This window comes from Dipodomys merriami, unplaced genomic scaffold (genome assembly GCF_024711535.1).
Source record: "Dipodomys merriami isolate MVZ:Mamm:240054 unplaced genomic scaffold, mDipMer1.0.p SCAF_22, whole genome shotgun sequence".
Classification (NCBI taxonomy): domain Eukaryota; kingdom Metazoa; phylum Chordata; class Mammalia; order Rodentia; family Heteromyidae; genus Dipodomys; species Dipodomys merriami.
In genome coordinates, this window is record NW_027203604.1 from 22,306,420 (window position 1) to 22,594,777 (window position 288,358).

Consider the following 288,358-nt stretch of genomic DNA (forward strand, 5'->3'; position numbering starts at 1 on the left):
CAGAAGGAACTGCAGACAGGGGAATAGGCACACTGTGCTGCGGCACATTAGGGATGACATTGGTGGACCAAGGACAGTTCTGAGGTACAAAGGGTTGATTAAAACCTAGGGAAGGATAGGGGACCATAGGTTGAAGTGCATTAGTGGGAACTTGCCCCATCATCAGCTGTCTCTGGTCTAGGCTACATGGGATGGGAGGAAAAGGATAAGGTTGGTGTGGAAGGAGGTTTGTGGGGACTGGCCCATTCTGAAGATGCCCCTGGCACAGGATGTAGGGGATCTGGGGGAATGGATAGGAGTGGGGTGTGGGTGGGCTGGTAGGTACTGGCCCATTCAGAATGTGCCCCTGCTGCAGGCTACAGGGAGCCTGGGGAGATGGATAGGGGTTGGTGCTGGAAAGTGAGGAAGGTGTAAAAATGACTGCCTGAGAAGGTGGTGTTGTATCCATGTCAACAATGTCATCATGTTTAGGCAGCTGCAGAGCCACACGAGAGGATACTCTGGGGGCAAGTGTAACAAAAACTGTGGTTGTTTCAGTGGTCAAGCGTGGCATTGATTTTGGGACCACAGGAGGGTAGGTAGAGAAGGGAAGAGGAACAGAGGAATTTACACACATAGGGACAGCGGACTCCACTGGGCGAGAGAGAGATAAAAATCCAGGGGGAGGAGGTTTGGGGAAGAGGGAAGTAGGTGGGGTTGCAGCTTTTGATCCAGGAGGATGGTCTTCATTCTCATTCTTTATAATCCCCAAAGTAGAAGCAGGGGTACTATGAGGAGCAGAGTCAGTAGGGGCAGACAAACAGCCACGGGGGATTTTAGGGGTCAGTCCCTCTTTAGGATTTGATGAGTCTGTTTTCAGGCTGTGGGCCCCAGTGGCATTCCCAGTGCTGGGAAGAGCTGCAATGTCTGCAGTGCAAGTAGGCAGGGAGCGGGGGACACCATTCCCCCCATCAGGTGGGCAAACAGAAGAGGCAGACACGGTGGCCCTGCCATGTGTCACTGCCTCTGGTCTACCCTCCGAGGCTTTTGCCTTACAGTTTTTTCTCTTAGGAGACAGATGGTTCTCACTAATGCCCCGGTCTCTCTGCACTTCAATACAAGGAAGTTTCGCGGGTGGGGGGAGCTCACCTCGACCCCAGGGAACAGGCCGGGGCAGTGGTAGTGGCAGGGGAAGATCCGATGTCAGGGATGTTTTCCTCTTGGCGGCTGTCCGTGCAGGTGTCTTTGGGGGAGCATGGCTTGCTGGGGGACTAGCTGTGGGCTTGTCAGCCTCCACCTCCTTCCCTGGCTCCTGGGCGTCTGAGCAGATGGGGAGGCGGCTCTGGCCGTCCATGGCGGAGCTTTGCGAGCTGGGCATGTCACGGCCATGACATGAGGTGCTCGTAGGAGGCGCACAAGCCTCTCTGTCCTCTTCGGGAAGAACTCGCTGCTGGGGACGGGAACAGCTTCCCTGGAGAGCGAAGGTTCTCCTGATCCTCACAGCACAGTCTGGTGCGTCGTCTGCCAGGCTCGGGCGATCCCCCTGCTCTCTGGCCTGTCCCGTGGGCTCTCCCTGCATTCGGATCTTCCTGGAGGGGCCTCCTGGGCCGTTGGCTTCGGGGTCCTGGCAGTGAGGGCGATGCGGATGGGCTGGAGTCTTCGGCTCCCCGGCCTGAGCAGGCGGCTGGGGTGCAGACAGGAGCAGCGAGGATCTCCGCCATGAAGACGGGGTGCCCGCGCTTCTGCGGGCGGTCCCCGCCCCCGAGTGTCCACCTGGCAGCGCAGGCCCCGCTCTCGGGGTGGAGTCCTCCCGAGACGCCGCAGAGCCTTTGCCTGGAGTGCAGTCTGCGGCCTCGGGCCCAGGGCCGCGCCGCTGCGGGGCCCGGCGGCGACGCGCGGAAGACAGCAGCAGCCTGAGGTCGGGCTGGGCCGTCCTAGGCCCCGGCCAGCCGGCAGGCTCAGGGCCTGCCCAGGAAAGCCGCCTGGCCAGGGCTGGGCAGCGAGGCCCGGCCCGAGGCCGAGCGCGGAAGTGTCGCATGACGGCGCATGCGGCGAATACTCAGCAAAGGCGAGGAGAAACCGCGAGGGCCGCCCGCTTCCTTCTCCTCTGGTCGCTGAGGACGCCCGGCCCGGCTGGGCCCTTTGTGACGTCACCCGGCAGGCAGGGGCCACCGCAGTGCGCATGCGGGCTGCGGCCGCGTGACGCCTTCATTCACAGCACGCGGAACGCTCCGCGAGGACCGGCAGGCCGCAGGCCCCGTGGAGTGGGAGCTCGCAGTCTTCCCGGTTGCCCCTCGCTGGTGTTGGCTCCAGAAGACTGTCGTGTCCTGGGCCTGGCTCCTATTTAGACCTTGCCAGCAGCACAGGGTGCTGAGCCGGGTGCACCTCGTCCTGATGGTCCTGTTTGCGTGTAGTGTTACAGTGTTAGGTTCACACCTCAGATTAGGGTTTAGAGCAACCTTGTAGATGATCTTTGCTAGAGTCCAAGTATCAAAAAATACAAAGGAGGTGTAAAAACTAAAACCCTCCCCGATTGTGTTTCATAAGTATATGAGGGAATGCTCTAGGTCCTAGGCTATAAAAATCATGGCAAATGAAAACAATATAGAGAATGCACATCACTCCAGTCAGAACAGCCATCATCAAGAATACAAACAATAACAAGTGTTGTCAAAGATGAGTGGAAAAGAAGCTCTAATACACTGTTGGTAATAATGTAAATTATTATGACCACTAAGGAAACCATTATAGAACTTCCTCAAAAATATAAAAAAGTACAACTACATGATCCAACAATCCCACTTGTGAGCATTATGCAATAGAATGTAAGTCAGTGCATAACATTCATACATGTACACTAATATTCTTTGCAATACAATTCACCATAGCCAAGTTATGGAAAAGCACAGATGGTATACAAACTACCACTGGCTGTTGAAAATGTGATACACACACATACACAGCAACCCTAAAAGCAATAGGTAGAAAGCAATAGTAGTTAGGACAGAAATGAATGCAATGGATACCTAAAATTAAACAAAGATTGTATAAAACAACATGGCGGTTTTTGAAATGAAGTGAGGTTGGTAAATCCTTAGTGAAACAGAAAAAATGAAAAGATAAAATTAGATATGAGAAAGGAAGTATAACAAGAAATAGCTATAAAAGTCAAATTATCATTAGGAAATATTTTAAACTTACATATTAATAAATTGGAAAATGTGGAAAATGATACATTTTTAATCCATTTGACCTATCAAAATTGAAATCAGAGGATATGTCTTTAAACAGATCAATAGCAAGCTATGAGACTGACCAGTGATAGTCTCCCAACAGAAGCAGTGACTGCATCAACCCTGTCCTCTAAGGTGTTCCAATCCTAATTACTCTGGCAGATGCAATTTTGGCTGTCACCACATTAATGTTCCAACATTATCTACCACATTAAAACTTGGCAAAAAGTTGACTATTCTTGCAGTGTCAAGTGGGAAAGGAAGAAATGGTTTGATACCAGTGATGGTTGTAAAGTGGGTGCTAGTTGATTGATCAGCTCTGGGAGAGCAGGACTCTGACATGTACTATCTGCAGAAATGAGAGCAAGGCCAGTAATCAAAACAAGGAAACAAATGCCCCATCCTAATTAGTTTTGAAACACAAAGGCCAGCTTTGTGGGTCATTGGAAGAAACAATACACGGAGCCTACAGTCCTCAACTGGGAACTGGCCAGTGAGAATATTGCCATTAGACAGCCACCAGTTGAGCTGTAATTTTTCCTTTGATCAGAATGATCTGTTTATGAAATCACAAGTAAATATTTTTATTTTGTTGCCGGGAAGCTCTAGATGATGTCACCAACAGATGTGCAATCAAGATGTCTGAATTTCAAAGTCCAACATCCCCACCATTGCTTGGTCATCCATCTGTGAAAACTAACCTGTTCAGAATATCACTCAAATTGGAATGGTTATTTGGCAAAAAGTGCTCTTTTCCAACTGTGCAAAACTCTGCAGTTAAAGGACATGATCAGGCAAAGATAAGAAACTTAAACACAAGCACAGGCAGTTAGAGCTCACTGCCCTGGAAACTTGTAGATTAAAATCCATAGCCCCCATGCAGCAACACCATGTCATCCAGTGCCTCTGTAACTTTCAGTGTACAGAAACTAGTTTGCCTCCACCAAGTAACCAGTAGGTGAAACTGAGGTAGGCACCAATCAGCAAGCATGGGATTAGTACACCTACAAAGACACTCTCTTTTCATACTGGTGGGCAACAAGCTGTTTGCAAGAGAGCGCCTGGCTGTAGTCTCTGCTTTAGGAGCCCACCACACTCAGAGGCTGGAAGGAGGGCAGTTCAACCTCATTCTGCCATGTTTCATATTCCAAAACATCCGCTTGCTCTGAAACAGGACTATCAGAATCCCAGGATGGTTAAAGTATGCTAATATCCTTCTAATCTTGGAAGAAAGCAATAGATTGTTAAAAGCCCTAGGTGAGAATCCAACAAGCATTAGGAAAAGAAAATGGGAGTGTTTTCCTTTTCACAGCAAAGAACTCCAGGATAGTGAAGGGAGAAATGTGCTCAGGTCTGTGTCCCTTGCTTGCCTGCCCTGAAAGAGTAGAGGGAAGCTCCATCACCCTGCCCTCCACCAGGTGCCCAAGCAAAAAGTAAATGTTCTGAAACAACTCCCCAGGTACAAATCGAATCCTATAGGGCAGAGGAATTGCAAATACTATCTTAATATGTGTAAAAGACTTAATATCTATAAAAGAAGCTATCATCCCAGAATTTAATTACCCACACAAGCAAGAACCATAACCTCTCTTGCTACCAGGTATAAATTTAGCTGAAGTCAAATAAGCAAAAGCAGGATTTTTCTCACTGTTTTAACTTCCCTCCTGAAATACTCTTAACATGGAAGATCAACAACTGAAGTGCAAATCAGCACATCAGTTACAAAACAAACAAACTGGAACAAAGCTGGAAAAAGAAGACAGATTCTGGGCTGGGAAGGTGGCTCAGTGGTAGAGTGCTTGCCTTGCATGCATGAGGCCCTGGGTTCAATTCCTCAGTACCGCATAAGCAGAAAAAGCCGGAAGTGGCACTGTGGCTCAGTGGTAGAGCGCTAGCCTTGAGCTGAAGAGCTGAGGGACAGTGCCTGGGCTCAGAGTTCAGGCCCCACAACCAAAAAAAAAAAAAAAAAAAAAAAAAAGACAATTTCTAAAATATAGATAAAAGCAAAATATAGCAAATGTACTTTCACTAGACCATAAAGTTATTTCATTATCCACCTGTTCGAGGACTGAGTGTGGGCATATATCCTTTCTTAGACAGAGTTTCCATAACATTTCAGTGATAGACAAATTACAGTGATTGGAAATAACTTATTTTAAATTTTCATTTATGTCCCATGCATTATGTGCCATGCAAAGGATTTTAATATACATCCATATAAGAGTTTAAGATTCCCCAAAATAAGTAAGAGCTTAAAATACATTATATAGAGAAAATATAAGTTGATATACCATTTGGATGTTTATGTTGTTTCCATATGTGTAATTACAATAATACAATTTAGATGGAAGAAAGTCTGCAATTTTATTTTAAGTCTTCCTCAGGTCCATCATGTTCATAAAAATTTAAGCATATGCTTATTTTTTATCTAGTGCAATGTGGAGAGAAAAACATGATGATTTTATTACTAGGTATAATGTTTTTTCTCCCCCCTTCAGGGGACGTATGCATAAACCTAATGACTCTGTGTCAGCATGACAACTGCAATATTGTTCATAAAGGATAAAAGGATAATATAAGACACATAAAACTTTGGAATTTTGGGGAAAATGTTTAGGCCAATCTGTTCCCATCTAGGAAAATGCTATTCAAATTATAGGTGTGGTGGGTGTTCAGGTGTGCTACACAGACCTGCTTCTGGAGCAGAGGGATTCATTCCCCTTGCTGCTTGGAGTACAAGAGGTTGATGGTCCTCACCTAAGACTCTTTTTCTAAATCACTCTGAGCCAAAGGGGAGGTTCTTAAGATGACCCTGTGAGTAAAATGCTTGGCTGATACTAGCAAGGGGTTGGATATCTTGGCTTTCTTGCCTGAAAGCAGGAGAATCTGAAGTCTTCACTCACTCCACTGCTCTTAGTAGAATCTGGGAGTATCTGAGGCCCCACAAGGAACTCCAGTTTCTTCCTCTTCCTCTTCCTCCTCTCTCTTTGTTTCTGTGTTTCTGTGTCTCTCTCTCTCTCTGCCAATAACTGTGTTTGTATTTTAGGGCCTTGTGCTTGCTCAGCTGGCACACTATTACTTGAGCTATGCCTCCAGCTCTGCTTTTTGCTGGTTATTTTGGAAATGGAGTCTAACAGACTTTTCTGTTCAGCCTGGCCTCAAATCTCAATCTTCCAAGTCTTACCCTCTTGAATAATTAGGATTACAACCATGAACGATAGATACATGGCTCTTTTTTTTTGTATGTTCTGAGGCTTGAACTCAGGGGCTTGGTCTGTCCTTGAGCTTTTCTGAGGCTAATGCTCTACCTCTTGAGTCACAGCTCCATTACTGTCTGCTCGTATTCTTAATTCAACATTCCTCACTCACAAATGATGTTTCCCAAACTTCCTAACAAAGTCTCTGAGTCCACTTCAAAAAATCTCTCAATCTGTGACATCAAGGTACCACATTCATAAGGCTAACTGGAACACTGAATAACTTTATTTTAAAACTGTGGCTTCACAGTATGGAGGTTCCTAAAAAGACTCCACATAGAGCTCCCCAGCAATCCCACTTTTGGGCATTTACCCAAATGTTCACAAACAAGACCACACTAAAGCTACCAGCATGACTATGTTTATTGCAGCCTTACTTACCATAGCTAAGATATGGAACCAACCCAGATGCCCCTCAGTAGATGAATGGATCAAGAAAATGTGGTATATATACACAATGGAATTCTATGCCTCCATCAGAAAGAATGACATTGCCCCATTTGTTAGGAAATGGAAAGACTTGGAAAAAATTATATTAAGTGAAGTAAGCCAGGCCCAAAGAAACATAGGTCCCATGCTTTCTCTTATTTGCAATAACTAGTATATGTCTGAGTCAAGCAGAAAAGGTCAGATAAATTGATGTTAGGGGAATGAACCCCAAGATAAGTATTCAAATGTTTTTTTGGTTTTTTTTTTCCTTTCATGCAATTGTTTCTATCATATTTATAAGATTATTTCTTTGTTGCTTTGTATGTCCCTCCCCCACGGTAAAATCCATGCTTTTACTGTATTTGATGTTGGTATAATTTGTGGAGGGGAAGGGAAAAATCAAATCGTTTAACTAGGGATACAGGTGGACCCATTGCCACAATGAGATGTACAAGTCATTATGTCGAAAACGAACTTTACAACTTTGGAGGGGGATGGGGGAAGGATTGGGTGGGGAGAGGGGGGAAGTATGGGAAGGGATAGGAAGGGGAAACAAAGAGGAGGCAACAATGCTTGATAAGAAATGTACTCGTGGGCTGGGATGTAGCTCAGTGGCAAAGCGCTTGCCTAGCAAGTGCAACGTCCTGGGTTCGATCCCCAGTACCAAAAAAGAAAAGACAAAAAAAAAAAATACAGTTAAAAAAAAAACCCAAACAAAAAGAAATGTACTCATTATCTTGCCCATGTAATTATAACTCCTCTGTACGGTATTCTCACAATAAAAAAATTAAAAATTAAAAAATAAAATAAAATAAACTGTGGCTTCAAATCTATTGCACTGATATTGAGGTATAAAATTAAAACTACTCCTTAAACACTATGTCTAACTAAAATGTTTGGATGGTTGTGTCCATCCATGCTCAACAATAAAAACACAATTTTCAAATAGTAAACATTAAAAACTGGGAAATATGATGTCTCATCTGCAAAGCATCTTAAAATATGCCCCTCCTCAGGTGGCAGGGGCTCAGGCTTGCAATCCTAGTTATTCAGAAGGCTGAAATCCAGAGGATCATGCTTCAAAGACAGCCCAGGCAGGAAAGGTGATGAGATTCCATCTCCAATTAAATACAAAAAGCCATGGTTGAGGCATCTTACCAAAAGAATCTTAGCAAACTGAACAGTTCTCAATGTACTGATGAAAACGGTATCGAAGTTAAAATGAGAACAATAAAAATAACAATAAGAAGAACACTCTAAAAAGTTGGTTTAGTTGTATTAGGTAAGCTAAATCCCTTGCAGCCACATCCAAATCCTGTGAGGCCAGCTACCATGTTTAAAAATTAAGGCAGCCAAATTCCTTGTAAAGTTAAAGGAGATAATACTGGAGCGTCCAGAATCTAGCATTCCTAGTTCCCTTCCATGGAACCATCATGGTTGATCACAGAGACATGAAAAACATATCAAATTCATTGCAGTATCCCTCAGGTTACTTCCTTTCACATGCCTCATCAGCAAAACAAGTATGTATTGAGTTTCCTTATGTGGCAGCCTCTCCGTACTCAAGGCTGTTGGCAGGGGATTACAATGGCAGCTTACTGTTGACCTTATGTTTAACTCTTTGACAAGAATAGCTACATACTCTATTTCTCCTACACCTGAACAATCCAGACCTCCATTCCATTCGTCTGTTTCCATGTTGCTTCCACTTAATACAACCAGAAACTCACTTGGAGATGCTGTTTGAATTGAGTGTGATTTGGTTAGTTTCCCCCGCCCCCTGCATTATTTTAGTTATTTCCCCCTGTGTCTGAAAAGAATCTAATGACCAGAATACATGAGAAGCTTAGGAAACAAAACCCACTGGATGCTGGTGGCTTATGCCTATAATTCCAGTTACTTAGGAGGCTGAGATCTGAGGTTCATGGTTCAAAGCCAGCCTGGATAAGAAAAATCTGCAAGATTGTTGTCTCCAATGGAAACTTCTAAAAAGGCAGAGTAGAAGTAGTTTTTTTTTTCTCTAGTGTTAGAGAGCTAGCCTTAAAGAAAAATGTTCAAGGACACTCCTAGACCCTGAGTTCAAGCACTAGGATCAACACCAAAACAAAACAAAACAAAAACAAACAAAAACCCCAAAACCCCACTGCTGAAACAACAAAAACAAAAGAATACACAAAAATGTATTCAGCAATCTAGTATTCCCTGTTGCTTATTTAATATTACAACTCATAGTCTAGGGATTTCTGCAAGTTCATCCATGGATAGATAGTTCCAAGAATGTTCATAACATATTTGTATATAGTAATAAAGAAATACCTTAAATACCTCATCTGGCTTAAATTTATACACACACACGCACACACACACACACACAACAGTAACATGTTGGAAGTACTGACTTTTTATCTTCACAACTAAATAGATGTTGCGTTAAAAGATCTAAAAGCTTTATTTTATTAAAATAGTTACTACCCAGATGTCAGTGGCTCATGCCTGTAATCCTAACTATTCAGGAGGTTGAGATATGAGGATCATAGTTCAAAGCCAGCCCAGGCAAAAAATCTGAGAGACTCTTATTTCCAATTAATCACAAGGAAACTGGACATATCACTGTGGCTCAAAGTGGTAGAGCACTGGCCTTGAGAGGAAATACTCACGGTGTCCAGACCCTGAATTCAAGAGCAAAAACTAAAAAAAAAAAATAAAAAGAAAAAAAAAACCAAGGAAATTGTTTTAGGTAGTGGGAGAAAGAGGAAGGGAAAGAGGATTTAAAATTGATTGGAAAAATTGTGAACATGTATGGATACAAAATGAAATGCCCTTCCATATGACAAATGTAAGCTAATCATAAAAATAAATGTTTTAAGATATCAATCAGCTTTTAGCTGACATTACAAGAATGACCTGTGGCTCATGCCTGCAATCATTTTAAATGTGCCCTTTGTTTAACTTTTGGAAAAATGTTCTGGAAGAAGGAAATTCAGGCCGGGCGCTGGTGGCTCACGCCTGTAATCCTAGCTACTCAGGAGGCTGAGATCTGAGGATCGCGGTTCAAAGCCAGCCCGGGCAGGAGAGACCGTGAGACTCCTATCTCCAATAAAACTACCAGAAAACCGGAAGTGGCGCTGTAGCTCAAGTGGTAGAGCGCTCGCCTTGAGCTGAAGAGCTGAGGGACAGCGCCCAGGCCCAGAGTTCAAGCCCTACGGCCGACAAAAAAAAAAAAAAAAAAAAAGGAAATTCAGACTGGTAATGGTGAATGTATAATGGAAATAGTTCATTTTACTTTTTGTAAGTAGTATTGTTTATAACTTAGTCAAGTCATCCTTCCTCTCTTCTGCTGTTCATGTTATTTTTGTTATTATTTCATTCTTTTCTTTGGTAAATAAGAGGGTTTGGTTTACTTTTCCTTTCAGGGGCTCTGTTTCCTTTCTAACTACACCCATTTTACTGGTTCTCTTACTACTGATACCTTAAAGAAAATTATTGTGTTGATCTACCTCTCTATGATTCATTCATTACCCTGTATATGTGACTCACATCATATCATCATCTATCCTTAACATATGGTGCCAATTGTTAGTTATTTGCAGTCTGTACTTCAATGTTTGCTATAGATAGGGAATAAGTCATATATACTGAGATGTTTATATATACTTATGAGGGAGGGAATGACACCATTCAAAAAGAAATGTATTCATTGCCTGCAACCCCTGTGTACATCACCTTCATAATAAAAAGTAAAATAAATAAGTGGAGGAAAGGTACTTTGGAAGGATATAGTAGTATTCATTACATTGCAGTCTTGTTTCCTCTGAAGTCCAAACATTGTTCCACTGCCCTTTATCTACCAATGTTAAAGAATAAAAAGGGAATATGTGGACTTTGAGTAAATAAATTTTATGGAATTTTGTAAGGTTATTGTTGTTTTTAGATAACAAAAATTATTCTACTATAGTCCAATCTTTCTCAGACTTTTTCAAACTACCTAAGGTCAACTGTTAGTTTTGGTAATGATATTGTTAAGTTCAATCTTTTAATTAGTATATATCATTTAGCAAAGTCTGTTCCAGAATTATAGTGGAAAACAGGCTACTCACCAAAGAAACTCTTTGGCACTATCACAATTTAGTCTGGATAGTTCATTGTGCCCCCACAATGAGCATTCCTTCTGCCAGGACAACCAAAATTACACAAGGTGTAAAAAGCCTCCTGGACAGAGGAGAGGGCAGTCACCTTTAGAGAGCCACCATTCTATAGCCATGTCTTATTTTAGGGGAGTCCATGTAGGAAATAATGAAGATCAATGTTCAGGTTGAATGTATTTTTTTTTTTTGGTCGGTCATGGGGCTTGAACTCTGGGCTTGGGCACTGTCCCTCAGCTCTTCAGCTCAAGGCGAGCACTCTACCACTTGAGCCACGGCGCCACTTCTGGTTTTCTAATGGTTTATTGGAGATAAGAATCTCACGGACTTTCCTGCCAGGACTGGCTTTGAACTGTGATCCTCAGATCTCAGCCTCCTGAGTAGCTAGGATTACAGGCGTGAGCCTCTGGTACCTGGCTGAATGTATATTTAAAATGCACTTTTTACAACTGGCCATAAATTTCTAAACTTGAAATCTTAAGACAGTTTTATTATCCTTAAATGTTGTATGATAATGAATAATGAAAAATAAAATGAAAAATAAAACTTGTTACAAAGCTAAAACAAAAGGAAATAACTGTTAAAGTCTCTTCAGCATTTGTATAAAATTAGCTTATCCTTGATTGGATCTGAGTATGGATATAAAAGCCTACCTTCGAATACATTTCACAGCAACTTTCAAATTAAAGTTTCATTCATGTTCAGTGAATACTGTCACTGATTATTGATTGTTCTCATCTCCTCTGAATCATTCCTCTGGAGCATACACTTCACAGAGCTGTTTATTTGAACACTGGCAAAGGAAAGGAGCTGATTCCAGACAGCAGAGTGAATAGCTGAAGTCAGAGGTGTTGGTGAAGTCTACCACCTACAAGTCACTTAGCCTTTGAATTTCAATTAGCCTCTCAAGTTTTGTTTCCTTATATTTGCAAAAACAGCTCGTAGTAATGCCGATGGTCAATTACATAGAGAGAAATGAAAATATTACAGATGTAATTTTTTGAGTTCTGGTCCTGGGCCTTGAACTCAGGGCCTAAGCACTGTCCCTGAGTTTTTCTGCCAAAGGTTTGTGCTCTATCAGTGGAGCTACAGCTCTACTTCTGGCTTTTTTGGTGGTTAACTGGAAATGAGATTCTCACAGACTTTCTTACTGGAGCTGGCTTCCAATTGTGATTCTCAGATCTCACCTCCTGAGTAGCTGGGATTACAGGTATGAACCACCAGGGCCTCAGCAACAGGTATAATTCTTATATTCAGAGAAATACAACTTTTGTGTAAGATCTTCACAGGAGCATGAGTTGAAAAACATGAATGTAGTTTTAGTCCAAATAGACACGAAAAAACCATCATTTAAAAGCCTGGCTTTTTATTATTTTTAATTGCTTTTAGTATTAATGTTAATATATTATTACTATATTATCATATATAATTACAATAATATATGCTATTGTACATAAGATTATTATTAATATACTATTAATAATTTAAATTTTTATGCCATAATATAATAACTTTTACTTTTTTTTTTTTTGGGTCCAGTCGTGGGGCCTGAACTCTGAGCCTGGGCGCTGTCCCTCAGCTCTTCAGCTCAAGGCTAGCGCTCTACCACTTGAGCCACAGCGCCACTTCCGGCTTTTTTCTTTTTGCTTATGTGGTACTGAGGAATCGAACCCAGGGTCTTAGGCATGCAAGGCAAGCTCTCTACCACTGAGTCACCTTCCCAGCCCCAATAACTTTTACTTTTTTGGCTTTGAACTCTGGGGCTAGGAGCTGTCCCTCTTTGTGCTCAAGCCTAGCACCTTGCCACTTGAGCCACAGCGCAAATTCTGGCTTTTTCTGGGTAGTTTATTGGAGATAAGAGTGTCATAGACTTTTCTGCCTGATCTAGCTTTGAACTGCCATCTTCAGATGTCAGCCTCCTGAGTAGCTAGCATTATAGGCATGAGCCACCGGCACCTGGACTTTTACAATTATTAAGAATAATCTCATTGGGCACCAGTGGCACAAGCTTGTAATCAATGTTACTCAAGAAGCTTCAATCTGAAGACTATAGTTCAAAGCCAGTTGGGAAAGGAAAGTCCATGAGACTTTTATTTCCAATTAACTATCAAAAAGACAGAAGTTGAGCTATGGCTCAAGTAGAAGAGTGCCACCTTTGAGCATAAAAGCTTATGGACAGTGCCAAGACAAAAACTTCAAAAGCTATGACAATGGGTCAGCCTGTATCCTTGTTTCAGAATTTTGTTATTTCCCTTCCTCTCCCCAAATTAGAAAAAAAGTATATACAAGATGCAGGGTACTGGAATCAAATATGGTGAAAACAGGTGTTATACCATGAGGGAAGAACATATAAAAGAAACAAAAAAAATCACCTAGTACATTAAAAATAACATCAACAAAGATAATACCTCATGTGTCCCTGTCTTGGGGTTCTTTTTGCTTATCATCTTCTTATATGGTCACCTGTGCATAGCTTTTGACCTTTTCTACTTATCAGTTAAAATTATCCTAGAGGTATGAGATGCAGGAGACACTGTTGAAAAAAAAAACTTTACAACTTGTGGGGGGGGCAAGGAGGAGTAGAGGAGGTGGGGAGGGAAGGAATAGTAGGGGAAAACAAAGGAGGGGTTAACAATGCTCTATAGGAAATGTACTCATTACCTTACTCATATAACTATAACCCCTATGTTCAGTATCTTTACAATAAAAAAAATTTTAAAAATTTAAAGAACTAAAAAGCTATGTGAACACACACACACACACACACACACACACACACACACACACACACACACACACACACACACACACACACACACACACACTAATCTTAGCCAGTCACTGGTAACTCACAGCTGTAATCCTAGCTACTCAGGAGGCTGAGATCTGGGGATTGCAGTTCCAAGATATGCAGGACAGTAAAGTTCATGAGACTCTTATCACCAATTAACCACCAAAAAGCTAAGAGTAGAGCCAAGAGTGGAGTTGTGGCTCAAGTGGTAGAGTGGTAAAGAAGAAAAAAGCTCAAGGACAGTGCCCAGGTCCTAAGTTCAAGTCACAGGATCAGAATACATGCAACCAAAAAATAGAATGATAATAAAGAATAATGTTGCCAGGAGTTCGTGGCTCATCCCTTTGTTTTCATGCCTGTTTTTTTTTTTTTAACCAGTTGTGGGGCTTGAACTCAGGGTCTGGGTGCTGTCCCTCAGCTCTTCAGCTCAAGGCTAGCACTCTTACACATGAGTCACAGTGCCACTTCAGCTTTTTCTGTTTATATGGTGCTGAGGAATTGAACCCAGGGCCTCGTGCATGCGAGGCAAACACTACCACTGAGCCACCTTCCCAGCCCCATGCTTGTATTTCTAACTACTCAGGAGGCTGAGAAGAAATATCACTGGTTTAGGGTAGCCAAGTTTACAAGCCTCTATCTTAAAAATAACAAGCAAAAAGCTGGACTGGGGCAGGGCTCAAGAAGTAGAGTGTCAGCCTAGCAGGCATGAGGCCCTGAATTCAAATCTTAGTTCCATAAAGAGATCTCTTTAAGAAAGAAATTCTGTCTTTTGCTTTCTTTAGTGTTCTGAGTATTTTTTTCCAACTGCAAAAGAATTAACTTAAGAAGACATTTAATAATCTAAAATGATTTAAAAACTATTTTTAAATATCATCTCTTTGGATGAATGGGTATTGATTTCTAATTAAGAAGAGTTGTTGAAAAATGATAAATTGACATCAGACAGAATTGAAGATTAATAAATAATTAAGAATGATGCCATTAATTTTTGAGGAACAGTTACTCATCAAGTTTCACAAGAACTGACAAAGGAAACTTTAAATTTTGGAACTTTTATTTTTTGGGTTTAATCGTGGGGCCTGAACTCTGGGCCTGGGCGCTGTCCCTCAGCTCTTCAGCTCAAGACTAGCACTCTACCACTTGAGCCACAGCGCCACTTCCAGCTTTTTTCTTTTTGCTTATGTGCTGCTGAGGAATCAAACCCAGGGCCTGAGGCATGCAAGGCAAACGCTCTACCACTGAACCACCTTCCCAGCCCTAAATTTTGGAATTTTCTAAGGACAACTACTTGAAATGTCGAAATACTCAGTCTACTAGAATCATCAATTAATCAGTAATTGAGCTATTTATTCAGGAGGCAAAACAACAATAAGGCACATCAAAATCTGATAGATTATTCTATTGCTTTTAAGGAAAACTTCATAGTTTCTTAAGTTTGGGATAGACACTCAGCTCAAATGGCTACAACTTCTATGTCCTAGCACAGTAAAAGTTTTAGAAATGTATTTGTTTGATAAATTTTTTGGGTATAAATGTTTGTTTATTTGTTTTTGCCGGTCATGGGGCCTGAACTCTTGGCCTGGACACTGTCTCTCAGCTCTTCAGCTCAAGGCTAGCTTCCTACCACTTGAGCCCCAGTGCCACTCCTGGGTTTTTCTGCTTATGGGGTACTTAGGAATCAAACCTAGGGCCTCATGCATGCAAGGCAAGCACTCTACCACTGAGCCACCTTCCCAGCCCTGGGGTATGTTTTTGTTAACAGTGTTGACACACACTGTAGGAGGCAGAATCATTAGTAAAACATGATAGCTTCTCACAGCCTAGAGATGCTCATGGATGCACAGACAGTACCCAGGAAAACCGAAGTTACTTTACCATGCCCTAGTTGTTGTTCTTGAGGTGACTCTGAACCTTTCTCACTACTACTATCTCAGAGACAGTCTAGCTTTCCTAAAGGTAAAAGTTCAGGTTATTTGGAGAATAATGCACTCCAGTTTTAACCCATTCAAAAATATCAGCAACTGAAATCTGCCAAAATTAGGTGAGCTCAAGCTCACTAATTCCCACACCATTACAATGACATCATTAAGAGAAAGAAAAAATTTAAGACATCATTAAAGGGGTGCGAAATCTCCTCGTGTTTAGAAACTGAAATGTTTGAAGTTATGCCAAACCAGAACGCACTTCTAGATTTAAATTGTACTATGCTCTGTAAGGCTAATTTTTAAGAGGTCTTTGCTACATCAACAAGGATGTTATTCAGTGGGCTATTCAGTTCCCTCATTAAGACACCTCATGGGGAAATGTTTCTGCAGTCTCCGTACCCAGGAATTTCCTTAAAATAATTAAAAAAACTTCAAGCCAAATTGTTGGACCACCTCCAGTGAGTGTAAGTTTCCCTAGAAGAAAGGTGCCAGTACTGCTTTGCCTCTCCTGCCCACTTACAGATATTTCCCTTCATCATGAGATTCTCAATGATGAGTTGTTAATATTAACTACTCTGAAGTACAATGAAAAAAAGAGTGATGCATACACCTTAGCTTGAAATTGTTGAAGTTTTTTCAAATAAACAGATCCACACAGTCAACATAAACAGGTTATATCAGCACCTTCACTTTTCTCTCAATAGTAACTAAGTTAGCCTCCCTTTAATACTGAATGTCACATAAATAGAATCATGACATGGGGGACTTCTAGGCCTTGTTTTCAAAATTATGTTTATGATATTAACATCATAACTTTATCATTACTTGTTTTTATAGTTTATTACTTCCTTGTGATGTTTTATATGGTTTCTAAGACTTCTTCAACTTAATACTGTACTTTTACCAACAGAAAAAAAGAATAGGTAGAATTATCAGCTGTGATACCAATGACTCAGGCATCAAGATTAACAATAACAACAACAACAAATATATTGTACTCTATGAAAAAAATCAAAATTTCATACAACAAAAGATATAATCTGCCAAGTAAAAAATTGACAAAACAATTGGAGAGAATATTTACAAAACATATATGTGGGAAGTGATTAATATCCAGAATATATAGAAAACTCCTAGTATTAAAAATGGACTAAAATTAGTGTAAATAGACCATTTCTTTAAAGATATTTAATGGCTAAATATATGAAAAGATACTAGACTTCCTCATCATCATGCAAATGCCAATCCAAAATACACTGAGGTACTACCTCACATATATTAGGAGAGCTACTACCAAAAACAGAACATACGCCAGGCACCAGTATCTCTTGACTGTAATCCTAGCTACTCAGCAGGCTAATATATGAAGATCAGGGTTCCAAGCTCTCCTAGAAAACAAAGTCCATGAACTACCAAAAAGCTGAAATAGAACTGTAGCTCAAATGGAAGAGTGTTAGCCTTGAGCAAAAGAAACTCAGCGACAGCACCCACATACTGAGTTCAAGCCCCAGGACTGGCAAAAAGAAAACAAAATAATGGTAACTATATATTGGTTAGAATTTGGGAATGTCAGCTTAGTGTTCTGTTTGTAGGAATGTAAAATGAAAACAAAACAAACAAACAAACACACAAAAACAACAAGCATCGACCAGTGGCTCACTCCTGTAATCTCAGCTATTCAGGAAGCTGAGATCTGAGAGTCAAACTTTGAAGCCAGTCTGGGTAGGAAAGTTTGTGAGACTTTTATCTGCAATTAATCACCAGAAAGCCAGGGCTTGGTTCAAGCAGAAGAGCACTGGCCTTGATCAAAAAGCTAAGGACAGCACCTAGGCCCTGAGTTCAAGCCTTAGGCTGGCACAAAAAGGACAGGCATATTAACAATGTAGAAAGCAGCATGACAGTTCCTCAAAATATTAAAACTAAAAATACCACATAATCCCAGAGATTAATAATAATCCCACTTGCCATTCTAATAAGTTAAAAAAGTATTTAAGAGACATTTATATAATGATGCTCATAACACCATTATTCCACCTGCTGAAATATAAAAACAAAACAAAACAAAAACAAAAACCCAAGTACTCATGGTCAGGTGACTGGATAGACACATTTAGCCACAGAAAGGAAAGCAATTCTGCTATCACATAGATGAAACTTAAGGACATTATTCTAAAGGAAACAAATCACATACATAATATTGTATAAATCCATTTAGAGGAGGTAATTAGAGTAGTAAAATTCATAAAGAATGTAGATGGTAGTTTGTCAGATCTGGGGAGAGGGCAATACAGGGTGATTGTTGGATGGCTACTGCTCAGTTTCAATTTCACAAGAGGAAGAATTCAGGAGATGACTGAGGGAGTTGTGGCACAACATTGTGAATAAACTTAAAAAAACACTGAACTATACACACACACACACTTAAAAATGATTAGGATGGCAAAACTCATGTTACATGAGTTTTACTGCAATACAAAAATTTTATTTTATTTTATTTTTTATTTTATTTTTTTTGTCGGTCGTGGGGCTTGAACTCTGGGCCTGGGCGCTATCCCTCAGCTCTTCAGCTCAAGGCGAGCGCTCTACCACTTGAGCTACAGCGCCACTTCCGGTTTTCTGGTGGTTTATTGGAGATAGGAGTCTCACAGTCTCTCCTGCCAGGGCTGGCTTTGAACCACGATCCTCAGATCTCAGCCTCCTGAGTAGCTAGGATTACAGGCGTGAGCCACCAGCGCCCGGCTTGCAATACAAAAATTTTAAAAGGAGTTAAGATAGAACTAAAATAATAATGTCTGTTCACTACTGCCAACAAAATCAATGAATTCCTTTGAGTAAGAAATATATAAAATAAGAATTCTAACAAAGGCTAAATTTCTCATTAAACCAAAGCCCAAATGAACATATCATTGGTTGATACCTTTAGGTAATGGTATTAGGTAGTTGATAAAATTCTACAACTTCTAAAAATTTACTTGGTCCTATTTAATTATATTTGACTCCTCTTCCTTCTTCCTATTTTTTTCTACCCTCTTTTCTCTTCCTTCTTCTTCCTCCTTATTTTATTTTCAAGACATATGTTGCATAATCAACCACAGGTTAGAGTGCAATTGTTGGTCTGGGTCAATAGCTCTGTGTATAATTTTGGCACAGTTCCTTTATCTTTACATTAAGTTAAATAATGATTCCTAAGATGCTGAGGTAAAACATAGAGAGACAATGTGCTCTACAATAAGACAGTAGTTGTCTAGAACCATACAATCATTTACACAATATACACCATGAGCACAAGGTCCTGCTTCTCCTGGCAACTTTGATGTCCCAGGCACTAGTTGTCTATGGGGACACAGACTAGACGTATTGCCTGCATTACACTAGAAAGAAGAGAACCTTTTAACTATTTGAAGCAAGATCAATCAACATTTAAATAAGTTAAAATAATACACCTTTAAAATATACTAGATTTCTGACCCTTTCTGCATTCTTCTGTTTCACATACTTAGTTTTGTCTGGCTAGCACAATATGTAAATATAAGATAACTTTGATAGATTAAAAACTGCACATCCACACATGCTGAAGCTCCCGTCCCTTGCCACCACACATCACTTCTTAACCCCTAAACTCAATAAATGTTACCTTATGTGTTTGATTACATGAAGAACTTTGAAGTGTGGAGATTGTTCTGAATGATTAAAGTGACTCTAATGCAACCACAAATGTTCTTGTAAATCATAAGAGGAAGACCAGGGCCTGGCACCGGTGGTTCATGCCTGTAATCCTACCTACTCAGGAGGCTGAGATCTGAGGATCGCGGTTCAAAGCCAGCCCAGGCAGGAAAGTCCATGAGACTCTTATCTCCAATAAACCACTAGAAAACCGGAAGTGGCGCTGTGGCTCAAGTGGTAGAGTGCTCGCCTTGAGCTAAAGAGCGCAGGGACAGCGCCCAGGCACAGAGTTCAAGCCCCACGACCGACAAAGAAAAAAAGAAAGAAGAAGACCAGAAGCACAGAAGATAACGCAAAGTAGAGACAAAGGGAGCAACTGGAGTGCTGTGACCATGGATCTAGGAATGGCAAGCAGAAGCTTAAAGAGGCAAGGAATAGATTCTTCTCTAGGTTGTGCTGTGGAAATGTAGGTTTGTAAAGCTTTGGTTTCACCCCAATAAGACATCTAACCCCTACAAATGTAAGAGGATAGATTCTGTTGTCTTAAGTCACCATGTTTGTGGTAGTTTACTAAGAATGGGTGACACATGGCACAAATACATAATGTTCACTTCATTCATAGCTAGGGATATAGCTTGGTAGTAGAGTATGTCTAGTTCCAGCCTCAGTACCACACACACACGTCTCATAATGTGTACTTAATTCATTTGCCACAGTAACTTGTGATAATGACAAAAACAGCTAACATGCATGGATTATTCACTACACACTATGCATGCATGGCTTTACTAATTCTTCAATCTATGAGATTTATTAGCACTGTTTTATAGATGAGGAGGTATGCAGGTAGTTGACTTAGGAGATATGCAGTTAGTTGACAAAATTGCCAGCTGTGGTAGTGCATGTCTAAAACCCCCAGCAATGTGGGACAAAATGCAGGAGGATTGTAGTGTGGGGCCTGCTGAGAAATAAAACATGACAACTTATCTAAAAAATAAACTATGAAAAGCACAAAAGGTCTGGGATAAGGAGCATACAGCTAGCGAAATGGAGGCTGAGATTGGGAGGTCTCTATTATTCCAGGTCTGTCCTACCATGCAGGGAAGATTCCTTCTTAACAAATGGGCATGACGGCACATGCCTGTCATCCCAGATATGACAGGAAGTTTATAATAAGTGGATACAGTCTACCACATCCCAGGCAAAAACAGACATGATCACAAAAATAACCAGTGCAAAAAGAGACTTAGGAGTATGGTTCAATGGTAGAGCACTTGGTGGAAAATGCAAGGACTTGAGTTCAAATTACAATATCACAAACTAAATAAACAAGTAAATAAGCCAAATTCCCAAGGCTTCTAAGGAACAGAACTCAAAGAGAGGCATTCCAGATTTCAAGCTCACTAAAATGAATCATATGAAATGTGTCATTGTTTTTATGACATTAATGTCAAATCTCCCTCTGCATGTAACACTGAGTAGGTGAAGGGCAACCTTCCTTTTTTCAGATCACCTGGATGGCCTCAGGAAATGCAACTTAATGCCCTAGACTTTTCAGGATGTCTTCTACAATTCCTCATTTTATGTCTCAAGAAGCAAAGATACTCTAGAAAATGCATCACACCTTTTCCTCAAATACCAGGTGAGGATTGATAGGTCAGTAAAGAAAGAAATCTCTAATAAATATAAGTATTCCCATATGAAAATTGCAGTGAATAATTCAGTAATAATATGAAGAATACATATGCCCACAGACAATAGGGATGTCTGATCCCATGTTATGAGAGACTTTCAGAAAAATCTGCAGGCAGAGCTCCTTACACAGAATTATAGTAGTATTTCCTCCCTTCAAGGGCATAGAGGGGTCTAATGGACAATAAAGCATGTGGGGATGAGTACTAGCACAGATGGGCTACAAAGCTTCATTGACAGAAGAACAAATGCCCCTGAATTCCATATTCTAGTTTAAAAGATCTGTTAAGGAGTATTGTGTGACTGATTATTGTCTATTTCTTCATAGACATATTTTAGAGAATTATTCCTTTCTATTGCCAAAAAGCAAAAAAAAAAAAAAATCATGTGGTCAGATGATACTGTGCATAAAGTTGAAAAGGGATTCAATTTCCCAAATGTCTCTACTCCATTTTAGAACTACATTCTTGTGTTCTTTACTGGTTCATCAGTAGGTTAGGAGTAAGACATTCTTCGAAATATACCCTCAATCTAGACAAAATACCAAAAATGATGCACAATGGACTGAATATGATTAAAATCACACCTAAACTGGTATTACATATGGGTAAAGAAAAGTGACTCATTTAAACTGGTATTACATATGGGTAAAGAAAAGTGACTCATTTCTGGACAGTGGCATCCTTTAACTTCCTTTCATTAAAATTTTGTTAGGTATGGAGGGAACCCAGAAGAGGAGTTCCTTAGCTGGGTTGCTGTCACAAAATACGATGGTCTGGTGATTTAAACAACTACCATTCATTCCTCACAGTTTCAGAGACTGGGGAAGTTCAAGGCAAAGGAACCAGCAGACTCAGTGATGGGTCAGGGCCTTTTCCTGCTTTGCAAATGGCTGACTTCTTAACACAAACTCATAGAGCAACATAGATCTCTGGTCTCTTCTTCCTAAAAATCTCATCCCATTACAGGGCCACTACCCTAGGATCTCATGTAACTCTTTTCAATGACTTCACTTCCAAATACCACATCAATGGAAGTTAAGATCTGAAAACACAAATATGGAGAAGACCCAAGATTTTAATACAGAACAGAGCTCTACTACTAATTTGATCAGACACAACCCTACAAGATACAAATAAATAACATTTTAATGTACTCAAAACAACTTAAAGCTCTAGTGTCTTATTTCTCCCACAGCCAGGCACTCGTGCTTGTAATCCTACAATTTAGAAGAATAAGAGCTGAGAATAGTGGTTCAAAGCCAGCTCTGGCAGGAAATGTCTGTGAAATTCTTATTTCCACTTAAGTAGACACGCAATGCACAAAAAAGGTCATCCTTGAGCGCGCGCGCATGCGCAAGCGTGTACACACACACACACACACACACACACATACACACACACACACATACACACACACACACACACACACACACATACACACCCCACAAGCTCAGAGAGCACCCAGGTCCAGAGTTCAAGCCCCAGGACCTACCAAAAATAAAAATAAAAAACAAAATATAAAAGCTCAGGGACAGTGGTCAGGACTAAAACTTAAGCAAGTAAGTTTCACCTACTCAGTGCCATACTATTTTTTTATTTTTCATTTTATTTTATATTTTTAAATTTTTATTTATAGATATTTATATTTAAATATCCTTAAGAAGACAGCAAAGGACTGACGAATAGCATGTAATAATAGTATTGTTAGTAGGTATAGTCAATTTTCATAACAAATAAATGGGGAAAATTGAATTGATCTGCTCTCTGGTAAAACAGAACCTTGTGATGTAAATTGTAAAATGACTTAAAGATTTTTAAAAATCCTAGGGAAAGAGATTCTCAATATGTGTTCTTATTTATCAGTATATGTCACAACTTACAGAAAAGCAGAAAATAGGGCTGGGAAGGTAGCTCAGCGGTAGAGTGCATGCCTTGCAAGCATGAGGCCCTGGGTTCGATTCCTCAGCACCACATAAACAGAAAAAGCTGGAAGTGGCGCTGTGGCTCCAGTAGTAGAGTGCTAGCCTTAAGCTGAAGAGCTGAGGGACAGTGCCCAGACCCAGAGTTCAGGCTCCATGACTGGCAAAAAAAAAAAAAGAAAAAAAAAAAAGAAAAACAGAAAATAAAGCCAGAATAGATGCATGAAGTGAGTCTTCCTTCTGCCCTCTGAAGCTATGGGATTGTCCATCATCACTCCCACAATGTAATTGCATGGACAGCCTTAATCTCTAGGATCTCTGTAACCATATTTTGAGGAAGGAAAGTGGCAGGATATGTTGAGAGGTCAACAAAAAATGTCCAACATAATAGCAACCAGATGACAAGTTGAGAGGTAGGGAATGTGAGGGAGAGAGATATGCAAAGGGGCACAGAGAAATTTGGACTGGTGAGATGCTTCTTTATCAAACCTGTAATGGTTCCCAAGGAGATCAAACTTTTTCTACCCTTTTAAATTCTGAATATCTAAATGGAATTAGAAAAGAATGTAGCAAATATTAGTATTAATAATAAAGTACATTTGAATGTATAGACCCCAAAATCTTAGTATCACTTTCTCTAACGTTAGTCCTGGGAATCATTACAAAGGAGAGTGTGTGAACAAACACTGAGCCAGATAGAACAAGGAGTAACTGTGAACTGTACATCCTTCTATGGGAGGAAGAACATATGATAAGTAATCTGCCACTAGAAGTCAGGCGTTGGTCTCTGACTGAGGAAGAGAGATGTGTGTCTTCAGATTACTTTGGAAGAACAAGACTAAAAAATGATAAGGCTCTAAACATTCTCTTTGCAAATTTTCTATAATGGATAAACAAGGCCATGAGTTAAAAGGCAATGTAAGTAAGTGTTGGGAGAGGAAACAGCTTCATATTTTATTCAGCTGAAAAATCTGTCCCAGAGAGAGAATAGTCTCTGCAGGATCATGTTGAAATCTATATACACTTTGTTGATACACAGAAGATCAAGAAGCCATAGCTGAATGTGGTGCTCTTACTCTAGGAGTATGAGTACAATGAACAAAAATGTAACATGATTATTGAGAAAAATCAATGGTTATGTGATTTGCAATCACAATTTAAAACATATAAAGAATAACCATGTATATGTATATGTATAGACATATCATATTATACAGGTATCTTCTTCAATGTCTATTATTGTACATAGTTCTCAAACTCTAATAAAGACAAGAAAAATTCCAGAAATGAACTACTAGCCCATAATAAAAATTAAACAATAACCAAAAGAAACAATGAAGCTTGTGTCTTGACTTCATTGAGTGTGTTTATTTTCCAAAATTCGACTAGCTTAGTTGAGTCCATCTTAGTCAGTGATTTCATAGCTACCTTGTAAGTTATTAAGGATAAATTAAAAACCCTAGAAAAAATATTTTGAGAAGGGGTTGGGAAGGTGGCTCAATGGTAGAGTGCTTGCCTCACATACATGAGGCCCTGGGTTCGATTCCTTAGCACTACATAAGCAGAAAATGCCACAAGTGGCGCTGTGGCTCAAGTGGTAGAGTGCTAGCATTGAGCTGAAGAGTGGGGGGAAAGTGCCCAAGCCCAGAGTTCAGGCCCCATGACTGACCAAAAAAAAAAAAAAAAAAACAAACGTGAGGGATGAAAGACAAAAACTGCATAATTGCTTTTATAAACATACTCTCTTTCTCTATAGTATTGAATTGCTGTCTTTGTCTGTATATCTTTACTTTATGTAACTCTTCATGTACTTCATGTCACTCTATATGTTTGTGGGACAAAAATTTAAAATTTTGATTTATTTTATTTATTCTATATTGAGTTTATTAAACCAATTCCATGCTATGTGCCCTAACATTGAGCCACACACTCATACTACAGTGCAGTCTCAGGGATACTTTAGTTTCTATACATATGAAAACAGATACGTTCTATAGGAATATCACATATAAATTATCGTGTCATCCTATTTTGTAACCATTGCATAAGAACAAACAGATGGCACACACTTGTTTTTTCTGGATATACTAACTAAAAATTTAAGATTATTTCAACTGGACATCTTTTGTTGTAAAGGAAAATAAAAGTTGCTCAAGGGTAAAAGTTGAATCATCATTCAAAAATGGAGATTAATCACAATTACCAATTACTTTCTATTTTCTTTTTGAAAATGTTTTGGTTTGAGGCCAAGCCTGGATCTCAGTACCTGATGCTTTCCCTCATTGGATAGCACTCTACCAACTGAGCCACACCTCCAAACCTGTCAATTACTTTTAAACATATAATTTTACATCAATAATATGGACCTATTTTTGTAGTATTCTGTGGTTCTCTGCATAAATGTCTTCTTGATGCACATTTGATTTGAGTAACATTTTTATACTATAACAAAGAACTTAAATGTTTTACTATGAACTGTGGATATGACCTATGTGTTTTGTCAAAATACTCACTGAGAGTTAAAAAAGATGAAAATGGGCTGGGAAGGTGGCTCAGTGGTAGAGCGCTTGCCTTGCATGCCTGAGGCCCCGGGTTGGATTCCTCAGCACCACATAAGCAAAAAGAAAAAAGCCGGAAGTGGCACTGTGGCTCAAGTGGTATAGCGCTAGCCTTGAGCTGAAGAGCTGAGGGATCAGCGCCCAGGCCCAGAGTTCAGGCCCCATGACTGGATCCCCCCACCCCAGGCAAAAAAAAAAGATGAAAATGTACTCCATTGTTGATTTTGAAAAGCCTTTTCTATGACCCCAACAAAGTAGGTGTTCAGCCAATCTAATCTTGAGATGAAAAAGAAACGAGAAAGTATATTTTAATGTCTTACTAACTTTGACTCATATTAATTGATAGGCAAATTTCTCTACAGGCAAAATTACTTTTGTGTTATAAGAAACATAAGCTAGAAAATGAGATAATACTAAAAACAGAATTTAAATTATCCATATACACATACACAAACATCATATATTCATATGTGTTACATTCAAAGGCTGGACATTATTTGAAGTTTCACAGAAAAATATTCCAAATATTGAGTACATTTTCATAACAAATGATAAATTCAAATTGAAATTTAAATCATGGACATTTATTTCTTATTCTGATTTTTAGTCTAACTAATGTTTTATGAATACATGATAAAATACTAAACCACACAGAAAAATTATTTTTGGTTATGGAAGTTGAATTCAGGGCCTAGGCACTATACCTGAGCTGTTTGCTCACATCTCTACTTCTTATTTTCTGATGGTTATTTGGAAATAAGAGTCTCACAGACTTTCCTGCCTGGACTGGCTTTGAATCAAGATCCTCAGATCTCAGCCTCCTGAGTAGCTAGGCTTACAAGCGTGAGCCTCCAGTGCAAGTCTAAAGGCAATATTTTAAACTCAGAGTAAGTTTTTACTTCTTGTTAGATCCACCCAGGAAAAGTAGCCCCTTTCCTTTGGGAAAAATGGCCCCTATCCCTTCTTCTGTCTGTGCACACACACAAGGCCTTCTGTAGAAGTCCTCGCCCAGTACCTGTAACCCAGGTAGCTGGTGTACTGGGACCAGTGGGAGGACCCCCCAGGCTCTGAGGTTACTTCTTCATCCTCTGAGGTCACTTCTTCATCCATTGCAGCCACATCTCCTCCCCAACTACACCCTATGTAACTTCCAAAGGTTGAAATATTAGGTCTGCCCAGGAAAATTGGCACCTCATTGCCCACTGTGGCTGTCCCTAAAAGTCCCTGCCCAGCATCTGTAACCCAAGTAACTGGCACATCGTGGGGCAGTGACAAGGCTCTCGAGCTCTGAGGTCACTTCCCCATCCACTGTGGTCATACCTCCTCCCACCCTTTGCTGTGGCCAAAACTCCTCCCCACCCTCTCCCTTTAAAACCTTAATCCCCACCATAATTTCCCCCTGTTCACACCTTCAGGCAGGTTCAGTTCTACTAATTAACTGTCCTCTAGCTGAACAACCTATGGAGGTCTACTTTTTCCAAACTTTACTTAATGTTGCCAAAACCCAGGAGGGGATAGTGTCACCATTTTTTGGACCTCCTCTTCTCTCTCTTTCTGAGGGCCAGTTGACCTCCTAGTCTCTCTTCATGAAAGCAAACCGCCAAAAGAGCCCCACAATGGCCCTCTTGCCTTTACCATTGCTGGCTATGCATTCGCTACAACCTCCTGTCTCCTGTCTTCATCTGATGAGTGACTGCAGTCAACGGGTCCCTCTGTTATGTCTATCTCCCTCTCTTACCACAACAGACGGATTCCCTAGGTTTTCTGGCCATTATTTTCTGTCCTCAGCAGAATCTCTCTAAAGGACTCCATAAAGCCAAAACTCTTATTTTTCATTGCAACAGTTTCTCCCAATGCAATGGTAAATGGTCAGCGGCTCCAGATGTTCAGATTTTCTTTGCTCCCCTTGCTAGTCCTTCTCTCTGTCTGTCTCTCTATGCAAACTCCCTCCTCTGCCCACTGTTCAACCCTGTGCCTGCCAGACCTGTGTGCCTGACACAGGATGGGCGTGGGCATAAGCCTCCCTGCCAACTCCTCTAGAAAGGTAACTTTCCTTGTCTTGTAGCAGTTCAAGCTCTCTCTCTCTCTCTTCTATGTCCCCCTCCCTTTTTTGAGAACACCCATACTGTTAGTGTGCCCTGTCTTTCTGCTTGTCCGTTTTTCTGCTTGCTTGCTTACTTACTCAATAAGGCTCTGCCAAGTTTTCTTACCATCATGACTTGTCCAGAAATTTGCTACTAGGCTTTCATGTGACCCACATCCTTCCACTAAGGTTAATTCCCCCTACCCTTCTCCCAGTGTCCAAAGGTCAATTTGTATGAGAATGTGTCTTTTTTTTTTTTTTAACCAAAACTGTTTTAAAAAGGTTTTCTGATAACCAAGACATAACTGGCTCCACAGGCCATAAGAAAAAATAGGCAGTTTTAAATTCAAGCCACAAAGAAGCTCACAAGATTTGGGTCTTACAAATATGTCTAAGGATTACTACCTTACATTAATTGCTTAATGTTAAGATTATGAAGTTTTACATAACTATGATTTTAACCTTAATTAGTATCCTATCAGTGCTATATTCAGTTAAAAATGAGCTAGGTTGTTTAATCAGCTGCTGTTTCAAATTGTTCATCATGACCAATATTGAGCTAATCCTCTGCAGCATTTAGTCAAGAACCACAGAGGGTTAAATAATTCTTGCAAGTATTGGTTAGACTTAACTTTTGTTCTTAAGTTTCAGGTAAGCCCTGCTTAAACACTATTTCTATTGATTTCCTTATTGCTTCAGTGGAAAATACAACGGGGTCTCATGGCAAAAAAAATCCTCTCATTTAATCTGTCAGTCACTTTTCCCTGCAATGTGGAATAGGCCATCAGTCAACTGAGACAGGCCATCCCAGCGAAGAGGAAAAATGCCAACTGGGACATGCCATCCCAACAATGAGAAAATGGGACATCATTCCAGCAAGGAAAAGGGACTACCTACACATCTTTGAGGGATCAACCAGGGGCAGTTGGAAAAAGTTGTGCAGATAAGAGGGGATGGTGTCAGATCCTCAATGGAGTCACTTTGTACTTGCTCTTTCAAAACTAACCAGATGAAAAGAAAATACTTAAACATGTCTAACTAAGGCCCCTAACTATCTTTTTTCAGCCTGGACAAAAGCCTACATACTTTCTTTGTTGCCTGCTGTTTTATTTATTGTGAGTCTTAGACTCAGAACAGTTTGCTTTGGCACCTTCCTGTGTCTCCACAGTCCTGACATCTCTATAATCCAGACATCTATATACTCCAGTTACAGAAAATGATCAAACCTCCTACTGGTCCCTTAATCGTTCAACCCAACCCCAGGCTCTGAATGACTATTCCTAACCAGTCCACAATGGTCTCCCCTACCTAGCCGCCAGATATGAACCAGTGAAAAGTAGTCCAGAGGGGCTGGGAAGGTGGCTCAGTGGTAGAGTGCTTGCCTTGCATGCATGAGGCCCTGGGTTTGATTCCTCAGCACCACATAAGCAGAAAAAAGCTGGAAGTGGCGCTGTGGCTCAAGTGGTAGAGCACTAGCCTTGAGCTGAAGAGCTGAGGGACAGTGCCCAGGCCCAGAGTTCGGGCCCCACGACTGGCAAAAAGAAAAAAAAGTAGTCCAGAACATAATCCACCAACTCCAGGACCACCTGGGACATGGAAGACAGGAACAAGCCAAGGCATCCAATTTTTTTCTTTTTGATAATGAACAGATGGCTTCCATTTTTTCTGTCATTTGTAGGCCCTGTATAATATTGTTTTCTTTTCTTATTGTTCAGCTCCTGTCTTGTAAGACCTCTCTCAGATTTCATGCAAAACCCATATGCCCATTCACCATTAAAGAACTTACTGCTGCCTTCTACAGATGGGATGACATCTCCACTTTCTAACCCTTATGTTGGCACCCATTGCCAGCAGGAAGTAGCCAGAGAACCAGTGCCCTTTAACTATCAAAAGGGTGAAATGTTAGGTGCACCCAGGAAAAATGGCCCCTTCCTCTTTATTCCTCCCTTCCCCCAACACTTGCCCCTCTCTAGAAGTCCCTGCCCAGACCTGTAACCCAGGTAACTGGTGCACCTAGAGGCAAGGGGAGGTCCCCCAAGCTTCGAGGGCCCTCTGAGGTCACATCCGAATCCACTGTGGCCATCCCTCCTCCCACCCTCTCTCTATTTAACCACAATCCCTGCCATAGGTTTCCCCTCTGTACACCTTCATCTTGTGGGGCAGGGAGTTCAGTTCTGCTAATAAACTCTCTCCAGCCTGAACAAGTACTTGGCAGTCTCCTTCCTCCAAACCTTACACTCTGGTGTTCCAAGACTAGGAAATACACAGTGTGGCACTTGCCTTCTGAGGAGGTCTGCTTGTGTCTGTATCTGTGTGTACAATGTCAGTGATAGCTCTTGAAAATAGTGAGCTCAGCAAACGAAACGGTAACGTGGAAGTGAACCAACCTTCACGGCCTAACGTGGGGAAATCTGGAGTGCTAGCAGCTCAGCCTGGGAGAAAGATGGTTCTGGATTGCCTTTGGACCCATTCTGGCGAGAAGAGAGGCCTGATGCCATCCAGGGATTGGGCTGCGGCCAGGAAGAGGGTGTGGTAGGAAACAGGAAGTGCCCTGAGCAAGAGAGAGGAAGCTGGTGGAGCAGGTACGCGCATGCGCAGTGTGGTGGGGGCGGCTGCCCTATGAGGGGTGAGCACGGAAGGCCAGAGTGCTGTGGTTGTTTTCGTGGACCAGGAGGTGTGGTGGGGTGGGGATTCTCTTGAGGAGAATGTGTGGAGCCCCTGGGAGCTGCCGAGACCCTCCCCTCCCTGGCTAGTCTGTCCTAAGTCACAGTCCACCACGCAAGTGGCCTGGCCTGTGGACACCGGGTCCTCCTGCGGCCCTGGCCTTCCCGCTATGTTTGAGATAAGAGCCCGGGCTCCATGGAGGCCATGGTGCATCTAGGCCCTGGCCTGGCCCAGAGTGAGGACCCTGGGCCTCAGCACACAGCCGGCCCTCCCAGAGGAGCAGAGGGGGACTCAGCAGGTTCCCACCACATGTGCGTCCCCACAGTGGGTCAAGTGGGTGGGACTCCAGGGGCTTTGCACCCTTACCTCTCTGAGGCTACTGGTCCCCAACCCTGATTAGGTTGGCCCTAGGGCATGGTGCTGGTGAAGTCTTAACTTGTGTCGATTGTGGCTCAGAGACCATTGCTTAGTCAGCTCCTTGAGTAGGTGGATCACTTGCATTGTTTTCTTGTTTGATTTTTGGATTTGGGTGGAATGTCTTGCAGTTTTTTTTTTCCTTAAGTATTGGAGAGGGAATGTTAGTTGTATGCGCACCTTTAGCCTTGGGCTCCACCCAGTCCTGGGCCCCCCTCCCATTCCCGGAGTTCCCTCTTACAGCTGGCCCCTCCCTCTCTCTACCCAGACCCACCTGAATTCCCATCTACCTCACTTCCTTTCCCCTCAAACCCTCCTGCTACCTGGATGGTGAGGAGGCCATGTGCTCCCTCTTGGGGGAAATAGGGCTCCAATAATAAACCTTATAATAATCTTTCTCCTGTGCCTGTCTGCCTGCCTCTGCGTCGTCCCCTGGGATGGATGTGTCCGAGCCTCTTACAGGGAAATGAGTGCTGTCAAGTAGTGGTGTTAGTACATAAGCTGTAATGGTGTTAATTAGTGAGATTTAATTGCACTAGGTAGTGTTTTTTTTTTTAATTTGTTTGGTTTTGTTTTCTTTGCAGTACCATCTGACTTAGAAGAGTTCTGTTTAAAGAGTTAAATTTTTCGGTTAGGCAAATTTCAGGCAAATACTCCTTCTCTGAAAGATAGTTCCCCTCTTAATACCAGTGTTAATTTTACAGGCACAATGATTATGAAAGCTCCTACAGATGTGGATGATTCAGAAGAAAAGCAGTACAAGCTTGGTGATCATAACTCAGGATTTTGAAGAAGCTTGTCCTGGTGAGTTTGTAATTTTGGATTAGATGTTTTAAATCTTGAAAAGGCAAAAGTAAAATCCTTGTGGTTTCTAAACTTGATCATCGGGGAAAAAAGTCAACAGATGTGATTTATCATTTGTTGACTACTCTTATTCTCTGCCTTCTAATTTTAACTGATTTGAAGACAGTATATATTTGATAGAACCTTAGAAATAGAAGTTGAGGTAGCCTTCTTTTCTATTAAATTCTTCTAGGTGAAAAGTAACAGATTAAAGAGTACATGAAATTAATTTCTAACTAGCAATATCAGCCAGAATAAAAGTACTAAAAGTACTTTTCAATATTTGAGGTTTGAAGATGGTCAGCTGCCACTATTCTCTATCTAAGGACCTGCAGTGGCTTCTTATTGGAGGTAGAATAAAATCTAGACTCATTTCTATCATTTTATTTAATGTTGTCTTGACTACCACTCAGACCTGAGTTTTGTACCTTTGTATTTTACATCTTGCTTCTGTTTGTGTGAAAGATCTTTCTCTTCCTATTCACCATGTAGATTAGACAACATAATGGCAACTGTACCATTTCCTATACTGTGTATATTTGAATTTCTTGAAACATGTTCACCCATAGTTCATACCACAGTTTGAAGACTACAGATCTAGAGAATTTTGTCAACTAACAATAAATTTAGTTCAACTAGTTGGGGTACGTGTATGTTTGTGTGTGTGTGTGTGTGTGTGTGTGTGTGTGTGTGTGTGTGTGTGTGTGTGTGTATCGGTATGTCTGGGTCTGTTTACTCTTGGCTGTTATAAGGATCAGTGAACTCATGAGAGCAATTTAGAATGCTGGTAGAAAGAGATGGCTTTATGTGGATTTTCATTATATCGTATATTCACTTTTCTAAGTAGAAGAACCTCCTATGGGAGAGAAAGTTTAATCTTCAGTGTTGTTTGAGAAGGGTCTTATCTCCTTTTGTTGCTGACATTATACCATTCTCTTAATCCATAAATGTGCTCTTGGGTCATCTTTAATTGGCAGGAACATGAGATTTGCTTCTTGGAACTGAAAAACTGATACAAAATAAATCTTCCATTACATACAGATTTAGAACTAAATGCTATTGATTGTTCTTCAACCTATTTCAAATCTATAATAATCAGCTTCATTGTCTTGATTATTGTAGTTTAGATTTTCTCATAATTAAGTGTAAGTGTGTATGTACTGTTAGCACTTGGGAGGCAGAGGCAAAAGGATTTTAAGGCTACATAGTTAAACTCTGTCTTAAATACACACAAACATACATGCAGATGCACATGTGCGCATGTATGTACACACATACACACAGAGAGAAACTAAAATTAAAATGGATTTGATTACATCCATCACAGTCATCTGTATTGTTGGCAGTGGTGACTTTCTTTTTTTGGCACTAATGAAACTTGTTTCCTGCATACATTGTTGCTTATTCTTTTCATGACTCTTCAACATTCACTAGATGAATAAAAATTTATAATCTCTCTTCCCTGCTAGCTTGCATGCTTGCCTGCTTGCTTTTTCCTTTCCTTTCCTTTCTTTTCTTTTCTTTTCTTTTCCTTTCCTTCCTTCCTTCTTTCCTTTCCTTTTCTTCCTTCTTTTATTTCCTTTTCCTTCCTTCCTTCCTTCCTTCCTTTTTTCCTTCCTACCTGCCTACCTACCTACCTTTCCTATTAGGCAGGTGCTACTCATTCTTACATGTTCCATACAACTGATTTGAGACTCTTGATATTTTTCTGTCCCATATTATTTTGAGCATATGGTGTCATCAGTTATTTTGCTTGACAACATATAAGTTAATATTTGTACATTTTCCTTCCTAGGAAACTTAGTCTAGTTTAAAACATTTCATTTTGCTGCCTGTGAGGTCTATGCTCTTCCTATGATTTTTTTTAAACATTTCATTATTTTCTGAATTCTTCTAATTTAAACATAAAGGATCCTGCAATATATTTTGTTTTTTTCCTACATACCAAATATTTTCTTCCATTATATGGACAGCCAGCATCTTCTCCTAGGATGCTGATTCTTTGGTTCTTGTCTAGTACTTGAGTCTTGTGTTGCTTTCTTCCCCATTTGTAAAGTATGTAATTCTTAAGTTTTTCTTTCTCTTCTTTTTCTTACCTTACACAGTCCATTTATAGCTGCTCAGTGTGTATTTATTTGAAAAATATTCTTAATGTTTCAAACCGAATATTTGTCTCTGAAACTAAAGGTTTGAGAACCACTGTTTTACATTAAATGCTGCTATTTTGGGTGATGTGTAATTAAGAACACAGATGTGCACTGATATTATGCTGATATTTGATTATAATATTACCATCCAGGTGGTCTAGACTATGCCTCTGTAATCTTTTTGAAAGGATGGTCATTGACCTGATTACATAGCATCAGAAATTACAACAGTAGTGCAGATTCTTGGTAACGAGTTTATAGACAGCTTTTTCTGCAGATTTGAGAATCACTATTCTAGAATGTACTGTTACAAATTTATTTTAGGAGAGGATGGAAGAAGATGGTGGCACAACAATAGGGGATCACCCTAACTCTCTCTAACCAAAAAGAGATTTATGGGCTTAACATGTACTTCTCCCCAAGAAGTCAACAACAATAAATATATAAACATCTAGAGAATCATATAAACGGAAAAAAAATCATAACTTGTACACATAAGGATGGAAAACCTGCAAAGAGCCCTCCCCCATCCCATGCTGGCAGCGTGGCTAACCTGCAAAAGAGGCCCCCTGGCTGCCTGGGACTCCAGGACTGACCAGGGAAATTGCATCATCCAGATCCAGAAAACTTTCACAGTGCTGTATCCAGACACTGCAGAGAGAAACACAGATCAGCAAATGGCACAGCAACATCCAGACCTGGAGAACTTCCATCATGCTATCAGTCAGCCCACAACAAACATGGATAAGCCACAGGAGTGGCTCCAGGGAAGTCCAGAACTCCAGGATCCAAGCAGTAAGACTACAGCATCCAGAAGAAGAGATCCACCATAGTGCTGCAGGTCAGCCTACAACCAATTCCAGGACCAGTGAGTACCCTGCTGGGGACCTCCCTCCCCCATGGGAGACCAGTGGTGGTGGTGACCCACAAAGCCTGGCCCAGACCCTGCCTCCCACCCAAGAAGCAGCACCACACTTGAAGAGGACAAAGAAGCCAGAGCCCTTCCTCATTCCCTCTCACTCCACCTGTTGGCTTCCAGCTGGAGGTCACAGGTACTCATATAGGGCACTAAGACCTTGCATCCTCCACAGCCCTGTCTTTGGGCAATGAAACCCAGCCTGTTTGAAAACGATACAGCCCAAATCTGGAGCAAACTGTAGGAACCTGCCCTTACAGAAGCCTCATGCCCATCCTGGAGGCCTGAAGTTAGTCTCCCTAGCCCTCCCCAGCAAACAGGTCCAAGTGAACAGCTGCTGGTGTGTAGACATAAAGTGTTTGCACATGCACACACAGGCCAGGGACCAACCCATGTCCAAGTGAGGGGCAGGAACAACCCAGCGCCAAAGAGCAAAGCCGTGCACTTTGGGAGGGGTCCTTCAGAAGAACTGAACTTAGTCTCCCCAACGCTCCACAGGAAACAGAGCTAAGCGTACAGCTACTGGACATTCACTCCTTGGTCTGGAGCCATGAAGTGCTTGCTATGCCTACACAAGTTGGCAGCCAAGCATCAGCCACCTGAAGGGTGCAAACAAACCCAGGGCCAAAGCCCAAGCTCCTGCACCCCCATGGCATCCTGTCTTCCCCTTCCCCCAAAGTGCACACCCATCCCGGAGGGCTGAAGTCAGTCTCCCCAGCCCTGGCAGTAGATATAAGCAGACAGCTGCTGGCAGATCATTTCCTGGTGTGAAGCCACAAAGCGCATGCACTTGCATGCACAAGCTGATGGCAACCCTCGGCCACTGGCCACCTGAGGGACAAGAACCGGCTTGGGGCCAAAGCACAAACTCCTATGCACCCATGGGAGCCCACCCCTCCCAAAGTGCATGGCCATTCTGGAGGCCCAAATCTAACCTTCCCAGTCCCCACTGCAAACCAGCCCCAGATCCTTTCAACTAGCTGCAGGCCAAGTGTGCTGGGGACTTGGGTCCTGGGTCCTGGGACTCAGAGTGGTCTAGTGCACCCATTGCGAGCTAACCCAGGGCAAATAAGGGCTGCCTCCTGTCAGGTGTGAACAGGCCAACCCCAGACCATGGCCCTGACAGTCCCTGAACCCAAATGTGTAAATCATGATAAAAGATTACAAGATTAATGAACAATCAAGACAACAAAGCAAATCAAAAAGCCAACAACAATCCAGGGAAGAACCCTAGTGGGAGTGAAGAAGAGATGGTGGAAGAAAGAACAATTTAAAATATGATAGCTATCACCAATGAAATAAAAGGGGACATGCAAAGACAATTTCAACAGAGTAAAGATAAGACAAAGAAAATCATGGACTCCCAGAAAGATGTGGATATAAAACTAGAAACACTATACACCTGGTTAAAAGATGAAGTTACATGAATATGCATACTGGAAGAACTTCAAAGATGAAGAAATGAAAGACCTTTTCTGGCTTTGAACGATGAGCTTCAGATTCCATCCTCCCAAGAAGCTTGGATTAAAGCACCCAGCTACCAGCACCCAGTTGTCTGTATTATTTTACTAACTTTCCTCTCTAGAATTCTGCCTGAAAAAGAAAATTAGAAATGTGGACACTTTAGGCCTAAATCTGTTTATCAAGAGTTTTTAGTTTTACAACTGCCCAATAAATAAGTGGGCTAAAGACTTAAAGAGAAACTTCTCTGAAGAGGAAAGAAGGATGGCCAATAGACACATGAAGAAATGTTCAACCTCTCTAGCCTTAAAAGAAATGCAAATCAAAACAACATTGAGATTCTACCTCACCCCCGTTAGAATGGCTATCATCAAGAACTCTAATAGCAACAGATGCTGGAGAAGATGTGGACAGAAGGGAACCTTACTGCATTGTTGGTGGGAGTGTAAATTTGTTCAACCACTTTAGAAAGTAGTATGGAGGTTCCTCAAAAGATTCCACATAGAGCTCCCCTATGACCCAGCAATCCCACTTTTGGGCATTTACCCAAATGTTCAAAAACAAGACCATACTAAAGCTACCAGCACGACTATGTTTATTGCAGCCTTATTTACTATAGCTAAGATATGGAACCAACCCAGATGCCCCTCAGTAGATGAATGGATCAAGAAAATGTGGTATATATACACAATGGACTTCTATGCCTCCATCAGAAAGAATGACATTGCCCCCATTTGTTAGGAAATGGAAAGGCTTGGAAAAAATTATATTAAGTGAAGTAAGCCAAGCCCAAAGAAACATAGGTCCCATGGTTTCCCTTATTTACAATAACTAGTATATGTCTGAGTCAAGCAGAAAAGATCAGATAAGTTGATGTTAGGGAAATGAACCCTAAGATATGTATTCAAATGTTTTCTTTTCTTTAATGCAATTGTTTCTAACACATTTATAAGATTATTTCTTTGTTTCTTTGTATGTTCCTCCCCCATGGTATAACCCCTGCTTTCACTGTATTTGATGTTGTTATAATTTGTGGAGGGGAAGGGAAAAACAAATCGTTTAACTAGGGATACAGGTGGACCCATTGCAACAATGAGATGTACAAGTCATTATGTCGAAAACGAACTTTACAGCTTTGGTAGGGGGGGGAGGAGGGTTAGGTGTTAGGGAGGGGGAGGATGGGATGGGAAGGGGAAACAAAGGAGGAGGCTACAATGCTTGATAAGAAATGTACTCATTATCTTGCCCATGTAATTGTAACCCCTCTGTACAGTATTTCGCAATAAAAACAAAAAAGAAACCTTAAAAAAAAGAGTTTTTAGTTTTGAATAATGCCATCATTGGGTTAGGATTTAAATTAATTATGGATAATTTATTAAAAATAATATATAGCATTCTGTGAGATAACAGCATTTAATAGCATGGAAAAAGATACTCTTGAAACATTAAAAATCCATCTACTTAGGAGATAGAGATTACTTTTTAGGGCCAACTTGGGCAAAAAAATGTTAGCAAGACCTCATCTCAGTAAAATTAAGCTGGATGTGATAATGCATGCTTGTATTCCAACTTACAAGAGAGTTGGGTATACACAGGAGGACGGTGATCTGCAGCTGTCTTTGGGCAAAAATTAGACCCTGTCTGAAAAATAACTAAAGCAAAAAAAGGGCTGGGAGCAGAGCTCAAGTGGTAGAGCAACAGCCTAGCAAATAGGAAACCCTGAATTGACACTAAAGTTACCTCTCCCCCAAAAACAGGAAATAATATTGCCAACTTTGTAAGATCAAAAGTAGAAACAACTATATCAAAGGTTATCCAGTGGGTTATATTCTTTTTTTTCTTTTTTGACAATTTTCAGTTTTCTGGATACGTTTAAAGAATTAGAAAAAAATTATTATTCCCTCAGAAGCATCATTAATTAAGACCTGATGATTAATAAAATAAGAATGAGTAATGCATAATTGTATTTCATTTATTTTTTTGTGCTGATCCTGGGAATGGAACTCAGAGATGGGGTGCTGTCCCAGGGCTGTTTTGCTCAGGGCTAGTGCTCTACCACTTGAGTCACAGATCCACTTTTACATTTTTGTGGTTAATTGGAGATAAGTCTCATGGCCTTTCCTTGCAGAGGTGGGCTTCAAACAGGGATCCTTCCTCAAATCACCTCTTAAGTAGCTAGTGGTGAGCCATCTGTGCCTGGCTTAGTAATGCATCCTTAATCATTATTTAATCAAGTATCAAGTGTTATTTAATAAGAATAATAGCAATAGTTTATTTATTTGAAATTAATGCTTCTGAAGTTCTTAGTTGCTGGCATATTTTGTTCTCTACAATATATAGGTATATATGTATATGTGTATATATGCATATATGTGTGTATATAAATGTACGTGTATATATATATAATGTCCATATCCTGACTTGAACTGGAGATATTTTACCTGTTTTGAAAAAAATGCATTCTGAATATTGCAAAGTGACATTAGTATTCTCTTTATTTTCTCTTGTACATTCATATCCTTTTCGTTGACTTACAAACATCTTGAACCTGGACAGCATGTTTTCTTACTTTGCTTTAGTTTATGTGTTGAGCTTTTGGTTTAGGTTTCAAGCTGTGGGAGTTTCTGAACTCTTATCTCTTGTACAGTCTTTACTTTCTAGTTTATTTTTTACGTCTTACCCATTATCTTCCTAAAAATTTATAATGTCATATTTACATTTACTGGCTGAAAAGTTTCTTTAAGTGTGCACTTTAAAAAAGTAATGTTTGTACATTATTTTAAAAGTTAACTTTCAAGACTTATAAAATCCTTTGTTCTTTTCCTTGTCATTCATAATAAGTTCATGATAAATTCGTTTAGTCTTTTATTACATTTTAATACAATCAAAATCAAACAAGGTTTAAATAGCTTCATGTTGTCTTTCCATACTGATAGTGCTGGGTATTCTGTTATAATGATTGTGGTAAAAGTTTTAGTGATCTATGTTTTTCTTTTTGAGCAAGGTTGTATTAGCATCCTAGATATCCATAATAATAATAACTGCTAATCTTTCTTGGCAATGCTGTAAAGGTTCTGGAAAGTACTATAACATATAAATGGGGTAAGTGTGGTGGTGTATGATTACAATTCTAACAGTTGGGAGTGGCAGGTTAATGCCTATGTAGTGAGTTCAAGGACAGCATGAGCTACAGAGCAACACTGTCTTTACCAGCTGCTTGGAATTTTACTCAGTGATAGAGCTCCTGCCTGATGTTCACAAGCCCTGAGTTCAGTTCCCAGTAATATATGCGTGCGCGTGCACGAGTGCGCGCGTGCGCGCACACACACACACACACACACACACACACCCTAGGGGCAGCACACACACACACACACACACACACACACACACACACACACACACACACACACACACACACACACACACACACACACACACACACACACACACACACACACACACACACACACACACACACCCTAGGGGCAGCACTCATGTCCTGAAACTTTCAGGACTGGCACCAGAAAAAAAAATAGTGCAAAATAAACTGTAAGTTTGGCTCAGCACTAAACCACCTACGTAGGAAGCACAAGGTCCAAGTTCAAATTTCAGTACAAGGAAGGAAGGAGGGAGAGAGGGAAGGAATGAAGGAAGAAATAAAAGGAAGGTAGGTGCTGGTGTCTCATGCCTGTAATCCTAGCTACTTAGGATACTGAATTCTGAGGAACATGGCCCAAAGCCATCCTGGGTAGGAAAAGCCATTCTTTTTTCTTTTCATTTCTTTAATTGTAGAAGTATGTACAGAGGAGTTACAGTTACATAAGTAAGGTAATGGATACATTTCTTTTTGAACAGTGTTACCCCTCCCTCATTTTCTCTCAATTTCCCTCCATCCATGAGACTCTTTTTTTTTTTTTTTTTTTTTGGGTCCAGTCATGGGGCCTGAACTCTGGGCCTGGGCGCTGTCCCTCAGCTCTTCAGCTCAAGGCTAGTGCTCTACCACTTGAGCCTCAGTCCTACTTCTGGCTTTTTCTGCTTATGAGGTGCTGAGGAATCGAACCCAGGGCCTCATGCATGCAAGGCAAGCGCTCTACCACTGAGCCCCCTTCCCAGCCCCTCCATGAGACTCTTATCTCCAATAAACTACACGGAAAAAGCTGGCAGTGGCACTGTGGCTCAAGTGGTAGAGTGGTAGTATTGAGCAAAAAAAGCTCAGGAACAGCACTCAGTCCCTGAGTTCAAGTCTCTAGACCAGCATAAAAAAATAATGAGACGGAAGAAATCTTGTTTTTCAGTTTGAAAAGAAGTGTCTAGTTCGTTAAATGTGTGTACAGAATGTCAGTGAAGCTTTGTACAAATTTTCTAATTCAGAAGTATAAATGTAACTAGCACAAACAATAATTTGGGAGTTTAATTTTTTATGTTCTGTTCACTTAGTTTTTCAAATAACAAAGTAGTAGATATTTTTGTTTACAAAAAATAAGAATAAAAATAAATAATAATAAAAATTAACTAGCTTTGGTGTTTCTAAGCACTGAAAATACCAACTAAATGGTTAAAATTAAATAAGTATAAAATGCATTCAATTTCTGTATTAATGAAAATAAAAAGTTGTCATGGAAGAAAATTATATGGGTAGAGAAGATTTTGTAAATATCTCTCTATAAAGTAACTAACATCCCTGGGAGAGTTTCAGACTGAAAAGTAGAATGATTAGTAGGCTCAAACTAAGATTCTCCAAAGGATAAAACTACTTGGGCAGTGCTAGAGTTCAAGGGAAAAGCAACATGAATGGTCTGACATCCATCTCTGACAGACTGGGCAAGTGAAATTGGAAGTGGGGATCTACAAGGCCCAGAAGAGTGAAATATGTGTTATATGGAGGCAGGGTGGAGAGGTCCAGCCTCTCCTTCCCCTGCCCTTTACCCTCTCAGAAGCCCTCCTTCCCCAGGGATGGGTTGACCTAAAGGGTTTTGCTGAGTCCCTGAGAGGCTTTGGTCAGAAGCTGGACTAAACTCTGGTCTCAGGAAGCAAAAGCTAACCTGATGGCTATGAGGTACCTACAGAGAGGTGGCCCTGAGCACTGGGGGCATGCATGGGGAGTCTTAACTTTACATAGACATTCCAATGTACTCTCCCAGGAAGACTCGTAGCAGTAATTTTCATTGTCACTGAAAATTAGAAAAGGAAACAGGGAAAGTCAGAATGTAATATTGTTCAGGAAGTGTGATTATTTGTAGCATGTCTAGGCAGAGGAGAGGATCCAAGTCTCTTTCTTTGTCTCTCACTGTCATGTGCAGAAGTTTTACACACTTTGGTCATTCTCACAAACTAGCAAAAATTGATCAAGTCCCAGCTACCAAGTCAAGAAACTATCTTGCAATTAAAAAAAATCCTGTCAGTAGTGGGGCTTGAACTCAGGGCCTGGGCACCATCTCTGAGCTCACCTCTTCTGGTTTTCTGGTTGTTAATTGAAGATCTTCAAATCTCAGGCTTCTGAGTAGCTAGGAGTACAGGAGTGAGTCACCAGCACTGGGCTCCCAAAAGCAGTTCTTAGGCTAGAACTGGTTTCTCCCTCCAGTCCCCCAGTCTGTCCCCTCTCCTTTCACCTGCTTCCCATCTCCAGGAAGCCCAGTACACCTGGGTCCAGTGTATCCTTGGTTGGAGTCCCAGCCCAGTGGGCACAACCACCTCCAGAGAGCACCCAGGCACAGTATGAACCTGAACAACAGACACCATTCTTGGCGCCCTGCCCCCATCTGAGGTTGCAGTGACCACTTCCATCTGGAAAGCCACAGGCAGGCAGCCATGGGTATGCAGGCATAGACCGACCTGGTGTGTGCTGCTCCTGGATACCAGGGTGCCAGGCGGCTGCCAGCAGGAGGATGAAGAGCTTGGCTGGAGGAGGGTTAGGAAAGCTCCAGGTGCTCAGCCCAACTCAGGTAAGCTGAGCTCCAAAAAGAGATGCTGGGCTCAGGCATCATCTAAGCCAGGACATGGGGCCAAGTTTGTGCTGGGTCAGGGGATCAGGATGCCAAGCACACTTGAGAGGCACACAGAGGCACAAGGGGCATCATCTGCACTAACCAGACCCTGGATGGCCTCGCTGATGTCCCGGTGCCCATCCTCATCTCTGACTTCTGCTGGGTAGGAAGGATAACAGGTAAGGTTGGCTGGCCAGAATAGAGAGTAGATGCTAGAAGGTTTTCTGGGTCACCTGCTGCACAGCAAATGACATAACAGGTACTGGGTATGGCCAGAGTCCAGGACTGGGCCACCCACCTGGATGTTCTGGTGGCCAGCTCCTTTTGTGTGTGTTCATGGCAAACTCCCTCCTAGAAATCCTGGCAAAATTGTTAAAAGCCCAGCCAGTGAGCCAGGAGCTTTTTTCTTTTCATTTTGATTCTTTTACTTTGTTTTTGTTTTTAATTATACTAAGTGTCTGCCAGATGCACAGGATTTGAAGTCAGGATGAGAAGTTTTGAATTCTGGGAAACCTCCTCCAGGTGGGGCTTAGAGGACCATGGGGAGTCAAAACCCAGGAATCTGGTCATCTAGTATCTTGGACTCGGTGGCCCAAGTCAGAAAGAGCACAGGCTGCCATATATTTTAACTTCTCACACCTTGGAAGAAATTTTATTTCAGTTGTGAATTGGGCTCTTAGGACACTTACGAGCCTCCAACATGGTGTCACCTCCTGGGAAATGTTCAGTTACAGATCTCTTTCCCCTTATGATTCAGTCTCCTTTTCATACCCTGTATTCTAGAAGTGGTGTTTATGTGTGTTCCTGCCTGAGCTGGTTTGTGATTTCATACAAGCAATTTGAGGTTCTCAGAGTATTCCATATCTCCAAATTTTTGGTAGATTAGGAAGAATACATTACACTATGGAGGTATTCATTACACCATGGAGATCTATTCTAGAACATTCCTGCATTGAGTGCTTTCTGGAGCTGTGATAGAGAAAATTCCTCTTTTGGGTATACCAGGGCTATTTTCTAGTATGTCTGTTGAATATCCCTTCAAGAGTGCACTCAGTGCTGGCTTACAGCGTTTTCTTACACTCACTTGAAAGGTGCATCTCACTCTGGCTTCTCTTGCTCTCCAATGGCCTGTGCTGGGTGCCTCAGTTGGTCTCACTGAGCTGGACTCTAAGCATGAAAGGTTCTTTAAAATTATGTGGATTAATATAGTAAAGCAGGCCTGGAGTTTGCAGCAATTTCCTTCCAGGTCTTTCTGAGAAATTGAAAACTCTATTCATGGTGCTAAAATATGGACTGGGTGCATGGCCACTTGCACCTGGCTCATTTTTGCTTTTTATAGTTCTTTTTTTTTTTTTTTGGTCTGGTTGTGGGGCCTGAACTCTGGTCCTGGTAGCTGTCCCTCAGCTCTTCAGCTCAAGGCTAGCGCTCTACCACTGAGCCCCCTTCCCAGCCCTGTATAGTTCATTTTTTAAGTAACTTTTCATACTCTTTCTTGGGCTGACCTCACACTGTAATCCTCCTCCTTCCATCTCCCACACTGATGGGATTATAGACATGAACTACCAAACTTGGCAGTTTAGTCCACTGATGGCATAACTCCTCACTTATAAATGAATCTCATAGGGATGATTGAAGTCTTTACAAGCAATACATAGTATGTAATGAATAAAGTACACATACTAGCTGTTTTTATCATTATCATATAATAAGTACATGAGCCTATGAGTGTGTGTGTGTGTGTGTGTGTGTGTGTGTGTGTGTGTGTATGTGTGTGTGGTGTGCTGGGGTTGGAACAAGGCAAGCCCTCTACTACCAAAGTATATTCCTAGCTATGAATGAAGTGACCATCAATGTATTTGTGCTGTGTGTCATCCATTCTCAATCAGTCACCACAAACATGATAGATTAAGACAGAAGAATGTATCCTCTTAAAATATTAGAGGTTATATGTCTGAACAAAGTAAGGCTTGGGAAGTATGTTATTAGCCTAACAAAAAGCAGAGCTCTGGTAGGACTTTTCTTCCTTCTAGAGTCTTAAGTGATTAAACAGGTACTATGAAATTCCAAAGAAAGTAATGAAACACTGAGAATATATATATATATATATATATATATATATATATATATATATATATATATACATATATATATATATATATATATTTTTAATGAGAGGGATACTGAAAGGAAACCTGAAGATTAGAGTTCATTGTTAGCTGTAGACTGAAACTGAATGTCTCCCTGGTGGTTAACTTCTGTGTGCCCTAAAGGTTAAGACATTCCTTAAGTAACAGGACATTTTGAAAGTGCATGTAGAGGAGTACCAGTGGTCCACACCTGTAATCTGTAATCCTTGCTACTCAGAAAGCTGAGATCTGAGGATGGTGATTGGAAGCCAGCTCAGGGAGAAAGGTCCCCATGAGATTCTTTTTTTTTTGGAGGGGGGGGTTCAGTTGTGGGGCCTGACCTCTGGGCCTGGGTGCTGTCCCTCAGCTCTTCAGCTCAAGGCTAGCACTCTACCACTTAAGCCACAGTGCCACTTCCAGCTTTTTTTTTTTTCTGCTTATGTGGTGCTGAGGAATTGAACCCAGGGCCTCATGCATGCAAGGCACGCGCTTTACCACTGAGCCACCTTCCCAGCCCCCCATGGGATTCTTATCTCCAATTAACCATTCAAAAACTGGAAGTAGTTCTGTGGCTCAAAGTGGTAGAGTTTGAACAAAATGGCTCAGGAACAGAGTGCATGCCTTGAGTTTAAGACTCTTGACTGGCAAAAAGAAGTGCATGTAATTTGACAATACCCTCTGGTTATCTGATACATTTCAGACTTGCTTTTTTTTTTTTTTTTTTAATTCCTGTTGGTTGTCGGGCTTGAACTCTGGGACTGGCTGCTATCCCTGAGCTCTTCAGCTCAAGGCAAGCACTTGAGCTACAGTGCCACTTCCGGCGTTCAGGTGACTAATTGGAGTTAAAGTCTCAGGGACTTTGCTGCCAGGGCTGGCTTTGAACCGCAATCCTCAGATCATAGCCTCCTGAGTAGCTAGGATTACAGGCATGAGTCACCGGTGCCCGGCCTTAGATTTCCTTTTATACTCCTGGTTTTTACTTATTTTTCTAACTTTAGGAACAGAGCATCAATTTGTGGATTTGATTCAGTATTCTTGAAATCATAGTTCTAGACCTGTTTACAATCCTCTTGTTTTCCTACAAGGCAAATGTGTCAGAATTGGACTGTGATGGGTAAAATTTCAAGAAAGTGTCAAGGGTAATCATATGAAAGGTTGTTGAAAACTGCGCAGATTGTACAGAATCCAGCCTGTTGAGAGGAGAATATATGAATAATTACTTTCAAATATACATGAAGAATATAATTGTCAGTCTTTTTCAAATGAACAAATGTAGATTGCATGCATAATGTGAGCATTGGTATTCAGTTAAGAGAAATTATAGTTGTGTGTGTGTGTGTGTGTGTGTGTGTGCGCGTGCGCGCGTGCACGCATGTGTGTGTGTGTTTCTGTATGAATGTGTTCTTGAAGTTAGGGCCTTGTAGCCTTACTCTGCTTTTGTGCTATCAGCTGGTACTCTACTTGAGGTATACCATTATGATAAGTTTGAGACAAGAATCTCTTGGATTTGTCTGCCTGGGTTGACTTCCAGGCACTGTACTTGGATCTCAGCCTCTTATGTAACTACGTATATACTAAAGCCTATTCAAGGGGCTGGAAAGATGGCTCAGTGGTAGAGTGCTTGCCTTGCATCCCTGAGGTCCTGGGTTCAATTCCTCAGCACCACATAAGCAAAATGAAAAAAGCCAGAAGGTGCTGTGGCTCAAGTGGTAGAGCGCTAGCCTTGAGCTGAAGAGCTGAGGGACAGCGCCCAGGCCCAGAGTTCAGACCCCACGACCGGAGCAAAAAAAAAAAAAAGCCTATTTAAAAACCTGCCCCCCCCCCACACATACACACATACACACACACACACACTTTTTTCAGATGGGGTCTTATTCTGTTTCCTAAGACAGCCTAGAGCTTGTGATCCTCCTATACCTGAGTAGCTCTAATTACAGATATACATTACCATAGCTGGCTTTTTTCAGATACCATATCACCAAGGTATTTATTGAGCCCTACTAATTGCAGACCTAATTATGTGCTGGGAATACAAGAATGAACACAATTCCTAAAGCGCTTATGTGACACCATGGTGCTTAAGAGTTCTTGGCCTGTGTTTGGATCCTGGCTTTATCAGTTAACCAGCTGTATGGCTGTAGGCAAGTTGCTTAACTTGTGCTTACCTTACTTCCTCATTTGAAAAATAAAGTTAGGGATAGAATCTGTCTCACAGGATTTTTGTTGATTAAAGGGCTTACTTAAAGGTCAATTTTTTTAAATAAAGGACTTACAGTAAGGATAGGTCATAATATCATTTATGATAATATTTGCTTTAATGACATAGAGAAAAGATACTGTAAAAAACCTATAGGGAAAGTACACAGGGACAAAAGTATTTTACTGTGAAAGATGGGGAAGGAAAATAATGAAGGGAAAGATGGAGAATACCAGAGCTTCATCTCCCACACACCTTGTACTGGGAACTAATCTTAAACTTATAAATCTAATTACTGCAGTTGCTGAAAGGGATGTGGGATGTGGAAGGGATGTGGAACCCTATTACATTGTTGGTGGGAGTATAAACTTGTTCAACCACTTTGTAAAGCAGTATGGAGGTTCCTCAAAAGACTCCACGCAGAGCTCCGCTATGACCCTGCAATGCACTTTGGGCATTTACCCAAATGATCACAAACAAGGCTATACTAAAGCTACCAGCACAACTATGTTTATAGCGCATTATTTACCATATATGGAAGCAATCCACATGCCCCTCAGTAGTTGAGTGGATCAAGAAAATGTGGTATATATATATATATGTATATATACACACACACACATATATGTGTATATATATATACACCTCTATACACACACACATATATATACCTGTATACACACACACACATACACACACACACACACACACACACACACACACATACACATATATACACCTGCCTCCTTCATAAAGAATGGCACTATCCATTTGTTAGGAAATGGAAAGACTTGGAAGAAATTATATTAAGTGAAGCAAGTCAGGCCCAAAGAAACATAAGTCCCATGGTTTTCCTTATTTGCAATAACTAGTATAAATCTAGGACAAGCAGAAAAGGTCAAAAGCTATGTACATATAACCATATAAGATGATACTAAGCGAAATGAACCCCCAAATAGGGACACAAGTGTTTTATCTTCCTTGGTGTTGTTTTTAATGTATTTATAATGTACTATGTAATTTTTTTGTTTCTTTTGTATGTCCTTCCCCCATGGTATAACCCCTGTTTTCACTGTATTTGATTATGGTGTCCTGCATCTTGTATAAATATTTTTCTAATTTGAGGAGAGGAAGGTAAATAACAAAATGCTGAAATAAGGATACAGGTTGACCCATTGTAACAATAGGATGTTCAAGACACTGTTGAAAATGAACTTTACAACTTCGGGGGCTGGGGGGCACAGGGAGGGATGAGTTGGGGAGGTGGGGAGGGAAGGGATGGTAGGAGAAAAACAAAGGAGGTAACAATGCTCCATAGAAAATGAACTCATTACCTTATTCATGCATAGTATCTTTACAATAAAGAGTATATTTAAAAAATTGTGAAACTAAATGTTTTACTACTTTTGCTTTATTATTTGCATGCATATTTTGTCACTCTGAACCAATTGTGGGGCTAGACACATAAACTTGTGGCCTTTTATCCCCAAATACATTTTTAATCTCCAAATACTATGTGAATACTTTCAGAATATAGAGTTGTTTATTATTATTATTATTTTGTTACTGTTGCAGGTACTGGGGCTCCAACTCAAGGCCTCATGCTCTCAGTTAGATTGTTTTGCTCAAGGCTAGTGCTTTACCATTTGACTCATACCTCTACTTCCAGGATAGAGATTTTTTTGTTTTAATGGAAAAAGTCCTTTATTTGTTCATTTTTATGTATTTGTAAATTTACCTTTTCTAAGATACAATTTTGCTTATTGAGAGCATAACTATTTTACATTTAAAAATTTAAGTGTCTCTGAAGGTTAGTTTTAGAAATGTTCTGCTTTTGTGAAAAGTAGTAAAAATAAGTTCTTATGTGGAAATCATTCATCACTCTAACAATAAAAGTACAAAATGTTCTATTGTCGATAATATTCCGTATCTGATTCTGCAATGTAGGTTTGGAACAATCACCATGATTCCCTCAGGAATATTTAAATACTTTTGACATTTTGGTTTATCATACATCTTTGTTGTTGAGTAGTACCTGGTAGAAACAGCTTAACGGAGAAAATTTACTTTGGTCCATAGTTTCAGCTGCCTCTCCATTGCTGTGATCCTGAGGAGACAAGCAGAGCATCATGGAGGCAGGGTATGGCAGAAGATAGCTCTTGGTAGTTGGGAGGCTGAGAGAAATGATCAGGACCAGGGCAGGATAATCCTTAGAAGGTGGGTCCACCCAACCCAGTCCATTCTAATTACTCTTGAATATAAATATTTTTACACTTAACTATAACCCAGCTACCCACTCCATACACTTATAATGATAGGATCAAGAATGATCAAGAATGTTCTTTGACATTTCCTTTAGTTTAAAATACAGTGTAGAGTTAAAATTGTCTCATGATGCCTCTAGAATTCTCAATCTGGAAACTGAGTCATCGTTGTTCTTTCTGCATAAACACTCACATTCCTGAAAAGCACCCACATCCCAATAGAACATTCCTCATTTTGTTTTTGACTAATAGTTGCTCAGTATTTGTTGCTCATTCTTGTCTGAAATTGGTGATGTGTCTTTTTCAATCACATCAACCATCTGTCCTTAGATGATAATAATTTTATCTTTGAGTCAAGGTATTTATTGCCCAATTTTCCTCTTACCTCCTGTGTTTTTCATGTGATTTTGTGACTATAAGCAGCATGTTGAGACATTATGAGAGCATCTAAATATAAATACATCCCCTCTCCCCTCGTTTCCCCTCCCACCCTGAGACATCTATCTGAATTTGCCCCTAGATTTAGCATCTGTCAGTTATTTTGTTAATCTAGTTTTTTTTTTTTTATCATGATGGTTGCAATATGATGGCATTCTAACTTGCATTTAAAAGCCTTTTAGGATGTTTTGTCCTAGTGTACCGGGATTCAAACTCAGTGTTTGGAGCTTGCTAGAAAGGACTTTGCAGATAGTTGAGCTTGCTTTTACTTGTTTTTTCAGATACAGTCCCACTTTTTGCCAGGCTTTGGCCTAGGATTGAAATCCTTTTACTTACACCTTCCAGAAAATGAGGATCACAGTGTATACTACTATGCCTGGCTTATTAATTGCAATTTTTTTTCTGTGTTAGCTTTGACCCTTTGGTCATTCCAGATTACCACCAAGTCTGGCTAAGTCTTTAAAATATATTGTAGAGTCTTATGCTGTGTCTTTTGTAATTTTGAGAAAAAAAATGCATGAATTATTTTACCATGCAGGATGGTTCAACAGCAGGCCTTGAGGTTCTGAGTGGTACTCTCCCACCAAATGCCATGAAGCAAGGCCCTCCACCTTTTATGTGACCTTCTCTACCTTTTGGTATGATGAGATGCTCTCTTCAACCACCTAAGCCTCCCTTTGGGCAGCCTCCATTTGATCCTAATAGGCCACCAATTCATCCTTCCTCCAGGAGGGACACCTCTGCCATGAACAGGTAGTAACCAGACTGGGCTTGTGAGCCCAGTGGTAGTATGGGCCCCAACTTCAACACCTACTACCACAAAAAAGAAGGAAGGAAGGAAGGAAGGAAGGAAAAAAGCCAACATTCTCTATTTGGGGCTTCATTAATATTCATAGGAGAATCTATCCTTAGATTGCCTAAATTTTTCTTTATTCTTATACAATTATTGCTTCTCTTCATTTGTTTTTTCTTTTTCTTTTTCTGGAGCAGGTACAATTTGTGTAAGAAATTTTTTGATTCGAGTCTCTCTCCAAGGCTTTGACTTACTTCTGGAGATGTAGTGCTCTGCTTTGAATTGTTAGCCCATTGATATTCCAGCTTTTATTTTTTTTATGTATGTCTTCTCTGACTCAGCATTTTCTCCCATCCAAGGACAATCTGAGACTTGGCCTGTTACCTTTGTAACATTAAGCTGCAAGTGTTCTAGTACTGATTTGCAGGACTCTTGTCTAAATAATTCAGCAGTTACTTGATTTCTTTAGTCAATGTTTTGATTAAATTTTGTCTTAACAGTTAATGAAAAATAAGAATTAAGGGAAGAAATAGATTAAGATTATTCTGTAAAAGCAAAACTAAGCAGAAGTTTGTGCAGTTTCAGATAAATTTACCTCTTAAAATATACTAGGTTATCTTTGCATTTGGAAGGACAGCTAATGTGTATGTTATTAGGAAACAGAAGTTCATGATTGCTGTCTTACTCTGTTTTTTTTTTGTTTTTGTTTTTTTTTGGTCTGGTCGTCAGGCCTGAACTCTGGGCCTGGGCGCTGTCCCTCAGCTCTTCAGCTCAAGGCTAGTGCTCTACCACTTTAGCCACAATGCCACTTCCGGCTTTTTTCTTTTTGCTTATGTGGTGCTGAGGAATGAACCCAGGGCCTCACGCATGCAAGGCAAGCACTCTACCACTGAGCCACCTTCACAGCCCCTCTTACTCTGTTTTATAATGTAGAAATAGCTTTGTTTATAATATAGAATGGTGTCCATTCTGTTGCTAGTTTGGGAAAAGGTTTGGTTATTCAATTATATTTGACTATCCATCTATCTATCTGTATGTATGTCTATCTATTCTAATGAACTCAAGTACCTTTACAAATTCACTAATATTTGACATAAATTCTGTTGTCTGAATTTTATTTAAAATATAGCTTTTCTTTAATGCTTTCAATTCCATTTCAAAGATCTCATAAAAATTGACCTTGACTTCTATCTCCCTTTATACTCTTGTGATCTACTTAGTCCTTAAGACTGGTCTTTATTGTCTGGTGAGGAGTTTATCCCTGAGCTTAGAAAGTGCTCTGAGAAAGAGAGACTGGCAATATAGAATTAATAGCAGGGCCAGAGTTGAAAAAGTATGAATGCTAGTTATTCTGGGGAGGTGGAAAATTTGTGAAGAGGTTTTGGTGGGTAAGAAAATGGGACTGTTATTTAGCAGGAAAAATGGAAAAAAAATAATTCAGGGACTGATTGACATAGTCTTAACTGGAAAGTGACAGGTTGATTGCAGCTAAATTATGGCAAGGAGGTGAGTATGGCAATACTTATCAAGTGTGATATACTTTATTTATTTATTTATTTCCTGTTCCTGCCATTTGAACTCAGGACCGGGGCACTCTCCCCAAGATTTTTTTTCTCAAAGCTAATGCTCTATCACTTATGCCACTGCACCACTTCTGGCTTTTTCTGAGTAGTTTATTGGAGATAAGAGTTTCATGAACTTTCCTGCCTTGGCTGGCTTCAAATTTTAATTCTCAGTTCTCAGCCTCCTGAATAGCTAGGATTACAGGCTTGAGCCACCAGTAGCCAGATGAAGGTGGCTTTTTTGAAAGAAACTGTTTTTGATAAAAATGTTAAAGGGATGGGGAGGGTAAACAAAGGAGGAGGCTACAATGCTTGATAAGAAATGTACTCATTTTCTTGCCCATGTAATTGTAACCCCTCTGTACAGTATTTTCACAATAAAAAATGTTAAAAAGAATTAAAATATAAATAGTAAATTTATTATCTTAACATAGCTAATCTCATTTTTACAATTGGCTTTCCAGTTCTATAACACATGCATTTTTATTAGTTGTAACTAACCAACTTTGTGTTCTTTTTAAAGAATTCTAGAATAATAGGTTTTCTTAATTATAAATGACTATTTTATGCACATAATTTTGCATGTTTCTACAATGTTTAATTTTTATGTTGTTTTTAATAGTTTGTTCTTATAATGTTTTTATAGACAACTCTGTAAGTTTTTAATTGCTTTTATCAGGAGAATGTCAAAGAAATCCTTTATGAGGACTTCTGCATTTTGATACTAAAAATAGCCTATTTTTTCTGGCTTACTTTTCTTTATTGAAATAATGACAATTTATATTGTGATATTTTCATTTACTATAATTCTGGAAAGGTTGTTTTGATTATTGTATTTCTCAGATGCGTAGTTCTTTTTTGGGCCCGGTCATGGGGCCTGAACTCTGGGCCTGGGCGCTGTCCCTCAGCTCTTCAGCTCAAGGCTAGCACTCTACCACTTGAGCCACAGCGCCACTTTACCACTTGAGCCACAGTGCCACTTTACCACTTGAGCCACAGCGCCACTTCCGGCTTTTTTTTTCTGCTTATGTGGTGCTGAGGAATCGAACCCAGGGCCTCATGCATGCAAAGCAAGCACTCTACCACTCTACCATTGAGCCACCTTCCCAGCCCAGATGCGTAGTTCTTAAGTTACTTTTAAAATATGTGTGATTTATCAAATTGAGTTTTTCTTTTTCATGCCCATCTTAGGTCACAAACTATCTTGCCAAGTTCTAACTGGTCATAATGATGTTTCCTGATTCTTTATTTTCACATTCCCTAAATTACTAATTGTCTCTCGCTTGCATATATGATTTACTCTTGGTTGTAATGCAATCTCCTGAGCTGCCTATATTTCCTATATAGCATGCTTCTGAATTTCCAGTAAGTGTGTGTGAGAATGTGAACCTTAGTACTATGTACTTTAGAGGTTCATATTTATGAAAGAGGATCTGTTCAGATACATGAGCATTATTGAATTACTTTTTTGGAATATTTACATGACTAAGCTTTTCCCATTAATGCATATTTTTTTGTTTGTTTCTTTTTGCCTGCTGTGGGGCTTAAATTCAGGGTCTGGGTGTTGTCCTTGAGCTCTTGCTAAAAGCAAGAGCTTTGAGCCACGGATCCACTTCTAGTTTTCTGGTGGTTAATTGGAGATAAGAGACTTGAACTTTGCTTCCTGAGCTGACTGTGAACTGTGATTCTTGGATCTTAGACTCCTGAGAAGCTAGAATTACAGACAAGAGCCACCAACACCCAGTAATGCATATTTTTTGAGAGGTGACTTGATTTCTTGTTCACAATCTTGCCATACCGACAAGCAAACTGTGACCCCTGGTAAAAAAGCAAAGAAGACAAACAACCCCAGACATGACACTAAGATCAGCAGGAATGGCTTGTCAAGTTGTCTTGTTTGCTTTAGAGACAGTTTTCTTCCTGGGTAGAGATGGGGCAGACATTGCTAATGTCCTAGAGTTTCACCAAAATAATTAAACAATTATCCTGTTTATATTTAAATGAGGAAGACATACTGCTCCAAAGGAAATGTAGTCATTAACTTTAACCCCTTTACAATAACAATAAAAATTTAAAAAATAAAAGAACAGCTCTGAAATATTTCCATAAAACAAACGTGTCATAATTATTGTTTCATTAGATATGCTTTACTTTGCTAACTAATGAACAGTAACTTGCCTCTTTAAATTTTACTGTATATGAAGCTACAAAAATTTTGAATTTTAGTGGTTTTCTCTCTCAATCACCATTGTGATTTTTATTTTTTACAAGCCAAGTTCTCTGTCTTAATGGTTTTCAAAAAATACTTGTCATTCTTCATTACTTAGGAGCCCTGAAATATTTTCAAAGTTGAGCTGAATTCAAATTCATTAATATAAGTAAAGTTGATATAATGTAGCAAGAAAGATTATACCTTCATTCCTCCATGATATTTAAGGCTTGCCTTTGGTCATTATTTAATACCTCCATCATTAAATATAGCCTCTATGTTGGCTTGGGAGAGAAGACATTATTGTAAAAAATGATTTTCCTGCATTTTAGAAGAAATTTTTAAAATTATTTGTCATCAAAATATAGAATAGCATGTTAGCTTGCTAAAATTCTTAGATTGTGAAGCTTGGACACTTACACAGAGCATTTTAGAGGGTGGTATCCCTCAAGTGCCAAAACTTCCTCCCATCAGGGAGGGTGGAAAGCTCTACTTTTTTTTTTTGTCGGTCGTGAGGCCTGAACGCTGGGCCTGGGCACTGGCCCTCAGCTCTTCAGCTTAAGGCTAGCACTCTACCACTTGAGCCACAGTGCCACTTCTGGCTTTTTCTGCTTATGTAGTACTGAGGAATCAAACCCAGGACCTCATGCATGCAAGGCAAGCACTTTACCACTGAGCCACCTTCCCAGCCTGAGCTCTACTTTCTTCAAGGAAATGAGTAGCCTTTCCAGGACAAGGCAAAGTTTTAATTAAATTTAGCCAAATAGAGCTCTAGTTTGAAATTCATCCAGAATCTGAATAAGGTAGCAGACTGCTGTTCCCCAAACATATCCACAGAGATGAGTTTCCTTTTACCATCAAATCACCTCAGTCCCATTATTAGCTGACTCTCAGCAAGCACAACTGGATAACTTTTTATGGGTTAGGGCGTTGGGGATGTAGATCAGTGGAAAAGAACTTGCCTGGCAACTACAAGGCCCTCAGTTTGGTCCTCAGCTCAGAAAAATGGTGGAAAGAAGTCCCACGAAGTATAATTATGGATGATGTAAATGTAGACAATTGTGAGGTTCTTAGAATTAATTTCAGAGCTCTGAATTACAGCTGGTTTATGTTCTAAGCATACTTTCCAACAAGTGAAGGCCATCAAGTGATTGCTTTTCTAATAATTCCTTAAAAATTTACTGAGACAAAAACAAAAGGAAAACCAAGTCCCCATTTTTTATGTTGAGGACATTTAAGAGAATGATATTTAAAATTGGGGAAAGGTTCAGAAAGAAATTATTCTAGGGCCAGAATAAAATTGAAAGATACACAAGATAGTTAACCATCTGGAGGGGATTAAAGGAGTTAAAACTGTTCATAGAAAGGAGTTGGTAACTCAAAAATGAGGATACAAACTATCCTGCATAAGAAATGATACCTTAGAAGAAAATCATAATATATTCTCCATCTAATAGTAGGTTGTATGGCATATATCCTTTCCCATGACTTGGCTATAATGAATTGTGCTGTAATTAATGCTGTACACATGTAGTTTTTTCAAATTTAATTTATTGTCAAGGTAATGTACAGAGGGATTACAGTTACATAAATAAAGTAGTGAGTACATTTCATGTCCAACTTGTTACCTCTTCCCTCAAATGACTCCTAAGTTCCTTCCCCCCCGATTCACCACTCAACATACAGTTTATATACTCTAACTTAGATTCCTTTGGATAAATACTCAAATGTAAGGTGTTGAATCATACAGGTTTTTTTTTTTGTATTTTTGAAAAATTTCCATAATGGTTTCCATAGTGGTTGCACTAACTTACAATATTACTAACAGTGTGTTGGAGCTTCTTTTCCCACTCATCTTTGACAACACTTGTTAGTGTTCACATTCTTGATGATGGCTATTCTGACTGGCGTGACATGCATTCTCTGTATTTTTTTTCATTTGCCATGTCCTTTAAACACTAGGATCTAGAACATTACTTCATGTACTTACGAAACACAGTTTGTGGAGGTTTAGGGTTTTTTTTTTTTACTTCTCCTTTGTATTTTTTGGTAATTAGACCTTATTCAAAATTACCACTAGCAAAGATAATCTAAAAAGTTGATCTAACCCTAATTTGAGGTGTAAGCATAACACTGTAACACTACATGCAAACAAGAAAATGTTGAGAAACATAATCAGGATGAGGTGCACCAAGCTCAGGGCCATCCTGTGCTGCTGGCAAGGTCTAAATAGGAGCCAGACCCAGGAGATGACAGTCTTCTTCTGGTGCCAACATCAGCAAGGGGTACTGGGGAAGACTCTGCAAGCTCCAACACCACCGGATGGCCTTTAGCCTGCTGATCCTTGCAGAGTGTCTCGTGCCACATGCCTGCAGTCCACATGTGCACTGCTGTGTCCCCTGCAGGGGGACCTCACTCTTGAGGAAAGCTGTTCTCCTCAGCAGCAAATTGTTCCCAATGCTGAAAAGGTCAATGAGGTTTGTGCGCCTCCTACGAGCACCTCATGTCATGGCTGTGACATTCCTAGCTTGCAAAGCTCCCCCATGGACCGTGAGAGCCACCTCCCCATCTGCAGATGCCCAGGAGTCAGGAAAGAAGGGGGAGGCTGACAAGCCCATAGCTAGTCCCCCAGCAATCCATGCTCCACCAAAGACACCTACTCAGACAGCCACCAAAAGGAAAGCATCCCTGACATTGGATCTTCCCCTGTCACTACCACTGCCCCGGCCTGTTCCATGGGGTCTAGGTGAGCTTCCTCCTCAAGCAAAACTTCTTCTCTTGAACTGTAGAGAGACAGGGGCATTAGTGAGAACAGTCTGTCTCCAAAGAGGGAAAACTATAAAGCAGAAGCCTCGGAGGGGCGACCAGAGACAGTGACACATGGCAGTGCCATTGTGTATGCTTCTTCTGTTCGCCCACCTGATGCAGGGTTTGGTGTCCCCCGCTCCCTGCCTACTTGCACGGCAAACATTGTAGCTCTTTTCAGCACTGGGAATGCCACTGGGGCCCACAGGCTGAGAGCAGACTCCTTGAACCTTAAACAGGGACTGACACCTAAAATCCCCTGTGGCCAATCCTCTGCCCCTACTGACTCTGCTCCTCATAGTACCCCTGCTTCTACTTTGGGGGTTCTAAAGGATGAGAATGAAGACCAAACTTATGGATCAAAAAGTACAACCTCTTCTACTTCCATCTTCCCCAAAACTCCCCCTGAGTTTTGACTCTCTCTTGCCCAATGGAATCCCTGTCCCTATGTGTGTAGATTCCCCTCTTCCTCTGCCCCACCTCATGTGGTTCTAATATCTGTGAAAAATGATGCCACTACAGTTTTTGTAATGCTTGCCCTCAGGCTATCTTCTCTTGTGGCCATGAAAATTGCTACCCTTGATGACATTGTTGACATGGATACAACACTGCCCTCTGAGACAGTCATTTTTACATCTTCCCCCACTTTCCAGCACCAACCCCTATCCATCTCCCAGGCCCCCTGTAGCCTGTAGCAGGGGCACCTTCTGAATGGGCCAGTACCTACCAGATCACCTATACTCTACCCCTATCCATTCCCCCAGGTCCCCTACATCCTGTGCCAGGGGCATCTTCCAAATCGGCCAGTCCCCACAAACCTCCCTCAACCCCAAATTTATCCCTTTCCTCTGATCCCCAGCATCAGGGGAAACTGATGATGGGGCAAGTTCCCATTAATCCACTTCAACCTACAGTCCCCTATCCTTAATCAGTGGTGCACCAATGTCATCCCTAAAGTGCTGCAGCACAGTGTGTCTATTCCCATGTGTGCAGTTCCTTCTGTCCTTTCCAACATGGCCTCAGTCACTGTCCCCATTTCTGGAGGCAATGCCTCCTCACCAGCCAAACAACCCTCAGATGATGATGATGCTATGGATATAATACCACCTTTGCAGGCATCAAATTTTATTATCTGTCTCAATGAACAACCACTCTGCATTGAACCAGGTACCACTGATTCTGATAGGGTGCCACATAACATCATAATTTCCACCATGCAAGGACCTGCCAATTCAGTTTACAGTCCCAACTTATGCAGGGACAAAACCACAATATTGAAAATCTTTCCAATACAAGAGCCATCCCTTACTCCACATTACAGGTCTCTAATGGACAAGGTAACAGTAGTTGTTTTCGGAGTGTCCCAGCACTAACAACACTACCAGCTAATGGCCTAACTACTCCTCCAGTGCACCTACCCAGACATACCAACATGCAATCCAGCCACATGGCCATCACATCGTCCTCTGCATTGAACCCTGCAGTTATCACCCCACAAACCTCTTCTAAAAACTCTCAGTGTGCTGTGTACACTGCCCCGCTCACAACCAATAGCATGAATATCCCCATTTTGACAGTCTCTGGTGACACAAATTCACCAGTTCACAAGGCTGCTCCTAGCACAGTCATGGGAAATAGAGTTCTGTCAAATTCAGGACACCTGTGGTTTGGCACATCCTCCAAAGGCTCATTGCTCGAACTCTAGAACATTCCATGTCAATCGCAGGTGTAATGTATAAATGTAGAAGCATCCAACTTCCCCACAGGATTCATTGTGATTTCTTCTCTTCCTCTTACACTGATGGGCATGGCCATATCTCCTCATAGTGTGATTGATATAGCACGACCTTCTTCTGGACAGTATAAAAGGACTGTGTATTAACTTCCTGGTCCCCCTACCTGGATTGAGGACCTTGGCTTGTACACTCAGCTAATTTCCAACAGGATGATTTTCATTTTTTATAGTACATTTCAATATCCCTTCTATTTCCCCTCTTAAATACAGAAAAACCTTGTGTTCATTGAAAAAAAAAAAGGGAATGTTATTTAGTGTAATTAAATGATTTGTCACTATTTCTGTGGGGGATTATATCAAAACTTAGAGTTTCTACAAAAATGAAAACCATAGGTTTCAGTGTAAATTGGAATAGTGAATGGTCTATATAAATAGTTAGGAGAGAAAAGACATCGACCTCCCTAGCCATAAAAGAAATGCAAATCAAAACAACATTGAGATACCACCTCACCTCAGTTAGAATGGCTATAATCAAGAACTGTAATAACAACAGATGCTGGAGGGGATGTGGACCGAAGGAAACTCTACTGCATTGTTGGTGGGAGTGTAATAAACTTTTTCAACCACTTTGGAAAGTAGTATGGAGGTTCCTCAAAAGACTCCACATAGAGCTCCCCTATGACCCGGCAATCCCACTTTTGGGCATTTACCCAAATGATCACAAACAAGATCATACTAAAGCTACCAGCACAACTATGTTAATTGCAGCATTATTTACCATAGCTAAGATATGGAACCAATCCAGATGCCCCACAGTAGATGAATGGATCAAGAAAATGTGGTATATATACACCATAGAATTCTCTGCCTCCATCAGAAAGAATGACATGGCCCCATTTGTTAGGAAACAAAAAGGCTTGGAAAAAATTATATTCAGTGAAGTAAGCCAGGCCCAAAGAAATGTAGGTCCCATGATTTCCCTTATTTGCAGTAACTAGTATATGTCTGAGACAAGCAGACACGGTCAGACAAGTTGATGTTAGGTGAAATGAATCCCAAGATAAGGAGTCAAGTGGTTTTTCTTTCTTGCTATTGTTTCTAACGTATTTATAAGATGACTTCTTTGTTGCTTTGTATGTCCTCTCCCCTGTTTTCACTGTATTTGATGTTGGTATAATTTGTGGAAGGGGAGGGAAAAAACATATTGTTTAAATAGGGATACAGGTGAACCCATTGCAACAATGAGATGTACAAGTTGTTATGTCAAAAAATGAACTTTACAACTTTGGTGGAGGTGGGGGGGTGAGGGGGTAGAGGGGAGGAGGGTGGGCAGGGTGGGTATAGTCATGGAAATGGGAGGGCAGGGATGGTAGGGGAAAAACAATGGAGGAGGTAACAATGCTTGATAAGAAATGTACTTACTACCTTGCTCATGTAATTGTAATCCCTCTGTATGGTATTTTCACAATAAAAAAATCTTATTAAAAAAAGAAATCGACATGGAAACAGAGCTATAAAGTGAATATAAAAGAGCATATTAAAAAGAAAATGAGCATTTCTGAGTCTTCTCAAACCTAATTGTTAGAGAGTTGTGAGGGAAGTTGTTCCTTAGACCTGTGAACATGTACAGGTATTCTTGCATGTTCCATGAACTATCTTTTCTTGACAGAGGAATTTGAACTCCAGGGGACTCATGCTAGCTATGGTTAATTTTTTGGCTGGTGCTCTATCACATCATGTTTGCCATGTCTTCAGTCCATCATTTTGCTTGTTAACTGCCTAAGCTGGTGTTGAAATATGATCCTTTGGATCTTGGCCTCTGGAATAGGAATGATTATAACTATGAGCCTCTTGTACTCAGCTTACAGGAATTCCTCAGGCACTCCCCATTCTGTCTTCTGTAAGGTCCGCTCCTGGATGGCTAGCAGACTCCACCCTCCTCACAGCGAAGTCTCCACCTAGTACCTGCGTTACCTAGGCAACTGGGACACCTGGAAGAGGTCACATCTGCATCCGCTGAGGTCACATCTGAATTTGATGTGGCCACACCTTTCCCCGCCCATACCCTACATAAGGCCTAGCCCAGGCCCAGATGCTCTCTTGCTCTTGCTCTTGCTCTTGCTCTTGCTCTTGCTCTTGCTGCTCTTTTCTTGCTCTCTCTGTTCTATTCTAGCTCACTCTCTGTTCTTTTCTTGCTCTCTCTCTTTCCCAGCCACGTGGAGTGCCAACCTTGCCTGGTCCCAGCAGGTCTACCCCTTACCTGAATACCACGTGAGTGCTACTGTTCTTACCCCTCTCTCTGCTCTTTTCTGGCTCTTTTCTCTCTCTTTCCTCTCTTCCCAGCTCTCTCATTCCCAGGCCTTTCCCAGCCACATGGAGTGCCAGCCTTGCCTGGTCCCAGCAGGTCTACTGAATAAACCTACCCCTTATCTGAATACCACGTGCGTGCTGGTGCAGTTCTTACTCGGCAACCTCTTTTTAAAAACCTAACATCTTCTTTTTATGAAAATAGACAATGAATTTCTAGACATTTCTGTAAATGAGATTACTTTATGAGATTTGCCAATAACATTGCTTCATTCATTAGAATAATATCACCCTAATGTAAATACTAAATGTATTTGAGGGAATCAATTCCATGTATCAATGGAGAAGAGAATACAAAAGATATCATACCACAGGCTTATTCCATTCTGATTCTCCCAGAAATTCTCTGTTGCTGGTGTAGAGTTATATGCTATAGCTATTAAAAAATAATCTTGCTGGGTACCAGTGGCTCACACCTGTAATCCTAGATACTCAGGAGGATGAGATCTGAGGATCATGGTTCAAAGGATCACTTATCTCTAATAAACCACTAGAAAAACCAGAAGTAGCATTTGGCTCAAGTGGTAGCCTGCTTGTCTTGAGCTGAAGAGTTGAGAAACAACATCCAGGCCCAGAGTTCAAGCCCCATGACCGACAAAAAAAAAAAAAAATCTCTGGGAGATTGCAACTGAAGGGGTGATATTGTCCAAAAGAACTGTACTCTTAAACCTGACATATAAGTGTAACCCTTCTGTACATTACCTCTATAATCACAAAAACATTTTTTTAAAAATTCTCTTACCTTGGCACTTGGGGCTCACAAAGGTAATCGAGGTACTTAGGCAGATATCTGAGGAATGTGGTTCAAAGCAGACAAGTCTGTGAGACTCTTAAGCTAAAAAAGGTTAGGAACAGTGCCCAGGTTTGGGTTCAAGCCCTAGAACTGTCATCAAAAACAAACAATAATCTCTATTATATTTGACACTTACAAATTCCTACAGTGAATAGATTAAAGTGGGGAATTCAGTATAAAGGGTTGGAAAGAAGTGCTGGGTCATTAGTTTAGTGATTCTGTCTCTCATACACACACTTGCACACACACACACAGTTTTCATCATTAGCTGATCCTGAGACTTTAGCTGTAATAGCTGTGTTTTGTTGAAACGCAAGTGTTTAAACCTAAAATAAGAAAATGTGAGAACAAATGTGGAATTCAGATAGCTATTACTAAATCTCTTATTTTCAATGGCAGTAATACTAAACATTGTTTCATTCTTAAAGATAAAACTTAAAAATTGATGACTATTAAAGATACAGCAACAGAAAAGCTCTGTAGAACAATATTATTTATGGGTATAGAAGTGAAAATAACACATCAAATATTAAACTGAAACTTTCTCATTTAAAAATTATTATCAGTTACCATTTCTTCTATGTTAACAATAAGCTACACATTGTGCTAAATACTGAATATGATTTCTCCATCCACTTAACCCTAAGAAGCAGGAGTAAATATTATCCATATTGACATGTAACATGAAGGGAGGCTCAGAAAAGTGAGGTAAACACAGAGGATCACATAACACTTTGTGAAGTTAACTACTCAAATCTGATAGATATCAAGGTTTTGCCCTGGGCCAATAAACACTACCCATTAATTATTGTGGGTACCTGATTGTGTTGTTTCCTTGGAAGAAAAGCTCATTGAGAACATAGAATCTTCTAAAAGGACATTTGATAATCATTAGCTCTGCTTATCATAATTATAACTCAGTAGAAAATGAAAAGAAGAATACATCCTGAATGTGACAAAGACATTATCACTCAGGTCTAAGAATCAACTTGAAAGTGACTTAATTAGGTTATTCCTAATAGGATGCTAATTGCCATCATTACTGTTGGGCACATTATAAACAATACTGTACAAGTGATATGCTTGAAAGAAAAATAATCTGTATGAATTGTATTAAACGGTAGAACAATGGTCCACAACAATTAAGAGAAAAGATCTATTAGAATCAATAATGCATTTTAGTAAGAGGTCTATAGCCAAATAAATACAGAGAACTTAACATAGATTCTCACAAGTAGACAGGGGAACATGAGTTAGGAGTCATATAATCAAATCGCTCAAGACACTGGGAACAGGTCCCCTATTCTATTTAGGGAGAGTTACTTTCGCTACAGAAGCTACTGAAATTAGTGTACCACAATCTTCAGATTACAGCAATTTACTGAAGAGCAATCAGCAGCATGGCTCCAGTACCTTTAGAGGACTATTTTACAACCAAAATGATTTCATTTTTATGTGATCTATGAAGCCCTAATTTGGTGAGGGGAAGGGAAATTTAAAAAATGCTGAAATAAGGATATAGATTGACCCATTATAACAATGGGATGTACAAGACACTATGTTGAAAACGAACTTTACAACTTCAGAGGAAGGGAGGAGGGATTAAGGAGGGGAGGGAGTTGGGGAATTGGGGAGGAAAGGGATTTCAGGGAAAAAACAAAGGAGTAGGTAACAATGCTCAATAGGAAATATACTCATCACCTTACTCATGTAACTGTAACACTTCTGTACAGTATTTTTACAATAAAATACATAAAATATATACAAATACCAGTCAATACTGATAAATACAAAATGAAAAGAATAGTAAAAAGAACATGATAATACAAAAGTTTTACAATTTTCCTTTTTTCCCCTTAGTTGCAAACAGTTTTTATTGTGACTGATACCCTTTAGTAATTTAATCACAATTACTTTACTCACTGGAAAAATAATACATAAGATTTCCCTAGTGCTACATAGCACATCCTATATCCACACAGCTCCTCTTCCATTGCTTCTCCCACACAAGTTGCCCTAATGAACACTTTACTTCTATTGCATGCACCTCCCACCATCCTTTTCCATGCTATGTTCCCTCCTTCTGCCTGCCTTTGTTTGCTAGAAATATGTAAAAATGGCACATCCACATACAAGTGCATATTCACACAGTGCCTATGTAGTCTTATGTTCAGTGGATTCCTTTGGGATCTGGCTTCTGTGTACACAACTCTACTAAGTTGATTTTAGACAGTTTCAAGGGCTCTTAGAGTGACCAAATCTAGTCATTTTTCCATTGCTCTCCTGAGCAGCTGGGTTTGATTTCCTCATCAAAGTCCAAGTTGGAGACTGGTAGGTGGCAGCCTAGCTGGGGATTTGGCTTTGGAATAGTCTTGAGCTGCTCTCTCAAAATTGGGGTAGGAGATGTGAATACAATCTCTAGTGAAGGCTCTGGAATCTGCTCTCAGCCCCCCACTCTCACTTCATCCTGAATTCAGACTTTAACCATGCCCTTGGTCCACATCAAGGTGGTGTCTATATTAACAGTCTTATCCAGGTGAGTGCTTAGATCAGGTTGCTGCAGTTTCCTAGATGGACCTGGAGCTGATAGCAGTGCTCAGTCAGATTCCAAGGACCTGCGTTTCATCCCAAGGCATTCTGTATGGACAGTTTCTCACAACAACTGCTCTGCCTGTCATACAGCTTCAGCAGCACCACGCTTCTGTGCCCTAGCCCTGAGAACACATTGCCCACAGTCACAGGTCAGCTTGTGGGATGCTGATGAAATCAAAAACTACTTGGCTCTCAGCACTACCTTCTTTAGAGCTTCTGTGGGGATTCAGGTGTGAGAACATCTGTTCAATAAGGTCCCTCTGTGAGAGAGCATGCCAGGTGATGTCATTCAGTCGCCATCTTGCCATAGGTCCTTAATATTTTTATGTATTTGCTAAAAATAGGTTATAAAAGAAGCTTCTTGAAACATCATCTTCTTCCAGGACTTGATGAATGTTATTGTTGTAGGACACATAGCCACATTTTTGTGTGTCAGTCAAAAAAATTTAACCTTTTTTCCCTCCTGAAGCCCAACATGAATGTTCATGAAGGTCCTCCACAGAGCTAGGAGATTATCCCCTAGACTAAAGTCTTTGAACAACAAGTGGTGCCATCATTTCACATTTTGTAGTCAGTAACAGACTGCAGGCTGCATAGAAGAAGAAAACAGCCTGATGTGTTTTTCAGGTGAGCTCTGGGCCAGGGAAAGGAGTGATTTGTCACAGATGTGATTTGTCGCCTTTGCTAGGTGCTTTGTAAATGTTGACCTTGTACAGAAGAGAACATTGCTATTTCTTAAAGTGTTTCTCTTTGTTTGGTCTGTTGGAACACTTGAACTGTAAAAATGAAGAACCTAATAACTTGATCATGAAAATATCTCACATTTGAGAATAAGAACTTGAGAAATAGGTACCATTTATTGAATAAGCAGGTGATTAGCTATCTTGCAAACATGTATGATTTTCCCATTCTTTTTCTTGCCTTACCTGAATTTTTTAGTGATGACTTTTATTTGGATTACCTATTTTGTCAGATCATTTCTGGCTTTTATCAACATTTGTAATCTATTTATATACACTATGATTACTGATCCACTTAGACATTAAAGAAATTTTATTTCATGTTTCCTGCTGTCCACTCCCATTCCCTTTTCCTCTATACTTTATGCTCCCCTTGGATAAATTAAATTTTAAATAATGCTAAAATTGCTGGGCACTAGTGAGTCCCACCTGTAATCCTAGCTACTTAGGAGGCTAGATCTGAGGATCTTGATTCAAAGCCAGCCCAGGCAGGAAAGTCCATGAGATTCTTGTCTCCAGTAAACCACTAGAAAACTGGAAGTGGCACTGTGGCTCAAGTGGTAGAGCACTCGCCTTGAACTGAAAAGCTGAGGGACAGCACCCAGAGTTCAAGCCCCATGACCTACAAAAAAAATTCAGTTTCATTTATTTTTTTCTTGGATGTATAATTATTCAAATGTTTTGAAATTTCCCTTCCTTATTTCCTCCCTCCCTCCCTCCCTCCCTCTCTTCCTTCCTTCCTTCCTTTCTTCTTTCCTTCCTTCCTATTTCCTTCCCACTCTCCCTCTGCCCTCCTCTGTTTCTGTCTCTTATCTTTTCCCATTACTGGGACTTGCATTAAAGGTCCTATACTCTTGCTCAGCTTTTTTGCTTATGGCCGACACTCTACCACTGGAATTATTCCTCCATTCCCAGTGTTTTGCTTCTTAATTGGAGGTAAGATTCTCAGATTGGAATTTATATTTGCAGGTTCATTTAGCTAAGAGTTTTTCTTTTTTCTTCCTGTTGTGCCATTTTGTCAAAGACTTTACCCTTAATTCCTAATTTCATAACAGTTTGGAACCAATGTCTTTGTTTGAACTAGTGTCCATTCCTGAGAAGTTTTGAAATTGAAGTTTACAATGAGATCTCAGTCTCTGTCTTCCATAATAACAGAGTACTGATTTGTTATCCAAGCTTCTTAGAAGTCCTCTCTCTGTTTTCCACCTCTCCCTGCTCTGCCAGATAGCCCACTAGTTCCTCTTCACTGTAACATGGGCTCCATGAAAGTGGGGACTGATATTGACACAAATGCATAATCAAGACCATAATAGCTGGTGCAGAACTTGTTAAAGACAATAATGAATAAGTGGAAGCCCTTGTAAACTTTTGCTTTAGGTCGTGATACTGTCTATATTTGATACTTATGGTTCCAGTAACACTATAGAAAACTTGGAAAACCCTTTTTTTTCATATTAAAATACACAGCTCAGTACTAGCAGTCAACTTTTAGCCAAGAATGTCTGCATGGTTTCTGGTCTGTGGTTGGACTTAACCTTATTGTGCTGTTGAACATTTCCTTTTGCTCTTAATTTTTTAAATGAAATTACATATTCTCACACATATGCCCCCACCACTGTATTTTGTTTCCCAACAGAGATTCATTGAAGTTTGAATTTCTTATGCCAACTTTACTGTAAGCTGATTTAAGAGCTGACCATTGGGTATTCCTATTTGTGTCCCCATCACAATGCCTATGTTATGGACATCACTGATGCTAGCCATTTTTTCACTTTTAGTTCATGTTCTGCATTACTATGAAAGTTTGTGAGTTACAGCATAGCTCTGAGAGTGAGTTTAGGACTGCTCTATACAGGTGCCAAGAAGAATCAGTGACAAGAAATCATCATTTCTAAAAACAGAGAAATCAATTCTTGCTACCTGTTACTTTGATTACCTGTATAGCTTCTAAGCAATTTACATGTAGATAATAGAAATTCTGCCAAAGTTTATGTTTAATAATATGAATAGCTACACATAATATTATGGAAAGCCTATTACTTCATGAAATTATATTATCCAAAATATACTTGTAAAGTATAGTTTTCTCTCTAATGCCATGCTGTTATCATATCACAAGAATTTAGACAAAGTAGAAGGGCAGATGGATTACATAACACAGACCTGCTGTGCAAAGCATAAACTATGTGTAGAGTGTTTTGGGGCAGAACTAAGAATGAAATTTGGATCAACTGTAGACTATGGAGATACATGCCTCACATATTAGCTACGAAAATTATTAATTTTCTTAATTCACATGCTTTTCAAACTTCTGCTTCTTAAGAAGGGGACTTTGTCAATAGCATTATAATATAATCACTGGAGTATTATGTTAATATTATGTTAGTATAATGACTGAGTTTGTAATTACTGGATCCAAACTTCATGTACCTTTAAGTAAATTCTACAGTAACTTTCAGAAACTTTACTGATATTCCTGATAATGCACTTGATCTAAAATTTGTAACCTCCTTTTCTAAGTACCACTACATAAAGTTAAAAATCATTAACCTGATAATTTGTAAACTTGAAGAAACATAAAAGAATCATACAATGAATATTCAAGAGGCATTCACCAAGGAAAAACAGATCTCAACCTTTTGCCAGTCATTAAGCTACTATTCTTATCATATTTTCCTAAAATACAGCATGTTCTGATGCCATGAAGACCTGATTAAACAATATTCAAAATACACTCACTCATCTCTTTTACTCACATCCCTCATACCAGTCTCTACAACTAGAAGGAGCTAAGAAAATTCCATTTTAGAACTGCAACTATGATAACAGGCTTATTTGTAAATCTGACATTTCAGTTTTCCAGTGAATAGCAACTTTTCATCTACTATGGCCTCATGATGGGCACTTTTGTCCAAAGAAAATGTGAGTCCTACAAAGCTAACAAGAAAAAGACCGATGGAAATGATCGTTATAGATATAAAATATTCAGAGACCTTTTGCATTGTCTGAGGAAGAAGAAAGAAGGCGTGGCACTCATGAATTCAGAGTTGAAAGTGGTAAGGGAAAAGCAGATTTATATTATAAAACATAATGAGACTTAGATACCATAAAGACGAGAATGGACTACAAGCCCAGTACTGATGACTCAAGCCTATAATCCTACCTACCCAGGGGTTTGAAATCTGAGGATTATATTGCAGTTTAAAGCCAACTAGGCAGGCAAGTCCATAAAACCCTTAACCACCAAAAAGCCAGGAGTAGAGCTGTGGTTCAAATGGTAGTGTGCTAGTCTGAGCAAAACAACTAAGGAACAGTGCTCAGGCACTGAGTTCAAGCCCCAGAATTAACAAACCCACCACCCCCCCCCACACACACAGAGAACAGATTTAATGACAGTTGGATGCCCTTGCTCATTCCTATAAGCCTAGCTATTAGAAAGATTGAGATATGGGGTTCCTGGTTTAAAGCAATCCCCAGACAGGCAATCCCTAGAGAATGGAATTGCTAATGGAACACATACATACACACACACACACACACACACACACACACACACACACACACACACACACACACACACACACACACACACACACACACACACACACACACACACACACACACACACACACACACACTGGATTACAAACTAAACATCAACAGCAGAATTTAAAAGTGAATTAGGTAAAACAACATTGAAGATTATGAATTTAGACTACAAGGGGAATGATTCAGACAAAACAATACTTTCTTCTTCAGAAAGTGTCTTCATTTCACCTTCAAAATGATATTTCTTCTAGACATAGAATTCTAGATTGGCAGAGTTATTCAACATTTTAAACACATTCAATTTTATTCTCACTTCCATAATTTCTGATAAAATGTCTATGTACTATAAGTTTTTGATTCTATACAAGTTTTTCACTAGCTGCTTTTTAAGTTTTATTATTGTTGTTATTGGTTGTTTTATTGTTGTTCTTAGTTTTAATGAATATGGAAGCCTAGAAAATATTTCTTTGGTTCCATTTAGTTTGTCCTTTGTTCAGATGCTTAAATATATAGATATATGATATTCTCCAAATTTATGGAGCTTTTTTAAATCATATTTTTACATATTTATTTGACTCCATGTCTTTGTGAACTTCATTCCATAAATACTACACTTACCAATATTGTCCCATAAGTCTCTAAAGTGTTTTCCCATTCTTTTTAACTTCTTTAATGCCGTTCGTGTTGTATAAGTACTATTGTGCTACCCTCAAATTCACTTAATTTTTCTTCTGTTATTTCCCCTCTGCCATTTAGTCCATGAGGTTTATTTTCTTGTTATTTTCCTTTTTTCAGTTCTACTATTTCTCATTTTGTTCTCCTCTATATATCTCCTATTACTCCTGTAGACTTTCTGTAATTCGTTTTTTACTATGTTGTTAACTTTAAGTAAAATATGTAGAGTGGAGATATCCTCCTAGAATGATGCCTGAAAATATTCTGCAAGTTGTTTAATGTTCAAAGCCTGTTTATTTTTTACAAATACACAACCCAACTCAACTGAGTCAAAAATAGTTTCATACAACTTACTGATTCAGCAGTAATTCTATATTACTTCATGACTTCCTAATTTTCATTTTAATTACAATAGCTTATTTATATAACCACTATGATTTTTGCTGAAAATCATAGAATTATCTTCAGAAGGTAAGCTGATAAACTACAGAGAAAATTGAGTATTTTTATTGCTAAATCAAAATTTATCAATCGATTTCCCTGTTTAATTAACATATTAATATACATAAATAACATACTTGTTTTACTCTTCTGTGTGTGTGTGTGTGTGTGTGTGTGTGTGTGTGTGTGTGTGTGTGTGTGTGTGTGTACTGGCCTTGCCTCTGAGCTCCGAGCCTGTGTACTTTACCTGAGCTTTTGTGTTCAAGGCTAGTGTTCCAACACTTGAGCCACAGCTCCTCTTCTGATTTTTGTGACTAATTACAAACAAAGTCTCACAGACTTTCTTGCCAGGGCTGGCTTCCAAGTGTGATGCTCTGATTTCATCCCCTGAATACATAGGATTACAGGCATGATCGACCAGTGCCTTGACAACTGGTGTGATTTTTTGTATTCTATGATATCCAGTTTCAGTGAAAGATCTTCACAGAAGAATGATCTGGAAAAGATGAATATAGTTTTAGTCTAAATAAATGTGAAAATATAAATACCATTATTTTTAAAGCCTGGCTTTTTATTATTTTTATTAATTGTATTTGTTTTGTTAATATATTGTTATGAATCAGTTTTCAAATGTTTATGCATGTTAAAAACTCATAATAATAACCTTACAGTTATTGAGAATAAACTTACTGGGCATTTGTGGCTCAAGCTTGTAATCATTGTTACTCAGGAGGCTGAGATCTGAGGATTGGTTCATAACAGTCAGGCAGGAAAGTCTCTTATCTCCAATTAGCTACCAAAAAGCCAGAAGTGGAGCTGTGGCTTAAGTAGTAGAATACCACCCTTGAGAACAAGAGTTCACACACACACACACACACACACACACACCACACTACACCACACACACATACACATACACACATATAAAAAAGAATAATCTTGGCGAGGTGCTGGTAGCTCGTGCCTGTAATCCTCGCTGCTTAGAAAGCTGAGATCTAGGCCATGAAGGATAAGTCCAGGAGACTTATCTCTAGTTAACCACCAGAAGAGTGGAGTTGTGGCTTGAGTGGCAGAGCACTAGCCTGGAGAACATTAACAAAAAAAATACTCAAGGCCAGCGTCCAGGTCCTGTGTTCAAGCCACAGGACCAGCACCCACTACCCCCCTCACACACACACAATGGAAAAGACAAGAGAGAACACTCTTGCGAAGAGCTGATGGCTTATATCTTGCCTTCATGCCTATAATTCCATCTACTCTGGAGGATGAGAGAGGAAGTGTTACAACTCCAGGGCATTCAAGTTGACATCCCCTCTCTTGACAATAAAAAGCAAAATCCATGCTAGGGCATGGCACAAGAAGTAGAGTGCAAGCCTAGCAGGCCTTGAGTTCAAACCACAGTACTATCAAGAAATTTCTTTACGAAAAGAACTCAGCCTTCTTGTTTTCTTTAGAGTTCTGAGCGTCTGGTTTTTTTAACTGCAAAAAAAAATTCACTTAAGAAGACATCTAGTTAATGATCTAAAATGACTTTTTAAAGTAAATTTACAATTGAGCTGTCTTTATTCAGGAGAGAAAAAGCAACAAGACATATCAAGATCTGATTATTCTACTGCTTTTAGGGCAAACTTCACAGTTTCTTTAGCTTGGGATAGATATTAGGCTCCATTTTCTACAACTTTTATGTCTAACACAGTGGAATTTAAAGGAATTTATTGGATACAGTTTTCTGCTTTGTTTACAGTGCTGACATGCATTATCACAGCATAGCGATGCTCATGGAGACATGACAGTATCAAAGAAAACCCAAGTGACTTTATCATGCCCTAGTTGTTATTCCTGAGGTAACTACTGCTATCTCAGAGATAGTCTACCTTTCTTAAAGGAGATCTACTTTCTCAGGCTCTTTGGAGTGTTATGGAGCCTGGGGTTTTTTGTTGTTGTTGTTTTTGTTTGCTTGTGTATTTTTTATGTTCCTGGGGCTTGATCTCAGGGCTTGGACACTGTCTCTGAGCTCTTTTCCTCAAGGCCAGCACTCTACTACTTAGAGCCACAGTGCCACTTCTTGTTTTTTAGTGGTTATTTGGAGATGAGAGTCTCATGGATTTTCCTGTCCTGGGTTGGCTTTGAACAGAAATCCTCAGATCTCAGCCTCCTGACTAAACAGGATTACAGGTGTGAGCAGGACCCCAGTAGGACCTCAGTTTAATCCATCCAAACCTATCAACAGTTGAAATCTGCCATAATTAGTTGCACTCAAGCTCACTAATTCCCACAGTATTACTATGAAAAAGAGGAAGAAAGGAGTACAGAATCTCCCCATGTTTAGAAACTTTGAAATTTTTGAAGTTACGCACTTTCAGATTTAAATTGCTCTATGTTCTGTAAGGCTGATTCTTATGAACATCTTTGCTACATCCACAAGGATGTTGTTCAGTGGGCCATTCAGTTCCCTCATGAAGACAACTCATGGGGAAATGCAGTCTCCCTACTCAGAAATTTTCTAAACAACAACACATCTTCAAGCCAAACTGATGGACCACCTGTGGTGAGTGTATCTCCCTAGAATGAGGATGTCCTTACTGCTTTACCTCTGTTTCCCACTTAAGGAATTTCCCCTCACCATGAGTTTCTCAATGACCACGCTGCTAATACTAACTACCCTGAAGTACAAGAAAAAAAGAGTATTGTATAGAGCTTATGTTGAAGTTGGTGAATTTTTATAAATGAATGGATACACATAGTCAACCCAAAGAAGCAGGCATTTCAGCAACTTTATCTTTCTCTCAATAGTGACTCAGTTAGTTTTGCTTTAATACTGAACGTCACATAAACAAAATCATGCGATTGGAGAGTTGTAGTCTTTGTTTCTCAAAATTATGTTTTAATATATTATAGCCTATTTTGTAGTTTATTTCTTATCTTATTTTCATAAGTTAATTTTGTGATATTTTATATGGTTTCTAAGACTTCTTCAATTCACTATTTTACCAACAGAAAAAAAAAGAGTAAGAACAGATGGAATTTTCAGGTATGACACCAGTGGCTCAGGCAATATGAACAATAACAATAACAACAAATAAATTGGAAAATTAAATTTTCATGCAACAAAAGATACTATCTATCAAGTAAAATGGTGATAACATAATGAGAGATATTTATAAAATATATATGTGGTAAGTGATTAATATCTGGAATATATAGAAAACTCCTAATGTTAAAATAATGGGCTAACAAATGCCTGTAAATAAACCTTTCTTTAAAGATGTACAAATGGCTAAATATATGAAAAGATGCTTTACATCCAAAATACAATGAGGTACTACTACCTCATACACATTATGAGAGCAACTCAAAAGCAAAAAATAGGATTGACACTGGTGGTTCCTGCCTGTAGTCCTAGCTACTCAGAAGACCAAGATATGAAAAAATATGGTTCAAAGCCAAAGAATCTGTGAAAGTCTTATTTCCAATAAACTATCAAAAAGCTGAAGTGGAGCTGGGACTCAAGTGGTAGAGTGCTAGCTTTGAGAAAAAGACATTTAGGGACAACACCCAGACATCAAGTTCAAATGCTTGATAGGAAATGTACTCATTACCTTACTTATGTAACTGTAACCCCTCTATACAGTATCATTACAATAAAAAATATATACTAAAGAAAAAAAAATAAAAGAAAGTAAAGTAGAAGTAACTAAAGTAATATTGTTTGTTCACTACTTCTAACAAAAATTAATGTCTTTTAGAAAGAAATGTGTAGAGTGTCGGGAGGGAAAATCTGGGACAAAACGAAGGAAGAAGTAACACTATACAAGAAGAAATGATGTACTCATTGCCCCACTTATGTAACTGCAACCTCTCTGTACATCAGTTTTACAACAAAAACATAGAAATGTATAAAACAAACAAGAATTCCAAAATTTCTAAATTTCTAGTTAAACCAATGCCCAATTAACCAGAACATCTCATTGATTATTTCTAATTTAAGGGTATTATGTAGTTGCTGAAATTCTACAATTCTAAAAATTCATTTGTACTTATTTTCCCTCCTCCTCCTCCTCTTCCTCTTCCTCCTCTTTCCAATTTAGTTTCTCTAATCTGTTATATCATTTTTTTCCATTATATAATTTTGAAATGTTTTTTCACGTTTTTCCCCACATATCTTGTGATTTCCATTATAGAAAATTTCCTATAGGCAGATCTACAGAAAAATTATAGGTTGGTACAAGAAGGGGCAAAGGAAGTTACTGGGAACAAACTGCTAGATACAGGGTTTTATCAAGTAGATGATAGTAATTCCAGCCTTTATAGTATAGTGAAAGCCACTAATTTGTACTCTATAAAAAGGTAATTTTTTTCTGAATGTGACATGATTTCATTCCTCATTATGGCTGAAAATTTCAATTGTGTGTGTATATACATATATGTATACATATATATATATATGTATACATATATACATACATACCAATTCCTTTATATAGATACTATACATATATATACTATGTAAAATACATACTAAACATATATAAATTTATATTTTATATATGTTTACTATGTTTAAATTACTTTCCAGAAATCTCATTGTTAAATTACCAAATAACATCTAATAAAAAACATTAGCCCTGTTAAGTTCTCTCATCATTTGGTCCTATGGCACATTATATTTACATATTATGGTAGTAATTATATATTTGTAATAACAAGTATATATTTGTAATTACTTTGTTATTTTATTTTAAAGCAATAAGATACCTAGTAAGTACAACAAAACATGGCAAAATACCTTTAATTTGTCAGACTATTTCCTAAAAACTGTTCTCACATCTGGAGAATTAGATTGATTCAATTTTTATTTGATAATTCCATTTTTGGGCAGGCAGATCAAATATAATTACACCTTGAATGTGCCAAAGAAATCTTTTTCGTTTTTACCTCAAGCTTTAAAACTTCAAAATCTTTAGACAAGACTAACATAATTTATGTAAGGAACTCATTCCTAGGAAGTTTATGCTATCAGAACCTGTAAGAGGGGGGAGGGGGAGGCTGGGAAGGGATGTGAAGGGTAAACAAAGGAGGAGGCTTCAATGCTTGGTAAGAAATGTACGCATTATCCTGCCCAGGTAATTGTAACCCCTCTGTACAGTATGTTCACAAATAAAATTAAATTAAATTAAAAAAAAGAAAAGTATTCATTACCTTGCTCATGTAACTGTAACCCCTCTGTATAGTACTTTCAAAATAAAAAAGATTTAAAAAAAGATTTAAATATAGGAATATTTAAGAGAGGAAAGAAGGATGGCCAATAGACACATGAAGAAATGCTCAACCTCTCTAGCCATAAAAGAAAGGCAAATCAAAACAACATTGAGATTCCACCTCACCCCAGTTAGAATGGCTATAATCAAGAAATCTAAGAACAATAGATGCTGGAGGGGATGTGGAAAGAAGGGAACCCTACTGCATTGTTGGTGGGAGTGTAAATTTGTTCAACCACTTTGGAAAGTAGTATGGAGGTTCCTCAAAAGACTCCACTTAGAGCTCCCCTATGACCCAGCAATCCCACTTTTGGGCATTTACCCAAATGATCACAAACAAGACCAAACTAAAGCTACCAGCACAACTATGTTTATTGCAGCCTTATTTACTATAGCTAAGATATGGAACCAACCCAGATGCCTCTCAGTAGATGAATGGATCAAGAAAAGGTGTTATATGTACACAATGGAATTCTATGGCTCCATCAGAAAGAATGACATTGCCCCCATTCATTAGGAAATGGAAAGACTTGGAAAAAATTATATTAAGTGAAGTAAGCCAGGCCCAAAGAAACATAGGTCCCATGTTTTCCCTTATTTGCAATAACTAGTATATGTGTGAGACAAGTAGAAATGGTCAGATAAGTTGATGTTAGGTGAAATGAACCCCAAGATAAGGACTCAAATTGTTTACTTTCTTGCTATTGTTTCTAACATAATTATAAGATGATTTCTTTGTTGCTTTGTATGTCCCTCCCCCATGGTGTAACCCCTGTTTTCATTGTATTTGATGTTGGTATAATTTGTGGAGGGGAAGGGAAAAAGCAAATTATTTAAATAGGGATACAGGTGGACCCATTACAACAATGAGATGTTGAAAAACAAACTTTACAACTTTGGCTGGGGTTGGGGGGGTGAGGGTGGGGAAGATGGGAGGGAGGGATGGTAAGGGGAAACAAAGGCGGAGGCAACAATGCTGGATAAGAAATGTACTCATTACCTTGCCCATGTAATTGTAACCCCTCTGTACAGTATTTTCACAATAAAAAAACTTATTAATAAAAATAAATGAATAAATATTTTTTAAAAAAGAGAAAAAAAAAAGAACCTGTAAGAAAGTAGTAGAGGAGAGGTACTCAGGGAACTACATACCCTCCATTGAGAAATGCAATATTGTAGTGAAATTTCAAATAACATAAACCCTCAGTAGAAGTAGATATCTACCTCTATTTCACTGTGGAGGAAACACAATATTTTCTTTCACTAGTTGCAACTATTTCTTATAATTGGATGCACCAGGTTTAATAACCAGGTTAATACCAAAATCACAAGAGAGAGAAATTGTGTTGAAAAATTGTTTTGAAAACAATGTTGAAGACAATGTTGAAAAAGTGGCTCCTGCCCTCTTCCTAGAAATTCAACATCCTGTTAGGATCCAAGCTGGAAGTGTCAGATGGCTGCTACTCGAGATAGATCCGAGAGTACCCGTAAGGAAGCATGTCCAGGGGTCCATGGTCTGGGAGGGCAGAGGATGCCCTTTCTGGCTTGTATGCGCCCCGTGAGCCCCAAACACGCACATGCCTGGCATCCCGCCCGCCTGGGCGCACCCCTGGTCCTATGTCCTGAGCCAGCACAGACCAACTCTGCTGCCTGAACTCAGACACCTCTTTCTGGAGCTCAACTTACCTGAGCTGAGCTGAGCTGAGCTTTAGGCGGCCCCGGAGCTTTTATCGCCTTCCTCCTGCCATCTTCATCCCTCTGCTGCCCTGGCCCTGGCTTCCAGGAGCAGCAGACACAGGGACCATCTGTGTCCAGAGGGCCATGGCTGCCTGTTGGCGGCTTCCCTGGTGGTGGTGATCACCGCCAGGCCAGAGCTGCGGCGCTGACAATGGTGTCCGTTTTTCCCGCGTGCTGTGCCTGGGCACGAGCTGGAGGCGGCTGTGCCCGCTGTGCTGGGCTCGAGATCCAAGCCCAGGCCAGCCCTGGGTGCACTGGGCTGGGGAGAGGGGCAATGGGCTGGAGGAGGAGGCGTGGCCTGGAAGGCTGCAGGTGGACACCAGGTCCCAGCGGGACATCTAGCCTGAAGGGAATGAGGGGATCTAGGAGAGGAGAGGCAAAGACAAGGAGAAATGCACCCAGAACCTGGAAATGCAGAAATGAGCTCCGTGGTTGGAGCTTCTGAGAAGGAGCTTTCCCTTTGAGCTCTGGTTCTGTATCCTTCTGGTTTGGGTTCAGTGTCTAAGGACTCCCACTCTCTCATTTAGAGAAGTGAACCCCAGCCAACTCAGATAATTGATGCAGAGACCGCAAGAAGTTAGGAGGAACAGACAAGGAGTACATCTACAAATCGACAAGCTCCTTTGGTTGTTCTGACCCCCACCCCATGTCTTTGTCTCTCTTACTCTTCCTTCATTCCTTCCTTCTTCCTTCCTTCCTTCCTTCCCTCCCTCCCTTTTCCTTCCTTTTCTCTTTCTTTCTTTCTTTCTTTCCTTCTTTCTCTTTCTCCTTCCCTCCTTCCTTCCTTTCTGTCTCCGTGTCTCTCTCTCTCTCTCTCTCTCTCTCTCTCTCTCTCTCTCTTTCTCTCTCACACACACACACCACATCTCCTGCCCTCCCTGTTCTAAGACTTCTAGGTGTTTTTGTCAAAATCGGGTAATTCGGGGATGGTGTGGGATGCCTGAGATTTTTAATGGTAAAGTTTCTGACTCACAACCCATATTTTTTAAGTTAAATTTTATTGTAAAGATGATGTACAGAGGAGCGACAGTTATATAAGTCTGTTAATGAGTATATTTCTCTCTGAACAATGTTACTCAATCCCTCATTTTTCTCCCACTCTTTCCCCCCACTTCTGGGAATTTACTCAAATGACCACAAACAAGGCCACACTAAAGCCAACAGTAATTCAGTGTTCACTGCAGCATTATTTACCATAGCCAAGACTGGAACCAACCCAAATGTCCTTCAGTAGATGAATGGATCAAGAAAATGAAGTACATTTACACAATGGAATTCTATGCTTCCGTCAGAAAGAATAACATTGTTCCATCTATAAGGGAATGGAAAGAATTAGAATATTATAGTAAGTGAATTAAGCCAGACCCAAAGAAAAGTAGGTCACATGATCTCCCTCATTTGTAAGAACTAGAATATGTATATGATATCCTTCCAGCTTTTTCTGAGATTAATTGGAGACAAAAGTCTCATGGAATTTCGTGCCTGGGTTGAGTATCTAGGACTCCTGAGTATCTAGGATTACAGGCATGTGACATTGGCTCCCAGTGGGTTTGTTGTTGTTGTTTGGTTTTTCTTTCAAGTTTTAAAAGTTTTCATCATAGAAGTCTTTCAGGACTTTGGTTAAGTTAATTCCTAGGGTTGTTTTTTTTTAATTTTTTTATTGTGAAAATACTGTACAGAGGGGTTACAATTACATGGGCAAGATAACGAGTACATTTCTTATCAAGCATTGTTGGTTGTTTATTTTTTAAGGCTATTACAAAAGGAGTTGCTTTTCTGATTTCAGCCTCATTCTACTTACTGTTGGTATACAGAAAAGCTATTGATTTTTGTGGGTTAATTTTATACCCTGCTACTTTGCCAAAGTTTCAGATCAGCACAAGTAACTTGGGAGAAGAATCTGTGAGGTTCTTTAAATACAGGATGACATCTGCAAAGAGGAATAGTTTTACTACTTCTTTCCCTATTTGGATCCCCTTTATATTTGTCTCCTGCCTTGTTGATAAGGCTAGGAAATCCAAAACTATATTGAAGAGGAGTGGAAAGAGTGAACATCTTTGTCTCATTCCTGATGTTAGAGGAAATAGTTTTAACTTGATCCCATTAACTATAATGCTGGCTGTAGGTTTGTCATACACAGTCTTTATTATATTGAGTAGTATGCCATGGATTCCTAGCTTCTTCAGAGCTTCTATCACAAAGGGGTGTTAGATAATGTTAAATGCTTTTCTGCATCTATGGAGATGATCATGTGTTTCTTGTCCTTGCTCCTGTGATATGTTGATTTACATTAATTGCCTTGTTTATATTGAACCAGCTTTGATTAGTTGTTGAAGTTGGTTGCCAAGAATTTTAGTAAGAAGTTTTCCATAAATGTTCATCTAAGAGATGGGTGCATGGTTCTCTTTCTTTGATGAGTCTCTGTTTTTGGGATGAGAGTTATGATGGCTCCATAAAATAAGTTTGGTAGTGATCTTTCTATTTCAATTTCATTGAAGAATTTGAGGAGTATTGGAGTGAGTTCTCCTTAGAAAGCCTTATATAATTTCTCAGTGACTCCAACTGGCCCAACGCTTTTCTTTCATAGAAGGTCTTTTATTGGCATTTTTAATTTAATTACTGTTAAATGCCTATTTAATTGGGTTAAATCTTCTTGGTTTGGTTTGTGTATATCAATATTTGCTAGGAATTATTCCATTTCCTTCAGTTTTGCAAAGTATTACCTTATAATATTCTGAATCTTGCTGTTTCCCATTCTCACATCTTTTATTTTATTTTATTAGCAGTTTTATTCATTCACGGATCCAGTATTTACAGATGTGAGGGAGGGGGGAGGAGGCAAGCTGTGCTTTGCCCAGATAGGTAGCTACCACACATGCTAGCTACCCCCCTTAGGCAGTATGTACATATAAGGGGCCTGCTTGGATCACCCTCAAAACCATCTGGCAGAGATTACTGTGCTACAGTTGAGGCTTGAGCTCAAGGCAGTGCAAAACCCACTAAGCCTTGACATCAAACCTGCAGGAACAAAGGGACCTCCAACTGCTGTGTACAACCCTGAGTGTGGTACAGAGGCCGAGGAAGCTGGCATAGCAGAAAATTTTTGAGTAGTACCAGCTTCCTGAAAGCAGCCCTCTCTCTGTTACTCTAAGAGGAGGGAGATGTAATACTACTGAGGGTCTAGTCAGGCTTTTCTGAGCCTCAGTTTCCAGGGACAGAGACCAATGTAGGTCCATAGCTAAGGTCACAACCCTGAAGGCAAAGAGCCCCAGAGCCTTGCTGTAGACAGCAGTCTTGACAAATCTGGCTCTTCTGCAGCAAATGTTTTCATGGGATTTCATAGAGCAGTTTGCTTCTTCCTAAATCTTTAGAGTATGATTGTTGTCTGCTAACATCCTTCTATGAATGTCTCTGGACACAGCACTCAGTACATAACCATGCCATGCTTATCTGTGGATCAGATATTTTTTAAAGAGCTTTTTAAAAGAGCTTTTCAGAATAAATAGTTAACACAATTTCTGCCAGATGTGGAATACCACAACTCAGCCTGTCCATTTTATTAGAATTAAGACACCAGGCAAAGCCCGCAGGAAGAAGCTGACAGCCTTCAGAAAGGAAGCACTGATGATTTTCCATAACCAACATAAAAACCTAAAACACCTTTTCCCATTATTAGAAACTTAGTAGGGGTTGATGCAAATATACACCAAAGTATAGTGAAATATCAAAAGCTTCCAAAGAATTACATCTTGGATATTGAAGGGAGATTATAGTAAGTAGAAAAAGGTTTTGAGTGCATGCTACATAAGAAAGATCAATGTAACAGAGAAAAACAGAACTTTTTCTCTGTGGGGATGCTGATTCCTTTCTGATCAATGGGCAATAACTTGAAAGTAAGAAATGAACTGAGAGGGCAGAATGAGAGCAAAACCTCTGATTATTTGACCTCAGTCCCAGACTTTCTCATAATGTAGTTCTGGGATGAGACATGATGATTTACATATCTTTCATTTTTCTTTTTCTTTCTTTCTTTTGTTTTTTGTCAGTCCTGGGCTTGAACTCTGGGCATGATGCTGTCACTTCCAGTTTTCTGGTGGTTTATTGGAGATAAGAGTTTCACAAGGCCCAGCACCGGTAGCTCAGGCCTATAATGCTAGCTACTCAGAAGGCTGAGATCTGAGGATCCCGGTTCAAATCCAACCCAGGTAGCAAAGTCTGTGAAACTCTTATCTCTAACTACCAGAAAACCAGAAGTGGTGCTATGGCTCAAGCAGTAGAGTGCTTGCCTTGAGCTGAAGAGCTGAAGGACAGTGCCCAAGCCCAGAGTTCAAGGCCCACGACTGACCAAAAAAAAAAGAGTTTCATGGACTTTCCTGCCCAGGCTGGCTTTGAACCGTGATCCTCAGATCTTAGCCTCCTGAGTAGATAGGATTACAGGTGTGACTACCAGCACCTGACCAAGGATTTACCTTTCTAATAAATTTCTTGTGGTTCAGGGATTGCAATCTGAGAACCACTGGCCTAGGAAGTCTCTTCATTATCAGCAATTTTAATTCCATTTTGCATTTATTCCATAATCTTTTGATTAGATGTCTATGAACCCCACCTTCTACTACATTTGAAGTCTACCCTAAGAACTGCAGTTAGCACTAAAACTCTCTCAACTAATTATCTGCACCTTTTAGCATACATGTGCCCCTCCCTCCCATTGTATTATGACAGACAGACTTCCTTGCTTCCTCTTCTCCTCCTCCTCCTCTTCTTCTCTTTTTCCTCTTCTTCTCCTTCTCTTCCTCCTCCTTCCTCCTTCCTTCCTCCTCCTCCTCCTCCTCCTCCTCCTCCTCCTCCTCCTCCTCCTCCTCCTCCTCCTCCTCCTCCTCCTCTTCTTCTTCTTCTTCTTCTTTTCCTCCTCCTCCTTCTTTTCCTCCTTCTCCCCCTTCCCCTTCCCCCACCTTCTTTCTTTCTTTTTTTTTAAGGTCAGTTATAGGCCTGGAACTCAAGTATGTCCCTAAGCTTCTCTTTGCTCAAGGCTAGCACTTTATCACTTGAGCCACAGCACCACTTCAGGCTTTTTCTGTTATTGTGGTACTGAGGAATTGAACTCAGGGCTTCATGTATGTTAGGCAAGCAAGCACTCCACCACTAAGCCCAGTCCCACTATTCCAATTTGAGTCACAGCACCACTTACTGTTTTTTGAATTATTAATCTGAGATAAGAGTCTCAGATTTGTTTTTGCCAAAGCTTCTGTTAAACCATGGTCTTCAGATCTTGGCCTCCTGAGTAGCTATGATTACAGGCTTGAGCCACTGGCACTCAGCATAAAGCAGGTTTTCTCAGAGCATCCTTCATCTGATTTTGTGTGCAAGCGAGTGGGTGAGGAAAGTTGCCCCTGTCATTATTGATGAAATCATATTAATTAATAACTTTTTACCCAATAGTTGACAGTTGAGGGTGCGCATTGCTTGGTTCTTTCACCTCTCTGCATAGCTGGACAAAGTGACTGACGTTGTCCAAAAGAAATGGTTTGCTGGATGTTAGAAGGAAATACGCTAAAAAGGTTAAAAAACAAAATATATCTGAGAGAATATCGTTGGGACAGCAGGAGTATATCAACTCATTTGTATTTATGGTGACATTTTTCTTAGCTTTGTAAAAAAGATTTTATTTAAGTATATGTTATAGGTTTCTTTAGGCTCATCGCCATGAAATTGCCACTTTTTAACATTTCTGAGAGACAAAACTATGAGTTACAAAGGATTTAACTCTGTTTCTAGGTGCTAACTGAACACTATGCAACAATGGCCTTCATACATAGTCTTCAGATCTCCATTCTATCAGAATCACCTTCCCTTCTCCACCAAAGCTTCCAGGGGGCTAAAGTTCATGTATCCATGCTCTTATGAGTTTAGTAACAGAGTTTCTACAATTAAGCCAATTTGGTTTTACTTATTATTGAACTTACTTCTTTTAGTTAAAAATTTCATAAACTCATGAAATATATTGTGAAAAAGATGTCATATCTATAAAAGTTAAATTTAAACTTTCCAAGTTTTTAAAATATAATTACTTAAAAAGAAAAAAAATTAGTGAGACAGCAGTGAAAGACTCCCACCCCAAATGATGACAATCTGAAGGATTATTTGGCATGCGATGTCTTATTGAGTATTCTTAATATTTTGCTGAATATTTTGAGATTAAAAAAACTCAAGCTAGGAGTTGAGGTAGTTTAATTCAGACAATTTCAACCGTATGTAATAGATATTTTACTTTAATGGCTTATGAAAATAATGGAATCCTCACTTCTGCTAGGCTGAAGTCCTAAGGTAGAAAAGCTCCAGGGATATTTGAAGGGTCACAGCTTAATGAAGTCATGCTATATCATTTCCTCCTTTTTATCCACTATTTGATAGTTTATTGGTGAACATCATTTATGAATCAAAATATTTACAACAGTAGAAGAAACCTCACATTTATAAATTACTTCCCAAAGGCAGAAAGAAAAAGGAGTGTTGCACTCAACCCCTTTCGGTAAATTGATTTAAAGAGCAAAGATTTATTCAAAGAAGCACCATGTGTCCCATTCTCCAGGAACAAGTTATGCAGCCACTGACTGAGTTAGAGTAATCGCCATTCTGCAGTCTTAAGTCATGGTAAGTACACTAATCAGTATGGCATTGTTTATCTTTATGGCTTCTTTTTTACTACACTTTTTGTATTTTTAGACATGTCTAATCACAGAAATATTTACCTTACCCACACAATAAAATTGCCTGCAGCCCATGAGTAATAGCTCTACCTTATAGTCTGGAGGTGCAAATACAACTTACAGTGTGGATTTGTGTAAAATTATGGAAAATTATCTTGTGTCCAGTTCACCACCAAAAAAATCAGAAGTGGGAATGTGGTTTAAGTGGTAGAGCATTAAACTTAAGCAAAATAGTTCAGGGACATCACCCAGGTTCTGAGATGTAGTCTCAGGACCAGAACAAACATATACAGAAAACGTGCTCTATGTTTTAACATATATTATGTCTTACTGAAGCACATACTTTAAATGTCCACTGTTTTTCAGTAGAGGACGGCTGCTACACAGAATATCAAAGTGGTCTAGATAAATGTATTTTTGTCATTAAGACAGTTTAAAAAATAAATATTTCTAATTCATAATAGTGTAAGTGGGAAATACTACCAACTTAAGGAAGACTGTCAGGACTATAGGGCACACTGAGACAGTGTTGTAGATTTACTAAAACCTTAGTTATGTGTGAATTAGTAATCGATTACCTTAACTCAATCTTGTGTTCCACACCACAAATTCATAATCACTACAAGAAGAAAGAATTTTGTGTATGTTTCCTATGCTGTTAACCATTTTGACAATAAATAATCAGGGCTTTTTGTTGGAATATTATCACACATACACTAAGAAAGTTAATAATATGATTCTTGGTATAGTAATTTACCAATCTATAATAGTATGCTTACAGAAAACACCAAATGATCAAGTATGATTCATTATTTTGAGTAATGCAACATCTTTTTATTAAGTAATTGATATAACAATATAATTTATCATGTTCAATTGTTAGTAGACAAGATTATAAAAGCATTTGACAGAGAGAAATAATATTAGATAAAGTAAATTTTGGTTTGTGATAAAAGCTATAATAAAAGAAATACATAGCTTTGCTTGATTTGATAAAGAATATCTTGGTTAGAAATAACTGGGAAAATATTTTGATAGTAAAATGCTAAAAATTAATTGATATCTTGGACAAATAGTGGCAGCTACTTTGTAAAAAATGTTTTTGTTGGAAGGTTATCATTGCCCTTCCTAGGGCAGGACTACATTTTCCTGCTGAACAGAATGTACCATGCACGATGTGGCTTGTGTTACTCAGTGAAGTATAAGACAAACTTAAGTGTTCCATATCTAAAGAAAGCTGTGAGAGTCCCCAAAAGCCAAGCTGTGAGACCCAAAAGAATTGGGAGGATGGAATGCCTCCTCCCAACATGAATTCTCAGAACACTGAGAGTTTCTTTGGAGGGAATTCACATTTCTACCGAGGTGTTGGATATTTCCGCACTGAACTTCCTGGTAATGTGGGGACAGACAAAAATCTATGCTAGCCATAAGTCATTTGCTGCTTAATAAGTCATTACCTGCTTCTTAAGATAATGAGTTTATTTCTTTCCATTTCTTAACAAATGGGCAATGTCATTCTTTCTGATGGAGGCATAGAATTCCAATTTTCTTGATCCATTCATCTACTGAGGGGCATCTGGGTTGGTTCCATATCTTAGCTATGGTAAATAAACATAGTTGTGCTGGTAGTTTTAGTATGGTCTTGTTTGAGATCATTCGGGTAAATACCCAAAAGTGGGATTGCTGGGTCATGGAAAGCTCTATGTGGAGTCTTTTTTTTTTTTTTAAGCTATGAATTTTATTTATTTTTTATTTTTTTGGGTCCAGTCATGGGGCCTGAACTATGGGCCTGGGCTCTGTCCCTCAGCTCTCTATGTGGAGTCTTTTGAGGAACCTTCATAATACTTTCCAAAGTGGTTGAACAAGTTTACACTCCCACCAACAAGAAACATAGGTCCCATGGTTTCCCTTATTTGCAATAACTAGTATATGTCTAAGACAAGCAGAAACGGTCAGACAAGTTGATGTTACATGAAATGAACCCCAAGATAAGGACTCAAATGGTTTTTCTTTCTTGCTATTTTTTCTAACATATTTATAAGATTATTTCTTTGTTGCTTTCTATGTCCCTCCCCCACGGTATAGCCCCTGTTTTCACTGTATTTGTTGTTGGTATAATTTGTGGAGGGGAAAGAAAAAAACAAATTGTTTAAATAGGGATACAGGTGGACCCATTGCAACAATGAGATGTACAAGACGTTATGTTGAAAAACAAACTTTATAACTTTGGCAGGGCAGAGGGAATGGAGGGAGGGTGATGGGAGGGAAGGGGAATGGGAAAGGGAAACAAAGGAGGAGGCAACAATGCTTGATAAGAAATGTACTAATTTCCTAGCTCATGTAATTGTAACCCCTCTGTATGGTATTTTCACAATAAAAAACTTATTAATATTAATAAAAAAGAAGTTATTTCTCACTTGAGTAAAATTATACCAAATGATTGGTGCTTGTGACTTTAAGGATTAAGATTGTATTGCATTATTGGTGCTTGTGATTTCAAGGAAACTGTGACTTCATTTTCTGTGTATGCACCTGTTCCCTACTGAATGACTAACTCGTAAAATGGACCCAGGACATGAAGCTGGTGGAAGACTTCAGGCCCCTGGTGACCCAAACCTCAATTCCACAGTCTGGTGTCCATTGTTATTGTGTTCCTAGCCGCTTCAGCTCAGGACAGAAAACCTTTAAAATTAATTATGCAAATAGACCTGCACACTAAGTGCCTGCCTACTGATTGCCATGCTATTTTATATTTAGTTTTATATACTTTTTGTTTTATATACATTTATATTGTTTTATACACAAAACAAATTATATAAATTACATATGTATTTTATATTTATTGATGTTTGTATATAACAAAATATAATTTATATTTTTATATACCATGTAAGAAAAAAAATCATGTATTGTTAGTATGGATAATCAATTTTCATAACAACATGAATTGGGGAAATTGAATTGATCTAAGAGAACCTTGTGATGTGAGTTGCTGCACAATGACTTAAAGATTAAAAAAAAATCCTAGTGTTCTTATTTATCAATATACGTTGTAACTTACAGAAAAGCATAAAGCCAGGATCGATGCATATGAAGCGAATCTTCCTTCTGCCCTCTGATGCTATGGGATTGTCCCTCATCACTCCCTGAATGGAATTCCATGGAGAGCCTAATCCCTAGGGTCTCTGTAACCTAATTTGAGGAAGGAATGTGACAAGGCTAAGTTGAGAGATCAACAAAATGCTCAACATAACAGCAACCAAATGACTATTGTGCAAGAGGCAGGAAATGTGAGGGAGAGATATATGCAAAGGGGCAGAGAGAAATTTGGTTTGATGAGATGCTTCCGTATCAAACTTGTGATGGTGTCTGAGGAAATCAAGCATTTTCTACCCTTTTAAATTTTGAATATTTAAATGGAATTAGAAAAGAAAGCAGCAACTATTAGTATTTTATGATAAAGTAGAGGTGAATGTATAGACCCCAAAATCTTAACTTTCTCTAAGGTTAGCCCTGGGAATCACCCAGAGTGTGAGTGTGTGAACAAACACTGAGCTAGATAGAACAAGGAGTAACTCTGAGCTGCACATACTTCTATGGGAGGAAGAACAAAAGGTGAATAATTCCAAACCTATCACTAGAAGTCAAGCTTTGGTCTCTGACTGAGGAAGACAGAAGTGCGTCTTCAGGTTACTTTGGAAGAAAAATACTATAAAATGACAAGGTTCTCTTTTCGCAAATTTTCTATAATGGATAAACCTGGCCATGTGCTAAAAGGCAGTGTAAGTAAGTGTTGGGAGAGGAGAGAGCTTGTAGCTATCAGTACTAAGAGGATGGCCATTTATCATAACAGATAAATGGTAGACAATCTGTTGAGGGAGGGATAAAATACTTCTTCTAATAAAAAGCGTTCATAAATTTTACATGACAAAGAAGAAAACTTTATCTCTTTTCTTCTCTCTATTCTTCCTTCTTTTCGTTCCTTCGTTCCTTCGTTCCTTCGTTCCTTCCTTCCTTCGTTCGTTCCTTCCTTCCTTCCTTTCTTCCTTCCTTCCTTCCTGCCTCCTGCCTTCCTGCCTTCCTGCCTTCCTTCTTCATTAATTCTTTCCTTCCTTCTTTCCCTATCTTTGTGTTGTTGGAGATTGAACTCAGGACCTTGGGCAAGCTGAGCATGTGTCCTACCACTAATCACCACAGATTGCCAACCATGTGTTCTACTACTACTCACTACAGATTATTTTTTAAGAGCTGAATTTGAGACTAGTTGCTGATTCTTAAGAGGAAAATAACAAGTATGTAGAAGCCATTTTGCTAAAGTAACATCAGATTAATAGACATAAAATAGTTTATATCACTAGTGTGATCTTTTTTTTAACAGTTTCTTTTGCTTTTTTACTGTTCACAGGCTAGAAATCCTATACATATACCTACTGTCATTAAGTGCTCAGATGTTGCCTGAGGTAACTGAGTAGATAAAATCCAGTATATACTAATTAGTAATTAATTAATTGGTTAATTCATAAAAACAGAAGATGCTGGGTTTATTATTTTTTGTTTTCATCTTACTGAGCAGTATTTACAGATGCAATAGGACAAATAGCCATGCTGTTATCATTTGTGCTTATTCTCTAGTTGCAAATTACTAATAAAGAACAAATAATAATGAAAATAATGTTTTCTGAGAATTAAAAACATGCTGTCACTGATGTGGGGTTGTAACTCAGTGTAGTACACTCACCTAGACTGCATTTGGCCCTGGACAAAAAATAATTGCATTTAAAACAATTATGGACGGGGCTGGGGGTTTCGCCCAGCGGAAGGGCTCCCGCCCATCGTGCGCAAGGCCCTGGGTTCGGTCCTCAGCCCTGGAAAAAAAATTATGGAGGCAGCATGAGAAAATGTGGCAAATATTGGACATAAATAGCTACCCACTAGGTAGATGTCTTTTCTTCTTTGTAATAATTAAAGTTTACAAAAAAGTGTTTACTTGTTCATAATTACTCCTTGTTTTGACTTACACAGAAATTGAACTAAATTAAAAGTGAATTTCTAATGATGTTCAAATAAAAACCTCTCTTCACTAACATATTATTTACAAGAGTGTTTGATTTTATAGGTTGATCTCTTATTTTCCATATGGCTTCTTTTGCTTCTTGATTTCTTTTTTTAAAGTGGGAGCTCATTATGATTTTATTCACATTTCTTTAGTCTGTAGTGATGTGGGTCACCTCTTCATGTGTTTACTTCTGCTTGTGTACCTTTAGACAAATGTCTATTAAAGTAGTTCTTGCACTTGTTGATATTGAATGGTTTGTATTGAGGTGTAGGAGTTCTTTATATATTCTGCACATTAGCTCCTCATGGGACATGTGATTAAAATACAAACGTCTTGAAAGATGTCTTAAGTTTTTTAACTCCTGCACAGGACTTGGCATATAGGAGATCTTAACAGAACAGTCTCTGAAGGCCACAATATATAAAATTAAGTGGGACAAAGAAATACAAAGAACATTTTCTAGACAAGCCCAAGACCTATTTCCCCTGAAGCAGTAAGCCTGCACGATGTGGAGGGAAGGGGCAGTCATAGAGCCAGTCAGCTTCTGTCCTTCATTTATTCAGAGGAGTCCTCACCCTAAGACACAGTGCAAGGTCAGGCTGTGGGGGCCGAAGATCAGGGACCTGCCTGGAAGAAGGCAGCCCCACAGTAAGTGGGTGAACACCTAAGGGTGTCCAAGACCCTGATGGATGGCAGAGCACACATCCCCTCCATGGCCCGAACTCTGGCTAAGAGGTCCCATTCCCATGAAGGCTGGAAAGGGAGCCTGCAGGCCCCTGCAATTTCACTTCCACACCTGGTGGATCCTCTTAGACATATGTTAGGGAGCTCCTTTCTCCTAGAAAACAGGTACGATGGTTCTAGGTAGCAAAGTGGGCTCTGGGCTTCATGACATTGTAGACATAGGTTTGCATGGGAGGTGGTCTCCGCTCCAGGGGATGAGGGGAAAATGGGACTAGTGGCTGCTGCACCTCCATGCTAAGGAGGCAGGCAGGAGAGCAGTGCAGACGTGTGAGCAGTGACTCAATTATGAATCCATCTGCTTTCCTTTTAAGCCAGTTGATCAAATAGTTTTCATATATTAGTTTCTTCTTCGTCTAATATCTGCATAATACAAAGAGTAATGAAATGAATGATAAACCAAAGTGTGAAGTGGGTTACTCAGACAGGGACAGAGTCAAATATTGGCATCTAAACTAGTGTAGTTTTGCCTACAGAGATGTGACATTTAGTAATGTCAGGAGGCATGAAGATGGTATTATAAATGGCATAGAGTCATTGAGGATACAAGTGTTATTAAGGCTTCTAATATGTTGTTCTTAAATTACAAAGACTATCTGTGATAATCTGCAGGGAACCACCAGTACCAAAAGTGGAAGAGTAGAAGAAGTGGAGAAGTCAGAAAACTTGATGGTGAAAGCAGATTGTAGATGTGGAAAATTCTGAAAAAAGCAAAGAATACAGGCTTAAGTCTCCAGAGATAAAATCTGATTTTATCCAAGTAAAGTCCATATTGCCCTAAGAAGCTAAAAAATTATGAAAAATAAATGTTTTCAAACCATTGAGCATAGCATAATCTTTTGAACCAGCAACAGAAAAGTAGTACAGATGTTGAATATCGAGATGTTGAACATCATTTCATTAATTTCTTTTCCATGTATTTTTACTAAGGAGGTGCTTTTTAAAATTTTGATCCACTATTTGCATGTAATTCTGATTACTTATGTTTTTCTTTAATATCATTTACCCATTATTTACCCACTCTAATTATATATTTCTATGAATATTAAATTAGAGAGCTATGCAGCCATATAACAACCTAGTTTGGAATATCTTCTTTGCCCCATAGTAGTTCCTGACATCTGGCTGAGTTAATACTGAATCCACACCCATGTCTATACAAGTATTTTTATAGGTTTTCTAGATAATTTTTTTGGTCAATGGAATCCTGTACATAGTCCCTTTCCTCTAGTTTCTTCCACTAGCATACTACTTTTGAAGTTCATATTTCATTTTAAAAATTCTTTTTATTGATTCACCACCTGATGAATATTGAAACTGCATGTAATTCAGAGGTCTTGTGAATACTGTTGCTTTGAGCTTTGCTTGGTTACATGCTATGTGTGTCCATATGTGTGCATATACACAAACATACAAAATAAATTTTAAAGAAAATACTGGCCAGGCATCTATAATTCATGATTGTAATCTTAGCTACTCAAAAGACTGAAATATGAAGACTAGTTCAAAGCTAGTCAAGGCAGGAAAGTCTGTGAGATTCTTTTTTTTTTTTATTGTGAAAATACTGTACAGAGGGGTTACAATTACATGGGCAAAATAATGAGTACATTGCGTATCAAGCATTGTAGCCTCCTCCTTTGTTTCCCCTTCCCATCCCATCCTTCCCCCCCAACCCCCCCCACAAAGTTGTAAAGTTAGTTTTCAACATAATAATTTGTACATCTCATTGTTGAAATGGGTCCACCTGTATCCCTGGTTAAACGATTAGTTTTTTCCCTTCCCATCCACAAATTATAATGACATCAAATACAGTGAAAGCAGGGGTTATACCATGGGGGAGGAACATACAAAGAAACAAAGAAATAATCTTATAAATGTGTTAGAAACAATTGCATGAAAGAAAAAAAACATTTGAATACATATCTTAAGTTTCATTTTTCTAACATCAACTTAACTGACCTTTTCTGCTTGACTCAGACATATACTAGTTATTGTGAATAAGGGAAACCATGGGACCTATGTTTCTTTGGGCCTGCCTTACTTCACTTAATATAATTTTTTCCAAGTCTTTCCATTTCCTAACAAATGGAATAATGTCATTCTTTCTGATGGAGACATAGAATTCCCTGTGTATATATACCACATTTTCTTGATCCATTCATCTACTGAGGGGCATCTGGGTTGGTTCCATATCTTAGCTATGGTAAATAAGGCTGCAATAAACATAGTCAATGTGGTCTTGTTTGTGATCATTTGGGTAAATGCCCAAAAGTGGGATTGCTGGGTCATAGGGGAGCTCTATGTGGAGTCTTTTGAGGAACCTCCATACTACTTTCCAAAGTGGTTGAACAAATTTATACTCCCACCAACAATGCAGTAAGGTTCCCTTCTGTGCACATCCCCTCCAGCATCTGTTGTTATTAGAGTTCTTGATTATAGCCATTCTAACTGGGGTGAGGTGGTATCTCAATGTTGTTTTGATTTGCATTTCTTTTATGACTAGGGAGGTTGAGCATTTCTTCATGTGTCTGTTGGCCATCCTTCTTTCCTCTTCAGAGAAGTTTCTCTTTAAGTCTTTAGCCCACTTATTTATTGGGCAGTTGTTTCTTTGAAGATTTGTTGTAGGGGGATTTAATTTTTTGAGTTCCAGGTATATTTTAGATTTGAGACCCTTGTCTGTTGTATGGCTAGTGAAGATCTTCTCCTAATCCGTGGGCTTTCTATTAATCTTGCTAGCTATGTCCTTTGCCATGCAGAAGCTCTGCAATTTCATGCAATCCCATTTGTCCAACCTTTCTTTGATTTGTTGTGTTTCTGAATCTCTATTAAGACAATTTCGGCCTGTGAGATTCTTATCTGCAATTAACCAACAAAAAAAAAGTGGAGCTATGTCTCAAGTTAAGCACTAGCCTTGAGCACAAAAGCCTAGGGATAGCACGCATATCTTGAGACTTTCAGAACTGACACCAGAAAAAAAAATAGTGTAAAATGAGGTGGAGGTTTAGTTCAATAATAAGCCACCCATCTAGGAAGCAGAAGGTCCAGGTTCAAATCTCAGTACAAGAAAGAAAAGAAGGAAGGAAGCAAGAAAGCAAGTAAGCTAGATGCTGGTGGCTTATGCCAATAATCCTAGCTACTTATGAGGCTGCAATCTAAGGAACACTGTCCAAAGCCAGCCTGGGTAGGACAATCCGTGAAACTCTTTTTTCTTTTTTAAAGAAAAAAGAAAAGGGATGGGCAAATGGGTTACAGTTACAGTTACAGTTCAAAAATGTTACCTCCTCCCTCATTTTTCTTGCTTTCCCTCCATCCATCGGACATAACTCCAATAAACCTCACAGAAATAGCTAGAAGTGGCACTGTGGATCAAATTGTACAGTGGTAACCTTGAGCAAAAAGAAGCAGCTTAGGAAGAGCATTCAGGCCCTGAGTTTAAGCCTCTACACCAGCATAAAAAAATTAGAAACTGAGGAATGCTTGTTTCTCAGTTTGAAAGACATATGTGGTTCATTAAATGTGTGAACAACATGTCAGTAAAGCTTTGTACAAATTTGCTAATTCAGAAGTTTAAATGTAACTAGCACAAATATTTAGTTTAATTCCTTATATTCTGTTCATTGTTTTTCAAATAATAAAGTAGTAGATATTTTTGTTTACAAAAAAGAATAAAATAAAAAAAATTATAAGAATAAAAACATTAAACCACGTTGGTATTTCTAAAGACTGAAAACACCAACTAAATGGTTAAAATTAACTATGTATAAAATAAGTTCAATTTCCCTATTAATAAAAATAAAACTTGTTGAAGAAAAGTATATGCATAGAGGGTATTTTGTAAATACCTCTCTACAAAGTAACTAACATCCCTAGGAGAGTTTCAGACTTTGAAAATTAGTGAGATTGGTGGGCTCAAACTAAGTTTCTCCAAAGGATAAAACGACTTGGGCAGTGCTAGAGTTCAAGGGAAAAGCATGGTGAATGGGCTAATATCCATCTGACAGATTGGGCAAGTGGAATTGTAAGTGCGGTCTACAAGGTTCCAGAAGAGTGAAGAATCTGCTACTGTGGAGGCAGGGTAGAGGGGTGCAACCTCTCCTTCCCCCACCCTTCCCTCTCTCAGAATCCCTTTGTGATGAGGAGGCCACATCACAGGTGATTGAGTCTGTGATGCAACAGTGAGCATCATTGCCTGCTCCTGAAGGCAACTCCCAGAGCTCAGTTGCCCAAGGGTGATAGATGATTCAAAAGATGGAGAACCCTCTCTTTAATCTGAAGAACGACGGTACTCCATGGCTGAGCCCCAGCATCACCACAGCGGCAATGGATTTGATCCTTGCCTTTCTGTGTGGACTGGGGCTCTTCTACCTAATAACCCCTTACATACCGAGTAACCCACCGTTACCTCCACCTGAGACACGGAAAAAGCCGAGGAAGGTAAGAGCCCTCGAGCCAGACACAGCAAAAATGACCGTTTTTAAAAAATGTCATTTCCCCTTTTGCAAATCAAGCAGCACTGCTGGGACAGGGCAGGGTTACAGTAGGCATGAGGTCATCTACTGAGCTCTCCATCCACCTGTATAGTGGTCAGCAAGTGCCAGAAAGTGCAAGAGTAAAGCCAAACTTTACTTGTTGCTGACCAAGGACTAGGATCCTACTCACTGGCTACTTGAGCACTGGCTCAGTGGTCTCCTTGTCAAGGCAAATGGCTGAAGGCCACATCATTACCCAAGGATAGGTTGGTCTAAGGGTTGTGCTGAGTCCTTGAGAGGCTTTGGTCAGAAGCTGGAGTAAACTCTGGCCTCAGAAGCAAAAGTCAAACTGCTGGCTATGAGGTACCTGCAGAGCTGTGGCCCTTAGCACTGAGGGTGTGCATGGGGAGTCTTAACTTTACATAGACATTCCAATGTGTTGTTCAGGAAGACAGGCAGAAATCATTTTCACCAGCACTGAACATAAGAGAAGGAAACAGGGAAAGCAGAATGTAATATTGTTCAGGAAGTGTGAACATCTGTGGCATGTCTAGGGTGAGGAGAGGATCCAAGTCTCTTTCTTTGTCTCTCAGTGTCATGTGGAGAGGAGAGGTCATATCAAGAGCAGGAAGAAGAGCAGCACCATGAAAGGTAGGCTCCTTCCTTCCTCCTAACGGGAGAGGAGATTGCTTATTTCTGACAAGAGCCAGGTCTTGGAAGAAGTCACGGCAGAGCCCTTCAAAAAAGGCTCCTACAGTAGACATCAGACATGGGGACACTTCTCAAGTCCTGTGCTTGGAATGAAGCTGCAGTGGGCCATAGTTGGATGGAGCCTAGTGAGGGTGGCCTGAACCTGGGGAATAATACTGCTTTGATCCAGACGTGGGACTTTAAGGCACAATGTGAACTGATTTTCAATTTCTTTTTTTTATTTTTTTATTTTCAACTTCTTAAAACCCAGGACAAGTCCTTCTTCCCCTACAGGATACTCTGAAGGTCCTGTAGGTTGGAAGAGCCATACGAGGAATCATACAAGGAACCAAGTGCTGCCCCTCTGCTTTGCGTTCCTAGCACTGTGGCTGTGGACAGAGGCTTGTGATCCATTTTCCTGTCTTGTTTTTACTAGGCAGACTACCATTTGAGACATGCCTTCAGTGCCTTTGTGCATTACATACTTTTGAGATAGTCTCACCTAACATGGAAGGCTGTCTGGCCTGAGTTTTTCCTACTTGTGCTTTCCTGTGTCTGGAAATGACAAGTACATGCCACCACATTCAGCCATTGTGCTTCTCCCAAATCAGGATAATAGACACTTACCACTATTCCCAGTCATTTGTTGGGAAGGAATCTTACAAACTTCTTTGGCCAGGCTGGCCTAGAAACAGAATCCTCTAACCTCTTGCCTCTCACGCAGGGCTATATGCTTGATTTACTATGTCTAGTTTAGTATTCCAATGGTCTCTTGCAAAGAGACATTTCATTCAGCCACCTGTAAGAACCCAGGTCCCTGCCATGACTGCCATAACTCCTGGCTCTGTTTCTAGATCAAAGAAGTTCCCGGAAGCAGCTAGAAGAGGTTTATGGCCTTGTTACACTTCTAACTAGGTAAGGATTTTCTACCTGTCCCTTTGCCTGCATTTCTACTCCAGACAATGGGGTTGCCACGGGGCTGGGGAAGACTTCAGGTTAGTCTAGGGTATGACTGAAAACTCAGGACGCAGGCTAGTAAGGGCTTTGTAGAACTTAGCCATGAACAGCAGGTACCCATGCTTGCTCTTCTTCTCCTTCAATCGGAGCCTGTCTTGCTGATTGCAGTCTATGCCTCCTTTCTCCTACAGCTACATAGGAAAGTTCCATGACAGCAGCAGCTTTCATGATTGCTTAGAAGGAAATGTCCTAGGTGAAATGCTTGATTCAGAACATTCTGCAGATCATCAGTCACCCAGGCAGCCTGAGCAGGATGCTTTTGCCAACACTGTGTTCCCAGTGGCCTCCCCTGCTCCTTCACCTGACTGCCTACAGCCTCTAGACTGTCCCTTCTCAAGGGTTCTGATCTCTTCCTCAGATTCTCTGGGGTCACACACATCCCAGCCTTTGAATCTTCTGGGAGGCAGTATATCCCCATCACCCGCATATTCTTCTAGCCCAGTTTCTTCTCAACCTGTGGTATGCCCTCCTTCCATGCCTGATCCAATCCTGAATCTTTCTCCAACTTATTTGATGGAAGCCCCACCTGGTACTACCCCTCCTAACAATTGTGGGTTGCTTTCTATTCCTGCTACGGCCTCTGACATCCAGGAGCTGCTGGAGATAGAGATCAGTAATAAATCCACACTGAACGTTTGTCAGGGGAGGAGAAGGAAGGGAGAAGACAAGGTAGAGACATCTTTGAGGAATGTACTAAGCTCACTGGACAGTAAGCAAGACACTGCTACCCCACAATCCTTTCACAACACAAATGAAAAACCAGAACAGCTTGCTCGTCCTCAGCAGCATATTTTACCCAGCATAGTTTGGAACCACTTACAGCAGGATGGCACCCAGCTTTTCTGGGGCCTGCCCTCTCTGCACAGTGAGTCCTTGATGCATCTTTCCTGGAAGCAAACAAGGTCATCCTCTGTCCAATGTCTATCTTTTGCATTTAATTACGTTTGCCCAGATGAGCCTCAACCTAAAGATGCTCCACATCTTTCCCAGGCAGAGACCCTGTGCCAGCTTATGGGTGAATCTGAACTTTGGTCACAAAACATCCCACCAACGCTATCTCAGATCCACACTGAGCCCCACCTCCCATGTTTTATCCAAAAGCACCCTCCACCTTCCCCACCCAAGATTAGGAATGTACCTTACTCTCCATTTCAACAGAGGAAAAAACCATTCATTCTAAATGAAGCTCTGGACAGGTCTTCGCAGCAATTAAATGGGAGGAAGGATTTAGCTTCTAAGTTACAAACAACAGCAGAAGCACTTATCCCACCCACTGGCAACCTTCCCCAGGTCAGCAAGGCCACCCAGACTTACAAGTTGGACTTCACCCTCTCCGATGATTCTATGAGCTCCAACATCCTCAAACAGGCAGTCACCAGAGATGAACAACAGCTTGGCTGTTCCTCAAGACAAACAGTATCCCAGGATTTGATGCAACTTTCAGGCAAACTGACAGTGAACAATCAGTGCAAGGCACTGTGCAAGCACGAACTCTTAGCACAGCCATCCCAGCCTTCTGCCATCCCTTGTAAAGGCAGCAACAGTGTGCAGAAGATAGACCTAGCAATGGTAGCACTGAATGACCCAAGCAAGGGTGTAGGGCATTATCAGGAAAGGAATCTATCTGAAGATCAAGCCTGGAGTTCAGGAAGCACCCTAGTGAAGGGATGTGAGGCCAACCTTTCAGAAGTTGACTGTATCATCCCAAAAACATCTCAGGACCAAACATCTGCAGGGACAAGTATTTACTTACCTAATACCTCAAACAAGAAACATGTAGAAAAAGTCCTGACACTCCACCTGGGCAGGAAGTTGAACCAGATGAAGGAGGGCATGGTCCCAGTGTGTGTGCGGCAGTCCTGCCTCGCTGCTAGCCATGCCTCTCCCAAACCCAATGCCCATGTCACTTCCACCAATCAATCATCCTACAAGTGTTTGCCAGCCATCGCAAACACCTCCCAGGAGCTTTCCTTCCTGGATGCCCAAACTCTCCTGATTCTAGAAATACATATTGTAAGATACCGGGTGCGGCACAAGTGGGATCCACAAGTGCAGAGCAGTGACCCGGGGACTCTCAACTTACATGGGACTCCAGCCTCGCCCTTGGCACAGCCTGCCCTTTTCTTCCCAGCTTCCACGGACTCTCAGGTGAGCTCCATTGCCAAGGTGGCTAATGGCCAGGAAGATCTTCAGGAAGGTCTAGTGGAGAAGATGGTTCAGAAAATGCTATCTCCCACATCGCAAGGTCCATTTTCTGTCCATAAGCCTACAGAGCTGCTAAAAACTCAGAGCAGTACTCTATCTGGTGACATCCATGGGCCAGCAGAGCCTGCTCCATCTAGACAGGACAGTCTGGACATTCAGTACCCCACCTACAGTTTCCTATACAGAACCAGAAAGAACAGGCCTGTTCTGGAGACTGGACAGAGAAGACTTGAGCCAAGTCCAAACTTAGCAGTGTCTATGCATGAGCCAGGAGAGATGAGTGGCAGCATAGCCTTCGAAGAGCCCTGCCTTAGCAGGATGTCTCCAGACAGTAAAGGAATGTCCCAGCTTTCAGTAGCTGAGACAAGTGAGACTGTTGAGATCGAAGAGACACCTCCTTCAACTGGGGGAGCCAGTGTAATAGAAAATTCCAAAGTAATGAATAATGGAAACATTTCAGGGTCTCCTAAGACCAAGAAAAGCTGCTCCCCCTCTAGCATGTCTATTTTGCAAGACCCAGTGTATACAGACCTGAAATCCTGGGTAGTTAGCGAGATTCAAAAACAAGTGGAACTCAAATTAGAAAATCAGTTCCAGCACCAGAAAGCTAGCATCTTTCAACATGGCCATATTGACAAACTCTCCACCAAAGTGAGCCTGCCTTCTTGGGCCTCCCCCTCTACATCCCAGATCATGACTAGCAGCAAAATATCAACTCCTAAAATCAAGTGTAGCCTCAAACTGAGGAGGAGGCCCAGCCAGGAACAGCAAGAAACAAAGAACTCTAGAGTTGAGGTTACAGGAAAGAATCAGAGTAAAATGTTCAGTGCCTCCGATGGAAGGCAGGGCTGTAGGAAGGTTGCATCAGAACTGCCCGAAGAAAGGCGGACAGTGGTGAGGCCTTCCCAGTCCTGTGGGCTCAGCCCCATTATTGAGGTTAATGAACAAGGTGCCATTGGGAGAAAGACATTTCCAACTTCCCCACAGAAGGCACACAATTCTACAGAAAGTCATGTCCACAAAAGGATGCAGAATTTTCTGCACTTTGCCGATGCTAGTACCAAAGAGAGAAGGCAGGATGACCCCTGCCAAATGTCGAATGTTCATCTGTAACTACCCAGAGCAGACCATTCATGGACTGTGGAACAGCTGAAGCCCAGACACTTATGATGGCTGTTGGGAAGATTATGGTAGAGAAACTGGGGCTTCAGCATGGCGATGGTCCACCAGAGGTGCATAAAAGAAAACCTTAGACACTGCTGCACAGACATTTCAGCTACCAGACAGGTTCCTGTGACCCCCAGGCAAGCTCAATGACAGGAAATAAGGGCCATGGTCAGCAGACTGGTCATAAAGATCCACGATACCCCCCTATCAAGATCACGTGTGCTACAGACAGGGACAGAGATGTCCAGAGAGCTTGCATTTACAAGCAGTTTCTGCCAACATAGACTAGGTGGTATAATTATCTCAGACCACATTTCTCGTTAAATAACAGATTTCCAAAAAAAATGTGTCCTGTCTGATTGACTAGAGCATGTTTATCATGGCTCATGGTTGAGAAATAGGTTATTGTATGTTCTAAAATGTGTAACACCTTGCATTTATGAATGTTTTCTTGTTAAATAAAATGTGTACCACTTTCCTATAAATTTGTTTCATTGCAAAAATGAAATGCAAGAGAGAGATGATCTTTCTGCGCCAGCCTATGTAGAAGGAAGGTCAGCATGTGGTTTTCCTAGAAGCTTCTTTAGAAGGTATGGGTGCACAGGACAGTGACTCGAAGACTGACCTTTACACCAAATTTCTCTCTCTTTGCTCCTTATGACACACACACACACACACACACACACACACACACACACACACACACACACACACACACACACACACACACACTCTTCAGGACAATAGAAAGCTTTTAGGATTTGTCAGGATGAATGAATTCAGGATCTTGCTGAATATTTCTTTCATCCTGTTTCCTTTTGAGAAGACTTTGTGCACTTTTGTGCAGAGGCACCAGACAACCTAGATGATGCTGTTAGGGTATGTCGTCCTAGTAATAATCAACCACCTACAAATATTAAGAATCCTTAATGTACAATTATAGAGTAGATGTCAAGTACCAATCAGTATATTTTCTTAACACTTCACCATATTTAAATTTGTTATTTAATCTGTGATATTTTCTCTGGGGTCTCGGTTAAGATCTCTGTGAAGTGGCTAGGGGGCTCTGAGAGTTTTGGTATAGGCCTCTCTGGAGTCTTTTCAGGACTCTGAAGTGTTATGTAGGAGTTTCAGTGGGGGTCTCTAGCAATTGCTGTGGGTGTACCTCATTGTTCTCTCAGAAGTCAGAACTGACCACACCAGAGTCAGAAATACTTGCCCCTCACTGCATCTGTTTCATCAACATTACTGTCTATAATAGAGAAATATCTCTCTGAATGCTGACATGTTCTGGTCTTTTTAAGCTGGTCTTTAGGCAGGTGAGGTGTGGAGGCATGGAGAACCTCCATGAAGATTTCAGGCCAGCTTCTTGAGCCTCTTAAGTTCCTACTCTTCTGAAAGTGGTGCTGGGTCCATCTGTCTGAGGTGAATCACAACCTGAGTCCCCTAGACTTGGTTTTCCCACTAATTATCAATTCCTTTTTGAAATCCAATAGGTGATTTGGAGGCAGGTTTATTAAGTGTACTGTTAGGAGATTGATCTTCCATATCCCAAAGCTTTGTTTGTCACTACTCTGTTATCTCTAAAGGGCTTCTCTCAGCCACAGCTGGAAGCCCAGCAGTGAGCACAGCATGAGTGGTACAGTCCCCGAGGTCTCATCACCTCAGGCTGGGAAGACAGAGTCTTTTCCCCTGGAAACGATTGGGCATCCCCAAGCCACTGCTTGCTTCCTTGGCTCCAAAGCGATCAACCTTCCACATTCTACTCTAGGTTTAGTCTCACAATTAGCTGGTTACTACACATTTCGTAAGACAAATGACAATCCCTTATCTGTGACTCCTGAACCATCACATCTCTAGGAAGAATTTTTTCTGCTCTTTCTAAAACCAAAGTTAGCACCATGGAGTAGGGCGCCCTTTTGGCCACATCCCCTCCTGCATCTGTTGTTATTAGATTTCTTGATTATAGCCATTTGATTGTGTGAGGTGGTATCTCAATGTTGTTTTGATTTGAATTTCTTTTATGGCTAGAGAGGTTGAGCATTTCTTCATGTGTCTATTGGCCATTCTTATTTCCTCTTCAGAGAAGTTTCTCTTTAAGTCTTTAGCCCACTTATGTATTGGGCAGTTGTTTCTTTGAAGATTTGTTGTAGGGGGATTTAGTTTTTTGAGTTCCAGGTATATTTTAGATATGAGACCCTTGTCTGTTGTATGGCTAGTGAAGATCTTCTCCCAATCCGTGGGCTTTCTATTAATCTTGCTAGCTGTGTCCTTTGCCATGCAGAAGCTCTGCAATTTCATGCAATCCCATTTGTCCAACCTTTCTTTGATTTGTTGTGTTTATGGGTCTCTATTAAGAAAATTTCAGCCTGTGCCAAGGAGACCTAGGGTTTCTCTTATTCCAGAGTGTCTGCTTTGACTCCGAGGTCTTTGATCCATTTGGAGTTGATTCTGGTGCAGGGTGATATATAAGGATCTAGCTTTAGTTTTCTACAAGTGATTAACCAAATAATGGTGTTATTTTATACTAAATTCAATAGTTTTCTTGCCAAGCATACATGAGACATGTTTTGGGTATAGAATTTTTTTACTGGCATTTTATTTCTTAACCATATTTTTGTTTTTGTTTCTTTTTCATTTTTATTATTCTTATAAATTTATTATTGCATATTGTTTATTTTTATGAATTATGTTTTAACATTTGATTATTAGAATTTTTATTATGATTTATTGTTATATTATTTTTATTATAAACATGTACAAAGGGATTACTGTATCATGTCCTCCTTTGTGGACAATGTCACCCATTCCCTTATTCTCTCCTAGTTTTTCCTTCCTATCCCTACCCACATGTTATACAGTTCATTTTCAACATAGTTCTTACTGAGTTGGGGTGTATATTATATAGAGTGGGTCAGTGTGCTAATATTTGTGCTAATGAATCTCTATCCAGCAAGCATGAGAAATATATTTTTAAGAAAATGAAAGAGTTTCACATTTTTACCTTAATTTTAGTTCCATTATAGAGCTTAAGGTACTTTAAGAAATTCAGTTTTAGTATCATTTATAGATATTTTTAATCCCTGTTGCACATCTGTTTTTAAAATGTCAGAACCAATATTCCTTATGCTTTAAATATTGCAACTCCTTTTTCATGGACAATGAAAACTTTTTACTGAAGAATCTTTGTATTAAGGAGATCAGGTGTAAATATTAGAAAAAGAAGCAATTAGACTTATTGTCTGGCTTAAGATTTTCCTTTGTGTCAAAATCACTGAAGAATGAAAAGGAAGCATTTTTCAGAGCTATTCTTGAGGCCAAGTATTATCTGAAAGGATTTTAGTTTTACTCTAGTTTCTTCCTAAGTTTAGAGAGAGGATGAAAGGGACAGATTATCAAAATTTATTTCTGCAGAAACTGGAACTTTTTCACAATAAAGCCACTTAATCTGCAGTTGCATTTTGATGCTATATATTCTTTTCTGGCTCTTTCCTCATCACTGAAAAACAGGTTATGATAACCATTTGGGTGACCAAATCAAATGGCGTATGTGAGTTTATCAGTAAAAAACATTTAATAGGGTCTGGGAAGGTGGCTCAGTGGTAGAGCGCTTGCCTTGCATGCATGAGGCCCTGAGTTCAATTCCTCAGCACCACATAAGTAGAAAAAAGCCGGAAGTGGTGCTGTGGCTCAAGTGGTAGAGCACTAGCCTTGAGCTGAAGAGCTGAGGGACAGCTCCTAGGCCGAGTTCAGGCCCCACAACTGGACCCCCCCAAAAAAAAACAACAACAAAAAAACCACATTTAATAAATGGTAGATACTGATGGCATTTTGTAGGTCAATTGGAAAAGCATTTGATTTGATGATTTTTAAAGATTTTATCTGAGATACAAAGATTTGAGGATATGGAAGTAATGTATTTCAGAAAATTATATTAAGGCATTTCTGTTATTTCATTTTTCTTATTTTCCCTTTTAATTCAGCTCTACAAAGTATAGGAATGAGAGCAGTAATGCTGGAATAGGATTCTGTAATTTATGCTTGTGAAACAAAATCTTATTTGGAATTAAAAAAAAAAACCTATTTTGGGCATCAGAATTATCCAAAAATACTACACAGAATTTTCAAGTAGGGAATAATTTCAGGATGAGAGTTCTAGGAAAATTGGACAGTTCCTGATTTTTAAAAAACATTAGGGCTGGGCACTTCAGGGTCATGCCTACAATCCTGGCTACTAGTGAGGCAAGATCTCCTGGAGGCATAGCTCAAGTGGTAGACACAACCATGACCACAAAAGCTGAGTGAAAGTACTAGTAGGGCCTGGGTACAAGGCCCTGTAGTTGTACCAAAAAGGAAAAAAAATCTGCTGGTGTAATAGACTTGCTGGACAGTATTTACACTAATTTAAACTTAATAAATGATGTTCCTTAATCAAAGAATTTTCTTTTAACCTTGGAAAATAAATCTATAGATACAGCTTTACTCCAATGCTTTTATTTTATTTAATAAGATTAACAGAAAGTTTACTTCTAATATGTTTATATCGAATTAAAATACTAAACTTTTCAAAAATTGACAGTATTTTGTGTTTGTGTGTGAACATTATTATTTATTATTTAGCATTACATTATTTATAAACCCAGAGTTTAATTGTAGCCTCCCAATTAAGAGAATTTTTTTTTCGTATCCTTTAGTGGAAAAGTTGTTTATTGTTACTATTTTCATTTTATTTTAACTTGTATTTTATTGTAAAGATGCTGTACAGAGGGTTTACGGTTACATGAGTAAGGAAATGAGTACATTTCTTGTCAGGCATTGTTACCCCTTCCCTTATGAGTACCAAACTAAGTGTAGTTTTTCTAGCTAAAAACCATAAAAAGTAAAAATTATATCCTCAATATTCTTCTTCAGCTATTCTCTTTAAAAATATTTTAAATGAATGGTCTTAGATAATCTTAATTTTCTAGCTTTTCCTTTTTATTCCCGTACTGCCCTTAAGTCAATCATGAGGATTCTTCATTCTTTTCAAAACTCTTTGTAATAGTTTTTATATAAGTAGACAAAATAACTTTGAACTTAATCATTTGACCTTTTGAACTCCGCATAGAGGTGCTATGTTCGTCAGCCTACATGACAGAAATATCATCAGCTGTGAGCTTGTATAGTCATCAGCAATATTAAACAGTCTGGGTGCTTTTTCAGCCTCACTCTGTCTCCACGTTCTGAGAGTTCATGTGATTCCATACAAATATAGATATTTTTCATTACTTGAATTCAGCTCTCCTTCATCTTTACTGTTCTTTTATTTAAACTGTTATGGCCATGGGATATTCGGATACATTTGATGCCTTATTTTTTCTTATCTCGTTTACCTCTTTATCTTATTCCTTTTCTGCTTCTGTATTGTTGGGCCTCATTGCTTGGCTCCTACACATTGTTTCAACTTAACAGCACATAGAGAAAGTGTCTTGTCAATGCCCTGCTCCATCTGGTTTCCTAGCATCTAAGCAACAGCAGCTCCGGTTTGATGTTCTGTTGGAAAATGTCCCAAATTAGGCATCGTTACCTATCTGTAATGAAGGGTCTTTGTCATTGAATTTAAATTCCAGAGACTCATTCCCTTTAATTATCAGGGCTGGTAGCAAATTGATGCTATAATTTAAAATTAGTATTATTTGACTGGACACCACTTCCCACAAAATGTCAAATATATTCCATTCTTGGTCTTTTGCATTGGAACTAGCCTTTTAAATTGTAGTGGTAAATTATTTCCCTGAATCCAGGTAACTGATATACAATAGCAGCTTTGCTACCTATTTTTGCTTATCCATTTTACAGGTATAGCAATGGTAAAAATAGTCAGCCACCCGTATGTAAGGACAGTCACTACCACCAAGACCAGTAATTTTTAAATCATCTTACTTTGATTTGTCTGTAAGTTGTCATAGTAGGGAATGTTGTTTATTGTTTGCCCTAGTATATGAATATATATGCACACAGATATACATCTATGTATGTGTGCATATATACATATACATGTATACATATACATATATATGGAACAGTTTACTGGCAATTTCCCCAATTCCTTGTAGTACTAGATTCATTTGTTCACAAAAGCAAATAAGATCAGATCACGTTATATCTTCATGTATATAAATGTAAGTTACTTTATTCATAACGTTTAATTTTATTATAGATTTGTATTTTTAAGTTAAATATAAAAAATCATGTCCATGTGTAGTGATATGATTATGCCTGCAAGCTAGTGAGTATATGTATATGGATATTTATGTATATAGTATAAATTTACATTTTAAAGTTACCAAAGTAAGAAAATTCTTTAGAATTTAAATTCAAATATTTTGTTTTAGTAGTATGTGCAATTATGATTTATTTAGCAGACTGGTAAAATATAAATTTTGAAGACACATCTTCAAAACTAGAAGCCTTGCCAGATGTGGTGATATAAACCTATATCTCAGTACTTGGGAGGCTGAGGCAGGAGAATAAAAAATTCAATGGGAGGCTAGGTTATGTAGTTAGACCCTGTTCTAAAGAAGCAAACAAAAGAATACTCTTTTCTTTTAGGGAATGAATCAACTGTCAGTCTATAGAGATAAATGAGTTGTTTATCATTTAGACTTGATAAACTCAGTGATTTTACTTTACAACTGAGGGTTTTGTTCATACTTTTCTAAGTATTTAGATCTAGGAAATAATTATGTCAGGAATTAAGCTCAGTAAAATGGCTTGAGCATCATAATTTCATTAGTATTTGAGGCATTTCTCCATTGCCCCAGGTCTTTTGAGAGCTTTTAAAATTGTCTCAAGTTTGAGATATATCCTTCTAAAGCTGTGTTTACATATGTTATAGAGAGTGTACCAGGACTATTATAGTATATATTCAGACTTCATCATAGAGGAGACCTCAATTGCTGACTGTTCTTAAGGTACTTCTCGGGTTAATTTGTGCATCTAATTGAATGTAGGCATTAGAATCTAAAAACCAAGGAAATAAGATTAAGAAATATTTAACTCACCTTTTTAAAAAAATCTTTTTTATGGTGAAAATACTGTACAGAGGGGTTATAGTTACATGAGCAAGGTAATGAGTACATTTCTTATCCAGCATTGTTACCTGCTCCTTTGTTTTCCCCTACCATCCTGTCCCTCCCACCTCCTCAACTACACCCCTCTACCCCCCCCACTTCCTCATTTCCTCCTCCCGCCTAAATTCTAAAGTTCGTTTTTTGACATAGTGTCTTATACAAACTCACCTTTTTTGATATGATGTTTTTGTTCCAACTGAGCATCTGCTTGTTAATATTAACTTAATATTGCATTGTAATTTAATACTTGGATCAAAAATTTTAAGTTTTTTTTGGGTGTGATATCAGGTAAAAGTAATTTTGTTACTGATATTTACCAATAACATTGCTTATTCTATGGAGTGGCACACGTGTAGAAATATTAAATTTCTGTATTAGAGGGAATCAATTCCATGTATCCATAGATATAAGACTACAAAAGATATCATACCGTGGGCTTCATATTTGAAACTCTGTATTGGACACATTTTTATACCCTGTAAACTTTTTTTGGGGGGGTCCAGTCATGGGGCCTGAACTCTGGGCCTGGGCGCTGTCCCTCAGCTCTTCAGCTCAAGGCTAGCGCTCTACCACTTGAGCCACAGGGCCACTTCCGGCTTTTTTCTTTTTGCTTATGTGGTGCTGAGGAATCGAACCCAGGGCCTCAGGCATGCAAGACAAGTGCTCTACCACTGAGCCACCTTCCCAGCCCCTCCTGTAAACTTTTAATTCATAGAGCTTCACTTTTCTGTTTCTTTGAGACAGGCTGTTCCTATGTAGCTCTAGCTGATCAGAAATCCTGATCATCGTGCCTCAGCCTATGGAGTGCTAGGATTTCAAGCATTCACCCCAGTCCTAACAAAATAAATTGTAATCAATTCTGCTGACTTCAAGCAGTTCCTATCTTTTCATACTAAATTTGTTAATAGATTAAAAATCTTCAATGACGGAATACTTACTAGTATGTAGTAAGCAGACTGATAATGGCAGTAATTAAATAAAGCCCGGTGATCATAGTATATACAATTATTTTCTTCCTTCTTGTTCTGTTCATTTCTATAGTTACCTATAGAACCAACATGACTGTGTGTTCACAAATGTCCTAATTCATGAATTTGAAAAAAAATATTGGAGTCATCAGTTCCTAAATATTTGTGAAGACAGAGTAAGTAACACACAGTCACTTGGTTAGTTTGCATGAAAAACAAGTTTAAAGTGCACATTTAGAAGTTCTGCTTTGGCCAGGTGCTGGTGGTTTACATCTGCCATCCTAGCTACTCAGGGGGCTGAGATCTGGAGGACCTCAGTTGGATATCAACCTGGGTAGAAAAGTCCATGAGACTCTATCTCCAGTTATCTAGCAAAATGCTGGTCTGGAGAAATTACTCAAGGTATTACAAGCAAATCCAGTGAGTGCGAAGTCCTGAGTTCAAATTCCACTTCTCCCTTCCCAAAAATGTGCTGCTTTAATAACTTTCTGAGGTAAATAGGAATGGAAGCCAGTGTTGTCAGCTGAAGCTTATTGCATAGGAAGGGCCTAGCCCAGGGTCACCAGCTGGTGCTCACTCATTGAGCCTCTGACTTTTTCATGAACATTGCAGCTGTCTCAGACCTCCAAAAATAGTTCAGACTCAAAGTATTTTCATGGTGATTTCTTTGTCTAGGCTGATTTCCCAAGAAGAATGCTTTCAATGAAAGATTTCTTTGGAAATGAATGTTTTGAAATACTACTGGAGAGTGCAGTAATATATTTCTATAACTCAATTAGCCTTAAACTTCTGAACTAGTTCTGTTTTAAATTTATCCAAAAATCAGAGTGTCTGACAACTTAACCTCAGTCTTAGTCTTAACCTTAATCTAATACTTAATCCTTCAATTGTGCCAGATGACAACTGAAGTAAAAAATGATCAGAGCTGGCAGCTGTTAAATATTCATATCTGTGTATATTCAAATATATATGTATATTTATCTAGGGACATATATAGTATTCATAGAAAGCATCATCAATCGCTGTTTCTGATGGGAAATTTACCATCAATTTATACATAGATAAATTTTTACATATATAGTGTATTTATATATAATTTATACATGTGAACTCTTTTTTGTATATATTTTTATTGTAAAGATACTGTACAGAGGGGTTACAGTTACATGAGTAAGGTAACCAGTACATTTCCTATTGAGCATTGTTATCTCTTTCTTGGTTTTTCCCCTATCATCACTTCCCTCCCCATCTCCTCAACTCCTCCTTCCTCTCCAAAGTAATAAAGTTCGTTTTCAACATAGTGTCTTGTACATCTCATTGTATACATGTGAACTCTTATATATATATATATATATATATATATATATATATACACACACACACATATATATATAAATGTTTCCTATGTGTTAACATACATATAGAGAGATAGAAATATAAATATGTATCAGCTAACTTTAATGAATTCTATTTGCATTTATTCACATTGATACACATGCACTTATCTATATTGAGAGCAATCACTGAATAGAGAAAGTATTTTTCTGGCATTTTATTGCACAGTAGAGTGGATATAGATAAAATAATGTTCAAAGAAGCTTCAAGATTTTAAACATTTTTATCAGAATAAATAAAATTTGAGAATACATAATATATGCACTGATTTAAAACTTCCACATTATAGACATGCACTCAAATGTCATAAATATGTACATTGTTGATGCAAATTTAATTAAGAATGCATTTCAGTCATCAAATTACTAAACTGTTCAAATTTTAACGTACAGCAGTAAAACTAGTGCATTTTAATAATATTATATTTTTAGCAAGGATAGTTATATACACTATTTCCCCTACACCTGAATGATCCAGACTTCCATTCCATTTGTCTGTTTCCATGTTGTTCCCAATATAACAATACAACCAGAAACTCATTTGGAGATGCTGTTTGAATTGTGATTTGGTTAGATTTTCCCCCCTGGATTTTTCTAGCTGTTTCCCTCTGTGTGGGATTCTCCATTTACCTAGACGATTTGGAAAGACAACTCAGGACCTCTACTCAAGATGAGGTTCTTGGTAGTTAAGGGATCTGTTCCTGGCAGGTCACTCAGTGTTAAATGTCAGATCCTGTGAGGACAGCTCCTCCTTCCAACCCCCACACAGGATGTGTCAGATTTTTCTCCAGGCCTGCTTTTCATCTCAGGGAGCTCTTAGAATAAATCTACTTAGATGTACCAAAGATGCTGGCACAATTATATTAGAAAATACATTTCCCTACATTGTATTTTATGCTTCATTTTACATTATTATTAATCTCCTCCAGTGGAACTTCATTTTTTCCCCAAAATCCTTGTTCTCTTCTATGAATTCCAAAATTTCTTTATATCTGTTCCAAATCAATAAAAGCAAAGTTTTCTATCCCTTTCTAAACAACTTACTTAAAGAAAACATCTTTATTATAACAAAAACACTATAAGAACCCTAAACTAGCCTTATTACTTTTTTTGAGAAGAGATATTTCTATTGCCTTGAATTCCATTAACTGTTTGTCAGTGAATAAAAAAGAAAACTTCATAATGGGAAAAGTTTGATGTTCCTTGAACTCAGTTTCTCTTTAACTCCCATGACTGTGACCTTCTAAGATCAGACAGAGACAGTGAGGAACAACAGAGAAAACATGAGAAAAAGTCCTGGAGATATGGGAGATTACTATTCACTAATTAAAACTCGTCTGAGACTCAAAATGTTATGAACACAAAAAAGTAGTGCTAAAGCAAAGCTATGGGGAAAAAAACCCAAATGAGGAATTTAACAATAATTCTCAAAACTAGAGAATTTGAAGCTGATACAGCTTTTTAGTGATGCTCCAATTCTCTTCTAACCAAGAAATAGACATCTCTACTTAATGTAAATTACTAAATTGCTAGTTTGCCTCCTAATTCAGGAAGTGCTTCATTTCTCTGAAAATATGTTAATTTCTGTGTAACAGGTCTACTATCAAATTGGGAGCTCTGAGGTAATATTTGTATGTTCTGTTGTATGAAAAATCTGCCAGGTAGAAAATACAAATCCCCAAAATCAAATTGTGTAGTCCTAAGGATGACAAAGTATTTCACAATACAAAAAGACGTGAAGGATAATGTTGATCAAGATGCATTGTATTAATAACCTGACTTAAGAAATTGTAACCTCTTTGTATGACTACTTAATAATAAAAAAGGAAATGCACATTAAATTAGGAAGAAATAAGTTGTTAGATCTTCCAAATTCTGCAGCTGCCTTTACTTTCCATAAAAATCAGTTTTGCTTGAAATCATTCTACTACCTTGTACAATTAAAACTTTTAATTTTTCATGTAGTAATCCTTCCTGTACTAGAAAAAATATTCGAAGGAAATAGAAAAGTAAGTACAAATGAAACACTTCTTGGAGTTAAGAGAGTATGACCTTGTCCTAGTTCCTTACTTCAGACAGGGAAGAAAATGACATCAAACTCTTTCCATATAGCCTATATATAATGTAATAATGGAAATAGCCCATTTTATTTTTTGCAAGTAATATTGAACAATATTACTTAGTCAAGTATAACAAGTCAAATATAACTTAGTCAAGTCCTCCTTCCTTTCCTCTACTTTTCTTGTTATTTTTGTTTTTATTATTTCATTCTTTTCCTTGGTAAATAAGAGGGTTTGGTTTACTTTTCCTTTCACGGGCTCTGTTTGCTTTCTAAATACACTCATTTGACTGGTTCTCTTACTACTGATACGTTAAAGAAAATTATTGTGCTGATCTATCTATCTATTCATTACCCTGTACATGTAACTCATATCATACTCATCATCTATCCCTAACACATGGTCCAATTGTTAGTTATTTGCAGTCTGTACTTCAGTGTTTGCTACAGACAAGGAATGAGTCATATATACTTATGGTTTTTCTTCCATCTAAATAGAGGAAAAGACAAAATGAGGGAGGGGATGACACTGTTTAAAAAGAAATGTATTTAATGCCTGTAACCCCTGTGTATATCACCTTCAGAATAAAAAGTAAAATAAATGAATAAGTGGAGGAAAGGTACCTTGGCTGGATATAGTAGCATTCATTACATTGCAGTTTTGTTTCCTCTGAAGTCCAAACATTATTCTACTGTCCTTCATCTACAAATGTGAAAAGGAAAAAACAGTGAATGTGTGGGCTTTGAGTAACTACATTGTATGGAATTTTGTAAGCTGTTTCTTTTCTTTAGATAACAAAAATTTTGCTACTGTAGTCCAATCTTTCTCATCAACATAGACTTCTCAGTACACTTAATGAGCTCTTTTTTAGTTCAGGAATATTTTAGATTATTATTTCATTTTCTCTTTTTCATCTATGGTATTTTGCTTTACTGATATACACCTATTTGCAAAAAAATTCCCTAGGCACATTCTTTAAGTCTCAAGCAACATTTTCCTATCTCTATGATCTGTTTTGCCCTTCTAATTGTCCCTAGGGTCAATGAATTTTTTTCTCCTTCAGCTCTCCTCTGAATTATTAAACTCAGAAATCATGTTTTTATTTTTTTAATCTCAGTTCTACACCTTCTTAATTTTTTTGGACAGTTGTGGGTCTTCAACTCAAAGCCTGGGCATGGTCCCAGAGGTTCTTTTGCTCAAGGCTAGCACTCTACTCCTTGAGCGATAGTGCCATTTGTGGCTTTTTCTGTTTATATGGTATTGAGGAATCAAACACAGGGCTTCATGCATGCTAGGCAAGCAATCTACCACTAAGCCACATTCCCAACTCTTAAGTAAATTTTGTATGTATGATGGTCTTAGGGTGTGAACTCAAGGCCTGGAATCTGTCCCAGTGCTTTTTTGCCTAAGGCTAGCAACTACCACTTGAGCCACAGCTCCACTTTGTTTGGTAGTTAAATGGAGATAAGAGTCTCATGGACTTTCCTGCTAAGGCTGGCTTCCAAACACTGTTCTCAGATCTTAGCCTCCTGAATATCTAGGATTATATATCATGGCATGAATCACTGGCACCCAGCAATAATTTCGTTTATTTTTTTATCATGTTATCTGCTAGCAGCTCTGGCTAAGTGTTCAATTTATTCTGCCCACTTTCTTTCTCATTGCTAGTCCAAAGGAGGAGTTTTAAGTGTTGTATTCTTCAATTTTATCTCATTGGAACCTACAAGACTGAGGGGCCCTGGTCCTAAGGGTGGCAGAAAGTAGACAACCTCTACCCACCCAGACAGGAAATACAGAAACTAACTCAACAGATCTTCCTGCATTCCAGCCTTCCTGTGCTTTATTGAAATAAAGAACTTTGTCTGCCTGTCTGGACTCTGTGCTTACATGGAAAATTAACAAAACCATTTGGAGTTAATATTAGTCATTCCAGAACCACAAGTTTTCATGGGGAGAGATCTTCTTAAGTTCTATTCCATTCTGATCCTCCCAGAAGTCCCCTGTCGCTGTTATGGAGCGTATAGGTATAAAAACAAAAATCTATGGTCGAGTGCAAGTGAAGGTGTGATATGGTCCAAAAAGAAATGTACTCTTTACCTGACATGTAACTGTAACCCTTCTGAACATCACCTCTATAATAACAGTTCCCACAGTGAATAAATTAAAGCATAAAGGGTTAGAAAGAAGTGTTAGGTCAATATTTTAGTTTCTCTTTCTCTCTCTCTCATACACACACATATCTACACACACACTCACACACATACACACACACACACACACACACACACACAGCCTTTCTTCATTAGCTGATCCTGAGATATTTAGCTATATTAGCTGTGTTTTGTGAAGCCCAAATGTTTAAAGCTAAAATAAGAAAATGTGAGAACAAATGTGGAATTCACGTAGCTATTGGTAATTTTCTTACTTTCAATCTCAGTAATGCTAAACATTGTTTTTTAAGGAGAAAATGTAGACACAAACAACTTTTAAAGATTCACCAATATGAAAGCTCTATAGAACAGTATTGTGTACGAGTATAGAGGTGAAGATAATACATCAAATATTAAACTGAAATTTTCTCATTAAAATGATATCAAATACCATTACTTCTATAATAACAGTGAGTGAGGCAGTGTGCTAAGGCCTGAATAGGATTTATCCATCTACTTAACCCTAAGAAGCAGGAATAAATATTGTCCATATTCACATGCAACATTAGGGAGGCTCAGAAAAGTAAGGTGAACACAGAGGATCACATAGTGCTTTGTAAAGCTGTAAATCTGATATCACAAGTTTTTCCCTGGGCCAAGAAATACTACCTATAGCTAATGTTAGCTTCTTTGTTTCCATGGAAGAAGGGTTTAATAAGAATGAGAACATATGATCTCCTAAAATGGCATTTGATAAATTTCCTTAGCTGTGCTAAACATAATTATAAAATGAATAGAAGTACATTCTTAATGTGGCAAGGATATGCTAACTCCATTCCAAGAACCAACCTGAAAATGATTTAATTATGTTATTCCCAATGGGATGCTAGTTATCATCAGTACTGTTGGGCACATTATAAACTTGGTAATATACACATGAAATGCTTGAAAGAAAAACAAAATAATCTCTATGAATTATATTGAACGTTAGAACAATAATTCACAACAACTGAGAGAAAAGATCTATTAGAATTAATGATGCATTTTAGTAGGAGGTCTATTTTCCAAATTAATACAGAGACATTAACATAGATTCTTACAACCAGACTTTGGGGAGCGTGAATTAGGAATCATTTAACCACATTGCTCAAGACACCAGGAACAACCCCCCTGGGAGAGTTAACTTAGCTACAGAAGCTAATCTTCAGATTACACCAATCATTATTGAAGAGAAATCAGCAGTACTACTCCAGTACCTTAGAGGAATATTTTACAACAAAATGGTTTCTTTTTTGTGTCATCTAGGAAGCCCTAAGTTAAAAGGGTACAAATAGAAAAGAGATGAAAATAAAATATTAATGAATGATACGAGATACATGGTTTTATAAGGAAAACAAGAGTGAAGGAAGAAACTAATGGATGGGGCAAATTAAAAGGCAAAATGAGCCAGGTGCTGTTGGCTCACCTATAATCCTAGCTACTCAGGAGGCTGAGATCTAAGGATAGGGGTTCAAAGTCAGCCAGGGCAGGAAAATCCATACAACTCTTAAGTCCAATTAATCACCAAAAGGCCAGAAGTGGAGCTATGGCTCAATTGGAGAGTGCCAGCATTGAGCACAAAAGGTCAGGCACAGAACCCAAGTCATGAGTTCAAGCCCCAGGATCAGCAAAAGAAGAAAAAAAGGAAAAAAGGCAAATTGAGATAGGTGGAAAGACATAGTTAATATTATATTGAGGAAAAGCAGAGAAGCCAACAGACAAGCAAAACCAACCTGGCCATCTGTTTACCTACTGGAAATGTAGTTAACGAAGGATTATCAATGGGGAGTTAAAGACAGAAAATATGTAGACAGAGGAAGTTGTTAAAATCAGAGAATGATAAGAGAAAAGGAGAAGATACAGTTTAATATCTAGTAATGGAACCTGGGTATCATGGCTAATGCATAATGACTGCATAGGAAAGAAATGGAAAAGAAAGTTCTAAAAAGGAAAATAAAAGAGTACAAAATTACTCAAGTCAAATATACAAAAGCCAATCAATATTAACAAATACAAAATGAAATGAATAGTTAAAAGCACAAGCTAATATGAAAGTTTTACAATTTTCCTTTCTTTTCTTTTTTTTCTTTTTTTTGTCTGTGTGTGTGGGGTCCAGTGGCCTGAACTCTGGGCCTGGGCGCTGTCCCTCAGTTCTTCAGCTCAAGGCTAACACTCTACAGCGCCACTTCTAGCTTTTTTCTTTTTGCTTATGTGGTGCTGAGGAATCAAACCCAGGGCCTCATGCATGCAAGGCAAGCGCTCTACCACTGAGCCACCTTCCCAGCCCCTCTTTTTTTATTAATAAGTTTTTTAAATTGTGGAAATACCATACAGAGGGGTTACAATTACATGAGCAAGGTAATGAATACATTTCTTATAAAGCATTGTTGCCTCCTTCTTTGTTTCCCCTTACTATCCCTGCCTTCCTATCCCCCCAACCCCGCCAAAGTTGTAAATTTGTTTTTTGACATCACGTCTTGTATATCTCATTGTTGCAATGGGTCCACCTTTATCCCTTTTTAAACAATTTGTTTTTTTCCCTTCCCCTCCACAAATTATACCAACATCGAATACAGTGAAAACAGGGGAAGGACATACCGTGGGGGAGGGACATACAAAGCAACAAAGAAGTAATCTTATAAATATGTTAGAAACAATGGCAAGAAAGAAAAACCATTTGATTCCTTATCTTGGGGTTCATTTCACCTAACATCAATTTATCTGACCATTTCTGCTTGTCTCAAACATATACTAGTTATTGCCAATAAGGGAAACCATGGGACCTATGTTTCTTTGAGCCTGGCTTAAAGTTTTATTATCACAGAGACTCTTTAGTAATTGAATCACCAATGATTTCCTCACTAGAAAATAATGATTACATGAGAATTCTCTGTGTTGTACAACATAGCGTATCCTTTTCCACACAGCTCTTCTTCCATTGCTCCTTCCACACAAGTTGCCCTATTGCATGCATTTCCTACCATCCTTTCCCAGGCTGTGTTCTGTCCTTCTGCCTGCCTTTGTTTGTTAGAAGCATCTTAAAATGACACCTCCAATACATATACAAATATGCTCGCACACATACACACACATGGCCTTATGTAGCCTTATATTCCAGAGACTCGTTTGGGATCTGGCACAACTTTGGGATCTCACACAACTCTACTAACTTGATTAGACAGTTTCAAGCGTTCTTTGAGTGACCAAATCTAATCATTTCTCCATTGCTCTCCTGAGTAGCTAGGTTTGTTTTCTGTAGTGACCGTCTACTCGACCAGCGAGGAAAAACGACCACCACACCAGGAGTCTTCTCAGATCACGCTTTATTGGAGAGCCTTTTAGTTGTAGGAGAGCTTGGGCGCGAGAGAGCGTGCACCCGAAACACAGCCGCTTATATAGGAGAATCGGAACGCGGGTCTTTCTATTGTTGGTCGCCTGCCTTTCACCGTCACCAGGTGTCATGGGATTGGCTGGGGGCTCTACCTGGCTCGTGTACGCGCACAGCCCAGGCGTCCCACCAAGCACCGTCTGGGGTGGAAACCTCAAAGCTGCAAGGGAGTGGGCGGAGTCTCACCTCGGCTCCCTACAGTTCCCCCTTCTTTGTTTTATGGCAACAGGTAAGAGTAGAGGTTGGGCCTCTGTCTAAGACATTAATGAGAGGACCTTGCACTGGCCTTCACCTGAGGGGCGCGCCTTCCCCAGTGATGACCAGGCCCGTCCGATGCCTTTTTTGCAGAGGTGGGATCTTGGGCATCAACCCACTTGCAACCCAGCATGCTCTTCTTGAGGAGATGAGAACCATCTCCTCAAGTGCAGTGCACTTGCCTTGCACCCTGTCCCAAATTGCAAATTGCATACCTGTCCCGGTGCAATGGGATCCCCTGATCCCTCGGGGTGCTAAGGCTATGCAGAATGGTAAGGCTTAACTGCCTCTTAGGGCCAACAGCCAAATCTGGGGTGAGGATCCACTCTCCAAAGTGGCTAATGCTTGCGAGATAACAACCTTGTCCCTTCTGGTTTGGGCTCGAAGGCGACAGACCAACCATAGGCAGACCACGCATCCTCCCAAGCAGCAGGCTAAAAACATTCCGACTCCCACCCGCTCTTTGGAAAAGGACACCGCAGAGGCAATCCAGTCAGTAAATTGTGACAGCCCACAGCATCATTGGTTTAGCTATCACAGGGATTGCTATTAGCACTGTTGCTAACAGCAGGAAGATCAGCTGCATCTTCAAGAGCGGGTTCTGCTGCAGTCTCCACCGGCCTGGTCAGTCTCGTTGGCACCCAGTGAGGTACTTCTTGACTCTGTGGAAAAACACAAACAGCTCCCCTGGATCTCGTTATTACCGGATCCGGTCCATACCATTTATTATTAATAACATCCTTCCACATGACCATGTCTTTAGTATCCATGGAGTCTCTTGTCATATGCCGATCTGCGGCAGACTGATCGTTGTCATTTAGAATTAAAAAATTAAGGGTAAAGAGCGCAAGAGATAGTCTTTCCCTGGGGGATGCGGACTCAGCAACTCCCCCTTTTTGTTTTTGAAGCATTTCTTTTATGCTTCTATTAGCTCTTTCCACTATACCTTGTCCTTGAGGATTGTAGGGCAATCCGGTGGTGTGGGCAACCTGCATTTGTGCGCAAAAGCCGCGAAAACCATGGGAAGTATAAGCAGGGCCATTATCCGTCTTGAGTCTAAGGGGCTTTCCCCAAGCTGCCCAAGCTTCTAAGCAGTGTATTCTGACGTGAGACACCTTTTCTCCTGCCAGAGGTGTGGCATGAATGACACCAGAAAAGGTGTCCACAGACACATGTAAATATTTCAACTTACCAAATTCCGTCAGATGAGTAACATCCACTTGCCATAGGGCGTTTGGTCTCAACCCCCTGGGGTTTACCCCCACATGGGGAGGATGAAGAAAGGTAACACAAGATTTACAGGCTTTAACAATATCTCTTGCCACATGCCTGGACAAATTATATCTTTTCCTAAGGGTATTAGCAGGTACATGATACAATCTATGAAAGTCTTTTGCCAATTCTACAGGATCAGCAGCGACCAGAGCCATAGCCCGAGTTGCCTGGTCCACCAAATCATTACACTTTGCCATCGGGCCCGGCAACATAGAGTGGGCACGAATATGTCCAATATAAAAAGGATGTTTTCTGTTTAAGATAAGGGATTGAATCTGTAAGAAAACATTAGAAATTGTACTGGCCTGCTTAACTGAAGCAGCAACTTCAAGAGAAGCAACAGCATTTACAACATATAATGAATCAGAAAATAAGTTAAAAGGTTGATCAAATCTTTCAAAAACTTCAAGCACAATTAAACATTCAACAGCCTGTGGGACATTCGGCCGAAAATTAAAGACTACCGGCTGTTTGTGTCCTTGAACAAAAAAGGCACCTTGTCCAGATTTTGATCCATCCGTAAAGATGGTTAGAGTATCAGCCAAGGGCTCCTTTGAAGTGACAACAGGAAAATACACTAAATTTTTGTTAACTATGGCAAGCAGAGGATGCTTAGGATAATGATTATCAATTACATTTGGAAATGAGCAAACAAGAATTGCCCACATATCCATTGTGGCTGCTAAAATTTCAACTTGTTCACAGGTGTATGGAATAATTAATTTATCTGGAATTTTTGCAAAGTGCATTAAACAACACTTTATACCCAAAATTGCCTCTTTTTTTATTTTTTTTTTATTTTTATTTTTTTAATTTAATTTTTTTTTCTCAGATCAAAATTGCCTGTTTAGCCACTAATTCAGGAAAATATTGAACAGTTTTTGCTCCCACAGAATCATAGCATTAATAGTTAGCCTTTGAAGCAAGGCAGTGGTATAATTGGCCGTCACTCCATAAGTCCTGACTGCCTCAACTAAATCTTTTAAATGGGAGTAGGAAACCGGCTCAAAATTTCTTTCAGCAGTAATGGGATTCTCAAAGACTGGGAAAGCGGCTGCTAATCGCGACCAGGTTTTTTCTTTTATAAAGTGACTCTTCCCTGCCGGCGGGCACGGCGGGGGGGCCGACGGGTGAGGGGCAGCTCCGTTTCCTTTCCCTGGCTGCTGCGGTACTCCCACCCCTAGGGGGCGCCACCCTCCATATCTGTCTGCCACGTGCTCCGCCGCAGCCTCTTCTAACTCTTCACTATCAGCTGGATCGAGCTGTTCTCCCTCCTCCTCTAACATTTCTTCCTCTGAGTCACTCACAAGATTACTATATTCTTGGTCCCGCCCTTCCACATGTAGGGCTGAGAACCGGTTTGCTTTTAAAGAAGGGCACGGGAGTCTCCTTGAGACCCCCTCCTCTCTGAAACCCTTCTCCTTTTGTGAGGGCTGCAGCCCCTCTTGCTTTAATTCTTTAGGATCCTTTTGTCTTTTTTCCCTTTTTCTTTTAGGCCTATTTTCCTCCCCCTTACTGTATGCTGACTCTGATAGACTATCCTGATGCTGCGTTAGTACTTTGCGTCCTTCCTGGATTAAATCAAACCCTCCCTCCTCGAGGCAAGTGCGCACCATCAAAAAGACAAGCCACAAAGGAAGAAGCAATGCAAGCAACCAATAAATATCTAAATCTACAGTGAACAGCATACCGGGGGGTATTTACCGACGTCCCCTCTCTGCGTGTTGAGTTCTGGCTCCGATTCAGCCTCTCGTGCGGGTCCTGTCCCAGATTCGTTCCCGGGTTTCGGCACCACTTGTAGTGACCGTCTACTCGACCAGCGAGGAAAAACGACCACCACACCAGGAGTCTTCTCAGATCACGCTTTATTGGAGAGCCTTTTAGTTGTAGGAGAGCTTGGGCGCGAGAGAGCGTGCACCCGAAACACAGCCGCTTATATAGGAGAATCGGAACGCGGGTCTTTCTATTGTTGGTCGCCTGCCTTTCACCGTCACCAGGTGTCATGGGATTGGCTGGGGGCTCTACCTGGCTCGTGCACGCGCACAGCCCAGGTGTCCCACCAAGCACCGTCTGGGGTGGAAACCTCAAAGCTGCAAGGGAGTGGGCGGAGTCTCACCTCGGCTCCCTACAGTTTTCCTCATCAAAATCCAAGTTGGAGACTGGTGGGTGGCAGCCTAGCTGGAGACTTAACTTTGGTATAGTTGATACCATTGCCTTGAGCTGCTCTCTCATCATGGGGAAAGGAGATCTAAATATGATTTCTAGAATCTGTGCTCTCAGTTCCCCAGTCTGACTTTGTAACCTCAGACATCATCCACAACACTAGTCCACACCAACTCCTACCATGTTGTCTCTACTAGTACAGTCTTTTTCCAACATAGGTACTGTTTTTGTGCCAGTGGATGCTTAGATCTAGGTTGCTGCAGTTTCCAAGATGGAGCTGGGGCTGATAGCAATGCTCAGCCAGATTTCAAGGCTCTATGTTTCATCACGAGGCATTCTATATGGACAGTTTCTCACAGCAATTTCTCTACCTTTCATGCACAGGACCATGCTGCAGCTTCAGCAGCACCACAACTTCTGTGGCCCAGCCCTGAGAACACATTGCCTATTGTTTCAGGTCAGCTTGTGGGATGTTGATGGTATCAAAATCAAACTACCTGGCTCTCAGAACTACCTTCTTTAGCACTGCTGCAGGGACTTGGGTGTGAGAACGTCTGTTCAATCAGGTGCTTCTGGGTTTGAAAGCATGCCAGGAGATGTCATTCAGTCACCATCTTACAGGAATTCTTATTCTTTTATGTATCAGCTAAAATAGATTGTAAAAGTGAAGCTGCTTAAAAATCAACTTATTTCAGAATCTGATGAAAGTTATTGACGCATTATGACACATAGCCACATTTTTGCTTATCATATTGCAAAATCTAAGCTGTTTTCTTCTTGAAGCCCAACAGGAATGTTCATCCAACTTTCAGAGTTTCTCCCCTAACTGCATGCAGTCTTTGCACAAGTGCTGCCATATTTTCTATTTTGTGCAGATATTGACAGATTGCACATTGCATGAAAAAAAAAACAAAAACAGCCTGACGGGTTGGTTAGTAGTTAAGGTGGGGAGGCGTTGAAAAGGTAGGCTTTCAATAAGTGCCTTTTATCACTGGGTTAAATTATGTAGTTACAAAGTAGTTAGAAATTTTTTTTTTAATATTATTTTATTTTATTTGAGAACATACTGTACAGAGGGGCTACAATTACATGGGCAGGATAATGCATACATTTCTTACCAAGCATTGCAGCCTCCTCCTTTGTTTACCCTTCACCTCCCTTCCCAGCTTCCCCCCTCCCCCCACCCAATTATACTCCCCTCCCCCCCCCACCGACATTGTAAAGGTGGTTTTGACATGACATTTTGTACTTCTCATTGTTGCAACAGGTCCACCTGAGTCCTTAAACGACTTGTTTGCCCCAATCACCTCCACATGTTATACTGACATCAAATATAGTGAAAGCGGGGGTTACACTGTGAGGGAGGGACATACAAAGCAACAAAGAAATAATCTTATAAATGCGTTAGAAACATATGCATGAAAGAAACGAAAACATTAAAATACATATTTAAGGGTTCATTTTCCTAACATCACATTATCTGACCTTTTCTGCTTGACTCATACCTATACTAGATATTGCAAATAAGGGAAACCATGGGACCTATGCTTCTTTGGGCCTGGCTTACTTCACTTAATATAATTTTTTCCAAGCCTTTCCATTTCCTAACAAATGGGGAAATGTCATTCTTTCTGATGGAGGCATAGAATTCCACTGTGTATATATACCACATTTTCTTGATCCATTCATCTACTGAGGGGCATCTGGGTTGGTTCCGTATCTTAGCTATGGTAAATAATGCTGCAATAAACATAGTTGTGCTGGTAGCTTTAGTGTGGTCTTGTTTGTAAACATTTGGGTAAATGCCCAAAAGTGGGATTGCTGGATCATAGGGGAGATCTATGTGAAGTCTTTTGAGGAACCTCCATACTGCTTTCCAAAGTGGTTGAACAAGTTTACATTCCCATCAACAATGAAGTAAGGTTCCTTTCTGTCCACATCCCCTCCAGCATCTGTTGTTGTTAGAGTTCTTGATTTTTGCTGTTCTAACTGGAGTGAGGTGATATCTCAATGTTGTTTTGATTTGCATTTCTTTTATGGCTAGGGATGTCGAACATTTCTTCATGTGTCTATTGGCCATCCTTCTTTCTTCTTCAGAGAAGCTTCTCTTTAAGTCTTTCGCCCACTTATTTATTGGGCAGTTGTTTCTTTGAGGATTTGTTGTTGGGTGGTTTAATTTTTTGAGTTCCAAGTATATTTTAGATATGAGACCCTTGTCTGTTGTATGGCTAGTAAAGATCTTCTCCCAATCGGTGGGCTTTCTATTGATCTTGCTAGCTATGTCATTTGCCCTGCAGAAGCTCTGCAACCATATGCAATCCCATTTGTTCAACCTTTCTTTGATTTGTTGTGTTTCCGGGTCTCTATTCAGAAAATTTCGGCCTGAGCCAAGGAGACCTAAGGTTTCTCCTATTCCATCCTGTAATGTTTTCAGAGTGTCTGCTTTGAGTTCAAGGTCTTTGATCCATTTGGAGTTGATTCTGGTGCAGGGTGATATATAAGGATCTAGCTTTAGTTTTCTACATGTAGTTAACCAATTTTGCCAGCACCATTTACTGAAGAGGCTGTCTTTCTTCCATTCTATTGTTTTAGCTCCCTTATCGAAGATTAGATGGCTATAGGTCTGTAGGTTCATTTCTGGGTTTTCAATTCTATTCCATTGGTCCTGAGGTCTGTTCTTATGCCAATACCAAGCTGTTTTGATTACTATGGCTTTATAGTAGAGTTTGAAATTTGGTATTGATATTCCTCCAGCAGTGTTCTTTCCATTGAGGCACGTTTTTGCTATTCGGGGTCTTTTATTGTTCCATATGAATTTTTGGATTGCCTCCTCTATTTCCTTGAAGAATGAGGGTGGAATTTTGATAGGTATCGCGTTGAATTTGTAGATAGCCTTGGGAAGTATTGCCATTTTCACGATGTTAATCTTGCCAATCCAGGAGCATGGGAGGTTTTGCCATTTTTTAAGTTCTGTGTTGATTTCCTTTTTCAAGATTTTAAAGTTTTCATCATAGAGGTCCTTCACTTCTTTGGTTAAGTTAATTCCTAGGTATTTTATTTTTTGTGGGGCTATTACAAATGGAGTTGCTTTCCTAATTTCAGCCACACTTTTCTCATTGTTGGCATACAGAAAAGCCATTGATTTTGGGGGGTTAATTTTATAACCTGCTACTTTGCCAAAGTTTTGAATCAGCTTGAGTAATTTGGGAGTGGAGTCCATGGGATTCTTTAAATACAAGATCATGTCATCTGCAAAGAGGGAGAGTTTTATTTCTTCTTTCCCTATTTGGATCCCCTTTATGTCTGCATCTTGTCTTATTGCTGTAGCTCGGCATTCTAATACTAGATTGAAGAGAAGTGGAGAGAGTGGGCATCCTTGTCTTGTTCCTGAGTTAAGAGGAAATGGCTTTAGTTTTTCACCATTGAGTATAATGCTGGCTGTAGGTTTGTCATATACAGCCTTTATTGTATTGAGGAATGTTCCATGGATTCCTAATTTTTCCAGAACCTTCATCATAAAGGGGTTTTGGATCTTGTCAAATGCTTTTTCTGCATCTATTGAGATAACCATGTGGTTCTTATTCTTGCTCCTGTTGATGTGATGAATAATATTAATTGATTTGCGTATATTGAACCAGCTTTGCATCCCTGAAATGAATCCTGTTTGATCATGGTGTATGATTTTTTGGATGAATTGTTGAAGTCGATTGGCCAAAATTTTGTTGAGAAGTTTTGCATCAATCTTCATCAAAGAAATGGGTCTATAGTTCTCTTTCTTTGATGAGTCGTTGCCTGGTTTTGGGATGAGGGTTATGATGGCTTCATAGAATGTGTTCGGTAGTGAGCTTTCTCTTTCAATTTCATTGAAGAGTTGGAGGAGTATTGGTGTGAGCTCTGCTTTGAAGGCCTTGTAAAATTCCGCTGTAAAACCATCTGGTCCTGGACTTTTCTTAGCTGGGAGGTCTCTTATTGCTGTTTCTATTTCAATGCTTGATATGGGCCTGTTAAGCTGGTTTAACTCATCTTGGTTTAGTTTTGGCATGTCAATATTTGCTAGGAAAAGGTCCATTTCTGTCAAGTTCTCAAACTTATTAGCATAAAGTTTTGAGAAGTATTCCCTTATAATGTTCTGAATCTTGGTTGTTTCTGTGGTGATGTTTCCATTCTCATCTCTGAGTTTATTAATTTGGGTGTGTTCTCTCCTTTTTCTGATTAGATTTGCTAAGGGTCTGTCAATTTTGTTAAGTTTTTTGAAGAACCAACTCTTTGTTTTGTTGATTCTTTCTATAGTTTTTTTGGATTCTAATTCATTTAATTCTGATTTAATTTTGATTATTTCGTTCCGTCTACTGGATTGGGGTTTATCTTGCTGCTCTTTTTCAAGGAGGTTTAGATGTGTCATTAAATTGTTAGTTTCCGATCTCTCCAATTTGTTGATGTAGGAGCTCAGAGCTATAAACTTGCCTCTGAGTACTGCCTTTGCTGTGTCCCAGAGGAGCTGGTAATTTGTGTGTTCATTTTTGTTGAATAGCATGAACATTTGAATTTCCTTTCTAATCTCTTCCATGACCCACTCATGATTCAGCAGTGTGTTGTTCAGCCTCCATGTGATACCGGACTTTCTTTGGTGGCTTTTGGTGTTGAGTTCTAATTTTATTCCCTTGTGGTCAGAGAGAATGCAAGGTATAACTTCAATGTTTCTGAATTTAGACAAGTTTGCTTTGTGGCCTAAAATGTGGTCTATTTTAGAAAACGTTCCATGTGCTGCTGAGAAGAACGTGTATTCTGATGCTGCTGGGTGAAATGTTCGGTAAATGTCTGTTAAGTCTAGTTGATCTATGCAGCTGTTTAGATCTGCGGTTTCTCTGTTGAGTTTTTGCCGAGTTGATCTATCTAGTGGGGAGAGTGGTGTGTTAAAATCCCCAGCAATTAATGTCTTTGGATCTATATGGGATTTGAGGGAAAGTAGTGTTTCTTTGATAAATTTGGGTGCTCCATTGTTTGGCGAATAGATATTTAGAATTGTAATATCCTCCTGAAGGAGAGATCCTTTAATTAGTATGTAGCGACCTTCTTTATCTCTTCTCACAAATTTTAGTTTGAAGTCTATTTTATCTGATATTAGGATTGCAACTCCCGCCTGTTTTTGAGGGCCGTTTGCTTGGTAGCTTTTGTTCCAGCCTTTAACATTGAAGATGTGTTTGTTTTTACGGGCAAGATGTGACTCCTGCAGGCAGCAGATAGAAGGGTCTTGTTTTTTAATCCAACTAGACAGTCTATGTCGCTTAATTAGAGAGTTCAGTCCGTTAACGTTAAGAGATAGGACTGAGAGGTATTTGGGAGTTCCTGCCATGTTATCCACCTTCTTGGGGGCTGCGGAAACTGGGTTCTTCCTAAGGTTCTTGGATTCTCAGTTTGGGTGCAGTTTCTTGGCCTTTGTTGCGGTCTTGTTGGTTTTCTATGTGTAGGACATCTTTAAGAATCTTTTGTAGGGCTGGTTTGGTGGAGATGTATTGTTTCAATTTTTCTTTGCTATGGAAGGTTTTTATTTGGCCTTCAGTTATGAAGGAGAGTTTAGCTGGGTACAGTGTTCTTGGTTGATAATTATTTGTTTTTAGGGCATGGCATACGTCATTCCAGGCTCTTCTTGTTTTGTCTCTGCTGAGAAATCTGAGGTAATTCTAATTGGTTTCCCTTTGTAGGTGATTACCCTTTTCTCCCTGACAGCTTTAAGGATCTTTTCCTTGGTCTGGGTTGATCCTGTGTGGATTATAATGTGACGGTGGGATGTCCTATTCTGGTCTGGTCTATTTGGGGTTCTAAAAGCTTCTTGTATCTGAATAGGCCTATCTTTTTGTATGTTTGGGAAGTTCTCTGCTAGGATCCTGTTAAACAAATTTCCTAGACCATTAACTTCTGTTTCTAGGTGCTCCTCTACACCCATTATCCTTAGATTGGGCCTTCTGATGATGTCTTCCAGGTGTTGGATAGACCTATCATATTTCTTGGACTTGTCTTGGATGGTTGTATGTTCTTTCTCTATAATATCTAGGCTGTATTCAATCCCTGAGATTCGATCTTCTGCATGGTCTAACCTGCTTTCAAGACTCTCTACTTTGTTTTTTATCTCTTTTCCTTCTAATTGGTCAGCTTTGATGGCTTCAAGTTCTTTGTTGAAGCTCTGTTTTAGGTCTTGTATGAATTTCTTTACTTCCTTAATTTGGTGTTCAGTGTTTGTTTTCAAATCACTTAGTTGATTTGTTATGGTTTCTTTGGACTCCCATTCCTTCTGTTGGGTTCCATTCAGCATTCCCTTTGTGGTCTCCCTGACTTCCTTCAGCTCTTTGTTAATGGATTCCATGAATGCCTTTAGTGATCTTTGTGTATTCTCTACCTGGTCTCTCAATTCCTGAATTACTCTTTGATTAGCTTCTTCCCCGTCTGTGGGATTCTTGCAGTTCTCTTTCTTCCCGTTCGTGGGAATCCTGCAGTTCTCTTTGAGTGTTCTCTGCCTGCTCACGCCATTCCTCCCTTTCTCTTTGAGCATTCTCAAGTTGTTCACGCAAATCCTGTATCAGTTTTTGAGTAGCTTCCTCACGCTTATGATATTCCTGTATAAACTTCTGGGATGCCTCCTCTCTCTCCCTATCACGCTCATACAGAGTCCTTTGTACATTGTCAAACTTCTCATTTATCATGTTTGCTATTAGTGTTTGTAGAGCTATTTGGGAACTCTCCTCTGGATTATTCTTTATCTGTTCTAATCCCTGATTATCAAGATTGGGAATTGAGATACCCGAATTTGCCATTTTTCTTGTGTTTTTCTGGCTTACTCGGCCCATTTGAGATGAAGATTGCACCAGTTTTGTGCTAGAACACTATCTTAAGGCAACCATCAACCAAAGTTTGCGTTTGTACAGTCAATAGTCTACAGATACAATCTAGTTCAACAGATACATCTATTCAACATCAAACAACTATATGTTAAAGTACTTCGAACCGCAGAAAAGAATTTGGAAAACCAGAAATTATTAGGATTAGGGAGAGATGTGGGTAAAAAATAGGAATAGATTGGTGTGGGGAGGCACAGGGAGAGTTAACTATGTCCTAATCACAATGCAGGAAATGGGTTGGGTAGGATGCAAGTAGAGAGAGAGAGAGACCAGAAAAAAAATAGAAACGTAAAAATTAATGTTATTATAGAAGTTAAAAGACCGTCTATTTAGAGAGGAATGTGAATATGTTCCAAGAAGGGGAGGGACATAGAGGAGATGTGAAAAGCTTTAAGGATGGGAAAGGGAGAAGAAAAGATCAGAAGTTCAGTAGAGCTAGACAAAAAACAAAAAGATAATTAAGAAATAAAGAAAAAGAGAAAGAAGACAAGAAAAGAAAGGAAAACGCTCATTCACATATTCCTAAAATAAAAATTATAAGATGAGAAAAAAAAAAGTTACTGGAAAACAATTATTTTTCAGAAGAGGCAAAAATTAAAGATTAATAAAAGTTTTAGAAGGGAAAAAATATATATATATAAGGTAGCAAAAAACAAAAAATAAGCAAAAAAAGAAAAGAAGAAGAAGAAAAAAAAGAAAAAAAAAAGTCTTTTGATTTTTTTTTGGGGGGGGGGAGGAGTGGGAAGAATCCTGTATCTCCCTTTTGTCTCTAACCAGTCTCTTGTTGGAGTCTCTGGTCAGCTTGAGGTCCTGTGGCTTGATTGGTTTCTTAAGTCGGTTGGTTGGAAGAAGCAGAAAAATGCTCTGCTTTACCCAAGATTTTGAGATCCCTCTCCCAGGTTAGTTTTCTGGGAGGGTGATCTGCTTTGAGAGTCACAAAAGAGGGGGATGTGGTGATGGGGCTAGGTTCTGGGTCGAGTTGAGGCCTTTCAACAAACAGTAGCTTTTCCCTGGGGCTATTTTGTGATAAAGCTCACAGCGCCCAGCCTGGAGCCATTCTCAGGGTTTCTGTTTTTCAATTGATTGTGGTGGCTGCTATAGAGGGAGGGGCAGCCTCTGGCTCTGGTTACCCAGTGAGGCAAGGCACTCCTATGGCTGGCGCCTGAGCTGGGTGACTTTTCCCTGGATGGAGCTGAGTCTGGCAGGTCACTTCGCCGTTAAGTTCTTGTGACCTGCTAAATGACTTGTTTTATTCCAAGGCCTGAGCTGGAGCTAGCAGCTCCTCCGAGCTTTGTCGGTATCCAAGATGGAGATCACCTGTGCTGGGGGGGGAGGGGTAGCCTTCCCTCCTCTGCTTCCTGAGAAGGAGTGAGGATGTCAGGCTTCTACTCACGCCGAGTCTTGGATCCTGGGTCGTCTCTGGTCTGCAAACAGCAGGATGAAGATTTCCGCTCCTTGTCGGTTCTTGTTGGTGTTGAGTAGAATCCGCTCGTCTGCTGCGTCTGGCTCCTTCGTCCCGGACTCTCTGTGTCTCAGGTATGACCCCGCGGCGGTGGTCACCGCCGCGACCCTGCCGCCGTAGCGGCAGCTGATATGTTTCCTTGGCTTCCCCTCTCTTGTCTAACTCTCTGTCCTGTGATGGCACACTTGGTGTGATTCTCTGGCTTAGGACTGTTCACTAGAACTCTAAAATTGCTTTCTATGCAAGAGCTTGTTCAGATTCCAGCTTCTCCTCCGCCATCTTCCCGGACTCCCCAGTAGTTAGAAATTTTTGAAAGGATTATCAAAAAACAAAGTGCTCATATTTACATAAATAGTATCTAGTAATTCATTGGGATCCCACTGCTCAAACCCACATGACCAAATAATTCCCTAAATAAACACTCAACTCCAGGCTGTTTCCAGCCTGCTTTTGTGAAGGTGGGTGCAGCATGAGAAGTTTCCAAAAGGAAACTTGCATGGCTCAGACACTGCCAGACTCCAAGAGGAGCTCAAATACGGCAGGTTTTTTTTTTTTTTTAATGGTTCAATTATTCAACAGTAGCTTTTCAAAAGACAGCAACTAACATGATTTAGGAGGTTTCTGTATTTTTAGACCATGTGTGGTAATTGTAGTTATTTAACCAATTCTCTAAAATAATCTCCCTAATCTGCAGATATGAAAATAATTCTCCATAGGGTTATTTTTGCTGGACAGTAATACATGACTGATAAACTACAAATGATACTCATTTATGTTATAAGAATATTAGCTTTCATCATTTCCCATGGATATAGGCATTCACTGGTTGGGTGTAGGTTAGGCTTGTTAAGTAACTAAAGGCCATTTTATTATAGCAGTATGTTCTTATTTCATTCTGAAAGAATAAAATGCATTAAAAGAAACAGTTTTCATTTTGGTTTTGCTGATGTAAAATACCTCTAACTCACTAGAAGACAATAACACCTAAAAATACCATGTACTCACTTACATGTGTCAAAGTTAGGGTTTGTCTACATCTAAAGCAGTGAGTGGGTGGCTGCTCTTGATCCCTCTGGCAGCAGCACTGACCCTGTGGGGAAGAGCCTGCGATGAGGCAGCAAGGTCAGGTGGGAGACACTTTGTATCAAAACGGAAACTACCTAATGACTCTCTAGCTTAAGAGATTTATACTTTTACACTCCATTTGTGCATGATCCTCGAAACCTAATTTCTTTCTTTTTTTTTTATTGTGAAAATACCATACGGAGGGGTAACAATTACATGGGCAAGGTAAGGAGTGCATTTCTTATCAAGCATTGTTGCCTCCTCCTTTGTTTTCCCTTCCCATCCCTCCCATCCCCCCCTGCCCCGCCCCGCCCAAGTTGTAAAGTTCATTTTTGACATAACATCTTGTACATCGCATTGGTGCAATGGGTCCACCTGTATCCCTATTTAAACAATTTGTTTTTTCCCTTCCCCTCCACAAATTATACCAACATCAAATACAGTGAAAACAGGGGTTATACTGTGTGGGGGTGAGGGACATACAAAGCAACAAAGAAATATCTTATAAATATGTTAGACACAATAGCAAGCAAGAAAAAAAAAACATCTGAGTCCTTAACTTGACGTTCATTTCGCTTAACATCAACCTAATTTCTTTCTTCCTCTTCCTCCTCTTCCTTTTCTTTCTTTTTGTCAGTCATGGGGCTTGAATTTGGGGCTTGGGTGCTGTCCCTGAGCTTTTTTGCTCAAAGCTAGTACTCTACCACTTTGAGCCACAGTGCCACTCCCAGTTTTCTGGTGGTTAACTGGACATAAGAGTTTCCAGGACTGGGATAGCTTCCAATCAGATCCTCCAATTTCAGGCTCCTGAGTAGCTGGGATTTCCTATATCAATTTTACAATAGGTTTATTTAAGAGCTTACCATTGGGTATTCCTATTTGTATCCCTCACAATGCCTCTATTGTGTTCATCAGTGATGCTAGCCATTTTTTCACTTTTAATTCATGTCCCACATTATTATGAAAGTTTTCACTTACATCATGCCATATGTGAGTGGCATCAGAGCCCTGAGAGTGAGTTTAGAATGGCCCTGTACAACTGCCAAGAAGAACCAGTGATAAGAAGTGCTCATTTCTCAAAACAAAGAAATCAATTCTTGCTACTTGTTATTTTTATTATCTTTATAGCTTTATATATTTATATGTGGATTATAGAAACTTTGGCAAAGTTTATGTTTAATAATATAAATGGAAAAAAGGCTACTTATATTAACTTTCATAGCTACAAATAATCCTATTGAAAGCCTAAAATTTACTTCATGAAATTATATTTTTCAAAATATACTTGTAAAATGACATTTTTCTCTCTAATGTCATGCTGTTATTATATCACAAGAATTTAGACAAAATAGAATGGCAGATGGCTTACATAACACAGACCTGTTGTGCAAAGAATAAGCTTTGTGTAGAGAGTGCTTTTTGTCAGAACTCAGAAAGAAATTGGGATCAGCTACAAGCTAGGGAGTTATGCCCCTCATATATTAGCTAGGAAAATTATTTGGAAGCTCCCTTAATTCACATAGTTTTCAAACTTCTGCTAAGAAGGAAACTTAGTATCATTATAATATCATCACTATAATATTATGTTAATATTATGTTAATATCATGACTGAGTAATTACTGGATCTAAAACTCACATAACTGTAGATAATTTCTACAGTAGCTTTCAGAAACTTGATTTAATGTATGTAGATTTCTGATAATGTACTTGATCTAAAATTTGTAATCTCCTTTTCTAAGTACCACAATAAACTAAAAAACCATTAACTTGAAAATTTGTAAACTTGAAGAAAATACAAAAGAATTATGCAATGAATATTCATGAAGCATTCACCAAGTAAAAACAGATCTCAATATTTTGCCAGTCATTAAGCTTCTATTCTTGTCATATTTTCCTAAAATACATCATGTTCTGATGCCATGAAAAGATCCATAAAGATCTGATTTAACAATATTCAAAACATACTCACTCATCTCTTTTTCTCACATCCCTCATGCCAGTCTCTACAACTAGAAGTTTCCAGGGAACTAAGAAAATTCCATTTGAGAATTGCAACTATGATAGCAAGTTTGTAAACTTGGCATTTCAGTTTTCTAGTGAGTAACAATTTTTCATCTACCATGGCCTCATAATGAGCACTTTTTCTTTTCCTTTTCTCCTTCTTTCCTTCCTTCCTTCAGTCCGTCCTTTCTTTCTTTCCCTTCCTCCCTCCCTCCCCCCTCCGTCCCCCCTCCCTCCCTCCTTCCCTCCCTCCCTCCCTCCCTTCCTTCCTTCCTTCCTTCCTTCCTTCCTTCCTTCCTTCCTTCCTTCCTTCCTTTTTTCCTTCTTTCTTTCTTTTTGTTGGTCCTGGGGCTTGAACTCAGGGCCCAGGCTCTGTCCCTGAGCCTATCTTTGCTCAAAGCTAGTGCTCTAGCCTTGATCCACAGTGCCACTTCCAACTTTTTCTAAGTAATTTATTGGAGATAAGAATTTTGGACTTTCTTGCCTGAGCTGGCTTTGAACAGTGATCCTCAGATCTCAGCCTCCCGAGAAGCTAGGATTACAGGTGTAAACCACTGGCTCCCTGCTAGGCAGTACTTTTTTGTGTCCACAGAAAATTAAAGTCCTACAAAGCCAGCAAGAAAATAATTTATGGAAATGATTCTTTTAAGTCATAATATTTTATAAACCTGAGGAAGAAGAAAGAGGGCATGGCATTCATGAATTTAAAGTTAAAAAGGGTAAGGGCAAAGTAGATTTATATTGTAAGACATAATGAGACTTAGACACTAAAGGTAAGAGTGGATTACAAACCCAACACTCAAGGCTTACAATTTACTCAAGGGGTTGAAATCTGAGGATTAGATTGCAGTTTAAAGCCACCTAGGCAGGGAAGTCCATGATACTTAATCACCAAAAACACGGAAGTAGAGCTGCAGCTCAAGTGATACAGTAAGCAAAAGCTCAGGGTCAGTTCCTAGGTCCTGGATTCAAACCTCAAGATCAGTACAACGGAAAAAAAAAACAAAAACAAAAAACAGAACGGTCTACAATACTACAGTTGGTGTCCTTGGCTCATTCCTATAATCCCAGCTACTCAGGAGGCTGAGAACTGAGGTTCCTAGCTTAAAGCAATCCTCAGGCAAACAATCCTTAGAGACTGGAATTGCTAATAGACCAACAAAATGTCAGAACTGGAGGCAAGGCTCAAGCCATAGAGTTCCAGCAAGGAGCAGAATAGCTAAGCGAGAGTTCCAGTCCCAGAACACATATACACAATCCAACTGACGTATTAATATACATAAATATATATAATTTGTTTTACATGTGTGTGTGTGTGTGTGTGTGTGTGTGTGTGTGTTGGTCTTGTCACTTGAACTCAGGGCCTGGGTACGATCCCTGAGCTTTATTTGTTCGAAGCTAGTACTTTTTCACTGGAATCACAGCTCCATTTCTGCTTTTTTGCTAACTAATTGGAGATAAGAGTCACATGGGCTTCTTGGGCTGGTTTCAAATTCTATTGCTATGATCTCAGGCTCCTGATTAGTTAGGGTTATAGATGTAAACTACCAGCATTCACCTTGAAAAGCTTTTTAAATAAATTGAGGACATAGAGAAAAGCTAGGAGAAACGCAACCATTAGTACTGAAGAAAATTGCAGTAATTCTATTTCAAGTAATTATCTTAACATATCTCTCACCATTGCTTAGCAAAAGTGAGGAAGACTTGGAAACTTTTTCTCACAGAAAACTTTGATTAACACATTATTTCTATGAGTTGCAATTTTAATAGTACAAAGAAGGGTGAAAAGAAGTTTAAGAGTTCTGATAACATGGAACTCTCTAATAGCTTAGTGACTAAAGACCTATATAGGCTCAGGTCACAATTGCATTGGGGAAAAACATGAAAGCACAAAGTTTTAAATGTATAAACAAAGACATTGCAAAAAATTTCCTATGCAGTGACTATAAATTGGTGCTGATTCAGGAATAAGTATAATGGAAGTTGCTCCAGACACTTCTCATCTTGATAATATATGACAGCCTTGAAACCACTCACTTGTTTCCAGAGCACACAAAGTAACAAGATATTTTATTTTCAAAGTTATTATAAGGCAAGAGAGAAAAATAGAAAGGAAACAATGATAATGCGGAGCAAAATGATTTGTACCTGGCTTTTCACAAGGAAAGCACTGATTTTTAAACATGTGAATATAGAGATATAGATGGTATCTACTTAGAATAATATATGCACGCCCATCCACATATACCCACATTCTATGTGAGTTTTAAAGTATGTGTGTCTGCATGCAACTTTGTCTAGAAACTATTTGTTCTGACTCAAAATAAATATCATGAGTTCAGAATTTTTTGCTTAATCCCAATTAGTAAATACTGTAAACATCTGACAACACAAAATAATTAAAAGACATTGAAGTTGTCCGAGGGCAGAGCTGCATCATTTGTAAAGTACTTACGCATGAATACACGTCTGGTCTTGGCCAACTTAGAACATTAGCAGAAACACTACTAACCACCTCTCAAGTGTCAAGTCTAGTGGTAGCTAATACATTCTTTTCCTGGTTTGTTTCTGTGCTTATTTTTTCAGGCAGAGTCTACTAGTAATGCAGGCTGGCCTACCTTAGGCTCCCAAGTAGCTGGGATTATAGAAATATGCCACTAAACCCATTATATCTGCAGCTTTTCATACTATGTTAGCACAAGCAGAAGAGGTCAAAAGCTAAGTACATACGAACATATAATCTGATGCTAAGTGAAATGAACCCAAAGATAGGGACACAAGAGATTTTATCTTTCTTGCTGTTCTTGCTAATGTACTTATAATACATGTTTTGATTTTTGTTGTTTCTTTGTGTGTTCTTCCCCCATGGTATAACCCCTGTTGTCACTGTATTTGATTCTGGTGTATTTCATCTTATATATGCATTTTTCTAATTTGGAGAGGGGAAGGGAAATAACAAAATGCTGAAATAAGGATACAGGATGACCCATTGTAACAACAAGATGTACAAGACACTATGTTGAAACAAACTTTACAACTTTGAAGAAGGCGGGAGGGGAAAATTGGGGAGGTGGGGAGGAAAGAGATGGTAGGGGAAAAACAAAGGATGGGGTAATAATACTTTATAAGAAATGGACTCATTACCTTGTTCATGTAACTGTAATCCCTGTGTATAATATCTTTACAATAAAAATCTATATTAAAAAATTGAACTTCCAAACCCAGCTAATAGACAAGATGATTCATTGTTCTTATGTGGTAAGATAAAATGGAAAACCAACAACTGGGAAAGTGGGAAAATGCCCATCTGACTAACTTTCAATCTTGGGCATAGACAGCAAAGAAATTGGCTATAATCAGAATGTAACAGGATACATTAATTTAACAATATTGTCTTTGAGAGTACCTAATTAGCTCAATCAATTTAGAAACTGACTAATGGCTCTGACAATTTTCCTTAAGGACCATATAAAAGTTTATGAAATAACTGTTAAAATAATATTTGTACATCCTTGTGTAAACTTTAAACCATCTTTATTTACATCATTAATAATATCTAATACAACATAAATAGTGGTATATTGTTTAGGGAAGTGGCAAGAAATGTGTATGTATACTGTGCAGGAAATGTCTATACTGTTTTTCAAGTATTTTCAGTTCACAATTAGTTAAATCTTTGGATGGGTAACCCGCTTAATTGCTATAATTTAATTTTTTATTTTTATTTATTTTTGATTTGGTCATTTTGTTACCTAAGCCAACTGTTAGTTTTGATAATGATATTGTTAAGTTCAATCTTTTAATAGTATATATCATATGGCAAAGTCTGTTTCAGAATTATAGTGGAAAACAGGCTACTCACCAACGAGGAACTAAGTCCTTTTTACTAGAGTTAAGAAACCCTTTGGCACTATTACTATTTGGTCTGAATAGTTCATTGTGCTCACACAATGAGCACCTCTTCTGCCAGGACAACCAAAATTACACAAGGTATAAAAAGCCTCCTGGGCTGGGGAGAGGGCAGTCACCTTTAGAGAGCCACCATTCTATAGCCATGTCTTATTTTAGGAGAGTGGGGGGTAGGAGATAATGAAGACCAATGTTCAGGTTGAATGTATATTTGAAATGCACTTTTTACAACTTGCCATAAGTTTCTAAACTTAAGTTTTATTATCCTTAAATGTTGTATGATAATGAATAATGAAAAATAAAATCTTACAAAGCAAAACCATAAAAAATAACTGTTAAAGTCACTTCAGCATATGTATAAAATTAGTTTATCCGTAATCAGATCTGAGTATCGTTATAAAAGCCTACCTTGGAATACATTTCACAGCAACTTTAAAAATAAATTTTCATTCATGTCTAGAGAATATTGTCACTTATTGATTGTTCTCATCTCCTCTAAGTCATTCCCCTGCAGCATACACTTACAGAAGCTGTTTGAATGATGGCAAAGAAAGGAGCCAATTCTAGACAGCAAAGGAAATAGCTGAAGTCAGAGGTACTGGTGAAGTCTGCCCCCCACAAGTCACTTAGCCTTTCAGTTTTGTGTCTTTATATTTGTGAAAACAGCTCGTAGTAATGCCTATGATTAATTACATAGAGAGAAATGAAAAATATTACAGGTGTAATAAAGCCCCAGGTCCTGGGCTTTGAACTCAGGGCCTAAGCACTCTCCCTGAGTTTTTCTGCCAAAGGTTTGTGCTCTATCAATGGAGCCACTGCTCTACTTCTGGCTTTTTTGGTGGTTAACTGGAAATGAGATTCTCACAGACTTTCCTACTGGAGCTGGCTTCCAATTGTGATTCTCAGATCTCACCTCCTGAGTAGCTGGGATTACAGGTATGAACTGCCAGGGCCCCAGCAACAGGTATAATTCTTGCATTCAGAGAAATGCAACTTTTGTTTAAGATCTTCACAGGAGCATGAGTTGAAAGACGTGAATGTAGTTTTAGTCCAAATAGACATAAAAAAAAACCATCATTTAAAAGCCTGGCTTTTTATTATTTTTCAATTGCTTTCAGTATTAATGTTAATATATTATTAATATATTGTTATAATTACAATAATATATGTTATTGTACATACTATTATTATTGTTAATATATTATTAATATTTTTTAAAGTTTTTAGGCCATATTACTGTAACTTTTACTTATTTTTTGCCAGACCTGGGGCTTTGAACTCTGGGGCTAGGAGCTGTCCCTCCTTGTGCTCAAGCCTAGCACCTTGCCACTTGAGCCACAGCGCAACTTCTGGCTTTTTCTGGGTAGTTTATTAGAGATAAGAGTCATAGACTTTTCTGCCTGAGCTAGCCATCTTGCCAAAAAGTTTATGGCTCACCCTTTGTCTTCATGCCTGTAATTCCAACTATTCAAGGGGCTGTGAAGAAAGATCACAGTTCTAGGGCAGCCAAGTTTACAAGCCTCTATCTTAAAAATTACAAACAAAAAGCTGGAATGGGGGATGGCTTAAGAGGTAGAGTGTCAGCCTAGCAGGCATGAGGCCCTGAGTTCAAACCATAGTTCCATAAAGAGCTGTCTTTAAGAAAGAAACTTTGTCTTTTGCTTTCTTTAGAGTTCTGAGTGTTTTTCTTCTAACTGCAAAAGAATTAAGTTAAGAAGATATCTAAAAATCTAAAAAGATTTAAAACTATTTTTAAATATCATCTCTTTGGGTGAATAGGTATTGATTTCTAATTAAAAAGAGTTGTTCAAAAATGATAAATTGGCATCAGACAGAATTGAAGATTCACAAATAATTTAAATTGATGCCACTAATTTTTGAGAAACCATTACTCATCAAATTCCATAAGAACTGACAAAGGAAAATTTATATTTTGTAATTTTCTAAGGACAAATATCTGAGGTATAGAAATACTCAGTATACTAGAATCAATTAATCAGTAATTGAGCTATGTTACTTTATTCAGGAGAGAAAACAACAATAAGGCATATGAAAATCTGATAGATTATTCTATTGCTTTTAAGGAAACTTCACAGTTTCTTTAGCTTGAGATAGACATTCAGCTCTTTATAACTTTTATGTCCTACCATGGTGAATTTTTTTTTCTTTTTTTATTAATTATTTTTATTTTTTATTGTGAAAATACTGTACAGAGGAGTTACAATTACATGGGCAAGATAATGAGTACATTTCTTTTTTTAATTTAATTTTATTTTTTATTGTGAAAATACCATACAGAGGGGTTACAATTACATGGGCAAGATAATGAGTACATTTGTTATCAAACATTGTTGCCTCCTCCTTTGTTTCCCCTTCCCATCCCTTCCCATCCTCCCCTGACTCACCCCTGCCCTGCGCCAAAGTTGTAAAGTTTATTTTTGACATAACATCTTGTACATCTCATTGTTGCAATGGGTCCACCTGTATCCCCATTTATTTATTTATTTAATTTTAATTTTAATTTTTTGTGAACATACTGTACAGAGGGGTTACAATTACATGGGCAAGATAATGAGTACATTTCTTATCAAGCATTGCAGCCTCCTCCTTTGTTTACCCTTCACATCCCTTCCCAGCCTCCCCCCACCCCCCACCCCCACCAAAGTTGTAAAGTTCGTTTTCGAGATGACAACTTGTACTTCTCATTGTTGCAACAGGTCCACCTGTATCCTTAAACGACTTGTTTTTCCCCATCTCCTCCACAAATTATACCGACATCAAATATAGTGAAAGCAGGGGTTATACTGTGGGGGAGGGACATTCTTATCAAGCATTGTAGCCTCCTCCTTTGCATAGTGAAATTTTTAAGAATTTATTTGTTTGATGATTTGGGAGCATAAATGTTTTTGTTAACAGTGCTGACACACACTGTGGGAGGCAGAATCATTAGTAAAACATGGCAGCTTCTCACAGCCTAGAGATGCTCATGGAGACATGAACAGCATCAAGGAAAACCCAAGTTACTTTACCATACCCTAGTTGTTGTTCCTGAGGTAACTCTGAACTTTCTTACTACTGCTAAGGTTCAAGTTCTTTGGAGAATACTGCACTCCAGTTTTTTTTTTTTTTTTAACATTTTTTAATTGTAAAAATAGTGTACGATATGGGCGCTGGTGGCGCCTGTAATCCTAGCTACTCAGGAGGCTGAGATATGAGGATCGTGGTTCAAAGCCAGCCCGGGCAGGAAAGTCTGTGGGACTCTTATCTCCAATAAGCCACCAGAAAACCAGAAGTGGTGCTGTGGATCAAGTGGTAGAGCGCTAGCCTTGAGCTGAAGAACTGACCCAGGCCCAGAGTTCAAGCCCCATGATCCAAACAAAAAACAAACAAACCAAAAAAACCCACAAAACTGTACAGAGGGGTTACAGTTACATGAGTAAGGTAATGAGTACATTTCCTATCAAGCATTGTTACCTCTTCCTTTGTTTTTCCCCTACCATCCCTTCCCTCCCCAACTCTCCCTCTCTCCTCCCCCATCCCCCAAAGTTGTAAAGCTCATTTTCAACATAGTACCTTGTACATATTGTTACAATGGGTCAACCTGTATCCTTATTTAAGTATTTTGTTATTTCCCTTCCCCTCTCCAAATCAGAAAAATGTATATGCAAGATGCAGGGCACTGGAATCTAAATACAGTGAAAATAGGGCTTAGACGTGGGGGAAGAACAAAGAACAAAGGTACAAAAAAATCACATAGTACATTATAACTACATTAAAAACAATAGCAAGAAAGAAAACAACACTTGTGTCCCTATTTTGAGGTTCATTTTGCTTAACATCATCTTATATGGTCATATGTACATAGCTTCTGACCTTTTCTGCTTGTCCTAGACATATACTGGTTATTGGAAATAAGGGAAACCATGGGACCTATGTTTCTTTGGGGCTGGCTTACTTCACTCAATATAATTTTTTCTAAGTCTTTCCATTTCCTAACAAATGGGGCGATGCCATTCTTTATGATGGAGGCATAGAATTTATATATATATATATTTTTTTCTTGATCCATTCATCTACTGAGGGGCATCTGGGTTGCTTCCATATCTTAGCTATGGTAACTAATGCTGTGATAAACATAGTTGTGCTGGTAGCTTTAGTATAGCCTTGTTTGTGATCATTTGGGTAAATGCCCAAAATTGGGATTTCTGGGTCATAGGGGAGCTTTATGGGGAGTATTTTGAGGAACCTCTACCTGCTTTCCAAAGTGGTTGAACAAGTTTACACTCCCACCAACAATGCAGTAGGGTTCCCTTTTGGCAACATACCCCCCAGCATATGTCGTTATTAGATTTCTTGATTATAGCCATTCTAACTGTGGTGAGGTGAAATCTCAGTGGGAGAGAATATTTACAGAACATATATGTGGGAAGTGATTAACATCCAGAATATATAGAAAACTCCTAATATTAAAAATGGACTGGGCTGGGAAGGTGGCTCAGTGGTAGAGCGCTTGCCTTGCATGCATGAGGCCCTGGGTTCGATTCCTCAGCACCACATAAGCAAAAAGAAAAAAGCCGGAAGTGGCGCTGTGGCTCAAGTGGTAGAGTGCTAGCCTTGAGCTGAAGAGCTGAGGGACAGCGCCCAGGCCCAGAGTTCAGGCTCCATGACCGGACCCAAAAAAATAAATAAATAAAAATAAAAATAAAATAAAAATGGACTAAAATTGTTGTAAATAGACATTTCTTTAAAGATGAAAAGATGGCTAAATAGACTAGACTTCCTCATCATTATGTAAATGCCAATCCAAAATACAGTGAGGTACTACTACCTCACATATATTAGGAGAGCTACTATGCAAAACAGAACATACGCCAGGCACCAGTAGCTCTTGACTGTAATCCTAGCTACTTAGCAAGCTAATATATGAAGATCATGTTTCAAAGCTCTCCTGGAAAACAAAGTCCATGAACTACCAAAAAGCTGAAATGGAGCTAATTTAGCTCAAGTGGGAGAGTGTTAGCCTTGAGCAAAAGAAACTCGGGGACAGCACTCACATACTGAGTTCAAGCCCCAGGATTGGCAAAAAGAAAAAAAAATAGATTCTATGTTTTGGTCAGAATTTGGGAATTTCAACTTAGTGTGGTGTTTGTGGGAATGAAAAAAAACAAAACAAAACAAAACCAGGCAGTGGACAGTGGCTCACACCTGTGATCTTAGCTACTCAAGAAGCTGAGATCTGAGAATCAAACTTTGAAGCCAGTCTGTGCAGGAAAGTTTGCGAGATTTTTATCTCCAATTAATCAACAAAAAGCTAGGGCTTGGTTCAAGGGGTAGAGCACTAGGCTGGATCAAAAAGCTCAGGGATAGCACCCAGGCCCTGAGTTCTAGCCTCAGGCTGACACAAAAAGGATTGGGATAATAACAGTGTAGAAAACAGCATGACAGTTCCTCAAAATATTAAAACTAAAAATACCACATAATGCCACAGATCATGATTGCCATTCTAATACTTTTCAAAGTATTGAGACAAGCAGAAACAGTCAGATAAGTTGATGTTAGGCAAAATGAACCCGAAGATAAGGACTCAAATGGTTTTTCTTTCTTGCTATTATTTCTAACATATTTATAAGATGATTCTTTGTTGCATTGTATGTCCCTCCCCCACGGTATAACCCCTGTATTCACTGTATTTGATGTTGGTATACTTTGTGGAGAGGAAGGGAAAAAAAGAAATTGTTTAAATAGGGATACAGGTGAACCCATTGTAACAATGAGATGTACAAGATATTATGTCGAAAAATGAACTTTGCAACTTTGGCGCAGTAGGGGAATTGGGGGGAGGTGGGGAGGAGGGAAGATGGGAAGGGATAGTAAGGGGAAACAAAGGAGGAGGCAACAATGCTTGATAAGAAATGTACTCAACACCTTGCTCATGTAATTGTAACCCTTCTGTATGGTATTTTCACAATAAAAACAAAAGTATTGAAGAGACATTTGTGTAATGATGCTCATAGCAGCATTATTCCACCAGCTAATATATATATATATATATATATATATATATCATATATATGTTTTATATATATATATGGGTCAAACTTAAGGACATTATTCTAAAGGAAATAAATGATATACACAATGTCATATAAGTCCACTTAGAGGAGGTAGAGTAGTAAAATTCATAAAGAATATATATGGTAGTTTGTCAGATCTGGGGAGAGGGCAATACAGGGTGATTGCTGGATGGCTACTGCTCAGTTTCAATTTCATGAGAAGAATAATTCAGGAGATGACTTAAAAACCACTGAACTATACACACACACACACACACATCTTACACACACACATACACACACTTAAAAATGATTAGGATGGCAAAACTCATGGTACATGTATCTTACTATAATACAGAAATTTTAAAGGGAGTTAACAGAACGAACTAAAATAATATTGTCTGTTCACTGCTGCCAACAAAATCAATGAATTCCTTTGAGAAAGAAATGAATAAACTAAGAATTCTAACAAAGGCTAAATTTCTCATTAATCCAAAGCCCACAGAGCAGAACTTGTCATTGGTTAATATTTTTAGGTAATGGTATTAGAGGGTTGATAAAATTCTACAACTTCTAAAAATTTACTTGGTCCTATTTAATTATCCTTGACCCCTCCTACTCTTTCTTCCCTTTTTCTGCTTCCTTTTCTTCCTCCTCTTTTTAGTTGTCATACATAGCATAATCAACCACAGGTTGGAGTGCAATAGTTGGCCTGGATTAATTAGCTCTGTGTATAATTTTGGCACATTTCCTTTATCTTTATATTAAGCTTAAATATGATTCCTAAGTTTTTGAGGTAAAACACCGAGAGCCAATGTGCTAAAAATAAGGAAGTAGTTATCTAGAAAAATACATTTATACAGTATACATCGTGAGAACAAGGTCCTGCTTCTCCTGGCAATTTCGATGTCCCCGGCACTAGTTGTCGGGGACACAGACTAGACATGTATTGACTGCATTACACTAGAAAGAAAGAGAGAAGAGAAACAAAAAAGTAAATTTGCTGCCTTTTCACTACTTGACATAAGATCGATCAACATTTAAATTTGAGTTAAAATAACACACTTTTAAAAATACTAGATTTCTGACCTTTTCTGCATTCTTCTGTTTCACATACTTAGATTTTTCTAGTTAGTATGAAAATATATTTTTGATAGATTAAAAGTTGTACCCACACATCACTTCCTAACCCCTAAAATTGATAAATGTTACCTTATGTGTATGATTACATGAAGAACTTTGAAGTGTGGAGATTGTTCTGGATGATTAAAGCAGACCCTAATGCAACCACAAATGTTCTTGTAAATCGTAAGAGGAAAACCAGAAGAAGCACAGAGGACAAGGCAAAGTAGAGACAAAGGAAGCAACTGGAGTGATGTGACCATGGATCTAGGAATGGCAAGCAGAAGCTTAAAGAGGCAAGGAATAGATTCTTCTCCTGGTTGTGCTGTGGAAATGCAGTCTTGTAAAGCTTTGGCTTCAGCCCCATCTATTGGGCTGTAAGACATCTAACCCCTACAAGTGTAAGAGGATAGATTCTGCTGTCTTAAGCCATCGTGTCTGTGATAGTTTACTAAGAATAGGTGACACACAGCACAAATATATAATGTTCACTTCATTCATAGCTAGGGATATAGCTTGGTAGTAGAGTATGTCTAGTTCTCGCCTCAGTACCACACACACACACACACACACACACACGTCTCATAATGTGTACTTAATTCATTTGCCACAGTAAATTATGATAATGACAAAAAATATCTAACATGCATGGATTATTCACTACATACTATGCCTGCATGGCTTTACTAATTCTTCAATCATGTCTATGAGATTTATTGGAAGTATTTTATAGATGAGGAGGTATTCAGGTAGTTGACTTAGGAGATATTCAGTTAGTTGACTAAATTGCCAGCTGTGGTAGTGCATGTCTAAAACCCCCAGCAATGTGGGACAAAATGCAGGATTGTAGTGTGGGGCCTGCTGAGAAATAAAACATGACAACTTATCTAAAATATAAATTATGAAAGTCGCAAAAGTCCTGGCAAAAGGGGCATACAGGTAACAAGGTAGCGAACTGGAGGCTGAGTATGGAGTATGTGTATGGAGGCTGAGTATGTGAGCCCAAACATGCAGGAAAGATTCATTAACAAGTGGGCATGACAGCAAATGCTGGTCATTCCAGCCATGACAGGAAATATAAAATAAGTGGATGCAGTCGAACCACATCCCAGGCAGAAACAGACATGATCACAACAATAAGGAGTGAAAACAGACTTAAGGGTATGGTTCAATGGGACAGCACCTTGAAAGTACAAGGATTTGAGTTTAAATTACAATATCACAAACTAAATAAACAAGTAAATAAACCAAATTCCCAAGACTTCTAATGAACAGCTCAAAGGGAGGTATTCAAGATTTCAAGTTCACTAAAATGAATCATATGAAATGTGACATTGTTTCTATGATATTAATGTCAAATCTCTTTCTGCATGTGATACTGCATAGGTAAAGGATAACCTTTCTTCTTTAAGATCACCTAGATGGCTTCAAGAAATGCAACCTAATGCCCTAGGCTTTTCAGTATATCTTCTACAATTCTTCATTTTATGCCTCAAGAAGCAAAGATGCTCTAGAAAATATATCACTCCTTTTCCTCAAATACCAGTTGAGGGTTGATAGTTCATTAAAGAAAGAAATCCCTAATTTTAGTATTCCTATGTGAAAACTGCAGTGAATAATTCAGTACTTAATAGGAAGAACACTTATGCCCACAGACAATAGGGATGTCTGATCCCATGTTATGAGAGACCTTCAGAAAAATCTGCAGGCAGAGCTCCTTACACAGAATTATAGTAGTATTTCCTCCCTTCAAGGGCATGGAGGGGTCTAATGGATAATAAGGCATATGGGGATGAGTACTGGAACAGATGGGCTAAAATGCTTAATTGAACAGAAGAACAAATGCCCCTGGAATTCCATATTCTAGTTTAAAAGATCTGTTAAGGAGTATTGTGAGACTGATTATTGTCTATTTCTACATAGACATATTTTAGAGAATTATTCTCTTCTGTTTCCAATAAAGAAAAATAAAAACATGTGGTCAGCTGATACTCTGCATAAAGTTGTAAAGGGATTCAATTTCCCAAAGGTCTCTACTCCATTTTAGAACTACATTCTTGTGATCTTTACTGGTTCATCAGTAGGTCAGGAGAGACATTCTTTGTAATATACCCCCAATCTAGACAAAATACCAAAAATGATGCACAATTGTCTGAGTATGTTGAAATCACATCTAAATTGGTATAACACCTGAGTAAAGAAAGGTGACTGATTGCTAAGCATTTGAATCCTTTAACTTCTTTTCATTTACAATTTTGTTAGGTATGGAGAGAGCCCCGAAAAAGAGTTTCTTAGTCAGTTTGGGCTGCTGTCACAAAATACAATGGGCTTGTGATTAAACAACTACTGTTCAGGGCTGGGAAGGTGGCTCAGTGGTAGAGCGTTTGCCTTGCATGCATGAGCCCCTGGGTTCGATTCCTCAGCACCACACAAGCAAAAAAAAAACAACAACAACAACAACAAAAAAACAACTACTGTTCATTCCTCACAGTTTCAGAGCCTTTGAAGACTAAGGGGAAGGAGCCAGCAGGTTCAGTGACGGGTCAGGGCTTTTTCCTGCTTTGCAAATGGCTGCCTTCTTAACAAAATCACAGATCAACAGACATCTCTGGTCTCTTCTTCCTAACAGCTCTCATCCCATTACAGGTCCTCTACCCTAGGATCTCCTTGAACTCTTCTCAATGCTTTCACTTCCAAATATCATCTCAATGGAAATTAAGACTTAAAGGCACAAACATGGAGAAGACCCAAGTGTTTAATACAGAATAGGGCACTATTACTAATTTTATCAGACACAACCCTACAAGATACAAATAAATACATTTTAATGTACTCAGAACAATTTAAAGCTCTAGTGTGGTATTTCCTCCACAGCCAGGCCCTCATATTTGTAATCCCTGCATTCAGAAGACTAAGAGCTGAGGCTTGTGGTTCAATACCAGTTCTGGCAGGAAAAGTCTGTCCAATTCTTATCTCCACTTAACAACACATGCACAAAAAATCTCAGCCGTGAGTACACACACACACATACACACACACACACATCTCAAGGAGCACCCAGGTCCAGAGTTCAAACTCCATGACCAACCAAAGAATAAAAATACAAATAAAAAAATAAAATGATAAAGCTCAGGGACAGTGCTCAGGACCAGAGCTTAAATGAATAAGTTCCACCTACTCAGTACCATAGTATTTTAAATTTTTTTATTTTGTTTTATATTTTTAAAATTTTATTTATAAGCCAGGCACAGGTGGCTCATGCCTGTAATCCTAGCTACTCAGGAGGCTGAGATCTGAGGATAACGGTTCAAAGCCAGCCCGGGCAGGAAAATCTGTGAGACTCTTATCTCTAATAAACCACCAGAAAACCGGAAGGGGCACTGTTGCTCAAGTGGAGCACTCCCTTGAGCTGAAGAGCTCACGGACAGCGTCCAAGTCTAGAGTTCAAGCCCCATGACAGACCAAAAAAAAAAGGAAAAAAATTATTTATAGATATTTGATAAATATCTATATGAAGACAGCAAAGGACTGATGAGTACCATGTAATAAAAAATCATATTATTGTTAGTACGGATAGTCAATTTTCATAACAACATAAATTGGGAAAATTGAATTGATCTGCTGTCCGTTAAAACAGAACCTTGTGATGTGAGTTATTGTATAATGATTTAAATGTTTTTAAAAATCCTAGGGAAAGAGATTTTCAATATGTGTTCTTATTTATCAGTATATGTCACAGCTCACAAAAAAGCAGAAACTAAAGCCAGGATTGATGTGTATGAAATGAATCTTCCTTCTGCCCTCTGATGCTATGGGATTGTTCATCATCATTCCCACAATGGAATTGCATGGAAAGCCCTAATCTCTAGGGTTTCTGTAATCATAATTTCAGGAAGAAATGTGACAGGATATGTTGAGAGGTCAACAAAAATGTTCACCATAACAGCAACCAGATGACAAGTTAGGAGGTAGGGAATGTGAGGGAGGGAGATATGCAAAGGGCACAGAGAAATTTGGACTGATGAGATGTTTCTATATGAAACTTGTGATGGTTCCTGAGGAGATCAAACTTTTTCTACCCTTTCATATTCTGAATATTTAAGTGGAATTAGAAAAGAAAGCAGCAAATATTAGTATTAATGATGAAATCGATTTTAGTGTATAGACCCCCCAAATCTTAGTATCACTATCTCTAAGGTTAGCCCTGGGAATCACCACAAAGGAGAGTGTGAGAACAAACACTGAGCCAGATAGAAAAAGAGTAACTCTGAACTGCACATCCTTCTATGGGAGGAAGAACATATGATGAATAATCTGCCACTAGAAGTGAGGCCTCGGTCTCTGACTGAGGAAGAGAGATGTGTGTCTTCAAACTACTTTGGAAGAACAAGACTATAAAATGATAAGGCTCGGGGCTGGGAAGGTGGCTCAGTGGTAGAGCGCTTGCCTTGCATGCTCGAGGCCCTGGGTTCGATTCCTCAGCACCACATAAGCAAAAAGAAAAAAGCCAGAAGTGGCACTGTGGCTCAAGTGGTAGAGCGCTAGCCTTGAGCTGAAGAGCTGGGGGACAGCACCCAGGCCCAGAGTTCAGGCCCCATAACCGGACCCCCCCCCCAAAATGATAAGGCTCTAAACAATCTCTTCTGCAAATTTTCTATAATGGATAAACCCAGGTTATGTATTAAAAGGCAGTGTAAGTAAGTATTGGGAGAGGAGAGTGCTTTATTTCTCATTCAGCTGAAAAAACTATCCCAGAGAGAAAATAGCATGAAGTTTGTCTCTGCAGGATCATATTGAAACCTTCTTGTACATCTACTTTGTTGATACATAGAAGATCAAGAAGCCATAGCTGAATGTGATGCTCTTACTCGAGGAGTATGAGTTCAATGAACAAAAATGTATCATGATTATCGAGACAAGTCAATGGTTATATGACTTGCAATAACCATTTAAAACATATAAAAATAACCATACATATGTATATACATATCATTATACAGGTATCTTCTTCAGTGTCTATGATTATACATAGTTCTCAACTCTAATAAGAAAAATTCCAGGAATGAACTACTAGCCTGTAATAAAAATTAAATAATAAAACCAAAAGGATTAATGAAGCTTGTGTTTTGACTTCATTGAATGTGTTTACTTTTCAAAATTCTACTAGCTTAGCTGAGTCCATCTTAGTCAGTGATTTTATAGCTACCTTGGAAGATATTAAGGCTAAATTAAAAACCATAGACAAAAATAGTTGTGAGGGATAAAAAAATAGTTGTGAGGGATGAAAGATCAAAAGTGCAAAATAACTTTTATAAACATACTCTCTCTGTATATATTACTGAATTGTTTTGTTTGTCTTTATATATTTACTTTATGTAAATAAAGTTTAGTGCTTCATGTCACTATATATGTTTGTGGGACAAAAAGGGGATGATTTTAAATTTTGATTTATTTTATTTATTCTATATTAATTTTATTAAACCAATTCCATGCTATGTGCCCTAACACTGAGCCACACACTCATCCTACCGTGCAGTCATAGGGATACTTTAGTTTCTATACATATGAAAACAGATACATTCAACAGGAATATCAAATTTAAATGATCTTATCAGACCATTTTTTTAGCCATTACATAAGAACAAACAGCACACACTTATTTTTCTGGATATACTAACTGAAAATTTAAGAGTCTTTCAACTGGACATCTTTTGTTGTAAAGGAAAATAAAAGCTGCTCAAGGGTAAATGTTCAATCATCATTCAAAAATGGAGATTAACCACAATTACCAATTACTTTCTATTTTCTTTTTGAAAATGTTTTGGTTCGAGGCCAAGCCTGGATCTCAGTACCTGATGCTTTCCCTCACTGGATAGCACTCTACCAACTGAGCCACACTTCCAAACCTGTCAATTACTTATTTTATTTTATTTTATTTTATTTTATTTTGTGAACACACTGTACAGAGGGGTTACAATGACATGGGCAGGATAATGCGTACATTTCTTATCAAGCATTGCAGCCTCCTCCTTTGTTTACCCTTCACATCCCTTCCCAGCCTCCCCCCCCACCCAATCCTTTTCGCCTCTCCCCCCCCCCCCCGCACCAACATTGTAAAGCTCGTTTTTGACATGACAACTTGTACTTCTCATTGTTGCAACAGGTCCACCTGTATCCTTAAACGACTGGTTTTTCCCCATCTCCTCTACAAGTTATACTGACATCAAATATAGTGAAAGCAGGGGTTATACTGTGGGGGAGGGACATACAAAGCAACAAAAAGATAATCTTATAAATGCGTTAAAAACAAATGCATGAAAGAAAAAAACATTAAAATACATATCTAAGGGTTCAATTTCCTAACATCATATTATCTGACCTTTTCCGCTTGACTCATACATATACTAGATATTGCAAATAAGGGAAACCATGGGACCTATGTTTCTTTGGGCCTGGCTTACTTCACTTAATATAATTTATTCCAAGTTTTTCCATTTCCTAACAAATGGGGCAATGCCATTCTTTCTGATGGAGGCATAGAATTCCATTGTGTATATATACCACATTTTCTTGATCCATTCATCTACTGAGGGGCATCTGGGTTGGTTCCAGATAATAGCTATGGTAAATAATGCTGCAATAAACATAGTTGTGCTGGTAGCTTTAGTGTGGTCTTGTTTGTAAACATTTGGGTAAATGCCCAAAAGTGGGATTGCTGGGTCATAGGGGAGCTCTATGTGAAGTCTTTTGAGGAACCTCCATACTGCTTTCCAAAGTGGTTGAACAAGTTTACATTCCCAAGAACAGTGAAGTAAGGTTCCCTTCTGTCCACATCCCCTCCAGCATCTGTTGTTGTTAGAGTTCTTGATTTTTGCCATTCTAACTGGAGTGAGGTGGTGTCTCAATGTTGTTTTGATTTGCATTTCTTTTATGGCTAGGGATGTTGAACATTTCTTCATGTGTCTATTGGCCATCCTTCTTTCTTCTTCAGAGAAGCTTCTCTTTTAGTCTTTCGCCCACTTATTTATTGGGCAGTTGTTTCTTTGAGGATTTGTTGTTGGGGGATTTAATTTTTTGAGTTCCAAGTATATTTTAGATATGAGACCCTTGGCTGTTGTATGGCTAGTGAAGATCTTCTCCCAATCTGTGGGCTTTCTATTGATCTTGCTAGCTATGTCCTTTGCCCTGCAGAAGCTCTGCAACTTTATGCAATCCCATTTGTCCAACCTTTCTTTGATTTGTTGTGTTTCCGGGTCTCTATTCAGAAAATTTCGGCCTGAGCCCTGGAGACCTAGGGTTTCTCCTATTCCATCCTGTAATGTTTTCAGAGTGTCTGCTTCCTGTCAATTACTTTTAAACATATAATTTTACATCAACAATATGAACCTATTTTGTAGTATTCTGTAGTTCTCTGCATAAATGTCTGCTTGATGCACATTTTATTTGAGTAACATTTTTATACTACAACAAAGAACTCGGATGTTTTACTATGTACTATGGATATGACCAATGTGTTTTGTCAAAGTAGTTTTTGAGAGTTAAAAAAGATGAAAATGTATTCCATTGTTGATTTTGTAAAACCTTTTCTATGACCCCAACAAAGTAAGTGTTCAGCCAATCTAATCTTGACATGAAAAAGAAATGAAAAAATATATTTGAAGGTGTTACTAACTTTGACTAATATTAATCCATAGGCAAATTTCTCTACGGGCAAAATTCTGTAATTTTTTGTAAGGAACATTTTAAGCTAGAAAATGAGATAATGCTAAAAACAGAAGTTAACTTATCCATACACACACATCATATATTCATATGTGTTACATTCAAAGGCTGGACATTATTTGATTTTTTTACAGAAAAATATTCCAAAGATTGAGTACATTTTCTTGACAAATGATAATTTCACACTAAAATTTAAATCACAGACATTTATTTCTAATTCTGATTTTTAGTCTAATGTTTTATAAATATATGCTAAAATACTAAAATACACAGAAAAAAAAATTTTTTTTTCGAACTCAGGGCCTAGCACTGTAACTGAGCTGTTTTGTTCACATCTCCACTTCTGATTTTCTGATGGTTAATTGGAAATAAGAGTCTCACAGACTTTCCTGCCTGGACTGGCTTTGAACCAAGATCCTCAGATCTCAGCCTCCTGAGTAGTTAGGATTACAAGCATTGGGCCTCCAGTGCAAGCCTAAAGGCAGTATTTTAAACTCAGAGTAAGCTTTTTACTTCTTGTTAGATCCACCCAGGACAAATAGCCCCTTTCCTTTGGGAAAAATGCCCCCTATCCCTTCTTCTGTCTGTACACACAAGGCCTTCTGAAAAAGTCCTCACCCAGAACCTGTAACCCAGGTAGCTGGAGTACTGGGGCCAGTGGGAGGACCCCCAGGCTCTGAGGTCACTTCTGCATCTGCTGTGGCCATACCTCCTCCCACCCTCCATTGTAGCCACATCTTCTCCCCACCTGCCCCCTATATAACCTCCAAAGGTTGAAATATTAGGTCTGTACCTCCCCCTTTGTCCTCCCTCCTTGCCCACTGTGGCTGTCCCTAAAAGTCTCTGCTCAGCACTTGCAACCCATGTAACTGGCACATCTGCGGGCAGTGACAAGTCTCTCAGGCTCTGAGGTCACTTCCCCATCCACTGTGGTCACACCTCCTCCCACCCTTTGCTGTGGCTAAAACTCCTCCCCACCCTCTCCCTATGAAGCCTTAATCCCCACCATAATTTCCTCCTCTTCACACCTCCATCTTGTGTGGCTGGCAGGTTCAGTTCTACTAATTAACTCTCTAGCTGAACAACCACATGGAAATTTCCTTTCTCCAAACTTTAATGTTGCTAAAACCTGGGATGGATAGTGTCACGACTTTCTGGACCTCTTCTCTTTCTATCTCAGGGTCAGTCCACCTCCTAGTCTACCTCCATGAAACCAAACCACCAAAGGAGCCTCACACCAGCTCTTGCCTTTACCACTGCCAGCTATGCATTCACTACACAGTCTCCTGTCTCTTGTCTCCATCTAGTGACTGAGTGACTCCTGTCAATGGGTCCCTCTGTTCTGTCTGTCTCTCTCTTTCACCACAACAGAGGTATTCTCTAGGCCTTCTGGCCATTATTTTCTGTATCCTCAACAGAATCCCTCCAAAGGAGTCCATAAAGCCAAAACACATTATTTTTTATTGCAACAGTTTCTGCCCATGCAATGGTCAGTGGTTCCATATGTTTTTCTTTGCTCTCCTTGCTACCCCTTCTCTCTGAGTGTCTCTCTATCCAAACCCCCTCCTCTGCCCACTGTTCAACCCTGTGTAAGCCTCCCAGCCAACTCTTCTAGAAGGGTAACTTTCCTTGTCTTGTAGCAGTTTAAGCTGTCTCTCACTCCCCCCTCTCTCTTTCTATGTCCCCCCTCCCTTTGAGAGCACCCATAATGTGTTAGTGTGTCCTGTCTTCCTGCTTGTTGTTTTTCTGCTTGCTTGCTTACTTACTCGATAAGGCTCTGCCAAGTTTTATTACCATCATGACTTGTCCAGAAATTTGCTACTTGGCCACATGGTAGGCTCTCATGTGACCCCCATCCTTCTAGCCAGTGTTCAAAGATCAATTTGTATGAGAATGTGACCTTTTTTTAACCAAAACTGTTTTACAGGTTATCTGATAACCAAGAAATAACTGGCTCCACAAGCCATAAGAAAAAATAGGCAGTTTTAAATTCAAGCCACAAAGAAGATCACCAGATTTGGGTCTTAGAAATGAGTCTAAGGATTATTATCTTACATTAAAATTGCTTAATGTTAAGCTTATGAAGTTTTACATAACTATGGTTTCAACCTTACTTAGTATCCTAAAGTGCTATATTCAGTTAAAAATGAACTAGATTGTTTAATCAGCTGCTGTTTCAAATCGTTCATCATGACCAATATTGAGCTGATCCTCTGCAGCATTTAGTCAAGAACCACAGAGGGTTAAATAATTCTTGCAAGTTTTTTCTTAAGTTTCAGGTAATCCCTGCTTAAAAACTATTTCTATTGATCTCCTTATTGCTTCAGTTGAAAATACAACGGGGTCTCATGGTAAAAAAAATCCTCTCATTTAATATGTCAGTCATTTTCTCCTGCAATGTGGAATATGCCATAGTCAACTGAGACATGTCATCCCAGCGATGAGCAAAAGTGCCAACTGGACATGCCATCCCAACAATGAGAAAATGTGACATCACCCCAGCAAGGGTAACAGACTACCTGGACCTCCTTGAGGGACCATGCAGTGGCAGTAGGAAAAAATTGCATAGATAAGAGAGGATGGTGTCAGATCCTCTTTGTGTTTGCCCTTTCAAAACTAAGCAGAAGAAAAGAAAATACTTAAGCATGTCTAACTAAGGCCCATAACTATCTTTCCTCATGCTGGACAAAAAGCCTACATACTTGCCTTTGTTGCCTGTTATTTTATTTACTGTGAGTCTTAGGAAAGTTTGCTTTGGCACCTTCCTGGATGTCTATAGTCCAGACATCTATAGTCCAGTTACAGGAAATGATCAAATCTCCTACTGTTCCCTTAATCACTCAATCCAACCCCAGCTAACCAGTTCACAATGCTCTCCCTTACCTAGTCGCCAGATATGAACCAGTGAGAAGTGGTCAGGGACAGAATCCACCAACTCATGGACCACCTGGAACACAGGAGATAGGAATGAGCCAAATCATCCAATTTTTTTCTTTTCTACCTTGAACAGAGGGCTTCCCTTTTTTCTGCCATTTGTAGGCCCTCTAATAATAGTTTTTCTTTTCTTATTGTTCAGAACCTGCATTGTAAGAATTCCCTCAGATTACATCCAAAACACTTATGCTCATTCACCACTAAAGAACTCTTACTGCTGACTTATACAGATGGGATGACATCTCCATTTTCTACCCCTATTGTGAGCACCTGTTGCCAGCAGGAAGTAGCCAGAAAGAACCAGTGCCCTTTATAGCTATCAAAAGGCTGAAACGTTAGGTCCACCCAGAAAAATGGCCCATTCCACTTTATTCCACCCTCCTCCCCACACTGTCTAGAGGTCCCTGCCCAGACCTGTAGCCCAGGTAGCTGATGCACATATAGGAAAGAGGAGGTTCCCCAGGCTCCGAGGGGACTCTGAGGTCACATCCCAATCCACTTTGGCCATCCCTCCTCCCACCCTCTCTCTATTTAACCACAATCCCTGCCATAGGTTCCCCCTCTGTACACCTTCATCTTGTGGGGCCAGGAGTTCAGTTCTGCTAATAAACTCTCTCCAGCCTGAACAAGTACTTGGAGGTCTCCTTCCTCCAAACCTTACACTCTGGTGTTCCAAGACTAGGAAATACATGGTGTGGCACTTGCCTTCTGAGGAGGTCTGCTGTGTCTGTATCTGTGTGTACAATGTCAGTGATAGCTCTTGCAAATAGTGAGCTCAGCAAACGAAACGGTAACATGGAAGTGAACCAACCTTCACGGCCTAACGTGGGGAAATCTGGAGTGCCAGCAGCTCAGCCTGGGAGAAAGATGGCTCTGGATTGCCTTTGGACCCATTCTGGCGAGAAGAGAGGCCTGATGCCATCCAAGGACTGGGCTGCGGCCAGGAAGAGGGTGTGGCAGGAAACAGGAAGTGCCCTGAGTAAGAGAGGAAGCCGGTGGCGTAGGTACACGCATGCGCAGTGTGGTGGGGGTGGCTGCCCTGTGAGGGGTGAAGGGGCGGCTGCCCTATGAGGGGTGAGCAAGGAAGGCCAGAGCGCTGTGGTTGTTTTCGTGGACCAGGAGGTGCGTGGTGGGGCGGGGATTCTCTTGAGGAGAATGTGTGGAGCCCCAGGGAGCTGCTGAGACCCTCCCCTCCCTGGCTAGTCTGTCCTAAGTCACAGTCCACCACGCAAGTGGCCTGGCCTGTGGACACCAGGTCCTCCTGCGGCGCGGCCTTTCTGGGATGTTCCAGGTGAGAGCCTGGGCTGCGTGGGGGCCTCGGTGCACCTAGGCCCTGGCCTGGCCCAGAACGACGACCCTGGGCCCATCCCGAAGCCCGCCCTCCCACAAGGCCACCTGCAAGTCCGGGCTTCCATGCCCCTTGGGTCCCTAGCTGGGCCAGACTGAAGGGTAGAGGCGGACTTAAGCGGGTTCCCACCGTATGTGCGTTCCCACAGTGGGTCAAGTGGGTGGGACTCCAGCGGGTTTGCACCCTTACCTCTCTGAGGCTGCACTGGGGCCTCAGCCCTGAAGAGGTTGGCCCTAGGGCCTTGTGCAGCTGAAGTCTTGTGTAAATTGTGGCTCAGAATCCAGTGCTTTAGACAGCATCCTGAATAGGTGGATCATTTGCATTGTTTTCTTGTTTGATTTTTGGATTAATGGGTGGAATGTCTTGGAGAGGGAAATGAGTGCTGTCAAGTAGTGGTGTTAGTACATCAGGTGTAATGGTGTTAATTAGCGAGATATAATTGCACTGGGTAGTGTTGTGTTTATTTATTTTTTTTGTTTCAATATCATCTGACTTAAAAGAGTTCTGTTTAAAGAGTTAATACAAGTATTAATTTTTATAGGCATAATGATTATGAAAGCTCCTACAGATGTTGATGATTCAGGATGGAAGTCAGTGTCCCTGCAAAAAAGGAGAAAACAGTACAAGCTGGGTGATCATAACTCAAGATTTTGAAGAAACTTGGAATTTTGGATTAGATATTTTAAATCTTGAAAACTTGATCATTGGGAAAAAAGTCAACAAATTTGATTTACCAGTTGTTGACTACACTTGTTCTCTACCTTCTTATTTTAACTGATTTGAAGCCAGTATATATTTGGTAGAGCATTAGAAACAGAAGTTGAGGAAGCTTTCTTCTCTATTCAGTTATTCTAGCTAAGGTAACAGGTTAAAGAGTACATGAAACTGATTTCTACCTGACAGTACTAGTTAGAATAAAAGTACTAAAAGTACTTTTCTATATTTGAGGTTTGAAAATGGTCAGCTACCATTATTCTCTGTCTAAGGTCCTGCAGTGGCTTATTGGAGGTAGAATAAAATCTAGACTCATTTCTGTGGTTTTGTTAAATGTTGTACTTGACTACCACTCAGACCTGATTGTTGTACCTTTACTCCTCCATTCTTACCTCTTTAGTTTCACCTTAATTGGATCTTCATGTTTTATTAGTCTTTAGAGTACGTTAGTTTTTCAGAAAGCATAATTATAACTGTATATTATCAGCCTTACCCACATTAATAGAAGCTGTAGGAATGCTGAGATTATGTCTGTAACCCTACCATAAAACAGTGTTTGAGAATAGGTAGGTAGGTGGCCCATGGATATAATCTTAGCTACACAGCAATCTAAGACATGAAGACCACTTGAGTCCAGAAGTTAAGACTATCTTTGGTAACATATTTAGAACCATCTATTAACAAACATGCAAAACAGCAATAAAAGGAAATAAATGATTGGAGAAATGAGCATGGTTATAATTTTAGGGAAAAGAAGCCTGGGTGAGAAGAAAAGATATAGGAACGAAAGAAGAGTTGAACTTCCAGGAAAGATGCCATCAAGACCATGGTAGTGAAATTAACATGGGAGATAGCATAGGTGCACACTGAGCTAGAACTGAGGTTAGAATGATAGAAATAGCAGGTATAAGTTTAAAAAGCTGGAGAGGAATGAGGGGGAAATTCAAGCCTGATGGCTTTTATTCCCAAGGAGGTTAGGGTTTTTTTTGGTAAGAGTATAGTGGAGTGTGTTTGACTTATGCTGTGAAGGAGAGGACACTTGGAGCAGCTTCATGTGGATAGTGAGCCAGCTCAGTATAAGCAAAATGATGAATCATGTGCTGACCTTTTCCCATTTGAAATACATGCCAGTTAAAGTATGCCTCAGTAAAAGACTGGGAAGAACCTTTCAGTAGGAGCTGCCCTCTAAGGGAGAGAAAAAGAAGTTCCAGTGTAGTTTTGTGCTCAGAAGTCTTAAGATAATTAAGTGCTGCATGCCTGTTACCTTGCATTGATTTTTAAGTGTTCTCTATTGGAAAATATTATTTCTGGGCCTTAAAGGAGAGGCCACATTTTTTAAATGAAGATGAAGAAATTTTTCTAGATTGAGCCAGAGTTCAATGAATGCTTTGCAAAACAATGACTACAGTTGGATACAGAATGATTTCAGTGGAGGAGCTTTAGGGTGCCATTTTTGTTTTGTTTTTGTTTTTTTGTTGTTGTTTAATAGTGTTTTATGGCAATAGGAAATATCTAAGGATTCTGAGTGTAAGATTGTAAGTATATTCCCCTTGTTGTTAGGACAATAGTTGAGTACTTATTTAAAAAAAGAAGAAGAAAAGCACTTTTGTGCCAAATAAGGCAGTCAGACCTACCATTTGTTAGGTCAGTTAACATAGGCCAGATAGTTTGTTTAATCTGAATCTTAGTTGTTTGTCTTTTTTTCCTTTTTTGAAAAGAACTTCTACCATTATGGAGTTTGGGGGATAAAATGAAATAGTAGCTATACTTCATTTAAGGTAGGCCCTCTTTTTAATTGTACTTCTGTGTAATTTTTTTTTGTTGAAAGTCTGTGAAGAAGGTTAATCTAACATCAAAAATACATACTGGTAGATTGAGATGGAGAGAGTCCATAACCTTAGACAAGCTTTTGTACTCAATCCAGGTGGAATGGAAAAAATCTTGCACTAGAATAGTGATTTTTCTCTTCTGACAGTAGAGGAGATGAGCACATAAACATTTAACCTTCCCTTCCTAAATATTATAGATGGACTTCCAATCAGGTCATTCATAAGCAAAAGATTTTTATAACTTTCTGTTCTATTTTGGAACAAGTTTGTATTTTACATCTTGCTTCTGTTTGTGTTAAAGAGCTTTCTCTTCCTATTCACCTATTCACATTAGACAATATAATGGCAACTGTACCATTTTTCTATACTGTGTATATTTGAATTTCTTGAAACATCATGTTCACCCATAGTTCATACCACACTTTGAAGACTACAGATCTGGACAATTTAGTCAACTGACGATAAATTTAGTCCAATTAGTTGGGGTATTCGTATGTTTGTGTGTGCATGTATATGTCTGTATTTGTATGTCTATATCTGTCTACTCTTGACTGTTGCTTATGAGAGCAATTTAGAATGCTGGTGGAAAGAGATTGCTTTATGTGGATTTTCATTATATCATATATTCACTTTTCTAAGTGGAAAAAACTTGTATAGGAAGAGAAGGTTTAATCTTCAATGTGGTTTGAGAAGGAATCTTACGTCCTTTTGTTGCCGACATCATACCATTCTCTTAATCCATAAATGTGCTCTTCGGTCATCTTTAACTGGCAAGAACATGAGATTTGCTTCTTGGAACTGAAAAACTGATACAAAATAAATCTTCCATTACATACAGATTTAGAACTAAAAACTATTGATTGTTCTTCAACCAATTTCAAATCTTTAATAATTGGTTTCATTGTCTTATTGTGGTTTAGATTTCTGTTCTAATGATTTTCTTATAGTTAAATGTAAGACTGTATGTACTGTTAGCACTTGGGGGGCAGAGGCAAAAGGATTTTATGGCTACATAGTTAAACTCTGTCTTAAATACACACAAATATATATACTTGCAGATGCACATGCATGTACGTGTTTGTTCTCTCTGTCTGTCTCTGTCTCTGTCTCTGTCTCTGTCTCTCACACACACATACACACACACAAGCATACACAGAAACTGAAATTAAAATGGATTTGATCACATCCATCACAGTCATTTGTGTTTGGTAACATTGTGTTGGCATTGGTTATCTTCTTTTCTTCTTGGCACTAATGAAAATTGTTTTCTACATACATTTTTGCTCATTCTTTTCATGACTCTTCAGCATTCAGTAGATGAAACAAACTTATAATCTCTCTTCCCTGCTGCTTGCCTGCGTGCCTCCCTCCCTCCCTCCCTCCCCCCTCCTCTCTCTCTCTCTCTCTCTTTCTTTTTTCCTTTCTTTCTTGTTAGACAGATGTTTTTCATTCTTGCAAATTCCATATAATTTATTTGAGACTCTTAATATTCTATCCCATATTATTTTGAGCATATGGTGTCATCAGCTATTTTGCCTAACCACATATGGGTTAATATTTGAACTTTTTCCTTCCCTAGGAGACTTAGTCTTGTTTGAATCATTTCATTTTGCTACCTGTGAAGTCTATGCTCTTCCTATGATTTTTAAAAATATTTCATTGTTTTTGAATTCCTTACAACTTAGAGATTTCATTTAAACATAAATGATTGTACAATATGTTTTGTTTTTTTTCTGTCTACCAAATATTTTCTTCCACTCCATGGGCAGCCAGAATCTTCTCCTAGGATGATAACTCTTTATTTTGTCTAGTACTTGTGTCTTGTATTGTTTTCTTTCCCACTTGTAAAGTGTGCAATAATTAAGCGTTAGTTTCTCTTCTTTTTGTTACCTACACCGGCCATTTATAGGTCCTCAGTGTGTATTTACTTGAAAAAAACAAATATTCTTAATGTTTCAAATCAAATATTTGTCTCTGAGAGTAAAAGTTTGAGAACCATTGTTTTACATTAAATGTTGTTATTTTGGGTGATTTGCTAGAATCTGTGTAATTAGGAGAACAGATGGCACTGATATTATAATGATATTTGATTATGATATAACCATCCAGTTGGTCTAGACTATGCCTCTGTAATCTTTTTGAAAGGATGGTTATTGCCCTGATTACATAGCATCAGAAATTACAATGGTAGATTCTTGGTAAAGGCTCTTATAGACAGTTTTTTCTACAGATTTGAGAATCATCATTATTCTAGAAATGTACTGTTAGAAATTTATTTTAGGAGAGGATGGAAGAAGCTGCTGGCAAAACAGTAGGAGATCACACTATCTCTCTTTAACCAAACAGATTTGGGGGCTTAACATGCATTTCTTGCCAAGAGATCAAGAGCAATAAGTATATAAACAACTAGAGAATCATATGAATGGAAAAGAATCCATAACTTAAAACATAAGGTTGAAAATATTGCAAAGAGACCTCCCCCATCCCATCCTGGCAGCATGGCTAAGCTGCAAAAGTGGTCCCCTGGCTGCCTGGGACTCCAGGACTGACCAGGGAAATTGCTTCATCCAGACCCAGAAAACTTTCACAGCACTGTACCCAGACAGTACAGAGAGAGATAGAAACCAGCAACATGGCATAGCAATATCCAGACCTAGAGAACTTCCATAGGGACACCTATGGAAGTCAGCCCACAACAAACATGGCTAAGCCAGAAGAGTGGCTCCTTGGAAGCCCAGAACTCCAGGAGCCAAGCAGTGAGACTACAGCATCCAGAAGAAGATATTTACCATAGTATTGCAGGTCAGCCTACAACCAATTCCAGGACCAGTGAGTACCCTGCTGGGGACCTCCCTCCCCCATGGGAGACCAGTGGTGGTGGTGACCCACAAAGCCTGGCCCAGACCCCTCCCTCCCACCCAAGAAGCAGGACAAAGAAGAGGACAAAGAAGCTAGAGCCCTTCCTCATTCCCCCTTACTCCACCTGTTGGCTTCCAGCTGGAGGTCACAGGTACTCATACTGGGTGGACACTAGGACCTTGCATCCTCCACAGCCCTATCTTTGGGCAGTGAAACCCAGACTGTTTGAAAATGATACAGCCCAAGTCTGGAGCAACTGTAGGAACCTGCCCCTTCAGAAGCCTCATGCCCATCCTGGAGTGCTGAAGTTAGTCTCCCTAGCCCTCCCCAGCAAACAGGTCTAAGTGAATAGCTGCTGGCAGATCACTTCCTGGTATGAAGCCACAAAGCGCATACACTTGCATGCACAAACGGATGGCCAACCCCCTGCCACTGGCCACCTGAGGGACAAGAACTGACCTGGGTCCAAAGTACAAACTCCCATGCACTCATGTGAGCCCATCCTTCCCAAAGTGAACACCCATCCTGGAGGACTAGTCCCCACTGCAAACCAGCCCCAGATCTTTTCAACTAGCTGCAGACCAAGTATGCTGGGACCTGGGTCCTGGGTCCTGGGACCCAGAGTGGGCTACTGCACCCAGTGTGAGCTAACCCAGGGCAAATAAGGGCTGCCACCTGTCAGGTGTGAACTGGCCAAGCTCAGGCCATGGCCCTGACAGTCCCTGAACCCAAATGTGTAAATCACGGTGGAAGACTACAAGATTCATGAACAATCAAGACAACAAACCCAATCAAAAAGCCAACAACAGTCCAGGGAAGAATCCTAGTGAGAGTGAAGAAGAGAAGAGTGAAGAAGGGTACAGGCAAAGACAATTTCAAGAGCATAAAGATAGGACAAAGAAGATCACGGACTCCCAAAAAATGTGGATATAAAACTAGAAACACTATACACCTCATTGAAAGATGAAATTAACACTAATATACTGGAAGAACTTCCAAGATAAGGAGACAAAGGGGCTTTTCTTAATTTGTCTTCTCAATTTTAGATGACTGTATTCTTTACCTCTTATACAGTATATCCACGTGCACAGCTGAGGAAAGTTGGGGGGAGGACGCAGAACCAGGTGAAAATGAGTGAGAAAAGTGCAGCGGTGGAGCCCATTGGTGGCACTGGACATTGGTGACAGTGAACCAAGCAACTCGTGGGTGGAGATGGGAGGGAGGGAGTGGGAAAGAATGAGGAAACAGATGATACTAAGCAAATGGAAGTTAATGTACTCATTACCTGAGGTATGTGAAGGTAACCCCACTGTATATCGCCTCTAAAACAACAACAGAGTAATTTTTTAAAAATGTAGTTCCCAAACAGCTCTTTGGGAGAAGAATTTTATGACAGATATATAGAGTAGCAATCTTAAACTTGTCTGTATTTTGTTTGCGTTTTGTGGGGCTTGAACTTGGCTTGGGTGCTTGCTTGCGCACAACTCTTCAGCTCAAGGCTAGGGCTCTGTTGCTGGAGCTACAACACCACTTCCAGTTTTCTGGTGCTTTATTGGAGATAAGAGCCTAGCGGACTTTCCTGCCCAGGCTGGCTTTGAACCACGAACCTTAGATCTCATCCTCCCATAAGCCACCAGAGCCTGGCTGTCTGTATTATTTTACTAAATCTTTCCTCTCTAAAATTCTGCCTGAAAAAGATAATTAGAAATGTGGACACTTTATGCCTAAATATGTACATCAAGAGCATAGTAGTGAATAATGCCATCATTGGGTTATGATTTAATTATTGATAATTTATTAAACCTAATATATAGCATTCCGTGAGATGACAGAGTATTCAATAGCATGGAAACAGATATTCTTGAAACATTAAAAATCCATCCACTTACAAGATAGAGATCACTTTTTAAGGCCAACCTGGGCAAAACAATGTTAGCAAGACCTCATCTCAGTAAAGTTAAGGTGAGTGTGATAATACATGCTTGTATTCCAGCTTACAAAGGAGTTAGGTATACACAGGAGGATCACGGTCTGCAGCTGTTTATGGGCAAAAATTAGAGAGGTCCTATATGAAAAATATCTAAAGCAAAAAAAAGCTGGGAGCAGGGCTCAAGTGGTAGAGCAAGATCCTAGCAAATATGAAACCCTGAATTGACACTAAAGTTACCCTCTACCCCCAAACAGGAAATAATATAACCAACTCTGTAAGATCGAAAGTAGAAAGAACTATAACAAAGGTTATCCTGTGGGTTATAAATATTCTTTTTTCTTCTTTGTTGAAATTTTCAGTTTTCTGGATACATTTAAAGAATTAGAAAAAATTATTCCCTCATAAATATCCTTAATTAAGATCTGATGACTATTAAAATAATAATGACTAATGCATTATTGTATTTCATTTATGTTTTGTGCTGATTCTGGGGCTTGAACTCAGGGATGGGTGCTGTCTCACCACTATTTTGCTCAGGGCTAATGCTCTACCACTTGAGCCACAGATCCACTTTTACATTTTTGTGGTTAATTGGAGATAAGTCTCATGGCCTTTTCTTGCAGAGGTGGGCTTCAAACAGGGATCCTCAAATCACCTCTTAAGTAGCTAGTGGTGAGCCAACTGTGCCTGGCTTCGAACTGCATCCTTAATCATTACTTAATCAAGAATCAAGTGTTAATGAATAATAGCACTTATTATTTACTTAAAATTTGTCCTTCTGAAATTCCTAGATGCTGGCATATTTTGTACTGAAAGATGTATATGTATATATGTATATGTGTATATATGCAAATATGTATGTATACAAATGTATGTGTATGTATATATGTATACACACACACACACACACACACACACACACATATATATGTATGTGTATATATCCATGTCCTACCTAAACTAGAGACAGTTTACCTGCTTTGAAAACAAATGGGACCACAAAAGTAGTTTGATGGGAATATTCCTCTTGCATCATGAATCTTGCAAAGTGACATTAGTATTCTCTTTATTTATTTTCTCTTGTATAATCATATTCTCTTGGCTGACTTGCAAACATCTTGAACCTGGGCAGTATGTTTTCTTATTTTTGCTTTAGTTTATGTGTTGATGAGCTTGTGGTTTAGGCTTCAAGCTGTGCCAGTTTCTGAACTCTTATCTCTTGTACAGTCTTCACTCTAGTTTATTCTTCATGTACCTAAACGTTTTCTTCCTAAAAATTGTAATCTCATATTTACATTTACTGGTTGAAAAGTTTCATTAAGTGTGCACTTTAAAAAGTAATGTCTGTACATAATTTTAAAAGTTAAGTAACTTTCAAAGACTTAAAAAGTCCTTTGTTCTGGGCTGGGAAGGTGGCTCAGTGGTAGAGCGCTTGCCTTGCATGCCTGAGGCCCTGGGTTCGATTCCTCAGCACCACATTAGCAAAAAGAAAAAAACCGGAAGTGGTGCTGTGGCTCAAGTGGTAGAGTGCTAGCCTTGAGCTGAAGAGCTGAGGGACAGCGCCCAGGCCCAGAGTTCAGGCCCCACGACCGGACCCCTCCAAAAAAAATCCTTTGTTCTTTTCTTTGTCATTCATGCTAAGTTCATGATAAATTCTTTTAGTCTTTTATTACATTTTTTAATACAATCAAAATCCAACCAAGGCTTCAGTGGATTCATGTTGTCTTTCCATGTTGATAGTGCGGGGTGTTCTGTTATAATGATTGTGGTAAATGTTTTAATGATCTTGTTTTTTCTTTTTGAGCAAGGCTGTATTAGCATCCTAGATGTCCATAATAATAATAACTCCTAATATATCTAGGCAATGCTGTAAAGGTTCTATAAAGTACCAAAACTTAAGTGGGTTCAATGTGTGGGTGTATGACTACAACCCTAGCAGTTGGGAGGCAGTGGCAGGAAAATGCCTATGTAGTGAGTTCAAGGACAACATGAGCTACAGAGCAACATTGTCTTTACCAGCTGCTTGGAGTTTTGCTCAGTGGTAGAGCTTTTGTCTGGTGTTCACAAAACCCTGGGTTGGTTTCCAGTAATACATGTACACACACAAAAGTCTAGGGGCAGCACCCATGTCCTCAGACTTTGAGGACCGGCACCAGAAAAAAAAAAAAAACAACAACAACAGTGCAAAATGAGCTAGATGTTTGGCTCAGTAATAAGCTACCCACCTAGGAAGCACAATGTCCAAGTTCAAATCTCAGTATATGGAAGGAAGGGTAGAAGGAAGGAGGGAGGGAAGGTAGGAAGGAAGGAAAAAAAGGAATGTAGGTGCTAGTAGCTCATGTCTGTAATTATAGCTACTTAAGATACTGAATTCTGAGGAACACAGCCCAAAGCTAGCCTGGGTAGGAAAAGCCATGAGGTTCTTTTATCTTTTCTTTTTTTAAAAATTGTAACGTTGATGTAGAGGTGTTAGTTACATAAGTAAGGTAATGGGTATACTTCTTTTTGAACAGTGTTATCTCTTCTCCCTCATTTGCTCTCAATTTCCCTCCCTCCAATAAACGACACAGAAAAAGCTTGTTGTGGAAGAAAATTATACGGGTAGAGGAGATTTTGTAAATACCTCTCTACAAAGTAACTAATATCCCCGGGAGAGTTTCAGACTGAAAAATAGTGAGATTGGTGGGCTCAAACTAAGATTTTGGGAAGTGGCGCTGTGGCTCAAGTGATAGAGCGCTCTCCTTGAGCTGAAGAGCTCAGGGACAGCGCCTGAGCCCAGAGTTCAAGCCTCACGACCGACCAAAAACAAAGCAAAACTAAGATTCTCCAAAGGATAAAACTACTTGAGCAGTGGTAGAGTTCATGGAGAAAGCACTGTGAATGGACTGACATCTGTCCTTGACAGACTGGGCAAGTAGAATTGGAAGTGGGGATCTAGAAGTGGGGGCCCAGAAGAGTGAAGGATGTGCTACTGTGGAGACAGGGGTGGAGAGGTGCAGCCTCTCCTTCCCCTGCCTTTCCCCTCTCAGAAGCCCTCATTCCTCAGAGATGGATTAGTCTAATGGCTGTGTTGACACCCTGAGAGGCTTTGGTCAGAAGCTGGAGTAAACTCTGGCTTCAGGAAGCAAAAGCTAACCTGATGGCTATGAGGTAACTTTACATAGACATTCCAGTGTTTTGTTCAGGAAGACAGGCAGAAATCATTTCACCAGCACTGAACATAAGAGAAGAAAGCAGGGAAAGGCAGAATGTAATATTGTTCAAGAAGTGTGAACATCTGTAGCATGTCTAGGGAGAGGATTGGTGCTGGGTCCATCTGTTTGATGTGAATCAAAATCTGAGCTTCCTAGACTTGGTTTTTCCACTAATTATCAACTCCTTTTTCAAATCCAACAGAGGTGATTAGAAGGCAGGTTGCTTAAATACACTATTAGGAAATTGATCTTCCATATCTCAAAGCTTTGTTTGTCACTACTCTGTGTTATCTCTAAAGGGCTTCTCTAAGCCTGTGGTCTGGGAGCCACAGCTGGAAGCCCAGCAGTGAGCACAGCATGAGTGGTGCAGTCCCCGAGGTCTCATCACCTTAGGCTGGGAAGACAGAGTCTTTTCCCCTGGAAACTATTTGGGCATCCCCAAGCCTTTGCTTCCTTGGCTCCAAATCTATCAATTCTCCACATCCCACTCTAGACTTACAGTGTCTTCCTAGTAGCTGGATACTGCACCTTTCACAAAACAAAGGACAAGCCCCAATCAGTGGCACCCACAAGCAGAGGAGAGTAAATAGGGCTCTCCTCCCTTGAATCACCTATGGGAATCCTATAGGTAATTCAGGAGGCTTCCAAAGACAGCTCAGATTTAAACAAAATATAAGATAGAACTTTCCAGAGCTGTCCAGCCTGCAGGGTGACAGAGCAGAGACCAAGCGGAGGCAGGATGGATCCCTGGGTAGACACTAGGAAACAGCAGACACACCATATTCAAGAGAATGGCATGTAATGAAGACAATAACTGCATTTATGTTAGCTATTGGTACAGTAATCCTCCTTTATCCATAGTTTTTCCCCATCCAAGATAGGAGTTATTTCTGTAAAACTTATATCTCAAATCTAGAAACAAAAAAAGCCAGAAATATGATTGTGGCTCAAATGGTAGCATACTTGAGTTAAGCCAAGCACGAGCATGATGCCCTGAGATCAAACCCCAGTTCTAGCACATAAAACAGTTTAATGAAATTAAAAACTAGTATCCTATCTCAGATTAGTATCCTTGTGGTTCACACACTTTGGTCATTCTCACAAACTAGTAAAAATTGACCAAGTCCCAGCTACCAAGACAAGAAATCATCTTGCAATTAAAAAAAAAATTCTTGTCAGTTGTGGGGCTTGAACTCAGGGCCTGAGCACTATCTCTGAGCTCTTTCACTCAAGCCTAGCACTCTCAAGGGCCCCGAGCCTCTTCTGGTTTTCTGGTGGTTAATTGAAGATCCTCAGATCTCAGGCTTCTGAGTAGCTAGGAGTACAGGTATGAGCGACCAGCACTGGGCTCCCAAAAGCAGTTCTTAGGCTAGAACTGGTTTCTCCCTCCAGCCCCCAGACTGCTCTTCTCTCCTTTCACAGACTTCCCATCTCCAGGAAGCCCACTGCACCTGGGTCAGCTTAGTGTTGTTTGGTGTGTCCAGCAGAGTGGGCACAGCTACCTCCAGCCATCACCTAAACAGCATGAACTGAACAACAGACACATTCTTGGTGGCCCCCAATCCGGGCTTGCGGTGTCCACTACCACACAGAAATCGACAGGCAGGCAAGCATGGAACCACGGGCGCAGACAGACCCAGTATATGTTGCTCCTGGATGCCAGGTTGCCAAGTGGCTGCCAGCAGGAGGATGAACAGTTTGGCCAGAAGAGGGTGAGGAAAGTGCCCAGGGCTCAGCTCAGCCCAGGTAAGCTGAGCTCCAAAAATTGATGCTGGGCTCAGGCATCATCTAAGCCAGGGCATGGTGTAACGAGTGGGCTGGGTCAGGCAGTCAGGATGTCAAGCACACTTGAGAAGCACACGGAGGTAGAAGGGGCATCATCTGCATCCTTTTATACTCCTGGTTTTTACTTATTTTTCTAACTTTAGGAGCATAGCATCAATTTGTGGATTTGATTCAGTAGTCCTGAACTTATAGACCTGTTTACTGTACTCTTGTTTTCCTACAAGGCAAATGTGTATCAGAATTGGACTGTGATGGGTAAAATTTCAAGAAAGTGACAAGGGTAATAATATGAAAGGTTGTTGAAAATGGTGCAAATTGTACAGAATCCAGCCTGCTGAGGGGAGAATATATGAATATTTTCAAATATACATGAAGAGTATAATTGTCAGTCTTCTCAAGTGAACAAGTGTATATTGAATGCATAATTTGAGTATTGATATTCAGTTAATTGAGTCTAATTATAGTGTGTGTGTGTGTGTGTGTGTGTGTGTGTGTGTGTGTGTGTGTGTGTGTGTGTGTGTGTGTGTGTGTGTGTGTGTGTGTGTGTGTGTGTGTGAATGTGTTCTTGAAGTTAGGGCCTTGTAGACTAGCTCTGCTTTTGTGTTATCAGCTGGTACTCTACTACTTTAGGTATACCTTTCTGATAAGTTTGAGATGAGAATCTCTTGAATTTTTCTGCCTAGGTTGACTTCCAGCCACTGTCCTCAGATGTCATCTTCCTATGTAGCTAGGCATGAGCTGCTAAAGCATATTTAAAAATCTCTCTCTCTCTCTCTCTCTCTCTCTCTCTCTCTCTCTCTCTCTCTCTCTCTCTCTCTCTCTCTCTCTCTCTCTATCTCTCTCTCTCTCTCTCTCTCCTCAGATGGTTCCTTATTCTGATTCCTAAGACAGCCTAGAGCTTGTGATCCTTCTACACCTGAGTAGCTCTGATTACAGATATACATCACCATAGCTGGCTTTTTTCAGATACCATATCACCAAGGTGTTTATTGTGTTCTGTAACAAATATTTATTGAACCCTACCAAGTACAGACCTAATTATGTGCTGGGAATACAAGAATGAACACAATTCCTAAAGAGCTCATGTGACACCTTGGTGCTTAAGAGTTCTTGGCCTGTGTTTGGATCCTGGCTTTATCACTTAACCAGCTGTATGGCTGTAGGCAAGTTGCTTAACCTGTGCTTACCCTACTTCCTCATTTGAAAAATAAAGTTAGGGATACTATCTGTCTCTTAGGATGTTATGTTGATTAAATGGCTTAATTTAAAGGTCAGATTTTAAAATAAAGGACTTACAGTAAGGATAGGTCATAATATCACTTATGATAACATTTGCTTTAATGTCATAGAGAAAAGACATTGTAAAAAACCCATAGGGAAAGTACACAGGGACAGAAGTATTTTACTGTGAAAGATGGGGAAGGAAAAAAATGAAGGGAAAGATGGAGAATACCAGAGCTTCCTCTCCCACACACCTTGTACTTGGAACTAATCTTAAGCTTATAAATCTGATTACCACAGTTGCTGGAGGTGATGTGACAAAATGGAACCCTACTGCATTGTTGGTGGGAGTGTAAACTTGTTCAACCACTTTGTAAAGCAGTATGGACATTCCTCAAAAGACTCCACATAGAGCTCCCCTATGAGCCAGCAATGCACTTTGGGCATTTACCCAAAAGATCACAAACAAGGCTATACTAAAGCTACCAGCACAACTATGTTTATAGCACATTATTTACCATAGCTAAGATATGGAAGCAATCAACATGTCCCTCAGTAGTTGAGTGGATCAAGAAAATGAGGTGTGTGTGTATATATATATATACACACACCTCATATATGTACATATATATGTATATATGTATACATATGTATATATGTACATATATATTTATATATGTACATATATACATATGTATCCCCATAACTATTTTACATTTAAAAATTTAAGTGTCTCTGAAGGTTAGTTTTAGAAATGTTCTGCCTTTGTGAAAAGTAGTAAAAATAAGTTCCAGATGTGGAAATCATTCATCAGTCTAACAATAAAAGTACAAAATGTTTTATTGCTGATAATATTCCATATCTGATTCTTCAATGAAGGTTTGGAACAATCACCATGATTCCCTCAGGAATATTTAAATACTTTTGACATTTTGGTTTATCATACATCTTTGTTGTTGACTAGTACCTGGTAGGAACAGCTTAACAGAGGAAGGATTTACTTTGGTCCCTAGTTTCAGCTGCCTCTCCATTGCTGTGATCCTGAGGAGACAAGCAGAGCATCATGGAGGCAGGTTGTGGCAGAAGATAGCTCATGGTAGTTGGGAGGCTGAGAGAAATGATCAGGACCAGGGCAGGATAATCCTTAGAAGGTGGGTCCACCCAACCCAGTCCATTCTAATTACTCTTGAATATAAATATTTTTACACTTAACTATAACCCAGCTACCCACTCCATACACTTAAAATGATAGGATCAAGAATGATCAAGAATGTTCTTTGACATTTCCTTTAGTTTAAAATACAGTGTGGAATTAAAATTGTCTCATGATGCCTCTAGAATTCTCAATCTGGAAACTGAGTCTTCCTTTGTTCTTTCTGCATAAACACTCACATTCCTGAAAAGCACCCACATCCCAATAGAACATTCCTCATTTTGTTTTTGACTAATAGTTGCTCAGTATTTGTTGCTCATTCTTGTCTGAAATTGGTGATGTGTCTTTTTCAATCACATCAACCATCTGTCCTTAGATGATAATAATTTTGATCTTTGAGTCAAGGTATTTATTGCCCAATTTTCCTGTTATCTCCTGTGTTTTTCATGTGATATTTAAGCAGCATGTTCTGAGACATTAAGAGAGCATCTAAATATAAATACACCGCCTCTCCCCTCCTTTCCCCTTCCACCCTGTGACATCTATCTGAATTTGCCCCTAGATTTAGCTTCTGTCAGTTATTTTGTTAATCTAGTTTTTTATCATGATGGTTGCAATATGATGGCATTCTAACTTGCATTTAAAAGCCTTTTAGGCTGTTTTGTCCTAGTGTACTAGGATTCAAACTCATGGTTTGGGACTCACTAGAAAGGACTTTGCAGATAGTTCCATTTCAAACATCTCATAAAAATTGACCTCCACTTCTTTCTCCCTTTATACCCTTTTGTGATCTACTTAGTCCTTAAGTCTGGTCTTTATTGTCTAGTGAGGAGTTTATCCCTGAGCTTAGAAAGTGCTCTGAGAAAGAGAGATTGATAATATAGAATTAATAGGATGGCCAGAGTTGAAAAAGTATGAATGTTAGTTATTCTGGGGAGGTGGTAAGTTTGTGTAGAGATTTATGATGGGAAAGCAAATGAGACTATTATTTAGCAGGAAAAATGGAAAAAAATTATTCAGGGACTGATTGACATAGTCCTAACTGGAAAGCTACAGGTTGAGTACAGCTAAATTATGGTGAGGAGGTGAATATGGCAACTCTTATCAAATGTGATATGCTTTATTTTATTTATTTATTTATTTATTTATTCATTCATTTATTTATTTCCTGTTCCTGCCATTTGAACTCAGGACCTGGTCACTATCCCCAAGATTTTTTTCTCAAGGATAATGCTCTTATCACTTATGCCACTGTACCACTTCTGGCTTTTTCTGAGTAATTTATTGGAGATAACAGTTCCATGGACTTTTCTAGTTCCAACTTCAAACCTCACTTCTCAGCCCCTGAATAGCTAGGATTACAGGCATAAGCCACTGATTGAGGGTGTTTCTCTTGAAAGAAACTGTTTTTTGACAAAAAGGTTAAAAAGAATTAAAATATAAATAGTATTACCTTATCATAGCAAATCTCATTTTTACAATTGGCTTTCCAGTTCTTGAACACATGTGTTTTTATTAGTTGTAACTAACCAACTTTGTGTTCTTTTTTAATAATTCTAGAATAATAGAATTATGACTGTATTTATTTATTTATTTTTTATTTATTTTTTTTTTGGGTCCGGTCGTAGGGCCTGAACTCTGGGCCTGGGCGCTGTCCCTCAGCTCTTCAGCTCAAGGCTAGCGCTCTACCACTTGAGCCACAGCGCCACTTCCGGCTTTTTTCTTTTTGCTTAATGTGGTGCTGAGGAATCGAACCCAGGGCCTCAGGCATGCAAGGCAAGCACTCTACCACTGAGCCACCTTCCCAGCCCCATGACTGTATTTATTTTATGCACCATAATTTTGCCTGTTTCTATGATGTTAAATTTTTATGTTGTTTTTAATAGTTTGTTCTTAGTGTTTTTATAGAGAACTGTAAGCTTTTAACTGCTTTTATCAGGAGAATATCAAATTTTTTTATGAAGACTACTGTATTTTGATACTAAAAAATAGCCTATTTTTTCTGGCTTAGTTTTTTTTTTATTGAAATAGTGATAGTTCATATTGTGACATTTTCATATACTATAATTCTGGAAAGGTTGTTTTGATTATTGTATTTCTCAGATGCGTAGTTCTTAAGTTACTTTTAAAATTTGTGTTATCAAATTGAATTTGTCTTTTTCATGCCTATCTTAGGTCACAAACTATCTTGCTAAGATCTAGCTGGTCATACATAATGATGCCTCTTGATTCTTTGTTTTCACATTCCCTAAATTCCTAAGTACCTCTCATTTACATTTATGGTTTACTGCCTATATTCCCTGTATAGCATGCTTCTGAATTTCCAGTCAGTTTGTATAGGGAATGTGAACCTTACTACTATGTACTTTAGAGGTTCATATTTATGAAAGAAGATCTGTTTAGATTATTATTGAATTACTTTTTTGGATTATTTACATGACTAAGCTTTTCCCATTAATGCATTTTTTTTTTTTTTTTTTTTTTGGTCAGTTGCGGGGCTTGAACTCAGGGTCTGGGTGTTGTCCTTGAGTACTTATTAAAAACTAGTGCTCTACCACTTTGAACCATAGCTCCACTTCCAATTTTCTGGTAGTCTGGAGATAAGAGTCTGGAACTTTGCTGCCTGGGCCGGCTCTGAACTGTGATCCTTAGATCTTAGCTTTCTGAGTAGCTAGAATTACAGGCGTGAGCCACCAGCACCCAACAGTGCATATGCTTTGAGAGGTGACTTGATTTCTTGTTCACAATCTTGCCATACCAACAAGCAAACTGTGACCCCTGATAAAAAGCAAAGAAGACAAACAACCCCAGACATGACTTTAGGATCAGCAGGAATAGCTTATCAAGTTGTCTTGTTTGCTTTAGAGACAGTTTTCTTCCTGGGTAGAGATGGGGCAAACATTACTAATATCTTAGAGTTCCATTAAAAAAAAGTGAACAATTATACTGTTCATACTGCTCCAAAGGAAATTGACTTACTCATTGACTTACGTAACTTTAACCCCTTTACAATAACAATAAAAATTAAAAAAAATTAAAGAACAGCTCTGAAATACTTCAAAAAAACAAACGTGCTTTACTTTGCTAACTAATGAACAGTAACTTGCCTCTTTAAATTTTACAAAAAATTTGAATTTTAGTAGTTTTCTCTCTCAATCACCATTGTGATTTTTATTTTTTACAAGCCAAGCTCTGTCTTAATGGTTTTCACAAAACAGGTCATTCTTCATTACTTAGGAGCCCTGAAATACTTTGAAAGTTGAGTTGAATTCAAGTTCACTATTACAGGTAAAATTGATATAATGTAGCAAGAAAAGATTACACCTCATTCTTCCATGATATTTAAGGCTTGCCTTTGGTCATTATTTATACCTGTATCATTAAATATAGTCTCTGTGTTGGCTTGGGAGAGAAGACATTATTGTAAAAAATGGTTTTCCCGCATTTTAGAAGAAATATTAAAAATTATTTGTCATCAAAATATAGACTAGCATGTTAGCTTGCTAAAATTCTTAGCCTGTGAAGCTTGGACACTTGCACGGAGGGCATTTTAGATGGTGGTATCCCTCAAATGCCAAAACTTCTCCCCATCAGGGAGGGTGGGGAGCTCTGCATGCTTAAAGGAAATGAATAGCCTTTCCAAGATAAGGCAAAGTTTGAATTAAACTTCGCCAAATAGAGCTCTAGCTTGAAATTCATCCAGAATTTGAATAAGGTAGCAGACTTTATAAACTTTGATCAGGAAACTTATATGAACTTCTATCAAATAACAATAGTTATTAAGTAAGTAGAAATAATAATTAAGGCAAGTTTACCAGTAAAGGAAAAGTTCTTTTGTTTTGAGCTTCGTTTATGTGAAATAAGCTTGAAAACATTGGGGTCAGCAAGTTCAGGCAGAAAATGATGATAGAGGGCTTTTCCTTCAACAAAGATAAATTCTGCTCCAGCCAATACAGTACATAGCTGGTCCCTTGCTAGCCAGAGAAACAGCCACTGGGAGCTGTGACTCCAAGTTGGGCTCACTAATCACTGGCAGCAGTATCTTTATACAACCCTTACGATGCCTTCTTTGGATGGCCAGGCTTTAATTCTAAAGCATAATTACTACAAGACAAACTACTTCCAGATTATATATTTTGAAAATGCAGAATGTAAAGCTTTTTTGTAATTTCTAATGGCCATAATTTTTTGGGTCCGGTTGTGGGGCCTGAACTCTGGGCCTGGGTGCTATCCCTCAGCTCTTCAGATCAAGGCTAGCGCTCTACCACTTGAGCCACAGCGCCACTTCCGGCTTTTTTTTTCATTTTGCTTATGTGGTGCTGAGGAATCGAACCCAGGGCCTCATGCATGCTAGGCAAGTGCTCTACCACTGAGCCACCTTCCCAGCTCCTAATGGCCATAATTTTATACAGTGAAGGCAGCACTATTCAATAAGCAGTGGTACAGATAAGGACAGTGACCACAGTTTTTCTTACTGTATCACAACCCTGCCTTTCTATGATCCTAGGGGATAGGTCATTGTCCTGTAAGATGCAAAAGCATCCCTCTCAGGCCAAAACTACTGTCCATCATGGAGGATGAAATCTCTGCTTTCTCAGGTTTCCCTTTCATGCAGGTGGGTGAGCTGGAATGGGTGAGTCTCAGGAATGGATATTGGGACTTGGAAGAACCTCTAAGTTACCAGCTGGTGTTACCTGAGACACTGAGGTAGCTAGAGGCTTTCTGGTCACTATCCATTTCCACACGCCTTTCAAGACTTCCTTGAACTTTTCAGACATCTGTAGGAAAATGTGAGGATTTCCCAAAAAGATGGAAAAATCGTTGGCTGTTGATCCAGGCTATGAAACCTTGTGATGTTGATGGCCCTTTAGCTTTCAGATGCCACACCCACAGCCAAGGCACAGAAGAGCAGAGGTGATTTCAGTGCTCAGCCTCATCACTGTGAGTTGCCTTCAAGGCATCTGGCTTCTAAGGTTTTGAGTCTTAATTCTTCTTTTTCTACATTGGCCATAAGCTCTCCAGAAATAAAAGCTGGCCAGAAGTGATGGGAGGCAAAATACCTGGAGATTGTAGTTTACTTGATATTGAAATAAGCCCTTCAGACACAGCTGGTATGTCCATGAGGCACATTTCCACACCTGTGTGATGCCCAGTGGTTCTAAAGAACCATTCTGGTAAGGGTAACAGATGGGCTGTGGTCAAATGGCCCCCAGAACTGACAGGATGGAGCATTCATACATACATTCTTGCCTGGCTGGTTACTTACAAACATGAAGCATTCTTTAGACAGCTACAACAATTGTGAGGCTCTTCACTGGCATGCACACATAGATGAACCAGTAAGAAGACTTGTAGACAAAGCCGCCTACATCCCAAATGTCTTTGGAGTATGCTATAGTAGTGCAGAAAACAGCTGGAGGGAGAGATCAGCCAGGCTGAGATTCAGAATCAGAGAGTGGACAGTGGATGGCTTTCCTTTTTAAGCACTTTGAAGAAGGTTGTCAATTACTCATAGGTTTTCCTAAGAAGCCCACCAGGCAGACAGCCACCAAGACAGCAGGGATGATGGTCCTCCAGTTCTTGGGGTCAGAAGGACATTTACCTTCTAGCAAGGCAGAGGTGAGCCAAGGATGAATTCAGGATGATGGAGTTGGAGTCTGTGTCAGAATCACCTTTCCCATGCAGCACTACCACACGATACTAGCTTCTTACTTAGGTGAGTCATTCTGCTTGCTCTTTGGTACAAGATAGTACAAGTGTTGTTAGTTTCAACTGTAAAGGATACAATAAACCTATTGTGTAATGTAAAAAAAAATAAGTGTTGTTAGTGTCAAATGACACTTCTGGATTTTCTTGGTCCCTGAGAGCAGAATGTAGAAGGAGGTTGACTGCCAAGCTCTTCTCTGCTGCAGACTCTATACCTGGGACCAGTGAAAGACAGCCAAAATACCAACCCCGTGCAACAGTGAACACAAACCCATAAATGATAAATGAGAACTCATGTGTAAGTGAGGCATATTTTTTTTGGAGATTAACAAGAAATGAATAGAGCTAATTGCAATTATTTCCAACCAGCTGTTTCTGCAACCTTGGCTGTGGGCTGTAATTCAGTAAACACATCAGAATCTCAAGTATGGTTGACCCAGTAGGTCTTGGCTAGGATTTGACGATTTGCCTTGGAAAAATGTTCCCTCAGAGTTTTAATGCTGCTGGTTTGGGAGACCTCATTTAGACCCAGTGCTGCTGCTCCCCAAACACATCCACAGAGATGAGTTTCCTTTTACCATCAAATCACCTCAGTCCCATTATTAGCTGACTCTCAGCAAGTACAACTGGATAACTTTTTATGGGGTAAGCATTGGTGATGTAGATCAGTGGAAAAAAACTTGCCTGGCAACTACAAGGTCCTCAGTTTGGTCCTCAGCTCAGAAAAAAATGGTGGAAAGAAGTCCTATGAAGTATAATTATGGATGATGTAAATGTAGACAATTGTGAGGTTCTTAGAATTAATTTCAGAGCTCTGAATTACAGCTGGTTTATGTTTTAAGTATACTTTACAACATGTGAAGGCCATCAAGTAATTGCTTTTCTGATAATTCCTTAAAAATTTACTGAGACAAAAACAAGAAAAATGAAGTTCCCATTTTTTATGTTGAGAACATTTAAGAGAATGATATTTAAAATTGAGGAAAGGTTCAGAAAGAAATTATTCTAGGACCGGAATAAAATTGAAAGATACGCAAGATAGTAAACAATCTGGAGGGGATTAAAGGAGGTAGAATTGTTCACAGGAAGGAGTTGGTGACTTAAAAAAATGAGGATAGAAACTATCCTGCATGAGGAAATGATATCTTAGAAAAAAATTCTAATATATTCTCCATCCAGTAGTAGGTTGTATAGCATCTGTCCTTTCCATTTACTTGGCTATAATTAACAGTATACACATGCAGTTTTTTAAATTTAATTTTATTGTCAAGGTAATGTACAGAGGGATTACAGTTACATAGTGAGTACATTTCTTGTCCAACTTGTTACCTCCTCCCTCATTTGACACCTAAGTTTCCTCCCCCTCAATTCACCATTTAGCATACAGTTTTTACACTCTAATTTACATGCCATTGGAGAAATGCCCTAAAGCAAGGTGTTGAATCATACCGTTTTGGGTTTTTTTTGTATATTTGAAAATTTTCCATAGTGGTTTCCATAGTGGTTGCACTAACTTACATTATTACTACCAGTGTATTAGAGCTTCTTTTCCCACTCATCTTTGACAGCACTTTTGTTTGTATTCTTGATGATGGCTATTCATTCTGACAGGAGTGATATGCATTCTCTGTATTGTTTTCATTTGCTATGTCCTTTATAACCTATACAGCATTACTTCATGTACTTATAAAACACGGTTTAGGGAGGTTTAGGGATTTTTTTCTTAGTCTCCTTTGTATTTTTTGTTTATTAGAGCCTCATCAAAATTATCACTAGCAAAGATCATCTAAAAAGTTGCTCTAACCCTAATCTGAGGTGTAAACATAACTCTGTAACACTACATGCAAACAGGAACATGTGGAGAAGGACCATCAGGACGAGGTGCACCCAGCTCAGGGCCATCCTGTGCTGCTGGCAAGGTCTAAATAGGAGCCAGGCCCAGGACATGGCAGTCTTCTTCTAGTACCAACACCAGCAAGGGAATCTGTGAGCTACAATTCCATGGATGGCCTTTGTCCTGCTGGCTCTTGCAGAGCATTTTGCCTCTTGTGAATGAAGCACTACAAGGCCGCAGTCCACATGCACACTGCTGTGGCCCCTACCAGGTGACGTCACTCTCAAGGGATGCTGTTCTCCTCCCCAGAAGTGAGTTCTTCCCAATGCTGAAAAGGGCAAAGAGATATGTGTGCTTCCCACAAGCACCTCATGTCATGGCTATGACATCACAAGCTTGCAAAGCAAGAGCCACCTCCCCATCTACACAGATGCGTAGGAGTCAGGGAAGGAGATGGAGGCTGACAAGCCCACAGCTAGTTCCCCAACAAGCCATGCTCCACCAAAGACACCTGCTTGGACAGCCGCCAAGAGGAAAACATCCCTGACATCGGATCTTCCCCTGCAACTACCACTGCCCCTGCCTGTTCCCTGGGGTCGAGGTGAGCTCCCTCCACCCGCGAAACTTCCTTGTATTGAAATGCAGAGAGACCGGGGCATTAGTGAGAACCATCTGTCTCCTAAGAGAAAAAACTGTAAGGCAAAAGCCTTGGAGGGTAGACCAGAGGCAGTGACACATGGCAGTGCCACCGTGTCTGCCTCTTCTGTTTGCCCACCTGATGCGGGGAATGGTGTCCCCCGCTACCTGCCTACTTATACTGCAGACATTGCAGCTCTTCCCAGCACTGGGAATGCCACTGGGACCCACAGCCTGAGAGCAGACTCATCAAATCCTAAAGAGGGACTGACCCCTAAAATCCCCTGTGGCTGTTTGTCTGTCCTTACTGACTCTGCTTCTACTTTGCGGGTTGTAAAGGATGAGAATGAAGATCATCCTCTTGGATCAAAAGCTCCAAACCCTTCTGTCTTCCCCATACCACTTCCCCCTGGACTTTTGTCTCTCTCTTCCCCAATGGAATCCCCTGTCCCTATGTGTATAGACTCTCCTGTTCTTCTTTACTTCCCTACCCACCCTCATGTGGTTCCAACATCTATGAAGCATTTGAACAATGACAAGACTACAGTTTTGTTAAGCTTTCCCTCAGGATATCCTATCTTGTGACCATACAGATGGCCACATACAATGACATTGTTGACCACCTTCTGAGGCAGTCATTTTTACATCTCCCCCATTTTCTATCACCAACCCATATCCATCTCCCCAGGCCCCCTGTAGCGTGCAGCAGGGGCACCTTCTGAATGGACCAGTACCTACCAGCCCACCTTCATCCCACTCCCAAATGTTCCCCCAGGTCCCCTACATCCTGTGCTAGGGGCATCTTCCAAATTGGCCAGTCCCCACAAAACTCCATCCACCCCAACCTTATCCCTTTTCTCCCATCCCTTGTAGCCCAGACCAGTGGCAGCTGAGGATTGGGCATGTTCTCACTAATCCACTTCAACCCACAGTTCCCTATCCTTCCCTAGGTTTTAATCAACCCTTTGTGCCTCAGAGCTGTCCTTGTTCCACCAATGTCATCCCTAATCTGCCGCAGCACAGTATATCTATTCCCTTGTGTGCAGTTCCTTCTGCCCTTTCCAACATGGCCTCAGTCACTGTCCCTATTCCTAGAGGCAATGCCTCCTCACCAGCTAAACAACCCATGGATGATGATGATGCTATGGATACAACGCCACCTATCATTTTTTCATTATCCTTCCTCACTGAGTAACCAGGAGCCTCCTGCTTTTGATACCCTGCTACATAGTGGCATAATTTCCACCATGCAAGGACCTGCCAATTCAAGTGTACAGTCCCAGCTTATGTAGGAACCAAACAACAATACTGGAAATCTTGCCAATACGAGAGCCATTCCTCAATCCACACTAGGGGTCTCTAATGGACAATGTAACAATAGTTGCTATCGGAGTGTCCCAGCACTCATAACACCACCAGCTGAAGGCCTAACTGCTCCTCCAGAAATACCACCATGCAATCTAGCCACATGGCCATTACATCATTGTCCTCTGTAGTGAACCCTGCAGTCATTACCCCACAAGGCTCTTTTAGCAACTTTCAGGGTGCTTTGTACACTACCACACCTACAACCAATAGCCTGAAAATCCTCACATTGACAGGCTCTTGTAACACTAATTCACCAATTCACAAGGCTGCTCTTGGCACATCACATGTCATGGAAAATAGAGTTCTGTCAAATTCAGTACACTTGCGATTTGGCACATCCTCCAAAGGCTCACGTTCAGACGCTAGAGCATCACATGTCAATCGCAGGCTGAATGTATAAATGTAGAGCCATCAAACTTTCCCACAGGATTCATTGTGATTTCTTCTCTTCCTCTTACAGTGATGGACATGGCCACTTCTCATAGTGTGATTGATACAGCAGGATGTTCATCTGAACAGTATAAAAGGACTATGTGTTACTTGCTGGTCCCCCTGTCTGACTTGAGGACCCTACCTTGAACACTCAGCTGGTTTTCAATAGCCGTAGAACTAGCAACAGGATGAATTTCTTTTCTATAGTGAATTTCAATATCCCTTCTATTTTCCCCCTTAAATACAGAAAAAACCAGTGTTCATTAAAAAAAAATAAAAGTTAAAGTGAGTTTAGTGTAATTAAATGATTTGTCACTCTTTCTTTGGGGGATTATATCAAACCTTAGAATTTCTACAAAAATAAATACAATAGATTTGAGTGTGAATCAGAATAGTGAATGGTCTATATAAATAGGAGAGAAAGGAAATTGACATAGAAACAGCTGAAAAGGGAATATAAAAGAGCATATTCAAAAGAAAATGAAGATGTCCTAGTCTCCTCAAACCTAATCGTTAGGGAGGTGCAAAGGAATTTGTTCCTTAGACCTGTGCACAAGCACGGGTATTCTTGCATATTCTAGGAACTACCTTTTCTTTTTTTTTTAATTGTGAAAATACCATACAGAGGGGTTACAATTACATGAGCAAGGTAATGAGTACATTTCTCATCAAGCATTGTTGCCTCCTCCTTTGTTTCCTCCCCTTACCATTCCTGCCCTCCCATCTCCCCCAACCCCTCCAGAGTTGTAAAGTTCATTTTTTGACATAAAATCTTGTACACTTCATTGTTGCAATGGGTCCACCAGTATCCCTATGTAAACAATTTGATTTTTCTCTTCCCCTCCACAAATTACACCAACATCAAATACAGTGAAAACAGGGGTTATACCATGGGGGAGGGACATACAAAGCAACAAAGAAATCATACTATTGTTAGAAACAATAGTAAGAAAGAAAAACCATTTGAGTCCTTATGCCCCTCAGTAGATGAATGGATAAAGAATATATATATATATATATATATATATATATATATATATATATATATATATATATATATATATATATAATGGAATTCTGTGCCTCCATCAGAAAGAATGACATTGGCCCATTTGTTAGGAAATGGAAAGACTTGGAGAAAATTCTATTAAGTGAAGTAAGCCAGGCCCAAAGAAACATAGGTCCCATGGTTTCCCTTATTTGAAATAACTAGTATATGTCTGAGACAAGCAGAAATGGTCAGATAAGTTTATGTTAGGCAAAAGGAACTACCTTTTCTTAATGGAGGAATTTGAACTCAAAGAGACTCATGCTAGTTGTGGTTAATTTTTTGGCTGGTGCTCTAGCACTTTGCCATGTCTTCAGTCCATCATTTTGCTTGTTAATTGGAGGTAAAATATCTTTGATTTAACTGGGTAGGCTGGTGTTGAACTATGATCCCCTGCATCTTGGCCTCTGGAATAGAAATGATTTTAAGCTCAAGACTCTTGTACTCAGCTTACAGGAATTCCTCAGTTACTCCCCATTCTGTCTTCAATGAATTTCTAGACATTTCTGTGTGTGAGACAATTTTATGAGATTTGACATAGCATTCCTCCATTCATGAAAATAATATCACCCTAATGAAAATGTTAAATGTATTTGAGGGAATCAATTCCATGTATCAATGGATACAAGGTTCTATTTCAAATTAATCCAACAATCATAGACTGTCTAGCAATTTAACCTTAGCCTTAAACTAAAGTAAAAAATTATTAGAACTGGCAGTAGTTAATTATACTATATGTGTATATTTATCTAAGCACATATATAATATTTATAGAGAGCAGCATAAGTTGATGATTTTCTGATGGGAAAAATTTGCCATTAATTTATATATAGACAAATTTATACATAAATAGTATATTTATATTCATAATTTATGCATGCAAACTCTTTTGTACAATGCTCCTAAATATGTTAACATATATATGCACATATATAAGCATAAATTTACTGAAATCTGTTTATATTGATTAACATTTACATACAGGTACTTATCTATATTGAGGCAATCACTGAATACTTTTATACTTAGAGAAACTATTTTTCTAGTATTTTATTTTACAGTAGAGTGTGTATAGTTAACAATAATGTTCAAAAAAGCTTGAAGGCTTTAAATGTTCTTAGCAGGATAAAATTTGAGAATAAATATATTCATTGATTTACACTTTATACATTGGACTCAAAGGTCATAAATATGTACAACATTTGTGCAATATTAATTAAAAATACATATTTCAGTCATTAAACTACTAACCTATTCAAAATGTTAATGTACAGCAGGAAAACACCTAGTGAATTTTAATAATAATAATGGATTTTCAATAGTTGTTTGTTAGAACATACTTTGGTACACATGGACAATTATTACTATGGATTTCCAAATATTTCAGTCAGAATATGCCATGTCCACTGGAGGAACAATATGTATTTTACTGGAAACCAGGTGTGCATGTGACTGTGGGCATACAAAAATTAATGTCTGATGCCATGAAGGGGAAGAAGAGAAAGAATGGTAAGTTCAGGGAACACAACCCTCACTGGACTTGTCCAGACACTGGCCATAGTTTGTTGTGGCTAGAGGAACTGGCCAGACAGGAAGGGAGTGAGGGAAGGGAATATAATGAAATTTGACAAATCTATTGAATCTTTGGCATGGATGAGTCTGTTATCATATCAATTCCTCAAAATACACAGGTTGGCCAGTTATCTATTATAATATCACATTTATACTCTCAAAAGCCCAAGACTGTAGGAAGCAAACTATCCTACTAAAAGAACCTGATCAAACTTAACAGTTCTTAATGCACTAATGCAAACAGATTTTAAGTAAAAATGAAAACAATAAAAAGAAGAATAAGTTCTGGTAATTGGCTCATTGGTAGAGTGCTTGCCTTGCATGCATGAGGCCCTGGGTTCAATTCCTTAACACCACAGAAGCAGAATAAGCTGGAACTGGCACTGTGGCTCAAGTGGTAGAGTGCTAGCCTTGAGCTAAAGAGCACCCAGGCCGAGAGTTCAACCCCCGTCCACAGGACCACCACCACCAACAACAAAAGAATAAAAAGAACACTACAAAGTTGGTTTAGTTGTAGTAGGTAAGCTAGTTCCCTTGCATCCAAATCCAAATCCAGTGAGACCAGCTACCTTGTGAAAGCTTTCTATTCTTGTTTAAGAATTAAGACAGAAGGCTACAATGCTTGATAAGAAATGTACTCATTATCTTGCCCATGTAATTGTAACCCCTCTGTACAGTATTTTCACAATAAAAAAATAAATAAAAATTAAAAAAAGAATTAAGACAGATAAATTCCTTGTAAAGTTAAAGGAGATGATAAAAGGAGCATCCAGGATCTAGCATTCCTAGTTCCCTTCCATGGGACCATCATGGCTGATCTCCGAGACATGAAAAGCATATCAAACACATTGCAGAATCTCTCAAGTTACTTTCCTTCACATCTACATGTCTCATCAGCAAAACAAGTATGTGTTTGTTGAGTTTCCTTGTATGGCAGCCTCTCAATACCCAAGGCTGTTGGCAGGGGATTACAATGGCAGCTTACTGTTGACCTTATGTTTAACTTTGACAAGGATGGCTACATACTCTATTTCCCCTACACCTGAATGATCCAGACCTCCATTCCATTAGTCTGTTTCCATGTTGCTTCCACTTAAACAATACAACCAGAAACTCAATTGGTGATCCTGTGATTTGGTTAGATTCTTTCCCCTGCTTTATTCTAGCTGTTTCCCCCTGTGTGGGACTCTCTATTTACCTAGAAGTTTGGAAAGACAACTCAGGACCTCTACTCAAGATGACGTTCTTGGTAGCTAAGGGCCATGGGACCTGTTCCTGGCAGGTCACTCAGTGTCAAATGTCTGATCCTGTGAGGACAGTTCCGTGTTCCAGCCACCCCCCCACAGGCTGTGTCAGCTGCCTCTCAGGGCCTGCTCTTCATCCCAGGGAGCTAGAATAAATCTACTTAGAAGTACCAAAGATGTTGGCACAATTATATTAGAAAATAATTTTCCCTATTTTACTTAATTCTTTATTTTGCATTTTTATTTATCTGGGTGCAACTTCATAATTTTTTTTTTTTTACAAAATATTGTTTTCTTCCCTTCTAAGAATTCCATCATTTCTTTTTATAAATTCCAAAACAAAAAGTGCATAGTTTTCTATCCTTATCTAAACAAATTATTTAAAGAAAATCACTTCGTTACAACTAAAACACTAAACCAGCCTTGCTACTTCTTTTTGTGAGAAGTTTGTTATTGCCTTGAATTCCATCAAGTGATTGTCTACAAATGAAAAAGAAAACTTCCTGATGGAAAATGTTTGACCTTCCCTGAACTTGGTTTCTCTTGATCTCCTATAACTGCAACCCTACAACTGACAACAGAAAAAGAAAATGAACTATATAATTTAAGGCTGAGGACAGGAGGGAAAAACTGGGAGAGAACACTGAAGGGGTAACACTGTTCAAAAAGAAATGTATCATTTCCTGACTAGTGAAATGGAAACCTCTCTGTACATCACCTTTATAATAACAATTAACAAAAAGGACATAAAGCTAGGTGCCCTAGATCCAAAGAAACACAGGTGTCACTTGGCAGCTAGAAATGTGCCTATAAATCTACAATACACTGAATTATTATATATATGTATAAATATGTACACATATACACAGGTATATACTGGGTCATGATAAATTATATAGTTCTGTAAACATGGAGGATATGCGTAGAATTTTGACACAGAGTAGTTTGTTTCCTTATCATTTTTATTCCACAATTAGGAATATTTTCACTAAATTACTTGAAAACTGAAAATCAAATTTAAAGATATGGTTTCCATTGTGTCATTTTTATAATTGGTAACTTTTCCTTTTATACAGTTTGCTTTCCATTTTTGTGTTGACATACAAACTGTATTTTCAAGTTGCTTTGTAAGTATAATTTATAGTAAGGGCTTTTGTTTTGCTGTTATTATTTAAATATATTGGTTTCACCTTTAAAATTTGTCTGTGGAACATCTGATGTTGAAGAGATTTTTAAAGTTTGAAGTTGTCAACAATGAGTCTTTTTCTCTGTGTTATCATCCAATAATTTTAGGTTTAAAAAGTATACTAGGTTTAGATGTGAATGATTGCCTGAATATTAATGCCTTACATATTAAATGCTTGAATTCATTTTTATTTAAAAGAAATATAGGGGAAACAAAAGGTAATTTCATTTTACTCAGCGGGAATTTTTCTCTGTGACATAATATATTTAAAACATTTTATTATGTGGCATGATAGAGGCTCAATAGCTATATGTATATGATTATATAAAATGATATTTTATAGGGTAAACTCCAAGAAAAGGAAACAAGAGATGGTTTTAGTTGTTGTAGTTGCTCTTTCTGTTTCCTTTTCCTTTTGTTTTGTCTGTTTGTCTTTGGGAGTGTAAGGGGGTACAGATTCCTAATAAACACCTTGCTAATGAAGATGTTGCCCTGATTAAACACTATGACACATTCGCTTTAACAATACTGCAGTGTGAACAATGACTGACTTGATGATGGAAAAGTACAGCGATCAAAGAAAGCCTCCATAGACCATTTATTTTGGATATTTTGACCCAGGTCTCACAAGTTACTGATGTAAACAAAAAAAAGAATCTGAACTTCTCTAGGATTCATTATGTTATACATCAAACAAGACGTTAGGTTTGCCAATAGCTGTGAGAATAAAATGATCTATTACACAAAGGATTTCTCATGTAACATATGACTTACATGGTAGCTCTTGCTGATATTGCATAAGAAATTGTTAAAAAATAAAAGAGATCGATATTCATATTGTGAAGACATAAGCATTGTATTTGAGCCATTACCAATTTTAAAATATCTAGATTTTCACTTTTGTAAATATTGTAAATATTATTGCAAGTAGCCTCACAGAAGCATTTGTGATCCTGGAAGTAGAAATTTTGTATCAAATAAGTATCTGCAATTTTAAAAATATAAATTGCTCCCTCAGTAGAGAGAATTAATTTTAAAAAAATTTTTTAGGGGGGGGGGTCCGGTCATTGAGCCTGAACTCTGGGCCTGGGCGCTGTCCCTCAGCTCTTTACCTCAAGGCTAGCACTCTACCACTTGAGCCACAGCGCCACTTCCAGCTTTTTTCTTTTTGCTTATGTGGTGCTGAGGAATCAAACCCAGGGCTTCATGCATGCAAGGCAAGCGCTCTACCACTGAGCCACCTTCCTAGCCCCAACTAATTTAAATTTTGACACAGACTAGTTTATTTCTGTTTCCTTAGCTTTTTTATTCCACAATTAGGAATATTTCCTCTAAATGACTTGAAAACTGAAAATCAAATTTAAAGATACGATTTCCATTTGTCATTTTTATAATTGGTAACTTTTCATTTTTGCTTTCCATTTTTGTGTTGACATACAATCTGTTCCATCACACAAAAATTGTATTTTTGAGTTCCTTTGTGAATATAATTTTATAATAAGGGATTTTTTGCTGTTGTTATTATTTAAATATATTGGTTTCACCTTTAAAATTTGTCTGTGGAACATTTGATGTTGAAGAGATTTTAATGTTTGAAGTTGTCAACAATGAGTCTTTTTCTTTGTGGAACTATTCAATAATTTTAGGTTTAAAAAGTATACTAGGTTTAGATGTAAATGATTGCCTGAATATTAATACCTTTCATATTAAATACTTTAATTCATTTTTATTTAAAAGAAATATAGTGTAAAAAAGGTAATTTCATTTTACTCAGTGGGATATTTTTCTCTGTGACATGGTATATTTAAAATATTTTATTAAGTGGCATTTTAATGTTATTATTCTCCATATTCTATCACATTCTCAATATTCTTTCATTCTTTCAACATTCTATGTACTTTTTGCAAATACACATTCACAAGAAAATGGATTTTCATTTCTCCAGGGCAAGTTCATCTCAGTTTCTGATTCATTAATCTTATCAGATATATTTTCTTCTTTATACCTAAAACTATGTTTAGTCAAAACTAGAGAAAGAAAAAGTTAGAGAGATTAAGAAAAAAATAAGTTTATAAATACAGATACAATAAGTTTTCTTTAGTTCCCATGTACACATAGTTGAAATATTATTTTGCCTAAACACATAATACAAAAGAGTGTAGAACAGGATATAATTTATAACTGTCTCTGATATGACACAAATCTAGTATTTTTAAAGCTTCAGAAAAGCTCATGGTGCAGGTAGTCCATGGATGGAATTACAACATGTCAAGTATGGAATCATAGCACTACAATGCTGTATTTCTAAAGTGGAATAGTTGTGTTTAATCTGTAAGCTCTGACAAATTGTCCCAGTGTGTGCATATGCAGCAGGACATGACTAGGGGGCTCTTCGGCTCCTATGATTTTCTCTCCTCAGTACCATTTCCTTTCTTTTCTGCAGGTCCTCTCACTACCCACCCACACTGCACTCACTCTTACAAAATTGCTTGTGTTTGGAAGCTTTATTTCATCATTCAGGTTATTCTGAACACCTTCCCTCTTGGATAAGGTTCCTTCTTAAGCTTCTGAAGCTACCACTCTGATAATTAACTACCTTTTTCTATTCAGAAATGCTGAGGAAATATTTAGTATGCAAGAAATTTGCTAGTGAAATTAAATTAATCTTTGTGACGAGCCTGGGGAAACAAACTTAAATAAAACAACGTTTATATAAACAGATAAATTTCAAAATCTTATTAGGAAATAAATATCTCAAGACTTGACAACATACAGATAATTAAATTTAATTTATGAATAAATTATTATAGAGTAGTAGAAATTGGTTGAAGAATGTCAAATAGATGCCATATTTAACCTGTCTTAAAAGAAAGAGCTTAGAAAGCAAACAAGCCAAGAATTGCATCTCTAATGGAAAAGAATTTCAAATAAACACTAAACCACTAGGGTGATGATAAGTTTCAGAAAGGATCAAGAACAGGAGCAGAGTCAGAAGCCTAGAAAGTGACAGAAAATTAGCTTTCCTGTTATTTATTTTTTTGTAATTCGATGATGTTTTATTGAATGAAAGAGAAAGACATTTTTTAAAAGTTGCTACAACTACTGAAATGGGTCTTCCCAAACACTTGGATTCATATCTGCAAAAATAGTATGAAGAGGGACATCAGTTGCTCACACCTATGATTCTAGCTACTCAGGAGGCTGAAATCTGATGATCAATAGTCAAAGACAGTTTGGACAGGAAACTCCTTGTGATTCTTATCTCTCATAAGTAACCACCACACCACAAAGCCAGAACTGGAGCTGTGTTTCAAGTGTTAGGCCACTTGCCTTGAAAAAAAGCTCAAGGATAGTCTTCAGGCCCAGAGTTCAAGCCACAGGAGTGGCACCATAAGCAACTAAAAATAGTATAAGAAGAAGAAAGTACAAAATAAAAGTTAACACAGAATAAGGCATGGGTGGTAAGTTCATAGATCAAGTTTTTCATATTATCTTTTGTACAATTTCTGATTTTTTTTTTCTGGGTCTGGTCGTGGGGCCTGAACTCTGGGCCTGGGTATTGTCCCTCAGCTCTTCACCTCAAGGCTAGCACTCTACCACTTGAGCCACAGCACCACTTCTGGCTTTTTTTTTCTGCTTATGGTGCTGAGGAATAGAACCCAAGGCCTCATGCATGCAAGGCAAGCGCTCTACCACTGAGCCACCTTCCCAGCCCCAATTCCTGATTTTATATGATTACTCCATCACAGCTGACTTTGAATCAAACTCAAAATGGCTTAGGCAAAAGTAGGGAATGGTTAGCCTATATAATTAGAAAGTTCAGCACCCATCTCCCTGCAGGAATGTCCAGGCTCCCAGATGACAGGCCAGCTCTTCCACCAGCCTTGTCTGTTCCTCCTTACTTTGTGTCCACATTCAGCTCAGTCCTCACACATCCTCTTACACCGTGGTCTTCAAGAGCTGCAAAAGTTCTAACAAGGACTTCTTTTAGGATCCCATCCCTTCAAGAAATATGAGCCTCTCCCTCCCCTCTCTCTCTCCCAGTCATTCCAGCTCTGTGATTCTCAAGCTTGTCTTACTATCATTTGCATCTAGAGACACTCATCACCTTTCTTCCTACTTGCCTATTGCCCGGAAATTAGAAAAGCCTTTGCACCAGGTGAGAATGAGCCTTCCAGCTGCAGTCTGGAGGACAGAGCCCATGTCACACAAACCCTGTAAGAACCAATTTCCATGGATGGCGGAGATGCCACACTGCTGACAGCCACCCCCCTTTTTCCAACTGGGACTAGGAGCAGGTACATGACTGAAAAGAGTGGCAAAGATGCCAGAGAAAAGAGTAGAAGAGATAGAGACTAGCAGAAAACAAAATATTCCTTTCCAAAGCTTTAGATACTGAAGGTGTTCCCTGAAACGAGGGACAGAAGATCTCTGTTCATAAACACATCCTGATTTAGCATTTTGGGAATGAGTTGTTGGGTCCTTCTTATTTCTTCACACAGACACCCACAAAAGACCAGGGACAGAAAGTTCTGGCCCCACAACAACCCATTACACAGATCCAGAAGTCATTGAATCGATGGATCCTGGAAGGAACACAAGCAAGCATACAGAGAAAAAAGGAAATAAAACTTATGATTTTCAACAATAAATATACATCTATCACCCTTGTGGATGTGTGAGTCCCAAGCCCTGTGTGCTCACCCTCAGGGGAAGTGTAGTGGCAAGTTGCTTGTAGCCAGCCCACCTTGCTGACCCAGGAGAGCCTCGCACTGCACATGTGTTCTCTGCAGAGTGACTCCTTTACAGTGGCAGCAGCACCCCTTGCCCCAGTCATCAGAGCACGGGAATCATGCTACATCAGGATGTGTTTACAACCTGCCTCATGCCTCTGAACCTCTTGGTCTGTGAGTCAGGAGACTCTAGCAAGCAGCCCTGACACAGTAGGGAGCAGCAGTGAAAGGGCACAGATCCTGACACCAGGCCCAAAGGGACAGAGATGCTTCATGTAGCATGAGGGAAGTGGGAGATAGGCTTATGTCAACACCAGGGAAGACCCAGAATCAGTCCCTTCTGGAACAATACCCTAACCCTGAGTTCAAGACCAACAATTGACACCAAAAGAAAAGAAAAGAAAAAGACAACACTGAAATTGTTTAAGTTTGTGTGAGAAGGAGGGACAGGGAAAGTGAAAGAATCTGATTGATTGGAATACATTGTGAACATGTATGGGTGCAACAATGAAATGCCCTTCCATATAACTAATGGAAGCTAATAATAAAACTAAAATGTTTAAGATACTGTCTTTCAGCTGAAATTACAAGCATGGCCGGTGGCTCAGGTCTGCAAGCATTTTAAATGTGCCCTGTGTAAGTAACATACCTATGATTAACAATTTGAAAAGATATTCTGGAAGGAGGAAATGCAGACTGGTCATGGTTGAGGAAATAATGGAAATAGTTCATTTTATATTTTGCTTGTTAATTTCTTTTTTATTTCTTTCTTTTCCTTAGTAAATAAGAGGGGTTTGTTTTACATTTATAACTACATCCATCTTATTGGTTCTCTTACTTCTGATATTTTAAAGAAAATTATTGTGTTGACCTATTGCTTCATTCGTTACCTAATATATGTATTCACATCACTCAACAGCTATCCTTAACACGTGGTGCCAATTGTTAGTTATTTGTGTCTATACTTCAGTGTTTGCTGCAGAAACAGACATGCACCATATATGTTGAGATTTTATATATATTATTATTTTCCATCTAAATGGAGAAAAGGAGAAAATGAGGGAGGGTTGACACTGTTCAAAAAGGAATGTACTCATTGCCTGACTTAAGTAACTGTAACCCCTTTGTACATCACCCTTAAAATAAAAAGAAAAAGAAAAGAAAGGAAAGGTACCTTGGCTGGATACAGTAGCATTCATTTCATTTCAGTCTTGTTTCCTCTCAAGTCCAAACATTATTCCAATGACCTTGATCTACCAATGTTAAAAGGAAAAAGCAGTGAATGTGTGGGATTTGGGTATCTACATCTTATGGAACTTTGTATGGATTTTCTTTTCTTTAGGTAAGCAAAATTATGCTACTCTAGTCCAATCTTTTCTCCCCAGTTTAGACTCTTCAATACACCTGGTCAGCTATTTCTTTAATTCAGGGATATTTTAATATATTATTTCATTTCTTTCTTTTCCAGCTATGCTGTTTTCTTTTGCTGGTATACCACTATTTGCAAATAAAAATGTCCTGGTCATATTCTGTAAGTCTCATGCAGTATTTTCCTATCTCTATAATCTATCTGTTTTCCCCTTCTAATTGTTCCAGGGTTCAATGAATTTTTCTCCTGAAGCTCTCCTTCTGAATTACTAAATTCAAAAATCTTGTTTTTATTTTTTTTAATTTCAGCACTGTACATTCTTTACTTAAGTGTGTGTGTGTGTGTGCGCTGGCCTTGGAGCTTGAACTCAATGCCTGTGATCCCAGAGTTCTTTTTTTACCTGAGGCTAGCACTCATACCACTTGAACCACAGCTTCCTTATGACGTGTTTGGTATTTAATTAAGAGATGAGTCTCAGGGACTTTCATACTCAGGCTGGCTTTGAACTGCAATCTTTAGATCTAAGACTCCTGAGTAGCTAGGAATATATATTAATTATTACATTAATATATGATATATAATATTAATATATAAAATCACTGGCATGAACCACTGGCACCCAGCAATAATTTTATATATTTATTTTATGATGCTGACATCTGCTAGTAGCTCTGGCTAAGTGTTCAATTTATTCTGCCCCCTTTCTTTCTCATCACTAGTCCAAAGAAGGAGTTTCAAATGGTGTATTGCTCTATTTTATATCATTGGAACCTACAAGACTGAGGGGCCAAGTCCTGAAGGTGGCAGAATGTAGGCAACCTCTACCCACCCAGACAGGAAATACAGAAACTAACTCAACAGATCTTGCATTCCAGCCTTCCTGTGCTTTATTGAAAGAAAGAACTTTGCCTCTCTGGTCTCTCTGTGCTTACAGGGAGAATTGACACAACCATTTGGAGTTAATATTAATCATTCCCACACCCAGGACCACAAGTTTTCACAGGGAGAGATCTTCCTAAGCTCTATTCCATTCTGTTTCTCTCAGAAATTCCCTGTTGCTGGTGTAGAGTGATATGCTATAGCTATTAAAAAATAATCTTGCTGGGCACCAGTGGCTCACGCCTGTAATTCTAGCTACTCAGGAGGATGATATCTGAGGACCATGGTTCAAAGCCAGCCCACAGGGCAGGACAGTCTATGAGACACATCTCCAATAAACCACCAGAAAAACCATGAGTGGTGTTATGGGTCAAGTGGTAGCCCACTTGCCTTGAGCTGCAGAGTTGAGGGTCAATACCCAGGCCAGGAGTTCAAATTCCATGACTGACAAAAAAAAAATATCTCTGGGTTAGTGCAAGTGAAGGGGTGATATTGTCCAAAAGAAATGTGCTCTTTACCTGACATGTAACTGTAACCCATCACCTCTATAATAACAAAAACATTTTTTAAATTCGCTCACCCAGGCCATGGGGTCTCACAAAGGTAACAGAGCTACTTAGGAGGCATATATCTGAGGAATGTGGTTCAAAGGTAGCCTGAACAGACATGTCTGTGAGACTCTTATTGCCAATTAACCACAAACAAGCCAGAAATGGAGATGTGACTCAAATGCTGCAGCACTAGCCTTGAGCTAAAAAAGGTTAGGAACTGTGCCCAGGCTTTGAGTTCAAGCCCCAGGACTGGCACCAAAAACAAACAATAATCTCTGTTATCTCTGACACTCATAATTGCCCAATGTGAATATATTGAAGTTGGGAATTTAGCATAAAGTCTTGGAAAGAATTTTGGGTCACTAGTTTAGTCATTCTGTCTCTCTCTCTCTCTCTCTCTCTCTCTCTCTCTCTCTCTCTCTCTCTCTCTCTCTCTCTCTCTCTCTCTCACACACACACACACACACACACACACACAGAGCTTTTCATCAGTAGCTGATCCTGGGAACTTTAGCTATAATAGCTGTGTTTTGTTGAAACCCAAATGTTTAAAGCTAAAATAGGAAAATGTGGAATTCAGGTAGATGTTGCTAAATTTCTTATTTTCAATGGCAGTAATACTAAACGTTGTTTCATTCTTAAGGATAAAACATAAAAATAGATGACAAAGATACAGCTACACAGAAGCTCTGTAAAATGATATCATTCATGGGTATAGAGGTGAAAAGAACACATCAAATATTAAAGTGAAACTGTTTCTCATTTAAAAAGATAATATCAATTACCATTTCTCCTATGTTAATAATGAGCTAAGCAGTGTGCTAAACACTGAATATGATTTTTTCTATCCACTTAACCCTAAGAAACAGGAGTAAATATTATCCATAGTCATATGTAACATTAAGGAGGCTCAGAAAAGTGAGGTAATCCCAGAGATCACATAACACTCTGTCAAGTTAAATACTCATATCTGATATATATCACAGGTTTTTCCCTGGGCCAATAAACACTACCCATAAATTATTGTGGGTACCTGATTATGTTGTTTGCATGGAAGAAGAGCTCAATGAAAAAATAGAGTCTTCTAAAATGGCATTTGATAATCATTAGCTCTGCTAATCATAATTATAACTCAGTGGAAAATGAAAAGAAGAATACATCCTTAATGTGACAAAGACATTATCACTTAGGTCCAAGAATCACTTCAAAGTGATTTAATTACATTGTTCCTAATAGGATGTTAATTGCCATCATTAGTGTTGGGCACATTCTGAATTTGATAATGTAGAAATTAAACACTTGAATGAAAAATAAATTAATCAGTATGAATTGTATTAAATGGTAGAACAACAATCTATAGAAAAGATCTATTAGAATTAATAATGCATTTTATAAGAGGTCTATTTGCCAAATAAACACAGAGAGCTTAACATAGATTGTCACAAGTAGCTGTAGGGGGAGCATGAGTTAGCAGACATTTAAACAAATCACTCAAGACACTGGCAACAAGCCTCCTACTCTATTCAGGGAGAGTTAACTTAGCAACAGAAGCTACTGAAGCTAGTATACTATAATCTTCAGATTACAGCAATCATTATTGAAGAGCAATCAGCAGTACTGCTCCAGTACCTTTAGAGGAACATTTTACAAAAAAAATTATTTCATTCTTGTGTGATCTAAGAAGCCCTAATTTAAAAGGGTGAAAATAGAAAAGAGATGAAAATAAAATGTTAATCAATAATACAAGATATGTGGTTTTATAAGGAAAACGAGTGAAGGAAAAAGCTAATGGATGGGACAAATTAAAAGGCAAAATGAGCTAGGTGCTGTTGACTGCTATAATCCTAGCTACTCAGGGGTTGAGATCTAAGGATAGGGTTCAAGCCAATTAGGGCAGGAAAATCCATTTGATTCTTATGTCCAGTTAATCACCAAAAGGTCAGAAGTGTAGCTGTAGCTCAAGTGGCAGAATACTAGCCTTGAGCACAAAAGTTTAGGCACAGAACCCAAGTCCTGAGTTCAAGCTTCAGTACCAGCCAAAAAAGAAAAAAAGGGGAAAAAAAGCAAATTGAGATAACTGGAAAGACACAGTTAATATTTTATTAAGGAAACAAAGATTAAAAGATAGGAGGGGAAGCCAACAGTCAAGCAAAACCAACCTGGCCATCTGTTTACCTACTGGAAATACAGTTAACAAAGGATTATTGATTGGGAGATAAAGACCTTTGACTAATTTAATCACCAATTACTTTACTCACTGGAAAATAATGGTTAGCTAAGAATTCTCTGTGTTATTCAACTCAGCGCTTCCTACCTCCACACAGTTCCTCTTACATTGTTCCTCACACACAACTTGACGTAATTAACACTGTTACTTCTATTGCATGCACCTCCCACCATCCTTTTCCAGGCTATGTTCCCTTCTTCTGCCTGCCTTTGTTTGCTAGAAACATCTTAAAATGGCACATCCACATACAAGTGCATATACACACACACATTGCCTATGTAGCCTTAGGTCCTGTGGATTCCTTTGGGATCTGGCTTCTGTTTACACAACTCTACTAAGTTGATTTTACACAGTTTCAAGGGTTCTTACAATGACCAAATCTAATCATTTTTCCATTGTTCTCCTGAGCAGCTGGGTTTGTTTTCCTCATCAAAGTCCAAGTTGGAGACTGGTAGGTGGCAGCCTAGCTGGGGATTTGACTTTGGAATAGTCTTGAGCTGCTCTCTCAAAATTGGGGTAGGAGATGTGAATACAATCTCTAGTGAAGGCTCTGGAATCTGCTCTCAGCCCCCCACTCTCACTTCATCCTGAATTCAGACTTTAACCATGCCTTTGGTCCACATCAAGGTGGTGTCTATATTAGCACAGTCTTATCCCAGTGAGTGCTTAGATCTAGGTTGCTGCAGTTTCCTAGATGGACCTAGAACTGATAGCAATGCTCAGTCAGATTCCCAGACCCTTTTTCATCCCAAGGCATTCTGTATGGACAGTTTCTCACAACAACTTCTCTGCCTGTCATACAGCTTCAGCAGCACCACGCTTCTGTGCCCTAGCCCTGAGAACACATTGCCCACAGTCACAGGTCAGCTTGTGGGATGCTGATGGAATCAAAAACTACTTGGCTCTCAGCACTACCTTCTTTAGCGCTCTGTGAGGATTCAGGTGTGAGAACGTCTGTTCAATAAGGTCCTTCTGTGAGAGAGCATGCCAGGTGATATCATTCAGTCGCTAAGTCCTTAATATTTTTATGTATTTGCTAAAAATAGGTTATAAAAGAAGCTTCTTGAAACATCACCTCCTTCCAGGATTTGATGAACATTATTGATGTACGACACAGTCACGTTTTTGTGTATCTGTCAGAAAATTTAAGCTTTTTCCCCCCCGGAAGCCCAACATGAATGTTCATGAAGGTCCTCCACAGAGCTAGGAGATTATCCCCTAGACTGCAGTCTTTGTACAACAAGTGATGCCATTGTTCCTTATTTTGTAGTCAGTGACAGACTGCAAGCTGCATGGAAGAGAACAGCCTGGTATGTTTTTCAAGTGAGCTCTGGGACAGGGGAGAGGAGTAATGCAGCAGAGAGGGGATTTGTCACCTTTGCTTGGTGCTTTGTAAATGTTGACCGTGTATAGAAGAGAACATTGCTATTTCTTAAAGTGTTTCGCTTGGTTTGGTCTATTGGAACACTTGAACTGTAAAAATGAAGAGCCTAATTACTTGAACATGAAAATATCTCACACTTGAGAATAAGAACTTGAGAAATAGATACCATTTATTGGACAAGCAAGTGATTAGCTATTTTGCAACATGTATGATTTTTCCATTCTTTTTCTTGAATTTTCTACTGATGACTTTTATTTGGATTACCTATTTTTGTCAGATCATTTCTGGCTTTTATCAGTTTTTAATCTACTTATACACACTGATTACTGATCCATTTAGACATTAAGGAAATTTTATTTCATTTTTCCTGCTGTCTAATCCCATTCCCTTTTCCCCTGTACTTTATGCTCCCCTTGGATAAAATAATTTTTAAATAATGCTAAGATAATCAAAGATTTAATGTTTTTATATTCTTAGCATTATCACATTTTACATATGCTTCAATCATTTCCTTCACTGCCTTCTATTACTATTTTGTAGCTTTACTTACTTGAGAAATGAAAAAGTAGAACTAATCAAGAAGAATTAATTCAAGTCAGTAATACTGCACCATTTTCTATGATGGTTTCCACAAGTCAAGCCTTCCTCTGGCCCAAGTACTTGCCTATGTATAGCATTCTATAACTCTGTTAGGAGGATGGGAAGTTAACCAGTTGTGCCTGCCTGCCTGCCTCCTTCCTTCCTCCCTCCCTCCCTTCCTTCCTTCCTTCCTTTCTCCCTCCCTCCTTCTCTCTCTCCCTTCCTTCCTGCCTTCCTTCCTTCCTTGCTTCCTTCCTTCCTCCCTCACTCCCTCCCTCCCTTCCTTCTTTCCTTCCTCCCTCCCTCCCTCCCTTCCTTCCTTCTTCTTCTTTCCCACTCTCCCCCTGACCCCCCCCCTGTATCTGTTTCTGTCTCTCTTTTTCCCTTTACTGGGACTTGAACTGAAGGCCCTACACTCTTGCTCAGCTTTTTTGCTTATGGCTGACACTCTACCACTGAAATTATTCCTTTACTCCCAGTGTTCTGCTTCTTAATTGGAGGTAAGATTCTCAGATTGGAGGTTCATTTAGGGAAGAGTTGTTTTCTGTTGTGCTATTTTTGTCAAAGTTTTTACCCTTAACTCCTAAATTTATAACAGTTTGAAGCTAGTGTCTTTGAACTATTGTCAATTCCTGGGAAGTGTACTTGAAATTTAAGTTTTAATGATATCTCGTCTCTGTCTTCCATAATAACAGAGTACTGGTCTGATGTCACAGCTTCCCAGAAGTTCCTCATTTTCCACCTCTCCCTGCTCTGTCAGCTAGTCCACTAGGTTCTTCCATGAAAGTGGAGACTGACACAAATGCATAATCAAGACCATAATAGCTGGTACTGAACTTGTTAAAGACAATAATGAATAAAGGGAAGCCCTTGAAAACTCTTGCTTTAGGTAGCGATACTGTCTATATTTGATACCTATGATTCCAGTAACACTATAGAAAATTTAGAAGAACCTTTTTTTCATATTAAAGCACGCAGCTCAGTACTACCAGGTCAAATTTAGCTAAGAATGTCTGCATGGTTTCTGGTCTGTGGTTGGACTATCTTTATTGTGCCGTAGCACATTTCCTTTTGCTCTTAATTTTTTTAAATAAAATTTTATATAGATATTTATATATTCTCACACATGTGCCCACACACACACTGAATTTTGTTTCCAACAGAGATTCATTGAAGTTTGAATTTCCTATGCCAACTTTACCGTGGCTGATTTAAGAGCTGACTATTGGGTATTCCTATTTGTGTCCCCATCACAATTCTTCTATTGTGGACATCAGTGATGATAGCCATTTTTTCACTTTTAGCTTCTATTGTGGACATCAGTGATGATAGCCATTTTTTCACTTTTAGTTCATGTCCTGCATTACTATGCAAGTTTCTACTTGGATCATACAGTATGTGAGTGGCATCATAGCTCTGAGAGTGAGTTTAGGACTGCTCTATGCAGGTGCCAAGGAGAATCAGTGACAAGAAGTCATCATTTCTAAAAACAGAGAAATCAATTCTTGCTACCTGTTACTTTGATTACTTTTATAGCTTGTAAGAAATTTATATGTAGATTATAGAAACTCTGCCAAAGTTTATGTTTAATAATATGAATAGGAAAGACTATATTAACTTTCATAGCTACACATAATATTATGGAAAGCCTATTACTTCATAAAATTATATTATCCAAAATATACTTGTAAAGTAATAGTTTTCTCTCTAATGCCATGCTGTTATTATCATATCACAAGAATTTAGACAAAGTAGAGTGGCAGATGGATTACATAACACAGATCTGCTATGCAAAGCATAAACTATGGGTAGAGTGTTTGGGGGCAGAACTAAGAATGAAATTTGGATCAACTATACACTATGGAGATATGTGCCTCACATATTAGCTCCGAAAATTATTAATTTTCTTAATTCACATGCTTTTCAAACTTCTTCTTAAGAAGGGGACTTTGTCAATAGCATTATAATATCATCACTGGAGTATTATGTTATTATGTAGGTATCATGGCTGTGTTTGTAATTACTGGATCCAAACCTCATATACCTTTAAGTAAATTCTACAGTAACTTTCAGAAACTTTATGTATATTCCTGATAATGCACTTGATCTAAAATTTGTAATCTTTTTTAAGTACCACTACCTAAAGTTAAAATCATTAACTTGAAATTTTGTAAACTTGAAAAACATAAAAGAATCATACAATGAATATTCATGAGGCATTCACCAAGGAAAAATAGATCTCAACCTTTTGCCAGTCACTGAGCTACTATTCTTGTCATATTTTCCTAAAATACAGCATGTTCTGATGCCATGAAGACCTGATTTAACAATAGTCAAAATACACTAACTCATCTCTTTTACTCACATCCCTCATACCAGTCTCTACAACTAGAAGTCACCAGGGAGCTAAGAAAATTCCATTTTAGAACTGCAACTATGATAGCAGGCTTACTTGTAAATCTGACATTCCAGTTTTCCAGTGAATAGTAACTTTTCATCTACTATGGCCTCATGATGAGCACTTTTATCCAAAGAAAATGTGAGTCCTACAAAGCTAACAAGAAAAAGACCGATGGAAATGATTGTTACAGATATAAAATATTCAGAGACCTTTTGCATTGTCTGAGGAAGAAGAAAGAAGGCGTGGCACTCATGAATTCAGAGTTGAAGGAGGTAAGGGAAAAGCAGATTTATATTATAAGACATAATGAGACTTAGACACCATAAAGACAAGAATGGACTACAAGCCCAGTACTGATGACTCAAGCCTATAATCCTACCTATCCAGGTGTTTGAAATCTGAGGATTGTATTGCAGTTTAAAGCCAGCTAGTCAGGAAAGTCCATAAAACCCTTAACCACCAAAAAGCCAGGAGTGGAGCTGTGGTTCAAATAGTAGTGTGCTAGTCTGAACAAAACAGCTAAGGAACCAATGCTCAGGCCTTGAGTTCATGCCCCAGAATTAATAAACACAGAGAGAAAGAGAGACAGAGACAGAGACAGACAGACGACAGACAGACTGACGACAGACAGACAGAGACAGACAGAGACAGAGGCAGAGAGAGAAACAAATTATAATAACAGTTGGATGCCCTTGCTCATTCTTAAAATCCCAGCTACTAAGAAGACAGATATGAGGTTCCTGGTTTAAAGCAATACCAAACAGGCAATCCTTAGAGATTGGAATTGCTAGTGAACCAGCAAAATATCAGAACTTGAGTCAAGGCCCAACTTGTAGAGTTCCAGCCATGAATAGAATAGCTACACAAGACTTCAAGCCCCAGTATACACACACACACACACACACACACACACACACACACACACACACACACACACACACACACACACACACACACACACACACACACACACACACACACACACACAAATGGATTACAAATTGGGCAAAACAAATTAACAATTGAAGATTATTAATTTCGATCTCAAGGAAAATGATGCAGACAAATTTAATACTTTGTTCATCAGAGAGTATCTTCATTTTTACCTTCAATCCAAAATGATGTTTCTGCTAAACATAGAATTCTATATTGGCAGAGTTATTCAACATTTAAACATATTCAACTTTATTCTCACCTCCATAATTTCTGATAAAACGTCCATGTACTGTAAGTTATTGTTTCCATACAAGTTTTTCACTAGCTGCTTTTTAAGTTTTATTGTTGTTATTTTTTTATTGTTCTTAATTTTAATATGGAAGCCTAGAAAATATTTCTTTGGTTCCATTTAGTTTGTTCTTTGTTCAAATGTTTAAATATATAGGTATATGCTATTGTCTAAATTTATGGAGTCTTTTAAATCATATTTTTACATATTTATTTGACTCCACATCTTTGAGAACTTCATGCCATAAATACTACACTCACCAGTATTGTCACATAAGTCTCTAATGTGTTTTTCGGTTCTAACTTCTTTAATGTTGTTTGTATTGTATAAATACTATTGTGCTATCCTCAAATTCACTTTTCTTCTGTTATTTCCACTCAGCCATTTAGTCCATCAGAGAGGTTTATTTCGTCATTGTTTTCTTTTTTTTCAGTTCTCCTATTTCTCATTTTGTTCTCCTCTATATATCTCCTATTACTTCTGAAGACTTTTACTATGCTGTTAACTTTAAGTAAAATATGTAAAGTGGAGATATCCTCCTAGGATGATGCCTGAAAATATTCTGCAAGTTGTTTAATGTTCAAAGCCTGTTTATTTTTTAGAAATAGACAAGTCAACTCAACTGAGTCAAAAATAGTTTTATACAACTTACTGATTCAGCAGTAATTCTACATTACTTCATGCCTTCTGAATTTTCATTTTAATTACAATAGCATATTTATATAACCACTATATTTGCTGAAAAATACAATAATTATCCTAAGAAGGTAAGCTGATAACCTACAGAGAAAGTTGAGTATTTTTATTGCTAAATTAAAATTTTCTTTTGATTTCCCTGTTCAATTAACATATTAATGTACATATATAACATATTTGTATTTGTGTGTGTGTGTTTGTGTGTGTATTGGCCTTGCCCCTGAGCTCAGAGCCTGGGTAATGTACCTGAGCTTTTGTGTTCAAGGCTAGTGCTCCAACACTTGAGCCACAGCTCCACTTCGGCTTTTTTGGTGGCTAATTACTAATGAGACTCATAGACTTTCTAGCCAGGGCTGGCTTCCAACTGTGATGCTCAGATTTGCTCCTCTGAATAGCTAGGATTACAGGCATGATCGACCAGTGCTTTGACACCTGGTGTGATTTTTGTATTCTGTGATCTCCAATTTCAGTGAAAGATCTTCACAGAAGAATGATCTGGAAAAGATGAATATAGTTTTAGTCTAAATAAACATGAAAATATAAATACCATATTTTTAAAGCCTGGCTTTTTATTATTTTAATTAATTGCATTTAAGTTTTGTTAACATATTGTTATGAATCTGTTTTCAAATGTTTATGCATGCTAAAAACTCATAATAATTTTTATATTAAGAATAAACTTACTGGGCACTTGTGGCTCAAGCTTGTAATCATGTTACTCAGGCGGCTGAGATCTGAGGATTAGTTCATAGCAGTCAGGCAGGAAAGTCTCTTATCTCCAATTAGCCACCAACAAACCAGAAGTGGAGCTGTGGCTTAAGCAGTCAGTATAATTTGTGGAGGAGATGGGGAAAAACAAGTCGATAAGGGATACAGGTGGACCCGTTGCAACAATGAGAAGTACAAGCTGTCATGTCGAAAACGAACTTTACAACTTTGGGGGCGGGGGGAGATTGGGTGGGGAGGCAGGGGGAGGCTGGGAAGGGATGTGAAGGGTAAACAAAGGAGGAGGCTGCAATGCTTGATAAGAAATGTACTCATTATCTTGCCCATGTAATTGTAACCCCTCTGTACAGTATGTTCACAAAATAATTAATTAATTAATTAAATTTAAAAAAAAAGAACAAAAGTTGATAGGACCCAGGCTGTGAGTTCAAGCTTTAGGACTGGCAAGCGCGTGCGCGCGCGCACACACACACACACACACACACACACACAATAATCTTGGCCTGGTGCTGGTATCTCATGCCTGTAATCCTAGCTACCTAGAAGGTTGAAATCTAGGGATTGCTCTTGGAAGCCATGCAGGATAGGAAAGTCCAGGACTCTTATCTTCAATTAACCACCAGAAGAGTGAAGCTATAGCTTGAGTGGCAGAGCACTATCCTGGATTATTAAAAAAAAAAAAAGCTCAAGGACAGTGTCCAGGTCCTGTGTTCCAGCCACAGCACCAGCACCCACTACCCCTCCCCCCCCCACACATAATGGAAAAGACAAGAGAGAACACTCTTGCCAAGAGCTGATGGCTTATCCCTTGCCTTTACGCCTATAATTCCAGGAAGTGTCACAGCTTGAGGGCATTCAAGTTGAGATCCCTTCTCTTGACAATAAAAAGCAAAATCCAGGCTAGGGCATGACACAAAGAAGTAGAGTGCCAGCCTAGCAGGCATGAGGCCTTGAGTTTGAACCACAGTACCATCAAGAAATTTCCTTAAGAAAGGAGGTCTGCCTTCTTGCTTTCTTTAGTGCTCTAACACAGTGGAATTTTAAGGAATTTATTGGATACAATTTTCTGCTTTGTTTACAGTGCTGACATGCATTGGGGGAAGGCAGAAAAATTAGTAAAACATTGCAGCTTCTCACAGCCTAGGGATGCTCATGGAGACATGACAATATCAAAGAAAACCCAAGTGACTTTATCATACCCTAGTTGTTATTCCTCAGGTGACTACTTCTATCTCAGAGATAGTCTACCTTTCTTAAAAGAGATTAACTTTCTAGGCTCTTTGGAGTATCATGAACACTGGGGTTTTGTTGTTGTTGTTGTTGTTTTTGTTTGCTTGTGTGTTTTTTATGTTGGTGGGGCTTGATCTCAGGTCCTGGATGCTGTCGCTGAGCTCTTTTCCTCAAGGCCAGCACTCTATGACTTAGAGCCACAGTGCCACTTCTGGTTTTCTGGTGGTTATTTGGAGATGAGAGTCTCATGGATTTTCCTGTCCTGGGCTGGCTTTGAACAGAAATCCTCAGATCTCAGCCTCCTGACTAAACAGGATTACAGATGTGAGCAGGACCCCAGTAGGACCCCAGTTTAATCCATCCAAACATATCAACAGTTGAAATATGCCGGAAGTGGTGCTGTAGCTCAAGTGGTAGGGTGCTTGCCTTGAGCCCCGCCCAAGCCCAGAGTTCAAGCCCCATGACTGACTAAAAAAAAAAAAAAAACAATTGAAATATGCCATAATCAGTTGCAGAATCCAGTGGCTCACACCTATAATCCTGGCTACTCAGGAGGCTGAGATCTGAGGACTGAAGTTTGAACTCAGTCCAGGCAAGAAAGTTTGTGAGACTTTTTTTTTTTTTTGTCGGTCGTGGGGCTTGAACTCTGGGCCTGGGCGCTGTCCCTCAGGTCTTCAGCTCAAGGCGAGCGCTCTACCACTTGAACTACAGCGCCACTTCCGGTTTTCTGGTGGTTTATTGGAGATAGGAGTCTCACGGTCTCTCCTGCCAGGGCTGGCTTAGAACCGCGATCCTCAGATCTCAGCCTCCTGAGTAGCTAGGATTACAGGCGTGAGCCACCAGCGCCCGGCTCTTTGTGAGACTTTTATCTCCAATTAACAGCCAAAACTACAGAGCTTGGCTCAATTGGTAGAACACAAGCCTTGAAGAAAAAGCTCAGGAAAAATGCCCAGACCCTAAGTTCAAGCCTCAAGACTGGTACACAAAAAGGGTTTACAGGTAATATCAATATAGAAAGCAGTATGACCGTTCCTCAAAACACTGAAACTAAAAATACCAAATAATCCCAGCCATCACATTTTCTATTCTATACTACACAGTTTAAAAGCAGAGCTTTGAAGAGGTATTTATATTCTTAGGTTCAGAGCAGCATTATTCCAACAGCTACAATGTTAAGAAAAGTAAGTGCCCAAGGTAAAGTGACTAGATCCACAAATTTAGCCATGGAAAGGAAAGCAATTCTGCTATCACATGGGTGAAACTTAAGGATGTGATTCTACCAAAATATACACAAACTTCTGAGTTATTATTACAAAACTATTTTGTGTGTATACAGTTTATTACACATTCAAAAATGTATTATTTACCTTGTTTAAAACTTGATTTTTTTTAGAGCACCAGCAATATGGGGAAAGATAAAATCTGAGATTTCATGAAATGATGTTACTAATAGCAACACGATTTAATAAATAAAACACAACAGAAATCACAACAATACCTTTAGTTTAATGGGACATAAATATTCCATTTTATTTTAAAACAGTAAGATACCAAGTAAGTACAAAAAACATGACAAAATACCTTTAATTTTCTATTTCCTAAAACTGTTCTCACAGCTGGAGTATTAGATTTGTTCAAATTTCATAATTCCATTCATGGGCAGGCAGATCAAGTATGGATTAAAACAAGCATAATTACACCTTGAATGTTCCAAAGAAATCTTTTTTGTTATTGTTTTTACTTCAAGCTTTAAAAGTTGAAAATCTTTAGACAAGACTAACATAATTTATGTAAGAAACTCATCCCTATGAAGTTTATGATATCAGAAACTGTAAGAAAGTAATAGAGGAGAGATACTCAGGGAACTGCATACCTTCCAATGAGAAATGCAATATTGCAATGAAATTTCAAAAAACATAAACCCTCAGTAGAAGTAGATAATCTACCTCTACTTCACTGTGGATGAAACATAATATTTTCTTTCCCTAGTTGCAACTATTTCTTACAATTGGATTTAATAACCAGGTTAATAACAAAATTACATGAGAGAGAAATTGTTTTGAAAATGCTATTGAAAATAGAGGGAGTTTTAAGAATGGCTATAATCAAGAACTATAATAACAACAGATGCTGGAGGAGATGTGGGCAAAAGGGAACCTTACTACATTGTTGGTGGGAGTTTAAACTTGTTCAGCCACTTTGGAAAGCAGTATGGAGGTTCCTCAAAAGACTCCACATAGAGCTCCCCTATGACCCAGCAATCCCACTTTTGGGCATTTACCCAAATGATCACAAACAAGGCCACACTAAAGCTACTAGCACGACTATGTTTATTGCAGCATTATTTACCATAGCTAAGATATAGAACCAACCTAGATGCCCCTCAGTATATGAATGGATCAAGAAAATGTGGTACATATACACAATGGAATTCTATGCCTCCATCAGAAAGAATGACATTGCCCCATTTGTCAGGAAATGGAAAGAATTGGAAAAAATTATTATAAGTGAAGTAAGCCAGGCCCAAAGAAACTTAGGTCTCATGGTTTCCCTTATGTGCAATGTTTAGTATATGTCTAAGTCAAGCAAAAAAGGTCAGATAAGTTCATGTTAGGGAAATTAACCCTAAGATATGTATTCAAATGGTTTTTTTTTTCAGGTGATTGTTTCTAACACATTTATAAGATTATTTCTTTGTTGCTTTGTTTGTCCTGTTTTCACTGTATTTGAGGTTGGTATAATTTGTGGAGGAGAAGGGAAAAAATAAATAATTTAAATAGAGATACAGGTGGATCCATTGCAACAATGAGATGTACAAGTCATTATGTGGAAAAACGAATTTTACAAATTTGGTGGGGGGGGGGAGATTGGGAAGGGAAGGGAAAACAAAAGAGGAGGCTACAATGCTTGATAAGAAATGTACTCATTATCTTGCCCATGTAATTGTAATCCCCTGTACAGTATTTTCACAATAACAAAAAAAGACTCCACATAGAGCTCCCTATGACCCAGCAATCTCACAAACAAGATGGTACTAAAGCTACGAGCACAACTATGTTTATTGCAGCATTATTTACCATAGCTAAGATATAGAACCAACCCAGATGCCCCTCAGTAGATGAATGGATCAAGAAAATGTGGTATATAAACACAATGGAATTCGCTGCCTCCATCAGAAAGAATGACATTGCCCCATTTGTTAGGAAATGCAAAGACTTGGAAAAAATTATATTAAGTGAAGTAAGCCAGGTCCAAAGAAACATAGGTCCCATGGTTTCCCTTATTTGCAATAACCAGTGTATGTCTGAGTCAAGCAGAAAAGGTCAGATAAGTTGATGTTAGGGGAATGAATCCCAAGATAAGTATTCAAACGTTTTTATTTTCTTTCATGCAATTGTTTCTAACATATTTTATAAAATGATTTCTGTGTTGCTTTGTATGTCCCTCCCCCACGGTATAACCCCTGCTTTCACTGTATTTGATGTTGGTATAATTTGTGGAGGGGAAGGGAAAAAAACAAATCGTTTAACTAGGGATACAGGTGGACCCATTACAACAATGAGATGTACAAGTCGTTATGTTGAAAAACGAACTTTACAACTTTGGTGGGGGAGGGGGAGGATCAGGTGGGGGGCGGATGGGAAGGGATGGGAAGAAGAAACGAGGAGGCAACAATGCTTGATAAGAAATGTACTCAACACCTGCTGATGTAATTGTAACCCCTCTGTACGGTATTTTCACAATTAAAAAAATTAATATTGTTGAAAAAAAAAGAAAATAGAGGGAGTTTTAAAACAAGCGGCTCCTGCCCTCTTCCTAGAAGTTCAACATCCTGTTAGGATCCAAGCTGGAAGTGTCAGATGGCTGCTACTCCAGCTAGATCTGAGAGTACCGATAAGGAAGCATGTCCAGGGGTCCGTGGTCTGGGAGGGCAGAGGATGCCCTTTCTGGCTTGTATGCGCCCCGTGAGCCCCATACACGCACATGCCTGGCATCCCGCCCGCCTGGGCGCACCCCTGGTCGCATGTCCTGAGCCAGCACAGGCCAACTCTGCTGCCTGAACCCAGACACCTCTTTCTGGAGCTCAACTTACCTGAGCTGAGCTGGGCTGAGCTTTAGGCGGCCCCGGAGCTTTTATCGCCTTCCTCCTGCCATCTTCATCCCTCTGCTGCCCTGGCCCTGGCTTCCAGGAGCAGCAGACACAGGGACCATCTGTGTCCAGAGGGCCATGGCTGCCTGTTGGCGGCTTCCCTGGTGGTGGTGATCACCGCCAGGCCAGAGCGGCGGCCGCTGACAATGGTGTCCGTTTTCCCCGCGTGCTGTGCCTGGGCACGAGCTGGAGGCGGCTGTGCCCGCTGTGCTGGGCTCGAGATCCAAGCCCAGGCCAGCCCTGGGTGCACTGGGCTGGGGAGAGGGGCAATGGGCTGGAGGAGGAGGCGTGGCCTGGAAGGCTGCAGGTGGACACCAGGTCCCAGCGGGACATCTAGCCTGAAGGGAATGAGGGGATCCAGGAGAGGAGAGGCAAAGACAAGGAGAAATGCACCCAGAACCTGGAAATGCAGAAATGAGCTCCGTGGTTGGAGCTTCTGAGAAGGAGCTTTCCCTTTGAGCTCTGGTTCTGTATCCTTCTGGTTTGGGTTCAGTGTCTAAGGACTCGCCATCCTCTCATTTAGAGAAGTGAACCCCAGCCAACTCAGATAATTGATGCAGAGACGGCAAGAAGTTAGGAGAACAGACAAGGAGTACATCTACAAATTGACAAGCTCCTTTGGTTGTTCTGGACTCCCCTCCCCCTCTCTTCCTCCCTCCCTCCCCCCCCCCCCCCCGTCTGTTTCTGGGTCTGTGTCTCTCTTTTTTTTCTGTCTCTTTCTTCTTTCTCTCACTGTCCACAGGAATAAGCTGACAGTCTTCAGAAAGGAAGCACTGATTTTTTTCCATAACAAACAAAAAAACCTAAAATGCCTTTTCCCATTATTAGAAACTTAGTAGGGGTTGATGCAAATATACACCAAAGTATAGTGAAATATTAAAAGCTTCCAAAGAATTACATCTTGGATGGTGAAGGGAGATTATAATCGGTAGAAAAAGGTTTTTTTAAAAAAATTTTATTTTATTTTATTTTATTTGAGAACATACTGTACAGAGGGGTTACAATTACATGGGCAGGATAATGCATACATTTCTTACCAAGCATTGCAGCCTCCTCCTTTGTTTACCCTTCACCTCCCTTCCCAGCCTCCCCCCTCCCCCCACCCAATCATACCCCCCTCCCCCCCTAATGTTTTCGTTTCTTTCATGCATGTGTTTCTAACGCATTTATAAGATTATTTCTTTGTTGCTTTGTATGTCCCTCCCCCACCGTGTAACCCCCGCTTTCACTATATTTGATGTCAGTATAACATGTGTAGGAGATGGGGACAAACAAGTCGTTTAGAAAAAGGTTTTGAGTGTATGCTACATAAGAAAGATCAATGTAACAGGGAAATATAGAACTTTTTCTCTGTGGGGATGTTTTCTGATCAATAGGCAGTAACTTGAAAGTAAGAAAATGAACTGAGAAGGCAGAATGAGAGCAAAAACTCAGTGTTGGACCTCAGTCCCAGAGTTTCTCATAATGTAGTTCTGAGATGAGACATGATATTTTACATTTCTTTCTTTATTTCTTTCTTTCTTTTTCTCTTTCTTTCCTTTTCCTTTCTCTTTCTCCTTCCCTCCCTTCTTCCCTCCCTCCCTCCTTCCCCCCTCTTCCTTCCTTCCTTCCTTCCTTCCTTCCTTCCTTCCTTCCTTCCTTCCTTTCTTCTGCTTTGTCGGTCCTGGAGCTTGAATTCTGTGCCTGGTTGCTGTCTCTCAGTTCTTTAGCTCAAGGCTAATGCTCCACCACTTGAGCCACAGCACCATTTCCAGTGTTCTGGTGATTTACTGGAGATAAGGGTTTCACGGACTTTCCCACCTGGGCTGGCTTTGAACTGTGATCCTCAGATTTTAACTTCCTGAATAGCTAGGGTTACAGATGTGAGCCATTGGCACCAGGCCAAGTATTTACATTTCTAAAATATTTCCAGTGGCTTCCACCTGCAGCTCAGGAATTGCAACCTAAGAGCCACTGGCCTAGGAAGTCTTAATTATCAGCAATTTTAATTCCATATTGCATTCATTCCATAATCATTTGACTACACGTCTATGAAACTCACCTTCTACTATATTTGAGTCATCTTTAAGAATTACAGTTAGTATTAAAACTCCCAACAAATTATCTATACTTCTTAGCATACCTGTGCCCTTCCTATTTTATTATAACAGACTTCCTTCTTCCTTCCTGTTCTTATTGTTCTTCTTCCTCCTCCTCCTCCTCCTCCCCCCTTCCTTCTTCTCCTCCTCCTTCTCCTCCTCTTCTTCCTCCTCCTCCTCCTCCTTCCTTCTTCTCCTCTTCCTCCTCCTCCTCCTCCTCCTCCTCCTCCTCTTCTTCTTCCTTTTTTTTTTCAGCTGTTGGCCATGACCTCAAGGCTGTCCCTGAGCTCCTTTGCTCAAGGCTAGCACTCTGCTACTTTTCTTTGCCAGTCCTGGGGCTTGAACTCAGAGTCTGGGCACTGTTCCTGAGCTTCTCTGTGCTCAAGGCTAGCACTCTACCATTTGTGCCACAGCACCACTTCAGGATTTTTCTGTTTATGTGGTACTGAGGAATTGCACCAGGGCTTCAGTCATGCTAGGCAAGTACTCTACCACTAAGCCACTTTCCCAGCCCCACTCTACCACTTTGAGTCACTTCTAGATTTTTGAGTGATTAATTAGAGAAGAGTCTCCTGGGTACTTGTTTTTTTTGCCAGGGCTGGTTTGGAACCATGATCCTCAGATCTCACCCTCCTGAGGATTTCAGGCCTGAACCACTGCCACTTGGCATATAACAGGTTTTCTTGAAGCATCTTTCCGTTGAGTTTGTGTGCAAGTGACTCGGTGGGGAAAGTTGGCCCTGTCATTATTGATTAAATCATATTAATTAATAAATAAAATAATTAATTAATTTTTACCCAGTAGTTGAGGGTGCTCATTGCTTGGTACTTCCACTTCTCTTCATAGCTGGCAAAGTGACCGAGGTTGTCCAAAAGAAATTGTTTGCTGAATGTTGGAAGGAAATACAGTAAAAAGTTTAAAAAATAAAATATATCTGAGAGAACATTTGTGGAACTGCAGGAGCATATCAACTCATTTGTATTTATGGTGACATTTTTCTTAGCTTTGTAAATAAGATTTTATTTAAGTATATGTTGTAGGTTTCTTTAGACTGATCACCATGAAATTGCTACTTTTTAAAGATTTCTGAGAGACAAACTGGTCATTATTCAAGACTTAACTCTGTGTTTCTAGGTGCTGGCTGAACACCATGCAACAATGGCCTTCATCCATAGCCTTCAGTGCTCCATTCTATTAGAATCACCTTCCCCTCTCCACCAAAGCTTCTAGGAGGTTAAGTTCATATGTCCATGCTCCTATAAGTTTAGTAATAATTACTACAATTAAGACAATTTGGTTTGACTTATTACTGAAGTTATTTATTTTAGTTAAAAATTGCATAAACTCATGAAATGTATTGTGAAAAAGATGTCACATTTATAAAAATTAAATTTAAACTTTTTGAATTTTTAAAATATAAGTTACTTAAAAAGAAAAAAAAATCAGTGAGGCAGCAGTGAAAGACCAGGAAAAAAATCACAACAATCTGAAGGATTGCTTGCATGCAATGTCTTATTGAGTGTTCTTAATACTTTGCTGAAGATTTTAAAAAAAATCAAGCTAGGAGTTGAGGTAGTTTAATTCAGATAGTTTCAACTGTATGTAATAGATTCCTTGCTTCAATGGCTTATAAAAATAATGGAATCATCATTTCTGCTAGGCTGAAGTCCTAAGGAAAGCCATCCTCTATCATTTTATCCTTTTTATCCACTATTTGATAGTTTATTGGTGAACATCATTTATGAATCAAAAAATGTAAAAAAGTAGAAGAAACCTCACATTTATAAACTATTTCCCAAAAGCAGAAAAGGAATGGTTGCATTCAACCCTTTCTATAAATTGATTTAAAGAGCAAATTTATTTCAAAGAAGCTCCATTGTGTTCCATTCTCCAGGAACAGGTTATACTGCTAATGCCACTTACTAGCAAAGTAAAAAATCATCCAGTTTACTTGGGATGGGGAAACCACAAGGGAAAGGAAAGTATTTGTCAGATGGGAAAGAGGTAGCTATTGGGCAGATAATCAGTATGGTAAGCACACATCATAAGTTAAAAGGATAAATAATGATAAATACTCACTGGTGTTTATGTCCTGCATTTAGATATTTACACTTCCATATGTATTCAACATAGACACATTTTAGTTATATATTCCTTGCTTTAACTAATATTTTGCTGAGTTATTGATCCCAATTATATGAGACAATATATTTGGGAAGGTTTAGAAGAGATTGATAGAAGTGGAAATCTAACAATCAAGTTCACTTTGTACAACAAAAAAGTCTTTTTAAAAATATAGAAATTCCAATTGTAGCCCCCCTGTACAGTATGTTCTCAAATAAAATAAAATACAATTAAAAAAAATGTATAGAAATTCCCTAATGGATTATTTACTTGATTATATTTGTTTAAATAGTCAGAATAGGGTCTCACTTAGGTATAAAGGCAATAGACATGAATAACAGGGAAGATCATGCATATTTGTTACAACAGGGGTCCAATGACTCTTACAGGTTCACTGGACCTAGAGGTCAAGATCAGAAGATGACAAGATAAAGTGCTGTGCAGAATTATTAAGTGCCTTGACCCTTCCTTGGAAGTGATGTCTAGTACCAGACCAATGATTCTTCTGCTTAACATACTGAACACTTCACCATGAAGAGGATTATTCCTATCAAGAAAATACAAAGTTACTGGTGGCAAGGAAAAAGTGTTCATCTTCACCAAGCCTTTTTCTTTGCCTCTTCCTGCTGCCTAGCATTAGGTTGACAAGTTATGATTACTTCTGGCCAATGAAATGTTGTGTTCAATGAAATGTTGGCTGAACACTCTCTCCTCAAATATTGGTGCTAAAATTCTCCCAGGGTTATGTTTTTTTTCTTTCTTCTCCTTCACCCCCAACCTACGTCATTTGTAAATTTAAACCAGACGATCAATGAAGAATTATGGAGTTGCAGAATCTAACAAAGTCTCCCTCCATGTGGCAGGTATCTTGACAGAATGAATTTTGTAACTATAGCTTGTCAAATTTCTGCATGCCAGAACTTTCATGTCACTCATCACTGACTGACTCAGAGTAAGTCCCAGTTCTGCAATCTTTAGTCATGGTAAGTACACTAATCGGTATGACATTGTTTATCTTTATGGCCTCTTTTTACTACATTTTTTTTGTATTTTTAGACATGTCTAACATGTCTAAATACTTACCTCACCCATGCAATAAAATTGCCTTCAGCCCATGAACAGTCTGGGTGCATGGATAACTTACACTGTGTGGCTTTATGTAAAATTATGATACTCCTCTAATGGAAAATTGCCTTATCTCCAATTAACCACCTAAAAATCAGAAGTGGATATGTGGCTTATATAGTAGAGCATTTGAGTGAAGCAAAATAACTCAGGGACAGCACCCAGGCTCTCAGATGTAGTCTCAGGACCAGAAAGCTTGCTCTATGTTTTAACATATATTATGTATTATTGAAGTAAATATTTTAAATGCACTGTTTTTGAGTAGTTGGTGGGTGCTACACAGAATGACAAAGTGGCCTAGATAAATGTATTTGTGTCATTAAGACAGTTTATGAAAATAAATATCTCCTATTCATAATAGTGTAAGTAGGAAATACTATCAGCTTAAGAAAGACTGTCTAAATTATAGCACACTAAGATAGTGTCATAGATTTACTAAAACCTTAGTTATGTGTGAGTTAATCACCTTAACCCAATCTTGTGTTCCCCACCACAAATTCATCATCACTACAAGAAGAAAGAATTTTGTGTAAGTTTTATATGCAGTTAATCATTTTGACAATACATAATCTGGGCTTTTTTGTTGCAATATTATCATGCATACAATGGTAAGTAATAATATGACTCTTGATAAAATATTCTAATATTCTATAATAGAATGCTTTAGAATGCTTACATAAAACATGAAATGATCATGCATGATTCACTATTTTAAAAGTAATGCAACATCTTTTTTAAGTAATTATATGAGTATGATTTATTATGTTCAATTCTTAGTAAAGAAGATAATAAGAGCATTTGACAGATATAAATAATATTAGATAAAAGTAAATTTTGGTTTGTGACAAAAGCCATAATAAAAAAGAAATATATAGCTTTGCTTAATTTGATAAAGAATATCTTGGTTAGAAATAACAGGTAAAATATTTTAATAGTAAAATGCCAAAAATTAATTGATATGTTGGACAAATAGTGGAGGTTACTTTGTAAAATGTTTTTGTTGGGAGGTTATCATTGCCCTTCCTAAGGCAGGACTAGATTTTCATGCTGAACAGAATTTACCATGTTACTCAATAAAGTATAAGACAAACTTAAGTGTTCCATATCTAAAGAAAGCTGTGAGACCCAAAAGAATTGGGATGATGGAATGCCTCCTCCCAACATGAATTCTCAGAACACCTTGAGTTTCCTGAAAAGGTCAATCAGTCCTAGATTGAAGGGAATTTCTACCCAGGTGTAGGCTATTTCCACACCAATCTTTCTGGGAATATGGGTACAGACAAAAATCTATGCTAACCGTCCGTCATTTGATCTTATACCTGCTTCTTAAGATAAAGAGGTTATTTCTCACTTGAGTTAAATTATACCACATGATGGTGCTTGTGACTTTAAGGATTAAGATTGTATTGCATTATTGGTGCTCGTGACTTCAAGGACACTGTGACTTCACTTTCTGTGTATGCACATGTACCCTACTCAATGAATACCCTGTAAAATGGACCCAGAACATCTGAAGCTGGTAGAAGACTTCAGGCCCATAGCATCCCAAACCTCAATTCCTCAATCTGGTGTCAATTATTATCTTGTCCCTGCTTGCTTCAGCTCACGACAGAAAGCCTTCAAACCTCATCATGTAAACAGACCTGCACAATAAGTGCCTGCTTGCTGATTGCCATACTATTTTTTATTTTGTTTTATATACATTTATATTTTATATAAAACAAGTTAAATGGCATAAATATATATTATGTACATACATTTTGTTTATAAATCAAAACATAAATTATATTTTATGTACCATGTAAGAAAAGAATCATGTTATTGTGAGTATGAATAGTCAATTTTCATAACAACTTGAATTGGGAAAATTGAACAGAACCTTGTGATGTGAGTTGCTGCACAATGACTTAAAGATTTAAAAAAATCCCAGGGAAAATTCCCAATATGTGTTCTTATTTATAAATAGATGTCACAACTTACAGAAAAACATAAAACCAGGATAGATGCATATGAAGAAAATCTTCCTTCTGCCCTCTGATGCTATGGGATTGTCCATCATCACTCCCAGAATGGAATTGCATGGAGAGCCTAATCCCTAGGGTCTCTGCAACCATAATTTGAGGAAGAAAAGTGACAAGGGTAAGTTGAGAGATCAACAAAAATGTTCAACATAATAGCAACCAAGTGACTATTGTGTGAGAGGCAGAGAATATGAGGGAGAGAGACCTGCAAAGGAGCACAGAGAAATTTGGGTTGATGAGATGCTTCCGTATCAAACTTGGGATGTTTCCCAAGGAGATCCAACTTTTTCTACCCTTGTAAATTCTGAATATTTAAGTGGAATTAGAAAAGAAAGTGGCAAATACTAGTATTAATGATGAAGTAGATTTGAATGTACAGACCCCCAAATCTTAGTATCACTTTCTCTAAGGTTAGCCCTGAAAGTCACCCCAGAGGAGAGTGCGTGAACAAACACTGAACCAGATAGAACAAGGAGTAACTATGAACAACACATCCTTCTATGGGAGGAAGAACATATGATGAGTAATTCTAAATCTGCCACTAGAGTCAGGCTTTGGCCTCTGACTGAGGAAGACAGAAGCGTGTCTTCAGGGTACTTTGGAAGAATAATACTATAAAATGACAAGGCTCTAAACATCTTCTTTTGCAAATTTTCTATAATGGATAAATCAGGCAGTTAAAAGGCAGTATAAGTAAGTGTTGGGAGAGGAGAGAGCTTGTAGCTATCAGTACTAACAGGATGGCCACTTATGCATAACAGATAAATGGGAGACAGTCTGTTGAGGGAGGGATAAAATAATTCCTTCTAATAAAAGTTCATAAATTTCACATGACAAAGACAGAAAACTTTCTTTCTCTCTTTTCTTCCCTTGTCTCTTTGTTCTTTCCTTTTCTTCCTTCTTTCATTCTTCCTTCATTCTTTCCTTCCTTCTTTCTCATTCTTTGTATTGTTGGAAATTGAACTCAGGGCCTTAGACATGCTAAGCATGTGTCTAATCACCACTAATTCCACAGATCACTAATCACCACAGATTGCTAAGCATGTGTTTTACTACTAATCACTACAGATTATTTTTTTTAAGAATTGATTTTGAGAATAGTTGCTGACTCATTAGAGGAAAATAACAAGTATGTAGGAGCCATTTTGCTAAAGTAACATCAGATTAATAGATATATAATAGTTTGTGTCACTAGTGTGATCATTTGTTGAACTTTTTTTTTTTTTTTTTGCTTTTTTACTTTTCACAGGCTAGAAGCCCTGACATACACCATATACCTACTGTCATTAAGTGCTCAGATGTTGCCTGTGGTAACTGAGTAGATTAAATCCAGTATATACTAATTAGTAATTAATTAATTGGTTAATTAATTCATAAAACCAGAAGATGCTGGGTTTGTTGTTTTTGGTTTACATCTTACTGAGCAGTATTTACAGATGCAGTAGGACAAACAGCCATGCTGTTATCATTTTGCTTATTCTCTAGTTGCAAATTACTAAAAATGAACAAATAATAATGAAAATAATGTTTTCTGAGAATTTGAAAACATGCTAACACTGATGTGGGGTTGTAATTCAGTGTAATGCACTCACCTAGACTGCACATTGCCCTGGACAAAACAAAAAAAATTGTATTTAAAACAATTATGGAAGTATGAGAAAATGTGGCAAATATTGGATATAAATGTCTACCCAGGGCTGGGAAGGAGGTGGTAGAGCTCTTGCCTTGCATGCATGAGGCCCTGAGTTCGATTCCTCAGCACCACATAAGCAAAAAGAAAAAAAAGCCAGAAGTGGCGCTGTGGCTCAAGTGGTAGAGCACTAGCCTTGAGCTGAAGAGCTGAGGGACAGCGCCCAGGCCAAGAGTTCAGGCCCCACGACCGGACCCCCCCCCAAAAAAAAAGTCTACCCACTAGGTAGTAGATGTCTTTTCTTCTTATTGTAATAATTAAAGTTTACAAAAAGTGTTTACTTGTTCACAATTACACCTTGTTTTGACTTACACAGAAACTGAACTAAATTAAAAGTGATTTTCTAATGATCTTCAAATAAAAACCTGTCTACTAAAGTATTATCGAAACAATTGTTTGATTTTATAGGTTAATCTCTTATTTTCCATATGGCTTCTTTTGCTTCTTGATTTCTTTTTTTTAAAGTGGGAGGTAATTATGGTTTTATTAATATTTCCTCAGTCAGTAGTGATGTGGGGCACCTCTTCATGCATTCATTGCCATTTGTGTACCATTAGACAAATGTCTTGATACTGAATGGTTTGTATTGAGTGCAGAGGTTCTTTATATAGTCTACATATTAGTTCCTTATGGGACATGTGATGAAAATACAAACTTCTTGAAGGCAGAAAAATATCTTAATTTTTTTAACTCCTGCACTGGATTTGGCACATAGGTGATCTTAACAGAACAGTTTCTGAAGACCACAATATGAAACCAAGTGAGACAAAGAAATACAAAGAACATTTTCTTTTTTGGGGGGGGGAGGGTCCGGTTGTGGGGTCTGAACTCTGGGCCTGGGCACTGTCCCTCAGCTCTTCAGCTCAAGGCTAGCACTCTACCACTTGAGCCACAGCACCACTTCCGGCTTTTTTCTTTTTGCTTATGTGGTACTGAGGAATAGAACCCAGGGCCTCAGGCGTGCAAGGCAAGCGCTCTACCACTGAGCCACCTTTCCAGCCCACAAAGAACATTTTGTAGACAAGCTCAAGACCTATTTCCCAGTAGCAATAAGCCTGCACTCTTCAGAGGGAAGGGACAGTTGTTGAACGTGTCAGCTGCTGCTCTTTATTCATTCAGAGGAGTCCTCACCCTGAGAGACAGCGCAAGGTAAGGCTGTGGGGGCCAGAGATCAGGGACCTGCCTGGAAGAAGGCAGGCCCACAGTAAGTGGGTGAACACCTAAGGGTGTCCAACATCCTGCTGGATAGAAGAAATCAGAGCACACATCCCTTCTATGGCCCGAACTCTGGCTAAGAGGTCCCATTCCCAAGAAAGCTGGAGACGGAGCCCTGCAGACCTCTGCAATTTCAACTCAACACCTGGTGCCTCCTCCTAGACAGACATATGTTAGGGAGCTCCTTTCTCCTAGAAAACAGGTGCGATGGTTCTAGGTAGCAAAGTGGGGCTCTGGGCTTCATGACATTGTAGACATAGGTTTGCATGGGAGGTGGTCTCCTGCTCCAGGGGATGAGGGGAAAATGGGACTAGTGGCTGCTGCACCTCCATGCTAAGGAGGCAGGCAGGAGAGCAGTGCAGGCATGTGAGCAGTGACTCAGTTATGAATCCATCTGCTTTCCTTTTAAGCCAGTTGATCAAATAGTTTTCATATGTATTTCTTCGTCTAATATCTGCATAATACAGAATAATTAAACAAATGATAAACTAAAGTGTGAAGTGGGTTACTTGGAGAGGGACAGAGTCAAACTCTGGCATCTAAACTAGTGTAGTTTTGCCTATAGGAATGTGACATTTAGTAATATCAGGAGGCATGAAGATGGTTCCATCAATGACATAGCATTATTGAGGATACAAGTGTTATTAAGACTTATAATATACTGCTCTTAAAATAAAAAAATTATCTGGATAGACCCACCATTACCAAAAGGGCCTGTAAAAGTGGAAGAGGGGAAAAGAAGAAATGGAGAAGTCAGAAAACTGTACAAGTGGAAAATTCTGCAAAAAACAAAGAATAGAGGCTTAAGTCTCCAGAGATAAAAATCTTCTAAAATCTGGTTTTAACCAAATAAATTCTATATTGCCCTAAGAAGCTAAAAAGTTGTAAAAAAAAAAAATAAATCTTTTTTTCAAACCACTGAGTGTAGCATAATCTTTTGAACCAGCAACAGAAACCTAGTACAGATGTTGAATATGCAGATGGTGAATATCTCAAATGTTTACCATGTATTTTCACTAAGGAGGTGCTTTTTAAAATTTTGATCCACTATTTGTATGTAATTCTGATTATTTAACAGTTTTACTGAGATATCATTTACCCACCATTATTGTTCACCCACTATAATTGTATACTTGAGACTTTCAGCACTGACACCACAAAAAAAAAAAATAGTGCAAAATGAGGTGGAGGTTTAGCTCAATAATAAGCCACCTATCTAGGAAGCACAAGATCCAAGTTCATGTCTCTGTAGAAGAAAGGAAGGAAGGAAGCAAGCAAGCAGGCCAGGTGCTGGTGGCTTATGCTTGTAATCCTAGCTACTTATGAGGCTGATATCTGAGGAACATAGCCCAAAGCCAACCTGGGTAGGAAAATCCATGAGACTCTCTTTTCTTTCTTTCTTTCTTTTTTTTTAATTGTAAAGGTTATATAAAAAGGGGTTACAGGGCTGGAAAGGTGACTCAGTTGTAGAGCGCTTGCCTTGCATGCCTGAGGCCCTGGGTTCGATTCCTCAGTACCACATAAGCAAAAACAAAAAAACTAGAAGTGGTGCTGTGGCTCAAGTGGTAGAGCGCTAGCCTTGAGCTGAAGAGCTGAGGGACAGCACCCAGGCCCGTAGTTCAGGCCCTATGACCAGACCCCCCAAAAAAGGGGGGTTACAGTTACATAAGTAAGATTCTTTTTGACCAGTGTTACCCCCTCCCTCATTTTCTCTTGCTTTCCCTCCTCCTTCCATGAGAATCATCTCCAATAAACGACACAGAAAACGCTGGAAGTGACCCTATGGCTCAAGTGGTAGCCTTGAGCAAAAAAGGAAGCTCAGGATCTGCACTCAGTCCCTGAGTTCAACATCTAGACAAGCATAAACAAATAATAAGAACAAAACTGAGGAAATGCTTGTTTCTGTTTGAAAAGAAGTATCTGGTTCATTAAATGTGTGTGTAGCATGCTAGCAAAGCTTTGTACAAATTTTATAATTCAGAAGTATACATGTAACTAGCAAAACAATTATTTGAGTTTAATCTTGTATTCTGCTCTTTTAGTTTTTCAAATAACAGAGTAGTAGATACATTTGTTTACAAAAAAGAATGAAATAATAAAATAATTTAAATGACCTTGTGTTTCGAAACACTGAAACACCAACTACATGATTAAAATTAAATGACTATAAGTTCAATTTCCATACTAATGAAAATAAAAACGTGTGGATCAAATTACATGAGCACAGGAGATTTTGTAAATACCTCCCTAGAAAGTAACTAAAATCCCTGGGAAAGTTTCAGACTTTGAAAAGTAGTGAGAAGCTGGGAATGTGGCTTAGTGGTAGAATGCTTGCCTAGCATGCATAAAGCCCTGGGTTCAATTCCTCAGTACCACATAAAGAGTAAAAGCTAGACCTGGAGCCGTGGCTCAAGTAGTAGAGCTCTAGCCTTGAGGAAAAAAGAAGTTCAAAGACAGTGACTAGGCCCTGAGTTTCAAGCCCCAAGAATGGCAAAACAAAAACAAGAAACCAACAACAACAACAACAAAACGCTGAAAACTGTGAGATTGGTGGGTTCAAACTAAGATTTTTGCAAAGGATATAACTACTTGGGCAGTGCTAGTGTTCAAGGGGAAAGCACCATGAATAGATTGACATCCGTCTCTGACAGATGGGCAAGTGGTATTGTAAGTGGGGTCTACAAGGCCCAGAAGAGTGAAGAATCTGCTACTGTGGAGGCAGGGTAGAGGGGTGCAGCCTCTCTTTCCCCCGCCCTTCCCTCTCTCAGAAGCCCTTTGTGATGAGGAGGCCACATCACAGGTGATTGAGTCTGTGATGCAACAGTGAGCATCATTGCCTGCTCCTGAAGGCAACTCCCAGAGCTCAGTTGCTCAAGGGTGATAGATGATTCAAAAGATGGAGAACCCTCTCTTTAATCTGAAGAGCAACAATACCCCATGGCTGAGCCCCAGCATCACCACAGCGGCAATGGATTTGATCCTTGCCTTTCTGTGTGGACTGGGGCTCTTCTACCTAATAACCCTTTACATACCGAGTAACCCACCGTTACCTCCCTGAGACACGAAAAAAGCCGAGGAAGATAAGAGCCCTCGAGCCAGACACAGCACAAATGACCCTTTTTAAAAAATGCCATTTCCCCTTTTGCAAATCAAGCAGCACTGCTGGGACAGGGCAGGGTTTCAGTAGGTTCTGAAGGTCCTGGGGGTTGGGAGAGCTTGCCATACAGGAACCAAGTGCTGCCCCTCTGCTCTGCCTTCCTAGCACTGTGGCTGTGGACAGAGGCTTGGGAATCCTTTTTTCTCTCTCTTTTGTTCTTACTAGACAAACTGCCATTTGACTCATGCCATCAGTGCCTTTCTTCATTACATAATTTTGAGATAATTTCACCTTACATGGAAGCCTGTCTGGTCTGAGTTTCTACTACTTGTGCTTTCCTGTGTCTGGGGAAGACAAGTCCAGGCCACTGTGCTTCTCCATTATCAGGATAACAGACAATCACCACTATGCCCAGTCATTTGTTGAGAAGGAATCTTACAAACTTCTTTGGCCAGGCTGGCCTTGAAACAGAATCCTCTAATCTCTTGCCTCCCAAGTACAGGACTACAGGCTTGATTTACTGGTCTCTGGCAAGTAGACATTTCTTTCAGTCACTATAAGAACCCAGGTCCCTCCCTTGTCTGCCATAACTCCTGGCTCTTTTTCTAAAACGAATAAGTTCCTGGAAGCAACTAGAAGAGATTTATGACCTAGTTAAACTTCTAACTAGGTAAGGATTTTCCACCTGTCCCTTTACCTGCATTTCTACTCCAGAGAATGGGATTCCCACGGGAATGGTTAAGACTTTGGTTTAGTCTGGGGTATGACTAAACACTCAGAATATATGATAGTAAGGGCCTTGTACAACTAGGCATGAACAGGAGGTACCCATGCTTGCTCGTCTTCTCCATCCATCAGAGCCTGTCTGCTGATTGCAGCCTATGCCTCCATGACACTAGCAGGTTTCATTATGTCTTATGAGGAAATGGCCTAGGTGGGATTTTCAATTCAGCCTGTGCTGCATACCATCAGACACCCAGGCAGCCTGAGGAGGATGCTTTTGGCAATAATGTGTAGGCAGTGGCCTCCTCAGCTCCTTCACCTAACAGCCTGCTGTCTCCAGCCTCTCCTTTGTCACTAGTCCTAATCTCTTCCCCAGTTTCTCTGGGGTCACACACATCCCAGAGTGTGTTTCAGCCTGCAGAGCCTTTGATTCCTCTGGCAGACATTATATCCCAATCACCTGCAAATTCTTCTAGCCCAGCCTCTTCTCAACGTGTGGTCTGCCCTCCTTCCATGCCTGATCCAAATCCGAGTCTTTCTCCATGTGATTTGATGGCATACTCACCTGGTAACATCACACCCAACAATCGTGGATTGTGTTCCCTTCCAGGTGCCAACTCTGACATCCAGGAGCTTTTGGAGATAGAGATCAGTAATAAATCCACACTGAATGTTTGTCAGGGGAAGGAAAAGGAGGGAGAAGACAAGGTGGAGAAATCCCTGAAGAATGCATTAAGCTGACTAGACAGTGAGCAAGACACTACTACCCCACAATCCTTTTGGAGCACAAAAGGAAAACCAGAACAGCTTGCTCATCCTTAGCAGGTCATTTTACCCAGGATATCTGGGAATCACTTACAGCAGGATGGCACCCAGCTTTTCTGGGGCCTGCTCTCTGCATAGTGAATCATTGGTGTACCCTGCCTGGATGCATACAAGGTCATCCTCTGTCCAACACCTATCTTTTGCATTCAATAATGATTTCCCAGCTAAGCCTCAGCCTGAAGATGCTCCACATATTTCCCAGGCACAGCTCCTGGGCCAAAATATAGATGAATCTGAACTATAGATACAACTTTCCACCAACAGTGGCTCAGACCCACACTGAGCCCCACCTCCCATGCTCTATCTAAATTCACTCTAATACCTCCCCATCCAAGATTAGGAATGTACCTTACTCTCCACTTCAACAGAGGAAACAATCATTGTAAATGAGCTCCAAGATCTAGAAAGTTCTTTTCAGCAATTAAATTAGAGGAAGGATTCAGTCTCTAAGTTAAAAACAACTGCAGAAGCACTTACCCCAGCCACTGGCAACCTTCCCCAGGTCAGCAAGACCTATCAAAATTACAAGTTGGTCTCTACACTTTCCAGTGATTCTATGAGCTCCAAACTCCAGGAGCACAAAGAGGCAGTCACTAGAGTTGAACCACAGCCTGTCTGTTCTTTTAAGACACACAGTATCCCAGGATTGATGCAACCTCCAGGCAAACTGACAGTGAACTGTCCGTGCTAGGTACAGTGCAAGCATGAACTCTTAACAACAGCCACCCCAGACTTCTGCAATTCCTTGTAAAGGCAGCAACAGTGTGCATAAGATAGACTTAGCAATGGTAGCGCTGAATGACTGAAGCAACTGTGTAGGGTATTACCAGGAAAGGGATCTGTCTGAAGATCAAGCCTGGAGTTCAGGAAGCACCCTAGTGAAGGGATGCGAGGCCAACCTTTCAGAAGTTGACTGTATCATCCCAAAAACATCTCAGGACCAAACATCTGCAGGGACAAGCAGCTACTTACCTAATACCTCAAACAAGAAACATGTAGAAAAAGTCCTGACATTCCACATGGGCAGGAAGTTGAACCAGATGAAGGAGGGCATGGTCCCAGTGTGTGTGCGGCAGTCCTGCCTCGCTGCTAGCCATGCCTCTCCCAAACCCAATGCCCATGTCACACCCACCAATCAATCATCCTACAAGTGTTTGCCAGCCATCGCAAACACCTCCCAGGAGCTTTCCTTCCTGGATGCACAAACTCTCCTGATTCTAGAAATACATATTGTAAGATACCGGGTGCGGCACAAGTGGGATCCACAAGTGCAGAGCAGTGACCCGGGGACTCTCAACTTACATGGGACTCCAGCCTCGCCCTTGGCACAGCCTGCCCTTTCCTCCCCACCTTCCACGGACTCTCAGGTGAGCTCCATTGCCAAGGTGGCTAATGGCCAGGAAGATCTTCAGGAAGGTCTAGAGGAGAAGATGGTTCAGAAAATGCTATCTCCCACATTGCAAGGTCCATTTTCTGTCCCTCAGCATACAGAGCTACTAAAAACTCAGAGCAGAACTCTATCTGGTGACATCCATGGGCCAGCAGATGCTGATCCATCGGGACAAGACAGTCTGGACTTTCATCCCCCCACCTACAGTTTCCTGCACAGAACTAGAAAGAACAGGACTGTTCTAGAGACTGGGCTAGGCAGCCTTGAGCCAAGTACAAATATAGCAGTAGCTATGTATGAGCCAGGAGAGATGAGTGGCAGCGTAGCCTTTGAAGAGCCCTGCCTTAGCAGGATGTCTCCAGACATTAGTGGAATGTCCCAGCTTTCAGTGGCTGAGACAAGTGAGACTCCTTCAACTGGGGGAGCCAGTGTGATAGAAAATTCCCAAATAATGAATAATGGAAACAATTCAGGGTTTCCTTGGACCAACAAAAGCTGCACCCCCCCCCTCGCATATGTGTTTTTGCAAGATTGAGTATATACAGACCTGAAATCTTGGGTAGTTTGTGAGATTCAAAAACAGGAAGTCAAATTAGAAAAATAGTTCCAGCACCAGAAAGCTGGGATCTTTCAACATGGCCATACTGACAAACTCTCCACCAAAGTGAGCCTGCCTTCTTGGTCCTCTGGCTCTACATCCCAGATCATGACTAGCAGCAAAACATAATTCCTCAAATCAAGTGTGGACTCTCAGCAAGGAGGAGGCACAGCCAGGAACAGCAAGAACCAAAGAACTCTAGAGTCGTGGTTACAGGAAAGAATCAAAGTAAAATGATTAGTGTCTCCAATGGAAGGCAGGGCTGTAGGAAGCTTGCACCAAGACTGCCCGAAGGAAGGCGGGCAGTGGTGAGGACTTCCCAGTCCTGTGGGCTCAGCCCCCTTATTGAGGTTAATGAACAAGGTGCCATTGGAAGAAAGACATTTCCAACTTCCCCACAGAAGGCACACAATTCTACAGAAATCTATGTCCACAAAAGGATGCAGAATTTTCTGCACTTTGCCAATGAGAGAAGGCAGGATGACCCCCCCCCCCCCCCCGCCAAAAGCCAAATGTTCATCCATAACTATCCAGAGCAGACCATTCATGGACAATGGAACAACTGAGGCCCAGACACTTATGATGGCTATTGGGAAGATTATGGTAGACAAACTGTGGCTTCAGCATGGTGATGGTCCAGCAAAGTGCATAAAGGAGAACCCCCGATGCTGCTGCACAAGCATTTCAGCTACTACACAGGTTCTGTGACTCCCAGGAAAGCTCGATGATAGGAAATAAGGGCCATTGTCACCAGACAGGTCACAAAGATCTACGATACCATATCAAGATCAAGTGGGTTGAAGACAAAGACAGAGATGTCCAGAGACCTTGTGTCTACAGGCATTTTCTGTCAAACTGGGCTGGATGGGGTAAATATGTCAGGCCACATTCCTTGTTCAATAACAAAATAACAAAATTAATAACAAAAAATGTGTCTTGCCTGATTGAGTAGAGCATGTTTATCATGGCTTATGGTTGAGAAAAAAGTTATTCTATGTTCTAAAATGTGCAAGACGTGAATTTACTAATGGCTTCTTGTTAAATAAAATGTGTGTACTACCATCCTATATATTGGTTTCACTGTAAAAATGAAATGAGAGATGATCTTTCTTTGTCAGACTGCATAGAAGGAAGGTCAGCATGTTGTTTTCCTAGAAGCTTCTTTAGAAGGTATGGGTACAAAGGACAGTGGCTCTGACCGACCTTTGCACCTGATTTCTCTCTCATTGCCATTGCTCCTTAGCACCCCCTCCACCCCCATCTCCCTCCTTCTCCACCCCCCTCCCACATGTCAGGACAATAGAAAGCTTTTAAGAGTTGTTAGGATGAATAAACCCAGGATCTTGTTTAATCTTTCTTTCATCCTGTTTCCTTTTGAGAAAACTGTGCATTTTTGTGCAGAGGCACTGGACAACCTAGATGAAGCTGTTATGGTATGTTGTCCTGGTAATAATCAACCACCTACAAATATTAAGAATCTTTCATATATAATTAATGAGTAGATGTCAAGTACCAATCAGTATATTTTCTTAACACCACCATATTTTAATCAGTATTTAAATTAATTATTTAATCTGTGATATTTCTATGGGGTCTTTGTTAGGATCTCTGTGAAGTGTCTAACGGGCTCTAACATATTGGTATAGGCCTCTCTGTAGTCTTTTCAGGACTCTGAGGAATTATGTAGGAGTTCAGTGGGGATCTCTAGTGATTGCTGTGGGTGTACCTCGTTGTTCTCTCAGAAGTCTATGTAGAGTTTATTTCTGACCTTATTCTTCCTCCAGGGGATAGAATTGACCACACCACAGGTTAGAAGAACTTTCTCTTCATTGCATCTGTGTCATCAACATTATTGTCTATAATATTCAAAGAAATATCTCTCTGAATGCTGACATTTTCTGGTCTTTTTAAGCTGGTCTTTAGGCAGGTGAAGTGTGGAAGCATGGAGAACCTCGATGAAGATTTCAGGCCAGCTTCTTGAGCCTCTTAAATTCCTACTCTTCTGAAAGTGATGCTGGGTCCATCTGTCTGAGGTGAATCACAACCTGAGTCCCCTAGACTTGGTTTTTCCAGTAATTAACAATTCCTTTTCGAAATCTAATAGGTGATTTGGAGGCAGGTTTATTAAATATACTGTTACAAATTGATCTTCCATATTTCAAAGCTTTGTTTGTCACTACTCTGTGTTAGATCTAATGGGCTTCTCTAAGCCTGTGGTCTGGGGGCCTCAGCTGGAAGACCAGCAGTGAGGACAGTATGTGTGGTCTTCTCCATGAAAACTAGTTGGGCATTTCCCAGCCACTGCTTCCTTCCTTGGCTCCAAACCTATCCATTTTCCACATCCCACTCTAGGTTTAGTCTCACTAATGCCTGGTTACTGCACATTGCATAAGACAACTGACACACCCCAATCAGTGGAACCCACAAGCAGAGGACAGTAAACAGGGCTCTTCTCCCTTGAATCACCTACGGAATTCCTATAGGCAATTCAGATGGCTTCCATAGAGAGCTCAGATTTAATCAAAATATAAGATAGAACCTTCCAGAGCTATCCAGCCCACAGTGTGACAGAGCAGAGGCAAGGACAGAGCAGAGGAAGAGACAGGGGGCAGAGACTAGGAAATAGCAGATAAGGACGGGGGCAGAGAGTAGGAAATAGCAGACACACCATATTCAAGAGAATGGCATGTAATGAAGACAACAATAACTGCATTTACATTAGTTATTATTTCATTAATACTCCTTTATCCATAGTTTCTCCCTGTCCAAGACAGTTTTTTTTTGTGTGAAACTCATCTCAAATTCATAAACAAGCCAGAAATACAGTTGTTTCTCAAGTGGTAGAGCACCAAAGTTGAGTTTTTTTTCTTAAAAAAACAGCTAAGTGTGAGCATAATGCTTTGAGTTCAAGCCCCAGTACTCGCACAAAAGATTTAATAAAATTAAATCTAGTATCCTATCACAGATTAGTATCTTCATGGTTTACCCCTTATTTGTGCTCACAAACCAACAAAAATTGATGAAGTCCCAGCTACTAAACAAGAAACCTCCTGCACCAGTTTACATTGGTCAGTTTGGGGAGGGGGGAACCTACATTCTACTGCATTAATTCTAAGGTTCTGAATCATGATCACTTATCAGTAGAAGAAATCTTTTTATTAACTATGGTTGAAAAGACAATGCCACTTTCTGATTCTTCTCTTTTATTACCCCATGAACTTCTGGAGCACAAATCAAAATCATAGCCACCTATATGTTTGATTAATTTCAAAGTACAATAGCATTTTTACAGGTATGCAGAGAAAAATAAAACTTAGTTTCTACAATGATATGCATTCGAGTCTGTAAAATGTTTAAGAAATGTGTTTATGACTTTAACTAAGTATCACTATTCCACAATACAGTGTAGTATGTGAAATTTATGTAATCACCTAATCTCAATTTTTAAAAAAAATGAGAGAAGGGATGGGTTAGGAGCGATGGGTGACAATGTTGTCAGACACCTTGTATTCATATACTGTTTTATAGAATTGGAACTTCTTTGTACAACTATTTAAAGATAATAATAATAATAATAAAAGAAATAAAGCATAGAAATTTAAAGCTAATAGCAATAAGGAGAAAAGAATATCAGAACCTAGTATCCAGGATGGAGTCTCACTGATGTTGAAACATAGTGCTTTTCTGTTCTGTAGACCTCTTGAGAGCATGCTAGGCTGAAGTCTGCTGGAGAGAGAGACAGAACCTCAAGAAGAATCAAGGGGAACACAATAGATGGACTTCAAAGAGAAGCACCATGGTAGACTCCTGAACCATCACATCTCTAGGGAGAATCTTTTCTGCTCTTTCTAAAACCAAAGTTAGCACCATAGAGGGGACATTGTTGTACTCACCATACCTTGACTGCTCTAATGTTAACACTTGACATTTATCAGAATGTTTCCACAGGATATCATATTCAGAGATGTAGTATATTTGTATATTTGTGCCTACTCCACATTTCAGGAAAGAAAATTTAAGGAGTCTCAGCCACACCAGCTACAAGTAGTGCAGAGTATGGGACCCATGTCTTCATGTGCAAATCTGTACTACAAATACAAGCCCCAAACCATGGCCTATCTTAGTCCCATGGAACCAGAACCTTTTCTCTAGTAACCTGATAGCTAAAGTGTTACAGATTTGAAGAGGAGGACCTGGTTGTAAAGACAGCCATGCAGTAGCGGCCTCAGTGGTGGCTCTTGATGTAGAGACATAGTGAAATGAAACCTACATTTAGACATACTACTTCTGGGGTTTGAGAAGTGTCCAGTTTTAAAATCGATTGACCTCCAGAAGGCACCTCAGGAGCTCATTTCCCTATCTCCAAGTGCTGGATGTTTTTCTTCTAATATTTCTCTCTCATACTCATCTACCTACTCATTCCCTTAAAGCAAACATTTTTTAAATAAGTTTGTTATTGTGAAAATGCTGTTCAGAGGAGGGGGTCACAGTTACATGAGCAAGGTAATGAGTACATTTCTTATCAAGCATTGTTGTCTCCTCTTTGTTTTCCCCTATCATCCCTTCCCTCCCATCTCCACAACTACACCCCCATCTCCCCACCCACCCCCCATCTAAATTGTAAAGTTCGTTTTTGTACATCTCATTGTTGCAATGGGTCAACCTGTATCCCTGTTTAAACAATTTGTTTTTTCTCTTCCCCTCCCCAAATTAAACCAACACAGTGAAAACAGGGGTTATACCATGGGGGTGGGACATACAAAGCAACAAAAAAAAAATCATGTGGTACCATATAAATACATTAGAAGCAATAGCAAGAAAGTCTTGGGATTTGAACTAAGGGCCTGGGCACTAGCCCTGCACTCTTTCATCAAGTCTAGTGCTCTACCATTTTGAGCACAGAGCCTCTTTTGGTTTTCTTTCTTCTCTTTTTTTTTTTGTCAGTCATGCGGCTTGAACTCTGGGCCTGAGTTCTGTCCTTGAGCTCTTCAGCTTAAGACAAGTACTCTACCACTTGAGTCACAGTACCACTTCCAGTTTTCTGGTGATTAAATGGAGATGAAAGTCTCACTGACTTTCTTTCCTGGGCTGGCTTTGAACCTCGATCCTCAGATCTCAGCCTCCTGAGTAGCTAGGATTACAGGCATGAGCCACCAGTGCCTGGGTGTTCTGGTTTTCTCATGGTTAATTGTAGGATCATAGGTATGAACCCCAGCACTGGACTCCTTAAAGCAGTTCTTATGCTGGAACCCAGTGTCTTCCTCCAGCCTTCCTTCTCTACACTGGCTGCCCCTTTCCACAGCCCATTGCACATGAGGCCAGTGTAGACTGGTTTGTATGCCCAGCACAGTGGGCATAGCCACCTCCAGCCAGCACTCAAGCACAGCATGAACCTGAACAAAAGACACCATTGTTGGAGGTCCCCTATCTGGCCTTGGTGCCTGGCGGCCAGCAATGGAACCACAGGCACAGACATTCCTGGTGTGTGCTGCTCCCAGATGCCAGGGTGCCACACAGCTGCCAGCAGAAGGATGAAGAGCTTGGCCAAAGGAAGTTGAGAAAATCTCCCAGGGCTCAGCCCAGCCCAGGTAACTTGAGCTCCAAAAGTTGATGATGGGTTCAGGCCATGCAGTTGGCCCCAAGCTGGCACCAGACATAAGAAAAAGGGGGTCATGATGCCAGGTGTATATGAGAGACGTGTGGAGGCAGAAGGGGCATCATCAGCACTAATCAGACCCTGGACCACCTGGCTGGAGCCCCGCTATCTGTCCACATCTCTGACTTCTGCTGGGTAGGAAGGATAAGAGGTGAGGTTGGCTGGCAAGAGTAGAGTGGGATGCTAGAGGGTTCTCTGGGTCACTTGCTTCACATCAAATGACATAACAGGCACTGGGTGTGGCCAGAGTCCAGCATTGGGCCACCCAGGTGGGTACTCTGGTGGCCAGCTCCTTTTGTGTGTGTTCATGGCAAGCTCCCTCCTAGAAATCCTGGCAAAATTGTTGACAAAAGCAAGCCTAGCTTGCTAGTGGGGCTGTCTTTTTTCTTTTGATTTTGGTTATTTTATTTTATTTTATTTTTCTTTTTACTAATACTAAGTGTCTGCAAGATGCACAGGATTTGAAGGTGGGATGAGCAGCTTTTGATTTCTGGGAAACCTTCTCCAGGTGGGGCTTGGAGGACTATGAGGAGTCAAAATTCAGGAATCTGATCATCCAGTGTCCTGGACTCGGTAGACCAAGTTAGAAAGAAAGCACATGCTGCCTTATGTTTTTTTAACATATTTTTTATTGTAAAGATACTGTACAGAAGGGTTACAGTTACATGAGTAAGGTAATGAGCTCATTTCCTATCAAGCATTGTTAGACTCCCCTTTGTTTTTCCCCTACCATCCCTTCCCTCTCACCCCTCTAACTTCTCCCTCCCTCCCAAGTTGTAAAGTTTGTTTTCAACATAGCATCTTGTACATCTCATTGTTACAATGAATCAACCTGTATCCTTGTTTCAGCATTTTGTTTTATCCTTTCCCCTCCCTAAATTAGAAAAATGTGTGTATAAGATGCAGGGCACCTAAATCAAATACTGAGAAAACAGGGATTATACGATGGGGGAAGAACATACAAAAGAAAAAAAATCCTATAGTACATTAAAACAAGAGCGACAAAGATAACACCTTTTGTTTGCTATCTTGGGGTTCATTTTGCTTAACATCAGCGTATTTGGTCATATGTAAGTAGCTTTTGACCTTTTCTGATTGTCTGGTAAGATTATCCTAGATGTATACTAGTTATTGCAAATAAGGAAACTATGGGACCTATGTTTCTTTGGGTCTGGTTTACTTCACTTAATACAATTTTTCCAAATCTTTCCAACAAATGGGGTGGTGTCATTCTTTATCTTTTGACTTCTCTCATGTTAGAAGAAGTAGTATTGCAGGTGTGAATTGGGTTCTGAGGACACCTACAAGCCTCCAAAGTGGTGTTACATGTTGTGAAACAGTCAAGTATGGACCAATGTTGTTTCAATGTGCATTTTTTCATGGCCAGAGATGTTGAGCACCCAGAAACAAACCCACAGACCTATAGCCACCTAATCTCCAATAAGAGAGCCAAAAAATTGGGATGGAAGAAAGAGCCTCTTCAGTAAATGGTGCTGACAAAACTGGTTAACCACCTGTAGAAAACTAAACTTAGATCCTTGTATATCTCCCTGTATTTGTATATCTCACTGTATTTAATTCCGGTGCCCTGCATCTTGTATATACATTTTTCTAATTTGGGGAGGGGAAAGGAAATAACAAAATGCTGAAATAAGGATACAGTTTAACCCATTGTAACAATGAGATGTACAGACACTATGTTGAAAATGAACTTTGCAGCTTGGGGGGAGGTAGGGAGGAGTTAGGGAAGTGGGGGGGAAGGGATGGTAGGGGACAATAGAGGAGGTAACAATGGTCGATAGGAAATGTACTCATTACCTTACTCATGTAACTGTAACCCCTTTGTACAGTATTTTTACAATTATGTATATATATATGTGTATATACATACATACATACATATATATATACATATATATACAACAAAAAGAGACAGAACTAAAGGGAGATTGTCCCACAAATTTGTATCCGCTATTGTGGAATAGGAGTATGACCCATACACCCAATGAGTATATTTTGACTGAAGACCAAAGTACTGGATAATTGTTGATCTTTGACTTGTTTGTAATTTAGAAACAATAAACAGAAAATAAAGAATTTGTATGTGTTGGGGCTGGGAAGGTGGCTCAGTGGTAGGGCGCATGCCTTGCATGCCAGAGGCCCTGGGTTCGATTCCTCAGCACCACATAGGCAAAAAGAAAAAAGCCGGAAGTGGCGCTGTGGCTTAAGTGGTAGAGCACTAGCCTTGAGCTAAAGAGCTGAGCGACAGCGCCCAGGCCCAGAGTTCAGGCCCCATGACCGGACCCCAAAAAAAAAAAAAAAAAAGAATTTGTATGTGTTAAAAAATTAAATCCCTCAAAAATAAATCCTCAAAGAAATAACCACCCCATTAATATTAATAAGTAGGCTAAAGACTTAAAGACAGACTTCTCTGAAGTCTCTGACCTTTATTTTTAATAATATATACTGAGAGTAAATATAAAGTCCATGTGTATTTATTATATTTGTCAATAATAATTTTCCCCAGAAGTGATGCCTAAGGTAGAATTTGGAAAGGGACAAGAAACAAATTTGTAAGCATGATTTTTTAACCCTTGAGAAAACTTTTTACTAGTTTAGAAAAGGTCTTATTATGGAATTTTAAAATGAAACACTTGAATTTTAAAGCATTTATATCTTGTGTCTAGATATATTATCTGAATTAGAAAACAGGAAGTTATCAACTCTCAAGGGTTTGTTTTGGATTTTTCTCCTTTGCTTTGAACATGCATTTATATTCTTAGTCTGTATAATTCTAGAACAAAGTAAATACAGTGAGTTATTTGCTTTCCATTAGTTTTGTAAATCATGAGTGAGCCATGCTAAAAGTATTTTAAAAATCATAATATTGAAATGATATGGTTCAATATTTGCTTCAAGATTTGAAAAATATAAAGCTGTTTTTACTTACTGTCTCTAAAGAGTTAAACTTTTTCGTAGATGATCAAACAATTGTCTAATATAACCCAACTGAAATACATCAAATGTGGTAGAATGCTCTGCAGTGTTGGTCTTGATAAATAGTTGTGTGATTTTATACTGAATTTAAGAGTTTTCTTGCTAAGTATACATGAGACATGTTTTGGATATATATGTTTTTGACTTGAATTTTATTTCTTAACCATATTTTCCTTTTAAGTTTCTTTTTAATTTTTATTATTAGATATTTATTGTGTATTATATTGCTGTTTATTTTTATGAGTTATATTTTTATTATTTTATTATTAGAAATTTTTATTACCATTTAATTATATTGCTATTATATAATTTTTATTACTATTATAAACATGTACAGAGGGGTTACTATATCATGTCAGGTAATGAGTACATTTCTTTGTGGACAGTGTCACCATTCTCTCATCACCATTCCCTCGTTCTCTCCTAGTTTTCCTTCCCATCTATACACATAGGTTATACAGTTCATTTTCAACATAGTTACTACTGAATTGGGGTTTATATTTTATATAATGTGAGTCAATGTGCTAATATTTCCACAGCAAAGAAAAACTGAAACAATATATCTCCACCAAACCAGCCCTACAACTGATAAAGATATCTTACACATAGAAAACCAACAAGAACAGGATAAAGGCCAAGAAACAGCCCCCAAACAGAAAATCCAAGAATCGTAGGAAGAATCCAGTTGGCACAGCCCCCAAGAAGGTGGATAACAAACACAGCAGGAACTATCAAACACCTCTCAGTTCTAACTCTCAATATTAATGGACTCTCTAATGAAGCGACACAGACTGTCTAGTTGGACCAGAAGCAAGATCCTTCTATCTGCTGCCTTCAAGAGACACAGCTTGCCCACAAAAAACCAACATTCTGAAAGTGAAAGGCTGGAATAAAATCTACCAAGAAAATCACCCCCAAGAACAGGCAGGAGTTGCAATCCTAGTATCAGATAAAATAGACTTCAAATTATAATTACCGAGAAGAGATAAGGTCATTACATACTGGTTAAGGGAACTCTCCTTCACGAGGATATTACAATTCTAAATATCTATTCATCAAATAACAGAACACCCAGATTTATCCAAGAAACACTACGTTAACTAAAATCACACATAGAGGGGGCTGGGAAGGTGGTTCAGTGGTAGAGTGCTTGCCTTGCATGCATGAAGCCCTGGGTTCAATTCTTCAGCACCACATAAGCAGAAAAAGCTGAAAGTGGCCCTGTGGCTCTAGTGGTAGAGCACTAGACCTTGAGCTGAAGAGCTGAGGGACAGGGCCCAGGCCCAGAGTTCAGGCCCCACGACTAAAAAAAAAAAAGTTAAAATCACACATAGATCCAAAGACATTACTTCTTTGTGACTTTAACTCACCACTATCCCCACTGGATAGATCAACCCCGCAAAAACTCAACAGAGAAACCTCAGGCCTAAACAACTGAATAGATCAAGTAGACATAATAGACATATACTGAATATTTCACCCAGCAGCATCAGAATACACGTTCTTCTCAGCAGCACAGGGAACATTTTCCAAAACTGACCACATTTTAGGTCACAAAACAAATTTGTCCAAATTCAGAAACATTGAAATTATGCCCTGTATTCTCTCAGACCACAGGGAATAAAATTAGAATTCAACACCAAAAGCCACCAAAGAAAATCCTATAACACATGGAGGCTGAACAACACAATGTTGAACCACCAGTGGATCATAGAAGAGATTAGAAAGGAAATTCATATGTTCATGATATTTAACAAAAATTAACACACAAATTAGCATCTCCTCTGGGACACAGCAAAGGCAGCATTCAGAGGCAAGTTTATAGCTCTGAGTTCCTACATAAACAAACTGGAGAGATCTGAAGACCAAGAATTTAATGAGGCACCTGAAGCTCCTTGAAAAAGAGCAACAAGCTAAACCTCAATCCAGTAGATGGAAACAAATAATTAAAATTAAATCAGAATTAAATGAATTAGAATCCAAAAAACCACAGGAAGAATAACAAAACAAATAATTGGTTCTTCAAAAAAATTAACAAAAATTGACAGGCCCTTAGCAAAGAGAACATACCAAACTATACAAACTCAGAGATGAAAATGGAAACATCATACAAACAATCAAGATTCAGAACATTTATAAGGGAATACTTCTCAAACCTTTATACTAGTAAATTTGAGAATCTGGAGGAAATGGACGATTTTCTAGCAAATATTGACATGTCAAAACTAAACCAACATGAGCTAAACCAACTTCACAGACCAATATCAAGCAACAAAATAGAAACAAATGAGACCTCCCATCCAAGAAAAGCCCAGGCCCAGATGGATTCACAACTGAATTCTACAAAGCCTTCAAAACAGAACTCACCAATACTCCTCCAACTCGTCAATGAAGTTGAAAGTGAAAGTTCACTACCAAACTCTCTACAAAGCCATGGTAACCCTCATCAGGGACTCATCAAAGGAAGAGAACTATAGACCCATTTCTTTGATAAACATTGATGCAAAACAAAATTTTGGCCAATTGACTTCAACAATTCATCCAAAAAAATCATACAACATGATCAAGCAGGATTCATTTCAGGGATGAAAAGCTAGTTCAATATATGAAAATCAATTAATTCATCACATCAACAAGAGCAAGGAGAAGAACCACATGATTGTCTCAATAGATGTAGAAAAATCATTTGACAAGATCCAACACCCCTTTATGATGAAGGCGCTGGAAAAACTAGAAATCCATGAAACATTCTGCAATATAATAAAGACAGAGTATGACAACCCCACATCCAGCATTATCATTAACGGCAAAAAGCTAAAGTCATTTTCTCTAAATTCAGGAACAAGACAAGGATGTCTGCTCTCTCTACTCCTCTTCAATGTAGTATTAGAATGCCTAGTTACAGGAATAAGACAAGACGCAAACATAAAGGGAATCCAAATAGGGAAAGATGAAGTAAAACTCCCCCTATTTGCAGATGACATTATCTTGTCTTTAAAGAATCCCACGGACTCCACTCCCAAATTAATTGAGCTAATTCGAAATTTTGGCAAAGTTGCAGGGTATAAATTAACCCTCAAAAATCAATGGCTTTTTTTGTATGCCAAGAATGAGAAGAGCACAGCTAAAATCAAGAAAGCAATTTCTTTTGCAATAGTCCCACAAAAAAATACCTAGGAGTTTACTTGAAAAGTGAAGATGAAAACTTTAACAATCTGAAAAAGGAAATTAAAGCAGAACTTAGGAAATGGAAAAACCTCCCAGGGCTTCTGGATTGGGAAGATTAATATTGTGAAAATGGAAATACTTCCAATGTCTCTAAAAATTCAATGTGATACCTATCAATATCCCAACCTCATTCTTCAATTAAATAGAAGAAGCACCCAAAAACTTATATGGAACAATAAAAGACCTTGAATAGCAAAAATAATGCTTTGCAGAAAAAACAGTGATGGAGGAATATCAATAACAAATTTCAAACACTATTACAAAGCCATAGCAATCAAAACAGCTTGGTACTTGCACAAGAACAGACCTGAGGACCAATAGAATAAAACTGAAGTCCCAGAAATGAACCCACAGACCTATAGCCACCTAATCTTTGATAAGGGAGCTAAAAAATAAAATGAAAGAAAGACAGCCTCTGTAGTAAATGGTGCTGGCAAAATTGATTTAACACCTGTAGAAAACTAAAACCAGATCTTTATATATCACCCTGCATCAGAATCAACTCCAAATGGATCAAAAACCTCGAAGTAAAAGCAGACACTCTGAAAACATTACAGGAAGGAATAGGCAAAACTTTAGGGCTCCTTGACACAGGCTGCAATTTTCTTAATAAAGACTCTGAAACACAACAAATCAAAGAAAGGTGGGACAAATGAGATTGCATGAAACTTCAGAGCTTCTACATGGTAAGGGACTTAGCTAGCAAGATCAATAGAAAGCCCACAGATTGGAAGAAGATCTTCACTAGCTATACAGTGGACAAAGGTCTCATATGTAAAATATACTTAGAACACAAAAAAATTAAACCCCTGAACAACAGAGCCTCAAAGTAACAACTTCCCGATTAATAAGTGGGCTAAAGATTTAAAGAGAGACTTCTCTGGAAATAAGAATGGCCAACAGACACATGAAGAAATGCTCAACCTCTCTAGCCATAAAAGAAATGCAAATCAAAACAACATTGAGATTCCACCTCACCCAAATTAGAATGGCTATAATCAAGAAATCTAATAACATGCTGGAGGAGATGTGGCCAAAAGGGAACCCTACTGCATTGTTGATGGGAGTGTAAACTTGTTCAACCACTCTGGAAAACAGTATGGAGGTTCTTCAAAGTTAGGAAATGGAAAGGCTTGGAAAAAATTAAGTGAAATAAGCCAAGCCCAAAGAAACATAGGTCCTATGGTTTCCCTTATTTGCAATACCTAATATATGTTTAGAACAAGCAGAAAAGAGCAAAAGCTATGTGCATATGACTATATAAAAAGATGTTAAGTGATATGAACCCAAAGATAGGGACAGAAGTGTTTTTTTCTTGCTTGCTATTGTTTAATGTACTTATAGTATAATGTGATTGTTTTGTTTCTTTTTGTACATTCTTCCCCCATAGTGTGACCCCTGTTTTCACTGTATTTGATTCCAGTGCTTTGCATCTTGTATATATATATTTCTAATTCGGGGAGGGAAAGGGAAATAACAAAATGCTGATGAAACAAGGATACAGGTTGAACCATTGTAACAATGAGATGTACAAAACACTATGTTGAAAACAAACTTTACAACTTTGGTGTGGTACTGGAGGGAGGAGTTATAGAGGTGGGAAGGGAAGGGATGGTAGGGGAAAGGGAAACACAAAGGAGGCAGTAACAAGGCTGGATAGGAAATGTATTCATTACTTTATTCATATAACTATAACCCCTCTGCACAGTATTTTTACAAAAAACATATAATATATATATATATATATATATATATATATATATATATATATATATATATATATAATCTAATAAGAACAGATGCTGGAGTGATGTGGCCAAAAGGGAATGCTTTTGCATTGTTGGTGGGAGTGTAAACTTGTTCAACCACTCTGGAAAGCAGTATGGAGGTTCTTCAAAAGACTCTACATAGAGCTCCCCTATGACCCAGCAATCCCACTTTGGGGCATTTACCCAAACGATGACAAACAAGGCCACACTACAGCTACCAGCACAACTATGTTTATCGCAAAATTATTCACCATAGCTAAGATAATGGAACCAACCAGAGGCCTCTCAGTAGATGAATGGATCAAGAAAATGTGAGATATATATATATATATATATATATATACATATATATATATATATATATATATATATATATATATATGAATTCTATGTCTCCATTACAAAGACTGGCACTGCCCCATTTGTTAGGAAATAGACTTGGAAAAAATATATTAAGTGAAGTAAGCTATACCCAAAGAAACAAAGATCCAAAGCTATGAACATATGACCATATATGATGATGCTAAGTGAAATGAACCCCAAGATAGAGACACAAGAGTTATCATCTTGGTTGTTGTCTGTTTTAATGTACTCAATGTACCATGAGAGATTTTTGTTTCTTTTGTATGTTCTTTCCCCAAGGTATTACCCCTGTTTTCACTGTAGTTGATGTAGGTTCCCTGCATTTTATATATACATTTTTCTAATTTGGGGAGGGGAAGGAAAATAACAAAATGCTGAAATAAGGACACAGACTGACCCATTGTAAAAATGAGATGTACAAGACACTGTGTTGAAAACTAACTTAACGACCTTGATCAGGGGAGGGAGGAGTTTGGGAGGTGGGGAGGGAATGGATGTTAGGGGAAAAACAAAGGAGGGGGTAAGAATGCTCCATAGGAAATGTACTCATTAGCTTACTCATGTAACTGTAACCCCTCTGTACAGTATCTTTACAATAAAAAAAATATATTATTTTAAAAAGCCTCAAAACCGCCTCTATTGGGTTTGAAAAAGGAGTTGATAATTAGTGGAAAAAAACCACTAGAGAAATCAGATTGTGATTCACATCAGACAGATGGATCCAGCATCACTTTCAGAAGAAGTAAGATCTTAAGAGGGTCGGTCAAGGAGCTAGCCTGAATTCTTCATCAAGGTCCTCCATGCTCCTAGAACACACTTGCTTAAAAGACCAGCAGGAGAAAATGACAGCATTTAGAGAGATATTTATCTGAATATTATAGACAGTCATGTTGATGACACAGTTGCAATGAGGAGAAAGTTCTTGTGGCCTCTGATGTGGTCAATTCTGTCCTTTGGAGGACCAATAAAGTCAAAAATAAACTCTACATGGACTTCTGAGAGAACAATGAGGTACACCCACAGCAACTGCTAGAGACCCCCACAGAAACTCCTACATAACTCTTCAGAGTCCTGAAAAACTCCAGAGAGGAGCCCCATAGACACTTCACAGAGTCCCTGTACAACAATTCACTGATTAATAACTAATTTAAATACTGATTTAAAAATATGGTGACACATTAAGAAAACACACTGATTGGTAACTGAAATATAATCTTTAATTGTATATTAAGAATTCTTAATATTTTTAGGTAGTTGATTATTTCTGGGACAACACAGTCTAACAGCAACATCTACATTGTATGGTACCTGCATATCCTCCTTCCACACAAGAGCACTAAGTTCTTCTCAAAAGGAAACAGGAAAGAAGTCAGATTAAGCAAGACCCTGTGTTTATTCATCCTGACAGATCCTAAAGGCTATTATCTTAAAGTGTGTGTGTGTGTGTGTGTGTGTGTGTGTGTGTGTGTGTGTGTGTGTGTGTGTGTGTGTGTGTGTGTGTGTGTGTGTGTGTGTGTATGTGTGCGCGTTCGTGCGTGTGTGGCTTATGGAGCAATGAGAGAGAAATCTGGTGCAACGGTATGTCCTCAGAGCCACTGTCCTGTACACCCATACCTTCTAAATATGCTTCTAGAAAAACCATATGCTGAACTTCCTTCCACCCAGGCTGATCCAGAAAGATCATCTCTCTTTTATTTCATTTTTACAATGAAACCAATTTATTGGAAAAAAGGTACACATTTTATTCAACAAGAAGTCATTAGTAAATTCAGGACTTGCACATTTTAGAACATAAAATAACCTTTTTGCACCCAGGAGCCATGATGGTAAACATGCGATAGTCATTCAGACAGGAAACACTCTTTTGAATAGTCTGTTAGGTAACTAGGAAGCTGGCCTAGTCTATTTTGACAGAAACTGGCTGTAGACACAAGCTCTCTGGACATCTCTGTCCATCTCCAGCCCACTTGATCTTGGGAGGGTATTGTAGATCTTTCTGACCAGTCTGCTGACCATGGCCCTTATTTCCTATCATTCAGTATGCCTGGGGGTCTCAGGACCTGTGTAGTAGCTGAAATGCTTGTGCAGCAATGTTTGAGGTTCTGCTTTATGCACTTTGCTGGACCATCACCATGCTGAAGCCCCAGTTTGTCTACCATTATCTTCCCAACAGCCGTCATAAGTGTCTGGGCTTCAGTTGCTCCACTGTCCATGAATGATCTGCTCTGGATAGTTGTAGAAGAACATTCGGCTTTTGGCAGGGGGCATCCTGCCTTTTCTCTCTGGTAGTAGCATTGGCAAAACGCAGAAAATTCTGCATCCTTTTGTGGACATAGATTTCTGTAGAATTGTGTGCCTTCTGTGGGGAAGTTGGAAATGTCTTTCTTCCAATGGCACCTTGTTCATTAACCTCAATAAGGGGGCTGAGCCCACAGGACTGGGAAGGCCTCACCACTGGACGCCTTCCTTCAGGCAGTCCTGGTGCAAGCTTCCTACAGCCCTAATCAGTTTACTTTGATTCTTTCCTGTAACCGCAACTCTAGAGTTCTTTGGTTCTTGCTGTTCCTGGCTGGGCCTCCTCCTTGCTGAAAGTCCACACTTGATTTGAGGAGTTGATATTTTGCTGCCAGTCATGATCTGGGATGTAGAGCCAGAGGCCCAAGAAGGCAGGCTCACTTTGGTAGAGAGTTTGTCAGTGTGGCCATGCTGAAAGATGCTAGCCATCTGGTGAAGGAACTGTTTTTCCAATTTGACTTCTACTTGTTTTTGAATCTCACAAACTACCCAAGATTTCAGTTCTGTATATACTGGATCTTGCAAAATACAAATGCTAGATGGGGTACAGCTTTTGATGGTCCTAGGAGACCTGAACTGTTTCCATTATTATTTGGGAATTTTCTGGCTCCCCCAGTTGAAGGAGGTGTCTCTTCAATCTCAACAGTTTCACTTATCTCAGCCACTGAAAGCTGGGACATTCCTCTAATGTATGGAGACATCCGGCTAAGGCAGGGCTCTTTGAAGGCCATGCTGCCACTCATCTCTCCTGGCTCATGTATAGCCACTGCTATATGTGGACATGGCTCAAGTCTACTCTGCCAGTTCTCCAGAACAGTCCTGTTCTGTCTAGTTCTGTATAGGAAACTCTAGGTAGGGTACGGAATGTCTAGACCATCCTTTTGTCCAGATGGATCAGCCTCTGATGGCCCACAGATGCCACCAGATAAGAGTTCTGCTCTGAGTTTTTATCAGCTCTGTAGTTTAAGCGACAAAAATGGACTTTGCACACTACCACTTGAGCTACAGCACCACTTCTGGGTTAGCACTTTCCTCCTTCCTTCCTTCCTTCCTTCCTTCCTTCCTTCCTTCCTCCCTTCCTTCCTTCCTTCCTTCGTACTGAGATTCAGAGTTGGATATTGTGCTTCCTAGGTGGGTGACTCCAGCTCATTTTGCACTATTTTTTTCTTGGCTAGTCTTGAATGTCTCAGGACATGGGTGCTCTCCCTTGGCTCGCGCGCGCGCACGCGCGCGCGTGTGTGTGTGTGTGTGTGTGTGTGTGTGTGTGTGTGTGTGTGTGTGTGTATGTATTACTGGAAACTGAATGCAGGGCCTGTGAACACCAGACAAGAGCAAAATTTCAAGCAACTGGTATTGCTCTGTAGCTAATGCTGTCCTTGAACTCACTACATAGGCATTTTCCTGCCACTGCCTCCCAACTGCTAGGATTGTAGTCATACACCCACACACTTACCCCACTTAAGTTATGGTACTTTACAGAACCTTTACAGTATTGCCAAGATAGATTAGGAGTTATTATTATTATGGACATCTAGGATGCTAATACAACCTTGCTCAAAAATTAAAAAATAGATCACTAAAACATTTACCACAATCATAACACCCCACAGTATCAATATGGAAAGACAACATGAATCCACTGAAGCCTTGGTTGGATTTTGATTGTATTAAAAATATAGTAAAAGACTAAAAGAATCTATCATGAACCTATCATGAATGATAAAGAAAAGAACAAATGATTTTTTAAGTACTGAATATCACAACTCTTAAAATTTTGTATAAATATTACTTTTTTTAAAGTGCACACTTAATTAAACTTTTCAACTAGTAAATGTAAATATGAGATTACCAATTTTAGGAAGACAACTGATACATATGTGAAGAATAAACTAGAGAGAGACGACTGGACCAGGGAGAAGAGTTCAGAAACTCGCATTGCTTGAAACCTAAACTGAAAGCTCATCAACACATAAACTAAAGCAAATATAAGAAAATATACTGCCTGGGTTCAAGATGTTTGTAAGTCAACCAAGAGAATATGGATGTACAAGAGAAAGTAAAGAGAATGCTAATATCACTTTGCAAGATTCAGAATGCAAGAGGGATAGTAGTTAGATATTCCCATCAAACTACTTTTGTAGTTCCATTTTCTTAAAGGAGATAAAATGTCTCCAGTTCAGGTCAGAATATGGATATAAATATATAAAAATATATACATATGCATATATATATACACATATATACATATAGGTATATACATATATTGTGGAGACAAAATATGCCAGCAACTAAGAACTTCAGAGCATCAATTTCAAATAAATAAAAATTGCTATTATTCTTGCTAAATAACAATTGATTCACAATTAATGATTAAGGATGCATTACTAAGCCAGGCACAGGTGGCTCACCACTAGCTGCTTAAGAGGTGATTTGCACATTCTTGTTTGAAGACACCTCTTAGGGAAAAGGGCATGAGACTCTCCAATTAAGCACAAAAATGTAAAAGTGGATCTGTGGCTCAAGTGGTAGAGCACTAGCCCTGAGCAAAACTGCTCTGGGACAGAAACCCATCCCCGAGTTCAAGCCCCAGAATCAGCAAAAAAAATAATAAATGAAGTAAAAATATACAATATTCATTCTTATTTTATCATCATCAGATTGGATGTTTATGAGGGAATAATTTTTTCTATTTTTTAAACATATCCATAAAACTGAAAATTTCAACAAAGAAGAAAGAAGAAGAATATTTATAACCCCCCAGGATAGCCTTTGATATAGTTCTTTCTACATTTGCTTTTACAAAGTTGACTATATTTTTTCCTGCTTTTTTGGGGGTAAGGTAACTTTAGTGTCAACTCAGGGTTTCATACTTGCTAGGCTGATGCTCTACTCTACCACTTGAGCCGTCCTCCCAAGGCTTTTTTTGCTTTAGTTATTTTTCAGATAGGGTCTCTCTAATTTTTGTCCACAGATAGCTTCAGACAAAGATCCTCCTGTAACCCTAACTCCCTTGTAAATTGGAATACAAGCATGCACCATCACACCCAGCTTACCTTTACTGAGATGAGGTCTTGCTAACATTTTTTTGCCCAGGTTGGCCCTAAAAATAATCTTTATCTCCGAAGTAGCTGGATTTTTAATGTTTCAAGAATATTTTTTCCATGCTAGTGAATACTCTGTCATCTCACAGAATGCTATATATTATGTTTAATAAATTATCCATAATTAATGTAAATCCTAACCCAATGATGGTATTATTCACTACTAAAAATTATTGTTGAACATATTTAGGCATAAAGTGTCTACATTTCTAATTATCTCTCATAGGGAGAATTCTAGAGAGGAAAGAGTAAAATAATACAGACTACTGGGCACTGGTGGCTCACGCCTGTAATCCTAGCCACTCAGGTGGCTGAGATCTGAGGATCATGATTCAAAGCCAGCCTAGGCAGGAAAGTCTGTGAGACTCTTATCTCCAATAAAATAAACCACCAGAAGACCAGAAGTAGTGTTGTAGCTCAAGTAGTGCTGTAGCTCAATTAGCTGAGTGCTAGCCTTGAGATGAAGAGCTGAAGGACAGCGCCCAGGACGAGTTCAAGTCCCACATACTGATCAAAAAATACAGACAAGTTTAACACTTCTACTATACATATATATAATAAGATTCTGCTCCCAAAGAGCTGTTTGGGAACTACATTAAAAATTACTTTATTTTTTTTAGAGGTGATATGCAGTGGGGTTAACTTCACATACCTCAGGTAATAAGTACAGTACCTTCCATTTCCTTTGTTTTATCTTTTTCCTCATGCTTTCCCATTCCTACCCTCCCATTTCCACCCACCAGCTGCTTTGTTCACTGTCACCAATGTCCAGTGCAGCAAATGGGCTCTACTGCTGCATTTTTTTCACCTATTGTCCATTGATTCTGTGTCTTCCCTCCACCTTCCCTCAGATGTGCACTGCCTATACTGTATATTAGGTAAAGAATACGGTTATCTGAAGTAAGGATACAAGATGACCCATTGTAACAATGAGATGTACAAGACACTATGTTGAAAATGAATTTTACAACATTGCAGGGGTAGGGAAGGGAGGAGTTGTGGAGGTGGAGTGGAAAGTTATGGTAGAGAAAAACAAAGGAGGGGGTAATAATGCTCAACAGGAAATGGACTCATTACCTTGCTCATGTTACTATAACCCTTCTGTACAGTTTCTTTACAATAAAAATATATATTTAAAAATTTTAAATAAATAAATTGAATATCTTCAATACTTAAAAAAGAATACAGTGTACTAAAAGTGAGAAGACAAATTTAGAAAAGGTCCTTTGTTACTTTATCTTTGAAGATTTTTCAGTCTGCATATTAGTGTTAACTTCATCTTTTAATGTTTCTAGTTGTATATTCACATCTTTTTGTGATTCCTTGAATTTCTTTGTCCTATCTTTATGCTCTTGAAATTGTCTTTGCATGTCCCCTTTTATTTTATTGGCTATTTTTGTCATTTCTTAAATGGTTCTTTTTTCCTCCATCTCTTCTTCACTCTCACAAGGGTTCTTCCCTGGATTGTTGTTGGCTTTTGGATTTGGTTTGTTGTCTTGATTGTACTTGAATCTTGAATTGTTCTTGAAGGTTGTAATCTTTTATCATGATTTACACATTTGGGTTCAAGGATTGTCAGGGTCATGGTCTGGGCTTGGCCTGTTCACACCTGACAGGTGGCAGCCCTTATTTGGCCTGGGCTATCTTACACAGGGTGCACTAGCCCATTCTGGATCCCAAGACCCAGGACCCAGGTCCCAGCACACTTGGCCTGGAGTTAGTTGAAAGAACGTGGGGCTGGTCTGCAGCAGGGGCTGGGAAAGTTATATTTGGGTCTCCAGGATGGGCATGCACTTTGGGAAGAATGGACTCACCAAGTGGGAGGAAGGCAGGACAGGTCAATATCAGAGATTAAACATAGGGCTTCATGTGTGCTAGGCAAGTAATCTACCATTTGAGCCACACCTCAAGCACCTTGTAACCTGGTTATTTTCAAGGTAAGGGCTCACTTGTGCTTTGGCCCCAAGTCAGTTCTTGCCCCTCAGGTGGCCAGAGGTTTGCCATCAGCTTGTGCATGCAAGTGCATGTGCTTTGTGGCTTCACACCCGGAAGTGATCTGCCAGCAGCTGTCTGCTTATATCTGCTGCTAGGGCTGGGGAAACTAACTACAGCTCTCCGAGATGGGCATGCACTTCAGGGGAGGGGGAAGACAGGATGCCATAGGAGTGCAGGAGTTTGAGCTTTGGCCCTCGGTTGGTTTGCACCCCTTGGATGGCTGGTACGTGTCTTTTGTAGGCATATACACACACTTCCTGGCTCCAAGGAGTGAATGGCCAGTGACTGTGTGCTTACATCTGTTTGCTGTGGAGGGTTGGAGAAACTAAGTTCAGGGCTCCTAAAGGACCCATCCCAAAGTGCAGGGCTTTGTGCTTTGGCCCTGGGTTGGTTCCTGCCCCTCAGTGGGACAGTGGTTGGTCCCTGGCCTGCGTGTGCATGTGCATGAGCTTCATGGCTCCACACTAGGTAACGCTCTGCCAGCAGCTGTTCACCTGTTTGCTGGGAAGGGCTAGGGAGACTAACTTCAGGCCTCCAGGCATGAGGCTTCTGAAGGGGCAGGCTCCTACAGGTGCTCCAGATTTGGGCTGTGTCTTTTTCAAACAGGCTGGGTTTCACTGCCCAAAGACAGAGCTGTGGAGGATGCAAAGTCCTAGTGCCCACCCAGAATGAGTACCTGTGACCTCCAGCTGGAAGCCAACAAGTGGAGTAAGGGGAAGTGAGGAAGGGCTCTGGTTTCTTTGTCCTCTTCAAGTGTGGTGCTGCTTCTTGGGTGGGAGGGAGGGGTCTGGGCCAGGCTTTGTGGGTCACCACCACCACTGGTCTCCCATGGGGGTGAGGAGGTCCCCAGCAGGGTACTCACTGGTCCTGGAATTGGTTGTAGGCTGACCTGAAGCACTGTGGTAGATCTCTTCTTCTCAATGCTGTAGTCTCACTGCTAGGCTCCTAGAGTTCTGGGCTTCCATGGAGCTGCTCTTGTGGCTTAGCCATGTTGGTTGTAGGTAACTGGTGACACTATGATAGTTCTCCAGGTCTGGATGTTGCTGTGCCATATTGCTGGTCTCTGTCTCTCTCTGAGCTGTATGGCACTGTGAAAGTTTTCTGGGTCTGGATGATGCAATTTCCCTGGTCAGTCTTAGAGTCCCAGGCAGCCAGGAAACTACTTTTGCAGCTTAGCCACGCTGCCAGCATGGGATGGAGGAGGGCTCTGTGATTTTTCTGTCCTTATGTGCATAAGTTATTAGGGTTTTTTTCCATTCATAGGATTCTCTAGTTGTTTATATACTCATTGTTGTTGATCTCTTTGGGAGAAGTACATGTTAAGCCCCTAAATCTCTGTTTGGTTAGAGAGAGAGTTAGGGTGATCCCCTATTGTTGTGCCACCATCTTCTTCCATCCTCTCCTAAAATAAATTTCTAACAGTACATTCCTAGAATGGTGATTCTCAAATCTGTAGAAAAAGCTGTGTATAAAAGTCTTTACCAAGAATCTGCACTACTACTGTAATTTCTGATGCTACATAACCAGAGCAATGACCATCCTTTCAAAAAGAATACAGAGGCATAGTCTAGACCACCTGGATGGTAATATTATAATCAAATATCAGCATAATATCAGTGTCCATCTGTGTTCCTAATTACACTGATTCTAGAAAAGTACCCAAAATAACAGCATTTAATATAAAACAGTGGTTCTCAAATTTTTAGTCTCAGAGACAAATATTTGGCTTGAAACATTAAGAATATTCATTTTTTCAAATAAATGCACACTGAGCCTCTATAAATGGCCAAGATAAAGTAAGTAAAAGAAGAGAAAGGAAAGCTGAAAATATTGCAGACTTTACAAACGTGAAAGAAAGCAACACAAGACTCAAGTACTAGATGAGAGCCAAAGAATCATCATCCTAGGAGATGATGCCGGCTGTTCATGGAGTCAAAGATAAAATTTGGTAGATAGAAAAAAACAAAGTATATTGTGGGATCATTTCTGTTTAAATGAAATCTTTAAGTTGTGATGAGTTCAGAAAACATGAAATATTTTAAAAAATCATAGGAAGAGCAAAGACTTCACAGGTAGCAAAGTGAAATGGTTTGAACCAGACTAAGTTTCCTAGGGAAGGAAACCATACAAATATTAACAGATATGTTGCCGGGCAAAATAAATGATGACAACATATGCTCAAAATAAGTTGGGATGTTATTAAAAGTCTCAAGTCAGTCACATGAAACATCCAAGAATGAGTAACACCTGCCTAAGAAGAAAGAAGGAAAGAAGGGAAGAAAGAAAGAGAAAGAAAAAAAAGGAAAAAAAGAAAGAAGGAAGGAAAGGAGAAAGAGAAGGAAAGAAAGAAGGAAAGAAGGAAGGAAGGAAAGAAAGAAAGAAAGAAAGAAAGAAAGAAAGAAAGAAAGAAAGAAAGGAGAGAAAGAAAGAAAGAGAGAGGGAGGGAGGGAGGGAAGGAGAGAAGGAGGGAAGGAGGGAAGAAGGAAGGAAGAGAGGGAAGAAGGAAGGGAAGAAAGAAAATAAGAAGGAAAGTAAGAAGGAAAGAAAGATTATAAAATTGTATTCGTCTACTGAATGTTGACGAGTCATGAAAAGAATGAGTGAAAATGTATGTAGAAAACAATTTCATCAATTTGTAGACTACAGTACCAAGAAGATAAGAAAGTCACCACTATCTTGCCAAATGTTAACACAATGTTACAACAGAAAGACAGATGAGTGTGATGGATGTAATCAAATCCATTTTAATTTTAGTTTCTATGAGTATGTATGTATGTGTGAGCACGCACGTGCATGCTTATGTATATGTGCATGCATATATGTGTTTATTTAAGACAAATTTAACTATGTAGCCTTAAAATCCTTTTGCCTCTCACTCCAAAATGTTAAGAGTACATACAGACTTATATTTAATTATGAGAAAATCATTAGAACAGAAATCTAAACTACGATAATCAAGACAAGAAGCTGATTATTAAAGATTTGAAATAGCTGAAGAACAATAGTCTTTAATTCTAAATCTGTATGTAAAAGATTCAATTTGTATCATTTTTTAAGTTCCAAGAAGCAAATCTAATGTTCCTGCCAGTTAATGATGAGCCAAGAGCACATTTATGGATTAGCAGGATGGTATGATGTCAGCAACAAAAGGATATAACACCCATTCTCAATCCACACTGAAGATGAAACCTTATCTCCCATAGAAGGTTCTTCCTCTTAGAAAAGTTAATATATGATATAATGAAAAGCTTACAAAAAGCCAGCTCTTTCCACCAGCATTCTAAATTGCTCTCATGAGTTCACTGTTCCTTACAACCCGAGTAGACAGACACAGACATACAGACACAGACACAGACACAGACACAGACACAGACAGACAGACAGACAGACACACACACACACACACACACACACACACACACACACACACCATCTAGTTGGACTAAATTTATCATCAGTTGACTAAATTCTCCAGATCTGTAGTCTTCAAACTATGGTATGAACTATGGGTAAAAATGATGTTCCAAGAAATTAAAATATACACATTATAAAAATGGTACAGTTGCCATTATGTTGTCTAATTTACATGATGACTAGGAAGAGAGAGAGAGATCCTTAACACAAATAGAAACAAGATGTAAAATGAAAACTTATTACAAAATAGAACTTATGAAGGAGCTGCTTGGAAGCCTACCTATAATATTTAGGAAAGGAAGGTTAAATGTTTATGTGCTCTTTCTACTCTACTGTCAGAAAATAAAATCACTATCAAGTGCAAGGCTTTATCAAAAATACCTGGATTGAGTACAGAAGCTTGTCTATGGTTATGGGCTCTGGCTCTCTCCATCTCAATCTACCAGTATATATTTTTGCTATTAGATTAACCTTCTTCACAGACTTTCAACAAAAAAGTTACACCTAAGAGGGCCTACCTTAAATAAAGTATACCTACTATTTCATTGAATCCCCAAACTCTATACTGGCAGAAGTTCTTTTCAAAAGAAAAAACTAAGATTCAGATTAACCAAACTATCTGACCTAACAGTGGTAGATCTGACTGCCTTATTTGGCAAAAAAGAGGGTTTTTTTCATTATTTTTTGTTTTTTAGTAAGTACTAAGAACATATTCTATCCCAACCATTGTTCTAAACAACAAGGGGAATATACTTGCAATCTTAAACTCAAAATACTTAGAAATTTCCCACTGCCATAAAACACTGTTAAACTAAGAAAAAAAACAAAAATAAAACAAAAATGGCAGCCCTACAGTTCCTCTACTGAAATCATACCGTAGACAACTATAGTCATTATTCTGCAACACATTCATTGAACTCTTGCTCAAACAGTTCATCACAATCTAAAATAATTTCCTCATTTTCATTTATAAAATGTGGCCTCTGCTTTAAGGTCCAATCATATTATTTTCTCTATTTACATTCATAATGGCAGTCCCTCAATAGAAAACACTTTAAAATCAATGCAAGATAACAAGCATGCAGCACTTAATTGTCTTTAGACTTCTGAGCAAGAAACTACATTATAACTCCTTTTTCTCTCCTTTGGAGAGGCAACTCCTACTAAAATGTTCTTCCCTCTCTTACTGAGACATACTTTACCTGGATATGTATTTCAAAGAGGGAAAGGTCAGCACATGATTCATCATTTTGCTTATACTGGAGCTCACTATCCACAGGAATCTGCATTAAGTGTCCTCTCCTTAGCAGCATAAGTCAAACACACCCCACTACACTCTTATGAAAAAAAACGTAACCTCCCTGGGAATAAAAGCCATCAGACATAAGTTTCCCCCTCATTCCTCTCCAGCTATTTAGAATTATACCTGCTATTTTCATGATTCTAACCTCAGTTCTATCTCAGTGTGTACCTATACTTTCTCCCATGTTAATTTCACTACCATGGTCTTGATGGCATCTTTCCTGGAAGTTCAACTCTCTTCATTTGTTCCTATATGTTTTCTTCTCACCAAGGCTTCTTTTCTCTAAAATTATAACCATGCTCATTTCTCCAATCATTTATTTCCTTTTATTGCTGTTTTGCATGTTTGTTAATAGAGAATGGTTCTACATATGTTGCCAAGTATGGACTCTGTTAGAGAAATGAGCTCCCTCTCCACAGCCTAGCATGCTCCATTCATAGGCAACACTAAGCCTATTTAGTAAAGGCAGAAAATAATCAACCTCCAACCCCCTTTACCTTGGGATGGCACTGCTCTGGGGCAGCTATCACCATAGAAGGCAACAAGGCCCCTTAAAGTGATCTTCATGTCTGGGCAATTGCAGGACCCTTTATCTATTTGGACAGCAGCCATAAATCCTTGTCTGCCATGATGAAGCCCCTGGCCCACACATCCAGACCAGGGTCTCCACCTCCTAGCCCCTTCTAACCCATCTAAACCTCCTAGGTTATATAGATCACCTCAGACAATAGCTGGGACTTCTTCTCACTCCCCCTTGTGAGAAGGAGTCTTGCCTGGTCCCTTTCCCAGCAATAAACCTTTCTTTTTTCTTTGTACCTGGATGTCTGTGTGGTTTTCTGGCAAAATCTAATTTACCCTATCAGTCTGAAGTGGTCTTCCTACCTTACATTGCTGTATAGCTAAGATTATATCCATGGCCACCTATCTACCTATTCTCAAACACTGTTCTATGTGCTAGAGTTACAGACATAATCTTGGCCCTCCTACAGCTTCTACTACAGTGAGTAAGGCTGACAATATACAGTTATTATTATGCTTTCTGAAAAACTAAAGTACTCTAAAGACAATGAAACATGATGATCCAACTGAGGTAAAACTAAAGAGGTGAGAATAGAGGGGTAAACTGCTTACAATAATTGTTTAAAGCCCTGATTGGGGCAGTAATACTTTACTAAAGTATTAAAGCATAGAACAAAGCAACTGAACTCAGAAAACAAAATATACAAAGGCCCTAGCAAACCACATCAATATGAGATGAGAAAGAATGTGCTTGGAACAGGTGGAGTAATGGTACAACAATCAGGTCTGAGTGGTAGCCAAGGACAATATTTAATAGAACCATAGAAATGAGTCTAGATTTTATTCTACCTCCAATAAAAAGCCACTGCAGGACCTTACATGGAGAATAACAGCAGCTGAACATTTTCAAAACTCAAATACAGAAACTTAGTCTTAGTACTTTTATTCTGTTACTGCCAGGTAGAAATTAATTTCATGTACTTTTTAACCTGTTACTTTTTAGCTAGAAGAATTTAATAAAGATAGCTTCTTCAAATTCTGTTTCTAATGCTCTATCAAATACATACTGATTTCAAATCAGTTAAAAGTAAAAGGTAGAGAATGATAAATCTCATCTGTTGATTTTTTTCCAATGATCAAGTTTAGAAACAACAAGGATTTTACTTTTGCTTTTTCAAGATTTAAAACATCTAATCCAAAACTCCAAACTCACCAGGACAAGCTTCTAAAATCCTGAGTTATGATCACTAAGCTTGTACTGTTTTCTCCTTTTTTTCAGGGACACTGGCCTCCATCCTGAATCATCCACATCTGTAGGAGCTTTCATAACCATTATGCCTGTAAAATTAACACTGGTATTAAGAGGGGATATATCTTTCAGAGAAGGAGTATTTGCCCGAAATTTGCCTAATCGAAAACTTTACAGTTTAAACAGAACTCTTCTGAGTCAGATGGTACTGCAAACAAACAAACAAAAACCCAATATAGCACCAACTGGTGCAATTAAATCTCACTAATTAACACCATTACAGCTTGTGTACTAACACCACTACTAGACAGCACTCATTTCCCTCCCCACTACTTAAGAAAAAAAAATTTGGTCATATGTACATAGTTTTCGACCTTTTCTGCTTGTCCTAGACATATACTAGTTATTGCAAATAAGGGAAACCATGGGACCTATGTTTCTTTGGGCCTGGCTTACTGAATATAATGTATTCCAAGTCTTTCCATTTCATAACATATGGGGCAGTGTCATGCTTTCTGATGGAGGCATAGAATTCCATATATATATATATATATATATATATATATATATACACATATATATATATACACCATATTTTCTTGATCCATTCTTCTATCCGTTCTTCTTCTGAGGGGCATCTCAGTTGGTTCCATATTAGGATGTTAAGCAAAATGAACCCAAAGATAGGGACAAAAGTGGTTTTTTTCTTTCTTGCTATTGTTTTTACTGTATTTATAATGTATTATGTGATTTTTTTTTGTTTTGTTTGTATGTTCTTCTCCCAAGGTATAACCACTGTTTTCACTGTATTTGATTCCAGTGTCCTGAATCTTTGATATACATTTTTCTAATTTGGGGACAGGAATGGAAATAACAAAATGCTGAAATGAGGATACAGGGTGACCCACAATAAGATGTACAAGAACATATGTTGAAAATGACTTTGCAACAGGGGTGGGGGGGGTGGAGGAGGAGTTGTGGAGGTGGGGAGGGAAGGGATGGTACGGGAAAAACAGAAGTGTTAACAATGTTTGATAGGAAATGTACTCATTACCTTATTCATGTAACTGTAACCCCTCCGTACAGTATTTTTACAACACACACACACACACACACACACACACATAAAGAAATTTGCAAGCCAGAGGATTTGAAGGAAGATGGCAGAGGAGAATTAAGAGTGTCAGCCTAGCAGGCATTGAGTTCAAACCACAGTGCCATCAAGAAATTTCTATAAGAAAGGAAGTCTGCCAGACTCAGAAGATGGTGTAGGAAAAGCTTGAGGCTAAACAAGCTCTTACATAGAAAGCAGTTTTAGTGTTCCAGTGAACAGTCCTAGGCTAGATAATCACACCAAGTGTACCATCACAGTACAGAGTTTGGGCAGAGGGGAAAATCCAGGCAAGGAGACAGATCTGAGCACTTGCTGGTAGCCCCAGCTGAGGCGGCAGCAGTGGTAGCAGCAGAAGTGGCCGTAGCCACCATACCTACAGAGAAAGTCTGGGACAAAGGGGCCAGACGTGGCAGGTGAGCAGATTCTACTCACCACCAGCAAGAACTGACAAGGAGCAGATATCTTCATCCTGCAGATCCAAGACCAGAGATGGCCCAAGAACCAAAACTCTGGTGTGAGTAGAACCCTAACATCCTCATTCCTTCTCAGGGGGTAGAGGAGGGAAGGCCGCCCCTTCCCCACCACAGGATATCTCCATCTTTCATACTGACAAAGGCCCAGCTGAGCAGCTAGCTCCCACTGAGGCCTTGGAAGAAAACAAGAGTCATTTAGCAGGTCACAGGAATCAGACCTGACCTGCCAGGCTCAGCTCCACCCAGGGGAAGGTCACCCCACCAAGGCAGAAAAGGCTTCGCCCCCACAGGAGTGACTTTCTTCACTGGGTAAACAGAGCCAGAGGCTGCCCCTCCCACTGCAGCCTAGACAAACAACTCAAACTCAGTAAACACAAACCCTGAGAATGGCTCCAGGTGGGGCTCTGTGAGTGTCTCAGGAGCTAGCCCCTCAGGGAAAAGCTACTGTTTGCTGAAAGCCCTCAACCCTACCCAGAATCTAGCCTCATCACAGCATCTCAAACCAGAGGCAACAGCCATCTCCCTCTTTTGTGATACCCAGTGCATATCTCCCTCCCACTGAACTAGCCTGGGAGGAGGATCACAAAATCCTGAGTAAAGCAAAGCATTTTTCTGCCTGCTCAAACAGACTGACTTAAGAAACCAATCAAGTCACAGGAAAACCAAACATCACAAGCAGACCAGAGACTCCAACAAGAGACTGGTTACCCTCCCTGGCCAGTGGAGAAGATGGCACCGAGGGCATCACATTCTAATCAGCTGTGTAAATTCACTCCCACACCTCCCCTGCCTCCACTTAACACAACAAAGACCCCAAGTAATACAAGAAACACCAGGATGAGGACAGTGAGAGGGACCTGGGGCTGGAGGCACCAGTGGGAAGGGCACTGGGCAGAGGGTGTATGGGTCATGGGAATGCTCTGTACCTGCTCTATCATGTTCTTTCCAATAAATCTTTTTGAGAATTCAAAAAAAAAAAAAAGACAGAGAGAGACTGGTTACTGACACAGGGCAGATACAGGATCTTCACATTTCCCCACCCCACACAATCACCCCTCCCACACACAAAAATCAAAGAACTCTTTTTTGTACATATTTTTAATTTTTATTTTTAATTGTTTTCTATTAATCTTTTTTTCTCTCATAATTTTTATTTTAGGTTTATATATGTGAGTGTTTTTTTTTTTTTTTTTTTAGTAAATCTCTTTTGACCTTTTGGACTTTTTTTATACTTTTCATTTTTTTCTCTCTTTTTTGAGTGACTTAATTGCTGTTCTGCTCATCCCCAGATATATAACTGAAGTCAATTACTAGACCTAATCCCCCATTGTGTACATACTTTATCCAGGAACTTATTACTCAATTCACAACCTCTTAGGCTTAACTTCTTTAATAGCAGTATTATCTCTTTATACTTATATAATCTTCGAGTAACCAATTTGAAATTTTTTTATTTTTTAGTTTTTCATATTTCCTTTCTATCTGTTCCTTTCATCCTATCATTTTCTATCATTTCCTTATACTTACATAATTATTAAGTGTTTCATTTTTATTTAAATTTAATTTTTTTTCCATTTTTTCGTGCTTTTTTTAAATCTCTCTCCTATCATTCTGTCCAATCCATTTCCCTCTCTATGAAGCCATCATAGCCCTCATCCCAAAACTAGGCAGGGACTCATCAAAGAAAGAACTATAGACCCATTTCTTTGATGAACATTGATGCAAATCTTCTCAACAAAATTTTGGCCAATCAATTTCAACAATTCATCCAAAATCATATACCATGATCAAACAGGATTCATTTCAGGGATACAAAGCTGGTCCAATATATGAAAATCAATCAATATAATTCATCACATCAACAAGAGCAAGGATAAGAACCGCATGGTTATCTCAATAGATGCAGAAAAAGCATTTGACAAGATCCAACACCCCTATATGATGAAGGCTCTGGAAAAACTAGGAATCCAGGGAACATTCCTCAATACAATAAAGGCTGTATATGACAAACCTACAGCCACCATTATACTTAATGGTGACAAACTAAAGCCATTTCCTCTTAACTCAGGAACAAGACAAGGATATTCACTCTCTCCACTTCTCTTCAATTTAGTATTAGAATGCCTAGCTACAGCAATAAGATAAGATGCAAACATAAAAGGGATCTAAATAGGGAAAGATGAAGTAAAACTCTCCTTCTTTGCAGATGACATGATCTTGTATTTAAAGAATCCCAGACTCCACCCCAAATTACTCAAGCTGATTAAAAACTTTAGCAAAGTAGCAGGGTATAAAATTAACCCTCAAAAATCAATGGCTTTTCTGTATGCAACAATGAGAAAAGTGTGACTGAAATTAGGAAAGCAACTCCATTTGTAATAGCCCCACAAAAAATAAAATACCTAGGAATTAACTTAACCAAAGAAGTGAAGGACTTCTATAATGAAAACTTTTAAAAACCTGAAAAAGGAAATCTAAACAGAACTTAGAAAGTGGAAAAACCTCCCATGCTCCTGGATTGGAAGGATCAACAATGAAAATGGCAATACTTCCCAAGGCTATCTACAAATTCAATGTGATACCTATCAAAATTCCAACCTCATTCTTCAAGGAAATAGAAGAGGCAATCCAAAAATTCATATGGAACAATAGAAGACCCTGAATAGCAAAGATGATCCTTAACAGAAAGAACGGTGCTGGAGGAATGTCAATACCAAATTTCAAACTCTACTATCAAGCCATAGTAATCAAAACAGCTTGGTACTGACACAAGAACAGACCTCAGGACCGATGGAATAGAATTGAAAACCCAGAAATGAACCCAAGGACCTATAGCCATCTAATCTTCCATATGGGAGCTAAAAAAAATAGAATGGAAGAAAGACAGCCTCTTCAGTAAATGGTGCTAGCAAAATTGGGTAATCACTTGTAGAAAACTAAAGCTAGTTCCTTATATATTACCCTGCACCAGAATCAACTCCAAATGGATCAAAGCAGACACCCTGAAAACATTACAGGAAGGAATAGGAGAAACCTTAGGTCTCCTTGACACAGGCTGAAATTTTTCTTAATAGAGACCCAGAAACACAACAAATCAAAGAAAAGCTGGACAAATGGGATTGCAGGAAATTACAGAGCTTCTGTGTATGGCAAAGGACATAGCTAGCAAGGTCAATGGAAAGCCCATGGATTGGGAGAAAAATCTTCACTAGTCATACAACGGACAAAGGTCTCATATCTAAAATATACCCAGATCTCAAAAAATTAAATCCCCAACAACAAATCCTCAAAGAAACAACTGCCCAATAAATAAGTGGGCTAAAGACTTAAAGAGAAACTTCTCTGAAGAGTAAAGAAGGATGGCCAATAGACACATGAAGAAATGCTCAACTTCCCTAAGCCATAAAAGAAATGCAAATCAAAACAACTATGAGATACCACCTCACCCATGTTAGAATGACTATAATCAATAATTCTAATAACAACAGATGCTGGATGGGATGTGGACAGAAGGGAATCCTACTGCATTGTTGTTGGGAGGGGTGTAAACTTGTTCAACCACTTTGGAAAGTATTATGGAGGTTCCTCAAAAGACTCCACATAGAGCTCCCCTATGACCTAGCAATCCCACTTTTGGACATTTACCTGAATGATCACAAACAAGATTTTATACTAAAGCTACCAGCAAAACTATGTTTATTGCAGCATTATTTACCATAGCTAAGATATAAAACCAACCCAGATGCCCCTCAATAGATGAATAGATCAAGAAAATGTGGTATATATACACAATGGAATTATATGGCAAATTCTATGCCTCCATCAGAAAGAATGACATTGTCCCATTTGTTAGGAAATGGAAAGACTTGGAAAAATTATATTAAGTGAAGTAAGCCAGGCCCAAAGAAACATAGGTCCCATGGTTTCCCTTATTTGCAATAATCAATTTCTGTCTGAGACAAGCAGAAACGGTCAAACAAGTTGATGTTAGGCAAAATGAATCCCAAGATAAGGACTCAAATGGTTTTCCTTTCTTGCTATTGTTTCTAACATATTTGTAAGATGATTTTTTTGTTGCTTTGTATGTTCTTTTCCCACGTTATAACCCCTGTTTTCACTACATTTGATGTTGCTATAATTTGTGGAGGGTAAGGCAAGAAAAAAATTGTTTAAATAGGGATACAGGTGGACCCATTGCAACAATGAGATATACAAGATATTATGTCAAAAAACGAACTTAAAAATTTTGGCGTGGGGTGGGGCAGCGGTGGGGAGATGGGCTGGCAGGGATGGTAAGGGGAGTAAACAAAGGAGGAGGCAACAATGCTTGATAAGAAATATACTCATTACCTTGCTTATGTAATTGTAACCCTTCTGTATGGTGTTTTCACAATCAAACAATCACACAAACAAAATTTGCAAGCCATTCCACCCTGGAATCCAAAAATCAAACAAGAAAACAATGCAAGTGGTCCACGTTTTCAAGATGCTGTCCTAGTGCTGAACTCTGAGCCACAATTTACACAAGTCAAGGCTTCACCTGCACAAGGCCCTAGGTCAAACCTCTTCGGGGCTGGGTCCCTGGTGCAGCCTCACACAGCTAAGGAGCTGAACCCCCCTGGAGTCCCACACACTTGACTCACTGTGGGGATGCATGGTGCAGTGGGAACCTGCTTAGTCCTCTGCCTGTCAGTCTGGCCCAGCCCAGGATGGAAGCCCAAACTTGCAGGTGGCCTTATAGGAGGGCGGGCTGCGAGCTGAGGCCCAGGGTCCTCACTCTGGGCCAGGCCAGGGCCTAGATGCACCATGGCCTCCATGAAGCCCGGGCTCTTATCTCAAACATAGCGGGAAGGCCAGGGCCGCAGGAGGACCTGGTGTCCACAGGCCAGGCCACTTGCGTGGTGGACTGTGACTCAGGACAGACTAGCCAGGGAGGGGAGGTCTCGGCAGCTCCCTGGAGCTCCACACATTCTCCTCAAGAGAATCCCCGCCCCACCACGCACCTCCTGGTCCACGAAAACAACCACAGCGCTCTGGCCTTCCGTGCTCACCCCTCACAGGGCAGCCGCCCCTTCACCCCTCACAGGGCAGCCGCCCCCACCACACTGCGCATGCGCGTACCTGCTCCACCAGCTTCCTCTCTCTTACTCAGGGCACTTCCTGTTTCCTGCCACACCCTCTTCCTGGCCGCAGCCCAGTCCCTGGATGGCACAGGCCTCTCTTCTCGCCAGAATGGGTCCAAAGGCAATCCAGAGCCATCTTTCTCCCAGGCTGAGCTGCTAGCACTCCAGATTTCCCCACGTTAGGCCGTGAAGGTTGGTTCACTTCCACGTTACCGTTTCGTTTGCTGAGCTCACTATTTTCAAGAGCTATCACTGACATTGTACACACAGATACAGACACAAGCAGACCTCCTCAGAGCAAGTGCCACACTGTGTATTTCCTAGTCGTGGAACACCAGAGTGTAAGGTTTGGAGGAAGGAGACCGCCACGTACTTGTTCAGACAGGAGAAAGTTTATTAGCAGAACTGAACTCCCTGCCCCACAAGATGAAGGTGTACAGAGGGGAAACCTATGGCAGGGATTGTGGTTAAATAGAGAGAGGGTGGGAGGAGGGATGGCCACAGTGGATTCGGATATGACCTCAGAGTCCCCTTGGAGCCTTGGGAACCTCCATTTGCCTCTAGGTGCACCAGTTACCTGGGTTACAGGTACTGGGCAGGGACTTTTAGAAAGGGCCACTGTGGGGGGGGGGGGGATAAAGAGGAAGGGGCCATTTTCCCTGGGTGAATCTAACATTTCAGCTTTTTGAAAGTTATAAAAGGACACTGATTCTCTCTGGCCACTTCCTGCTGGCAAGGGTGCTCACATTAGGGTTAGAAAGTGGAAATGTGGTCCCATCTGTAGAAGGCAGTAGTAAGAGTTCTTTATTTTTAATATTCAAAATTAAATTTCATTTATTCTGGGAAATATTTTAAAAATAAACAGCAATTAGTCCAAGAAAGTGAAACATACCATTATTGATTACAAACAAAGATGTGACCAGGTAGATAAAGAACAAGGAATCTGAAAATGGTCACATGGATGTGTGTAGTCAGGTAGACAGTATGTGCAGTTTTTTTCATTTTTTCATTTTTATTATCTTTAAGTAGTTGCACAAAGAAGTTCCCATTCTACAAAACAGTGTATGAATACAAAGTGTCTGAAAACATTGTGACCCATTGCTCCTAACCTACCGTTTTTCTCAGCAGTAAGAGTTCTTTAGTGGTGAATGAGCCTAAGTGTTTTTGGATGAAATCTGAGAGAAGTTCTACAAGGTAGGAACGGAACAGTAAGAAAAGAAAAAAAATGTTATTAGAGGGCCTACACATGGCAGAAGCAAGGGAAGTCATCTGTTCAGGATAGAAAAGAAAAAATTGGGTGATTTGACTAGTTCCTATCTCCTGTGTTCCAGGTGGTCCTGGAGTTGGAGGATTCTGTCCCTGACCACTTCTCACTGGTTCTTATCTGGCAACTAGGTAAGGGAGAGCATTATGGACTACTTATGAATAATCATTTAGAAGCTGGGGCTGGATTGAGTAATCAAGGAACCAGTAGGAGGTTTGATCATTTCCTGTAATTGGACTATAGATGTCTGGACTATGGAGACCCAGGTGCCACAGCAAACTGTCCTGAGTCTAAGACTCACAATAAATAAAATAGCAGACAACAAAGGCAAAATACGTAGGCTCTTACCCACCTCCTCCCACCCTTTGCTGTGTCCAAACCTCCTTCCCATCCTCTCCCTATATAACCTCAGTCCCCACCAGAATTTCCCCTCTTCACAACTCCATCTTGTGTGGACTGGCAGGTTCAGTTCTACTAATTATCTTCTCTACCTGAACACCAACATGGAAGTCTCCTTTCTCCAAACTTTACTTAATATTGCCAAAACCCAGGAGGGCATCGTGTTGTGAGTTTCTGAACTCCATTTTCTGTCTCTTTCTGAAGGCCATCCCACTTCCTAGGTCCCTTCCATGAATGAAATCACCAAAGGAGCCCCACACCGGCCCTCTTGCCTTTACTATTGCTGGCCATACATTGTCTACACAGTCTCCTGTCTCCTGTCTCCATCTGGTAAGTGACTTCCATTCTGTCTGTCTCTCTCTTTTGCACATCACTCCTGAAGGATCCTCTAGGCCTTCTGACCATTATTTTCTGCGTCCTCACCAGAATCTCTCCAAAGGACTCCATAAAGCTAGAAGTCCTTAATTTTTATTGCAACAGTTTCTGCCAATGCAGAAGGTTCCACATGTTCAGGTTTTCTTTGCTCTCCTTGCTAGTCCTTCCCTCTGTCTGTCTCTCTATGCAAACTCCCTCCTCTGCCCATTGTTCAGCCCTGTGCCTGCCAGACCTGTGTGGCTGACACAGGATGGGAGTGGGCATAAGCATCCCAGCCAACTCTTCTAGACCGGTAGTCTTGTAGCACGTTTTCTCTCTCTCCCTCTCTGTCTCTGTCTCTAGCTCCTCCTCCCCTTGAGAGCACCCACATTCTGTTAGTGTGCCCTGTCTTTCTGCTTGTCTGTTTTTCTGCTTGCTTGCTTACTTCCTTGCTCAATAAGGCTATGTCAAGTTTTCTTACCATCATGACTTGCCCAGAAATTTGATAGCTTTGCCATGGATTTGGTTTTTATGTGATCCCCACCCTTCCATCAAGTTTAATTCCCCTCACCCTTCTAGCCAGTGTTCATAGGTCAATATGTATGTGAATGTTTCTTTTTTACCAAAATTGTTTTAAAGTTTTTCTGATAACCTAGACTTAACTGGCTCCACAGGTCATAAGAAAAAATAGGCAGTTTTAAACTCAAGCCACAAAGAAGCTCACCAGATTTGGGTCTTACAAATGTGTCTAAGGATTATTGGCTCACATTAATTGCTTAACATTAAGCTTATCAAGTTTTATATACCTATGGTTTCAATCTTAAATTAATATCCTCAAGTGCTATATTCAGTTAAAAATGACGTAGGTTGTTTAATCAGCTGCTGTTTCAAAATGTTCACCATGACCAATATTGAGTTGATCCTCTGTAGTATTTAGTCAGACCCACAGAGGGATAAGTAATTCTTGCAAGTATTGGTTAGACTTAACTTTTGTTCTTAAGTTTCAGATAAGCCTTGCTTAAACACTATTTCTATTGATCTCTTTATTGCTTCACTGGAAAATACAACTGGGTCTCATGGCAAAAAATCCTCTCATTTAGTCTGTTAGGCACTTTCCCCTGCAATGTGGAATAGGCCATCAGTCAACTGAAACATGCCATCCCAGCAATGAGCAAAAATGCCAACTGGGACATGCCATCCCAACAATGAGAAAATGGGACATTACCCCAGTAAGGAAAAGAGACTACCTGCACATCCTTTAAGGACCATCCAGGGGCAGCTGGAAAAAATTGTGTAGATAAGAGGGGATGGTGTCAGTTCCTCATTGGAGTCACTTTATGCTTGCCCTTTCAAAACGAACCAGATCAAAAACTTAATAAGCATGTCTAAGCCACAGTGGATAGAAGCTTGGAGCCTGTGAGACTTCACATGGCCCCCAGATGTGCCAGTTATTTTGGTTACAGGTACTGGGCAGGGACTTGTATGGAGAGCCAGGTGGGTAAGGAGGGAGAACAAAGTGGGAGGTGCCATTTTTCCTGGGCAGACCTAACATTCCAACTTTTGGAGGTTATATAGGGGGACGGGTGGGGAAGAGATGTGGCTGCAATGGAGGGTGGGAAAAGGCCTGGACACAGCAGATACAGAAGTGGCCTCAGGAGGATGAAGAAGTAACCTTAGAGCCTGGGGGACCTCCCACTGCCCCCAGTCCTCCAGTTACCTGGGTTACAGGTGCTGGGTGAGGACTTCTACAGAAGGCCACATGTACATGAAGAGAAGAAGGTTAGGAGCCATTTTTCCCAAAGGAAAGGGGATTATTTTTCCTGGGCATATCTAACAAGAAGTAAAAAGCCTACTCTGAGTTTAAAATGTTCCCTTTAGGCCTACACTGGAGGCTCAAACTTGTAATCCTAGCTACTCAGCAAGCTGAGATCTGAGGATCTCTGTTTGAAGCCAATCTAGGCAAAAGTCTGTGAGACTCTTATTTCCAATTAACCATCAGAAAATCAGAAGTGGAGCTGTGAGCAAAACAGCTCAGGTATGGTACCTCGGCCCTGAGTTCAAGGTCCATAACCAAAAAAAATTTTTTCTGTGGCTTAGTATTGTCATATCTTTATAAAACATTAGACTTAAAATCAGAGTAAGAAATAAGTGGCCGTGATTTAAATTTTAGTGTTAATTTATTATTTGTTAAGAAAATGTACTCAACCTTTGGAATCTTTTTCTGTAAAAAAATCAAATAATGTCCAGCTGTTGAATGTAATATATATGAATATATGATGTTTGTATATGTGTGTGTGGATAAGTTTAATTCTGTTTCTAGTATTATCTCATTTTCTAGCTTAAAATGTTTCTTATAACACAAAAGTAATTTTGCCTGTACGGAAATTTGCCTATTGATTCATATGAGTCAAAGTTAGTAAGACATTCAAATATAATTTCTCATATCTTTTTCATCTCAAGATTAGATTGGCTGAATACTCACTTCGTTGAGGTCATAAAGGCTTTTCAAAATCATCAGTGGAGTATGTTTTTATCTTTTTTAACTCTCAGAAAGTGACAAACACATTGGTCACATCCAGTGTATAGTAAACCATCTGAGTTCTTTGTTATAATATAAAAATGTTACTCAAATCAAAAATGCATTAGACAGACCTTTATGGAGAGAGCTACTTACAAAAATAAGTCCTTATTATTGATGTAAAATTATGTTTACAAAAACAAATTGTTTGAATAGGGATACAGGTGGACCCATTGCAAGAATGAGATGTACAAGTTATTATGTCGAAAACGAACTTTACAACTTTGACAGGGGTGAGGGGGCGGGGTGGGGGGAGATTGGAAGGGATGGGAAGGGGAAACAAAGGAGAAAGGAGGAGACAACAATACTTGATAAGAAATGTACCCATTATCTTGCCCGTGTAATTATAACCCTTCTGTACAGTTTTTCACAATTATATATATATATATATATATATATATATATATATATATATATATATATGTTTAAAAGTTTGGAGGTGTGGCTCAGTTGGTAGAGTACTAGCCAATGAATGAAAGCATCAGGTACTGAGATCCAGTCTTGGCCTCAAACCTAAACATTTTCAAAAAGAAAATAGAAAGTAATTGGTAATTGTGATTAATCTCCATTTTTGAATAATGATTCAACTTTTACCCTTGAGCAACTTTTATTTTCCTATACAACAAAAGATGTCCAGTTGGAATAATCTTAAATTTTCAATTAGTATATCCAGAAAAAATAAGTGTGTGCTGTTTGTTCTTATGTCATGGTTAAAAAAATGGGATGACAAGATCATTTACATGCGAGATTACTGTTGAATGCATATGTTTTCACATGTATAGAAACTCTTAAGTATCCCTAAGACTGCACTGTAGGATGAGTGTGTGGCTCAGTGGTAGGGCACATAGCATAGAATTGGTTTAATAAAATCAATATAGAAAAATAAAATAAATCAAAATTTAAAAGCTGACCACTCTAGGATCATCCACATTTTGTCCACAAACTTATATAATGACATCAAACACTAAACTTTGTTTACATAAACTAAGTATATAAAGACAAACAAGCAAAATAATTCAGTACTATATAGAGAGTATGTTTATAAAAGTGATTATGCAGTTTTGATCTTTCATCCCTCACAACTATTTTTGCCTAGGGTTTTTAATTTAGCCTTAATATCTTTTTTTTTTTTTTTGGCCCAGTCATGAGGCCTGAACTCTGGGCCTGGGCGCTGTCCCTCAGCTCTTCAGCTCAAGGCTAGCACTCTACCACTTGAGCCACAGCGCCACTTCCGTTTTTTTTTTTCTTTTTGTTTATGTGGTGCTGGGGAATCGAACCCAGGGCCTCATGCATGCAAGGCAAGTGCTCTACCACTGAGCCATCTTCCCAGCACCTAGCCTTAATATATTAATATCACTGACTCAGCTAAGCTAGTAGAATTTTGAAAAGTAAACACATTCAATGAAGTGAAGACACAAGCTTCATTGTCCTTTTGATTTTATTATTTAATTTTTATTACAGTCTAGTAGCTCATCAATTTTTTCATTACAGTTTGAGTACTATGTACAATTATAGATATTGAAGAAGATACCTATATATTGATATGTATATACACATCTATGGTTATTCTTCATATGTTTTAAATGCTTATTGCAAATCACATAACCATTGATTTTTCTCAATAAATCGTGACACATTTTTGTTCATTGCACTCATATTCCTAGAGTAAGAGCATTACATTCAGCTATGGCTTCTTGATCTTGTATCAAAAAAGTGTAGACACTAGTAGATTTCAACATGATCCTGCAGAGACAAACTTCAAGCTATTTGTCTGTCTGAGATAGTTTTTTTCAGCTGAATGAGGAATGAAACTCTCTTCTCTCCCAGTGCTTACTGACACTGCCTTTTAACACATGGCCTTGTTTATCCATTATAGAAAATTTGCAAAAGAGAATGTTTAGAGCCTTATCATTTTATAGTATTGTTCTTCCAAAGTAATTTGAAGAAACACATCTCTCTTCCTTAGTCAGAGGCTGAAGCCTGACTTCTAGTGGCACATCTGGAATTACTCATCATATGTTCTTCCTCCCATAGAAGGATGTGCAGTTCAGAGTTACTCTTTGCTCTGTCTGGCTCAGTGTTTGTTCACACATTCTCCTTTTGGGTGATTCCTAAAGTTAACCTTAGGGGAAGTGATGTTAAGGTTTTGGGATCTGTACATTCAAATCTATCATTAATACTAATATTTGCTGCTTTCTTTTCTAGTTCCATTTAAATATTCAGGATTTTAAAAGGTAGAAAAAATTTGGTCTCTTCAGGAAGCATCACAAGTTTCATACAGAAACATCTCATCAGTCCAAATTTCTCTGTGCCCATTTGCAGATGTCTCTCCTTCACATTCCCTGCCTCCCAACTTGTCATCTGGTTGCTGTTATGTTGAACATTTTGTTGACCTCAACATACAATTCTCACTTTTCTTCCTCAAATTATGGTTACAGAGACCCTAGAGATTAGGGCTCTCCATGCAATTCCATTCTGGGAGTGATGATGGACAATCCCATAGCATCTGAGTGCAGAAGGAAGATTAGCTTCATATGCATCTATCCTGGCTTTATCCTTTTCTGTAAGTTATGACATCTATTGATAAATAAGAACACATATTGAGAATCTCTTTCCCTAGAATTTTTAAAAAATCTTTAAATCATTGTCCAACAAATCACATCACAAGGTTCTGTTTTACCACAGAGCAGATCAATTCAATTTATGTTGTTATGAAAATAGACTATACATACTATCAATCACATGATTTTTTTATTACATGGTACTGGTCAGTCCTTTGTGGTCTCCAAATGGATATTTATATATCAAAAACTGTAAATAAAATTTTAAAATATAAAACAAAATAACAAATAGTATGGCACTGAGTAGGCAGAACTTATTGGCTTAAGCTCTGGTCTTGTGCATTGTCCCTGAGCTTGTGTGTGTGTGTGTGTGTGTGTGTGTGTGTGTGTGTGTGTGTGTGTGTGTGTGTGTGTGTGTGTGTGTGTGTGTGTGTGTGTGTGTGTGTGTGCTCAAGGCAGACCTTTTGTGTGCATGTGTGGTTAAGTGGAGATAAGAATTGTACAGACTTAGTGGCGCTGTAGCTCAAGTGGTAGAGCACTTGCCTTGAGTTAAAGAGCTGAAGGACAGCGCTCAGGCCCAGAGTTCAAGCCCCACAACCGCCAAAAAAAAAAAAAAAAAAAAAAAGAATTGTACAGACTTTCCCTTCCAGAGCTGACTTTGAACCATGATCCTCAGCTCTTAGTCTCCTGAATGCTAGGATTACAAGGATAAGCATGAGTGCCTGGCTGTGGGAGAAATAACACACTAGAGCTTTAAGTTGTTTTGAGAACATTTAAATGTGTTTATTTGTATATTGTAGGGTTGTGTCTAATAAAATTACTAATAATGCCCTATAATGTATTAAAAACTTGGGTCTTCTCCATATTTGTGCTTTGAAGTCTTAACTTCCATTGAAATGGTATTTGAAAGTGAAAGCATTGAGAAGAGTTAAATGAGATCCTAGGGTAGAATCCCTGTAATGGGATGAGAACTATTAGGAAGAAGAGACCAGAGATCTCTGTTGCTCTCTTTGTGTTAAGAAGGCAGCCATTTCAAAGCAGGAAGAAGGCCCTGATCAGTCACTGTACCTGCTGGCTCCTTCCACTTGTCTTCCCGGCTTCTGAAACTATGAGGAATGAATGGTAGTTTTTTTTTTTAATTTTAATTTTTATTTTTTGTGAACATACTGTACAGAGGGGTTACAATTACATGGGCAAGATAATGCGTACATTTCTTATCAAGCATTGCAGCCACCTCCTTTGTTTACCCTTCACATCCCTTCCCAGCCTCCCCCCCGACCCAAATCCCCACCCTCCTGCACCAACGTTGTAAAGTTCGTTTTCGACATGACAACTTGTACTTCTCTCACCAGCCCAACATATTTTATGACAGCAGCCCAAACTGACTAAGAAACTCCTCTTCTGGCCTCTTTTCATACCTAACAAAATTGTAATGAAAGGTAGTTTAAGGCTTCCAATTTCCATAGTGACTCTCATTTCTTTACCCATGTGTTAATACCATTTTACCATTATAGATGTGATTTTAATCAGACAATTGTGCATCATTTTTGGTATTTTGTCTAGATTGGGAGTCTATTTTAAAGAATGTCTTATTCCTAACCTACTGATGAACCAGTAAAGAACATAAGAATGTAGTTTTAAAATGGAGTAGACCTTTGGGAAATTGAAACCCTCTACAATTTTATGCAGAGTATAATCTGACCATGTTTTTTATTTTTATTTCTTTGCTTTATTTGAAACATAAAGGAACAATTCTCTAAAATATGAAAAAGTAGACAATAATCAGTCACACAATACTACCTAATAGGTCTTTTAAGCTAGAATGTGGAATTCCAGAGACATTCGTTCTTCAGTTCAGAGAAGCTATGTAGCCCATCTGTGCTAATATTCATCCCCATATATGACCTTAAAGTGAAGAAATACTGCTATAATTCTGTGTAAGAAGCACTGACTGCAGATTTTTCTGAAGGTCTCTCATAACATCTGTTCAAACATTCTCTATTTTTATGGGTATATGTATTATTCTTATTTATTTCTGAGTTAGACACTGCAATTTTCTTATTTTCTTTTTGTTGTTGTTGGTTGTTGGGGCCTGAACTCTGGGCCTGGGCACTGTCCCTCAGCTCTTCAGCTCAAGGCTAGCACTCTACCATTTGAGCTACAGGTCCACTTCTGGCTTTTTCTGCTTATGTGGTCATGAGGAATTGAACCTAGCACCTCATACATGCAAGGCAAGCACTCTACCACTGAGCTGCTTTCCCATACCCCACTGAAATTTTCATACAGGAATACTAAAATTTATTAGTTTTCTTTCTTTACTGACTGACCTGCCAACCCTCAACTGGTATTTGAGTAAATGGAGTGATATATTTTCTAGAGTATCTTTGCTTCTTGAAACTTCTTAAACAGAGGCATAAAATGAGGAATTGTAGAAGATATCCTGAAAAGTCTAGGGCATTAGGATGCATTTCCTGAAGCCACCTAGGTGATCTGAAAGAAGGAAGGTTGCCCTTCACCTACTCAGTATCACATGCAGAGGGAGATTTGACATTAATGTCATAGAAACAATGTCACATTTCATATGATTTGTTTTAGTGAGCTTGAAATCTGGAATGCCTCCCTTTGAGTTCTGTTCATTAGAAGCCTTGGGAATTTGGCTTATTTACTTGTTTACTTAGTTTGTGATATTGTAATTTGAACTCAAGTCCTTGCACTTTCAACCAACTGCTCTACCACTGATCCATATGACTGTCTCTTTTTGCACTGGTTATTTTTGTGATCATGTCTGTTTTTGTCTGGGATATGGTTGGACTGTATCCACCTATTTTATACTTCCTATCATAGTGGGATGACAGGCATGTGCCGTCATGCCCACTTGTTAAGAATGAATCTTCCCTGCATGATTGGGCTGACCTGGAATAATAGAGACCTGACAATTTCAGCCTCCAGGTCGCTAGCTTGTTACATGTATGCCCCTTGTGTCAGGCCTTTTTGCTTTTCATAGTGTAGTTTTTAGATAAGTTGTCATGTTTTATTTCTCAGCAGGCCCCACCATCCTCCTACATTTTTTCCTACATTGCTGGGGGTTATAGTCATGCACTACCACAATTAGTAATTTAGTCAACTAACTGTATATCTCCTAAGTCAACTACCTGCATATCTCCTCATCTATAAAATAGTGCTAATAATCATGATTGAAGAATTACTAAAGCCATGCATGCACAGTATGTAGTGAATAATCCATGCATGTTAGCTGTTTTTTGTCATTATCATAGTTTACTTGTTCAAATGAATTAAATACACATTATTAGACCTGTGTGTGTGGGGGGGGGGGTGCTTGGAACAAGACAAACATTCTACTACCGAGCTATGTCCCTAGCTATGAATGAAGCAAACATTATGTATCTGTGCCATGTGTCACCCATTCATAGAAAACTACCACAAACACGATAGCTTAATACAGCAGAATCTATCCTCTTACACTTGTAGGGGTTAGATGTCTTTCAGCCCAATAGATTGAGCTGAAACCAAAGCTTTACAAGACTGCATTTCCACAGCACAACCTCGAGAAGAATCTATTCCTTGACTCTTAAAGCTGCTTGCCATTGGTCGATCCATAGTCATATTACTCCAATTTCTTCCTTTGTCTCTACTTTGCCTTATCCTCTTTGCTTCTAGTCTTTACAAGAACATTTGTGGTTGCTTTAATCACCCAGGACAATCTCCACACTTTAAAGTTCTTTGTGTAATCACACTCATAAGATAAAATGTATCCATTTTAGGGGTTAGGAAGTGATATGTTGTTGGTAAGGCATGGGAGCTTCAGCTTGTGTGGATATGCTGTTTTTAATCTATCAAAATTATCTTATATTCACATATTGTGTTAGCCAGACAAAACTAAGTATGTGAAACAGAAGAATGCAGAAAGAGTCAGAAATTTAGTATATTTTTAAGTATTATTTTAACTCAAATTTAAATGTTGATTGATCTTGCTTCATATAGTTGAAAAGCAGCAAATTATTTTTTGGTTCTCTTATCTCTAATGTAATACAGTCAATACATGTCTAGTCTGTGTCCTGGTAGACAGCTAGTTCTTGGGGCATCGAGGTTTACAGAAGCAGGACCTTGTTCTCACGATGTATATTGTATAAATGATTGTATTGCTCTAGACAACTACTGCCTTATTTTATTGAGCACATTTGTTCATTATGTTTTACCTCAAAATCTTAGGAATCATTATTAAATTTAATGTAAAAATAAAGGAACTGTGCCAAAAATTATACACAGAGTTAATTACGCCAGGCAACAACCTGTGGTTAATTGTGCTATATATGTCCTGACCAAAAAAAAAAAAAAAAAAGAGGAAGAAGAAGGAAGCAAAGAGGGAAGAAAAAATAGGAAAGAGGTGTCAAAGATAATTAAATAGGTATAAATATTTAGCATCTTTAGAATTTTATCAACTATCTAATACCATTAACTAAAAATATCAACCAATGACATGTTCTGTTTAATTGGGCTTTTGTTTAACAAGAAATTTAGCCTTTGTTACAATTCTTACTTTATACATTTCTTTCTTAAAGGAATTCATTGATTTTGTTGGCAGTACTGAACAGACAGTATTATTTTAGTACTTTGTACATTTACTCCTTTTAAAATTTCTGTATTATAGTAAAACACATGTAGCATGAGTTTTGCCATCCTAATCATTTTTAAATGTACAAATATATACATATATATGTATATATACATATATATGTATATATATATACACATATACATATATATTCACACACACACTTCAGTGGATTTTAATTTAATTTTTTTGTTGTGCCACAGACCTGTTAGTCATCTTCTGAAGTGAAATTGAAACTGAGCAGTACCCATCCAACAATTACCCTGTATTCCCATTTCCCCAAATCTGACAGACTACCATCTACTCTAAATTTTACTACTCTAAATACCTCCTCTAAGTGGACTCATAAATATTGTGTGTGTTATTTATTTCCTTTAGACTAATGTCCTTAAGTTTCACCCATGTGATAACACAATTAACTTTCTTTCTATGGCTAAATTTGTCTATACATTCATCTGACCTTGGGTACTTGTGTTATTTAACGTTTTAGCTGGTGGAATAATGTTGCTATGAGGATCATTACACAAATGTCTTTTCAAGACTTTTAAATTTATTAAAATGGTAAGTGTGATCTGTGGGATTATGTGGTATTTTTAGTTTTAATATTTTGAGGAACTGCCATGCTGTTTTCTATATTGTTATTATACCTACCCTCCTTTTTGTGCCAGCGTGAGGCTTGAACTATGGGTTAGGTGCAATCCCTGAACTTTTTGGTCAATGCTAGTGCTCTAACACTTGAACCAAGGCCTGCCTTTTTAGTAATTAATTGGAGATAAAAGTCCCACAAACTTTCTTGCCCAGAATGGCTTCAGAGTTTGACTTTCAGATCTCACCTTCCTGAGTAGCTAAGATCACAGGTGTGAGCCATTGGCCACTGCCTGTTTTGGGGGGGGGAGTTGTTTGTTTGTTTGTTTTCATTTTACATTCCCACAGACACAACACTAAATTGATATTCCCAAATTCTGACCAATATATAGTTTCCACTTTTTTTTTTCTTTTTGCCAGTCCTGGGGCTTGAACTCAGTATGTGGGTACTGTCCCTGAGTTTCTTTTGTTCAAAGCCAACACTCTCCCACTTGGGCTTCTTGGTAGTTGATAGACTTTGTTTCCCAGGAAAGCTTTCAATTTCATCTTCAAATATTAGCCTGCTGAGTAGCTAGGATTACAGTCAAGAGCTACTTGTGCCTGGCATATATTCTATTTTTGATAGTAGTTCTTCTAATATGTGTGAGGTAGTACCTCACCGTATTTTGGATTGGCATTTACATGATGATGAGGAAGTCAAGTGTCTTTTCATATATTTAGCCATTTAAACATCTTTAAAGAAATGTATATGTACATTTATTTTTAGTCCATTTCTAATATTAGTTTTCTATGTATTCTAGATCTTAATCACTGCCACATATATGTTTTGTAAATATTCTTTCCCATTGTTTTGTCGATTTTTTTACTTGGCAGATTATGTCTTTTGTTGTAGGAAATTTTTACTTTTTCATAGAGTAAAATTTATTTGTTGTTGTTGATGATGATGTTGTTGCCCCAGCCATTGATATCACAGCTGAGAATTCTATCTCTTCTTTTTTTTCCTGCTGGTAAAAGTACTAAGTTGAAGAAGTCTTAGAAACCATGAAAAATACCACAAAGAAGTAATAAACTATAAAAACAGACTATGATATTAATATCACAAACACAATTTTGAGAAACAAAGCCCAGAAGTCCCCCATATCGTGATTCAATTTATGTGACATTCAGTATTAAAGGAAAGCTAACTTAGTTACTGTTGAGCGAAAAGTTAAGGGCCTGAAATGTTCTGTTTCTTTTTTTTTTTTTAACTATATGAATCTGTTTATTTGAAAAAAAACTTCAGCAACTTCAATCTAAGGTCTATGCATTACTCTTTTTTCATTATACTTCACAGTAATTATATTAACAACTTATCATTGAGAAGCTCATAGTGAAGGGAAATTTCTGTAAGTGTTCAGGACAGGCAAGGCAGTTCTGACATTTTTCGTTTAGGGAAGCATATACTCACTTGAGGCGCTCCAATAATTTGGCTTGAAGTTTTCATTTTTTAAGGGAATTCCTGGGTACTGAGACTGCAGAAAATTTTCCCCATGAGTTGTCTTAATGAGGGAACTGAATGGCCCACTGAACAACATGCTTGTTGATGTAGCAAAGATGCTCATAAGAACCAGTCTTACAGGGCATAGAGCAATTTAAATCTGGAAGTGCCTTCTGGTTCAGCATAACTTCAAACATTTCAAGGTTTTTAAGCATGAGGAGATTTTACAGAACTTCAATTTTCTTTCTCTTAATGATACCACCTTAATGGTGTGGGAATTAGTAAGCTTGAGCTCACCTAATTATGGCAGATTTCAGATATTTGGATGGAGTAAAACTGGCGTGTATTATTCTCCAAAGAACCTGAAACATAACCTTTAGGAAAGGAAGACTGTCTCTGAGATAGCAGTAGTAAGAAAGATTCAGAGTCTCCTCAGAAATAACAACTATGGCATGGTAAAGTAACTTGGGTTTTCCTTGAGACTGTCCATGTCTCCATGAGCATCTCTAGGCTGTGAGAAGATGTCATGTTTTACTAATGTTTCTGCCTCTGACAGTGTGTGTCATCACTGTTAACAAAAACATTTATACCCCCAAAATTTATGAAACAAATTCTCAAAAATTTCACTGTGCTAGGAAATAAAAGTTGTAAAAACATTAAGCTGAATATGTATCACAACTAAAGAAAATGTGGTTTTCCTGAAAAGCAGTAATCTATGAGATTTTACTATGGCTTATTGTTGTTTTTTCTACTGAATAAAGTAACATAGCTCAATTACTGATTAATTGATGATTCTAGTAGACTGAATATTTCCATACCCCAAATGTTTGTCCTTAGAAAATTCCAAAATTTTAAATTTCCTTTATCAGTTTTTGTGAAATTTGATGAGTAATAGTTTCGCAAAAATTAGTGGCATCATGCTTATTTATGAATCTTCAATTATGGCTGATGCCAATTTATCATTTTCAACATCTCTTCTTAGCTAGAAATCAATACCTGTTCAACCAAAGAAATAATAATTTAAAAATTTTTTAATCATTTTAGATTATTAGATGTCTTCTTAATTCTTTTGCAGTTGGAAGAAAAACACTCAGAACTCTAAAGAAAGCAAAAGACAGAATTTCTTTCTTGAAGACATTTCAGGACCTCATGCCTGCTAGGCTGACACTCTACTTCTTGAGCCATGCCCCCATCCAGCTTTTTGGTTGTTATTTTTAAGATAGAACCTCTATACTTGATCTTTCTTCTCAGCCTTCTGAGTAACTAAAATTACAGGCATGAAGACAGAGGAAAGATTATTCTTTTTTACCTTTCTGGTGTTTGGATGCACGTATGCTGGTGCTGTGACTTGAACTTAAGACCTTGGCACTGCCCTTGAGCTATTTTTTCCTTCTCCACTCTACCACTTGAGCTAAAACTCCACTCTTGGCTTCCCTCTTGGCTTTTTGGTGATTAATTGGTGATGAGTCTCATGAACTTTACTGTCCTGCATAGCTTCCAACTGCAATCCCCATATCTCAGCCTCCTGAGAAACTAGGATTATACCTATGAGTTACTAGTGCCTGGATAATATTATTCTGTGTGTGTGTGTGTGTGTGTGTGTGTGTGTGTGTGTGTGTGTGTGTGTGTGTGTGTGTGTGTGTGTGTGTGTGTGTGTGGCTATCTGCCTGTCTTTCCATGTGTTTGTATGTGCCACTCATGGCTTTTGAACTAAGGTTCTTGGTACTGTCCATAAGCTTTTGTGCTCAAAGGTGTCACTCTGCTACCTGAGCCACAGCTTGACTTCTGATTTTTGGTAGTTAGTTGGAAATAAGAGTTTCATGGTCTTTCCTGCTCCAACTGGCTGGAACAGTTTCTTGAGTAACAATAATTAGAGGCTTGTGCCACGGGTGCCCAATAAGATTATTCTTAATAAGTGTAAAAGTCCAGGTGCCAGTGGCTCATGCTCAGAAGGTGACATCTGTGGATCACGGTTCCAAGCCAACCCAGGCAGAAAAGTCTATGAGATTCTTATCTCCAATAAGCTACACAGAAAAAGCCAGAAGTTAGGCTGTAGCCCAAGTGGTAGAGTGCTAGCCTTGAGCACAAAGAAGCTCCTAGTTCAAAGCCCCTGGCCTGGCAAAAAAAAGTAAAAGTTACTATAGTATGGCATAAAAAGTTTAAAAATATTAATAACATATTAACAAAATACTAAATGCAATTAATAAAAATAATAAAAAGTCACGATTTTAAAATGATTCCTTTTGTATTTTCACATCAATTTGGACTAAAACTACATGTTTCCCAACTCATGCTCCTGTGAAGATTTTACACTAAAGTTGCATTTCTCTGAATACAAAAATTATACCTATTGATGGGGATCTGGTAGCTCACACCTGTAATCCCAGATACTCAGGAAGTAAGTTCTGAGAATCACAGTTGGAACCCAGCTACAGTAAGAAAATCTGTGAAACTCTCATTTCCAGTTACCAAAAAGCCAGAAGTAGAGCACAAACCTTTAGTAGAAAAACTCATGGACAGTGCTCAGTCCCTGAGTTCAAAGCCCTTGACAAGCACTCAAAAAACTACACCTGTAATATATTTCATTTCTCTCTATGTAATTGATCATAGGCATTACGACGAGCTATTTTTGCTAATATAAGGACACAAAACTGAAAGGCTGGTTGAAATTCAAAGGCTAAGTGACTTGTAGGTGGTAGATTCACCAACACCTCTGACTTCAGCTATTCCCTCTGCTGTATGGAATCAGCTCCTTTCCTTTGCCAGTGTTCAAATAAACAGCTCTGTGTAGTGTATGCTCCAGGGGAATGATTCAGAGGAGATGAGAACAATCAATAAGTGACAGTATTGACTGAACATGAATGAAACTTTAATTTGAAAGTTGCTGTGAAATGTATTCCAAGGCAGGCTTTTATAACCAACCTCAGATCTGATTAAAGATAAACTAATTTTATGCAAATGCTCAAGTGACTTTATGTGGTCCTTAAGCAAAATTGTCAGAAGCATTAGCCAATTTCTAAATTGATGGTGTTAATTAGGTACTCTCAAAGACATCCTTGTTAAATTAATGCAATCTGTTACATTCTGAGCATTGTCAGTTGCTTTGCTATCTATGCTCAAGATTGAAAGCCAGATTGCATTTTCCTACTTTCCCTGTTGTTGATTTTCCATTTTACCACATCAGAACAATGAATCATTTTGTCTTTAGCTGAGTATGGAAGTTCTTTGTTACTCAGTGAGTTTGCTTTCTACTTTATCCATTTGATGATAAGAAAGTTGGCAACCTAACTTCCAAAATATGTGTAATGCCACATAGCTAGTTTGTTTTGAGCATCAGAAGATTCTCATTGATATTTCCTTAAAAATCAAATGGAAACTTTTGACAAAAAATACTGTGTTTAGGAGTATAAAACGTTTTGAGCTGAGTGATTTGTACAGGGTTAGAATATTCAAGTAATGTTAGAAGTCTCTTCATTTTTATATCCCAAAATAAACAGAAACATGCCATCTATGTGATCACCATGCTTAGCATCGTATCCTCGGAGTACAAATATGTATTTTTATTTCATGAATTTCATTGGAGGGAATTACAAAGACTGAAGGAAAGCCAAAGCCTGGAAGTTGAAAGGTGAAAATGTGAGATTAACTGAGAGACTGGCATGAGACAAAATGCACCAGGACAACAAGTCTCTGCTTCCTTCAGAAACAGAACTTTGTCACAAAAATAAGTAGCAGTGGACCCGGAGAGCTGGCTTTTACTGAGCTGTCAATAAGAGGAGTGTAATGGATGACGATAGTAGTTAAATTATTGAAATTTGGTTGTTCATGATGTAAATAGAGAATTGAAATATGGCTTATGAGATTCTGCCAAGCATTTTGCAATGCTTAGTGTGTCTGGAGTTAGCATTTCAGCACTTCTTCCATGAATATATATTGTGGGGATGGGAGTGTAATCTTACTTGCAAACTAAAAGAGTTTGGAAAAGTTTAAAGATGGCTTGGCACATGACTGTGGAAAATTTGTGGAAGTTGTTTGCGCTGCAACAAAAAGAATATCAGGCACATATTGTAAAGACAGAAATCATGTGCTTAAAGTAGGCTAGCAAAAGTTTTTAGCTCCTAAAATTACTGAGAAAATGTGGTATACATATACAATGGAATTTTATGACTCCATCAGAAAAAACTGACATTGCCCCATTTGTTAGGAAATGGAAAGACTTGGGGAAAATTATGGTAAGTGAAGTAAGCCAGGCCCAAAGAAACATACGTCCCATGGTTTTCCTTAAATGCAATAACTAGTACATGTCTAGAACAAGCAGAAAAAAGTCAAAAGCTATGCACCATACATGACCATATAAGATGATGTCAAGATGATGTCCCGAGACAGGGACAAAAGTGTTTTTGTCTTTCTTGCTATTGTTTTTAATGTACTTATAATGCAGTATGTGATTCTTTTGTTTCTTTCGTATGTTCTTCCCCCATGGTATAACTCTTGTTTTCACTGTATTTGATTCTGGTGTTCTGCATCTTGTATATACATTTTTATAATTTGGGGAGGGGAAGGGATAAAATAAAATTCTTAAATAAGGATACTGGTTGACCATTGTAACAATGAGATGTATAAGGTACTATGTTGAAAATGAACTTTTCAACTTCGAGGGAGAGAGAAGGGAGGAGTTGGGGAGATGGGGAGGAAAGGGATGTTAGTGGAAAAACAAAAGAGGAAGTAACAGTGCTCAATAGGAAATGTACTCATTAACCTATTCATGTAACTGTAACCCCTTTGTACAGTATTTTACAATAAAAACATATTTAAAATTATTCAGAAAATGAAACAATGCTTGTAAGATTTTCAGACTGAAAGCTTTTCAAGAGAACATCAGGAATATCTCCTGATGTGTCTGTGTCCTGTGGTTTGCATCCTTCCTCTTACTTTCTATTAAATTTTAAAAGTTGGTCCCATTACATTTTAATAACTCTGTAGGGAACATTAAAAATACTTGTGCACAGAGACAGTTATTCTGAACAAAACATAGTATACACATGTCTGAAATAACGTAATGTAACCCTTTGGTGTAATGAATATTTACTGAAAAAAAAGGTGATAGGAAAGTGAAACAGGCTGTGGGGCAGGTTGGTACCAGCACATGGGAAGAGCCAATGAATAGAACAATGAAACTTAATAAAAATTAATTAATTATGACTCTGATGCTCACAACCAGTACACTTTCTATTCTCTGAAGAATAGAATTTATTTTATGAGTAAAATTTATCTTATGGCAGAAGCCCACTACAATGAATAGTATGGAAGGAAGCTGAACCAAAATTCACTTAATCATGTGGTAATTAATGTACATTTTTATTTCATATTAGATACATGGGATGAGTGGCACATTCAAATGATACGTACAGTTTAGCTTTTGCTATGAGTTTAACCTCCAGAGATGCAAGGAAAGAAAAGTGTGGGAGTATTGATCAGCAAACATTTTCTTTAAGAGCTAAATAAAATATTTTAGGCTTTCTGGGATGTTCTGTTTCTGTCATAAGTACTTATTCTTTGCATGAAGTCATCTACAGGAGATGAATTATAGGTAAGACTGTGTCTGAAAAGAAATTTATTTAAGCCGGGTGCTAGTGACTCACACCTATAATCTTAGCTACTTAGAAGACAGAGATCTGAGGACTGTGGTTCAAAGCCAACCTGGCAGGAAAGTCTGTGAGACTCTTGTCTCCAATTAAGCAGTGAGAAACCAGAGGTGGAGCTGTGGCTCAAGTAGTAGACTTGAGTACAAAAGCTCATGGATATTGTCCAGACCCTGAGTTCAAACCCCAGAATCAGCACCAAACAAAACAAACTTATTTAACAAAAGTAAGTGGCATGCAGATTTAAGCTCTAAACTCTAAGCTCTAAGTTGTGTACTTGTAATGTCAAACGCAATGTTGTGATGGTATGTTAGAGTGTGCAGGGATTTCAGTTACATATAGTTTTCATTTTTTTAGGTGGTGAGAAAATGGAAGGAGAGGAATGTGAAAGACTTTCTCAAAATCAATCATGTTACCGGGAGTAGAATGCTTCCATAATTCTTCATCTTGGTCTCTAGTGACCACACCTCTTTTTCAGAAAATCTTGGTCATCAGCTTTAGCTGAAGGTTATGTTTTGTGGCAGGCCACTGGACTCCACAATCTGGAAAGAAGTAGAAGATGAAAGAGATATGTCCAACAGTAGCGGTATAGACAGACATTAAGGCTGATATACAGCCGGCTGCCTGTAACAGAGCAAGTCTGGGTTGCTTTCCCCTGGCTGATTCCTCACTCCATGGAGCTGGTGGCACAATCAGTGGGATGTAGGAAGAGCCATGAATGTAGGTCATGTTCTGCCCACATGTTATTTTCTGTGTAACTAAAAAAAATGGCATCATGGGTCTGAACCAGGTCCAAGTCTTTAATTGTTCCTCTGTGATCTAACAGAGCAAAATATTTGTTGTTAAAGTGGCATCTTAACAGTTATCCTTGGAAATTATACTTCATGTGAAACCTACTAATCTATTTTTAAAATTTTTTATTGTGAAAATACTGTACAGAGGGGTTACAATTACATGGGCAAGATAATGAGTACATTTCTTATCAAGCATTGCAGCCTCCTCCATTGTTTACCCTTCACATCCTTTCCCAGTCTCCCCCCGCCCCCTACCCAATCCCCCCCCTCCTCCTGCACCAAAGTTGTAAAGCTCATTTTCGACATGACAACTTGTACTTCTCATAGTTGCAATAGGTCCACCTGTATCCTTAAATGACTTGTTTTTCCCCATCTCCTCCACAAATTATACCGACATCAAATATAGTGAAAGCAGGGGTTATACTGTGGGGGAGGGACATACAAAGCAACAAAGAAATAATCTTATAAATGAGTTAGAAACAAATGCATGAAACAAAAAACATTTAAATAGATATCTAAGGGTTCATTTTCCTAGCATCACATTATCAGACCTTTTCTGCTTGACTCATACATATACTAGATATTGCAAATAAGGGAAACCATGGGACCTATGTTTCTTTGGGCTTGGCTTACTTCAATGAGTACATTTCTTATCAAGCATTGTAGCCTCCTCCTTTGTTACTCCTTCCCATGCCTTCCCATCCTCCCCCCCCACCCAATACTCTATGCTCCCCCCCACCAAAGTTGTAAAGTTCGTTTTCGACATAACGACTTGTACATTTCATTGTCGCAATGGGTCCACCTGTATCCCTATTTAAAAGATTTGTTTTTCCCCTTCCCCTCCACAAATTATACCAACATCAAATACAGTGAAAGCAGGGGTTATACTGTGGGGGAGGGACATTCAAAGCAACAAAGAAATAATCTTATAAATGTGTTAGAAACAATCGCTTGAAAGAAAAAAAAACATTTGAATACATATCTTAGGGTTAATTTCCCTAACATCACCTTATCTGACCTTTTCTGCTTGACTCAGACATATACTAGATATTGCAAATAAGGGAAACCATGGAACCTATGTTTCTTTGGGCCTGGCTTACTTCACTTAATATAATTTTTCCCAAGTCTTTCCATTTCCTAACAAATGGGGCAATGTCATTCTTTCTGATGGAGGCATAGAATTCCATTGTGTATATATACCACATTTTCTTGATCCATTCATCTACTGAGGGGCATCTGGGTTGGTTCCATATCTTAGCTATAGTAAATAATGCTGCAATAAACATAGTCATGCTGGTAGCTTTAGTGTGGTCTTATTTGTAAACATTTGGGTAAATGCCCAAAAGTGGGATTGCTTGGTCATAGGGGAGCTCTATGTGGAGTCTTTTGGAAACCTACCAATCTTTATAAGACCAAAATTTGAAATTATTCTTCAGACAAGTAGTATTCTGTTCACATTCATGGATAATATTTAATGTGTTTCTATTTTTAAGTAAAATATTTAATTGGATCTATGGAAAGGTCTGACTTTTATGAGACAGAGAGGAGAATGAATGTATATGTGATGTAGGAGGGGATTTACAGTAGGGTTTTCAGAAAGGTAGTGGTGAAGACAAGAGCTCAGAGAGCTGGGTGAAGATCGTGAGTATGCTAGAGAGCCAGAGATGCGGAGGGAAGTTTGTAAAAAATATTGAATGTTGGATAGTGTGAAAAGCTGCAGATATGAGTGGTATATTTCCATAATCCTAGCTACTTGGGAAGCTGAGAGAGGCCAGCCTGCATTACTAGTAGACTCTGTCTGAAAAAATAAACACAGTAGCCGGGTGCCGGTGGCTCACGCCTGTATCCTAGTTACTCAGGAGACTGAGATCTGAGGATCACGGTTCAAAGCCAGCCTGGGCAGGAAAGTCTGTGAGACTCTTATATCCAATAAACCACTAGAAAACCAGAATGGCACTGTGGCTCAAGCAGTAGCATGCTTGCCTTGTGCTGAAGAGTTGAGGGATAGCGCTCAAGCCCAGAGTTCAAGCCCCACGACCGACAAAAAAAAAAAAAAGCACAGAAGCAAACCAGGAAAAAAATATATTAGCTACCACTAGATTGGGCACTTGAGAGGTGGTTAGTAGTATTTCTGCTAATGTTCTAAGATTGGCCAAGACGAGACATATATTCGTGCCTAATTAGAAAGTATTTACACATGACAGCATTACTCTTAGAGGTCTGGGAAAGTAAAAATCACCTTTATGCAGAAAGTATCATTTTCCTTTCTGAAGCTCAAATGGTCAAATGAAATGGGTTTACACAAACGTGATATATGAATCTCTAGTCTTTCATTGATGACCCTGTGGGATTTTAGCTGAAATTTCTACACTATTGAGCCAGATGTTTTGATACTAACTGTAATCCCAGCTATTTTGGAGCTGGAGGTTGGATTCATCACAGTCTGAGGCTGGCTTAGCATATGATGTGTATTTGATATCTATTTCTTAACTGACAATATGAAACCATGTTTTCAAAAGAAATTGCAGAATGACAGGAATAGTAGTGAGGTTTACCAATTTAAGATAAGTACTTTACAAATGATTCAACTATGCACTTGGGTAACTTCAATGACTTTAATTATTTTGTGTTGTCAGATGTTTATAGTATTTACTAACTGGGATTAAGCAAAAACTTCTGAACTTGTGTTATTTATTTGGGGTCGAAACAAATAGTTTCTAGACAAAGTTTCATGCAGATACACATACTTTAAAACTCACAGAATATGGGTATATGTGGATGGGTGTGCATATATTCTTAGTATATACCATCTATATCTCTATATGCACATATATAAAAATCAGTGCTTTGCTTGTCAAAAGTCAGGTATGTATCAATTCGCTCCACATTATCATTGTTCCCTTTGTATTTGTTTCTCTTGCCTTACACTAACTTTGAAAATGAGATATCTTGTTACCTTTTGTGCTCTGAAAACAAGTGAGTTGCTTCAAGGCTGCCACACGTTATCAAGATGAGAAGTTTCTATAGTACCTTCCATCACTCTTATTCCTGAATCAGCATCAAAGTATAGTCATTGCATGTGAACATTTTTTGCAATTTCATTGTTTATACATTTTAAAATGTATGCTTTCATGCTTTCCGTCCAATGCTAGTGTGACCTGAGCCTCAGTCACTAAATTGTTAGGGATTTCCATGTTATCAGAACTCTCAGAGTTCTTTTTGCTCTTCTTTGTAATAATAAAATGGCAACTCATAGAAATAATGTGCTAATCAAAGTTTTCTGTGAGAAAGTAGAGTTTCTAAGTATTCCTTATTTTTGGTAAGTTTTGTACTGCATTCAAAATTAAGCAATGGTGAGAGATATGTTAAAAGAATTACTTGAAAGAGAATTAATGTAATTTTCTTCAATACTAATGATCACGTTTCTCCTAGCTTCTCTCCATGTCCTCAATTTATTTAAAGAACTCTTCGAGGTGTATACTGGTAGTTTGCACCTGTAATCCTAACTAATCAGGAGCCTGAGATCATAGCAATAGTAACAAGGAGATGTACAAGACATTATGTTGTAAATGAACTTTAGGGGTGGGGGGGGCAGGTGTTGGAGGGAGGAATTAGGGAGGTGACGAGGGAAGAGATGGTAGGGGAAAAACAAAAGAGGAGGTAACAATGTCCCATAGGAAATATATGCATTACCTTATTCATGGAACTATAACCCCTCTGTACCATATTTTTACAATAAAAAATAGAACCCACTCTTGTAAAGCAAAAAAAAAAAATTGAAACCAGCCCAGGAAGTCTGGGTGACACTTGTGTCCAATTACTTGGCAAAAAAAAGAAATGGAGCTGTGGCTCCAGTGATAAAGTACTATAGCCTTGAACAAATAAAGGTCAGGGATCGCACCCAGGCCCTGAGTTCAAGTGACAAGACCAACACACACACACACACACACACACACACACACACACACACACATGTAAAACAAAAATATGTGTTATATATATTAATATGTCAGTTGAACTGTATATATATATATAATGGGGCTTGAACTCTTGCTTAGCTGTTCTGTTTCTTGATGGAACTCTACAGCTTGAACCTTGCCACCAGTTCTGACATTTTTTTGGCCCATTAGCAATGTCAGTCTCTAAGGATTGTTTCCTGAGGATTGCTTTTACCGAGGAACCTCAGTTCTCAGCTTCCTGAGTAGTTGGGATTATAGGCATGAGCCAAGGACAACCAACTGTATTATTGTAGACCATTTCAGGTTTTTTTTTCTTTCTTTTTTTCATTGAATTCAGGACCTAGGGACTGTCCCTAAGCTATTTTGCTTAGGCTAGCACTCTATCACTTTAGCCACAGCTATACTTCCAGGTTTTGGTGGTTAAGTCTCATGGATTTCCCTGCCTAGGTGGCTTTATTTCTTTTTATTATATATATATATATATATATATATGTATATATGTATATATATATATGTATATATATACATATATATATATACATATATATATATATATATAAGATACTGTACAGAGGGGTTACTGTTACATGAGCAAGGTAATGAATCCATTTCCTATCGAGCATTGTTACCCCATCCTTTATTTTTCCCCTACCATCCCAATCCTCCCTACATCCCCAACTCCCACTACCCCCCACCCCCAAAAAGTTGTAAAGTTCATTTTCAACATAGGGTCTTGTACATCTGGTCATCCTGTATTCTTTTTTCAACATTTTGTTATTTCCTTTCCTCTCCCCAAATTAGAAAATGTATATACAAGAGGTGGGACACCAGAATCAAATACAGTAACAACAGGGGTTATACCATGGGAGAAGAACATACAAAGAATCAAACAAAAAAAATCACATAGTACATTAGAAGTGCATTAAAAAAGAACAAGAAAGATAAAAAAAACTCTTGTGTCCCTATTTTGTGGTTCATTTCACTTAGCATCAGGTTATATGGTCATATGTACACTGCTTGTCCTAGACATATACTATTTTAGTTATTGCAAATAAGGGAAGGCATGGGACCTATGCTTCTTTGGGCCTGACTTACTTCATTTAATATAATTTTTTCCAAGTCATTCTGTTTCCTAACAAGTGGGACAGTGTCATTCTTTCTGATGCAGGCATAGAATTCCATTATATATATACCACATTTTCTTGATCCATTCATCTACGTAGGGGCATCTGGGTTGGTTCCATAACTTAGCTATGGTGAATAATGCTGCAATAAACATAGTTGTGCTAGTTGGTAGCCTTAGTATGGCCTTGTTTGTGATTGTTTGTGTAAATGTCCGAAAGTGGGATTTTTGGGTCACAGGGGAGCTCTATGTGGAGTCTTTTAAAGAACCTCCATGCTGCTTTCCAAAGTGGTTGAACAAGTTTACATTACCACCAACAATGCAGTAGGCTTCCCTTTGGGTCACATCTCCTCCAGCATCTGTTGTTATTAGATTTCTTCATTATAGCAATTCTAAATGTGGTGAGGTGAAATCTCAATATTTTTTTTTAATTTTAATTTTTATTTTTTGTGAACATATTGTACAGAGGGGCTACAATTACATGGGAAAGATAATGAGTACATTTCTTATCAAGCATTGCATCCTCCTCCTTTGTTTACCCTTCACATCCCTTCCCAGCCCTCAATATTGTTTTAATTTACTTTTCTATTATGGCTAGAGAAGTGGAGCATTTCTTCGTGTGTCTATTGACCATTTTTATTTCCTCTTCAGAGAAGCCTCTCTTTAAGTCTTAAGCCCACTTATTAAGCAGGCAGTTGTTTCTTTGAGGATTTCTTGTTGGGGGGTTTAATTTTTTTTAATTCTAAGTATATTTTAGATATGAGACTCTTGTCCATTGTTTGGCTGGTGAAGACCTTCTCCCAATCCGTGGGCTTTCTATTGATCTTGTTTGATATTTCCTTTGCCATGTATAAGTTTTGCAATTTCATGCAATCCCATTTGTCCAACCTTTCTTTGATTTGTTGTGTTTCTGGAAGTTTATTAAGAAAATATCGGCCTGTGCCAAGGAGCCCTAGAGTTTCTCATATTCTGTCCTGTAATGTTTTCAGGGAGTCTGCTTTTACTTCAAGGTCTTTGATCCATTTGGAGTTGATTCTGGTGCAGGGTGATATATAAGGATCTAGCCTTAGTTTTCTACAGGTGTTTAACCAATTTTGGCAGCACCATTTACCGAAGAGGCTGTCTCTCTTCCATTCTATTTTTTAGCTCCCTTATTGAAGATTATTTGGCTACAGGTCTTTTGTTTCATTTCTGGGTCTTTAGTTCCTGAGGTCTGTTCTTGTGCCAGTACCAAGCTCTTTTGATTACTAAGGCTTTCTAGTAGAGTTTGAATATTCCTCCATCACTATTCTTTCTTCTAAGGAACATTTTTGCTTTTCAGGGTCTTTTATTGTTCTATCTGAATTTTTGGATTGCTTCTTCTATTTCCTTGAAGAATGAGGTTGGCATATTGATAGGTATTACATTGAATTTGTAAATAGCCGTTGGAAGTATTGCCATTTTTCCAATGTTTATTCACTCAATCCAGGATCATGGGAGGTTTCTCCACTTCCTAGTTCTCCTTTAATTTCCTTTTACGGGCTTTTAAAGTTTTCATCATGAAGGTCCTTTACTTCTTTAGTTAATTCCTTACTTCTTTAGTTAATTTTATTTTTTTGTGCGGCTATTACAAAAGGAGTTGCTTTCCTGATTTTAATCACATTCTACTCGTTATTGGCATACAGAAAAGCCACTGATTTTTGAGGGTTAATTTTGTATCCTGCTACTTTAGCAAAGTTTCAGATCACCTTGAGGAACTTGGGGGTAGAATCCATGGGGTTCATTAAATACAAGATCATGTCATCTGCAAAGAGGGAAAGTTTTACTTCATCTTTCCCTATTTGGATCCCCTTTATGTTTGCAACTTGTCTTATTGCTCTTGCTAGGCATTCTAATACTAAATTGAAGAGAAGTGGAGAGAGTGGATATCCTTGTCTGATTCCTGAATTTAGATGAAATGGCTTTAGCATTTCGCCATTAAGTATTATACTGTCTGTAGGTTTTTCATACACAGCCTTTATTTGAAGTCTATTTTATGTGAGATTAGGATTGCAACTCGCACCTCTTTATGGGCCATTTGCTTGGTATATTTTATTCTAGCCTTTCACTTTCAGATATATTTGATTTTGTGGGCAAAATCAAGTGTGTCTCTTGAAGGCAGCAGATAGAAGGATGTTGTTTTTTGGTCCAACTAAACAGTCTAAGTCACTTAATTGGAGAGTTAAGTCCATTAATATTGAGAGTTATGACTTAGAGGTGTTTGGTAGTTCCTGCCATGTTCCTGTGGCCTGTGCCAACTGGGTTCTTCTAATGCATTTTGGACTCTTGGCCTTTATTGTGCTCTTGTTGGTTTTTTATGTGTAGGACATCTTTAAGTATATTTTGTGGGGATGGTTAGGTGGAGATATATTGTTTCCATTTTTCTTTGTTGTGGAAGATTTTTATTTGACTTTCCATTATGAAGGAGAGTTTTGCTGGGTACAGTATTCTTGGTTGATATTTGTTTGTCTTTAGGGTGTGTCATACATCATTCCAGGTTCTTTTTGCTTTAATTTTCTCTATTGAGAAATCTGAAGTTATTCTGATTGGTTTCCCTTTGCAGGTGATGGATCATTTCTCTGTTCTGGTCTGGTCTATTTGGGGTTCTAAAGGATTCTTATATCTATTGCATGTTTGGGAAGTTCTCTGCTAGGTTCCTCTTAAATTTCCTAGACCATTAACTTCTGTGTCTTAAGTGCTCCTCTACACCCATTACCTTCAGAGTAGGCCTTCTGATGGTGTGTTTTGTTGTTGTTGTTGGTCATGGGGCTTGAACTCTGGGTCTGAGCACTGTCCCTCAGCTCTTCAGCTCAAGGCTAGTGCTCTACCATTTGAGCCACAGCACCACTTCCAGTTTTCTGAGTGGTTTATTGGAGATAAGAGTCTCATGGACTTTTGTGCCTGTGCTGGCTTTGAACCATAATCCTCAGATCCCAGCCTCCTGAGTAGCTAGGATTACAGGCATGAGCCACCGGCACTGGGCTTTCTGATGGTGTCTTCTAAATGTTGAATAGATTTATCATATTTCTTGGATTTGTCTTGAATAATTGTCTCTTTTTTCTCTATAATATCTAGGCTGTCTTCAATCCCAGCGATTCAATCTTCTGCGTGGTCTAATCTATTGTCAAGACTTTCTACTTTGTTTTTTATTTCCTTTCCTTCTAATTGGTCAGATTTGATGGCTTCAAGGTCTTTGTTGGAGCTTTGTTTTAGACCTTGTATGGACTTCTTTACTTCCTTAATTTGGTTTTCAGTGTTCATTCTCAAATCCCTCAGTTGATTGGATATTGTTTCATTGGATTCCCTTTCCTTCTGTTGGGCTTCAATCAGCATTCCCTTTGTGGTGTCCCTGGATTCTTCCAGCTGGCTGTTTGTGGATTCCATGAATACCTCCATTAATCTTTGTCTATTCTCATCCTGCTTATGCAATTCCTCTATTAATCTTAGATTAGCCTCATCATGCCCACAATATGCTTGTATTAATCTTTGGTTAGCCTCATCAAGCTCACAAAATTCCTGTATTAATCTTTGTTAGTCTCATCATGCTCACGATATTCCTGTATTAGTCTTTGGTTAGCCTCATCCCACTCACACATTTCCCCATCACACTCACAGTGAGACCTTTGCAGGCTTTCAGACTTTTCATTCATCATGTTTACCAGTAGTGTTTGTAGAGCATTTTGGGAACTCTCCTCTGGGTTACTCATTGACTGCTCTGTTGCCTGATTGTCACAAGTAGGAGTTGAAATACCTGGACTTGCCATTTTTCTTGTGTTTCTGCTTGTTCTGCCCATTTGGATATGATAGCATAACCAATTCCAAGCTAGAACACTATTTTAAGGCAAGCATCAACCAGAACCCTATAGTTGCAAAGATTGTTTGATTCAGTCAAAATGAGTACAGATACAATCTAGCTCAACACATATAATCTAGTTCAACAACAAACAACTAGGGATCAGTGGACTAAAAAAAATCAAAGAAGGAGTCAGCAAACCCGAAATTAATAGGTTTAGGGAGAATTGTGAGGAGAATATAAGATTAGAGGAATGTAGGGAGGGAAAGTCAGAGAGCAATTCAGAGAGAGGGAGGAGATAGAAGGAAATGAGAAGAGAAATGAAAAAGGAAAAAGGAAAAATAAAAAATTTAAAATTAAACACAAAATTATATAAGCATAAAGAAATAATTCTATAATTAATGGAGTTAAGGCTGGGAGTTTGTGAATTAGTTAATCAGTATCTGATTTAAGTATGCACACAATGGAGGATAAGATTTAATAATATAAGACAGGTATATATCTGGGGATGAACAGAACAGCAATTCAGTAAAGCAAAGAAAAAGGACCAAGGGCTGGGAAAGTGGCTCAGTGGTAGACTGCTTGCCTTGCATTCATGAGGCCTTGGGTTTGATTCCTCAGCACCACAAAAACAGAAAAAATCCAGGAAATGTTGCTGTGGCTCAAGTGGTAGGGTGCTAGCCTTTAGCTAAAGAGCTGAGGGACAGCATCCAGTCCCAGAGTTCAAGCCCCATGACCGACAAAAAAAAGAAAGAAAAAAGGACCAAAGGGCAAAGAGTATAAAGAGAATATAAAAAAAGCAGAAAAAGAAACAAAAACAGCAGCAACAACAACAAAAACCTAAAAGAAAAATGAAAAAAATAGGTAGAAAAAAGAGGTCTTCAAATTTGTTTTTTTTTTTTTTTTTGGAGGGGGAGGGGGAGAGATGGCAGATCTTGTGTCTCCCTGTGTCTGTAACCAGTCTCTTGGTGGAGTCTCTGGTTTGCTTGTGGTGTTTGGTTTTTCTGTGGCTTGGTTGGTTTCTTAAATCAGTTTGTTTGAGCAGGCTGAAGAAGCTCTGCCTTACCCAGGAGTTTATGTCCCTTCTCCCAGGCTAGTTCAGTGGGAGGGCAATCTACTTTGAGTATCACAAAAGAACAAGGTGGCTCTGTCTCCTAGCTTGCAGTTGCTGTGAGGAGTGCTAGGTTGTAGGTAGGGCTGTGGCCTGTCAGCAATCAGTAGCTTTACCCTGATGGGCTAGCTCCTGAGACACTCAATCAGCCCAGCCTGGAGCCAATCTCAGGATTTATGTGTAACAAGTTTCTAATTGCTCTAGGGGTAGAGTTGCTGCTTGTGCTGCAGCTGGGTAGGGTAGCCTCTGGCTCTGTTTACCCACTAAGGAGAGTATGTCCCACTGACATAAGAGCTGCCTCTGCTTGGGAGGGGTAACTTTCACCAGGGGTGGAGCTGAGTCCTGCTGCAGGTCAGATTCCTGTGATCTGTTTAATGGCTCCTACTGTCTTCTTCCAAGGGCTAAGTTATACTAGCTGCTCTGGCCCAGTCTGTGTCAGTATCAAAGATGGTGGGGGATGGGCTACCTTCCAACCACTGCTCCTTGAGAAGGAGTAAGGATGCATTGGGCATACTCACAGCTTTCCTTTGGTTTGGGGGCCATCCACATCCAGGGTCTGTGACTGTCTGTGGTCAGCAAGATAAAGATTTCTGCTCCTTGTCAGTTCTTGCTGACGGTGAGTAGAATCTGCTCATGTGCTGCTACTAGTGCATTTGTCCTAGGCAGTCTCTGTTGATAAAGTGGCCAGCGGCAAAAGCCACTGCTGCTTCTGCTACCACTGCAAACTGGGGATGCTTGAATTTGTGTCCTTAACTAAGCTGCCTACGTTTTTCCTCTCTGTCTAAACTCTGTACTATGATGACACACTAAGTGTGATTCTCTAGCCTTAGATTTTCCACTGGAATACTAAACTGGTTTCTCTGTGAGAACTTGCTTAGCCCTCAGTTTCTCCTCTGCCATCTTCCAGCTCCCTCCACCCCTTACTCGGTTTTAAACTGCAATGCAATCCTCAGATTTCAACCCCTTGAG

General features: G+C 39.2%; 2 protein-coding genes, 1 long non-coding RNA gene and 1 pseudogene across 4 annotated transcripts in view; 1 reads left to right on the forward strand and 3 right to left on the reverse strand.

Moving 5' to 3' along the window:
• The window catches only part of LOC138834909 (nuclear pore-associated protein 1-like), a 3,019-nt gene extending 1,002 nt beyond the window's left edge, over positions 1–2,017 (reverse strand). Inside the window, exon 1 of the mRNA XM_070033715.1 lies at positions 1–2,017. This exon is cut by the window's left edge and continues 1,002 nt beyond it. Within this exon, the coding sequence (XP_069889816.1) occupies positions 1–2,017 (2,017 nt within the window).
• An 85,866-nt stretch (positions 2,018–87,883) lies between these two features.
• On the reverse strand, positions 87,884–205,763 carry LOC138834893 (uncharacterized). Of its 2 annotated transcripts, none has more exons than XR_011374290.1 (8): positions 205,557–205,763; positions 189,371–189,449; positions 156,998–157,101; positions 153,942–154,352; positions 153,216–153,379; positions 152,354–152,417; positions 110,596–110,674; positions 87,884–87,958 (listed from the first exon to the last, which is right to left on the reverse strand). It is a non-coding gene; the product is annotated as an uncharacterized lncRNA (long non-coding RNA). The 2 variants fall into 2 exon arrangements; XR_011374291.1 differs by lacking the exon at positions 205,557–205,763 and adding an exon at positions 199,754–199,990.
• Positions 93,131–98,892, forward strand: Spata31e1 (SPATA31 subfamily E member 1). Its single transcript, XM_070033695.1, has 4 exons — positions 93,131–93,324; positions 93,953–94,010; positions 94,904–94,964; positions 95,198–98,892. Exons 1-4 carry the CDS (start codon positions 93,139–93,141, stop codon positions 98,382–98,384), a joined length of 3,492 nt encoding a protein of 1,163 aa, XP_069889796.1. The 5' UTR covers positions 93,131–93,138; the 3' UTR covers positions 98,385–98,892.
• Positions 173,078–176,045, reverse strand: LOC138834910 (G-protein coupled receptor 151-like; annotated as a pseudogene).
• Positions 205,764–288,358: the final 82,595 nt, after the last annotated feature.

Coding starts and splice junctions, on each gene's coding strand:
- Spata31e1 (XM_070033695.1), top strand. CDS start 93,139: ATGGAGAACCCTCTCTTTAATCTGAAGAACGACGGTACTCCATGGCTG. Junction 93,325..93,952: donor CACGGAAAAAGCCGAGGAAG/GTAAGAGCCCTC, acceptor TTTGTCTCTCAG/TGTCATGTGGAGAGGAGAGG. Junction 94,965..95,197: donor CTTGTTACACTTCTAACTAG/GTAAGGATTTTC, acceptor TTTCTCCTACAG/CTACATAGGAAAGTTCCATG.